The sequence below is a fragment of the Argopecten irradians genome, chromosome 8, assembly GCF_041381155.1.
Source record: "Argopecten irradians isolate NY chromosome 8, Ai_NY, whole genome shotgun sequence".
Lineage (NCBI taxonomy): Eukaryota > Metazoa > Mollusca > Bivalvia > Pectinida > Pectinidae > Argopecten > Argopecten irradians.
In genome coordinates, this window is record NC_091141.1 from 18,405,939 (window position 1) to 18,673,953 (window position 268,015).

The following is a 268,015-nucleotide window of genomic DNA, read 5'->3' on the forward strand; positions in this document are numbered from 1 at the left end:
AACTTTTTTATATTATTATTTATTTACATTCATTAACTCTCAAAATTTAGGTGCAGAACAAAAATTAGGATTCTATATCAATTAGTTTTCATGGGAAAACAAGATGGCCGGCGGCTTTTAACAATTACATGTACTTATGATTATATTTGCATTAAGAAACCCTGAAAGTATAGGCATATAACAAAAATCAGGATTATACATGATTTAATTTTCAATATATTAGAGAGACTTTTGATATTTTTCTTGGGGCCATATGGCTTAAAATGGCGCACTTAATTATCGAAGTTTCAATAACCGATTCCATTATCGATTCGGCCAAAATTGGGGCTTAGTGAATGAAACCATAATGTACAAAACACTAATGGTACATTGCATTTATTTTGAAAAGTTCCAGATTAAAAGCCTAACGTTTTGCAGCAACTCTATGTGGTACGTTAAATCAGTGCTGTTGTGTTCCTGTAGGTACTTCAGTACTTTGATTCTTTTTAGGTATCAAATCGCGACGGAAACAAAACTACTTTGATTGGTTGCAGATATCCTGCGTAGACTAATCAAATCCTTCGTTGCAAAAGAACTGGATGAAGGGTGAGATTACTTCCGGTCTTGTATTGTAAAGAGTAAAAAGTTGACTCGCAGTCCAGGTAAACAAAATAACGATGTCTGGCGACGAGAAGGGAGGCTTACAGTGGGCCATTCAAAATGGTGATATAGCACGCGTGAATGAACTTTTGAAACAGGTATGCATAACCCGCTTGTTATTTTTTCGATGAGTGGGCCGATTCAGACCACGGGCACGGTGAATCATCAGTGTATGGCAGACTTGAGTTTGTTATTCAGTAACATTGAACATGTCCAAATATAGACTTAGCAGGAGTTTAAATGTAATACGATGCATAGTTAAAGTGTTAATGTCCAATGCTCGGTTTTAACTGGAACAAGGACGTTAAGTCCCATCAACCAATCGAAGTTAACTTGTCAGTTCTAAATATAGGATCCGCCAATATTGACGATTACAGAAAAAATGTGTACAGATCAATCATGATCACTTAGTCAGGGTTTTTACAGCATAATATATAAAAGGAATAACCCTGTAATAAAACTGGTTGATCATGTTTTCCACTTAAGACTTTTTATAACTATAACATCTGAAACACATTTCTCGATACTGTGTTATTTAGTACTTGTGACTCGATAGACATACACATGTAGTATGAGTTGTTATCATTGATGTGTTTGTCATCAAAGAGACAGGTCTCCACCACAGGGGGCCAACTCAATGGAAATGGATGTTGTCATACATTTTTTGTAAAAGGAATAACCCTGTAATAAAACTAAAATACATTTTTTGTATTTGGAGGATGGACTGATGAGTATATATGACAGACCTTTGGATATTTTCCAAAAAATATGAGATTTGAAAAATTATTTAAAAATCGGGATATTTACTATAAAACAGAGAAAGGGACGACAGTCGCCATATTGGATTTTTTACCCCCACCTCGATTAAAGTTAATTTTTTCACAATAGTATACCTTTTTTCCTAGAGTCATAGTCACGCATCAGTCCTCCGATAATCCATAATCACACACATACCATGCAAAAGCATATAAACGATGTCTATATAGTCAAACGCAATATTTTAATCCAAAATTACCGGCGCTTTCTGACTTGTGACATCGAAAGCAACGCTCTAGTGAAGAGCGATTAGAGTGACTTCCCCTGCAATGTAATTCAATGGGTTTAGTCAGAGGTATTCCGATACGTATTAATATTCAAATTTTCCGCGAAAACAAACGTATCGGAATATCTCTGATTAAACCCATTGAATTAGACTGCAGGGGAAGTCACTCTAGTCGCTCTTTACTAGGACGTTGCTTTCGATGTCACAAGTCAGAAAGCGCCGGTAATTTTGGATTAAAATATTGCGTTTGACTATATAGACATCGTTTATATGCTTTTGCATGGTATGTGTGTGATTATGGATTATCGGAGGACTGATGCGTGACTATGACTCTAGGAAAAAAGGTATACTATTGTGAAAAAATTAACTTTAATCGAGGTGGGGGTAAAAAATCCAATATGGCGACTGTCGTCCCTTTCTCTGTTTTATAGTAAATATCCCGATTTAAAAAAAAAATCAAATCTCGTATTTTTTAAAAAAAATCACATGACTGTCATATATACTCATCAGTCCATCCACCAAATACAAAAATGAATGACAACATCCATTTTCATTGAGTTGGCCCCCTGTGGTCTCCACCCCATTATAAGCGCCCCTCCACCTTTATGAATAAGGAGTTGAAGTTTTATAAACATCCCCATCTCATGGATTTAACAATATTATACAAAATGCAATGCTTAGAACATCAGCATTATATCCCATATTACACAAACTTGTAAGTCTTTTACATGTGAAATTGTGAATCATAATAATGTAATAATATGTGTGGGAATAAAGATCACTCGCCTCATATGGTGTTTATTATTTTAGTGTATGTACCATAATGGCTTTTGTCCCTTTCACTGTTTCAATCTGATTGATGTGACACCGGTAGGGTAGGATATAAACATTCCACTCGTGTTTCCGGTTGAGTATTATTATAGCGGCTATCGTTTGTATCCTGGGCAATCAAGGTTAAAAACTTGGTGCTTACACTTGAGACTACTGGATATTGGTGAGTTGCCGGAAGAGGTTCCGCACTCACTGCGCATATGCAATACGGTTGGACCAATTAGAATGTATGTGCGACGCCGCATATCGTACCATGGGGAAAGGATCATAAAAGGGGCTGCTCAGCTAAATTGGACGACTTGCATGGCCGGATAACCGGCCAACACCCAGGGGGAGATACCTTGGCTTCCCTACCAGGTGCTGACAACAGTTGCCACAGCACACATACGTTAGGACACTTACAATGTTAACATAGTTTAGGGAGTGGAGCTGTTGTGGAGTTCGTTAGGAGGAGGGAGACTGGAGGGATTAGGAAGGGGTGTTGGTCATTAGCTAGGCTCTCGGCAGGAACTTGTGGGGGCTAGTGTTATCGTTAGGTACTCTCTGTAAATACTTCTATTCTCTACTCTTACTTTGTTATTGTTTACCTGTATATTATCTATTACGTAGTATAATAAATCTCCATTTAACTTTTTACAATGTGTTTGTTGACATGTAATTAAATTGCTCCACCACATTCTTATGAACTTGGGGTTGAGCTGTATGTAACCAGCTTACTGCAGCTGTGTGTGCGTGTGTCTACTCACAGGATTCGTTTGCTGACTGGTGTCGGGGGATTGTAAATAAAAACTAAATGATCACAACGTTTGGGAACTGACGTCCCCTCGATGCTTGTCTCGGGAGTGGGGACCCGCTATTACGTTAGTATTTTTAGGGTGAGACTAGCGATTGTTAAATTGTAAAAGTGACTTTTTGTTGAAAAGACTTAAAATGAATTGCAGCAAATAGGTAAAAAGTACAAATACAGTTTACATATATTTTATATGCAGGATCTCTCAAGTTTATGTTTTTCCATTCCAACTGTTACACACATATGCTTTCCCTTGCCCATGCTATATCCACAGGAGTTTGACGTTCTGTCAATAATATATACAAAAAATATATTAAAAAATAGTATGTAGGGGTATTTTTTTATATATATATTTTTACTATATATTATTGACAGAACGTCATTCCCGGCGTTGATACTGGACTGAAGAAAAAAAAATTACATTTCAAAGGTTTATACATTTCAATCATCCAAACAAACAATTGATAATAATCATTTTTTCCTAGGGTGCTGATGTGAATGAAGTAACAAATTCTAGAACTCCTCTACATTTTGCTGCAGACTATGGGCAGTGTGAGGTCATAAAAATACTACTAGAAAAAGGTGCAGATATTAACGTAAGTTGTTTTTATGTTTTATATAAGATGCTATTAAAGACAGTGGTATCAACAATCAAATTTACTACTATAATAGCAGCTGATCATGGAAAGACACCTAGACAATAGGGAAGACATATAGACAATAGGGTAGATATATAGACAATAGGGTAGACATATAGACAAAAGGGTAGACATATAGACAAAAGGGTAGACATATAGACAATAGGGTAGACATATAGACAATAGGGTAGACAGAGACAATAGGGTAGACATATAGACAATAGGGTAGACATATAGACAATAGGGTAGACATATAGATAAAAGGGTAGACATATAGACAATAGGGAAGACATATAGACAATAGGGTAGACATATAGACAATAGGGTAGACATATAGACAATAGGATAGACATAAAGACAATAGGGTAGACATAGACAATAGGGTAGACTTATAGACAGTAGAGTATACATATTATAGACAATATGGAAGACAAATGGACAATAGGGAACACATATAGACTATAGGGTAGACAGAGACAATAGGGTAGACATATAGACAATAGGGTAGACATATAGACAATAGGGTAGACATATAGACAATAGGGTAGACATATAGACAATAGGGTAGACATATAGACAAAAGGGTAGACATATAGACAATAGGGAAGACATATAAGATAATAGGGTAGATATATAGACAATAGGGTAGACATATAGACAATAGGGTAGACATATAGACAATAGGGTAGACATATAGACAATAGGGTAGACATATAGACAATAGGGTAGACATATAGATAAAAGGGTAGACATATAGACAAAGGGAAGACATATAGACAATAGGGTAGTAGTAGACATATAGACAATAGGGTAGACATATAGACAATAGGGTAGACATATAGACAATAGGGTAGACATATAGACAATAGGGTAGACATATAGACAATAGGGGTAGAATAGTAACATATAGACAATAGGGTAGACATATAGACAATAGGGTAGACATATAGACAATAGGGTAGACATATAGACAATAGGGTAGACATATAGACAATAGGGTAGACATATAGACAATAGGGTAGACATATAGACAATAGGGTAGACATATAGACAATAGGGTAGACATATAGACAATAGGGTAGACATATAGACAATAGGGTAGACATATAGACAATAGGGTAGACATATAGACAATAGGGTAGACATGTAGACATATAGACAATAGGGTAGACATATAGACAATAGGGTAGACATATAGACAATAGGGTAGACATATAGACAATAGGGTAGACATATAGACAATAGGGTAGACATATAGACAAAGGGGTAGACATATAGACAATAGGGTAGACATATAGACAATAGGGTAGACATAGACAATAGGGTAGACATATAGACAATAGGGTAGACATATAGACAATAGGGTAGACATATAGACAATAGGGTAGACATATAGACAATAGGGTAGACATATAGACAAAAGGGTAGACATATAGACAATAGGGTAGACATATAAGATAATAGGGTAGATATATAGACAATAGGGTAGACATATAGACAATAGGGTAGACATATAGACAATAGGGTAGACAGAGACAATAGGGTAGACATAGAGACAATAGGGTAGACATATAGACAATAGGGTAGACATATAGACAATAGGGTAGATATATAGACAATAGGGTAGACATATAGACAATAGGGTAGACATATAGACAATAGGGTAGACATATAGACAATAGGGTAGACATATAGACAATAGGGTAGACATATAGACAATAGGGTAGACATATAGACAATAGGGTAGACATATAGACAATAGGGTAGACATATAGACAATAGGGTAGACATATAGACAATAGGGTAGACATATAGACAATAGGGTAGACATATAGACAATAGGGTAGACATATAGACAATAGGGTAGACATATAGACAATAGGGTAGACATATAGACAATAGGGTAGACATATAGACAATAGGGTAGACATATAGACAATAGGGTAGACATATAGACAATAGGTAGAAATAGACAATAGGGTAGACATATAGACAATAGGGTAGACATATAGACAATAGGGTAGACATATAGACAATAGGGTAGACATATAGACAATAGGGTAGACATATAGACAATAGGGTAGACATATAGACAATAGGGTAGACATATAGACAATAGGGTAGACATATAGACAATAGGGTAGACATATAGACAATAGGGTAACATATAGACAATAGGGTAGACATATAGACAATAGGGTAGACATATAGACAATAGGGTAGACATATAGACAATAGGGTAGACATATAGACAATAGGGTAGACATATAGACAATAGGGTAGACATATAGACAATAGGGTAGACATATAGACAATAGGGTAGACATATAAGATAATAGGGTAGACATATAGACAATAGGGTAGACATATAGACAATAGGGTAGACATATAGACAATAGGGTAGACATGTAGACATATAGACAATAGGGTAGACATATAGACAATAGGGTAGACATATAGACAATAGGGTAGACATATAGACAATAGGGTAGACATATAGACAATAGGGTAGACATATAGACAATAGGGTAGACATATAGACAATAGGGTAGACATATAAGACAATAGGGTAGACATATAGACAATAGGGTAGACATATAGACAATAGGGTAGACATATAGACAATAGGGTAGACATATAGACAATAGGGTAGAAAATAGACAATAGGGTAGACATATAGACAATAGGGTAGACATATAGACAATAGGGTAGACATATAGACAATAGGGTAGACATATAGACAATAGGGTAGACATATAGACAATAGGGTAGACATATAGACAATAGGACATGTAGACATATAGACAAAAGGGTAGACATATAGACAATAGGGTAGAACATATAGACAATAGGGTAGACATATAGACAATAGGGTAGACATATAGACAATAGGGTAGACATATAGACAATAGGGTAGACATATAGACAATAGGGTAGACATATAGACAATAGGGTAGACATATAGACAATAGGGTAGACATATAGACAATAGGGTAGACATATAGACAATAGGGTAGACATATAGACAATAGGGTAGACATATAGACAATAGGGTAGACATATAGACAATAGGGTAGACATATAGACAATAGGGTAGACATATAGACAATAGGGTAGACATATAGACAATAGGGTAGACATATAGACAATAGGGTAGACATATAGACAATAGGGTAGACAATATAGACAATAGGGTAGACATATAGACAATAGGGTAGACATATAGACAATAGGGTAGACATATAGACAATAGGGTAGACATATAGACAATAGGGTAGACATATAGACAATAGGGTAGACATATAGACAATAGGGTAGACATATAGACAAAAGGGTAGACATATAGACAATAGGGTAGACATATAGACAATAGGGTAGACATATAGACAATAGGGTAGACATATAGACAATAGGGTAGACATATAGACAATAGGGTAGACATATAGACAATAGGGTAGACATAAATAGGGTAGACATATAGACAATAGGGTAGACATATAGACAATAGGGTAGACATATAGACAATAGGGTAGACATATAGACAATAGGGTAGACATATAGACAAAAGGGTAGAGACATATAGACAATAGGGTAACAAGACAATAGGGTAGACATATAGACAATAGGGTAGACATATAGACAATAGGGTAGACATATAGACAATAGGGTAGACAATAGGTAGACAATAGACAATAGGGTAGACATATAGACAATAGGGTAGACATATAGACAATAGGGTAGACATATAGACAATAGGGTAGACATATAGACAATAGGGGTAGACATATAGACAATAGGGTAGACATATAGACAATAGGGTAGACATATAGACAATAGGGTAGACTATAGACAATAGGGTAGACATATAGACAATAGGGTAGACATATAGACAATAGGTAGACATATAGACAATAGGGTAGACATATAGACAATAGGGTAGACATATAGACAATAGGGTAGACATATAGATATAGGGTAGACAAAGACAATAGGGTAGTAGACATATAGGACAATAGGGTAGACATATAGACAATAGGGTAGACATATAGACAATAGGGTAGACATATAGACAATAGGGTAGACATATAGACAATAGGGTAGTAGACATATAGACAATAGGGTAGACATATAGACAATAGGGTAGACATATAGACAATAGGGTAGACATATAGACAATAGGGATAGACATATAGACAATAGGGTAGACATAATAGACAATAGGGTAGACATAGACAATAGGGTAGACATATAGACAATAGGGTAGACATATAGACAATAGGGTAGACATATAGACAATAGGGTAGACATATAGACAATAGGGTAGACATATAGACAATAGGGTAGACATATAGACAATAGGGTAGACATATAGACAATAGGGTAGACATATAGACAATAGGGTAGACTATAGACAATAGGGTAGACATATAGACAATAGGGTAGACATATAGACAATAGGGTAGACATATAGACAATAGGGTAGACATATAGACAATAGGGTAGACATATAGACAATAGGGTAGACATATAGACAATAGGGTAGACATATAGACAAAGGTAGACATATAGACAATAGGGTAGACATATAGACAATAGGGTAGACATATAGACAATAGGGGTAGACATATAGACAATAGGGTAGACATATAGACAATAGGGTAGACATATAGACAATAGGGTAGACATATAGACAATAGGGTAGACATATAGACAATAGGGTAGACAGAGACAATAGGGTAGACATATAGACAATAGGGTAGACATATAGACAATAGGGTAGACATATAGACAATAGGGTAGACATATAGACAATAGGGTAGACATATAGACAATAGGGTAGACATATAGACAATAGGTAGACATATAGACAATAGGGTAGACATATAGACAATAGGGTAGACAATAGACAAAGGGTAGACATATAGACAATAGGGTAGACATATAGACAATAGGGTAGACATATAGACAATAGGGTAGACATATATAGACAATAGGGTAGACATATAGACAATAGGGTAGACATATAGACAATAGGGTAGACATATAGACAATAGGGTAGACATATAGACAATAGGGTAGACATATAGACAATAGGGTAGACATATAGACAATAGGGTAGACATATAGACAATAGGGTAGACATATAGACAATAGGGTAGACAATAGACAATAGGGTAGACATATAGACAATAGGGTAGACATATAGACAATAGGGTAGACATATAGACAATAGGGTAGACATATAGACAATAGGGTAGACATATAGACAATAGGGTAGACATATAGACAATAGGGTAGACATATAGACAATAGGGTAGACATATAGACAATAGGGTAGACATGTAGACAATAGGGTAGACATATAGACAATAGGGTAGACATATAGACAATAGGGTAGACATATAGACAATAGGGTAGACATATAGACAATAGGGTAGACATATAGACAATAGGGTAGACATATAGACAATAGGGTAGACATATAGACAATAGGGTAGACATATAGACAATAGGGTAGACATATAGACAATAGGGTAGACATAGACAATAGGGTAGACATATAGACAATAGGGTAGACATATAGACAATAGGGTAGATATATAGACAAAAGGGTAGACATATAGACAATAGGGTAGACATATAGACAATAGGGTAGACATATAGACAATAGGGTAGACATATAGACAATAGGGTAGACATATAGACAATAGGGTAGACATATAGACAATAGGGTAGACATATAGACAATAGGGTAGACATATAGACAATAGGGTAGACATATAAGATAATAGGGTAGACATATAGACAATAGGGTAGACATATAGACAATAGGGTAGACATATAGACAATAGGGTAGACATATAGACAATAGGGTAGACATGTAGACATATAGACAATAGGGTAGACATATAGACAATAGGGTAGACATATAGACAATAGGGTAGACATATAGACAATAGGGTAGACATATAGACAATAGGGTAGACATATAGACAATAGGGTAGACATATAGACAATAGGGTAGACATTAGACAATAGGGTAGACATATAGACAATAGGGTAGACATATAGACAATAGGGTAGACATATAGACAATAGGGTAGACATATAGACAATAGGGTAGACATATAGACAATAGGGTAGACATATAGACAATAGGGTAGACATATAGACAATAGGGTAGACATATAGACAATAGGGTAGACATATAGACAATAGGGTAGACATATAGACAATAGGGTAGACATATAGACAATAGGGTAGACATATAGACAATAGGGTAGACATATAGACAATAGGGTAGACATGTAGACAATAGGGTAGACATATAGACAATAGGGTAGACATATAGACAATAGGGTAGACATATAGACAATAGTAGACATATAGGGAGACCAATAGGGTAGACATATAGACAATAGGGTAGACATATAGACAATAGGGTAGACATATAGACAATAGGGTAGACATATAGACAATAGGGTAGACATATAGACAATAGGGTAGACATATAAGACAATAGGGTAGACATATAGACAATAGGGTAGACTATAGACAATGGGTAGACATATAGACAATAGGGTAGACATAAAGACAATAGGGTAGACATATAGACAATAGGGTAGACATGTAGACATATAGACAATAGGGTAGACATATAGACAATAGGGTAGACATAAAGACAATAGGGTAGACATATAGACAAAAGGGTAGACATATAGACAATAGGGAAGACATATAGACAATAGGGTAGACATATAGACAATAGGGTAGACATATAGACAATAGGGTAGACATATAGACAATAGGGTAGACATATAGACAATAGGGTAGACATATAGACAATAGGGTAGACATATAGACAATAGGGTAGACAATAGACAATAGGGTAGACATATAGACAATAGGGTAGACATATAGACAATAGGGTAGACATATAGACAATAGGGTAGACATATAGACAATAGGGTAGACATATAGACAATAGGGTAGACATATAGACAATAGGGTAGACATATAGACAATAGGGTAGACATATAGACAATAGGGTAGACATATAGACAATAGGGTAGACATATAGACAATAGGGTAGACATATAGACAATAGGGTAGACATATAGACAATAGGGTAGACATATAGACAATAGGGTAGACAAATAGACAATAGGGTAGACATATAGACAATAGGGTAGACATATAGACAATAGGGTAGACATATAGACAATAGGGTAGACATATAGACAATAGGGTAGACATATAAGACAATAGGGTAGACATATAGACAATAGGGTAGACATATAGACAATAGGGTAGACATATAGACAATAGGGTAGACATATAGACAATAGGGTAGACATATAGACAATAGGGTAGACATATAGACAATAGGGTAGACATATAGACAATAGGGTAGACATATAGACAATAGGGTAGACATATAGACAATAGGGTAGACATATAGACAATAGGGTAGACATATAGACAATAGGGTAGACAATAGACAATAGGGTAGACATATAGACAATAGGGTAGACATATAGACAATAGGGTAGACATATAGACAATAGGGTAGACATATAGACAATAGGGTAGACATATAGACAATAGGGTAGACATATAGACAATAGGGTAGACATATAGACAATAGGGTAGACATATAGACAATAGGGTAGACATATAGACAATAGGGTAGACATATAGACAATAGGGTAGACATATAGACAATAGGGTAGACATAGACAATAGGGTAGACATATAGACAATAGGGTAGACATATAGACAATAGGGTAGAATAGACAATATAGACAGTAGGGTAGACATATAGACAATAGGGTAGACATATAGACAATAGGGTAGACATATAGACAATAGGGTAGACATATAGACAATAGGGTAGACATATAGACAATAGGGTAGACATATAGACAATAGGGTAGACAAGACAATAGGGTAGACAATAGACAATAGGGTAGACATATAGACAATAGGGTAGACTAGACAATAGGGTAGACATATAGGGTAGACAAGACAATAGGGTAGACATATAGACAATAGGGTAGACAATAGGGTAGACATAGACAATAGGGTAGACATATAGACAATAGGGTAGACTATATAGACAATAGCATAGGTAGACATATAGACAATAGGGTAGGACATATAGACAATAGGGTAGACATATAGACAATATAGACACATAGACAATAGGGTAGACATATATAGACAATAGGGTAGACATATAGACAATAGGGTAGACATAAGACAATAGGGTAGACATAGACAATAGGGTAGACATATAGACAGTAGAGTATACATATTATAGACAATATGGAAGACAAATGGACAATAGGGTAACACATATAGACTATAGGGTAGACAGAGACAATAGGGTAGACATATAGACAATAGGGTAGACATATAGACAATAGGATAGACATAGAGACAATAGGGTAGTTATATAGACAAAGGAGTAGACAATATAGACAATAGGTAGACATATAGACAATAGGGTAGACATATAGACAATAGGGTAGACATATAGACAATAGGGTAGACATATAGACAATAGGGTAGACATATAGACAATAGGGTAGACATATAGACAATAGGGTAGACATATAGACAATAGGGTAGACATATAGACAATAGGGTAGACATATAGACAATAGGGTAGACATATAGACAATAGGGTAGACATATAGACAATAGGGTAGACATATAGACAATAGGGTAGACATATAGACAATAGGGTAGACAGAGACAATAGGGTAGACATATAGACAATAGGGTAGACATAGACAATAGGGTAGACATATAGACAATAGGGTAGACATAGACAATAGGGTAGACTTATAGACAATAGGGTAGACATATAGACAATAGGGTAGACATATAGACAATAGGGTAGACATATAGACAATAGGGTAGACATATAGACAATAGGGTAGACATATAGACAATAGGGTAGACATATAGACAATAGGGTAGACATATAGACAATAGGGTAGACATATAGACAATAGGATAGACATAAAGACAATAGGGTAGACATAGACAATAGGGTAGACTTATAGACAGTAGAGTATACATATTATAGACAATATGGAAGACAAATGGACAATAGGGAACACATATAGACTATAGGGTAGACAGAGACAATAGGGTAGACATATAGACAATAGGGTAGACATATAGACAATAGGATAGACATAGAGACAATAGGGTAGATATATAGACAAAAGAGTAGACATATAGACAATAGGGTAGACATATAGACAATAGGGTAGACATATAGACAATAGGGTAGACATATAGACAATAGGGTAGACATATAGACAATAGGGTAGACAGAGACAATAGGGTAGACATATAGACAATAGGGTAGACATATAGACAATAGGATAGACATAGAGACAATAGGGTAGATATATAGACAAAAGAGTAGACATATAGACAATATGGTAGACATATAGACAATATGGTAGACATATAGACAATAGGGTAGACAGAGACAATAGGGTAGACATATAGATAAAAGGGTAGACATATAGACAATAGGGTAGACATAAAGACAAAAGGATAGAAATATAGACAATAGGATAGACATAGAGACAATAGGGTAGACAGAGACAATAGGGTAGACAGAGACAATAGGGTAGACTTATAGACAGTAGAGTATACATATTATAGACAATATGGAAGAGAAATGGACAATAGGGAACACATATAGACAATAGGGTAGACAATAGGGCAGAAATATAGACAATATGGTAGACATATAGACAATAGGGTAAACATAGACAATATGGGTAGACACATAGACACTTGATTTGGTAGACATATAGACAATTGGTTGGGGAAACTTATAGGCAATTTGATGGGGAGACACATAGCCATTTGGTTGAGGAGACACATAGATAATTAGTTTTGGAGACCCATAGACAGTTGGTTGGTTAGACACATAGACAATTGGTTGGTTAGACACATAGACAGTTGGTTGGTTAGACATATAGACAGTGGGTTGGGGAGACACAGATCTAGAGACAGTTGGTTGGTTAGACATATAGACAGTGGGTTGGTTAGACATATAGACAGTGGGTTGGGGAGACACAGATCTAGAGACAGTTGGTTGGGGAGACACATAGAACATTTATTAGATAGATACATAGAACATTCATTTCCTCTTGTGGTTTCCTTCATGCAGATATTCTCTGCCATTTATAACAATGACTTTAACTTGAAATACTGTTTAGAATATTTGTTCACGTCCGATTATATACACATTTTATTTTCTTATATTTTCAAAAATTTGACATACTATATAGTTTCATATTTTTAGTCCACCATCATCAGACTTTAGGCTACTCAAATTACGTTTGTCCGTGGTCTGTGGTCCGTCTGTCCTTCCGTCCATTAACAATTCTTGTTATCACAATTCCTCAAAAACTGCTTAAGGGATCTTTCTCAAATTTCATATGTATGTTCCCCTAGAGCCTTAGTTATGCATATTGCATTTTAGGAAAAATCTGTCAAAAAGATGGCCTCCAGGCAGCCATATTGGCTTTTGATAGTTAAAGTTTGATATCACTATTTCTCAAAAAGTAATGAAGGGATCATTCTCACATTTCATTTGTAGGTTCCCCTTGGACCCTAGTTGTGCATACTGACTTTTGGGACTGACCAGTCAACAAGATGGCTGACTGGTCGCCATCTTGAATAATGATAGTTGAAGTTTGTTACCACTATTTCTCAGAATGTACTGCAATGATCTGCCTCAAATTCCATATGTAGGATCCCCTTGGGCCCTAGTTGTACATAGTACATTTTTGACTGATCGATCAACAAGATGGCCTGCAAGCCGCCATCTTGGATTTTGATAGTTGATAGTTTAAAAAGTAGAGAAAAGATCCATCTGACAATTGTCAGACATAGATCAATCTTTGGTGGGTGCCAAGATCCCTATGGGATATCTCTGGTACATTTATACATCCCATCAGGTTTTCATCATACATACACTTTTTTGATGAGAATTCCAGCAGTATTACACACAATAGGTCACTTGTTATTGTATAGTATTGCTGTTTTAGGCACCAGATAAATATGACATAACTCCCTTGTTGGCAGCGATATTTGAAGAACACACAGAATGTGTGGAACTGTTAATAAAAGAGGTAAGTATAGTGTTATCAAGAAATGTGTTGAATTGTTAGTAAAAGGTGAGAGTATATTGTTATCTACCAGTAATTGTCACTCACCTGCGACTATTTTATTGTGAAATATGTAAAGGTCACTCTAAAACGATATTTGACATTGACACAACACTTGTGTCCTTTGTTGGGAGACCATTACAGGCTGTAAGGCCCCTAGTTTTTCAATCCTTTGTCGGGAGACCATTAAGACCCTTGTTTTTATGTCCTATGTCAGGAGACCATTCAGGCTCCTTGTTTTTGTATTCTATGTTAGGAGACCATTCAGGCCCCTTGTTTTTGTGTTCTATGTTGGGAGACAATTAAGGCCCCTTGTTTTTTGTGTCCTATGTCAGGAGACCATTCAGGCCCCTTGTTTTTTGTGTTCTATGTCGGGAGACCATTAAGGCCCCTTGTTTTTGTGTCCTATGTTAGGAGGACATTAAGGCCCCTTGTTTTTTGTGTCCTATGTTAGGAGACCATTAAGGCCCCTTGTTTTTGTGTTCTATGTCAGGAGACCATTAAGGCCCCTTGTTTTTGTGTTCTATGTTAGGAGACCATTCAGGCCCCTTGTTTTTGTGTTCTATGTTAGGAGACCATTAAGGCCCCTTGTTTTTGTGTTCTATGTCAGGAGACCATTTAGACCCCTTGTTTTTGTGTCCTATGTCAGGAGACCATTCAGGCCCCTTGTTTTTGTGTCCTATGTCAGGAGACCATTCAGGCCCCTTGTTTTTGTGTCCTATGTCAGGAGACCATTTAGACCCCTTGTTTTTGTGTCCTATGTCAGGAGACCATTCAGGCCCCTTGTTAGGTCATCTGACCCGCAGGATCAGGATGACCTATAGTCATCATGTTTCGTCCGTCATCGTCCGCCGTGCGCCGTGCGCCGTGCGCCGTACGTTAACTTTTCACATTTTGAGCTTCTTCTCAAGTTCTACCAGTGCCATTTAGCTGAAACTTACATGAAATGATCCTGACATGGTCCCGACAAAGTGTTGTTATTTTTTAGGTTGATCCGAAATCCAAGATGGCCGCCACAGCCGCCATCTTGAAAACACATTTTGAACTTCTTCTCAAGTTCTACCGGTGCGATTTGGCTGAAACTTGCATGAAATGATCCTGACATGGTCCCGATCAAGTGTTGTTATTATTCGGGTTGATCCGAAATCCAAGATGGCCGCCACAGCAGCCATCTTGAAAACACATTTTGAACTTCTTCTCAAGTTCTACCAGTGCAATTTGGCTGAAACTTGCATGAAATGATCCTGACATGGACCCGACAAAGTGTTGTTATTTTTTGGGTAGATTCGAAATCCAAGATGGCCGCCACAGCAGCCATCTTGAAAACACATTTTGAACTTCTTCTCAAGTTCTACCGGTGCGATTTGGCTGAAACTTGCATGAAATGATCCTGACATGGTCCTGACAAAGTGTTGTTATTTTTTGGGTCGATCCGAAATTCAAGATGGCCGCCACAGCCGCCATCTTGAAAACACATTTTGAACTTCTTCTCAAGTTCTACCGGTGCGATTTGGTTGAAACTTGCATGAAATGATCCTGACATGGTCCCGACAATGTGTTGTTATTTTTCGGGTCGATCCTAAATACAAGATGGCCGCCACAGACGCCATCTTGAAAACACATTTTGAACTTCTCAAGTTCTAACGGTGCGATTTGGCTGAAACTTGCATGAAATGATCCTGACATGGTCTCAACAAAGTATTGTTACATTTCTGGTTGATCCCAAATCGAAGATGGCTACAATGACACTATATCTAATTAATTTCCTATATGTTAAGGCCTTGGGCCTCTTGTTTAATTTTGTTGAAAAAAAATTGAAAATGATCCTGACATAGTCCTGACAAAGTGACACCTTATATAATTAATTTTACTAATGCCAAGGTAGTCAGATGACTGTTAAGGCCCTTTGGGCCTCTTGTTTTTGTGTCCTATGTCAGGAGACCATTCAGGTCTCTTGTTTTTGTGTTCTATGTTAGGAGACCATTCAGGCCCCTTGTTTTTGTGTTCTATGTTAAGAGGACATTAAGACCCTTGTTTTTGTGTCCTATGTCAGGAGACCATTAAGGCCCCTTGTTTTTGTGTTCTATGTCAGGAGACCATTAAGGCCCCTTGTTTTTGTGTTCTATGTTAGGAGACCATTAAGGCCCCTTGTTTTTGTGTTCTATGTCAGGAGACCATTTAGACCCCTTGTTTTTGTGTCCTATGTCAGGAGACCATTCAGGCCCCTTGTTTTTGTGTCCTATGTCAGGAGACCATTAAGGCCCCTTGTGATTGTGTCCTATGTCGGGAGACCATTAAGAACCCTTGTTTTTGTGTTCTATGTTAGGAGACCATTCAGACCCCTTGTTTTGGTGTCCTATGACAGGAGACCATTCAGGCCCGTTGTGTTTGTGTCCTATGTCGGGAGACCATTAAGGACCCTTGTTTTTGTGTTCTATGTTAGGAGACCATTCAGGCCCGTTGTTTTTGTGTCCTATGTCAGGAGACCATTCAGGCCCCTTGTGTTTGTGTCCTATGTCGGGAGACCATTAAGAACCCTTGTTTTTGTGTTCTATGTTAGGAGACCATTCAGACCCCTTGTTTTGGTGTCCTATGACAGGAGACCATTCAGGCCCGTTGTGTTTGTGTCCTATGTCGGGAGACCATTAAGGACCCTTGTTTTTGTGTTCTATGTTAGGAGACCATTCAGGCCCGTTTGTTTTTGTGTCCTATGTCAGGAGACCATTCAGGCCCCTTGTGTTTGTGTCCTATGTCGGGAGACCATTAAGAACCCTTGTTTTTGTGTGTTCTATGTTAGGAGACCATTCAGGCCCCTTGTTTTTGTGTCCTATGTCAGGAGACCATTCAGGCCCCTTGTGTTTGTGTCCTATGTCGGGAGACCATTAAGGCCCATTGTTTTTGTGTTCTATGTTGGGAGACCATTAAGGCCTCTTCTTTTTGGTTCCTATGTCAGGAGACCATTCAGGCCCCTTGTTTTTGTATTCTATGTTGGGAGACCATTAAGGCCCCTTGTTTTTGTGTCCTATGTCAGGAGACCATTCAGGCCCTTTGTTTTTGTGTCCTATGTCAGGAGACCATTCAGGCCCCTTGTTTTTGTGTTCTATGTTGGGAGACCATTTAGGCCCCTTATTTTTGTGTTCTATGTTGGAAGACCATTCAGGCCCCTTGTTTTTTGTGTCCTATGTCAGGAGACCATTCAAGCCCCTTGTTTTTTTGTCCTTTGTCAGGAGACCATTAAGGCCCCTTGTTTTTGTGTTCTATGTTGGGGACCATTAAGGATCACTGTTTGTGCGTCCTATGTTAGGAGACCATTTAGGTATAAATGACCGATTATCATTTTAGTTTCTTCAACAACACAGTGACAGTAATTATAACAATTTTTCACTTTCCAGGGAGCATCAACGAATGGCAAGACACCTGATGGACAATCCTACTACGAAGCTGCAACAACTGATTCTATCAAAGCGATATTAAAAGGGGCGAGCTAATTTGTGTGTGAATGTCAGGTTTTGTCTGGTTGGAAAGTAGAACGTCTGGTTAGGATTGTCGGTCAAGCTTCAGTTTACAATCATTTTATACAAGTATTTTCTTTCCATTTTGTTATAATAATATATACAAATTATAATCTTTGATTGTTTTTTTTTTTTTACTCAAGTTCTATGACTTGTGTAGCCATTCTTCGATACGTCAAACAATTTTGTCGTAATTATGAATATTGAAATTAATATCTCATGTGTTTTGATAATGAAATAATAAATTCCTTTTCTGTAAACACTTTTGATATAATTTGAATTTATATGTTATACTTTGTCTTTTACAAAACATTTTTCCCAAGAATTGATTGCTGTAAAAAACAATGAAAAAATAATAATAATGTTGAGGTCAAGAATAGCAGGAGTATGATCAATTCACTTCCTGATGAGTCATTTTTATGTATTTTAGTCAGTTGTCTATAGTTTTCACTGACTTTAAAACTTTGTTTAATTAACTTATTATAGTCATCAAAATATAATAGTAAGAAATCTGTGCTTCTATTTTCATAACCATAGCAATAGTTTGTAAAATTTTATTAGTGCGATTAACTTATAAATGTTAAGATAATATCATTGCTAAGTAAGTGCTGCCTAGATTAAACTAGTCACAAAATTTGGATACTCCAACTGTTCTGGTTTCCCTTTTGAAATATACAAAAAGAAATTTCATGGCTTTATAATTTATTTTTTTGCATTGTACACTTCATATTATTTTATATAAACCAGCTTTTCTGTTCGGTCTACATTGTATCTGCCTCTGGTTCAAATCAAAGTCCTTATCACATGCATCATAAGATTCTTAAGGTTTTTTTATTTGAAATAATTGAAATGTTTTCCTGAAAACTTTATATCTGAACATTTATAACAAGAAACAGTCTGTTATGCCAAATAAAACTAGTGAGAGTGGATACGTTGAATGAAAAGCCAACTGTAATTGATCAAACCTTATAATTTTAAATGTCAGCTAGATATCTGATAATTCAAACCTGACTAAAATATTTTATTCTTTCGTATTTGATGTAACTTCTTGGTATTCAGTATGAAAACAAAGAATTGATAGGTATCCTAATCCCACATACTTGTGTAACTATATCAGGGTGTAAGATGAGGGACCAAGTTGGTTATGCAACATGGAGCGCAAGTAAAAGAATTCTGGGAACAAGTAGCTACCCCTATGTATATATATATAGACATCATACATCATGAGATCATGTTATTGTGGACAATTATTGTATAATTCCTGATAAAGTCGAGATTAATACAAAAAATCTTGATGTTATTGGTATTTAGATGAGATTGGTCATAGTATATATATACATCTGTATATATAATAAAAGTATGATATTAAAACAATGACTAACCGTAGTTTACCTCAGTGTTAGCAGGATGTACTAAAAGTTAGTGATAATAACAAGCTAAGATGTACAGGATGTGTTGAGATGTATTTACACGATATAGCTAATGCAACAGGACTAGTAGAAGATTTGCATGGATAGGTATTTGTATTGAATGTACATGTCAATGTAGTATACAAACCTTTTGGTGCTACTATGTATGTACAGTGTAAGTTAGATCGTAATACTCTGGATAACAAATAATTATAAAAACCTTAAAGTTCCAGGCATTGCAGTGCCTCCATATCCGTTTTATTATTAGCACAACATGTATGGAATCAATCAAACTTACACCTGCATTACAACAAGTGATATTAATCATAAAGATGTGTACCGTATTTGACCCAATAAGCTCGCAGGGCATGTAGAAATTGAAGCAAATAAGAGGTCACTTTATAGAAACAAATTTGAACTAGCCTTTCATAAAAGTATTCTACAAAGTAAACCATAAATCATTTTGCAAAAGAAATCTGTAAGGAAACCAACACAGTTTTCGTATTTTCAGTAGTTTTCGTATTTTCACTGTGCATTTAATTTGAAGTACGTGAAATTGATGTCTAAAAAGGAAGAGGGACGCTTATTGGATCGAATACAGTACTGTAGTTAATTTGTCTCTTAATTAATTATGGTGGATTTTATCCATTTCTTTTCACATAAACCTGTAGAAATTTGAATATTACAGTCTAAAGTCTAGAGTTGCATATCATTGCCTCAACTATTTAAAATACCTAAATCATTTCTTTACTTAATTTAGCCTCTTCCTTTAATATGGAAGTTCTTTTTAGCAGCAAGCTGAAGTGCTTAGTGAGTGGTAATAATGTAATGGATTTGGGAGGTGTCAAGACACTGTTTTGATATAAATTTGACCTTGGTAATTTGCTGGCAGATTTACTGGGGAACAGAAAACCAGGTTATTAATTTGTAAAACTATAAAGATATAAAAAGAAGCTTAAAAGGTGTTTATTGTTTGTAAAAATTTCTAATAAGATAAAATTTAAAGTGCTTGCTCAATTCTAGTTATAGAATTTATTTCCTGTCAGTATTTATGTCATTTGACTGTAATATGTTTTCAAACTGATTTATTTATACAGACAAGTGGAAATGAAAGAAAGCTTTGTAATATGCGAGATATTTTTCTGTAGGGTAGTTGGTAGAGAAATGGGAATGTGAAGATGTTGGTGCATGGTTAGTTTTGTGCTTAGTAAAATGAAGTGTTTATTGGGTTAATCAACATTGAGCAGATGTACAACGCTTGGAACAGTGTAAACATTTATAATAAATGTTATTTATAAGATTTGTAAATTTTTTGTTGTGTTTTATACCTTTATTAGGATATCTGACACAAAGGATAAGAATGACTTATAACGTGAACACTTGTGTAATGTGCACATTTTTTCTGTGCAAAAATAAAATTTGAAGTTGGGGGGCAGGTTACATCGATAGAGGAGGTTTGAAAATTTTACGGGGGAAAAATCTGTCCATTCTGAAGGGCTGACGATCTGTGAATGTTGAGGTACCTTTCTGTTTATGGTAGAACTTTCATTGTGTTTCGTCTATCCTTGTTGGCAGTCCATCTGTATACATTTCATTCAAATGACAACTTCTCGATGACATGATGGCTCAAAGTACTCATATACGGCCTGTAGCATACAGGGATGAATTAAGGACTACACCTAGTATGTTCAAAAGAATTACTTATAAATAACCTTCATTCAAGATTACAGGAAAAGGCTAAAAATCTTTACAGTACGTCGTAAACAACTTCTTGTCTATAACTAAGAGGCATAGAAACCTTAATTGTCTTGAGCCTGTAGCATGCTGGGATGAAGACCTATTGAGGCAGTTCAAATGAATGACTTTGACCGTCATTCATGGGCTGGGGGTCAAATTCTTTGAACGACTTTTTGTCAATTACTAAACGATTTCCCAATAAGTGAATGAAAGTCAGATATTGGGACTGTAACATGTTGGAAAAAGCATAATTTTGTTTATTCGAATAACCTTGACCTACTTTCAAGATTACAGTGGCCAAATATATAAGAAATTAACAACTTTTAAGAGTTCCTAATGCATCTTGTTAGCGGAAAAAAAGATTTTGAAACACATTAAAGTCTTCGACATTGTTTGCCACTACTGTATATTTTGATAATGTTGTATTGTGTCAAGTCATGTTTTCCAATCGACAGCAAGGATTCTTAATGTAGACAATGATACAACTTTTTAAACATTATTCAGATTAAAGCACAAGCTTTATAGATACATGTATGTATACGACTATACGTACACCTCTCTAGTACTGACAGCATAGAGGTGTGCTTATATCTATTGAGCCAAAACACTATGGTTCAAGGTACATTGTATTTGCTTTCTAGATAAAGGCTTAAGCGGCGTTTCTATGGGTATTTAAAAAGGTGATTTGTAAAATAGTTTTTCAATTAAAATAATAATCATATGATAAGGCAATAAAAAGAGATAACGTCACATACATAATGCTAACAGTTCAAAGCTTATCCTTAAAGTCCATTTCATCTACCAAGGATGGTGCATATACTCGACATAAAGACTTTTCTTGATTTAGAAAAAATATTCCCTTGAAAACTCTATGGAATCATATATACAAGAAAACATCCTCAATGTTTTCTGATACTCAAGGCTTCAGGCTGCTCGTCTTTGTTTGGGGAAAAGATCGGTTAGCAAATAATTTTGTTTTCCAAACTCATGTGAAATTAAGAAAGTGACATCAATGCTAAATTGCTAGGTAATTTCCTAGAGGTCTTATACAGTATATCACCTTGCTAATTTAGAAATAGTAATTCTTACTCAGTGTCTCCCGAATATTCCTCACTACCTAGATAATTTTGTGTACATATAAACTATACAGTATACTGTAAACAAACCTATTTTCGTGTGTGATTAAATTTGGTGGATTTGAAAATGTTCCAAATACATGACAGGAAGTTACCATGAAAATAATTATATAAGTTTGTTTACATTATAAGACACAAATGAAGTTGAAACAGGTAGACAGTACTCATTCAAATTAGTTTGATCAAAAAAGACAAAAACATGATAATGGTCGCTACATTTATTAGCCGATTCTTTATAAACAATTTTAACGGTAAGACTTCTGGTAACGTGCACGTGGACCAGGTCCTCCAAACTTTTTGGGCTCACAACGTCTGGGATCGGCGACCAGTAGTGTACGGTCATAGCTTATGAGGATATCTTTAATCTCCTTCTTCGATGCTTCGTCAACATCTGTAAAATAGTTCAACAACATATTAGCATGGCAACAGATTTAAACACAATCACCAGAAGTAACAATTTCTCTTAAACTTTAGACCAGACATGGTCTTTATAACAATAAACTGAATAAAGGTCATCAAATATTGATCTATCAATAATTTCGGATTCAGATTCTATTTTCCACTGCCAATTATCAAAGACCTATCTGCATAGACCAAATGCAAGCAGAAAGTATTCATTTATCCATAAGCAAAACAAAATACATAAAAGTCCAGATTCCCCCAAAATGTCTCTCGTACATCAAAACGTTTATAGACTGGCCAAGGTTTATACCAACAAAATACTTTCAATAGACTATATTATTGCTGTAAGCCATACATCAGGAAAATACATTGAAGCAGTCATTCTGTAGTCAGAATTACGTCCCATAGTGATTCATCATATGTATGGCCTCAAACAATAACTAGCCTATTAACTTGTACACATTTCAAAAAACTTTGGGTTACCAATGAAAAGTATTAATGCCATTAATAGTTCTTGTGAAAATTCATATCTGGAAAGCTTTTAGAATGAATTGTTAAAGAGCCATTTCAAGTAGGCACCATTACATCTGGTTCAAATTTTGCAAATAAGATGAAATTTTTTTCTTAACTACCAACCCACATTCTGCAAAGGTGGCCAGTAAATTCCCAACGAAGAATATTTTAAGGATGGCCCGATATAAAACTGGCAAAGAAACACATTTAACTTCCGTTTTAGCCATACATCAGGAAAATACATTGAAGCAGTCATTCTGTAAGTCAGAATTACGTCCCATAGTGATTCATCATATGCATGGCAAAGGAGACCCATATGACAACTACAATAGTAAGTGGGTAGAAAAGCAAGTTTTCTTATTTTTCAATCATAAATTCTTGATAAACAGAACAAAGACATGGTCGCCACACATTAAAATTGACCCACTGGTATAGAAGGAGTTATATCCTGACAGTATTTCTACAAATAATTTCCTATAGAGACCTGGTTACCATGACAACCAAATTTCGAAGAAAAAAAACAAACCTACATCAACATCTACACTTAATCCACAATATTGCTGCTTAGTTATATTTATGGAGTAATTTAAGATGAAAAGTTCTTTTCTAAAACCTGTATATTTTATTGTTACTTAGAAAAGTGATAATTACCAGCTCAAAGAAAAGACTTCTAGTACAGCAGAAATGAAAAAAAAAATGAGCAAAGGAACACATTAAACTTATCTTAATAAGCCATACATCAGGAAAATACATTGAAGCAGTCATTCTGTAAGTCAGAATTACGTCCCATAGTGATTCATCATATGTATGGCCTCAAACAATAACCAGCCTATTAACTTCTACACATATTTAATTCATGTTGGATTCCTGATATTAGAGAATAACCTAGTTTCATTCATGATGCACCTTTGGCGTCTATTCTAGTTTGAAAAGAGTCATAAATAGAGAATTTTGGAGTCTGATGCTGTCAGGGTTCTCAGTAAATTTTTTAATAGACGGTTGAAAATTAGTAATAGGCCCTTATGATAGCCAATACTTACTTTTGACAAAAAATAGCCAGTTGTTAGCAAGGAAATAGAGGGCTGTTTTTGCCGGCAACCAGCTTTTAACGAGAACCCTTGCTGTAGTTCCATTATTTCTCAAAGGTAAGTAATTTGTATATGAATGTAATTGTTTTGTCATATCTGGTCTGCTGGCCAGTATTCTGTATTTGCATATTACAGAGTTATCTGCCTTTGTAGGTAGGTATTGATTGTGACATGTATCTGTGAGTGTAACATGATAACATCATACTTTTCGGAGAAAACAATGTGAATTTCACTCATAAACTGACAACACAGTGGTTTCCTACCTGCAAGGGAGCTTACTCTAATGTACAAAGATGAAACAAAGATAAAGGGATTGTAACGAAAGCAAAAATAAAGATAAAGTTAAAAGTCTAAAACACAGAAGCTTATGCAGCACCAGATCTATTTAATTATCATAATTTATTATTCAACTTACATTTTTGATAGTAGGCTACCAGAGCTTTGGAGATGGACTGTCGGATCGCTAAAAAAAACCCACAAAATGTGCAAGATTACTAAAAAAGATTAATTATGGATTACATAAAACTGTGACAATAGAAATATTTCACCAATAAGTATTTACATATGACCATCAGAGCGCTGTGATGTCCATTTCATTACTATCATATTTGATAAGCAGAACATTTTCACAAGTCATCATACAGTCATTTTACAAAGCATTGTTTCCAACAATCAAACTGATGAATATGATAAACAAACATTAAATTTTCATCAATATGCCATTTTGTAAAGTTTAATGGCAGAAATTAGAAATTAATTGTTCTAAAAGTGTACATGTCTTTTTCATGCTTTTCTTTTTATATGGATAAATCTTAAAAGAATATGGTACTCTTCTCTACAGACAGTGAGACTCTACTTACCATAGATTTGAGCTACATGACCACCTCCTCGGACACGGACTCGGATATCAACCCCAGCAAACTTTTCCTTTCCCAGGAGTAATAAAGGTTCCTGGAGCTGTAACCAGAAAAAAAATCCAATATCAAAGAATACAAAATGATCTAAATATATTCCATGTCAAGGAATATGGCCTGAATATGGTCAAAAGCATACATAAAACCCATTGAATAATGACCACTCAATGCGTCCAAAAAGTCATGAATGATTATGACCTCAGAGCGCTGTGATATTAATTTCATGACTATCATATTTGATAAGCAGAACATTTTCACAAGTCATCATACAGTCACGTGCACTATCATTGCATCACAGGTTTTGGAACCCCTGAAAACTGAGCGTCTTATCTTTGAAAGCCATGCATGCACAATTCCAAATGTATGTACAAAGATACCAGAAATTGTTGTTTTTTGCTAATCTGAATTTGTTAACTTGTCTGGTTTTGTTACAGATTATGGCTATTTAACACATAATCTGTCTGATAACCCAATGACTTTGCCTGAGTAATATTTTGCATGTCACTAGAGTAATACAACCTGTAGCGATACATATTCATTAGCTGGAAATTCATTGTGACATATGATCATGCGACGTTCAGATTTGACGACGTTGTGCTAAAATGTCGGTGGTCTCTGCTGGATTTTTCCAACACATTTTATTTATAACTACTGTAGACATCCTTCAAAATGTTGGTGTAGTTATGCGTTAACCCTACAAAGTTCTATAGTGGGGCACATATGATAAAAAGAATCTGAAATTTGTGTCCATCTCCTGTTATATTTTATGAAACTCATTTTTGGTAAGTTTTAATTTGTCATTTGGAAGAATTCAACACTTCTAGATAAATTTTCAAAAAATGTCTGAAAATTCCTACTTCAGACACAACATTTTTGGATTTACTGCCGTTCTATCATAAGATTGCACGATTGTGTTACAGTACTAGTGTATCGACTCACTGTAGTAGATTACATCGCTACATGGTACAGGTGAAGTGTCTATGTAACACGCATTGTGATTGGCTGAAGTGTGTATATAAATAAACGTTACACAATGCAACCTATTTGTGCAATCGGGACGTTGTAAGTACGTCGAAACAATTACAAATGTTCATAGATAAACATCTGAAAAATTAATATTTGTAAAATAGAAGTATTACGCTGTAAAAATAAATAACGCTGATATATAGAATTCGCGCTGTAATATACATGACTGTTGGGTGGTTTTTTCCGTAGTACACCTAGCACATGTGACGAACTTGACTGACAGAGTTTCCTGAAATAGCTGTTGTAAATATATAAATAAGATGATTGAAAAAAAAATCAAACATGGAAAGAGATAACACACAATCAGGTTATACTAGCTGTAGAAGAATACATAATATTGATTTAAACATGATAATACTGGTACCGTTAATGAATAAATATGAAGGTCAAGAAGAAAGTATCTGCTAAAACAACTGTTCAGTTTCATAATTATGGTAAGGTATATTTGAAATGTCAATTTAACTCTGAATTTGAACTTTATACTGAACAAAAAAGTGTGGAAGTACTAAAAATCGTCGATCGCCAAGCTGCCAACGCGTGCATATTATAAGTTACCGGTAAGATGCATGTGAGTTTGCACATGTGTAACGTTACGTTACTATTTTAATCTCTCGCTAAAATTGCGCCAAAATTAGAAGCGGTTCAACCGATCACAGCCAAAATTAGAAGCAGTCCTCAACCGATCATATGTCGACATGTCAACGCCACGAACCGATCTAAAAGTACGCGAAAGGGTAGTGAAAATGTACAATGATGGCATGGGGTGTCCTATGGAAATAAATCTAAAGCGGCCTACGTTTGTAAATCCACCTGTCGGAAACATCGCAAAGCTGTGCGAGGAACAACATGGTTCTCTGCTTCCACGTGTTCGGTCTATCATGACACCAACAAAGGTCAGTGAAGAAGTTGTTAAATTCGTCGAATATCGGAAGAAAATGAGACCAAGCATGGCAGGCTAAAAAAACCAGCTTTACTGTGCACACACGTTTTTCTCTTCTATTTTTAGATCAACTCAGCCAATCACAATGCGTGTTACATAGGCACTTCACCTGTAACATGTAGCGATGTAATCTACTACAGTGAGTCGATACACTAGTACTGTAACACAATCGTGCAATCTTATGATAGAACGGCAGTAAAGGCCCACTACCTTTCCGAATCAGGTTTTTATTTTCAAAATTAAGAGATTGATAATTTTGTAGAGTCGCAAAAGTTATTAGCTTACAGTTAGTAATAAACTTATCATCACCTTCTAAACAATTAAATCAAAATTGATTGAGCGTCAGTTTTCATAAAGCGTCTTGTGTTTCTTGCCATCTTCCCAATTACCACGCATTAGTCGACTATCACTTCGCCGAACGATAATGAATGCTGAAAGTTCGGCAAAATTTATCTTCACCGTTAACATGGATTACGCAGAGTTTTTCGCATTTGTTTGATGTTGTAACTTCATCTTAATTCATGGATATAAATCTTATTATGTTACAATTGTTTTAAAAAAACTTTAAATTTTTGTTTCAGAAAGGTTGTGAGTCTTTAAGATTACACAGAAAAATGTTTTTGTGACCTCAGAGCGCTGTGATATTAATTTCATTACTATCATATTTGATAAGCAGAACATTTTCACAAGTCATCATACGGTCACATGCAAAATTATTTTATTACGGTCACATGCAAAATTATTTTATCAAAGCTTTTTGCAAACTCTTGAAAATTAAGCATCTTATCTTTTAAAAGTCAATATCAATTGTAAGTACAAACATTTTTGTAAATTCCGTAATTATACGGTTTTGACAACAGATAATGGCATATAAAGATTTATAAGTAATAATTAGTATATATTGAAGGAGAGACAACATAGGATTTATCTGTAATTGCAAAAGGATAAAGTGTCTATAAAATTCCTACTTTATTTGGTCTCAATATCTTTTGGGTTAATAAGTCATAGACAAAAAAAAGGACATTCGAATTCTTCATAGACGCAAAGCGAAAATTTTCATTGTGCATCACCTTCATCAGATCAGGCAGCATAAGTAAACAAGTGTGAAGGTGTTAAAGTTCACGTCGAGATGTCTTGAAATGAAAGTACAAGATTGATTTTAGTACTGCTGTGTATACAACACTAAATGCTATACCATTGTAATGGACCAAAATAACTTTTTTCCTACCAGTTATACCTGTATAGTCGGTGTGCCAATTACATAAGACATTGAAAAATGTTTTTGTGACCTCAGAGCGCTGTGATATTAATTTCATTACAATCATATTTGATAAGCAGAACATTTTCACAAGTCATCATATAGCCACAAAAACTTTATAACATCAAATTAAATTTATAGCTAGTGCAATACTTTGTAAGGAGCTTTGTTATTGGTCTATGTAAATATGTAGTACATACAAAACTTTTCTAAGCTTAAATGTCTTTCAACCATTCATTGTTTTAATAATTTGACTGCAAAGTGATTTATGAACATTTTTATAAGCAATTTAAAAGGGCTCATAAATATAGTACTCTGAATTTAACAGAAAAAGTTTACGATCAGTATCAATATTATTGTACACATTTCCAAAGATACTTTTAATCTAAAATGTGAATCTAAACGAAAATTTTGCAGTCGCAAAAGTTATTAACTTTTATTAAAATAAATTAAATGTTAATTATTATATTGCCGGTCATCTCAATGTTTTAATTACCGCACGTTAACTATCACTGTGCTAGACAACAAAATAACGAAATAAATTTTTAATTGCTGACGTAGATTACGCAGGAATATTGTCTTTGGCCAAAGGAATATTTCCAGTTTTCAATTTAATACAGGTATGCAAATAGGATCAAATTCAAGTTTACTGTACCTGTATCATATGTCATCTATTTCTGGCATCAAGTACACTAATATTTTCTGTGATTCTTCAGAGCGCTGTGATATTTATTTCATTACTATCATATTTGATAAGCAGAACAATTTCACAAGTCATCATTCAATCACAGTCAATAATTTTTACAATACCACTGGGAAAGTAAATTTTACGACTTATTCATAAATATACCTTTGCCCGGAGAATTTGGGGTTCAATATTCTCAAGAGGGCGTCCGTTGACTTTGATCAGGCCATTTCCTCTCTTGCAATGCGCAACAGCAGTGGCTGTTTTCTGAAAACAATGATTAATCATCATATGCATATTTAACGCATCAATCAGAACATACAAATGTTATAACTACACAAATGTTATCTGACAGTGGAAAGTTAAACCTTACAAATTATGAAAACAAAAAATTGAAAAACAGTTGAAATCTTTAAATATGACGGAAAAATATGACAGGCTTAAACCAGCTCACAAGCAGTTTCCTTGCATCCATTTTAATTTCTCAATATTTCACATGATCCTCTATCTATTCCGTTTTCTAAATATACATACAACTTATGCCACCACAATATTCTGAACGTCAGTATCACGCGCAGGTTAAAAGATGAACAACTTGTTCCAAAACGGAATTTAGATGTAGATCATGGTAGCAGGACCGAGTTGGTCTATTATGCTCTAGAGGGGGCGAGTTTGACATATCGAATGTTTATGCGCAACGTTATTGACAATTATTCCTGTTAAAAGGGTGGTCGAAAATACAATATTTCTTATGATAACGCAGAGATAGCCTAACAGGGAACATTTTCGTTTCTAAGACAACATTGGCCAGAAAAACATTTGTCGGCTTTACCTTGCGACCGTATACTTGCACAGATTGCAAAGGCCCTCCTTTCACAGGTGCCCTTTGAAAATAAACAGAAGACATGTAAAACATACAAATAATAGGTTAATTTAATATATTAAACGTTTGAATGTATTTCAGTTCTCAAAAAAGGACGATATCTTATAAACACTGGTAGACTGTTCACGCAATGCCTTACTTCTCCATGGCTGTTTCTAAAAAGGAAGTAGAAAGGGTTCCCACGTGTTCTCGCAGAGAGGAACATGACTCTCTAACCAAATATTTTTTTCATATCTGTATGATCATTAAACGATGTTGGTAAGCACAATGAAAGACAATAAGTAATTTAATCATTTTGAAACAGGATTTTAATACTAATACATACAATCATTCTTCAATAGTGTTTTGCTAAAGTAATGGATTGGAGAGTAAATGTGCTGTCTAATAAATAAAATGGCTCACAGCCGTGGTATCAACAATCCGGTTGATGCGTACAGTTCTTACCCAGTAGTCGCGGCCTTCCCTAACCCGTATTCATTAAAATTACTTCAATCAGTAAATGAACATGTATTAGAGATTTCAACTGGCTTTGTTTAAAATGTCAGTTTGTTTTATTGTTTTTGTATTTTACAGTCTAATTAGAAGCTGTTTTGTTTACTGAGCTACCATACATTTTTTAAAACATTGACAATAAAAAAGTTTATTTAAAAATTGACTTGAATAGATTTTTTTAAAAACTATTTTAACTAAACAAATGTCGACGTAAGCTTATAAATCTCTGGCCACATAGAGAGAGTCAGATCAGTGCAATTTCTTAGTTGGCCGGCACAACAGAATTATATACGTTTTTGTTAAGTACATTATCTACCGCGAAAAGGACAATATTAATCAGACACATATAGGCCTATTTCTGCTATAACATAGAAATACAATTAGATTATGCCATGGAAGAAAATAAATCTCGTTATTCATTACAACTTTTTAATATTCATGACAACTTTAACTTTAAATTCGTATTAATGGATCAAAAATAATGATTTTTTTTAAATGTATACGTAACTTACAGAGATTTATTGTGTACTTTTCAAGGACGTAGATCATTTATAAATTCATGGTAGATTCAAAGTCTCTTTTGTATAGTAACATTGACTGGTTGGTAATGATATTCAATAATTAATTCCGAACGTGTATTATACAGTAGCGACTATGTTTTTTTAAAATTAAAATAAAACGAATAAAAAATATATGAAATAAGGATAAGAAGAAAAGTGGGGGAGGGGGAGGGGTTGAACTATTTTTTTTATCTTTATATTTCATGCTATTTAATTTAGTTTTATTTATCTATTCATTGTACATACCGGTATTCTTTTCTTAGCAGTTCCGAATGAATGTTATGGTTCCATTTCCGTCTTCGGTTTGTTTATCAGTCTCTCCCTAATTTGCGCGGGAACGAAGGAAATATTATTGTAAACAAAAGCACAGGTAAGTAATTAATGTTTTATAAGTGACAAGTGTCCTATGAAAAAAATGATGTGTATCGATAAGATGTGGTGTATGCCATCGAAAACAGCCGGCTATTTTTGTCAGAAATAAATATTGAATGTATGAATGTATTACATGTTTGTCCTTGTTTTCGTCGTATTGTTGTGAGGGCCATATCTAACATTAGATAACTAAGATTAGTACTGTACTAAATATGTAACCCTCGTGAAATAAAGTTATTATTATTATTATTACTATTGGCCACCACAGGGGCCTGCGGGCCAAATATAATGTCTTATACAGATTACTCCCTTCGAAAAATAATGGAATTTCAGTGATAATGATCAAATTGACATACCAATAGACGAACCTCGATCCTCACACCCTAACAAAAAACACAGTCCCAAAAAACTTTTCTCGTACATAAAAACAACTAAGAAAGAGAACTCTGACATCACAGCCCTACGGAAAGACGGACACAACTGACAAAGCCAACATCTTAAACCAACAATTCCAGTCTGCTTTCACACAAGAACAGAATACAACCATACCTGACAAAGGACCTTCACCACACCCAATTATGCCAGACATCCACATAACACAACAGGGCATACACAAACTACTGAACAATATAAACCCGCATAAAGCAACTGGCCACGACAACATTCATTGCAGAATATTGAAAGAACTCAAAGACATCACAGCTCCAATCCTTACAAAAATATTTACATGCTCACTCACCACAGGAACACTTCCCCACGACTGGAAACACGCAAATGTCAATCCCATTTACAAAAAAGGCGACAAATACAATCCCGCAAACTACAGACCAATATCACTCACATGCATCACATGCAAATTAATGGAACATATAATCACCAGCGCCACCATGTCACATCTGGAAAACAACAACATACTTTACGACAAACAACACAGCTTTAGACCTTCCAGATCGTGCGAAACCCAACTGGCCACGTTCATACACGACCTCACACAAAACCACAACAACAACACGCAGACAGACATCATAATCATGGACTTTGCAAAAGCCTTTCGCCAGTAAATATATAGCGCTTTAATTGTATTCCGGATATAGTTTACCGGTGCCGTATCCGTTTGTAACGTTTTACGTCACCCTCTCTCTTTCCACCTGTTTTTCTCTAGTAAACAACGTGTGTGTAACTGTGGCTTCCTTTTGTTACTTACTGGCGTGGTGGCAGCGGATTTCGGACTACATGCCTAACAGAAGAGTTATAGGTATCAATGGTATAATTATTGACAATTAGGCCACATCGTAGTGACATTTCTACGAGTAATTACACATCGTTTGCTGTTATTTTTTCACCGTGAATAGAGCACTGCAACAAAAATGAACACTCACCGTGCACCGAAACAGTGGTGCCTCAGTAAAACTGAGACGGTCAACTCGTTTGAGAACTGGCGGCAGAACATTTTATATACTTTGTCATTGGATGCAAACTTTGCTCCATTCCTGAGTGATGGTGTGAGACGGGAAAAAAAGTCTAGGGCAGCTCCTCATAGGGGGTTCATCACCAATGATGCCCACCCGATACCAGAAAATCAACGTCGAACGCGCGAGCAAAAGGTTGCTCATCTGGAGCTTATGCTCGCCAAATAGCAAATTATTGCCCAGTGATATCGCGAAACACACTCATTAAAAACTCCACGTCTATGGACTTTATTTGGCAGCAAATAAGATTACATTTTGGCTTTCAATCAACCGGGGCCCATCTCATAGACTTTTGTGATATCAAGTTGGAACCAAACGAGCGACCGGAAGATCTGTATCAACGCCTCATGGCATTCTCTGAGGACAATCTCCTTCGTAGAGATCTTGGCATTTTACATCACGGCAAGCAGTTACAGGAGGACGAGGAAATGACTCCGTCGTTAGAAAACTTTATCGTTCTCACATGGTTGCGCCTCATACACCCTGATCTGCCAAAATTGGTAAAGCAGCGTTACGGCAGCGTTACGGCACGGAATTACGTACACGTACATTAGCATCCATAAAACCTGAGATATCCCAAGCGTTGGATTCCCTCCGTGAGGAGCTACAGTCAACTGAGGAAGCCCGTGCCATGAGGGCATACGTGCTAAAACCGAAACGCGATCAACACCCCCCGTCGAAGGCAAAACGAGTGTGCCCACTGTGTAAGGAAGCTGGAAGACCAGACAATCATTTCCTTAGTAAGTGTTCTTACCTTCCGTTCGATGATAGGCGGTTCATTGCCAAGGCTCGTCAAGTTGCAGATTGCGAGGAAACCGAAGACCCTGGCAACGCCCCGTGTAATTCCACCCCGCTGATCAGTGATAGTAGTAAGGTCAATCGCGTGGCAATTCGGCAATCCCCGTACCTCGACGTTTTCTATGGACATCATACTGCCCGGCTTACCATCGATAGCGGTGCTACAGGGAACATGATGCGACTTTCGTGTGCTCAGCGGCTAGGTGCGAAAATTGCCTGTAGTTCCCACTCTGTCAGTCAAGCGGATGCATGGGTCGTCGCAGTTAAAAGTGGTCGGCGAGACACGCTTATCATTCTCACACGAAGGACATGATCTTTACTACGAAGGCATCGTAGTGGAAAACCTTGACTCTGACGTCTTAGCGGGTATACCGTTTATGGAAAAAAATGACGTTTCCGTCCGACCGGCCAAACAACAAATCCTCATTGGCAACTCGTTAGTGTGTTCGTATGGCTCGACCGGTACACCAGCTGATGGATTTGCCATAAGACGTGTGCATGTTCTCCGATCGTCAGCAAAGTCCGTAATTTGGCCTGGTGAATTTGTTGAACTTGATCTCCCTGACGATCTGGTTAATTATGAAGGAGAAGTCTCAGTCAAACCTCATGTCGCGTCAGAGTCGTGGCCGTTCCCGTCTCTTGTGTCTAGTGTCGCAGGTAAAATTCGAGTCCCGAACCTCACCAGTGAACCACAATCTATTGGAAGGAACGAACATGTTTGCAAGGTGCGATCTACATTCATATCCGCAAAACCGGACAGTCAGCCTGCTAAAATTCCGAAACTCGTAAAGTCGCATGCTAAAACTAGACACTCGGAGCACGTTAAACTCGACCCCGATGGTATCATGACCGCAGATATGAAAAGAAAATTTCGTGACGTGTTGACGGAATTTGACGAGGTGTTTAACCCCAGCTTCCATGGATATAATGGTGCAGTCGGTCCTCTACAAGGTAAAGTCAATATGGGTCCGGTACAGCCCCCACAGCGAAAAGGGCGCGTGCCGCAGTACTCCAAAAATCAGTTGGACGACCTTCAGTCTAAATTCGACGATTTGGAGGAAATAGGTGTCTTTCGTCGACCGGAGGATGTTGGTGTGTCCGTTGAGTACGTGAACCCGTCATTCCTAGTTAAAAAACCAAGCGGTGGTTTTCGCCTTGTAACCGCGTTCGCCGATGTTGGACGCTACAGCAAGCCCCAACCATCTCTGATGCCGGATGTTGATTCCACTCTACGACATATTGCTCAATGGTCTTACATCATCGCGAGAGACCTGACGAAGGCTTTTTACCAAATTCCACTTGCAAAAGAGTCAATGAAATACTGTGGGGTCGTTACCCCGTTCAAGGGTGTAAGAGTTTACGCGCGAACTGCTATGGGCATGCCCGGTTACGAGACCGCTCTCGAGGAGTTAACATGTCGCGTACTAGGTCACCTGGTACAGAAAGGCGTCGTCGCCAAAGTCGCTGACGACCTGTACTGTGGAGGAAACTCAGTCGATGAGTTACTCTCAAACTGGAAGGCCGTGTTACAGGCCCTACACAACTCCGGATTGCGTTTATCCGCAACAAAAACTATCATAGCTCCACAACAGACAGTGATTCTAGGCTGGGTGTGGCGCTTGGGAACCCTTCAGGCTAGCCCACACCGCATTGCTACACTTTCAACATGTCCTATACCATCGACTGTCAACGGTCTCCGGTCATTCATTGGAGCATTCAAAGTACTAGCACGTGTCATTCAGAACTGTTCGACGATCTTGTCTCCTCTTGACGACATGGTTGCCGGTCGCGAATCAAAGGAAACTATGCATTGGTCTGATGAACAATTGACGTCTTTCGAGAAAGCTCAAAAGCTCAACAACGCACGCTCCATCACGTTGCCCCGCGCTACTTATCAACTGTGGATAGTAACCGATGGTGCTGTTCGTAGTCCTGGAATCGGCGCCACGCTGTATGTTACTCGCAACAACAAGGCTTGTCTGGCTGGATACTTCAGCGCTAAGCTCCACAAAAATCAGATAAATTGGCTTCCGTGCGAGATTGAAGCTCTTTCTATCGCGACAGCGCTGAAGCATTTCAGCCCGTATCTGATTCAGTCATCGTTACAACCGTGCGTACTCACTGACAGTAAGCCCTGCGTGCAGGCATTCGAGAAGCTTTGCAGAGGTGAGTTCTCTGCTAGCCCACGAGTGACATCATTCCTGTCTACGGCAAGTCGCTTTCAGGTGCATGTGTCTGTTCGTCATGTTGCTGGCTGTGCGATTCTCCCATCTGACTTTGCGAGTCGTAACGCTCCACCGTGTGCTGAACCCACCTGTCAGATTTGTACGTTTGTCAGCCAAGAAATGGACTCTGTTGTTCGATCGATCAGCACAAATGACATTCTCGAAGGTAACGCCAGGTTGCCTTTCACAAGTCGGTCTGCGCGGTTAGGATTACAGTCCGATTGCTCTGATCTTCGTTGCACGTGCGCTCATCTTCGACAAGGTACGTGACCGTCAAAGAAAATCACCAACGCCCGTGATGTGAAGCGCTACCTAAACGTCTCGTCACTATCAGCCGATGGTCTCGTAGTCGTTAAACGAACGATCCCGTTGTCACATTCGTCCGAGCTTATAGTAGTCCCTAGACAGGTCTTGGACGGTCTTCTGACTTCTCTCCATGTTAAACTCGACCATCCTACATGTCACCAGTTGAAGACGATCGTACACAGATATTTCTATGCTCTTGACATGGATGCTGCAATCCAACGTGTCAGTGACAATTGTCATCGTTGTGCATCTCTGAAACATGCTCCAACCTTCGTGCAGACTCAAACTTCCAGCGTTCCTCCGGTAACTGTAGGTAGCCAGTTTGCAGCTGACGTTATAAAACGCGAAAGACAGCTCATTCTTGTAGTGCGCGAATGCGTAACGTCGTATACAGAAGCCATGCTACTTGAAGACGAACGTCGCGATACCCTCCGGGATGGACTTATTCGCTCGAGCATTAACCTTCGTCCAATGGACGGCCCGTATGCCATCGTGCGTACTGACTGTGCTCCAGGGTTTCGTGCTCTTTTCAACAATGAATTTTTGTCCCGTCATCGGATTTCGGTAGATCTAGGAAACGCCAAGAACTGCAACAAAAATCCTGTCGCAGAACGTGCTGTTCAGGAATTGGAAGAAGAGATACTCCGACAGGACTCGTCATCACGATCGGTATCTCCCCTGTCGCTATCCTTAGCAATCAACCGTTTGAATTCGCGTATACGAAAGAGCGGTTTATCATCCAGAAAAATGCTAACACAACGGGACCAATTCTATAATAACCAAATACCCATTAACGATGAATCTCTGATAGCGCAACAGCATCAACGGCGACAACTCAACCACTCGTATAGTGAAAAGTCCAAAGCACCTTCAGGGCGACATCCCGTCAGTCCGGATATACATGTCGGCGACCTTGTATATTTATACAGTGATAGAAACAAGTCGTCTGGCCGTGACCGATACCTCGTAACGCACGTGGATACAATGTGGTGTAACATTAAAAAATTTGTGGGAAATCAACTTCGCGCTGCATCTTATCGCGTCAAACGTTCTGACTTATATCGTGTGTCTACCACTGCTGATGAACGCATTAGGTCTCCCATGGATTCGCTCGCACTCGTTGATATCGATGATAATTCTGATACCGACGCATTGCCGGCTAACTCGCCACCACAACCTCCAGACATACCTAACGTTATATCTGTTCCTCCAGCTCGCGATACGACTCCAATACTTTCTCCTGCTGTTGATGATGTTCCTACCTCAGATAGTAATCAGCTAGCATCAGACACGTTTGAATCGGACTCTCTAACCAATGATTCCTTTGACTTTGGTAATGATGATGATGATCTGACTCCTTCGATGGAACCTCCAAGGCGTTCTTCTAGACCATCTGTGACCCCTCGGTACCTCAGTGACTATGTTCGGTATTAGTTAATGAGTTTCTCTGTTAACATTTCATGTGTTATTATAGTTATTAGTTTCTAGTCAAGTTCAGAGAGAACGTTATGTTTACAGTAATTGAGCACTTCTAATAGCTTTATAATGTATACCTAGTGATGTTACATTGTATGTACTGATATTTGAGAGACTGTTAAATCTGATCAGTCAAGTGAATTTAAAGTTTTCTAAGAACTGGAACTTTGTTTTCAAAAAGAAAAAAGGGTAGCGCCAGTAAATATATAGCGCTTTAATTGTATTCCGGATATAGTTTACCGGTGCCGTATCCGTTTGTAACGTTTTACGTCACCCTCTCTCTTTCCGCCTGTTTTTCTCTAGTAAACAACGTGTGTGTAACTGTGGCTTCCTTTTGTTACTTACTGGCGTTTGACAAAGTACCACACAAACGCCTTCAGTACAAACTCAAATACTACGGCATCAAGGGTAACACACATGCATGGATAACAGATTTTCTTTCACATCGCACCCAGACAGTAATACTTGAGGGCAAACACTCACACAAAATACCAGTAACATCCGGAGTCCCTCAAGGAACCTGTCTGGGCCCCATACTTTTCTTAATATATATCAACGACCTACATGAATACATGAAACACAGCACCCTTAGACTTTTCGCAGACGATAGTTAAGTATCATTTACAAGACCATACACAAACAAGAAGACACACAGAAACTACAACACGACCTTGACAATGCAGGACAATGGGAACATGACTGGCTAATGCAATTTCACCCCGACAAGTGCAACGTCATCTCCACTACCCACCAAACGCAACAAAATCCACCACAACTACACTCTCCATAACCACTCACTTGAACACGTCAAACACAGTAAATACTTAGGCCTCACACTGCAAAACAACCTCCAATGGGACAAACACATTAACAACATCACTGCAAATGCAAACAGAACACTAGGTTTCCTAAAACGAAACCTCACAATCAATTCACCACACATTGAAGAACACGCATGTAAAGCACTTGTCAGACCCAAACTAGAGTACTGCTCCTCTATCTGGGACCCACACAATACTGGCCAAATACAACAAATAGAAAAAACTCAACGCAGAGCAGCAAGATATGTACAAAACAGATATCATAACACTTCTTCAGTCTCAGACATGTTATACACACACTCCAATGGCCAACACTACAAAGACGCCGTCTACAATCACGACTCATCCTCCTATATAAAATCACACACCATCTCGTTGCCATCAACCCAGAACAATACCTAACACCTGTAGACACCCGCACTAGACACACACATCCCTATGCATACAGACACATCGCAGCCACAAAGGATGCATTTAAGTACTCCTTTTTCCCACACACTCTCTGATGCCGGATGTTGATTCCACTCTACGACATATTGCTCAATGGTCTTACATCATCGCGAGAGACCTGACGAAGGCTTTTTACCAAATTCCACTTGCAAAAGAGTCAATGAAATACTGTGGGGTCGTTACCCCGTTCAAGGGTGTAAGAGTTTACGCGCGAACTGCTATGGGCATGCCCGGTTACGAGACCGCTCTCGAGGAGTTAACATGTCGCGTACTAGGTCACCTGGTACAGAAAGGCGTCGTCGCCAAAGTCGCTGACGACCTGTACTGTGGAGGAAACTCAGTCGATGAGTTACTCTCAAACTGGAAGGCCGTGTTACAGGCCCTACACAACTCCGGATTGCGTTTATCCGCAACAAAAACTATCATAGCTCCACAACAGACAGTGATTCTAGGCTGGGTGTGGCGCTTGGGAACCCTTCAGGCTAGCCCACACCGCATTGCTACACTTTCAACATGTCCTATACCATCGACTGTCAACGGTCTCCGGTCATTCATTGGAGCATTCAAAGTACTAGCACGTGTCATTCAGAACTGTTCGACGATCTTGTCTCCTCTTGACGACATGGTTGCCGGTCGCGAATCAAAGGAAACTATGCATTGGTCTGATGAACAATTGACGTCTTTCGAGAAAGCTCAAAAGCTCAACAACGCAACGCACGCTCCATCACGTTGCCCCGCGCTACTTATCAACTGTGGATAGTAACCGATGGTGCTGTTCGTAGTCCTGGAATCGGCGCCACGCTGTATGTTACTCGCAACAACAAGGCTTGTCTGGCTGGATACTTCAGCGCTAAGCTCCACAAAAATCAGATAAATTGGCTTCCGTGCGAGATTGAAGCTCTTTCTATCGCGACAGCGCTGAAGCATTTCAGCCCGTATCTGATTCAGTCATCGTTACAACCGTGCGTACTCACTGACAGTAAGCCCTGCGTGCAGGCATTCGAGAAGCTTTGCAGAGGTGAGTTCTCTGCTAGCCCACGAGTGACATCATTCCTGTCTACGGCAAGTCGCTTTCAGGTGCACGTGTCTGTTCGTCATGTTGCTGGCTGTGCGATTCTCCCATCTGACTTTGCGAGTCGTAACGCTCCACCGTGTGCTGAACCCACCTGTCAGATTTGTACGTTTGTCAGCCAAGAAATGGACTCTGTTGTTCGATCGATCAGCACAAATGACATTCTCGAAGGTAACGCCAGGTTGCCTTTCACAAGTCGGTCTGCGCGGTTAGGATTACAGTCCGATTGCTCTGATCTTCGTTGCACGTGCGCTCATCTTCGACAAGGTACGTGACCGTCAAAGAAAATCACCAACGCCCGTGATGTGAAGCGCTACCTAAACGTCTCGTCACTATCAGCCGATGGTCTCGTAGTCGTTAAACGAACGATCCCGTTGTCACATTCGTCCGAGCTTATAGTAGTCCCTAGACAGGTCTTGGACGGTCTTCTGACTTCTCTCCATGTTAAACTCGACCATCCTACATGTCACCAGTTGAAGACGATCGTACACAGATATTTCTATGCTCTTGACATGGATGCTGCAATCCAACGTGTCAGTGACAATTGTCATCGTTGTGCATCTCTGAAACATGTTCCAACCTTCGTGCAGACTCAAACTTCCAGCGTTCCTCCGGTAACTGTAGGTAGCCAGTTTGCAGCTGACGTTATAAAATGCGAAAGACAGCTCATTCTTGTAGTGCGCGAATGCGTAATGTCGTATACAGAAGCCATGCTACTTGAAGACGAATGTCGCGATACCCTCCGGGATGGACTTATTCGCTCGAGCATTAACCTTCGTCCAATGGACGGCCCGTATGCCATCGTGCGTACTGACTGTGCTCCAGGGTTTCGTGCTCTTTTCAACAATGAATTTTTGTCCCGTCATCGGATTTCGGTAGATCTAGGAAACGCCAAGAACTGCAACAAAAATCCTGTCGCAGAACGTGCTGTTCAGGAATTGGAAGAAGAGATACTCCGACAGGACTCGTCATCACGATCGGTATCTCCCCTGTCGCTATCCTTAGCAATCAACCGTTTGAATTCGCGTATACGAAAGAGCGGTTTATCATCCAGAGAAATGCTAACACAACGGGACCAATTCTATAATAACCAAATACCCATTAACGATGAATCTCTGATAGCGCAACAGCATCAACGGCGACAACTCAACCACTCGTATAGTGAAAAGCCCAAAGCACCTTCAGGGCGACATCCCGTCAGTCCGGATATACATGTCGGCGACCTTGTATATTTATACAGTGATAGAAACAAGTCGTCTGGCTGTGACCGATACCTCGTAACGCACGTGGATACAATGTGGTGTAACATTAAAAAATTTGTGGGAAATCAACTTCGCGCTGCATCTTATCGCGTCAAACGTTCTGACTTATATCGTGTGTCTACCACTGCTGATGAACGCATTAGGTCTCCCATGGATTCGCTCGCACTCGTTGATATCGATGATAATTCTGATACCGACGCATTGCCGGCTAACTCGCCACCACAACCTCCAGACATACCTAACGTTATATCTGTTCCTCCAGCTCGCGATACGACTCCAATACTTTCTCCTGCTGTTGATGATGTTCCTACCTCAGATAGTAAATCAGCTAGCATCAGACACGTTTGAATCGGACTCTCTAACCAATGATTCCTTTGACTTTGGTAATGATGATGATGATCTGACTCCTTCGATGGAACCTCCAAGGCGTTCTTCTAGACCATCTGTGACCCCTCGGTATCTCAGTGACTATGTTCGGTATTAGTTAATGAGTTTCTCTGTTAACATTTCATGTGTTATTATAGTTATTAGTTTCTGGTCAAGTTCAGAGAGAACGTTATGTTTACAGTAATTGAGCACTTCTAATAGCTTTATAATGTATACCTAGTGATGTTACATTGTATGTACTGATATTTGAGAGACTGTTTAATCTGATCAGTCAAGTGAATTTAAAGTTTTCTAAGAACTGGAACTTTGTTTTCAAAAAGAAAAAAGGGTAGCGCCAGTAAATATATAGCGCTTTAATTGTATTCCGGATATAGTTTACCGGTGCCGTATCCGTTTGTAACGTTTTACGTCACCCTCTCTCTTTCCGCCTGTTTTTCTCTAGTAAACAACGAGTGTGTAACTGTGGCTTCCTTTTGTTACTTACTGGCGTTTGACAAAGTACCACACAAACGCCTTCATACAAACTCAAATACTACGGCATCAAGGGTAACACACATGCATGGATAACAGATTTTCTTTCACATCGCACCCAGACAGTAATACTTGAGGGCAAACACTCACACAAAATACCAGTAACATCCGGAGTCCCTCAAGGAACCTGTCTGGGCCCCATACTTTTCTTAATATATATCAACGACCTACATGAATACATGAAACACAGCACCCTTAGACTTTTCGCAGACGATAGTTAAGTATCATTTACAAGACCATACACAAACAAGAAGACACACAGAAACTACAACACGACCTTGACAATGCAGGACAATGGGAACATGACTGGCTAATGCAATTTCACCCCGACAAGTGCAACGTCATCTCCACTACCACCAAACGCAACAAAATCCACCACAACTACACTCTCCATAACCACTCACTTGAACACGTCAAACACAGTAAATACTTAGGCCTCACACTGCAAAACAACCTCCAATGGGACAAACACATTAACAACATCACTGCAAATGCAAACAGAACACTAGGTTTCCTAAAACGAAACCTCACAATCAATTCACCACACATTGAAGAACACGCATGTAAAGCACTTGTCAGACCCAAACTAGAGTACTGCTCCTCTATCTGGGACCCACACAATACTGGCCAAATACAACAAATAGAAAAAACTCAACGCAGAGCAGCAAGATATGTACAAAACAGATATCATAACACTTCTTCAGTCTCAGACATGTTATACACACTCCAATGGCCAACACTACAAAGACGCCGTCTACAATCACGACTCATCCTCCTATATAAAATCACACACCATCTCGTTGCCATCAACCCAGAACAATACCTAACACCTGTAGACACCCGCACTAGACACACACATCCCTATGCATACAGACACATCGCAGCCACAAAGGATGCATTTAAGTACTCCTTTTTCCCACACACCATCACAAACTGGAATCTCCTCCCTGTGGCAACAGTACAAAACACTACACTGGAGGGCTTCAAGGCAAACATAAACAACGTAGCCCTTGAAGCCCCCACTCAAAAATAAACACCTCATTTTTATCATGTTTTTAACCTATCTACTTTTATCTATTCCAGCACCAGAAGAAAAAAAAAAAAAAAAAAATGCACTGTATATAACCCCTTCCCCCACGCCACTGAGCCGATCACTCACCTAAAATCGTCACTATTGACGGATGGTGATAAACCAAAGAAGAAGAAGAAATGTTTATAGACCCGTAGTTTTTCTATAATTTACAACATCAAACTCCCACATCATGTTTTTCAAACAAGAGATATATAGGCCCTGCTACCATTTGATGAGACACATTTATAAATAGGGCTTACCCCTGTATACTCCCATATCATGATTCAGGTATTTGTATTATCATTTTATTATTTCTCCATTAATACAACATGTATTCCATTAGAAGCCCCGGCCCGGGGGCGTGAAATTTTTCAAAGAGGGGGGCTTCTTATAGAACACAAAATTTCAGACTTAAAGATGCTCCACCGCTGACAAATGGTATTTTTTTCGCTATCAAAAACAGCAGCAAACGATTTAGTATTTTTCTTCAGTTGCAAAAGTTACTTACTTTACACCATTACCACCATTGAAAAGTTTGAGCTTCTAATTTTACTTTAAGTTAAAAATATGAAAAATAATTAATTTTGCATCCCGAAAAAAATCTGCCACTATATCCTATATGAAATGAAGTACTAATTGTGCATGCACCAATGGCGAAATGAATTATTTTATATTATATTTTGTTTTAATTAGACATATATATACACGATTAAACACCAATTATTGTTCAAATAATGAATATCATTTATGCTCTCTGGGCTCACGCTACCTATTTGCATTTTCGTAAATAACGAATCGATCTGGCTAATATTGCTAAAATAAATTCATCCTACATTTGTAATTCGCAAAAAATGCTTAAGTTTTTCTTCACCCACCAGATTGAGATATCCAGTCATGCAGACACAAGCTTCAATCATAGTTTTTTCAGTCACATTACTTTCATAGCAAGTCTAAAACAGTTGATAAATTAATCAGTTACTGTACCATATATATTTTAATGTTGAAGGGATGTAAAGAAACGATACCCACGACGGAGTATGGTTTAATGAATGATCAGGATCTTTTGTATGTGTGTACTGTCCACTTGATGCATAAAAAACATTACATTATGTATTTGATGCTCCTTAGTAATTTAATGTTTTTCGCAATTTGCTAAATGAAATTCTTATTTGCTAAAAAGAAAAAAAATAACTTTCGCAACTTTTGCTAAGCTATGGGTAACACATAGCCGCGCTATGATATCGATGTGATAGTTTAAATTCGAGATTTGCGCAGTGCATCATGGGAGATATGGGTGAAGAGAGTGTTACAGCACATTCATATTGCAGATGTAAAAATACTTCATACATATTGAATTGTTACAATGCAATTTATACTTGCATATATATATTTGAAACTTTATCAAGATAGTTCACCATATTGATAACAATGCCAGAAGAATTCTCAAGCACATTTTGGCCCAATGAACACATGGCTTCGTCACCCAATGCCCTAAAAATATAATTACAGTAGGCCTGCAGTTCGGCCCTTTCAAAGTTAAAAGCTCATATATCGCTGAAGACAAATGTACATGTAACAGTGCTGTTATGATTTTGAAACTGATAATTCTCTATTGATTTATTACCTTTACAGTGTGAACTCTTGACGTTTTGATGGGAAGTTTGGTGACTTACATTTTGAAAATTTGACATTTTGATGGGAAGTTTGGTGATCATGACTTAGGTTAGAAAAGTATATGTAAGCAAATAGGGTCTGGGGGCTTTATTAGAAACAGGACTTCTAATGAAATAAATTTGTATTTATATTAACATCAACGTTTATTTTGCTAGGTGGCATCATTTCAAACAATCAATGGCGGCGACAATGAATGGAACAGAGAGCCATACCAATGGCGGTGGTGAAGACATATCTAATGGCTCTAATGGAGTCTCACGAAAGAAAAGGTGGTTTGTCCTTGTCAACACTTCATCACACATTTATAATTATATTATTACTTTATAACAAGTAATTGGTATTTTTTTTTTTTTTTTTTTACAAACAACTTTTTAATAATCATTCAGGGTCAATGATAGTGAGATGTTTCATTAAAGTGTCTGATCCTGATCATGTATGTCCAGATCATTTCATGATTTGTTACAGGTGCGATAAAGATATAAATGTGATTTATTACAGGCATGATGAAGATCAACAGGGGTGTAAAAATCCACTAGCCCGACGCCCGGGGCTACCAAATTTTCAGCTTGGGCTAGTGGAAATTTTACCCATACTAGCCCGGGGCTAGTGACTTTTTTCAAAGATATTTCAAAACGAAAAACATCAATATTAAGTCATAATAACACTTTAAAACATTGCAATTCTATGTAATATTCGTATCTTACTTTAAATCTTAATATAAAGTCATGTTGTATAATTTATTTACGATTGTAGACAGGTACAGTAGGCCTCCCGATCACCACAGTGAATAGTGATGCATAGCATTTCATATGAAAGTTACGTAATTTGCAACACAAGTTCTAGAAAAACAATATACAAACCATCAAATAAGTCATCTCAGCTATCAGATCAGTAAATTTTAATAGTTACAAAAACGAAGTTAAAGAACTGGAATCTATTCCTCAAAAAGTCGGCAGCAAAGCCATGCCTGCAGCAGGCAGCCATATTTGTTATGGTTATTCTAATATCCGGGTCAAAGGTCGGGAATCCAGAATCCGGTTTCAGGATTAAAAAAAAAATCTAAAAATTGTGTTCTAGAAATATCACAGATTAAAGATTTTCTTAATGTTTATTTAAATTTAAATAAAAAAGTAGATGCAAATAATAAAAAAAACCTCACTCAATTAAAAATATTTGAATTTATACAGTATAAAAAATACTGGTATTATAAATTTTCCTTTTTTTTTTGGCTGGGCTAGTAGATATTTAGGCCGGGCTAGTGAGATTTTGGTGTCTACTAGCCCTGGGCTAGTGCTTTGAAATAAATTTTTACACCCCTGGATCAATATCTAAATGAGATCTATTACAGATCAATATCTAAATGAGATCTATTACAGGCATGATGAAGGTCTCAATGTGATCTATTTAAGGCACGATGAAGATCTCAATGTGATCTATTATAGGCACGATGAAGATCAATGTGATCTATCACAGGCACGATGAAGATTAATATCTCAATGTGATATATTACAGGCATTATGAAGATCTTGATGTGATCTATTACAGGCATGATGAAGATCAATATCTCAATGTGATCTATTACAGGCAGATGAAGATCAATATCTCAATGTCATCTATTACAGGCAGATGAAGATCAATATCTCAATGTCATCTATTACAGGCAGATGAAGATCAATATCTAAATGTGATCTATTACAGGCATGATGAAGATCAATATCTCAATGTGATCTATTACAGGCATGACGAAGATCTCAATGTGATCTATTACAGGCATGATGAAGATCTCAATGTGATCTATTACAGGCATGATGAAGAGCTCAATGTGATCTATTACAGGCAGATGAAGATTAATATCTCGATGTCATCAATTACAGGCATGATGAAGATAAATATCTTGATGCCATACAACAGATACTTGATCATGGAACTCGTAAAACCAACCGAACAGGTGTCGACACCCTGTCCATATTTGGTATGCAGATGAGGTATAATCTTCGAGAAGGTAAGTTAATATTATTTTCTTTTTAGCTCGCCTCTCGAAGAGAGTTGGGCTTATGGAATCATGTCTGCATCGGCGTTGGAAATCCCAGGTTAAGGTTTTGGTTGAAGTTTTGAAAAACTGATATCTGTCAGAACTGACATTGATCTTGAAAAACTATATATCTGTCAGAACTGACATTGATTTCTTTAATGATTTAGAATTATAATTGTTGTGGTGGTTATTGACAATCATTTAACGGGAAAATGCTGAATTTTGTGATTTTCAAGAGGCCCAATGGGCTCAAAAGTTATTTAACAACATTACTATATTTTGTAATACTGGTAAATTTCAAGAAACCTGAAATAAATTGACAAAATTCCAGAGGTGAGCTTCAGCTTTAATTTTCTGTTCTCAAACAGCTCTTGTTAAGTAACCTGGTCAAATGCTAAAATTCCTAATCAGCTAGGTAAATGCCTATCGTACCCTGCTACCTACTATACTCTTCGGCCGGATACGAAATGGTGCCTATAAGCTAGTGCTGGAATGGTTAGTAAAAATGCCAACCGGTTAACCGGATCGGATTAACCGGGTAACTGTAGCTGTTTACATTTTTAGCTCACCTGGCCCAAAGGTCCGGTGAGCTTATGTCATGGCGCGGCGTCCGTCGTCCGTCCGTCCGTCAACATTTCCTTTAAATCGCTACTTGTCATAGAGTTCTGCATGGATTGTAACCAAATTTGGCCAGAAACATCCTTGGGGGGAAGGGGAATGGAACTTGTATAAATTTTGGCTCTGAACCCCCGGGGGCAGGAGGGGCGGGGCCCAATAGGGGTAATAGAGGTAAAACATATAAATCGCTACTTGTCTTAGAGTTCTGCGTGGCTTGTAACCAAATTTGGCCAGAAACATCCTTGGCGGAAGGGGAACAGAACTTGTATAAATTTTGGCTCTGACCCCCCCCCCCCCCCCCCCCCCCCTGGATTCCATAACAATCGCTCACATCTTTCAGGAAACAATCATTTGACACATGGAATTATTGCTTTGAAATATCTTTATTTTGTTTGTTTTTTATAAAACCATGATGGTAATTGGAAATCAATGTAAACACTTACAATGTCAAAGTTGGCCTACTTCCTGCACATGGTTTCTTTTGCACACGGCACTTGCGCTCATCGCACTCACTGGAACGTTTGCATAGAAGCCAAGTGATACCTAAGCGTTGTAGTGACGACTCAGTTTCCGATAATAACACTATTGTCGTAACACTTTTAATTTCATTTGAAAATTCCGCTTATGAAAGCATATTACAGGAATTTCATTACTTTCAGGAGTATTTATGCTGTATGAAATATATATGGTGGTTATCGGATAGCTAAAATGCTAACCGGATACAAGCTCAAACCGAACCGTGAACCGGTTATCCGGTTACCCGTTCTAGCACTACTATAAGCTATGTGTCCTTAGCTAGTGGAGCACTGCCTCAGAAAATCACTCGGGCACAATTTTCTATACTTCAAATAATTTTATGCATATACATTGTATACACATGCATTTATATAATACTTTTGTCCAAAACAAACATATAACGAACATTCTTAATATCTACCGTACTGCTCACAGGATGTCAAGTTCACAATTTGTTGACTTGCCGCATAATTTTTCCTTTGAAAAGACTTTCAAATTTATATGTAAAAAAAAAAAATTCTTGTAAATTTTATATTTTTAACTTAGCGCTATTTCTTAGAAAGGGGTCTTTCTCAAATTTCATATGTAGGTTCCCCTAGGGCCCTAGTTGTGCATATTTAATTTTGGGACCAATCTGACAACAAGAGGTCTAGGGCCGCCAGGCAGCAATCATGGATTTTAATAATTAAAGTTTATTACCGCTATTTCTCAGAAAGTACAGAGGGATCTTTCTCCAATTTCACATGTAAGTTCCCGTAGGGCCCTAGTTGTGCGTTTTGCATTTTGGGACAAATCGGTCAGCAAGATGGCAGCCATCTTGGATTTTGATAGTTAGAGTTTGTTACTCCTATTTCTTAGAAAGTAATGAAGGGATCTCTCTGAAATTTCACATGTAGGTTTCCCTAGGACCCTAGCTAGTTGTGCATATTGCATTTTGGGACCGATCGGTCAACAAGATGGTTGCCAGGCAAAATGTATTTTTTTACAGATTTTGAATTTATGTGTATGGTAATTACAGATTTCCCCTTACTGACAACCAAGCGTGTATTTTGGCGCGGCGTTGCTGAAGAGCTCATTTGGTTTATACAAGGTTGTACCAATGGAAACAAACTGAAGGAGAAAAACATCCACATCTGGGACGCTAACGGTTCTAAGGAGTTCCTCAGCGGAATTGGTCTAGGTCACCGTGAAGAAGGTAGGGCTACATCAGGCCTAGCTCATTCTGTAAATTATAGAATAGTGTTGATTATCAGTTATCTCCTCTTGGAATGACAATAGACATCGTAACATATGGTATAAATACTGTATCTTTTTACTTTAACCAGTTCTGTTCGGGCTCTCATTTTCTAATTGTTGATCAGAAGATATATATTTGTATTGTATTATGTAAATTTGCATTCTATATGCATCTCCTAAACCCTTTAAACAATGCATTACAGTAAGTTAGTCTTATAATTAGGTCAGTCACTTTGGCCTTATCAATCAATTAAAATGTGTATGCTAGCATTTGCATTTTTTGCAAGACATATAAAGTCCTGAAAACAAATTTTTGATATTCTTCAATAATTGTCAGGCTCAGCTATCAAACCTGATGTAAGCAATTTTTCAACTCTTTAAAATATTGAAATACTTGTGTGTTTTCTGTTTGTCCTGAAGTTTTCTGTAATTCTGTAGGCGATCTCGGCCCTGTGTATGGGTTCCAGTGGCGACACTTTGGTGCTGAGTACAAGGATATGCACACAGACTACTCTGGTGCTGGTGTAGACCAATTGAAGGAGGTGATACATAAAATAAAGAACAATCCCGACGACCGACGAATCATCATGTCAGCATGGAACCCACCAGGTAATCTATTTATATGTCAAATCATAATGTGGGCATGGAACCCACCAGATAATCTATATGTCACATCCTCATGTCGGCATAGATCTAGAACCTACCATGTAATCTATTTATACATGTCGCATCTTATGTCGGCACAGAACCCACCAGATAATCTATTTATATGTCACATCATCATGTCGAACCCACCAGATAATCTTTATACATGTCACATCATTGTGTTGGCATGGAACCCACCAGGTAATCTTTATATATGTCACATCATCATGTAGGCATGGAACCCACCAGGTAATCTATATATACATGTCACATCATTATGTTAGCATGGAATCCACCAATCATCTCTATATATACAAATATGTCACATCATCATGTTTGCATGGAAGCCACCAGGTAATCTATATATACATGTTACATCATGTCGGCATGGAATCCACCAGTGATCTTTATACATGTTACATCATTATGTTGGCATCAAACTCACCAGGTAGTCTATATAACTGTTACCTCATGTCGGCATGGAACCCACCAGGTAATCTATATACATGTCTTATCATCATGTCAGCATGGAACCCACAAGGTAATCTATATATATATATCGCATCATCATGTTGGCATCGAACCCACCAGGTAGTCTATATAACTGTTACCTCATGTCGGCATGGAACCCACCAGGTAATCTTTATATATGTCACATCATCATGTAGGCATGGAACCCACCAGGTAATCTATATATACATGTCACATCATTATGTTAGCATGGAATCCACCAATCATCTCTATATATACAAATATGTCACATCATCATGTTTGCATGGAAGCCACCAGGTAATCTATATATACATGTTACATCATGTCGGCATGGAATCCACCAGTGATCTTTATACATGTTACATCATTATGTTGGCATCAAACTCACCAGGTAGTCTATATAACTGTTACCTCATGTCGGCATGCAACCCACCAGGTAATCTATATACATGTCTTATCATTATGTCAGCATGGAACCCACCAGGTAATCTATATATATATATCGCATCATCATGTTGGCATCGAACCCACCAGGTAGTCTATATACATGTTATAAATTACATCATGTCGGCATAGAACCCACCAGGTAATCTATTTATATATACATGTCACATCAACATGTCAGCATGGAACCCACAGGTAATCTATATATGTCACATCATCATGCCGGCATGGAACCCACCAGGTAATCTTTATATATATATGTCACATCATCATGTCGGCATGGAACCCACCAGATAATCTATATACCATATTTTCCCTAATGAGGGCATCAAGCGCAGGTAAATGGCTTAGGGGGCGCCGTTATTTGAGACAATTTTTAGATGTTTTTAGCACACCTGGCCCAAAGGGCCGGTGAGCTTATGTCATGGCGCGGCGTCCGTCGTCGTCCGTCTGGTCGTCAACATTTCCTTTAAATCGCTACTAGTCATAGAGTTCTGCATGGATTGTAACCAAATTTGGCCACAAACATCCTTGGGGGAGGGGGAACAGAACTTGTATAAATTTTGGCTCTGACCCCCCTCGGGGGCAGGATGGGCGGGGCCCAATAGGGAAATAAGAGGTAAATATTCAGAAAAAGTGTTTAAAAAGCATTATGCATTGGAATTATAATAAAGATAAACATTATTACGTACCAGGTGCATGTTCAATCGTAAAATGGTTTAATTCACGGAATATTGGCCGACGGAAACGGGATTGTTTACAATCGGCAACACAATGGCAGCTTGATTTAGCTGCCGATATTCTGCGGGATTGTTATAAAAAAAAAATATAATAAAAAAAAAATCATCAATCATAAAATATCAAACAATAAGTGAAATATATAATTTAGATATTATGTATGTGCAAAAAAATGTCCGCAGACAGCAAAAAACGATCTTCTGAATGACTGAACTTGCACACGTGTTACACATATATGTCGGTCAACAGGTGTATTTCTCGGGATTCTGACAAACAATTTCGCCGTATTTTCAATGAAATAATCTGCAATACAGTTTATACACGTAAATTACAGATATTATAGGACAACCATTTTTTAGCCCACCATCATCAGATGGTGGGCTATTCAAATCGCCTTTCGTCCGTGGTCCGTCGTCCGTCCGTCCGTCCGTCCGTCCGTCCTTCCGTCCGTCCGTCCGTCCGTCCGTCCGTCCGTCCGTCCGTTAACAATTCTTGTTACCGCTATTTCTCTAAAAGTACTGAAGGGATCTTTCTCAAATTTCATATGTAGGTTCCCCTAGGACCCTAGTTGTGCATATTGCATTTTGGGACTGATCGGTCAACAAGATGGCCGCCAGGCAGCCATCTTGGATTTTGATAGTTAAAGTTTGTTACCGCTATTTCTCAGAAAGTACTGAAGGGATCTTTCTCAAATTTCATATGTAGGTTCCCCTAGGACCCTAGTTGTGCATATTGCATTTTGGGACTGATCGGTCAACAAGATGGCCGACCAGCCGCCATCTTGGATTTTGATAGTTAAAGTTTGTTACCGCTAATTCTCAGAAAGTACTGAAGGGATCTTTCTCAAATTTCATATGTAGGTTCCCCTAGGACCCTAGTAGTGCATATTGCATTTTGGGACTGATCGGTCAACAAGATGGCCGCCAGGTAGCCATCTTGGATTTTGATAGTTAAAGTTTGTTACCGCTATTTCTCAGAAAGCACTGAAGGGATTGTTCTCAAATTTCATTTGTAGGTTCACCTAGGACCCTATGTGTGCATATTGCATTTTGGGACTGATCGGTCAACAAGATGGCCGGCCAGCCGCCATCTTGGATTTTGATAGTTAAAGTTTGTTACGGCTAATTCTCAGAAAGTACTGAAGGGATCTTTCTCAAATTTCATATGTAGGTTCCCCTAGGACCCAGTAGTGCATATTGCATTTTGGGACTGATCGGTCAACAAGATGGCCGCCAGGTAGCCATCTTGGATTTTGATAGTTAAAGTTTGTTACCGCTATTTCTCAGAAAGCACTGAAGGGATCTTTCTCAAATTTCATATGTAGGTTCCCCTAGGACCCTAGTTGTGCATATTGTATTTTGGGACTGATCGGTCAACAAGATGGCCGCCAGGCAGCCATCTTGGATTTTGATAGTTAAAGTTTGTTACCGCTATTTCTCATAAAGTATTGAAGGGATCTTTCTCAAATTTCATATGTAGGTTCCCGTAGGACCCTAGTTGTGCATATTGCATTTTGGGACTGATCGGTCAACAAGATGGCCGAACAAGCCGCCATCTTGGATTTTGATAGTTAAAGTTTGTTACCGCTAATTCTCAGAAAGTACTGAAGGGATCTTTCTCAAATTTCATATGTAGGTTCCCCTAGGACCCTAGTTGTGCATATTGCATTTTAGGACTGATCGGTCAACAAGATGGCCGACCGGTGGCCATCTTGGATTTTGATAGTTAAAGTTTGTTACGGCTATATCTCAGAAAGTATTGAAGGGATTGTTCTCAAATTTCATATGTAGGTTCCCCTAGGACCCTAGTAGTGCATATTGCATTTTGGGACTGATCGGTCAACAAGATGGCCGCCAGGTAGCCATCTTGGATTTTGATAGTTAAAGTTTGTTACCGCTATTTCTCAAAAAGCACTAAAGGGATCTTTCTCAAATTTCATATGTAGGTTCCCCTAGGACCCCAGTTGTGCATATTGCATTTTGGGACTGATCGGTCAACAAGATGGCTGCCAGGTAGCCATCTTGGATTTTGATAGTTAAAGTTTGTTACCGCTATTTCTCAGAAAGCACTGAAGGGATCTTTCTCAAATTTCATATGTAGGTTCCCCTAGGACCCCAGTTGTGCATATTGCATTTTGGGACTGATCGGTCAACAAGATGGCCGACCGGTGGCCATCTTGGATTTTGATAGTTAAAGTTTGTTACCGCTATTTCTCAGAAAGTATTGAAGGGATTGTTCTCAAATATCATATGTAGGTTCCTCTAGGACCCTAGTTCTGCCTATTGCATTTTGCGACCACCATCTTGGATTTTGATAGTTTAAAGTTTGAAAAGCAGAAAAAAGAATTGTAAGTTTGAAAAGCAGAGAAAAGATCCCTCTTTCATTTGTCAGACATAGATCAATCTTTGGTGGGCGCCAAGATCCCTCTGGGATCTCTTGTTTTAATGAACCGAACCGAAACTAAGAATTATCATACCGAACCGAACCGTACGGTTGAATTTTTCGGTTAACCGTATTTTCGGTTAACTGTGACACTCCTAGCTCTTAATAAGGGAAATACCGTATTTTTCTATTAAAGGGACATGAACCTTAAATAGTTTGTTCTGTATGCTTAGATGTGGTTTTCAGATGTTTATTGAATATTTTATTACAATTATTGGTTATCTAAAACGACAGGAAAACGTGGGGATTACCTACCTCAAAAATTTTAGAAATAGACCGTCATATTCTATTTTTGGAACACAAAACGAAAGCTGGCTGGAAGCGAGGTTATAATGAACAACAAACCTGCTGACATGACATTAATATTAGTTTTCAACATTTTAAGATTATTATCGCTTCACCCTGGAATCATCTACGTTTTTGACCCACCATTTTGTCTACATTCATTTAATTTGTGCAGTGCATTGTGGGAGGTCACTAAAGTTCAACATTACTATACTATCGTTACAAAATTCGACCAGGCCGGTTCAAAATACAGAAAGATGGAATTTCCATTATAATTATTTTATTTGACACATTTGCACAATAACTGATATAGGAAGTATGTCTTTATGTCCAAGTTGTTTGTTGTTCCATGTCCATGGTAATACTAGTATAGTGGACCCGCGATAATCCGGACGCCGATAGTCCAGAAAGCTCACAATCGGAACGGATTTTATTTATTTTTATTTATTTATACTCACTAGTCAGGAAATTCCAAATCCGAAACAAAATATAATTTTCATTTATAAATTCCCGCAATGATCTGGACAATATTCTGTTGCCACAAAAAAATGGTCTTTTTAGGGTTATATTGGCAAAAAAATAAAGGCTGGGATGTTTCCTCTTTTTTTTATGTGTCTTTCACTCTAAAATATTGGCTGGAACCGGAGTCTGAGACTTTTGATTTCTTTCATAGCAAAGTGGAGAAAAATGTTAGAGTTGAGGGGAAAAAATTAGGGTCGGTCGGTGAAAGTTGTGCCATACCCATGGTAATGCTAGTATGTCTTTATGTCAAAGTTGTTTGTTGTTCCATACCCATGGTAATACTAGTATGTCTTTATGTCAAAGTTGTTTGTTGTTCCATATCCATGGTAATACTAGTATGTCTTTATGTCAAAGTTGTTTGTTGTTCCATACCCATGGTAATACTAGTATGTCTTTATGTCAAGGTTGTTTTTTGTTCCATATCCATGGTAATACTAGTATGTCTTTATGTCAAAGTTGTTTGTTGTTCCATATCCATGCTAATACTAGTAGGTCTTTATGTCAAAGTTGTTTGTTGTTCCATATCCATGCTAATACTAGTAGGTCTTTATGTCAAAGTTGTTTGTTGTTCCATATCCATGGTAATACTAGTATGTCTGTATGTCAAGGTTGTTTGTTGTTCCATATCCATGCTAATACTAGTAGGTCTTTATGTCAAAGTTGTTTGTTGTTCCATATCCATGCTAATACTAGTAGGTCTTTATGTCAAAGTTGTTTGTTGTATCCATGCTAATACTAGTATGTCTTTATGTCAAAGTTGATTGTTGTTCCATATCCATGCTAATACTAGTAGGTCTTTATGTCAAACTTGTTTGTTGTATCCATGGTAATACTAGTAGGTCTTTATGTCAAGGTTGTTTGTTGTTCCATATCCATGGTAATACTAGTATGTCTGTGTGTCAAAGTTGATTGTTGTTCCATATCCATGGTAATACTAGTATGTCTTTATGTCAAAGTTGTTTGTTGTATCCATGGTAAAACTAGTAGGTCTTTATGTCAAAGTTGTTTGTTGTTCCATATCCACGGTAATACTAGTAGGTCTTTATGTCAAAGTTGTTTGTTGTATCCATGGTAATACTAGTAGGTCTTTATGTCAAAGTTGTTTGTTGTTCCATATCCATGCTAATACTAGTATGTCTTTATGTCAAAGTTGTTTGTTGTTCCATATCCATGGTAATACAAGTGGGTCTTTATGTCAAAGTTGTTTGTTGTTCCATATCCATGGTAATACTAGTATGTCTTTATGTCAAAGTTGTTTGTTGTTCCATATCCATGGTAATACTAGTATGTCTTTATGTCCAAGTTGTTTGTTGTTCCATATCCATAGTAAAACAAGTATGTCTTTATGTCAAAGTTGTTTGTTGTATCCATGGTAATACTAGTAGGTCTTTATGTCAAAGTTGTTTGTTGTTCCATATCCATGGTAATACTAGTATGTCTTTATGTCAAAGTTGTTTGTTGTTCCATATCCATGGTAATACTAGTATGTCTTTATGTCAAAGTTGTTTGTTGTTCCATATCCATGGTAATACTAGTATGTCTTTATGTCCAAGTTGTTTGTTGTTCCATATCCATAGTAAAACAAGTATGTCTTTATGTCAAAGTTGTTTGTTGTATCCATGCTAATACAAGTATGTCTTTATGTCAAAGTTGTTTGTTGTATCCATGGTAATACTAGTAGGTCTTTATGTCAAAGTTGTTTGTTGTTCCATATCCATGGTAATACTAGTATGTCTTTATGTCAAAGTTGTTTGTTGTTCCATATCCATGCTAATACTAGTATGTCTTTATGTCAAAGTTGTTTGTTGTTCCATATCCATGCTAATACTAGTATGTCTTTATGTCAAAGTTGTTTGTTGTTCCATATCCATGGTAATACAAGTATGTCTTTATGTCAAAGTTGTTTGTTGTTCCATATCCATGCTAATAAAAGTATGTCTTTATGTCAAAGTTGTTTGTTGTTCCATGTCCATGCTAATACAAGTATGTCTTTATGTCAAAGTTGTTTGTTGTATCCATGGTAATACTAGTAGGTCTTTATGTCAAAGTTGTTTGTTGTTCCATATCCATGGTAATACTAGTATGTCTTTATGTCAAAGTTGTTTGTTGTTCCATATCCATGGTAATACTAGTATGTCTTTATGTCAAAGTTGTTTGTTGTTCCATATCCATGCTAATACTAGTATGTCTTTATGTCAAAGTTGTTTGTTGTTCCATATCCATGCTAATACTAGTATGTCTTTATGTCAAAGTTGTTTGTTGTTCCATATCCATGGTAATACAAGTATGTCTTTATGTCAAAGTTGTTTGTTGTTCCATGTCCATGGTAATACTAGTATGTCTTTATGTCAAAGTTGTTTGTTGTTCCATGTCCATGGTAATACTAGTATGTCTTTATGTCAAAGTTGTTTGTTGTATCCATGGTAATACTAGTAGGTCTTTATGTCAAAGTTGTTTGTTGTATCCATGGTAATACTAGTAGGTCTTTATGTCAAAGTTGTTTGTTGTTCCATATCCATGCTAATACTAGTATGTCTTTATGTCAAAGTTGTTTGTTGTTCCATATCCATGCTAATACTAGTATGTCTTTATGTCAAAGTTGTTTGTTGTTCCATATCCATGCTAATACAAGTATGTCTTTATGTCAAAGTTGTTTGTTGTTCCATATCCATGCTAATACAAGTATGTCTTTATGTCAAAGTTGTTTGTTGTTCCATGTCCATGGTAATACTAGTATGTCTTTATGTCAAAGTTGTTTGTTGTATCCATGGTAATACTAGTAGGTCTTTATGTCAAAGTTGTTTGTTGTTCCATATCCATGGTAATACTAGTATGTCTTTATGTCAAAGTTGTTTGTTGTTCCATATCCATGCTAATACTAGTATGTCTTTATGTCAAAGTTGTTTGTTGTTCCATATCCATGGTAATACTAGTATGTCTTTATGTCTTTTTCCAGATTTACCCAAAATGGCTCTCCCTCCATGCCATGCATTTGTCCAGTTCTATGTTGCTAACGGTGAACTTTCTTGTCAGCTCTACCAGCGGTCAGCAGATATGGTAAGGACAAACAAGTTTTATACTACAAGGAAAATAGAACTTTATTACGTTACTACACACTAGATGTAGTAATTACTAAGGACATATATGTTTTTATGTAGCCTGTACGGGACTTTAAAATTGTCAAAACATATAAATTCATGGTTTCCGCTCGATAACTTTAGTATCTTGTCTAATTTCAACCAAATTGTTTTGTATAAATGAGATCTCAGATGAGTTTGATAATGTTCAATATCTGATAATATTTGTAAGATTTACTGGATTTTAAAATCGTCATAACAGATAAATCCATGGTTTTTGCTCAAAAACTTTAGTATTTATTATCCCATTTCAATCAAATTTGGTCTATTGCTTTATATTAATGAGATCTTGGTATGAGTGGTTTGATACTGGTCAAAGAGTTACGGGACTTGATAACTTCACCTAATTATTAACAATATTTTCAACTGTAAATTACTATTTTTTGTGATGTTTTAAACTGCTGTGCAGGTGACACATCCACTTCCATGGAAATCTTGTTATATTTATAACAATCTGCCTATAAGCTTATCATGACCCCTCCCCTTTTTCTAACCAAAAGTTCACTTATGTTGAATTCCAATCTTTTTTAATACAAGCGAAGGATACAAATGCCAATAGATTATTTATTTCATTCTATTAACACTAAATAGGGTAGAGTGACATTCTATTAACACTAAATAGGGTAGAGTGATATTAAGTCGGACACGATCTAGAGTCGGACATTTTTAACACGTCTTACCGTCCTAATTCCGGTTACCACGTTACAAAAAAATGCTGTCAACATACTAAATGAAGTATTGACTTTCTAGAGTTATCTTCCTTTGATAACTCTCTCGTTTACATATTTTGCCAAGTCCGATCGAGAATAGTAACAAAAGCGGTACATTTCACGATGAGAGCGAGTAAAGTTTTATGACTTCAAACTGATATGAGAAGTCATTTCTTTTTATTATTACGCCATAAAACTTAAAGCTGAAGTTCAACTGTAAGATTTGTGTAAAACAAATGCAGAATTATCTTCATTTTGACATTAGAAACAGCATGTTATCTGATAATTTGGTTCAAAGTCGCAAACGTGATTTGATCTTGAGTCGGACACCAAAAATGTTCAAAAACGATCATAAGTCAGACAGTGTATTTTATAATTATACAAGTGAATGTATGTGATATATAGGCATAAAAGGATGCTGTTATTACCGTTTTTCATAATATAAGTTTGAATCTTTCATCTTTTATTTTTTCAATATGTATTTTTTTAAATATTTAATGTCTATTTTTATGTTCTAATCAGTCTTTTAAGTTTCGTTTCAAGTCACCATTGGCGTTTTTCTTAAATTTTTAATCAAAATGTATGGCAATGCACATTAATTTAGTGGAAAAACGTGTGTAGCCCAATGAATAAATTTTCTATTTAAAAATATGAATACACCAAAATTTCTCATATTTCATTGGTGGCATTCTGTTGATTGTGCAGTTACATATTTGTACTTTGTAAAGCAAAGAAGTGATATTGTACACAATACACGATTATTTTTACTCTTCCATCAAAAAGACAATTTTCTCTGACATATCAATGGTATATATATCAAAACTCATCCTCTGAATCATTTATCTAAAATATCGGCAACACAAGCTAGACACAGAAACTTTAATTTGGGATGGCCATGACTCACGATAAGCGCGGGAAAATGATGTCCATCCAGTCATCCTGGAATTTGGACACAGCACTTTTGGTTGTATAGTTTTCAATTATTTTTAAAGTAATTGGAGCAGGTTCTGCATGTGTTTATTAGGAACATCGGAGTTGCTATTGGCCATCGTTGATTCCTGAAAATGTTTGTGCTTTGCAAAGGACAAAGTCTCCTAGCATCAAAAAATGTACAGTGTATTACAGAATGGGTTTAGAGCGACAGGCATTTCTCCTTATTCAACTTATGCAACCACGATAAAACACAAACTCAGATTAGGCAAATAGTTGTTTAATGATAAGGCCAATGTGCTCACCACGTCTGACCACGTAACATCGATACATAGCGCGTTTGAACTGCAGATCCCTTTCGTGGTTTAGTACGTTATGTTCTAAACTTTTACTAACATTGATAATTTTTTCCATGGAATCTTAGAAATAACTGAATATACTTTCAAGGAACATGTTATGTTTAAACATATAACAAACAAATTTCAAGCATTGTATGAAACAAAATCAATATACATTCCCTTATTATAATTGACTGCAGTTTCTTTCGTTTTTCAGTCCATGAAATATCTGCAACTATTTCGTCAGGCTCATTTGTTATACAAGCTATATTTATTGATTTCCTAGAGATAAACGGTATGTAAAGTGGAAACATTTTAAAGTAAAGTATAGACACATCTCGTGCCCGCAAACGCATGTGTATCTATTCAATGTAGGAGCAAATGTAATGTTGTAGCATACACAATACAAAATGCAAAGTCATGTGCAGTTTGCTTGACAGCTTGCGATACGTCAATTACCGAAAGTAATATGAACAATAAATTCCTTCTTTAATGATCAATGACTAATATTTTTGATTCAGAATTTTATAAAATGTTAACTTAATCCAATTGTCCGACTAATCCAATTGTCCGACTTAAAGTCAAATGCGTCCAACTCTCCATCGAATTGCAGGTTAGGTACTTTATTTGCTCTGTATTGTATCGTAAGGTAAAAAACGAGAGTATCGAAATGGAAATATGATGCAGAAAGACTAAGTGTGCTCTCTGGGACGGTACCTATATCTCGACGTACTGCTGTTCTGAACACAAAGGGTGTCCGACTTACGATCACTTTACCCTAAGGATACAAATGCCAATAGATTATTTATTTCATTCTATTAACACTAACTAAGGATACAAATGCCATTAGATTATTTATTTCATTCTATTAACTCAAACTAAGGATACAAATACCATTAGATTATTTATTTCATTCTATTAACTCAAGCTAAGGATACAAATGCCATTAGATTATTTATTTCATTCTATTTACACAAACTAAGGATATAAATGCCATTAGATTATTTATTTCATTCTTGTTTGCAAATTGAATATGGCACACACACTACATGTAAGTATTTAGTGAAAATTCTGAATTTAAGCCCATTAAACATTTTTCAGTTTTTAACTGACCTTTGGAGTATGGACTTAAAAGGTCTACTGCAGTGATTTGATATTAGAACTGTTAATTTGTCCTTTTCAGGGCCTTGGAGTACCTTTTAACATTGCCAGCTATGCTTTGTTGACCTACATGATTGCACATGTGACTGACCTCAAGGTTTGTAGACAAACAGATGACTTATGGGGAGGATATGATATTACTAAAAACATCTTATTTTGATTTACAAATTAAAATAGTACTAGAGATACAAGTATCAAAGTCTTTTAAAGACTAAAATAATACACAGATTACCGAGTTAGGCTTGTTACAGCCAGGAGAATTTGTACATATATAGTTATTACTTAGTTTGACTTGTATAGAGCAAGCAAACTTTGTACATATATAGTAATTACTGAGTTTCACTTGTTACAGAGAGGCGACTTTGTACATATATAGTAATTACTGAGTTTGACTTGTTACAGAGAGGCGACTTTGTACATATATAGTAATTACTGAGTTTGACTTGTTTCAGCCAGGCGACTTTGTACATGTATAGTTATTACTGAGTTTGACTTGTTACAGCCAGAAGACTTTCTACATATATAAAGTTATTACCGAGTTTGACTTGTTGCCATTACAGCAAGGAGAATTCATACATATATAGTTATTACTGAGTTTGACTTGTTACGGTTACAGCCAGGAGACTTTGTACATATATAGTTATTACCGAGTTTGACTTGTTACGGTTACAGCCAGGAGACTTTATACATATATAGTTATTACTGAGTTTGACTTGTTACAGCCAGGAGACTTTGTACATATATAGTTATTACTTAGTTTGCCTTGTTACAGCCAGGAGACTTAGTACATATATAGTTATTACTGAGTTTGACTTGTTACAGCCAGGAGACTTAGTACATATACAGTTATTACTGAGTTTGACTTGTTACAACCAGGAGACTTAGTACATATACAGTTATTACCGAGTTTGACTTGTTAGGGCCCCGCATCGAGATGCGGGTGCCCTATAGTAATCAGGTTGTCCGTCCGTCCGTCTGTCCGTTTTTTTTCTTTTGCACATTAATGATGGAAGGGAGTGGAGTATTTTCCCCATATTTTACATGATGATTCCCCATCCATCCTAGATCTGCTTGGTAATTTTTCAGGCTGAAATTAAATTAAAAAATCGGCCATCTTGGATTTTAACATTTAAAAAAATCACAATGTTGTTGCTCTTAACTGATAAACATTTTGTTATAACATTATGATGCAAAGTTGTTCAGAATTAAACAAGGAGTTGACTGTCCAAAGGTAAGGTCATGGGCCAAGGTTACTAAGTCAAAGGTCAAGGTCAAATTTATTTGAGTTAATTGTATGCTCTTAATGTAATGTTAGCTTGGAATCAGGATTCAAGTTAAATACTTGGAAGACTTTTTCCAAAGAATTATAATAATGTACCATCATCGGTTTCCCAATTAATGTTGACATTAATTATTCATTAGCAACATATAGCTAACACGGAAGAATTCGTTGTCAAAATACTACTTTTCCACTTAAGCACGTCAGACACATAGCGGGGCCCTTTCTGACGTGTCAGTGTTCTAGTTACAGCCAGGAGACTTTGTACATATATAGTTATTACTTAGTTTGCCTTGTTACAGCCAGGAGACTTAGTACATATACAGTTATTACTGAGTTTGACTTGTTACAGCCAGGAGACTTTGTACATATACAGTTATTACTGAGTTTGACTTGTTACAGCCAGGAGACTTTGTACATATATAGTTATTACTGAGTTTGACTTGTTACAGCCAGGAGACTTAGTACATATACAGTTATTACTGAGTTTGACTTGACTTGTTACAGCCAGGAGACTTAGTACATATATAGTTATTACTGAGTTTGACTTGTTACAGCCAGGAGACTTAGTACATATACAGTTATTACTGAGTTTGACTTTTTACAGCCAGGAGACTTTGTACATATACAGTTATTACTGAGTTTGACTTGTTACAGCCAGGAGACTTTGTACATATACAGTTATTACTGAGTTTGACTTGTTACAGAGAGGCGACTTTGTACATATATAGTTATTACTGAGTTTGACTTGTTACAGCCAGGAGACTTTGTACATATATAGTTATTACTTAGTTTGACTTGTTACAGCCAGGAGACTTTATATATATACAGTGGAACCTCCCAAAACCGAACCTTCTCAAAACCGATCACCTCTAGAAACCGAACATGGATGTCATGTACGGAATGATTCCTCTTTATTAATAGTATATAAAACTTCCCAAAACCGATCCCTCCCAATTCCGAATACTGGACCGATTTTGAGAGCAGAATAGTCAAATGTAACTAAAATACACTTCTGAAAACCGGCCTTACCTGAGGACATCGATAGATTGCATTGAGGTCTGATCAACCGACCGTGAAATACACACATACCTGTACAATAGTTAATGCATGCCATGTCCTTGGGCATGTATACCGATGGGAAGGCTATAGGCCGAGATGGTGGTGTAATTATTTAATCATGCCTATTGTTATCCCCCGCGAAACGCGTTTGCGGGGGATGTTGATTTGGGCTCTGTCCGTCCGTCCGTCCGTCCGTCCGTCCGTCCGTCCGAGTATCGTTTCCGGGCTATAACTCCTAAACCGTTCAACTTGGCTACACGAAACTTTCTGTACATGTTAGGCTAGTGCTCTAGTTGTGCCTTTTGCTAATGGGAACCTTTCATTTTCGATACTTTTTCTGTTACCATGGAAACTTATTCAAAAATACCATATTATTAAAGTTTCCTTTCTATTCCGGGCTATAACTCGAAAACCGTTCAACTTGGCTACACGAAACTTTCTGTACATGTTAGGCTAGTGCTCTAGTTGTGCCTTTTTCTAATGGGAACCTTCCATTTTCAATACTTTTTCTGTTACCATGGAAACTTATTCAAAAATACCATATTATTAAAGTTTCCTTTCTATTCCGGGCTATAACTCGAAAACCGTTCAATTTGGCTACACGAAACTTTCTGTACATGTTAGGCTAGTGCTCTAGTTGTGCCTTTTTCTAATGGGAACCTTCCATTTTCAATACTTTTTCTGTTACCATGGAAATTTATTAAAAAATACCATATTATTAAAGTTTCCTTTCTATTCCGGGCTATAATCGAAAACCATTCAACTTGGCTACACGAAACTTTCTGTACATGTTAGGCTAGTGCTCTAGTTGTGCCTTTTGCTAATGGGAATCTTTCATTTTAAACTCTTAGTTACAATGAGCTTCATTTATTTTATGTTTGAGCTTTCATACACAACTGGGCGCGGGGGATAATGCCAAGCTTTGCGGCTCCTTGTTTAGATATCTAACGAAGGTCTACCATGTGCACGCGGTTTGTTTACTGTAGGAAAACAAGCAGAGCTAGTAATAAAGAGAATGTTTCGTATTCAAATCACACTTTTTTTTAATTTACATATGTAGTTGTCGGATAACGTAAATTATCTGTACGAAGAAGCCGAAGCCATGTATTGTTTTATTGCAGATGAGAACATCCCCAAGAACATTCACGCAACTAACTAACTAAACTACGTTTATAAGCGGTAACAAAGTCAAGTTTGCTGTAATCCATTCCTTTTAAACGTATGATTCTCTCTTTTGTGATAACATTCACATTAACAATCAATATTGGTCGATTTTAACGAACACTAGGCATACATGCGGTGCACTAATGTAAAAAACGACTTCCGATCGATTAAATCCGGATCATGATGATCGGTATTCGGTTCACTTCTCCAAACCGAACCCTCTCTAAACCGGCCGAAATTATATGCACCAACCATGATCGGTTTCGGGAGGTTCCACTGTATATATGGTTATTACCGAGTTTGACTTGTTACTGTTACAGCCAGGAGACTTTGTACATATATAGTTATTACTGAGTTTGACTTGTTACCGTTACAGCCAGGAGACTTTGTACACACACTGGGAGATGCCCATGTCTATGTGAACCACATTGAACCCTTGAAAGAACAGGTAAATTTACACTTATAGTAAATCTTTATCACTAACCCTCAAAAGAACAGATAATTTATATCTACAGCTAACTTTCACTACCAAAGTCTACTTCTAAAATCAACTTCTATTAATATATATAAAATGCCAAAGTAGTAACAGGCAATAAATATTAGATATCACTTTAAATCCTGTTTGATCAGAATCCACTATCACTGGGTACAAATTTCATCACCACATTGTCTAACATCTCTCTCAGACATTCAACAGTGACCTAAAGCATAATTTTCATCATTTCAGCTGGTAAGAGAACCCCGACCATTCCCAAAACTTGTGATTAAAAGGAAAGTTGAAGACATTGATGATTTTAAGTTTGAGGACTTTGAGATTGTGGACTATAAACCTCATCCCAAAATTACAATGGAGATGGCTGTGTGACCAGAACTGTGTGTGAGAAAATGTGCAATGTAAAGGCTGCTGTTTCAAAAGGTTGACTTTGGGAGAGCATGTATCATGTGAAATAAAATACATAAGTAAACTACAGCAAATTAATGGTGTGCTACATACATACAAAAATTATCTCATCAGGTTATTATGCATAGTAATTTATCATTATCATTTAAAAGAGTGTAACTCTCGCATACTGTGATTTCAGTCAAATGCTGACTGGCAGAAAATATACATATGTAGATAAATAATGGACATGATTAAAATTCTTTCACAGATCTAGCAAAGAAATGTTTCAGTTTATCATGAGACGAGGATAATTTACACCATTGGCCTAGATCTGACTTATTAATCCAGAACTAGAGTGTTTTTTTGTTTTTTTTTTTGTTTTTTTTTTTTACCACTCATCACTTACATTTCTGAAAACTGATTTGCCTACAGCTTTATTTGACGTCATCTTGTAGCTTGTTTTTGAGTTAGGGACCAGTCTACATATGTACACTGGGATATTTTCTGTTCAATTCTTTGCCAAGTTCAGCCTTGTGATTTTTATTTTATACTCTATTCTTATTATTGTACTTATATTAAAATATTTACCTACAGATGAGTATCAGATTTGTTTTTTCAAGGCAATGCCTAACATATTCCATATTAACAATAAGTATCTCCCAGGGACAAATTTGATCGATCCTTTGAGTCTGTCCTTTATATTGGAAGAAGGTATAAGGTATCGCTATACATGTATCAGTGTTGACGGTGTTGATCATTACTGATGTGTACTCAACTCTATACAGTCATGCAAGAATTCACCTGATCTGATAGAAAACAGTCCCAGATCAACAAATCGGCTGTAACAAATCATGTCTCACAGAAAAATCCTTACCCAAATGGTCAGGATGACCAATCGCCATCATGTTGCGTCCTTCGTTGTGTGCCGTCCGCCGTGTGTAAACTTTTCATTCAAACCACTTCTTCTCAATAGCTGAAAGGTCCACTGATATTTGGCCAGTAGTATGCTTGGATGAAGGGCTACCAACTTTGTTCAAATGAATGACCTTGATCTTCATTCAAGGTCAAAAGGGTCATATAGGCTAAAATCTTTAAAAACAACTTCTTGTGAGTAACTAAGAGGCCTAGAAACCTGATGTTTAGCCTGTGGCATGCTGGGATAAAGGGCTACCAAGTTTGTTCAAATGGAGGACCTTGACCTTCATTCAGGGTCACAGTGGTCAAATAGACTGAAATCTTTTTAATGACTTCTCCTCAAGAACCAAAAGACCCAGGGTACTCATATTGGGCCTGTGGCATGCTGGGATGAAGAGCTACCAAGTTTGTTCAAATGGAGAACCTTGACCTTCATTAAAGCTCACAGGGGTCAAATAGGCTAAAAAAATTAAAAAGTTCTTCTCAAAACCAAAAGGCCCAGGGTACTAATATTGGGCCTGCAGCATGCTGGGATGAAGGGCTACCAAGTTTGTTCAAATGGTGGACATTTACCTTCATTCAAGCTCACAGGGGTCAAATACTAAAATAGGCTAAAAAAAAATGAAAAACTTCTTGTGAATAACTAGGAAGCCTTGATTACTGATATTGGGCCTGTAGCATACTAGGATAAAGAGCTGCTTAGTTTGTTCAAGTCAAAGACCTTTGTGTACTTTTAAGGACAAAGTCATGAATATTTTGTAAACTTGCAGCATCAAGTAAGGGGTCTATTATATTGCCTTAATTGTTAGCCACTCTGTATACTGTGACTGTGTTGTTTTGTGCCAATAGTCAGATGACCGTTAAGACCCATGGGCCCCTTGTCAGTATAATATCCTATTACCGTATTCGACCCAATAAGCGCCTCTCCCCATTTTTGAGGCCTTGATTTTAATTGCCCATGCATAAATAAAGACAAGAAACTGTTTAGATTGCAATAATTTCGTCTTATTAGCACTTCTTCAATTTTTTAGGAAAAAAAGGGCGCTTATTGGGTCGAATACAATATATCAGTCAGTAATTTATGGATGTGCCGGGTTTGTTAGTGAAGGAAAGGCAAGTACCAGGAATCACTGACCAGTAGTCTGTGCCTGGCAACTACCCCACATGGGATTCGAAATCAGAGGTGAAGGACATGTGGTAATATATTGGGACATCTTGACCAGGTGTCCATTGAAGCAACAGATAAAGGTGGGCCATTATTAAATTGAAACTAGCAAAGTAACAAAATTGAATAAATATACATGTACACATCTATTAGTTATGCGTCTGATGAAGGTGACAGAGTACACATCGTTCTAGTCATCTGTCTGATGAAGGTGACAGTGAACACATCGTACTAGTCATCTGTCTGATGAAGGTGACAGTGTACACATCGTACTAGTCATTTGTCTGATGAAGGTGACAGTGTACACATTGTACTAGTCATCTATCTGATGAAGGTGACAGTGTACACATTGTACTAGTCATCTGTCTGATGAAGATGACGGCACACATTGTACTAGTCATTTGTCTGATGAAGGTGACAGTGTACACATTGTACTAGTCATTTGTCTGATGAAGATGACAGGGTACAAATTGTACTAGTCATTTGTCTGTTGAAGGTGACAGTGTTCACATTGTACTAGTCATTTGTCTGATGAAGGTGACAGTGTACACATTGTACTAGTCATCTGTCTGATGAAGGTGACAGGGTACACATTGTACTAGTCATTTGTCTGATGAAGGTGACAGTGTACACATTGTACTAGTCATCTGTCTGATGAAGGTGACAGTGTACACATTTTATATGTACTAGTCATCTGTCTGATGAAGGTGACAGGGTACACATTGTACTAGTCATTTGTCTGATGAAGGTGACAGGGTACACATTGTACTAGTCATCTGTCTGATGAAGGTGACAGTGTACACATTGTACTAGTCATCTGTCTGATGAAGGTGACAGGGTACACATTGTATTAGTCATCTGTCTGATGAAGGTGACAGCGTACACATTGTACTAGTCATCTGTCTGATGAAGAGGACAGCGTACTAGTCATCTGTTTCTCCCAACTTGACAGGGTTATCCCGCAGTTGCTAGGGAAAAGACAACTATGTCTTTTAATGGGGTAGCGAAAAGACAGCTCACACGCGCTATACAGTGACGTCATCAATACATATGGCACCATTTTTACGCACAGCGACGTTCTTCACCATTTCTCCTTAAAGTATGGGAGAAAAAGAATCAAACATGGGCTTGTCAGGTGTACAGGGATATCTCGACCCTCATGAAAGATTTTGACCATCAACCCTCAGCAAGACTCTGATTGACCAGCCAAGATCTTTCACTCGGGTTGACTTATCCCTGTCCACCTGACAGGCTCATGTAAGATTCTACTAGTCTGATGAAGGGGGGTGTACACATCATACTAGTCATCGAAACATCACAGTAAAAGTTCACTGATTGTGTTGTGTAACTATATCATTACATAGGTAAGCCTTACAAAGATATTGAGTTGACATCCAAAATTTACCAACAAAATCTTTAAGTGTAATTTGTTTGTTCATGTTTTTGCAGACTCTCCATAATATGAAATACAAGTAGAAAATTGATTTATAAGTCCATTCTTAATGTACAAGACCACTCTGTAATGTACAAGTCTATTCTGTGATGCCAAATCAAATTTGACATTGGATATTCTATGCTATACAGACAAAACCCATTGATTGGTTTTACATTTTTATTTTTCATTCTTTAATAACCATCCATTCAGCATGCCACATTACATCCTTTATAAATAAAGTCTTTGGCCAATTATATAACATCACCAGGCCAACAAACAAATTAGTCCTGATAGCTTTAACAAGGTCGATCTGTCATAAGTTAGGATTAAGTAACTGCGTTAATTACAATCAAAGCTTGGATATGATATTTTAGATAGATTGCTGCAGTAGATAAGCAATTCAAGCCACTCTATACTGGGCTATAACACAAAGTAAAGTGTCACTATGAAGGACTTGTATTAGTCCTGTTACATCCCCTTCTTCCAAATTAACTGTTTTGTGAAGATGTAGCAGCAGATAAAGAATTTACACACAAAGACACGATACAAAAACATGTAGCTATCTTAACTTTACAAAGAAGTGGCACAGATACATGTAGCTCTCCTTACTTTACGAAGAAATGACACAGATACATGTAGCTATCCTTACTTTACAAAGAAATGATGCAGATACATGAAGCTCTCCTAATTTACGAAGAAATGACGCAGATACATGTAGCCCTCCTAACTTTACAAAGAAATGACACAGGTACATGTAGCTCTCCTAACTTTACAAAGAAATGATACAGATACATGTAGCTCTCCTAACTTTACAAAGAAATGATACAGATACATGTAGCTCTCCTCACTTTACAAAGAGATGACAGATACATGTAGCTCTCCTAACTTTACAAAGAAATGATGTAGATACATGTAGCTCTCCTAACTTTACAAAGATTTATGATACAGATACATGTAGCTCTCCTAACTTCACAAAGATATGACACAGATACATGTAGCTCTTCTAACTTTACAAAGAAATTATACAGATACATGAAGCTCTCCTTACTTTACAAAGAAATGATGCAGATACATGTAGCTCTCCTAACTTCACAAAGATATGACACAGATACATGTAGCTCTCCTAACTTTACAAAGATTTATGATACAGATACATGAAGCTCTCCTTACTTTACAAAGAAATGATGCAGATACATGTAGCTCTCCTAACTTTACAAAGAAATGACACAGATACATGTAGCTCTCCTAACTTTACAAAGAAATGACACAGATACATGTAGCTCTCCTTACTTTACAAAGAAATGACACAGATACATGTAGCTCTCCTTACTTTACAAAGAAATGACACAGATACATGTAGCTCTCCTTACTTTACAAAGAAATGACACAGATACATGTAGCTCTCCTAACTTTACAAAGAAATGACACAGATACATGTAGCTCTCCTAACTTTACAAAGAAATGACACAGATACATGTAGCTCTCCTAACTTTACAAAGAAATGACACAGATACATGTAGCTCTCCTAACTTTACAAAGAAGTGACACAGATACATGAAGCTCTCCTTACTTTACAAAGAAGTGACACAGATACATGTAGCTCTCCTAACTTTACAAAGAAGTGACACAGATACATATAGCTCTCCTGACTTTACAAAGAGGTGACAAAGATACATGTAGCTCTCCTACTTTACAAAGAAATGACACAGATACATGTAGCTCTCCTTACTTGACAAAGAAATGATACAGATACATGTAGCTCTCCTAACTCAGATACATGTAGCTCTCCTAACTTTACAAAGAAGTGACACAGATACATGTAGCTCTCCTAACTTTACAAAGAAATGACACAGATACATGTAGCTCTCCTAACTTTACAAAGAAATGACACAGATACATGTAGCTCTCCTTAACTTTACAAAGAAATGACACAGATACATGTAGCTCTCCTAACTTTACAAAGAAATGACACAGATACATGTAGCTCTCCTAACTTTAAAAGAATGACACAGATACATGTAGCTCTCCTAACTTTACAAAGAAGTGACACAGATACATGTAGCTCTCCTAACTTTACAAAGAAATGACACAGATACATGTAGCTCTCCTAACTTTACAAAGAAATGACACAGATACATGTAGCTCTCCTAACTTTTAAAGAAATGACACAGATACATGTAGCTCTCCTAACTTTACAAAGAAATGACACAGATACATGTAGCTCTCCTAACTTTACAAAGAAATGACACAGATACATGTAGCTCTCCTAACTTTACAAAGAAATGACACAGATACATGTAGCTCTCCTAACTTTACAAAGAAGTGACACAGATACATGTAGCTCTCCTAACTTTACAAAGAAATGACACAGATACATGTAGCTCTCCTAACTTTACAAAGAAATGACATAGATACATGAAGCTCTCCTTACTTTACAAAGATACAAAAAAATGACACAGATACATGAAGCTCTCCTAACTTTATAAAGAAGTGAACACAGATACATGTAGCTCTCCTAACTTTACAAAGAAATGACACAGATACATGTAGCTCTCCTAACTTTACAAAGAAATGACACAGATACATGTAGCTCTCCTAACTTTACAAAGAAATGACACAGATACATGTAGCTCTCCTAACTTTACAAAGAAATGACACAGATACATGTAGCTCTCCTAACTTTACAAAGAAATGACACAGATACATGTAGCTCTCCTAACTTTACAAAGAATGACACAGATACATGTAGCTCTCCTAACTTTATAAAGAAATGACACAGATACATGTAGCTCTCCTAACTTTACAAAGAAGTGACACAGATACATGTAGCTCTCCTAACTTTACAAAGAAATGACACAGATACATGTAGCTCTCCTAACTTTACAAAGAAATGACACAGATACATGTAGCTCTCCTAACTTTACAAAGAAATGACACAGATACATGTAGCTCTCCTAACTTTACAAAGAAATGACACAGATACATGTAGCTCTCCTAACTTTACAAAGAGATGACACAGATACATGTAGCTCTCCTAACTTTACAAAGAAATGACACAGATACATGTAGCTCTCCTAACTTTACAAAGAAATGACACAGATACATGTAGCTCTCCTTACTTTACAAAGAAATGACACAGATACATGTAGCTCTCCTAACTTTACAAAGAAATGACACAGATACATGTAGCTCTCCTAATTATAACAAAGAAGTGACACAGATACATGTAGCTCTCCTAACTTTACAAAGATATGACACAGACACATGTAGCTCTCCTAACTTTACAAAGAAATGATACAGATACATGTAGCTCTCCTAACTTTACAAAGAAATGACACAGATACATGTAGCTCTCCTAACTTTACAAAGAAATGACACAGATACATGTAGCTCTCCTAACTTTACAAAGAGATGACACAGATACATGTAGCTCTCCTAACTTTACAAAGAAATGACACAGATACATGTAGCTCTCCTAACTTTACAAAGAAATGACACAGATACATGTAGCTCTCCTAACTTTACAAAGAAATGACACAGATACATGTAGCTCTCCTAACTTTACAAAGAAATGACACAGATACATGTAGCTCTCCTAACTTTACAAAGAAATGACACAGATACATGTAGCTCTCCTAACTTTACAAAGAAATGACACAGATACATGTAGCTCTCCTAACTTTACAAAGAATGACACAGATACATGTAGCTCTCCTAACTTTACAAAGAAATGACACAGATACATGTAGCTCTCCTAACTTTACAAAGAAATGACACAGATACATGTAGCTCTCCTAACTTTACAAAGAAATGACACAGATACATGTAGCTCTCCTAACTTTACAAAGAAATGACACAGATACATGTAGCTCTCCTAACTTTACAAAGAAATGACACAGATACATGTAGCTCTCCTAACTTTACAAAGAGATGACACAGATACATGTAGCTCTCCTAACTCAGATACATGTAGCTCTCCTAACTTTACAAAGAGATGACACAGATACATGGAGCTCTCCTAACTTTACAAAGAAATGACACAGATACATGTAGCTCTCCTAACTTTACAAAGAAATGACACAGATACATGTAGCTCTCCTAACTTTACAAAGAAATGACACAGATACATGTAGCTCTCCTAACTTTACAAAGAAATGACACAGATACATGTACTCTCCTAACTTTACAAAGAAATGATACAGATACATGTAGCTCTCCTAACTTTACAAAGAAATGACACAGATACATGTAGCTCTCCTAACTTTACAAAGAAATGACACAGATACATGTAGCTCTCCTAACTTTACAAAGAGATGACACAGATACATGTAGCTCTCCTAACTTTACAAAGAAATGACACAGATACATGTAGCTCTCCTAACTTTACAAAGAAATGACACAGATACATGTAGCTCTCCTAACTTTACAAAGAAATGACACAGATACATGTAGCTCTCCTAACTTTACAAAGAAATGACACAGATACATGTAGCTCTCCTAACTTTACAAAGAAATGACACAGATACATGTAGCTCTCCTAACTTTACAAAGAAATGACACAGATACATGTAGCTCTCCTAACTTTACAAAGAAATGACACAGATACATGTAGCTCTCCTAACTTTACAAAGAAATGACACAGATACATGTAGTAGCTCTCCTAACTTTACAAAGAAATGACACAGATACATGTAGCTCTCCTAACTTTACAAAGAAATGAACACAGAATACATGTAGCTCTCCTAACTTTACAAAGAATGACACAGATACATGTAGCTCTCCTAACTTTACAAAGAAATGACACAGATACATGTAGCTCTCCTAACTTTACAAAGAAAATGACACAGATACATGTAGCTCTCCTAACTTTACAAAGAAATGACACAGATACATGTAGCTCTCCTAACTTTACAAAGAAATGACACAGATACATGTAGCTCTCCTAACTTTACAAAGAAATGACACAGATACATGTAGCTCTCCTAACTTTACAAAGAAATGACACAGATACATGTAGCTCTCCTAACTTTACAAAGAAATGACACAGATACATGTAGCTCTCCTAACTTTACAAAGAAATGACACAGATACATGTAGCTCTCCTAACTTTATAAAGAAATCAGAAACATGTAGCTCTCCTAACTTTACAAAGAAATGACATAGATACATGTAGCTCTCCTAACTTTACAAAGAAGTGACACAGATACATGTAGCTCTCCTAACTTTACAAAGAAGTGACACAGATACATGTAGCTCTCCTAACTTTACAAAGAAATGACACAGATACATGTAGCTCTCCTAACTTTACAAAGAAATGACACAGATACATGTAGCTCTCCTAACTTTACAAAGAAATGACACAGATACATGTAGCTCTCCTAACTTTACAAAGAAATGATACAGATACATGTAGCTCTCCTAACTTTACAAAGAAATGACACAGATACATGTAGCTCTCCTTACTTTACAAAGAAATGACACAGATACATGTAGCTCTCCTAACTTTACAAAGAAATGACACAGATACATGTAGCTCTCCTAACTTTACAAAGAAATGACACAGATACATGTAGCTCTCCTTAACTTTACAAAGAAATGACACAGATACATGTAGCTCTCCTTACTTTACAAAGAAATGACACAGATACATGTAGCTCTCCTAACTTTACAAAGAAATGACACAGATACATGTAGCTCTCCTAACTTTACAAAGAAATGACACAGATACATGTAGCTCTCCTAACTTTACAAAGAAATGACACAGATACATGTAGCTCTCCTAACTTTACAAAGAAATGATACAGATACATGTAGCTCTCCTAACTTTACAAAGAAATGACACAGATACATGTAGCTCTCCTAACTTTACAAAGAAATGACACAGATACATGTAGCTCTCCTAACTTTACAAAGAAATGACACAGATACATGTAGCTCTCCTAACTTTACAAAGAAATGACACAGATACATGTAGCTCTCCTAACTTTACAAAGAAATGACACAGATACATGTAGCTCTCCTAACTTTACAAAGAAATGACACAGATACATGTAGCTCTCCTAACTTTACAAAGAAATGACACAGATACATGTAGCTCTCCTAACTTTACAAAGAAATGATACAGATACATGTAGCTCTCCTAACTTTACAAAGAAATGACACAGATACATGTAGCTCTCCTACTTTACAAAGAAATGACACAGATACATGTAGCTCTCCTACTTTACAAAGAAATGACACAGATACATGTAGCTCTCCTAACTTTACAAAGAAATGATACAGATACATGTAGCTCTCCTAACTTTACAAAGAGATGACACAGATACATGTAGCTCTCCTAACTTTACAAAGAAATGACACAGATACATGTAGCTCTCCTAACTTTACAAAGAAATGACACAGATACATGTAGCTCTCCTAACTTTACAAAGAAATGACACAGATACATGTAGCTCTCCTAACTTTACAAAGAAATGACACAGATACATGTAGCTCTCCTAACTTTACAAAGAAATGACACAGATACATGTAGCTCTCCTAACTTTACAAAGAAATGACACAGATACATGTAGCTCTCCTAACTTTACAAAGAAATGACACAGATACATGTAGCTCTCCTAACTTTACAAAGAAATGACACAGATACATGTAGCTCTCCTTACTTTACAAAGAAATGACACAGATACATGTAGCTCTCCTAACTTTACAAAGAAATGACACAGATACATGTAGCTCTCCTAACTTTACAAAGAAATGACACAGATACATGTAGCTCTCCTAACTTTACAAAGAAATGACACAGATACATGTAGCTCTCCTAACTTTACAAAGAAATGACACAGATACATGTAGCTCTCCTAACTTTACAAAGAAATGACACAGATACATGTAGCTCTCCTTACTTTACAAAGAAATGACACAGATACATGTAGCTCTCCTAACTTTACAAAGAAATGACACAGATACATGTAGCTCTCCTAACTTTACAAAGAAATGACACAGATACATGTAGCTCTCCTAACTTTACAAAGAAATGACACAGATACATGTAGCTCTCCTTACTTTACAAAGAAATGACACAGATACATGTAGCTCTCCTAACTTTACAAAGAAATGACACAGATACATGTAGCTCTCCTAACTTTACAAAGAAATGACACAGATACATGTAGCTCTCCTAACTTTACAAAGAAATGACACAGATACATGTAGCTCTCCTAACTTTACAAAGAAATGACACAGATACATGTAGCTCTCCTAACTTTACAAAGAAATGACACAGATACATGTAGCTCTCCTTACTTTACAAAGAAATGACACAGATACATGTAGCTCTCCTAACTTTACAAAGAAATGATACAGATACATGTAGCTCTCCTAACTTTACAAAGAGATGACACAGATACATGTAGCTCTCCTAACTTTACAAAGAAATGACACAGATACATGTAGCTCTCCTAACTTTACAAAGAAATGACACAGATACATGTAGCTCTCCTAACTTTACAAAGAAATGACACAGATACATGTAGCTCTCCTAACTTTACAAAGAAATGACACAGATACATGTAGCTCTCCTAACTTTACAAAGAAATGACACAGATACATGTAGCTCTCCTAACTTTACAAAGAAATGACACAGATACATGTAGCTCTCCTTACTTTACAAAGAAATGACACAGATACATGTAGCTCTCCTAACTTTACAAAGAAATGACACAGATACATGTAGCTCTCCTAACTTTACAAAGAAATGACACAGATACATGTAGCTCTCCTAACTTTACAAAGAAAATGACACAGATACATGTAGCACTTCTCCATGTACTTTACTTACAAAGAAATGACACAGATACATGTAGCTCTCCTAACTTTACAAAGAAATGACACAGATACATGTAGCTCTCCTAACTTTACAAAGAAATGACACAGATACATGTAGCTCTCCTTACTTTACAAAGAATGACACAGATACATGTAGCCTCTCCTGTACTCACTTTAAAAGAAATGAACAGATACATGTAGCTCTCCTAACTTTACAAAGAAATGACACAGATACATGTAGCTCTCCTAACTTTACAAAGAAATGACACAGATACATGTAGCTCTCCTACTTTACAAAGAAATGACAAGAAATGTACTACAGATACAGTGTAGCTCTCCTAACTTTACAAAGAAATGAACAGATACATGTAGCTCTCCTAACTTTACAAAGAAATGACACAGATACATGTAGCTCTCCTAACTTTACAAAGAAATGACACAGATACATGTAGCTCTCCTAACTTTATAAAGAGATGACACAGATACATGTAGCTCTCCTAACTTTACAAAGAAATGACACAGATACATGTAGCTCTCCTAACTTTACAAAGAAATGACACAGATACATGTAGCTCTCCTAACTTTACAAAGAAATGACACAGATACATGTAGCTCTCCTAACTTTACAAAGAAATGACACAGATACATGTAGCTCTCCTAACTTTATAAAGAAATGACACAGATACATGTAGCTCTCCTAACTTTACAAAGAAGTGACACAGATACATGTAGCTCTCCTAACTTTACAAAGAAATGACACAGATACATGTAGCTCTCCTAACTTTACAAAGAATGAATGACACAGATACATGTAGCTCTCCTAACTTTACAAAGAAATGACACAGATACATGTAGCTCTCCTAACTTTATAAAGAGATGACACAGATACATGTAGCTCTCCTAACTTTATAAAGAGATGACACAGATACATGTAGCTCTCCTAACTTTACAAAGAAATGACACCAGATACATGTAGCTCTCCTAACTTTATAAAGAGATGACACAGATACATGTAGCTCTCCTAACTTTAAAAGAAATGACACAGATACATGTAGCTCTCCTAACTTTATAAAGAGATGACACAGATACATGTAGCTCTCCTAACTTTATAAAGAGATGACACAGATACATGTAGCTCTCCTAACTTTATAAAGAGATGAACGATACAGATACATAAGTATGAACAGATACATGTCTCTCCTAACTTTATACAAAGAAATGACACAGATACATGAAGCTCTCCTTACTTTATAAAGAAATGACACAGATACATGTAGCTCTCCTAACTTTATAAAGAAATGACACAGATACATGTAGCTCTCCTAACTTTACAAAGAAATGACACAGATACATGTAGCTCTCCTAACTTTACAAAGAAATGACACAGATACATGTAGCTCTCCTAACTTTATAAAGAGATGACACAGATACATGTAGCTCTCCTAACTTTACAAAGAAATGACACAGATACATGTAGCTCTCCTAACTTTACAAAGAAATGACACAGATACATGTAGCTCTCCTAACTTTACAAAGAAATGACACAGATACATGTAGCTCTCCTAACTTTATAAAGAAATGACACAGATACATGTAGCTCTCCTAACTTTAAAAGAAATGACACAGATACATGTAGCTCTCCTAACTTTAAAAGAGATGACACAGATACATGTAGCTCTCCTAACTTTATAAAGAAATGATACAGATACATGTAGCTCTCCTTACTTTACAAAGAAATGACACAGATACATGTAGCTCTCCTAACTTTACAAAGAGATGACACAGATACATGTAGCTCTCCTAACTTTACAAAGAGATGACACAGATACATGTAGCTCTCCTAACTTTATAAAGAGATGACACAGATACATGTAGCTCTCCTAACTTTATAAAGAGATGACACAGATACATGTAGCTCTCCTAACTTTATAAAGAGATGACACAGATACATGTAGCTCTCCTAACTTTATAAAGAGATGACACAGATACATGTAGCTCTCCTAACTTTACAAAGAAATGACACATATACATGTAGCTCTCCTAACTTTATAAAGAGATGACACAGATACATGTAGCTCTCCTAACTTTATAAAGAGATGACACAGATACATGTAGCTCTCCTAACTTTATAATTGGTGTATAATATATTCTACATGACTAGAAACTTATTTTTAGGTCAATTTTTGAAATTCTAATTTTCTGACAACTCATTTGTACAATATGAAAATTTGTTGGGACCTTATAAATACCATATGCATATACCTGATAAAATTCAGAGTACACGTGGTGTTTAATTGAAAATTTTAATTATTAATCTTTTTTTAAACATAGAAATCAACCTTGACCTTTCTAACTTCTTGTACACATTTGATATAAAGTGTAAATAATCAGAATGAAAATAATTTCTAGTAAACATATCATTCTAGTCATTTTAACGCCTACACAGATACAAACTTAAATTGGTGTAACAAGAATCAGACATGATTTTTTTTAATTACATGTACTGTTAAATAGATACTGTAAATTTGGAATTGTGGGGTGATATTCAGCTTTCAGACTATTGATGATGTAATAATTTTTGCATTTAAACTCTGTCATTATTTTAATGTCCAGATGTTGATGTGTTCACAAGTGGATATTTAATGAAAGTGAAATTAGGAAAAATATTTCCATGCCAAAGTAATTCTTTTTAGTACAGTAGACATTTTAATTACTTTCTTTTATTATAGATAGACTTCAATATATTTCTACAAAACAAAAATCTGCAAAACATCAAAATGATTTGAAGTAAAATACCAAAATTAATTATCTGAAAATTTAATTTCTTCAACTAAAATTGGTTCTGGTTAGCATTCCAACCCATATATGGGATAGTGTCTCTATATCAACATAAAACTGTAAAACAGAGTATCAGAATGACCAGGATATTTACTGATCATGGGACAACACGTCAGGATTTTACACAGTATGGAATCGGACTTCTTAATTGAAGATAAACTTCCCTATATACTAAGATTTAAATATTTGAATGATTAAGGAGTTTGAAATTTCATAATGAACCCTGGGCTAACAAAACAAAGCTTAATTAGTACTAGTAATAGATTGATCTGATCAATACAGAGTTTTAAATGATTTTGTATCTCATATCATGTACAAGTTAATACATACCTTTATAAACAACTAATATACAAGTCATGTTATACAACGAGATCAAAATAGCAGTACTATTGGGTATAGATACACAAATTATATGTAACAAATCCAACAAATCATGGACACACTGAAATATTGAATTAAAAATTTACTTTTATAATGATCAATAAAAATATATTGATATGTGAATGGAAAACACTTATAAATTATCTAGACAGTCATTTGACAACCTGACAATTACTTGAAATGTGTTAATTAGGTTAATAATTGAATCAGATTCCATGAAAATAAATACACTTGTATGCTACAACAATGAACAATTAAAAAATCTCAAAAAGAAATTTATCCTTCTGAATGGAAAGAATCAAATACACGGTAAACCAACTCCAGCGTACAAGGTAACATACCGTATTCGACCCAATAAGCGCTCAGGGTGTTTAAAAAATTGAAAAGGTGCTAATAAGACATAATTATTGCAAATCTAGACAGTTTAGTGTAGTTTTGGTCTTTATTTATGCATGGACAATTGAAATTGAGGCCTCAAAAAGCAGGAAGGGGAGTTTATAGGTACATGGGCGCTAATTGGGTCGAATACGGTAGTACTATTACATAGTATTAACAAGGAAACTTTATTAAAGCCCCATACATTCTCTATTTCATTTCATGTCTTAATTAAACATACACATATTACAGATTTCTAGAAAATTTAGTATTAATTACTAAAAACTCTCGTCAGTTTGCTGACTGTAATACATATAGTATTGATTACTAACAAGAATTCCACGGAAATGGATGTGTCGCCTGCACAGCATCACAAAAAATAGTAATTTACAGTTGAAAGTATTTTTAATAATTTAGGTGAAGAAATCAAGTTCCATAACTCTTGCAAATATTGATGGATTTTGAAAAGTATCAAACCCATCTAAGATCTCATTGATATAAAGCAATTAACATACCAAATTTGGTTGGAATCGGACAATAAATACTAATGTTTTCAAGCGGAAGCCATGCTTTGACTATTTTAAGGTCCCGTAACTCTTGCAAATATTGACAGATTTTGACCAGTATCGAACCGATCTAAGATCTCATTAATATAAAGCAACATACCAAATTTGGTTGAAATTAGACAATAAATATTTAAGATATCGAGCGGAAACCATGGATTTTTCTGTTTTGATGATTTCAAAGTCCTGTAACTCTTGAAAACATTGACAGATTTTGACCATTATAGAACTCATCCAAGATCTCATTGATATAAAATAATTTATGAAATTTCGTTAAAATTGGACGATAAATATTTAAGTTATCGAGCGGAAACCATGGATTTTTCTGTTTTGACGATTTTAAAGTTCTGTAACTCTTGCAAATATTGACGGATATTGACCATTATCGAACTCATCCGAGACCTCATTGATATAAAACAATTTATAAAATTTGGTTGAAATTGGACGATAAATATTTAAGTTATCGAGCGGAAACCGTTTCCCGGACGCCGACACCGACGACGCCGACGCAGACGCTGACATAGTGATACCTAAGTGTCGCCCTTGCGTTGCAGGCGACACAAAAACTCCCATCAGTTTGCTGACTGTTTCCCATTTTTTAATGCCATATAACATTAATGTAACTCTAATTAGTTAATGTGAGATCACCACAATTACTGGTCCACGTATTGACCACCATTACTGGTCCACTTAAGTAGTCTCATACTATGTTTAAAAGCTATAAAAAGCCTGGTGTTATTTTTGTGTTCTTGTAAAACAAAATAGAACATTAGAACTAGTTGATCAATAGTTACTTTGCTTAGTTCAGGCAGCCAGTCATTTTTGTTAGTAATATTTAATTTCCTAATTTTCAATTCTGTCATTGCCCAGAAGACTCTTTTTAATAGACTAAGTGTCTTCTTTTTTAACACTATAGGTACACATGTCAATAAACATACACTTCCAAACATTATGTGATTTACTATAATAATACATACTATTTCTGTTTTATATTTATAGATTGAAATATGCATTCAGTTATCAAATAAATATACAAGTAAAATTATAATTATATGTGAAAAGTTTTCTTGAAATAGAGAAAAGAGGGTTTTGCAACCCTTATCCTATACTTGTCTGTAAAAGTAGAGAAATGTGTGCCTTGGACATATCAGTGTTGACCATTTAATACAGTAAAATATGTTTACAACAAACACACTTCCAAGGATGTACAACAAATTAATGGTTATAATGTGGAACTGTTCATTTCCCATTAAGGTTCCTTTCTTTGTAATATGTATATAATGAACTGTGTTTAACAAAGCTATCTGATTGGTCCTCGGAGGTTCGGTATAACCATGCTTTACTGTATATGGCATTATCAACTACTGCTAACATGTTTGACATAAGAAGGCATTAAGGAAACCAACTTACCACCTAACTGTGATAGAATTTCCTTGATTACCAATTTGTAACATTAATACATAGAGGCTCAATGCACATCATTACTTTTGAAAAGAACATCCTTGTACATCACAGGAGATTTTTAGATTAGATTCGGAGCGCGACAAGAATGGAGACAAACTTGAATCCTCACATCATATGAAGAGATTTCTAGTTTAGAATTGGACCCAGACAAGAATGGAGACAATCCTGGATCCTCACATCACACGACAAGATTTTTAGATTAGAATCGCACCCAGACAAGAATGGAGACTTCTTGTTATCATATTAAAATTTATCATCCTAACTTTTAATCAGGACCAAGCTGTTGAGATATCTGGTTTGGATATTCTTCTACAGCACTTAGAACTAAATTACCCAATTATGCATCAGGGAGGAGTTCCTTACCTTTCTCTATGTAGTCTATAGTTGGTCTTTGACTTACCAGCATGCTATACACCTATGCTTGACTTAACCCACTGACACCAATATCCTAGCAGGAAGTATACAACATTGACTTAACCAACAGACACCAATATCTAGTTGGAAGTATACAACCTTGACTTAACCAACAGACACCAATATCTAGTTGGAAGTATACGACCTTGACTTAACCAACAGACACCAATATCTAGTTGGAAGTATACGACCTTGACTTAACCAACAGACACCAATATCTAGTTGGAAGTATACGACCTTGAATTAACCAACAGACACCAATATCTAGTTGGAAGTATACGACCTTGACTTAACCAGCAGACACCAATATCTAGTTGGAAGTATACGACCTTGACTTAACCAGCAGACACCAATATCTAGTTGGAAGTATACGACCTTGACTTAACCAACAGACACCAATATCTAGTTGGAAGTATCCGACCTTGACTTCACCTTTAACCAACAGACACCAATATCTAGTTGGAAGTATACGACCTTGACTTAACCAACAGACACCAATATCTAGTTGGAAGTATACGACCTTGACTTAACCAACAGACACCAATATCTAGTTGGAAGTATACGACCTTGACTTAACCAACAGACACCAATATCTAGTTGGAAGTATACGACCTTGACTTAACCAACAGACACCAATATCTAGTTGGAAGTATCCGACCTTGACTTCACCTTTAAACAACAGACAACAATATCTAGTTGGAAGTATACGACCTTGACTTAACCAGCAGACACCAATATCTAGTTGGAAGTATACGACCTTGACTTAACCAACAGACACCAATATCTAGTTGGAAGTATCCGACCTTGACTTAACCTTTAACCAACAGACACCAATATCTAGTTGGAAGTATCCGACCTTGACTTAACCTTTAACCAACAGACACCAATATCTAGTTGGAAGTATACGACCTTGATTTAACCTTTAACCAACAGACACCAATATCCAAGGCACAATCTCTCCTTTACAGTATGTACGTAGATGATGATAATGTACACTATATACAGCTTCTTCCACACAGCCTCGCACCACTCGGTAACAACCACTCTCTCACCGTCCCAATGTTAGGACATGTCCTCTCCCATGTCTAACGAATCGCTGCCCTGCTCACTCTGGGTCTGAAACACACAGAATCAAATATTCAAACAGATTCTTAAAATCAGAACATAATTTCAAAGTTCAACAAAGAACATATACAATTATAATTGTTTTGTGAACACTTGTGACTATCAGTCGTGTTTATAGTACATGTATTTCAAAAGTGAGTCATTTCTACAATTTGAAGTCCGAACATCATAAAAATGCTACCAGTCCAATTTGGTTACCAGGTAAATTGCTACCAGTGGTTATGAAGAAGAAGTCAATATTGACGGACAGACAACAGACACTGGATGCCACAGTATGACATGACATATAAGTCAGGTGAGGTAAAATCTCTTGTTGAAACAGCTTCCCTCTGTACAGTCAGTGGGGGAAATAACTGGCAGGACTTAAATAGTCCCTTTTATAATTGTTGTAAAACTATCATACCCCGATAACAATAAGGACCAACTTTAACTGGTCACGTGTTTATAGTAAATAGTTAACTTACTGGGAAAAGTGATCGGGCCATAGGGTTAGGTTCGGGTCCTATAGTGGGCCCTGACCACGTCCTGCCTGGGACGGGACTAGGACTAAACTGAGCCATTGTGTCGGGACTTCCTTGCTGCGCTATGATCGAGGAGTTTGGTGAAGCCAGTGAGATGGGTGAGTTATCAAGTTTCTGAGGTGAAACAAATGGGTTTTGTGGGTATTCCTTTGTCGGACTCTGGGCTTGTGTAATTGAAATACATGTATTATAATGTCATCACGTGTCTCACATTTGATAGTACACCACCGAAAAGGTGACATTGTAAGTCATGTATTTCTGATCTTAAAAGCATATTGTTCATTATATATATAGAACTCATTTGCATATCTATTGTTCCACGTGGAATCGATACAATGCTCCCAAGGTCTGCTGCCAGATCATGGATTGTTTTGCTTATCTATGAAGAATCGAAACCGAAAGTAGAATTATTGTTGTAAGATGGGAAAGCTGGTATTTCCAGTATCGTGTTCAGACCGACCTTTACTAGGGTTATATAGACATGCTAATTTTTAAGCGTGATTTTGGTTCCTGACCAATCAGAAAACGACAAATGTTATGGCATTGTTAAATTTGTTACGTTACTAAATTTAGTGACAAAAACTACACAGAGCCCCATGCCAGATCACACACCTGTTGGTAGACCTTCACAGCAGACAGCTCGCTCACTTGGAGTTATCTCTGAATCACAGCAAAGGTAAGTGTATTGTGTAGCTGTTACTGTTTGATATCCTCGCCACATTAACTTGCTTCTTATACAGATATTCAGTCACGACCCACAATAAGGAATTTACTTATTCTAAATTCCGTAATTACAGTATTAGACTGGAATAATGTTTAAAGTTAAATCTTTAGTTGAAATATTTCTTAGAACCATTTTTATTTCTGAATAAGTCAACTTCCATTATTGTTTTACCTGTGTACGACTAATATATATATCCTAGGTATGATCAGGGATATTTTATTTCCATTTGCTTTTACATCTTCATTTTAAAAATGGAGGTGACAATAAAAAAAACCTAGAGCATAGATGTACGGGGTTTCCATAATTTAAATCACAATCCAATTAACGGATGTCCTAATCTGATTAACAGTAAGACAATAGCAAATACCCGATATAGTCCACCGAATAGCAATTTGCCCGCGGCCAGGTAATTACAGGTGAGTTCGTTGAATGGCGTTGTGTACAGGTAAACAACATCCTGGTCCAGGTATTACATAACCATCAAACCAAAGGCATGGCTAATTATATATCTATATCGGAGTATCTACTCGTATATCGATTAAAAATTGAAAGCGACCGCACGGTCTGAAAAAATAGTTTGTTTTGTTTAAAGGGCCACTACCTTTCCGAAACGGCTTTTAATTTTTAAAATAGGAATGTAAAACGAGATCAATAATTTTGTAGAGTCGCAGAAGTTATTAACTATACGTTTACTAGCACACTTATCATCACCTTCAGAACTGTTTAATTAGAATAAATAAAATGTTAATTTTCATAACGCGGGTCGTTTTATGTTTCCCGCCGTCGTCCTAAATGCCGCGCGGTAGTTGACTATCACTGCGCCAGACGGCAAAACAGCGAAATGAATCTTCACTGTTATCGTACATTAGACAGGAAATCTTGCATATGTTTGGTGTTGTAACCTCATCTTAAGCCATCGATATATATTTTCTTTTGTTATTAATGTTTTTAAGAAACCTTTAAATTTTGCTCCGGAAAGATAGTGGGCCTTTAAAAACCGATTGCCGTCGAAAACAGCCGGCTATTTTTGTCAGAAATAAATATTGGCCACCACAGGGGCCTGCGGGCCAAATATAATGTCTTATACAGATTACTCCCGTCGAAAAATAATGGAATTTCAGTGATAATGATCAAATGTTTATAGACCCGCAGTTTTTCTATAATTTACAACGTCAAACTCCCACATCATGTTTTTCAAACAAGAGATATTGAGGCCCTGCTACCATTTGATGAGACACATTAATAAATAGGGCCTACCCCTGTATACTTCCATATCATGATTCATGTATTTGTATTATCATTTTATTATTTCTCCATTAATACAACATGTATTCCATTAGAAGTCCCGGGGGCGTGAAATTTTTGAAAGAGGGGGGGGGGTGCCGGGGGCGTGAAATTTTTGAAAGAGGGGTCTTCTAATAGAACACAAAATTTCTGACTTAAAGATGCTCCACCGCTGACAAATGGTATTTTTTCGCTATCAAAAACAGCAGCAGACGATTTAGTATTTTTCTTCAGTTGCAAAAGTTACTTACTTTACACCATTACCACCATTGAAAAGTTTGAGCTTCTAATTTTACTTTAAGTTAAAAATATGAAAAATAATTAATTTTGCATCCCGAATTTGCAGGCTTCACATTTGCATAAAGAAATTCAACAAAATGGGTTCGAGATTAATGGTTTAGGGGGTATCCGAATGTGCGTCTAAGACGGAAAAACTCAATTCTGTAGCAGCAGAAATTGATAGCCGCGGTACGAGGTAAGATTGCTCAAAAGTTTAATAATATACCTATGTCGAAATAGGCTCAGTTCCGCTATCACGACAGTGATGCTTGGTTTAAAACTGTATTCAAGAAAAAAAATTCTAGTAGAGGGGATGTAATTTTGGGTTGAAAATGCCAATTTTTTGCAATTTTTCAAAGAAAAAAAATTGGTTACCATGATTTTTACAGGCTCACAAAACAACAAAATGCAGACCTCTCCAAAAATGAACTCTGCATGACAATTGCAAATGTTGTGTAGATTAAAAATATATGTATTTTTATATAGGTGTTATTTAAGGTTAAAAAGCTGTGTGTACATGATTAAAGCCTGCACATAATTTTGCTGAATTTTTCAAATCTACTGTACACTGCTACCTATAGACGTATCCACATGACTTTTTAGATGACCTATTGTCATCGTGTTTCGTCCGTCGTCGTGCGCCGTGCGCCGTGCACCGTGCACCGTCCGCCGGGCGTAAAACTATTTATACAAAAGCCTACTCCTCCTAAACCCTTGAGTGAATTACATCCATATTTGGCATGAAACATCCTTGGGGAAGGACAATCATATTTTATATAAATGAGATAGGTCCGACCCCTAGGGGCAGAGGGGCGGGGCCCCAAAAGGGCAAATTTTCTTAATTTAAGCTTTTAAATCCTACTCCTCCTTCATCCTTGAATGGATTTCATCCATGTTTGGTGTGAAACATCATTGGGGAAGGACAATCATATTTTATATAAATGAGCCTGGTCCGACGCCTAGGGGCTGAGGGGTGGGCCCCAAAAGGGCAAATTTACTTAATTTTAGCTTTAAAATCCAACTCCTCCTTCATCCTTTGATGGATTTCATCCATATTTGGTGTGAAACATCATTGGGGACGGACAATCATAACTTATATAAATGAGCCTGGTCCGATTCCTTGGGGTTGAGGGATGGGGCCCCAAAAGGGCAAATTTTCTTAATTTTAGCTTTAAAATCCTACTCCTCCTTCATCCTTGGATGGATCTCATCTATATTTGGTGTAAAACATCATTGGGAAAGGACAATCATATTTTATATAAATGAGCCTGTTCCGACCCCTAGGGGCTTAGGCCCCAAATGTGGAAATTTTCTTGATTTTAGCTTTAAAATCCTACTCCTTCTTCATCCTTGGATGAATTTCATCCATATTTGGTGTGAAACATCATTGGGGAAGGACAATAATATTTTATATAAATGAGTCTTGTCCGACCCCATAGGGGCTGAGTGGTGGAGTCCCAAAAGGGCAAATTTTCTTAATTTTAGCTGGCCCACTTCCTGTTTTCAGGTATTGGTCTCCGATCTCAATCGAAATTAGTCTATAGGGGTTTTGATTGATGCTGAACAACATGCAAACATTTTCGTAAAGATTTTAGTATTCCAAGATGGCCGCTGGCCCACTTCCTGTTTTAAGGTTTCAGTCTCCGATCTCAATGAAAATTGGTATGTAGGGGTTTTAATTGATGCTGAACAATATGCAAACATTTTCGTAAAGATTTTGGTATTCCAAGATGGCTGCTAGCCCACTTCCTGTTTTCAGGTTTCAGTCTCCGATCTCAATGAAAATTGATCTATAGGGGTTTTAATTGATTCAGAAGGGGGGACTTTAGGTGAGGACAATCATATTTTATAAAGGATCGAACTAAGACCCATTGAGATAGTACGGTGGAGGTCCAAAACGGGAGCTTTGCTGAAATTTGGCTTTAAAATCTGACTCCTCCTTATATTAATCCTTGAATGGGTTACAACCATATATGGATGAAGGGCTATACCAAGTTTGTTCAACTAATGACATTTACCTATTTCAGAAACTTACATATTCAGCTAAGGAGTTCCTTGTACTGTTTATATTAATCGTTAACCAATACTTTATACTGTGAATTTGTTGTTTTGTGCCATGAGTCAGATGACCGTTAAGGCCCATGGGCCTCTTGTTTTGAGTTATCGCCCTTTGTAAAGCGATAGTGGCGCCCGGAGTAATAAAGCAACATCTGGTTTACATGGACAGAGCATTGTATGGTAGTAAACGTCAGCCGATCTTTCGCGTAAAACACGTTAATTACGAAACGTTAGAGGTATATGTGAGTTACGTTTGGATATTGAACTTTTGCTTAAACCACATGAAAGAATATTGTTAACTGTCAAATTAAATTTAGTGCAAAAACTACCGACTCAAAGTCGCCGGTAACGTGATAATGGCGGTATGATGATATCGCCGTAATACAATTTACGCGTACATTTTGTAGATAGTACTTTACATATACACCCTGTATTACTGTTGACAGTAATTTGACAGGAAAAAATGTAACGTCTACATATCCTATTTGTTTGTAAACGTTTTTTTAAAGTTGCCGTTTTCAGTGAAATAGATCAATTTATTTTTAATATGTAAATCCTGTGTCTTCATAATACACATGTACATTTATGTACATGTATCTGCTTCGACCACGGGGCATGTACGTGTAGGAGATTGACGTCTCGTATACCAACACTATCTTCATAGAAATACATTTATTTACATTAAAACACTATGCGTATGCTAATTATAATTGACAGAACGTCAAACTTATGCCAGTTTATGTATTTTGACTGAATAAAGTAATACTATGTTAACAACATCTTGTTATTTATATATATATATATTAGGAAATATAATATTTATATATATTCATTTATTTGCATTTTTACATCCACAAATAAGGATCGATAGCAAATTACAAAGATAACATTACATGTATAACACAATAATAATAAAACAAGAACAACTTATGCATTCAGCAAGCCCACTTTCCTCAGTTCAAACGACTTTTTAATGAAGAGGCCCAAATCCTGCAGAAGTTGTGGTTCATTAGATGACAATAACTTTATTAGATTTTCATAGTCTGTGAACATAGAATTAATGTTGTATTTAGATAGGAAACTTTTTCTTTCAGTAGAATTTATTGTACACTTGAGGATGAAGTGAGCTTCATCCTCTACAATATTGCAAAATTTGCATAACCGGTGCTGGCGAGGTATCTTTTTTGTCCTACCAGCTTCAATTTCTAGGTTGTGATTGCTGATACGAAGTTTTGTCAACAATTTTCGATATTCAAAATTTTGCAAAGAAAGATAATATTCCTCTTTATAGTTTTGTTTAAGTTTACTATATAGAAATAGCTTATTACTACAATCTAAAAGCTGCATTTTGCTTGAGAAAATAATGTCAAATCTGTCATGTATGAATCTTTTTAACGACCGTTTTAATCTGGCCTGTGCCTTCCTACTGAAGTTTCCCCTTTTAATGTCAAATGTGATGTTATTTTCGTTGATAATACTTGATACGTATGAATACCACGAATATGATCCACTTTCATGAATATTTTGACTGACCTTCAAAGCTTCTTTTACAAGATTATTAATGTCATCTTGTGATATTCTAGCCAAATAACACAATGCTTGAGTATTAATGAAACAGTCTAGTGTATACTGTCCTAATTCAGGCCCGGAAGCAGCATTTACTGCATATTTTCCAACCCCAAGGTCCATTTTGCAAAATTTTAAATTTATTTGTTCAAATGGCGTTTTACCTATTATTGAAAATTTGTCAAATGTTGAATTATTCACACGCGCTCTTTTACTTGCATTTGCAATTTTACTGTAAAAGTCAGCATACCATATTTCAGAATTATATGTTAAGATTGGTCTGACTAAAGAATTATACAACTTTTTCCAGAGCCATATGGGCATATCAGCTATTTTATTTAAATATTGCTTAATTGAAAACAGAACTTTTCTGCTTTTTACACGAAGTTCCTTAGCAGCTAGCATGAATTTACCGTTGCTACATAAAGTTGTACCTAAATATTTATACTCAGAGACTTGTTCAATTTCCTGATTTTTAAACATAAACGGTTTCACATTATGTTTGATTTTTATATTTCTCTGCCTAGTTTGGAAAATCATCGTTTTTGTTTTTTTAGCATTTATTGAAAGCTGCCATTTTTAGCTCACCTGGTCCGAAGGACCGAGGTGAGCTTATGTGATACCGCAGCCACCGGCGTCCGTCGTCCGGCGTCCGGCGTCCGTCGTCCGTCGTCCGTCAACAATCGACTTCTTCTCCATAACCGCTGGTCGGATTTCAACAAAATTTGACTGGTAGCATCCTTATGGGCTACTAACTAAACATTGTACAAATGATGGGGCTGACCCCCAAGGGGGCTGAGGGGCGGGGCCAAAAGGGGTCAATTTGACTATTTCCATAGAAACGACTTCTTCTCTGAAACCAAGCATGGGATAGCACCCTTAATGCAATGATAGCATCCTTATAGGGTGGGGATTCAAAATTGTACAAATGATGGGGCTGACCCCCCAGGGGGCTGAGGGGCGGGGCCAAAAGGGGTCAATTTGACTATTTCCATAGAAACGACTTCTTCTCTGAAACCAAGCATGGGATAGCACCCATAATGCAATGGTAGCATCCTTATAGGGTGGGGATTCAAAATTGTACAAATGATGGGGCTGACCCCCCAGGGGGCTGAGGGGCGGAGCCAAAAGGGGTCAATTTGGCTATTTCCGTATAAACGACTTCTTCTCTGAAACCAAGCATGTGATAGCACCCATAATGCAATGGTAGCATCCTTATAGGGTTGGGATTCAAAATTGTACAAAAGATGGGGCTGACCCCCCGGGGGCCTGAGGGGCGGGGTCAAAAGGGGTCAATTTGGCTATTTCCATATAAACGACTTCTTCTCTGAAACCAAGCATTGGATAGCACCCATAATGCAATGGTAACATCCTTATAGGGTGGGGATTCAAAATTGTAAAAAAAAAAGGGGGCTGACCCCCCGGGGGCCTGAGGGGCGGGGTCAAAAGGGGTCAATTTGGCTATTTCCGTATAAACGACTTCTTCTCTGAAACCAAACATGGGATAGCACCCATAATGCAATGGTAGCATCCTTATAGGGTACAAATGATAGGGCTGACCCCCGGGGGGCCTGAAGGGCGGGGTCAAAAGGGGTCAATTTGGCTATTTCCATATAAACGACTTCTTCTCTGAAACCAAGCATCAGACAGCACTCATAATGCAATGGTAGAATCGTTATAGGGTGGGGATTCAAAATTGTACAAATGATAGGGCTGACCCCCCGGGGGCCTGAAGGGTGGGGTCAAAAGGGGTCGATTTGGCTATTTCCATATAAACAACTTCTTCTCTGAAACCAAACATGGGATAGCACTCATAATGCAATGGTAGTATCGTTATAGGGTGGGGATTAAAATTGTACAAATGATAGGGCTGACCCCCGGGGGGCCTGAGGGGCGGGGTCAATTTGGCTATTTCCATATAAACGACTTCTTCTCTGAAACCAAGCATGAGACAGCACTCATAATGCAATGGTAGAATAGTTATAGAGTGGGGATTCAAAATTGTACAAATGATGGGGCTGACCCCCCGGGGGCCTGAAGGGTGGGGTCAAAAGGGGTCAATTTGGCTATTTCCATATAAATGACTTCTTGTCTGCAACTAAGCATGGGATAGCACCCATAATGCAATGGTAGCATCCTTATAGGGTGGGTATTCCAAATTGTGCAAATGATAGGACTGACCCCCCGGGGGGCCTGAGGGGCGTGGTCAAAAGTGGTCAATTTCCATATAAATGACTTCTTCTCTGCAACTTAACATTACGCTCATAATGCAATGGTTACATCCTTAAAGGGTTTGGATTCAAAATTTTGCAAATGAAGGGGCTGACCCCCCGGGGGCCTGAAGGGTGGGGTCAAAAGGGGTCAATTTAGCTATTTCCATATAAACGACTTCTTCTTTGCACCTAAGCATGGAAGAGAACTCATAATGCAATGGTAGCATCCTTACAGGGTTGGAATATGAAATTGTACAAATGATAGGGCTGATCCCCGGGGCATTAGACGGCAATAGATGCGGGGTCAAAAGGTCAATTAGGCTACTATTTTCATATAAATTACTTTGTCTCTGAACCTATGTATTGGATAGCATATTTGTATGGTATCAATAGCATCATTTTATGGTTGTGATTCAAAATTAAACTTTGGGAGTCAATTTTGCTAATTTTTCTAATGATTGTCAGTCTTTGTGATAATTACTAAAAAAAACCAGGTGAGCGATACAGGCCCTCTGGGCCTCTTGTTCACAGTAGTTTTCCAATTCAATTAATGATTGCTGCAGTCCTTCGGGAGTTTCTGATAAAATCAATAAATCATCCGCAAATGACAAACTACCTACTGCTAAATCCCCTAATTGTAGTGGCTTATTATTTAGAATGACTGGTAAATCATTGATGTACATGTTGAAAAGGGTAGGACTTAAACTATCTCCTTGTTTTACCCCCCGAATAATGTTAAAATATTCTGTCGTGAATGTTTTAAATTTTATTGAGGATTGCGTTTTTCCATACATGTCACTAACAATTTTGAAAATATTTTTTCCGACACCATGTTGTGCAAGCTTAAATAATAATCCATTTCTCCATACACTATCAAAGGCTTTATTGAAGTCCACAAAACATGCATAGATTTTTCCCTTAGACTGTGAGTATTTAGTTAACAATGTTTTTAGTACGAACAAGGCATCAGTAGTTCTACTATTTTTTTGAAACCCAAATTGATTTATAATATTTTGCATAAACATGGTAAGCCTTTTGTTTAAAATGGAATTGAATAACTTTGCCAAACAACTTTGGAGAGAGATGCCTCTGTAATTCGTTGGTAGACCTGCATCACCAGATTTGAAAATAGGAATTAAGAAGAATTTGTTCCAAAACTCTGGATAACAGCCACTACTAAAAATAGCATTAAAATATTTTGCTAAAAGAGGCATCATGATATTTATGGAATATTTGATTATTTCGTTACTAATAGAATCAGGACCCACCGATTTATTATTCTTTAAAAGCTTAATTACTTCTTTTATTTCTTTTATTGTAATGGGCCTATCTGTGATATCATTATGTTACAACTGGGTTTTTAGTTGGTCAAGTTGCAATTGAATATCCCTCTTAAATTTAGTATCTGGGTACAAGTTTTGATTCCCCAAGTTTTTGAAATGTACAATAAACTCTTGCCAATTAGGGGGGTCTTCACAGTTATCATTGCTTTTTGGCTTAAGAATTTTAAGCACCTGCCACAATTGTTTAGAATCTTTATTTGATATACTATTTATTTTGCCCCGTATTGTTTGTTTGAAAGCTCTCTTTTTGGTTTTTTTCATCCTTTTAAGTTGTTTTGTATAATAGAGAAATTTTAATCTAAGCTGCAAGTCATATCTTGACTTTTTAAGTTTACTACCAAGTCTATTTACAGTTTTTCGAAGGCTGAAAAAATCCTTATCTGTCCAAAGCGCCCTTTTAATTCGCTTGCATTTACCGGTTTTTCTAATTTTAACAGACATACATCGTTTTTGTAGCTTTTCATACATGTTAGTAATTAAAGAAGTCGCGTTCTCAATTTCTTCCTAAGTATAAGGAAAATTCTTAGTTTGGAGTTCCACTATATCGTCTCTAATTGTTACATCTCCTAAAATTTCAATGAGCTTTCCATTTGAATAATTTCCCCAATGATACGATTTTATATCTGTGTTTTGTAAAGGTAAATTTGCAGGATTATTTGATATTTTACAATCCAAAAACGTAATTGTTTGAACATGATCCGACAAGTAGGTTGCTTCTTCTACGACAAAATAATTTACTGAGGAAAGCAGGCTTGCACTAGTTAAAACATAATCAACAACGCTACAACCATTGTGCTTTATGCAAGTATAATTACCCAATAAATCACCCAAAATGTACATGTATGAATGTACACATTTCTACTATCATAACCTGTACATAACTACATAATCTGAGGTAACATACAGTGTAGGTTCTTCCCCGTTTTAGATCAATTTTGGCAATAGCTTCTTTCCTGATGTCATGCGAATTTGGAACACAGTTGATCCTGATATAAGTTTAGCTAGGTATATTTAAAGCTAAAATGAATAATGAAAATTCTGCTTGACTACATATTTCTCCTATATTCTTGAATTGTAATTCTAGAAAATTAAAATAATATACTTTGTCAATAGAAACAATGAAGTGATCTTTTTTTTTAATATGGACTTGCCCACTTCTTGTGACATAGATTTACATGAAGATAGGAACGGATGTGATTTATCTTTTCCAAAGTCACACGGTATACATGTATTTCTGCAACTACCTGGTAAACGTTTAGGATGATATCTCTATTGTCTCTGTTGAACTACATGTATATCTAACCATTTGTACAATTTATGTCCTTTTGTTATCTAATGTTATAAAAAAATAATTCATGTATAGATATTTTTATACTACCGGAATGAAAAGAGAATGAATATGTGTGTGTGTGTGAGTAGTTAAATAAAACTAAAATAATATAATCAATATATATGTATTACACCACTACGGAAAAGATTTATGTAGACTTAGCCTGTTACCTAATCCATTTACAGTATGTGTTTTCATGCATAATAAAATTTGCGGAAATGAAAATCATAACCTGTAAACTTGCCCACTTAAAAGTCTATATATAGTATGTACCGTACCTGTAGCCTGAAGCTTTCATCTAATAAACCCTATCTGAAAACGTGCAATCTAGCTATCTTCCTCTAGAGTCTAAATTAATGTGGTAATTGTGTATATGTACAAATGTAGATGCAGACAACATTCAAAAGTGTATGTTTATGTTTTACAACAAAGTACTTGTAGTGACGATTAAAATGCATATTTGGCTATTGTACTTGCCTAAAGCCAGGTCACAGTGATTTGAGAGCTATAAAATCTTTAAACCAAGGACACAGACACTTAAAAATCCTTGCTTGAAACTAACCTCAATAATAACCAATTCTGGAAGCATTGGTAGGGAAACTGAGTAGAAAAGATCATATGAACCTGAATATTTTTATGTATTCCTGTCAGAAAGAGAACCTAAAAGAATCAATTTTCAGAATTTTCTTTTGTCCCACCATCCATATTCCATTTACAAAAATAAATAAAATGTCTTCAAACCTACCTACAATTACCATTATCTATGATGTGACTTAATTTATATAAGCTATATAGTGTAAAATTGTTTCACAGTTTCCCTATGGGTTAATGTCATGGCCATTTCCCATAAAGGGAAAATTCAATGAGGCTAGTGAAGACTATGTACAAGATATCTGTCATCTTGGAAATAGATGTAGTTGGAAATACCAAGATTTGAAGATATTGTTTTCTTTTGTTTTGGGCAGTATGCTAGCTTCTGTAACTTCACAAGAAATTTATAATTATTGTATTGATTTACATGTATATATATATTAAATATGTGGGACAAGGAAGTAACTCCAACCGTGTGGACAAAACAAAATTGTCAAATTTTCGAGGCGATCTGCCCCTTTATCAAGACATACAAAACGAACACGATTACATAATAGGATACGAACAGTAATGCGGGACAAAGTAGACAAATATTAAACTATATAGCACAATGGAGCGCAATATACCCTTCGGCAAGTGGAAGCCGAAGGCCGGATCTACAGAAATGTATCCATGCTGTTCGGCAGAACGCTAAAATATGAGCGATGACTGGAAAGCGTGCCACGTGTGACGTCAAATAAGTGGCGAAATTGATTTATAGTGCTCATTAGTATAAGATGCAAATTTAGTCGCCTATCTCCTTGGTGTGTTGGCAAAGAAGCAAAGTCCCAAATTTAGTCGCCTTTTGCTGGGCAGCATATGTAAAGGATCAAAAACGCGTAGAACAGAACGGGAAAATGCTGGAAGTAGGGATAATTAATTGAAAAGCAAGTGATCAATTGATGTCAATCGGTATATTTAACGTTCGTTAATGCCTTTGGGATAGCTGTCTGTAGATAGGTAATCCAGAATCGCTCTCTCGATCGACGCTTGGTTTGTGTCCAGTGGGAACAGTGCTCAATTGCAATCACCTGCATGTCTTTCCAACTATGGATGGGCAAGTTGAAATGTCTGGCAACCGGATAGTCAGGTTTGTTCTGTTTGATAGACCAGCGGTGATTGTTTATTCTGACGTTGAGTGGACCACCGGTTTCCCCAACGTATTGCATTGTGCATTTCCTACACGAGAGGAGGTAGATGACATTGCTGGATTTGCACGTCAGGTTCTGTCGGATGTTGTATGCTCTACTCTATATTAAATATGTACAATACATGTAGATAAGCCAGGTTTTCTTTCCAGTTTCGATATACATGTACATGTATATATATAGGATCCCTGATTCTATGTTCTGAAGTTTGAAGGTACCATACTGGCTAAAATGATATAAATGTATAGATGTATTTCTAAAATAGTTACTACATTCTAAAAAGACTTTATACATTTTTACATAAGTAACTGCAGTATCATACATAATCATAGTGCATTTGTATCACTACATGGTTTGATATCTGTACTTGCATTATTTGTACTATATAGTAATCATCAATCTATAGATAATGTGTTTGATTGTTGACAATCTACTTTTCACTTTAGAAAATATAAAAAATAGAGGAGGTAACAGGTTTAACTTCTTCATGAAGGCTGTGGAGTACAATTCACATAAATACACACACACAAAAAAACATGTACATTCATTCAGCTTCCTCTTCATTTAGACAGCAAGAAATACATGAACATGTACCTATTGTTGTCATCTGCTTACCAACTTTTATGATTAGATCATTTCATATTTGTTTAATTTTTAATTGAAACTATGTCCACTTTCAGGATACATATATGTATCTGATAAATCGCCAACATATTATGAAGTATGTGTAAAGAGTGTGCATTTCATTTTGAATAGAAATATTGAACTATATCTATCTACATAAAGGTAGGCCTACATATCATGATTGGCATTAAAAAATCTGATTAGAATGAATTGACTATCATCATTTACAAAGTCTTTCAGAAGAAAGCAAACCTTTCAAGGTACAAGTCAATCCATGTAAGATTTGGCTTCACATAAATAATTTATTCAAACTATTACAAGTAGGATAAGCATTAACAATACATTGAGTGATGGTGAGTTGAATGTAACAGTTTTATTTCCAGAGCCTAGGGTGCAGAAAGAACACATGGCAGATATTACAGCATATGCAAAAAATCTATGTATGCACAAATGTCATTATTGTATTTTAGACTTTTGGATGGAAGGGTGCTGTTTATATGAGGAAAAAAATCATTAATCTACATGTATATTCTTTCTGTGTCTAATCCAAAATACAGCAACCACAAACTAAGGCACAAAACTGTTCACATGTTTAAATACATACATTGTATTTCTATTTCAAATTACAGGAGTCCTACATTTTAATAGACACCACATATGAGAGGTATACACGGCGCGTTAACTACATGTAGTGGTTTCCATCACCAATTTGGATCATGTACAACGTACTTGTAAATTACTTTAAAAGGTAGGTCAAAAACAGTCTCACTCTGCAGACGGACATCTTGATTTTCTAGTTTGGAATTTAGGCGTGACATGCCAGTGAATGTACCCAGTTCTTTTAAAAACTTTGATCTTTACATGTAAGATGTATACAAACACCTATACAGTTTATGTTTCTGGTACATATATGATGGTTTTAGTGAGAAAATGTCGGAATAAACGCATACATTATCGTGATAAGTGGATATATTACCACATGCTATTTTCACCATGCTTTAATACATTCTCGGGGAAGATGGAAGACGTAAGATCGGACTTACAAAGTTGAATGAACCCTCCACTGAAACTTTTCAATATCGGCCACGCCCACTCAAAAAATGAACGAAAATGTTGGGAAACTATCCAATATTTACGATAAAAAAACACCTACATATATGGAAATATGTAATTCAAATAATATTAGCAGCAACACAGCAAAGAAACGTGTAACAAATCGGGAAAACTCGTTTCAAAGGTAATAAGCGGTTACTATATTACAGTGTACGTAACGAAAACCGGAAGCGTCTTTACTCCGATCAAGGGGAGGATAACTCTAAAATTTCAAGATGGCGGATTGATGTGGATAGGTCTATATGGAATGAAGTACTAATTGCGCATGCACCAATGGCGAAATAAATTATTTTATATTATTTTTTGTTTTAATTAGACATATATATACACGATTAAACACCAATTATTGTTCAAATAATGAATATCATTTATGCTCTCTGGGCTCGCGCTACCTATTTGCATTTTCGTTAGAGTGGGGGTACGTAATTTCGCACACTTTTGGCATTGATTTTAATGAATTTCAAATACTTTCATTCCGAACCAAAAAGGCTGAACTTACATCGGCAGATGTACAAGTGCTTCACAACACACGAGTATGTAACCGGATATGCGCAGACGTATCACTGCGCACGGGAGCTGTTATTAACTTGATGTTAACCTGTAGTTGAACGGGTTTGGGGGACGTAATTTCGCACACCCCTCAAACATTCTTGTTTTTGGTGAAAATAATTATTTTCAAACATTTCATGGACAAACAACATCATTAACAAAGATTAAGTACAGTTCCAATCTTGAAATGACATCAAAACACAATTATATTTCTAAATGAAAAAGTGACATTTCGCCGCCATTTTCGTTATGAAAAATGACCGTTCCCTATAGTAAACAATGTAAACGAGGTCAAGTCATAGGGTGTCCGCAGAAAATATCTGTTTTCCGCTTATATTTGATGGATTTTCATACGGGTTTCGATATATTCTAAAAAAAGGATAGTTTCTCTACATATTTGTACGTGAATCAGTTATTTATCACCCAGAATTATTTTATGTCAAGTGGTTTATTTTCTATAAATTTCTTTACTGAGATGGGCCGTATTGTTCCGATTTCGTTTTTTCAAAACAAACTTATCCTGAAAAGTTTAACTAAATATGACAAAATCACAGTGAGAGGCCTCCTTTAGTCACAACATAAACAACAGAGCAAATCTTTCTGACATTTAAAGGAAGATCGCGAAAAATCGTCAGGTGTGCGAAATTACGTACTGTGCGAAATTACGTACCCTCACTCTAATAACGAATCGATATGGATAATATTGCTAAAATAAATTCATCCTAATTCGCAAAAAAATGATAAGTTTTTCTTCACCCACCAGATTGAGATATACCAGTCACGCAGACACAAGCTTCAAACATAGTTTTTTCAGTCACATTACTTTCATAGCAAGTCTAAAACAGTTGATAAATTAATCAGTTACTGTACCATATATATTTTAATGTTGAAGGGATGTAAAGTAACAATACCCACGACGGAGTATGGTTTAATGAATGATCAGGATCTTTTGTATGTGTGTACTTTCCACTTGATGCATAAAAACATTATTTGATGCTCCTTAGTAATTTAATGTTTTTCACAATTTGCTAAATGAAATTCTTATTTGCTAAAAAGAAAAAAATAACTTTCGCAACTTTTGCTAAGCTATGGGTAACACATAGCCGCGCTATGATATCGATGTGATAGTTTAAATTCGAGATTTGCGCAGTGCATCATGGGAGATATGGGTGAAGAGAGTGTTACAGCACATTCATATTGCAGATGTAAAAATACTTCATACATATTGAATTGTTACAATGCAATTTATACTTGCATATATATATTTGAAACTTTATCAAGATAGTTCACCATATTGATAACAATGCCAGAAGAATTCTCAAGCACATTTTGGCCCAATGAACACATGGCTTCGTCACCCAATGCCCTAAAAATATAATTACAGTAGGCCTGCAGTTCGGCCCTTTCAAAGTTAAAAGCTCATATATCGCTGAAGACAAATGTAACAGTGCTGTTATGATTTTGAAACTGATAATTCTCTATTGATTTATTACCTTTACAGTGTGAACTCTTGACGTTTTGATGGGAAGTTTGGTGACTTACATTTTGAAAATTTGACATTTTGATGGGAAGTTTGGTGATCATGACTTAGGTTAGAAAAGTATATGTAAGCAAATAGGGTCTGGGGGCTTTATTAGAAACAGGACTTCTAATGAAATAAATATGTAGTTATATTAACATCAACGTTTATTTTGCTAGGTGGCATCATTTCAAACAATCTATGGCGGCGACAATGAATGGAACAGAGAGCCATACCAATGGCGGTGGTGAAGACATATCTAATGGCTGCAATGGAGTCTCACGAAAGAAAAGGTGGTTTGTCCTTGTCAACACTTCATCACACATTTATAATTATATTGTTACTTTATAACAAGTAATTGGGGTTTTTTTTGTTTTTTTTTTACAAACAACTTTTTAATAATCATTCAGTGTCAATGATAGTGAGATGTTTCATTAAAGTGTCTGGTCCTGATCATGAATGTCCAGACCATTTCATGATTTATTACAGGCGCGATGAAGATATAAATGTGATCTATTACAGGCATGATGAAGATCAATATCTAAATGAGATCTATTACAGGCATGATGAAGGTCTCAATGTGATCTATTTTAGGCACGATGAAGATCTCAATGTGATCTATTACAGGCATGATGAAGATCAATATCTCAATGTCATCTATTACAGGCATGATGAAGGTCTCAATGTGATCTATTTTAGGCACGATGAAGATCTCAATGTGATCTATTACAGGCACGATGAGATCAATGTGATCTGTTACAGGCACGATGGAGATTAATATCTAAATGTGATCTATTACAGGCATGATGAAGATCAATATCTCAATGTGATCTATTACAGGCATGATGAAGATTAATATCTCAATGTGATCTATTACAGGCACGAAGATCTCAATGTGATCTATTACAGGCATGATGAAGAGCTCAATGTGATCTATTACAGGCATGATGAAGATCTCAATGTGATCTATTACAGGCACAAAGATCTCAATGTGATCTATTACAGGCATGATGAAGATCTCAATGTGATCTATTACAGGCACAAAGATCTCAATGTGATCTATTACAGGCATGATGAAGATTAATATCTCAATGTGATCTATTACAGGCACGAAGATCTCAATGTGATCTATTACAGGCATGATGAAGAGCTCAATGTGATCTATTACAGGCATGATGAAGATCTCAATGTGATCTATTACATGCACGATGAAGATAAATATCTCGATGTGATATATATTACAGACACAATGAAGATCTCAATGTGATCTATTACAGGCATGATGAAGAGCTCAATGTGATCTATTACAGGCATGATGAAGATCTCAATGTGATCTATAACATGCATGATGAAGAGCTCAATGTCATCTATTACAGGCAGATGAAGATTAATATCTCGATGTCATCTATTACAGGCACGATGAAGATCAATATCTAAATGTGATCTATTACATGCATGATGAAGATCAATATCTAAATGTGATCTATTACAGACATGATGAAGATCAATATCTAAATGTGATCTATTACAGACATGATGAAGATCAATATCTAAATGTGATCTATTACAGGCATGATGAAGATTAATATCTAAATGTGATCTATTACAGGCATGATGAAGATTAATATCTCAATGTGATCTATTACAGGCATGATGAAGATCTCAATGTGATCTATTACAGGCATGATGAAGATCTCAATGTGATCTATTACAGGCATGATGAAGATCTCAATGTGATCTATTACAGGCATGATGAAGATCTCAATGTGATCTATTACAGGCAGATGAAGATTAATATCTCGATGTCATCTATTACAGGCATGATGAAGATTAATATCTCAATGTGATCTATTACAGGCATGATGAAGATTAATATCTCAATGTGATCTATTACAGGCATGATGAAGATTAATATCTCGATGTCATCTATTACAGGCATGATGAATATAAATATCTTGATGCCATACAACAGATACTTGATCATGGAATTCGTAAAACCAACCGAACAGGTGTCGACACCCTGTCCATATTTGGTATGCAGATGAGGTATAATCTTCGAGAAGGTAAGTTAATATTATTTTCTTTTTAGCTCGCCTCTCGAAGAGAGTTGGGCTTATGGAATCGTGTCTGCATCGGCGTTGGAAATCCCAGGTTAAGGTTTTGGTGGAAGTGTTGAAAAACTGATATCTGTCAGAACTGACATTGATCTTGAAAAACTATATCTGTCAGAACTGACATTGATTTCTATAATGATTTAGAATTATAATTGTTGTGATGGTTATTGATAATCATTTAAGGGGAAAATGCTGAATTTTGTGATTTTCAAGAGGCCCAATGGGCTCAAAAGTTATGTAACAACATTACTATATTTTGTAATAATGGTAAATTTCAAGAAACCTGAAATAAATTGACAAAATTCCAGAGGCGAGCTTCAGCTTTAATTTTCTGTTCTCAAACAGGTCTTGTTAAGCAGGCCTCAAAGTTGAGAGAAATTTACTCGCATATGCAAGTAAATATTCCCAAAGGCGAGTTAAATATAACGATATATCGCCAAACGGCGAGTAAAAAATTCCTTAATATTTCCGGATTTATTTTATGTGTTCGGTTCTTTTAGTAGTAACACAGATCTAATCTGTGTCAGAAAAGTGCTTAAAAGCATAATCACTGCCTGCTGTAAAGCGTCTTGATGACCCTACCTCGGGTATCAGTAGCAATATGGCGGCAAAAAGGCCGGGGCAAATCCCCTTGACTTGTTTTGGCTTTAAAAAGTCAAAACAAACAGAGAACAATGGCAGATTTGACTCGGGATTCATGTGAAAAAAGGGACTGAAGCCAATACATTGACAGGAAGCAAATGCTTCGATATGGCTGAACGAATGTTGTGGCTAAGACATGACGAAGGTACAATGTTTTGAAAGATGTGTGAACAGATTATTAATTAATCAATGGCCGGCAAAACAGACTTTATGTCCAACTACTGATTGTTACGAAAGAGACAGACGCTTGTGTGACACATGCATAGAAAGACAGTAAGACATTCATGATACTGTTATCCTTCAAGTTCAAACAAAAGTACAGTCGGACACAACTTTCAAACAACGCAAACAATGTGATTCAAAAACATTGCAAGATATGCACATGAAGTTCGTCAATGCATACATGTTTAGAATCGCCAAGCTGGAACTAAATTCCAAGCCGCAGGTAGACATATGCAACGAAAAGCGGACTCTTGGAAGCTTGTACATGACTGCCTGAGGTATTAGGCCCAATTTATTCAATTTAAAATCAAATATTATAACCCTAATCGGCGAGATATGAGTTAGTAATAATTACTATATATAAATTACTTATATTACCCTATATAGAAATGTAAACAGATTGAAAAATGGTTTAAAACAAAAAGGAAGCTGAAGTACAGAGGCAGTTTAGTGGGACATTGCAGTTGTTGAATAAAAAGAGTTTTGACCAACACAAAATTATGTTTTTCATGTTTTTAATACTTGTATATTTGTATCTGCTTGCTCAATAATGTAAGGTGTCTAATAAATAAAGCTCTTAACAAATCAAATCAATATATGAAACTTATAAATTTCGCTTGGCAACATTTGGCGAGTAAAATTTAGAGGTCACTCGCCACTTGGCTAGTCATTCCCAAGTGCTACTTTGAGGCCTGTTAAGTAACCTGGTCAAATGCTAAAATTCCTAATCAGCTAGGTAAATGCCTATCGTACCCTGCTACCTACTATTCCATCTTTGCATATTACAGAGTTAGCTCCCTTGCGGGTAGGTATCGATTGTTACGTCATTGTTTTGTGAGCGCAAATCACGTTGTTTTCTCCAAAACATATGACGTTACGCTCGTAAACACATGACGTCACAATCAATACCTACCCGCAAGTGCGGATAACTCTGTAATATGCAAATTCGGAATACTTTTCGGCCGGATACGAAATGGTGCCTATAAGCTATGTGTCCTTAGCTAGTGGAGCACTGCCTCAGAAAATCAATCGGGCACAATTATCTATACTTCAAATAATTTTATGCATATACAGTGTATACACATGCATTTATATATTACTTTTGTCCAAAACAAACATATAACGAACATTCTTAATATCTACCGTACTGCTCACAGGATGTCAAGTTCACAATTTGTTGACTTGCCGCATAATTTTTCCTTTGAAAAGACTTTCAAATTTATATGTAAAAAAAATAAATTCTTGTAAATTTTATCAGATGGTGGGCTATTCAAATTGCTTTCTGTCCTTGGGCCGTTTTCCGTACGTACGTTAACATTTCTTGTTACCGCTATTTCTTAGAAAGGGCTGAAGGGATCTTTCTCAAATTTCATATGTAGGTTCCCCTAGGGCCCTAGTTGTGCATATTGCATTTTGGGACCAATCGGACAACAAGAGGCCTAGGGCCGCCAGGCAGCAATCATGGATTTTAATAATAAAAGTTTATTACCGCTATTTCTCAGAAAGTACAGAGGGATCTTTCTCCAATTTCACATGTAAGTTCCCCTAGGGCCCTAGTTGTGCATTTTGCATTTTGGGACAAATCGGTCAGCAAGATGGCAGCCATCTTGGATTTTGATAGTTAGAGTTTGTTACTCCTATTTCTTAGAAAGTACTGAAGGGATCTGTCTGAAATTTCACATGTAGGTTTCCCTAGGACCCTAGCTAGTTGTGCATATTGCATTTTGGGACCGATCGGTCAACCAGATGGCTGCCAGGCAAAATGTATTTTTTTACAGATTTTGTATTTATGTGTAATTACAGATTTCCCCTTACTGACGACCAAGTGTGTATTTTGGCGCGGCGTTGCTGAAGAGCTCATTTGGATTATACAAGGTTGTACCAATGGAAACAAACTGAAGGAGAAAAACATCCACATCTGGGACGCTAACGGTTCTAAGGAGTTCCTCAGCGGAATTGGTCTAGGTCACCGTGAAGAAGGTAGGGCTACATTAGGCCTAGCTCATTCTGTAAATTATAGAATAGTGTTGATTATCAGTTATCTCCTCTTGGAATGACAATAGACATCGTAACATATGGTATGAATACTGTATCTTTCTACTTTAACCAGTTCTGTTCGGGCTCTCATTTTCTAATTGTTGATCAGAAGATATATGTTTGTATTGTATTATGTAAATTTGCATTCTATATGCATCTCCTAAACCCTTTAAACAATGCATTACAGTAAGTTAGTCTTATAATTAGGTCAGTCACTTTGGCCTTATCAATCAATTCAAATGTGTATGCTAGCATTTGCATTTTTTGCAAGACATATAAAGTCCTGAAAACAAATTTTTGATATTCTTCAATAATTGTCAGGCTCAGCTATCAAACCTGATGTAAGCAATTTTTCAACTCTTTAAAATATTGAAATACTTGTGTGTTTTCTGTTTGTCCTGAAGTTTTCTGTAATTCTGTAGGCGATCTCGGCCCTGTGTATGGGTTCCAGTGGCGACACTTTGGTGCTGAGTACAAGGATATGCACACAGACTACTCTGGTGCTGGTGTAGACCAATTGAAGGAGGTGATACGTAAAATAAAGAACAATCCCGACGACCGACGAATCATCATGTCAGCATGGAACCCACCAGGTAATCTATTTATATGTCAAATCATAATGTGGGCATGGAACCCACCAGATAATCTATATGTCACATCCTCATGTCGGCATAGATCTAGAACCTACCATGTAATCTATTTATACATGTCGCATCTTATGTCGGCACAGAACCCACCAGATAATCTATTTATATGTCACATCATCATGTCGAACCCACCAGATAATCTTTATACATGTCACATCATTGTGTTGGCATGGAACCCACCAGGTAATCTTTATATATGTCACATCATCATGTCGGCATGGAACCCACCAGGTAATCTATATATACATGTCACATCATTATGTTAGCATGGAATCCACCAATGATCTCTATATATACAAATATGTCACATCATCATGTTTGCATGGAAGCCACCAGGTAATCTATATATACATGTTACATCATGTCGGCATGGAATCCACCAGTGATCTTTATACATGTCTTATCATCATGTCGGCATGGAACCCACCAGGTAATCTTTATACATGTCTTATCATCATGTCAGCATGGAACCCACAAGGTAATCTATATACATGTTACATCATGTCGGCATAGAACCCACCAGGTAATCTATATATATATACATGTCACATCAACATGTCAGCATGGAACCCACAGGTAATCTATATATGTCACATCATCATGCCGGCATGGAACCCACCAGGTAATCTTTATATATATGTCACATCATCATGTCGGCATGGAACCCACCAGGTAATCTTTATATATATGTCACATCATCATGTCGGCATGGAACCCACCAGATAATCTATATACCATATTTTCCCTAATGGGGGCATCGAGCGCAGGTAAATGGCTTAGGGGGCGCGGTTATTTGAGACAATTTTTAGATGTTTTTAGCACACCTGGCCCAAAGGGCCGGTGAGCTTATGTCATGGCGCGGCGTCCGTCGTCGTCCGTCTGTCCGTCAACATTTCCTTTAAATCGCTACTAGTCATAGAGTTCTGCATGGATTGTAACCAAATTTGGCCACAAACATCCTTGGGGGAGGGGGAACAGAACTTGTATAAATTTTGGCTCTGACCCCCCGGGGGCAGGAGGGGCGGGGCCCAATAGGGGAAATAGAGGTCAATCCTTTAAATCGCTACTAGTCATAGAGTTCTACATGGATTGTAACCAAATTTGGCCACAAACATCCTTGGGGGAAGGTGATCAGAACTTGTATTAATTTTGGCTCTGGTCCCCCGGGGGCAGGAGGGGCGGGGCCCAATAGGGGAAATAGAGGTAAATCCTTTAAATCGCTACTAGTCATAGAGTTCTATATGGATTGTAACCAAATTTGGCCACAAACATCCTTGGGGGAAGGGGAACAGAACTTGTATAAATTTTGGCTTTGACCCCCCGGGGCAGGAGGGGTGGGGCCCAATAGGAGTGTCACGGTTAACCGAAAATACGGTTAACCGAAAAAAATTCAACCGTAAGGTTCGGTTCGTTAGGATAGTTCTTAGATTCGGTTCGGTTCATTAAAAAAAAAACTGTCCTATAATACCTGTAATTTACGTGTATAAACTGTATTGCAGATTATTAGCTTACCTGGCCCGAAGGGCCGGTGAGCTTATGTCATGGCGCGGCGTCCGTCGTCCGTCCGTCAACATTTCCTTTAAATCACTACTAGTCAGAGTTCTGCATGGATTGTAACCAAATTTGGCCACAAACATCCTTGGGGGAAGGGGAACAGAACTTGTATAAATTTTGGCTCTGACCCCCTGGGGGCAGGAGGGGCGGGGCCCAATAGGGAAAATAAAGGTAAATCCTATAAATCGCTACTTGTCCTAGAGTTCTGCATGGATTGTAAACCAAATTTGGCCACAAACATCCTTGGGGGAAGGGGAACAGAACTCGTATAAATTTTGGCTCTGACCCCCCCGGGGGCAGGAGGGGCGGGGCCCAATAGGGAAAATAAAGGTAAATCCTATAAATCGCTACTTGTCCTAGAGTTCTGCATGGATTGTAAACCAAATTTGGCCACAAACATCCTTGGGGGAAGGGGAACAAAACTTGTATAGATTTTGGCTCTGAACACCCGGGGGCAGGAGGGGTGGGGCCTAATAGGGGAAATAGAGGTAAATACTATAAATCGCTACTTGTCATAGAGTTCTGCATGGATTGTAACCAAATTTGGCCACAAACATCCTTGGGGGAAGGGGAATAGAACTTGTATAAATTTTGGCTCTGACCCCCCGGGGGCAGGAGGGGCGGGGCCCAATAGGGGAAATAGAGGTAAATCCTATACATCGCTACTTGTCCTAGAGTTCTGCATGAATTGTAACCAAATTTGGTAATACTAGTAGGTCTTTATGTCAAAGTTGTTTGTTGTTCCATATCCATGGTAATACTAGTATGTCTTTATGTCAAGGTTGTTTTTTGTTCCATATCCATGGTAATGCTAGTATGTCTTTATGTCAAGGTTGTTGTTTGTTGTTCCATATCCATGGTAATACTAGTATGTCTTTATGTCAAAGTTGTTTGTTGTATCCATGGTAATACTAGTAGGTCTTTATTATGTCAAAGTTGTTTGTTGTTCCATATCCATGGTAATACTAGTAGGTCTTTATTATGTCAAAGTTGTTTGTTGTTCCATATCCATGCTAATACTAGTATGTCTTTATGTCAAAGTTGTTTGTTGTTCCATATCCATGCTAATACAAGTGGGTCTTTATGTCAAAGTTGTTTGTTGTTCCATATCCATGGTAATACTAGTGGGTCTTTATGTCAAAGTTGTTTGTTGTTCCATACCCATGGTAATACTAGTATGTCTTTATGTCAAAGTTGTTTGTTGTTCCATATCCATGGTAATACAAGTGGGTCTTTATGTCAAAGTTGTTTGTTGTTCCATATCCATGGTAATACTAGTATGTCTTTATGTCAAAGTTGTTTGTTGTTCCATATCCATGGTAATACTAGTATGTCTTTATGTCAAAGTTGTTTGTTGTTCCATATCCATGGTAATACAAGTGGGTCTTTATGTCAAAGTTGTTTGTTGTTCCATATCCATGGTAATACTAGTATGTCTTTATGTCAAAGTTGTTTGTTGTTCCATATCCATGGTAATACTAGTATGTCTGTATGTCAAAGTTGTTTGTTGTTCCATATCCATGGTAATACTAGTATGTCTTTATGTCAAAGTTGTTTGTTGTTCCATATCCATGGTAATACTAGTATGTCTGTATGTCAAAGTTGTTTGTTGTTCCATATCCATGGTAATACTAGTATGTCTTTATGTCAAAGTTGTTTGTTGTTCCATATCCATGGTAATACTAGTATGTCTTTATGTCGAAGTTGTTTGTTGTTCCATATCCATGGTAATACTAGTATGTCTTTATGTCAAAGTTGTTTGTTGTTCCATATCCATGGTAATACTAGTATGTCTTTATGTCAAAGTTGTTTGTTGTATCCATGGTAATACTAGTATGTATTTATGTCAAAGTTGTTTGTTGTATCCATGGTAATACTAGTATGTATTTATGTCAAAGTTGTTTGTTGTTCCATATCCATGGTAATACTAGTATGTCTTTATGTCTTTTTCCAGATTTACCCAAAATGGCTCTCCCTCCATGCCATGCATTTGTCCAGTTCTATGTTAACGTTGCTAACGGTGAACTTTCTTGTCAGCTCTACCAGCGGTCAGCAGATATGGTAAGGACAAACAAGTTTTATGCTACAAGGAAAATAGAACTTTATTACGTTACTACACACTAGATGTAGTAATTACTAAGGACATATATGTTTTTATGTAGCCTGTACGGGACTTTAAAATTGTCAAAACATATAAATTCATGGTTTCCGCTCGATAACTTTAGTATCTTGTCTAATTTCAACCAAATTGTTTTGTATAAATGAGATCTCAGATGAGTTTGATAATGTTCAATATCTGTTAATATTTGTAAGATTTACTGGATTTTAAAATCGTCATAACAGATAAATCCATGGTTTTTGCTCAAAAACTTTAGTATTTATTATCCCATTTCAATCAAATTTGGTCTATTGCTTTATATTAATGAGATCTTGGTATGAGCGGTTTGATACTGGTCAAAGAGTTACGGGACTTGATAACTTCACCTAATTATTAACAATATTTTCAACTGTAAATTACTATTTTTTGTGATGTTTTAAACTGCTGTGCAGGTGACACATCCACTTCTATGGAAATCTTGTTATATTTATAACAATCTGCCTATAAGCTTATCATGACCCCTCCCCTTTTTCTAACCAAAAGTTCACTTATGTTGAATTCCAATCTTTTTTAATACAAGCGAAGGATACAAATGCCAATAGATTATTTATTTCATTCTATTAACACTAACTAGGGTAGAGTGATATTAAGTCGGACACGATCTAGAGTCGGACATTTTTAACACGTCTTACCGTCCTAATTCCGGTTACCACGTTACAAAAAAATGCTGTCAACATACTAAATGAAGTATTGACTTTCTAGAGTTATCTTCCTTTGATAACTCTCTCGTTTACATATTTTGCCAAGTCGATCGAGAATAGTAACAAAAGTGGTACATTTCACGATGAGAGCGAGTAAAGTTTTATGACTTCAAACTGATATGAGAAGTCATTTCTTTTTATTATTACGCCATAAAACTTAAAGCTGAAGTTTAACTGTAAGATTTGTGTAAAACAAATGCAGAATTATCTTCATTTTGACAATAGAAACAGCATGTTATCTGACAATTTGGTTCAAAGTCGCAAACGTGATTTGATCTTGAGTCGGACACCAAAAATGTTCAAAAACGATCATAAGTCAGACAGTGTATTTTATAATTATACAAGTGAATGTATGTGATATATAGGCATAATAGGATGCCGTTATTACCGTTTTTCATAATATAAGTTTGAATCTTTCATCTTTTATTTTTTTAATATGTATTTTTTAAAATATTTAATGTCTATTTTTATTTTCTAATCAGTCTTTTAAGTTTCGTTTCAAGTCACCATTGGCGTTTTTCTTAAATTTTTAATCAGAATGTATGGCAATGCACATTAATTTAGTGGAAAAACGTGTGTAGCCCAATGAATAAATTTTCTATTTAAAAATATGAATACACCAAAATTTCTCATATTTCATTGGTGGCATTATGTTGATTGTGCAGTTATATATTTGTACTTTGTAAAGCAAAGAAGTGATATTGTACACAATACACGATTATTTTTACTCTTCCATCAAAAAGACAATTTTCTCTGACATATCAATGGTATATATATCAAAACTCATTCTCTGAATCATTTATCTAAAATATCAGCAACACAAGCTAGACACAGAAACTTTAATTTGGGATGGCCATGACTCACGATCAGCGCGGGAAAATGATGTCCATCCAGTCATCTTGGAATTTGGACACAGCACTTTTGGTTGTATAGTTTTCAATTCTTTTTAAAGTAATTGGAGCAGGTTCTGCATGTGTTTATTAGGAACATCGGAGTTGCTATTGGCCATCGTCGATTCCTGAAAATGTTTGTGCTTTGCAAAGGACAAAGTCTCCTAGCATCAAAAAATGTACAGTGTATTTCAGAATGGGTTTAGAGCGACAGGCATTTCTCCTTATTCAACTTATGCAACCACGATAAAACACAAACTCAGATTAGGCAAATAGTTGTTTAATGATAAGGCCAATGTGCTCGCCACGTCTGACCACGTAACATCGATACATAGCGCGTTTGAACTGCAGATCCCTTTCGTGGTTTAGTACGTCATGTTCTAAACTTTTACTAACATTGATAATTTTTTCCATGGAATCTTAGAAATAACTGAATATACTTTCAAGGAACATGTTATGTTTAAACATATAACAACCAAATTTCAAGCATTGTATGAAACAAAATCAATATACATTCCCTTATTATAATTGACCGCAGTTTCTTTCGTTTTTCAGTCCATGAAATATCTGCAACTATTTCGTCAGGCTCATTTGTTATACAAGCTATATTTATTGATTTCCCAGAGATAAACGGTATGTAAAGTGGAAACATTTTAAAGTGAAGTATAGCCACATCTGGTGCCCGCAAACGCACGTGTATCTATTCAATGTAGGAGCAAATGTAATGTTGTAGCAAAGTCATGTGCAGTTTGCTTGACAGCTTGCGATACGTCAATTACCGAAAGTAATATGAACAATAAATTCCTTCTTTAAGGTAGGTCCATACTTTTGAAAACCGCGCCAATTCATATGACGCTATACCGGAAGTTGCGGAGTTTGTTTTGAATTCCAGAATGGTTTCCGATACGCCACGACATCCCACTTGGATATTTTTTCAATATGTGAAAATTGTCTACATATTATATTGAATGTTTAAAATCATTAAATAAATCAAATAAAAGCAGTGAAGTGAAAATTATATGCTATCTCTGAGGTTTTTGCGGTCCCTGTCGTAAATGGGAATGGATTTTTAAACACCGGAAGTGCCGTTCGTCGCTATAAATGATAAGAGGGGACCCGGCCGGACCCAAATTCCGGAATTCTAAAAAAATCGCACACGTATTTCCTTCAAACACAAAATTTGGAGAAAATCATAAAAATAAACAGACATAAACCAGATATACTATCACAAAAACATATGAACTGATGTGTAATGTTTTTTGTGGCATGATTTTCAAAAAATAGTCAAATATGACCCATCTTAGCACTGGATGAAATGGGGGTAGGGTTGCGAGTTACAAACTTCAAGCTTACAAAATTGTGAAATTTTGATCGAGGACCCCATGTTTTTATATGATATTTGAAAAATATATTATCTTGGGCATATCATATACAAATATTGTGAAATTGACATGGGTTTTCATTTCCTTTTTGGCCTATTCATTGATTTTTTACGGGCGAAAATATGGCAAAACATGATAATTACGTATAGAAACGGTCCTGGGAAATAACGAAAATTAGTTAGCATTTGTTAAAATACAAGAGTTTTGTATATTGTTCTATCGTTAGAAATTTAGGACAAAAAATCAACAGGATCGAGACTACATTCACCCTAATATTACAGAAAACATAATTTTATGAATGTTTCTATTTCCGGCCAGCAAATTTGCATGGATGGTATATTTCAAGCTCAAATATCTCAAAAAGTAGTTCGAGAACACCCATTTATCTTTACAGATTTGAAATATACTTGAAAAATGCAAGAAAATAAGACCTGTTAGAAAAAAATGACATGGGTTTTCCCAAAAGTATGGAGCTACCTTAATGATCAATGACTAATATTTTTGATTCAGAATTTTATAAAATGTTAACTTAATCCAATTGTCCGACTAATCCAATTGTCCGACTCAAAGTCAAATGCGTCCAACTCTCCATCGAATTGCAGGTTAGGTACTTTATTTGCTCTGTATTGTATCGTAAGGTAAAAAACGAGAGTATCGAAATGGAAATATGATGCAGAAAGACTAAGTGTGCTCTCTGGGACGGTACCTATATCTCGACGTACTGCTGTTCTGAACACAAAGGGTGTCCGACTTACGATCACTTTACCCTAAGGATACAAATGCCAATAGATTATTTATTTCATTCTATTAACACTAACTAAGGATACAAATGCCATTAGATTATTTATTTCATTCTATTAACTCAAACTAAGGATACAAATACCATTAGATTATTTATTTCATTCTATTAACTCAAGCTAAGGATACAAATGCCATTAGATTATTTATTTCATTCTATTTACACAAACTAAGGATACAAATGCCATTAGATTATTTATTTCATTCTTGTTTGCAAATTGAATATGGCACACACACTACATGTAAGTATTTAGTGAAAATTCTGAATTTAAACCCACTAAACATTTTTCAGTTTTTAACTGACCTTTGGAGTATGGACTTAAAAGGTCTATTGCAGTATTTTGATATTAGAACTGTTAATTTGTCCTTTTCAGGGCCTTGGAGTACCTTTTAACATTGCCAGCTATGCTTTGTTGACCTACATGATTGCACATGTGACTGACCTCAAGGTTTGTAGACAAACAGATGACTTATGGGGAGGATATGATATTACTAAAAACATCTTATTTTGATTTACAAATTAAAATAGTACTAGAGATACAAGTATCAAAGTCTTTTAAAGACTAAAATAATACACAGATTACCGAGTTAGGCTTGTTACAGCCAGGAGAATTTGTACATATATAGTTATTACTTAGTTTGACTTGTATAGAGCAAGCAAACTTTGTACATATATAGTAATTACTGAGTTTCACTTGTTACAGAGAGGCGACTTTGTACATATATAGTAATTACTGAGTTTCACTTGTTACAGAGAGGCGACTTTGTACATATACAGTTATTACTGAGTTTGACTTGTTACGGTTACAGCCAGGAGACTTTGTACATATACAGTTATTACTGAGTTTGACTTGTTACAGCCAGGAGACTTTCTACATATATAAAGTTATTACCGAGTTTGACTTGTTGCCATTACAGCAAGGAGAATTCATACATATATAGTTATTACTGAGTTTGACTTGTTACGGTTACAGCCAGGAGACTTTGTACATATATAGTTATTACTGAGTTTGACTTGTTACAGCCAGGAGACTTAGTACATATATAGTAATTACAGAGTTTGACTTGTTACAGCCAGGCGACTTTGTACATATATAGTAATTACTGAGTTTGACTTGTTACAGCCAGGAGACTTTCTACATATATAGTTATTACCGAGTTTGACTTGTTACAGCCAGGCGACTTTGTACATATATAGTTATTACTGAGTTTGACTTGTTTCAGCCAGGCGACTTTGTACATATATAGTTATTACTGAGTTTGACTTGTTACAGCCAGGAGACTTTCTACATATATAAAGTTATTACCGAGTTTGACTTGTTGCCATTACAGCAAGGAGAATTCATACATATATAGTTATTACTGAGTTTGACTTGTTACGGTTACAGCCAGGAGACTTTGTACATATATAGTTATTACTGAGTTTGACTTGTTACAGCCAGGAGACTTTCTACATATATAAAGTTATTACTGAGGTTGACTTGTTACAGCCAGGAGACTTTCTACATATATAAAGTTATTACCGAGTTTGACTTGTTGCCATTACAGCAAGGAGAATTCATACATATATAGTTATTACTGAGTTTGACTTGTATAGAGCAAGCAAACTTTGTACATATATAGTAATTACTGAGTTTGACTTGTTACAGAGAGGCGACTTTGTACATATATAGTAATTACTGAGTTTCACTTGTTACAGAGAGGCGACTTTGTACATATACAGTTATTACTGAGTTTGACTTGTTACAGCCAGGAGACTTTCTACATATATAAAGTTATTACCGAGTTTGACTTGTTGCCATTACAGCAAGGAGAATTCATACATATATAGTTATTACTGAGTTTGACTTGTTACAGAGAGGCGACTTTGTACATATATAGTAATTACTGAGTTTCACTTGTTACAGAGAGGCGACTTTGTACATATATAGTTATTACTGAGTTTGACTTGTTACAGCCAGGAGACTTAGTACATATATAGTTATTACTGAGTTTGACTTGTTACAGCCAGGCGACTTAGTACATATACAGTTATTACCGAGTTTGACTTGTTACAGCCAGGAGACTTAGTACATATATAGTTATTACCGAGTTTGACTTGTTACAGCCAGGAGACTTTGTACATATACAGTTATTACTGAGTTTGACTTGTTACAGCCAGGAGACTTAGTACATATATAGTTATTACTGAGTTTGACTTGTTACAGCCAGGAGACTTTGTACATATACAGTTATTACTGAGTTTGACTTGTTACAGCCAGGAGACTTTATATATATATATATAGTTATTACCGAGTTTGACTTGTTACTGTTACAGCCAGGAGACTTTGTACATATATAGTTATTACTGAGTTTGACTTGTTACAGCCAGGAGACTTTGTACATATATAGTTATTACTTAGTTTGACTTGTTACAGCCAGGAGACTTTATATATATACAGTGGCACCTTCTCAAAACCGATCACCTCTAGAAACCGAACATGGATGTCATGTACGGAATGAATTCCTCTTTATTAATAGTATATAAAACTTCCCAAAACCGATCCCTCCCAATTCCGAATACCGGACCGATTTTGAGATCAGAATAGTCAAATGTAACTAAAATACACTTCTGAAAACCGGCCTTACCTGAACGACACCGATAGATTGCATTGAGGTCTGATCAACCGACCGTGAAATACACACATACCTGTACAATAGTTAATGCATGCCATGTCCTTGGGCATGTATACCGATGGGAAGGCTATAGGCCGAGATGGTGGTGTAATTATTTAATCATGCCTATTGTTTAGATATCTAACGAAGGTCTACCATGTGCACGCGGTTTGTTTACTGTAGGAAAACAAGCAGAGCTAGTAATAAAGAGAAAGTTTCGTATTCAAATCACACTTTTTTTTATTTACATATGTAGTTGTCGGATAACGTAAATTATCTGTATGAAGAAGCCGAAGCCATGTATTGTTTTATTGCAGACGAGAACATCCCCAAGAACATTCACGCAACTAACTAACTAAACTACGTTTATAAGCGGTAACAAAGTCAAGTTTGCTGTAATCCATTCCTTTTAAACGTATGATTCTCTCTTTTGTGATAACATTCACATTAACAATCAATATTGGTCGATTTTAACGAACACTAGGCATACATGCGGTGCACTAATGTAAAAAACAACTTCCGATCGATTAAATCCGGATCGTGATGATCGGTATTCGGTTCACTTCTCCAAACCGAACCCTCTCTAAACCGGCCAAAATTATATGCACCAACCATGATCGGTTTCGGGAGGTTCCACTGTATATATGGTTATTACCGAGTTTGACTTGTTACTGTTACAGCCAGGAGACTTTGTACATATATAGTTATTACTGAGTTTGACTTGTTACCGTTACAGCCAGGAGACTTTGTACACACACTGGGAGATGCCCATGTCTATGTGAACCACATTGAACCCTTGAAAGAACAGGTAAATTTACACTTATAGTAAATCTTTATCACTAACCCTCAAAAGAACAGATAATTTATATCTACAGCTAACTTTCACTACCAAAGTCTACTTCTAAAATCAACTTCTATTAATATATATAAAATGCCAAAGTAGTAACAGGCAATAAATATTAGATATCAATTTAAATCCTGTTTGATCAGAATGCACTATCACTGGGTACAAATTTCATCACCACATTGTCCAACATCTCTCTCAGACATTCAACAGTGACCTAAAGCATAATTTTCATCATTTCAGCTGGTAAGAGAACCCCGACCATTCCCAAAACTTGTGATTAAAAGGAAAGTTGAAGACATTGATGATTTTAAGTTTGAGGACTTTGAGATTGTGGACTATAAACCTCATCCCAAAATTACAATGGAGATGGCTGTGTGACCAGAACTGTGTGTGAGAAAATGTGCAATGTAAAGGCTGCTGTTTCAAAAGGTTGACTTTGGGAGAGCATGTATCATGTGAAATAAAATACATAAGTAAACTACAGCAAATTAATGGTGTGCTACATACATACAAAAATTATCTCATCAGGTTATGATGCATAGTAATTTATCATTATCATTTAAAAGAGTGTAACTCTCGCATACTGTGATTTCAGTCAAATGCTGACTGGCAGAAAATATACATATGTAGATAAATAATGGACATGATTAAAATTCTTTCACAGATCTAGCAAAGAAATGTTTCAGTTTATCATGAGACGAGGATAATTTACACCATTGGCCTAGATCTGACTTATTAATCCAGAACTAGAGTTTTTTTGGGTTTTTTTTTTTTTTACCACTTATCACTTACATTTCTGAAAACTGATTTGCCTACAGCTTTATTTGACGTCATCTTGTAGCTTTGTTTTTGAGTTAGGGACCAGTCTACATATGTACACTGGGATATTTTCTGTTCAATTCTTTGCCAAGTTCAGCCTTGTGATTTTTATTTTATACTCTATTCTTATTATTGTACTTATATTAAAATATTTACCTACAGATGAGTTTCAGATTTGTTTTTTCAAGGCAATGCCTAACATATTCCATATTAAAAATAAGTATCTCCCAGGGACAAATGTGATCGATCCTTTGAGTCTGTCCTTTATATTGGAAGAAGGTATAAGGTGTCGCTATACATGTATCAGTGTTGATGGTGTTGATCATTACTGACGTGTACTCAACTCTATACAGTCATGCAAGAATTCACCTGATCTGATAGAAAACAGTCCCAGATCAACAAATCGGCTGTAACAAATCATGTCTCACAGAAAAATCCTTACCCAAAGGGTCAGGATGACCAATCGCCATCATGTTGCGTCCTTCGTTGTGTGCTGTCCGCCGTGTGTAAACTTTTCATTCAAACCACTTCTTCTCAATAGCTGAAAGGTCCACTGATATTTGGCCAGTAGTATGCTTGGATGAAGGGCTACCAACTTTGTTCAAATGAATGACCTTGATCTTCATTGAAGGTCAAAAGGGTCATATAGGCTAAAATCTTTAAAAACAACTTCTTGTGAGTAACTAAGAGGCCTAGAAACCTGATGTTTAGCCTGTGGCATGCTGGGATAAAGGGCTACCAAGTTTGTTCAAATGGAGGACCTTGACCTTCATTCAGGGTCACAGTGGTCAAATAGACTGAAATCTTTTTAATGACTTCTCCTCAAGAACCAAAAGACCCAGGGTACTCATATTGGGCCTGTGGCATGCTGGGATGAAGAGCTACCAAGTTTGTTCAAATGGAGAACCTTGACCTTCATTAAAGCTCACAGGGGTCAAATAGGCTATAAAAAATTAAAAAGTTCTTCTCAAAACCAAAAGGCCCAGGGTACTAATATTGGGCCTGCAGCATGCTGGGATGAAGTTTGTTCAAATGGTGGACCTTAACCTTCATTCAAGCTCACAGGGGTCAAATACTAAAATAGGCTAAAAAAATGAAAAACTTCTTGTGAATAACTAGGAAGCCTTGATTACTGATATTGGGCCTGTAGCATACTAGGATAAAGAGCTGCTTAGTTTGTTCAAGTCAAAGACCTTTGTGTACTTTTAAGGACAAAGTCACGAATATTTTGTAAAATTGCAGCATCAAATAAGGGGTCTGTTATATTGCCTTAATTGTTAGCCACTCTGTATACTGTGACTCTGTTGTTTTGTGCCAATAGTCAGATGACCGTTAAGACCCATGGGCCTCTTGTCAGTATAATATCCTATTACCGTATTCGACCCAATAAGCGCCTCTCCCCATTTTTGAGGCCTTGATTTTAATTGCCCATGCATAAATAAAGACCAGAAACTGTTTAGATTTGCAATAATTTCGTCTTATTAGAACTTCTTCAATTTTTTAGAAGAAAAAAAGGGCGCTTATTGGGTCGAATACGGTATATCAGTCAGTAATTTATGGATGTGCCGGGTTTGTTAGTGAAGGAAAGGCAAGTACCAGGAATCACTGACCAGTAGTCTGTTCCTGGCAACTACCCCACATGGGATATGAAATCAGAGGTGAAGGACATGTGGTAATATATTGGGACATCTTGACCAGGTGTCCATTGAAGCAACAGATAAAGGTGGGCCATTATTAAATTGAAACTAGCAAAGTAACAAAATTGAATAAATATACATGTACACATCTATTAGTTATGCGTCTGATGAAGGTGACAGAGTACACATCGTTCTAGTCATCTGTCTGATGAAGGTGACAGTGAACACATCGTACTAGTCATCTGTCTGATGAAGGTGACGGTGTTCACATCGTACTAGTCATTTGTCTGATGAAGGGTGACAGTGTACACATTGTACTAGTCATCTATCTGATGAAGGTGACAGTGTACACATTGTACTAGTCATCTGTCTGATGAAGATGACGGCACACATTGTACTAGTCATTTGTCTGATGAAGGTGACAGTGTACACATTGTACTAGTCATTTGTCTGATGAAGATGACAGGTTACACATTGTACTAGTCATTTGTCTGATGAAGGTGACAGTGTACACATTGTACTAGTCATTTGTCTGATGAAGGTGACAGTGTACACATTGTACTAGTCATCTGATGAAGGTAACAGGGTACACATTGTACTAGTCATTTGTCTGATGAAGGTGACAGTGTACACATTGTACTAGTGATCTGTCTGATGAATGTGACAGTGTACACATTTTATATGTACTAGTCATCTGTCTGATGAAGGTGACAGGGTACACATTGTACTAGTCATCTGTCTGATGAAGGTGAGAGTGTACACATTGTACTAGTCATCTGTCCGATGAAGGTGACAGGGTACACATTGTATTAGTCATCTGTCTGATGAAGGTGACAGCGTACACATTGTACTAGTCATCTGTCTGATGAAGAGGACAGCGTACTAGTCATCTGTTTCTCCCAACTTGACAGGGTTATCCCGCAGTTGCTAGGGAAAAGACAACTATGTCTTTTAATGGGGTAGCGAAAAGACAGCTCACACGCGCTATACAGTGACGTCATCAATACATATGGCACCATTTTTACGCACAGCGACGTTCTTCACCATTTCTCCTTAAAGTATGGGAGAAAAAGAATCAAACATGGGCTTGTCAGGTGTACAGGGATATCTCGACCCTCGTGAAAGATTTTGACCATCAACCCTCAGCAAGACTCTGATTGACCAGCCAAGATCTTTCACTCGGGTTGACTTATCCCTGTCCACCTGACAGGCTCATGTAAGATTCTACTAGTCTGATGAAGGGGGGTGTACACATCATACTAGTCATCGAAACATCACAGTAAAAGTTCACTGATTGTGTTGTGTAACTATATCATTACATAGGTAAGCCTTACAAAGATATTGAGTTGACATCCAAAATTTACCAACAAAATCTTTAAGTGTAATTTGTTGTTTGTTCATGTTTTTGCAGACTCTCCATAATATGAAATACAAGTAGAAAATTGATTTATAAGTCCATTCTTAATGTACAAGACCACTCTGTAATGTACAAGTCCATTCTGTGATGCCAAATCAAATTTGACATTGGATTCTATGCTATACAGACAAAACCCATTGATTGGTTTTACATTTTTATTTTTCATTCTTTAATAACCATCCATTCAGCATGCCACATTACATCCTTTATAAATAAAGTCTTTGGCCAATTATATAACATCACCAGGCCAACAAACAAATTAGTCCTGATAGCTTTAACAAGGTCGATCTGTCATAAGTTAGGATTAAGTAACTGCGTTAATTACAATCAAAGCTTGGATATGATATTTTAGATAGATTGCTGCAGTAGATAAGCAATTCAAGCCACTCTATACTGGGCTATAACACAAAGTAAAGTGTCACTATGAAGGACTTGTATTAGTCCTGTTACATCCCCTTCGTCAAAATTAACTGTCCTTGTGAAGATGTAGCAGCAGATAAAGAATTTACACACAAAACACGATACAAAAACATGTAGCTATCTTAACTTTACAAAGAAGTGGCACAGATACATGTAGCTCTCCTTACTTTACGAAGAAATGACACAGATACATGTAGCTATCCTTACTTTACAAAGAAATGATGCAGATACATGTAGCTCTCCTAATTTACAAAGAAATGACGCAGATACATGTAGCTCTCCTTACTTTACAAAGAAATGACACAAGTACATGTAGCTCTCCTAACTTTACAAAGAAATGACACAGATACAGGTAGCTCTCCTAACTTTACAAAGAAATGATGCAGATACATGTAGCTCTCCTAACTTTACAAAGAAATGATACAGATACATGTAGCTCTCCTAACTTTACAAAGAAATGATGCAGATACATGTAGCTCTCCTTACTTTACAAAGAAATATACAGATACATGTAGCTCTCCTAACTTTACAAAGAAATGATACAGATACATGTAGCTCTCCTAACTTTACAAAGAATGACAGATACATGTAGCTCTCTACTTTACAAAGAAATGATCAGATACATGTAGCTCTCCTAACTTTACAAAGAAATGATACAGATACATGTAGCTCTCCTAACTTTACAAAGATATGACACAGATACATGTAGCTCTCCTAACTTTACAAAGAAATGACACAGATACATGAGCTCTCCTTACTTTACAAAGAAGTGACACAGATACATATAGCTCTCCTAACTTTACAAAGAAATGACACAGATACATGTAGCTCTCCTAACTTTACAAAGAAATGATACAGATACATGTAGTAGCTCTCCTAACTTTACAAAGAAATGACACAGATACATGTAGCTCTCCTACTTTACAAAGAAGGCAGATACATAGCTCTCCTTACTTTACAAAGAAATGACACAGATACATGTAGCTCTCCTAACTTTACAAAGAATGAACAGATACATGAGCTCTCCTACTTTACAAAGAATGAACAGATACATGTAGCTCTCCTTACTTTACAAAGAAGTGACACAGATACATGTAGCTCTCCTAACTTTACAAAGAAAAAAATGACACAGATACATGTAGCTCTCCTTAACTTTACAAAGAAATGACACAGATACATGTAGCTCTCCTAACTTTACAAAGAAATGACACAGATACATGTAGCTCTCCTAACTTTACAAAGAAATGACACAGATACATGTAGCTCTCCTAACTTTAAAAGAATGACACAGATACATGTAGCTCTCCTAACTTTACAAAGAAATGACACAGATACATGTAGCTCTCCTAACTTTACAAAGAGATGACACAGATACATGTAGCTCTCCTAACTTTACAAAGAAGTGACACAGATACATGTAGCTCTCCTAACTTTACAAAGAATGACACAGATATACACAGATAATGAGCTCTCCTAACTTTACAAAGAAATGACACAGATACATGTAGCTCTCCTAACTTTACAAAGAATGACACAGATACATAAGCTCTCCTACTTTACAAAGAAGTGACACAGATACATGTAGCTCTCCTACTACATACAACTTTAAAGAATGACAGATAATGTGACACAGATACACAGATATGTAGCTCTCCTAACTTTACAAAAAATGACACAGATACATGTAGCTCTCCTTACTTTACAAAGAAGTGACACAGATACATGTACTCTCCTACTTTACAAAGAAATGAACAGATACATGTAGCTCTCCTAACTTTACAAAGAAAAAACACAGATACATGTAGCTCTCCTTACTTTACAAAGAAATGACACAGATACATGTAGCTCTCCTAACTTTACAAAGAAATGACACAGATACATGTAGCTCTCCTAACTTTACAAAGAAATGACACAGATACATGTAGCTCTCCATAACTTTACAAAGAATGACACAGATACATGTAGCTCTCCTAACTTTACAAAGAAATGACACAGATACATGTAGCTCTCCTAACTTTACAAAAAGTGACACAGATACAGATACATGTAGCTCCTCTCCTAACTTTATAAAGAAATGACACAGATACATGTAGCTCTCCTAACTTTACAAAGAAAATGACACAGATACATGTAGCTCTCCTAACTTTACAAAGAAATGACACAGATACATGTAGCTCTCCTAACCTTACAAAGAAATGACACAGATACATGTAGCTCTCCTAACTTTAAAAGAAAATAAAGAAAGTACAGATACATGTACCTCTCCTTACTTTACAAAGAAATGACACAGATACATGTAGCTCTCCTTACTTTACAAAGAAATGACACAGATACATGTAGCTCTCCTAACTTTACAAAGAGATGACACAGATACATGTAGCTCTCCTAACTTTACAAAGAAATGACACAGATACATGTAGCTCTCCTAACTTTACAAAGAAATGACACAGATACATGTAGCTCTCCTTAACTTTACAAAGAAATGACACAGATACATGTAGCTCTCCTTACTTTACAAAGAAATGACACAGATACATGTAGCTCTCCTAACTTTACAAAGAGATGACACAGATACATGTACTCTCCTACTTTACAAAGATGACACAGATACATGTAGCTCTCCTACTTTACAAAGAAATGACACAGATACATGTAGCTCTCCTTACTTTACAAAGAGATGACACAGATACATGTAGCTCTCCTTACTTTACAAAGAAATGACACAGATACATGTAGCTCTCCTAACTTTATAAAGAGATGACACAGATACATGTAGCTCTCCTAACTTTACAAAGAAATGACACAGATACATGTACCTCTCCTTATTTTACAAAGAAATGACACAGATACATGTAGCTCTCCTTACTTTACAAAGAAATGATACAGATACATGTAGCACTCCTTACTTTACAAAGAAATGACACAGATACATGTACCTCTCCTTACTTTACAAAGAAATGATACAGATACATGTAGCTCTCCTAACTTTACAAAGAAATGACACAGATACATGTAGCTCTCCTAACTTTATAAAGAGATGACACAGATACATGTAGCTCTCCTAACTTTACAAAGAGATGACACAGATACATGTAGCTCTCCTAACTTTACAAAGAAATGACACAGATACATGTAGCTCTCCTAACTTTACAAAGAAATGACACACAGATACATGTAGCTCTCCTAACTTTACAAAGAAATGACACAGATACATGTAGCTCTCCTTACTTTACAAAGAAATGACACAGATACATGTAGCTCTCCTAACTTTACAAAGATATGACACAGATACATGTAGCTCTCCTAACTTTACAAAGAAATGACACAGATACATGTAGCACTCCTTACTTTACAAAGAAATGATACAGATACATGTAGCTCTCCTAACTTTACAAAGAAATGACACAGATACATGTAGCTCTCCTAACTTTACAAAGATATGACACAGATACATGTAGCTCTCCTTACTTTACAAAGAAATGACACAGATACATGTAGCTCTCCTAACTTTACAAAGAAATGATACAGATACATGTAGCTCTCCTAACTTTACAAAGAAATGACACAGATACATGTAGCTCTCTCCTAACTTTACAAAGAAATGACACAGATACATGTAGCTCTCCTTACTTTACAAAGAAATGACACAGATACATGTAGCTCTCCTAACTTTACAAAGAAATGATACAGATACATGTAGCTCTCCTTACTTTACAAAGAAATGATACAGATACATGTAGCTCTCCTAACTTTACAAAGAAATGATACAGATACATGTAGCTCTCCTTACTTTACAAAGAAATGACACAGATACATGAAGCTACCTCTCCTTACTTTACAAAGAAATGACACAGATACATGTAGCTCTCCTTACTTTACAAAGAAATGACACAGATACATGTAGCTCTCCTAACTTTACAAAGATATGACACAGATACATGTAGCTCTCCTAACTTTACAAAGAAATGATACAGATACATGTAGCTCTCCTTACTTTACAAAGAAATGACACAGATACATGTACCTCTCCTTACTTTACAAAGAAATGATACAGATACATGTACCTCTCCTTACTTTACAAAGAAGTGACACAGATACATGTAGCTCTCCTAACTTTACAAAGAAATGACACAGATACATGTAGCTCTCCTTACTTTACAAAGAAATGACACAGATACATGTAGCTCTCCTAACTTTACAAAGAAATGACACAGATACATGTAGCTCTCCTTACTTTACAAAGAAATGACACAGATACATGTAGCTCTCCTTACTTTACAAAGAAATGACACAGATACATGTAGTCTCCTCTCCTTACTTTACAAAGAAATGACACAGATACATGTAGCTCTCCTTACTTTACAAAGAAATGACACAGATACATGTAGCTCTCCTTACTTTACAAAGAAAATGACACAGATACATGTAGCTCTCCTTACTTTACAAAGAATGATACAGATACATGTAGCTCTCCTAACTTTACAAAGAAATGACACAGATACATGTAGCCTCTCCTTATTACTTTTATAAAGAGATGACACAGATACATGTAGCTCTCCTTACTTTACAAAGAAGTGACACAGATACATGTAGCTCTCCTAACTTTACAAAGAGATGACACAGATACATGTAGCTCTCTCCTAACTTTATAAAGAGATGACACAGATACATGTAGCTCTCCTAACTTTATAAAGAGATGACACAGATACATGTAGCTCTCCCTTACTTTACAAAGAGATGACACAGAGATACATGTAGCTCTCCTAACTTTACAAAGAAATGACACAGATACATGTAGCTCTCCTAACTTTACAAAGAAATGACACAGATACATGTAGCTCTCCTAACTTTATAAAGAGATGACACAGATACATGTACCTCTCCTAACTTTATAAAGAAATGACACAGATACATGTAGCTCTCCTAACTTTATAAAGAGATGACACAGATACATGTAGCTCTCCTAACTTTTACAAAGAAATGACACAGATACATGTAGCTCTCCTAACTTTATAAAGAAATGACACAGATACATGTAGCTCTCCTAACTTTATAAAGAGATGACACAGATACATGTAGCTCTCCTAACTTTACAAAGAAATGACACAGATACATGTAGCTCTCCTAACTTTACAAAGAGATGACACAGATACATGTAGCTCTCCTAACTTTATAAAGAGATGACACAGATACATGTAGCTCTCCTAACTTTATAAAGAAATGAATGAACAGATACATGTAGCTCTCCTAACTTTATAAAGAGATGACACAGATACATGTAGCTCTCCTTACTTTATAAAGAGATGACACAGATACATGTAGCTCTCCTTACTTTATAAAGAGATGATACAGATACATGTAGCTCTCCTAACTTTATAAAAGATGACACAGATACATGTAGCTCTCCTAACTTTACAAAGAAATGACACAGATACATGTAGCTCTCCTAACTTTATAAAGAAATGACACAGATACATGTAGCTCTCCTAACTTTATAAAGAGATGACACAGATACATGTAGCTCTCCTAACTTTACAAAGAAAGTGACACAGATACATGTAGCTCTCCTAACTTTATAAAGAAATGACACAGATACATGTAGCTCTCCTAACTTTATAAAGATATGACACAGATACATGTAGCTCTCCTAACTTTATAAAGAGATGACACAGATACATGTAGCTCTCCTAACTTTACAAAGAGATGACACAGATACATGTAGCTCTCCTAACTTTACAAAGATGATGCTCCATCGCCGACAGAGCATAAATGATATCAAGGATTTATAAGTGAGAAGGATTCGTGACTAGGATTCGTGACTGTCTCTTTACATTACTAATTAAACACCACGCGAGACGCCTATGAACACAGGGAATAAAAACCGTTTTTCTCAACAAATACTTGTCTAATCGAGTCAAACGAAACACCATTGTAAAGTTTATTAAATTTCACGACGTATATTACTTGCTTTAAAGACGGAATATTTACAGGATATGTCTTAAATTTTCGTTAAAAAAAATCGACAGCTCATGAAATGACGGCCCCGCTTCAGAAAGTAAGACGTGAAACCATCGCACCCGCAAGCTACATCAAAGGCTGCGCCGGCGGATATCAAAGGAAAATCAGTCGTCGCCCAATGTCACGGTCAGTGCACAAGCACAAAAGCGCCTGCCTTGGACTTCCCCAAAACCCAGTGTGACTTATCCTTCTCATATACGTCCTTGATGATATTCATCATTTGAACAATAATTGGTGTGTAATCGTGTATTTACCTGTCTAATTAACACAAAAAATAATATATAAAATAATTTGTTTTGCCTTTGGTGCATGCGCAATCAGTACTTCTTTCCATATAGGATATAGTGCCACGGAATTTTTTCGGGATGCAATTAATTATTTTTCATATTTTTACCTTGAAGTAAAATTAGAAGCTCAAACTTTTCAATGGTGGTAATGGTGTAAAGTACGTAACTTTGGTGACTGAAGAAAAATACCAAATCGTCTGCTCCTGTTTTTGATAGTGCAAAAATACCATTTGTCAGCGGTGGAGCATCTTTAAATATTGATGATATTGTCTTTAGGCCTAGATGTTTTACATAAGGCTGTCAGCAGCTGAATCACCCAATGCTGATTTTCTCTCCCGATGCATTGTTTTTGTCAAAAGCATACTGACTGTATATCCCTAAATTATGCGAGGTGACTTTTTCTATTTCTTTCAATAACCATTTTGGTAAGGTGTTTTTTTTCTACATAAGAGGATCAGATTAAGATATGTTTTGAACGACGATTTGTAATCTGTACATGTATTTGTGAATTAAATTTATTCCTTAAAAAATTATTGGAATTTTTAATCTCTGGCATGCACCTGACCTCCTGACGCTTATTGCAGTGGTACCATGGAAGGCTCCACACTTTCTACATCATCCAGGGCCATCAGATCACCATTCCTAAGCTTCCATCAGCCTATAACCTCATTTCAGCCCCAGCCTTCCCCTATTGGCCCTCATCTTTCCCCTACAAGCCCTCATCTTTCCCCTACAAGCCCTCATCTTCCCCTACAAGCCCTCATCTTTCCCTCTCCCCAAAGTCTCCACCCCTCCCCAAAGCTCTCTTTCTTTCCCCTCCCAAAATTCCCTCTCTCTCCCCCTCCCCAAATTCCCTATCCCTTTCGAATTCCCTCCCCAAATCCATTACACTTCTTCCTTTCCCAAAGTCTCCACCCTCTCTCTAAATCCCCATGTCTTCCACCTTCTCCACAAAGCCCTCACTCTTTCCTCTCCCCAAATTCCAACTCTTCCCCCCTCCCCAAAGCCCTCACTCTCTTTCCTCCCCAAAGTCCTCACTCTTCCCCCCTCCCCAAAGCCCTCACTCTCCCCCCCCTCCCCAAAGTCCTCACTCTTCCCTCTCCCCAAAGCCCTCACTCTTGCTCCTCCCCTAAGCCCTCACTCTTTTCCCTCCCCAAAGCCCCCACTCTTTCTCCTCCCCAAAACCCTTACTCTTTTCCCTCCCCAAAACCCTCACTCTTTCCCTCTCCTCAAAGCTCTCACTCTTCCTTCTCCCCAAACCTACACTCTTTTCCCTCCCGAAAGCTCCCACTCTTCCCCCTCCCCAAAGCCCTCACTCTTCCCCCTCCCCAAAGCCCTCACTCTTCCCCCTCCCCAAAGCCCTCACTCTTCCCCCTCCCCAAACCTTCACTCTTTTCCCTCCCCAAAGCTCCCACTCTTCCCCCCTCCCCAAAGCCCTCACTCTTCCCCCATCCCAAACCTTCACTCTTTTCCCTCCCCAAAGCTCCCACTCTTTCCCCTCCCAAAAGCCCTCACTCTTCCCCCTCCCCAAAACCCTTACTCTTCCACCTCCAAAGTCCTCACTCTTTCTCCCTCCCGGAAGCCCTCACTCTTCCCCATTTTCAAAGTGTCTACTCATCTCACCAAAGCCCTCACTCTTCCTCCTCCCCAAAGCCCTCAGACTCCTTCCCCCCCATTCTTTGTACCTATAATGGCCGTAGTATTACATGAGAATTACTGATAACCTGAATATAACTAGATTTAGCTATAGTTACAAAAGAGTTTTTTTTATTTTTGGATTGTGGTGTCATCGCTAGATTTAATTACATCAAACTTATTGTCTTGTTTAAACTTTTCATTTGATAGCTTCATGAGCTCCCCATACCATGGAGATCAATGTTAGGAGTGTTTGATACACAGTAAGTGTGGAAATATGGTAAACATTTTGTTGGTGCCTGTGCACCAAAATTACTGGGAAGGAGATGGAAAATCATGGGTGTCATTTGTTTTAATCCTGCATCCAATAGCCCTACATTATGTTGTATACAGTTGTGATGTTAAATATTATGAAAATACGTACATGATGTATTGGAAATACTCTGTCAACCTACATATTGACCTGACATGATAACACAAACTGACCACCAGACTTTATCTCACACGGTCAAACTGACCACAACAATGCTCAGACCAAATCCTGGTATCTGTACCTTAGATCTAGATAAGGGTCCGTGTATAATATAGTGTTTTACATGTGTTATAACCAAAATTATTTTTCCCATACAATATTTTTTATAAAATCAAACTTTACAATCTGTGGTTTTTAGTTCTTACTTAGCTATGTTTTATCCTAATCATTTAAATACAATCATTACTAGTCTTCTGTCCTGCTACATGACATGTAGTTTGGCCCTAAATGACCTTAGTTGTCGATGGGCCGTGAAACACAAACAAACAAATAAACAGGGTTCACCGAAACAGATTAACAGTGCACGTATACTATATATAGTAATGTATTAGACACGCAGGTTTCACCTTCTCAGCTAGGTCTATATAAACAGTATCACAACACCAGCACGTGTTGGCCTGTAATTGTCTGTCGTAACTTTACAAGTTGTTGGTGTCTCAGTATCACAACATCGCCACGTGGCGACCGACTGTTAAAGGTCCGTAAACTTCTATCATTTGTTTATTGTATGATCATGAAGAGTTATGTCATAAACAGACGACCAATTGAGATAGGGTCTCTAATCCCTGTTATCAATGTTGGACCAGACTGGTCGGAGATCATTGTTTATACCTTAGTTTGTCATCAGACTGCACATCGAGCTACACGCGACATCGGACAGGAGAACCATACACAACTTACTATTCACTACTTGTTTATTCACTACTAGATAATCATAGAGATGTTTGACAACATTGAGAAGGTGGGCGCATTGTACTATATGAAAAAGTCAAACGAATTCTTAACATTAGATAAACTATTATTCATCATAATGATCATTACTGTATAATGAACAAATATTTTAAACAATGGATTTGAGTGACTGGTTTGGCTTGTAGTCCATTGCAAATATTTTATACTACCATTTTGACATCATTCCAGCAGCTAAACTGGAAAATAAATAAGGTTTTGTTGGTGTATTAACAATACTCGAGCGGCTTGGATGATTACAGTCTTAAGATTGAACGGTCAGTCAGTAACATATACAACCTGTTCCACAAGGCCACGCTACCCCTAAATTGTATAAAAAACTGAATTGTTTTCATGTTTTAGGTGCCGTAAGGGGGCAAAAATTTTGAAAGCTATTTTTTCTTAAGTAATATATTGAAAATCATAAGGTTTGATGAATTAAGCTGTGAAAATCAGTGAAATGGGCAGACAAACATGTATGCTGCCTAAAACCATTAGTTACATCACAGAATGTTTGCATTGTAAAATTCATGCTTTTTATGCCTTATGTAAGTTTAGAATCAAACATACCTGCAGAAATCAGTTTAAAATTACTAATAACACTGTAAAAATGTGACAAGAAATTGTATAGCACAAATTGGCTTCGAAATTTGACTGAACATTTTTGCATGTACTTATTTCACTGCACTGTAGATATAAATATAATCATTTTTTGCAGTGCTGCTAAAATTCATTTTCAGCGCTTATTTGTACTTGTAAAATGAAAACCTGTGTATTGTAAGTATTGAAATTCTCAAAATGTTGGTAACTTTTGGTGTTGAATAACATTAAAAGCTCTCCTCGATACCTGACTGTGAAAACTACGGCACATATATATGTAACTTTAAAATTCTTGTTAGATTTTTATTTCTAAATTCCAACTTGAATTGTGAAGTTTAAGAAAATGTTCTTTCAATTGGTTTTCAGGAACATCCCAGAAACCTTATCCCTGAGCTTTGTCGTCAGTTTTACGATCATGGCTGGGTCACGGGTACGGGAGGGGGCATCAGTATAAAGACTGGGTTAGTATACAAGTATATATACCATCTTAAATTAGTGTTCATTTTATGAAACCAGACTGTTTTCTTTTTTGAGAGCCTTGGCAAGTATACTAAAAACTTAGAGAGTAGTTTAATAAATCTCAAGTTTAATAAATCTCACATAAAACGGACAAAATTTTACAATACATTTTAACAACAGCAAACTTCATTTTGAAAAATTTCAACATCAAAATAAGAAAGTCTGGAAGAGATAACCATTTTTTCAAACCTGTCCTTGAATTATGACGTCATGTTATTTTTTCCTGACGTCACATATTTTTTTCGGTCATGATGTCACAATGGATTTCCTGTCCAGCACAGCTAATGAAAATCGTTCCAAATTATATTACACTGGTGACTTATGCAAACATATTATACTGGATAAATCACTAATTGGGTAATAATGTGATAATAATTAATTAAGACAAATAACATTTACAATGCAGCATATTACAATTGCTTATTGAGTTGCTTCATTTAAACTATATTTTAGCTTATGTTTCTCCATATTGTATAGTCTAATAGTCTATACCCATAAAAGCTGTGGTGATTAAAGACTTCAGGGCCATTGTCATTGTTATGATAAGACAAAAGGGATCAATGATCATGCCGCCAAATACATTTTATATTCGCCATTGATGTCTATGGTGATAGACAGTGTGAGAGCTGCAGATACAATGAAATTGATTTAAAAAGAAATTGCCAGAATATTTTACAAAATGTACCTATCTTGCAGACGTATGTAGGATATATCGCGATTGCATACCAGTTGTTGATACTGATATAATGCTGTTAACCGTTTTGAAAAAACACCTGTATATTCCCGTTTTAAAAAGTACCGACACTCTTATTAAGTCTTGTAGTTCTGTTTTATAATGAAAAATCCATTGTTTGCAAAATAACATGTGCTTGATTATAAAACTTCGATAAAAACCGCAACACATTCAAGCGTGCGTGATTAGAGTAGTTATTGTGTTTGTCTACATGTGTTTAATTATAATGTTAAAGCAAATATAATAGATATGTAGTATGATTGATAACCGTATCAAAAGTATCATTATCATCTGGTATCATGTATCATACCGTTTCATTTTTAATTGTATCCAACCCTACATCTGTGTAATAATTACGCACTTGTACATGTATACACTCGTAAATTCTTACACCTGTATTGCTGAAACTGATAACATTTGATGATAACTAAACCAATCACAGCAAATAACTTTTAACAGGTTGACCATCTATTGGCTTTAAGCAAATTGTAAAATACAAAAAAATGTAAGTTTTGTTAAAAAGTGGCGTGTCTTAATTTGACTTGCATGTAAAATTTGTTTCACAATTTAAGTCTGTTTTTTATATTGTAGAAAAGAGATTTATATAGCACCTTCGGGAGTCCAGAAAGAAAGAATTCAGGTAAGAAATGTTCAAAGTGATTAAAGTATATAATTCAAACATGCATTGAATACCAGATAAAAAGGAAAAAAATCTCCTTTTTTGGATCTTTTTAGTTCATATGACCCGAAAAGTTAGGATGGCCTATGTTCATTGTGCTGCGTCCATTGACAGAATGACCTATAGTCATTGTGCTGTGTCCATTGACAGGATGACCTATAGTCCTTGTGCTGTGTCCGTTGACAGGATGACCTATAGTCAATGTGCTGGTCCATTTTACAGAATGACCTATAGTCATTGTGCTGCATCCATTATTAGGATGACCTATAGTCATTGTGCTGCGTCCATTGACAGAATGACCTACAGTCATTGAGCTGCGTCCATTGACAGGATGACCTATAGTCATTGTGCTGCGTCCATTGACAGGATGACCTATAGTCAATGTGCTGGTCCATTTTACAGAATGACCTACAGTCATTGTGCTGCGTCCATTGACAGGATGACCTACAGTCATTGTGCTGCGTCCATTGACAGGATGACCTATAGTCATTGTGCTGCGTCCACTGACAGGATGACCTATAGTCATTGTGCTGGTCCATTGACAGGATGACCTATAGTCATTGTGCTGCGTCCATTGACAGGATGACCTATAGTCCTTGTGCTGTATCCGTTGACAGGATGACCTATAGTCATTGTGCTGCGTCCATTGACAGGATGACCTATAGTCATTGTGCTGGTCCATTGACAGAATGACCTATAGTCATTGTGCTGCGTCCATTGACAGGATGACCTATAGTCATTGTGCTGCATCCATTGACAGGATGACCTATAGTCATTGTGCTGCATCCATTGACAGGATGACCTACAGTCATTGTGCTGCGTCCATTGACAGGATGACCTATAGTCATTGTGCTGCGTCCATTGACAGGATGACCTATAGTCATTGTGCTGCGTCCATTGACAGGATGACCTATAGTCCTTGTGCTGCGTCCATTGACAGGATGACCTACAGTCAATGTGCTGCGTCCATTGACAGGATGACCTACAGTCATTGTGCTGCGTCCATTGACAGGATGACCTACAGTCATTGTGCTGCGTCCATTGACAGGATGACCTATAGTCAATGTGCTGGTCCATTGACAGGATGACCTACAGTCATTGAGCTGCGTCCATTGACAGGATGACCTACAGTCATTGTGCTGCGTCCATTGACAGGATGACCTATAGTCATTGTGCTGCGTCCATTGACAGGATGACCTATAGTCATTGTGCTGCGTCCATTGACAGGATGACCTATAGTCATTGTGCTGCGTCCATTGACAGGATGACCTATAGTCATTGTGCTGTATCCATTGACAGGATGACCTATAGTCATTGTGCTGTATCCATTGACAGGATGACCTATAGTCATTGTGCTGCATCCATTGACAGGATGACCTATAGTCATTGTGCTGCATCCATTGACAGGATGACCTATAGTCATTGTGCTGCGTCCACTGACAGGATGACCTATAGTCATTGTTCTGCGTCCATTGACAGGATGACCTATAGTCATTGTGCTGCGTCCATTGTCAGGATGACCTATAGTCAATGTGCTGTATCCATTGACAGGATGACTATAGTCATTGTGCTGCGTCCATTGACAGGATGACCTATAGTCATTGTGCTGCGTCCATTGACATGATGACCTATAGTCATTGTGCTGCATCCATTGACAGGATGACCTATGTTCATTGTGCTGCGTCCACTGACAGGATGACCTATAGTCATTGTGCTGTATCCACTGACAGGATGACCTACAGTCATTGTGCTGCGTCCATTGACAGGATGACCTATAGTCATTGTTCTGCGTCCATTGACAGGATGACCTATAGTCATTGTGCTGCGTCCATTGTCAGGATGACCTATAGTCAATGTGCTGAATCCATTGACAGGATGACCTATAGTCATTGTGCTGCGTCCATTGACAGGATGACCTATAGTCATTGTGCTGGGTTCATTGACATGATGACCTATAGTCATTGTGCTGCATCCATTGACAGGATGACCTATGTTCATTGTGCTGCGTCCACTGACAGGATGACCTATAGTCATTGTGCTGTATCAACTGACAGGATGAACTACAGTCATTGTGCTGCGTCCATTGACAGGATGACCTATAGTCATTGTGCTGCGTCCATTGACAGGATGACCTATAGTCATTGTTCTGCGTCCATTGACATGATGACCTATAGTCATTGTGCTGTGTCCATTGACAGGATGACCTATAGTCATTGTTCTGCGTCCATTGACAGAATGACCTATAGTCATTGTGCTGGTCCATTGACAGAATGACCTATAGTCAATGTGCTGGTCCATTGACAGAATGACCTATAGTCAATGTGTTGTATATATTAACAGGATGACCTATAGTCATTGTTCTGCGTCCATTGACAGAATGACCTACAGTCATTGTGCTGCATCCACTGACAGGATGACCTATAGTCATTGTGCTGCGTCCATTGACAGGATGACTATAGTCATTGTGCTGCGTCCATTGACAGGATGACCTACAGTCATTGTGCTGTATCCATTGACAGGATGACCTATAGTCATTTTGCTGCGTCCATTGACAGGATGACTATAGTCATTGTGCTGCGTCCATTGACAGGATGACCTATAGTCATTGTGCTGTATCCATTGACAGGATGACCTATAGTCATTGTGCTGCGTCCATTGACAGGATGACCTACAGTCATTGTGCTGTATCCATTGACAGGATGACCTATAGTCATTGTGCTGCGTCCATTGACAGGATGACTATAGTCATTGTGCTGCGTCCATTGACAGGATGACCTACAGTCATTGTGCTGCGTCCATTGACAGGATGACTATAGTCATTGTGCTGCGTCCATTGACAGGATGACCTACAGTCATTGTGCTGTATCCATTGACAGGATGACCTATAGTCATTGTGCTGCGTCCATTGACAGGATGACTATAGTCATTGTGCTGCGTCCATTGACAGGATGACCTATAGTCATTGTTCTGCGTCCATTGACAGGATGACTATAGTCATTGTGCTGCGTCCATTGACAGGATGACCTACAGTCATTGTGCTGCGTCCATTGACAGGATGACTATAGTCATTGTGCTGCGTCCATTGACAGGATGACCTACAGTCATTGTGCTGTATCCATTGACAGGATGACCTATAGTCATTGTGCTGCGTCCATTGACAGGATGACTATAGTCATTGTGCTGCGTCCATTGACAGGATGACCTATAGTCATTGTTCTGCGTCCATTGACAGGATGACTATAGTCATTGTGCTGCGTCCATTGACAGGATGACCTACAGTCATTGTGCTGCGTCCATTGACAGGATGACTATAGTCATTGTGCTGCGTCCATTGACAGGATGACCTACAGTCATTGTGCTGCGTCCATTGACAGGATGACTATAGTCATTGTGCTGCGTCCATTGACAGGATGACCTACAGTCATTGTGCTGTATCCACTGACAGGATGACCTGTAGTCATTGTGCTGCGTCCATTGACAGGATGACTATAGTCATTGTGCTGCGTCCATTGACAGGATGACCTATAGTCATTGTGCTGCGTCCATTGACAGGATGACCTATAGTCATTGTGCTGCGTCCATTGACGGGATGACCTATAGTCATTGTGCTGGGTTCATTGACAGGATGACCTATAGTCATTGTGCTGTATCCATTGACAGGATGACCTATAGTCATTGTGCTGCGTCCATTGACAGGATGACCTATAGTGATTTTGCAGCATCTGTTGACATGTGCCATATCAGTAAACTTTTCATATTTTAAACATTTCTCATATGTTCCAGCTGTGGGGTTGAGCCCAAGAAATGTTGCTATTTTCAGGAGATACAAATGTATTGGAAATCCATGATGGCTGCCATGGCCGTCGTTTTGGAAACACATTTAAGTTTTAGTCGTAATTCTTTAGTTCTACTGATGCGGAAAATTTGTATAAATGAAGGATGTGTTATTTTAAAATGTCTGTAAAGCCATTTGCCTGAACCAAAAAAAAAAAAAAATAACCACCATATTTAGTTCTTGTCAGATGACCGGCCTCTCGTTCGTTGAATTAAATTATATTATGTTTATCCGACAGCCGGAGGACCTGTTTGTACAGACAATAGATGATGAAGACATATCTGGACCACCACCGTCCAAAAAGTTAAAGAAAAGTCAGTGTACTCCGCTATTTATGAATGCCTACACGATGAGAGGTAAATTATCAATACTGTCAAAATATAGGTCTACTGTCAGGTAAATACTAAACTGTTCAGGTAAATATGAGCCTGATCAGGAAAATGCTAACCTAACCTATTCAGGTAAATACTTAACTGTTCAGGTGCTTACTAACCTGTTCAGGTAAATATCAACCTGATCAGATAAATACTAACCTAACATGTACAGGTAAATACTAACCTGTTCAGGTAAGTACTAACCTGCTCAGCTAAAAACTATCCTGTTCAGGTAAATACTAACCTGTTCAGGTAAATACAAACCTGTTCAGGTAATTACTAAATTGTTCAGGTAAATACTATCCTGTTCAGGTAAATACTATAAGACTCTTTTATATGTGGATATGTAGGATAGGGATATTCTACCCGAGGGTCACAAAATGTAGTAAAACCCAAGGCTTGCCGAGTCATGCACAATGACTATAGATCCTTCATATCCACTTATGAAATAGTATTTTTATTTCATACCTCGATGTTTTATTGCAATTTACAACTACAATATCCCACGTATTTGAAATAAATTCGTAGAAATCATGACTGGAAGTCAATTTTCTATACATGAAAAATTACGTGATATTTTCAACACAAATTCTGTTGTTCCGCATTTTTTATAGTGAAACCAGTAATATTTGTGAAAAAATTAAAATTTTACTGAGGAAATAGAGATTTTGTTGACGCCGTGACATCACAAGGCTTTATTGCATGGGTAGCCATGCAATACAGCCTCAGTCCGCATGGGTGTATTGCCCTGGACCAGCCAGTATAACACCCGTAGGTATGAAAGAATAAATTGTTCATATTAATACTAACCTGTTCAGGTAAGTACTAACTTGCTAAGGTAAATACTAACTAGTTAGGATTAACCTGTCTATTATAGATTTCATTACTTACTTGTGTCTATTATAGATTCCATGACTTTCCTGTCTATTGTAGATTCTATGACTTACCTGTGTCTATTATAGATTCCATGACTTACTTATGTTTATTATAGATTCTATGACTTACCTGTGTCTATTATAGATTCCATGACTTACCTGTCTATTATAGATTCCATGACTTACCAGTGTCTATTATAGATTCCATGACTTACCTGTGTCTATTATAGATTCTATGACTTATCTGTCTATTATAGATGCCATAACTTACCTATGTCTATTATAGATTCCATGACTTACCTGTGTCTTTTATAGATTCCATGACTTACCTGTCTATTATAGATTCCATGACTTACCTGTCAATATAGATTCCATGACTTACCTGTGTCTATTATAGATTCCATGACTTACCTGTCTATTCTAGATTCCATGACTTACCTGTCTATTAAAGATTCTATGACTTACCTGTGTCTATTAAAGATTCTATAACTTACCTGTGTCTACTATAGATTCCATGATTTACCTGTCTATTATAGATTACATGACTTACCTGTGTCTATTATGGATTCCATGACTTACCTGTTTCTATTATGGATTTTATGACTAACCTATGTCTATTATGGATTTTATGACTTACCTGTGTCTATTATAGATGCCATGACTTACCTGTGTCTATTATAGGTGCCATAATTTACCTATGTCTATTATAGATTCCATGACTTAACTGTGTCTATTATAGATTCCATGACTTATAAATTCCATGACTTACCTGTGTCTATTATGGATTCTATGACTTACCTGTGTTTATTATAAATTCCATGACTTACCTGTGTCTATTATAGATTCTATGACTTACCTTACCTGTGTCTATTATAGATTCCATGACTTACCTGTGTCTATTATGGATTCTATGACTTACCTGTGTTTATTATAAATTCCATGACTTACCTGTGTCTATTATAGATTCTATGACTTACCTGTGTTTATTATAGATTCCATGACTTACCTGTGTCTATTGTAGATGCCATGACTTACCTGTGTCTATTATAGATGCCATAACTTACCTATGTCTATCATAGATTCCATGACTTACCTGTGTCTATCATAGATTCTATGACTTACCTGTGTTTATTATAGATGCCATGACTTACCTGTCTATTATAGATGCCATGACTTACCTATGTCTATTATAGATGCCATAACTTACCTATGTCTATCATAAATTCCATGACTTACCTGTCTATTATAGATTCTATGACTTACCTGTGTCTATTATAGATTAATATGACTTATAGATTCCATGACTTACCTATGTCTATTATAGATGCCATAACTTACCTATGTCTATCATAAATTCCATGACTTACCTGTCTATTATAGATTCTATGACTTACCTGTGTCTATTATAGATTAATATGACTTATAGATTCCATGACTTACCAGTGTCTATCATAGATTCCATGACTTACCTGTGTCTATTACAGATTCTATGACTTACCTTTGTCTATTATAGATTCTATGACTTACCTGTGTCAATTATAGATTCTATGACTTACCTGTGTTTATTATAGACTCCATGACTTACCTGTGTCTATTATAGATGCCATGACTAACCTGTGTCTATTATAGATGCCATGACTTACCTGTGTCTATTATAGATGCCATAACTTACCTATGTCTATCATAGATTCCATGACTTACCTGTGTCTATTACAGATTCTATGACTTACCTTTGTCTATTATAGATTCTATGACTTACCTGTGTCTATTATAGATTCTATGACTTACCTGTGTTTATTATAGATTCCATGACTTACCTGTGTCTATTGTAGATGCCATGACTTACCTGTGTCTATTATAGATGCCATAACTTACCTATGTCTATCATAGATTCCATGACTTACCTGTGTCTATCATAGATTCTATGACTTACCTGTGTTTATTATAGATGCCATGACTTACCTGTCTATTATAGATGCCATGACATATCTATGTCTATTATAGATGCCATAACTTACCTATGTCTACCATAAATTCCATGACTTACCTGTCTATTATAGATTCTATGACTTACCTGTGTCTATTATAGATTAATATGACTTATAGATTCCATGACTTACCTATGTCTATTATAGATGCCATAACTTACCTATGTCTATCATAAATTCCATGACTTACCTGTCTATTATAGATTCTATGACTTACCTGTGTCTATTATAGATTAATATGACTTATAGATTCCATGACTTACCAGTGTCTATCATAGATTCCATGACTTACCTGTGTCTATTACAAATTCTATGACTTACCTTTGTCTATTATAGATTATATGACTTACCTGTGTCAATTATAGATTCTATGACTTACCTGTGTTTATTATAGACTCCATGACTTACCTGTGTCTATTATAGATGCCATGACTAACCTGTGTCTATTATAGATGCCATGACTTACCTGTGTCTATTATAGATGCCATAACTTACCTATGTCTATCATAGATTCCATGACTTACCTGTGTCTATTATAGATTCTATGACTTACCTTTGTCTATTATAGATGCCATGACTTACCTGTGTCTATTATAGATTCTATGACTTACCTGTGTTTATTATAGATTCCATGACTTACCTGTGTCTATTGTAGATGCCATGACTTACCTGTGTCTATTATAGATGCCATAACTTACCTATGTCTATCATAGATTCCATGACTTACCTGTGTCTATTATAGATTCCATGACTTACCTGTCTATTATAGATTCTATGACTTACCTGTGTTTATTATAGATGCCATGACTTACCTGTCTATTATAGATTCTATGACTTACCTGTGTTTACTATAGATGCCATGACTTACCTGTCTATTATAGATTCCATGACTTACCTGTGTCTATTATAGATTCCATGACTTACCTGTCTATTCTAGATGCCATGACTTACCTGTCTATTAAAGATTCTATGACTTACCTGTGTCTATTATAGATTCTATAACTTACCTGTGTCTACTATAGATTCCATGATTTACCTGTCTATTATAGATTACATGACTTACCTGTGTCTATTATGGATTCCATGACTTACCTGTTTCTATTATGGATTTTATGACTAACCTATGTCTATCATAGATTCCATGACTTACCTGTGTCTATTATAGATTCCATGACTTACCTGTCTATTATAGATTCTATGACTTACCTGTGTCTATTATAAATTCCATGACTTACCTGTCTATCATAGATTCTATGACTTACCTGTGTTTATTATAGATGCCATGACTTACCTGTCTATTATAGATGCCATGACTTACCTATGTCTATTATAGATGCCATAACTTACCTATGTCTATCATAAATTCCATGACTTACCTGTCTATTATAGATTCTATGACTTACCTGTGTCTATTATAGATTAATATGACTTATAGATTCCATGACTTACCAGTGTCTATCATAGATTCCATGACTTACCTGTGTCTATTACAGATTCTATGACTTACCTTTGTCTATTATAGATTCTATGACTTACCTGTGTCAATTATTGATTCTATGACTTACCTGTGTTTATTATAGACTCCATGACTTACCTGTGTCTATTACAGATTCTATGACTTACCTTTGTCTATTATAGATTCTATGACTTACCTGTGTCAATTATTGATTCTATGACTTACCTGTGTTTATTATAGACTCCATGACTTACCTGTGTCTATTATAGAGCCATGATACTTGTCTATTATAGATGCCATGACTTACCTGTGTCTATTATAGATGCCATGACTTACCTGTGTCTATTATAGATGCCATAACTTACCTATGTCTATCATAGATTCCATGACTTACCTGTGTCTATTACAGATTATATGACTTACCTTTGTCTATTATAGATTCTATGACTTACCTGTGTCTATTATAGATTCTATGACTTACCTGTGTTTATTATAGACTCCATGACTTACCTGTGTCTATTATAGATGCCATGACTACCTGTGTCTATTATAGATGCCATGACTTACCTGTGTCTATTATAGATTCCATGACTTACCTGTGTCTATTATAGATGCCATAACTTACCTGTGTCTATTATGGATTCTATGACTTACCTGTGTCTATTATAGATTCCATGACTTACCTGTGTCTATTATAGATGCCATAACTTACCTGTGTCTATTATGGATTCTATGACTTACCTGTGTCTATTATAGATGCCATAACTTACCTGTCTATTATGGGTTCTATGACTTACCTGTCTATTATGGGTTCTATGACTTACCTGTCTATTATGGGTTCTATGACTTACCTGTGTTTGTTTTAGATGCTGGTGCTGTTATCCACACACATTCAAAAGCCGCTGTCATGGCAACACTATTGTTTAAGGGGACAGAGTTCCGCATCACACATCAGGAAATGATCAAAGGCATTAAAAAGTGTAAATCTGGTAAGTCATGTTTTTTTAGCCCACCATCATCAGATGGTGGGCTATTCAAATCGCCTTTCGTCCGTGGTCCGTCGTCCGTCCGTCCTTCCGTCCGTCCGTCCGTCCTTCCGTCCGTCCGTCCGTCCGTCCTTCCGTCCGTCCGTCCGTCCGTCCGTTAACAATTCTTGTTACCGCTATTTCTCTAAAAGTACTGAAGGGATCTTTCTCAAATTTCATATGTAGGTTCCCCTAGGACCCTAGTTGTGCATATTGTATTTTGGGACTGATCGGTCAACAAGATGGCCGCCAGGCAGCCATCTTGGATTTTGATAGTTAAAGTTTGTTACCGCTATTTCTCAGAAAGTACTGAAGGGATCTTTCTCAAATTTCATATGTAGGTTCCCCTAGGACCCTAGTTGTGCATATTGCATTTTGGGACTGATCGGTCAACAAGATGGCCGACCAGCCGCCATCTTGGATTTTGATAGTTAAAGTTTGTTACGGCTAATTCTCAGAAAGCACTGAAGGGATCTTTCTCAAATTTCATATGTAGGTTCCCCTAGGACCCTAGTAGTGCATATTGCATTTTGGGACTGATTGGTCAACAAGATGGCCGCCAGGTAGCCATCTTGGATTTTGATAGTTAAAGTTTGTTACCGCTATTTCTCAGAAAGCACTGAAGGGATCTTTCTCAAATTTCATATGTAGGTTCCCCTAGGACCCTAGTTGTGCATATTGCATTTTGGGACTGATCGGTCAACAAGATGGCCGACCAGCCGCCATCTTGGATTTTGATAGTTAAAGTTTGTTACAGCTAATTCTCAGAAAGTACTGAAGGGATCTTTCTCAAATTTCATATGTAGGTTCCCCTAGGACCCTAGTAGTGCATATTGCATTTTGGGACTGATCGGTCAACAAGATGGCCGCCAGGTAGCCATCTTGGATTTTGATAGTTAAAGTTTGTTACCGCTATTTCTCAGAAAGCACTGAAGGGATCTTTCTCAAATTTCATATGTAGGTTCCCCTAGGACCCTAGTTGTGCATATTATATTTTGGGACTGATCGGTCAACAAGATGGCCACCAGGCAGCCATCTTGGATTTTGATAGTTAAAGTTTGTTACCGCTATTTCTCATAAAGTATTGAAGGGATCTTTCTCAAATTTCATATGTAGGTTCCCGTAGGACCCTAGTTGTGCATATTGCATTTTGGGACTGATCGGTCAACAAGATGGCCGACCAGCCGCCATCTTGGATTTTGATAGTTAAAGTTTGTTACCGCTAATTCTCAGAAAGTACTGAAGGGATCTTTCTCAAATTTCATATGTAGGTTCCCCTAGGACCCCAGTTGTGCATATTGCATTTTGGGACTGATCGGTCAACAAGATGGCCGACCGGTGGCCATCTTGGATTTTGATAGTTAAAGTTTGTTACCGCTATTTCTCAGAAAGTATTGAAGGGATTGTTCTCAAATTTCATATGTAGGTTCCTCTTGGACCCTAGTTCTGCATATTACATTTTGGGACTGATCGGTCAACAAGATGGCCGACAAGCAGCCATCTTGGATTTTGATAGTTAAAGTTTGTTACGGCTATTTCTCAGAAAGTACTGAAGGGATTGTTCTCAAATTTCATATGTAGGTTCCCCTTGGACCCTAGTAGTGCATATTGCATTTTGGGACTGATCAGTCAACAAGATGGCCGCCACGTAGCCATCTTGGATTTTGATAGTTAAAGTTTGTTACCGCTATTTCTCAAAAAGCACTAAAGGGATCTTTCTCAAATTTCATATGTAGGTTCCCCTAGGACCCCAGTTGTGCATATTGCATTTTGGGACTGATCGGTCAACAAGATGGCCGCCAGGTAGCCATCTTGGATTTTGATAGTTAAAGTTTGTTACCGCTATTTCTCAGAAAGTACTGAAGGGATCTTTCTCAAATTTCATATGTAGGTTCCCCTAGGACCCTAGTTGTGCATATTGCATTTTGGGACTGATCGGTCAACAAGATGGCCGACCAGCCGCCATCTTGGATTTTGATAGTTAAAGTTTGTTACGGCTAATTCTCAGAAAGTACTGAAGGGATTGTTCTCAAATATCATATGTAGGTTCCTCTAGGACCCTAGTTCTGCCTATTGCATTTTGCGACCACCATCTTGGATTTTGATAGTTTAAAGTTTGAAAAGCAGAAAAAAGAATTGTAAGTTTGAAAAGCAGAGAAAAGATCCCTCTTTCATTTGTCAGACATAGATCAATCTTTGGTGGGCGCCAAGATCCCTCTGGGATCTCTTGTTTCAATTCTGATAGAATTTGATGCACATCACACAGGGTAAAGTAATCTAGTCTGATGTCATTGGTTTAACAGGAGATATGTAAATGATATAGGTGCATATGAACAGTGAATAATCATTTTTTTCCATAACCCCTGGTGGTTGAAAACAGCTGACCATGATAATATGCATGTATCTGGGCATTTATCACATAATCTGCCTGATATCCAGTGATTCCGCCGGTGTAATATTTTTGCATATCACTAGTGTAATATGACCTGGAGCGATTTTCATTGGCTGGAAATTCATTGTGACGTCAGACAGAAACAATAAAATGACGTCGGGAAAAATGACTTGATGTCAGAAATCCTTTTTGACGTGACATTCTTTGTTGTGTAGGTATTTGTAGATATGTGATAAAAAGTATCTTAAATTTGTGTTCATTTCATATGAGATTTTATGAAACTCGTCTCAAAGTTTTAATTTTTGCTCGCCAAGGCTCGTAAAAATAAAAACTTCTTAGACTCGTTTCATAAAATCTCATATGGAATGAACACTCATGTAAGATCCTATATGTATTTAACAGAAGAGAAGAAAATGTAGCGGTCAGACAGGAGCTTTAATTCGGGACCTGTGAACACTAGCTCTGATCTACCGATTGAGCAACCTGTCACTGATGATTGACCCATTTAAGTCTTTCTACATGTATTTCAATAAACTCTTGTGGATACCTATAACTAAGGTATAAAAAACGTTTATATATATACTTATGTTTCTACAGGTGTTAATTATACTTATGATGAGGAACTCATTGTACCCATTGTAGAAAACACTCCCCAGGAGAAAGACTTAAAGGTAAGTAAATGTAGTCTATACTGTAAATGTATAACAGTCTATCCTTTTACTGCAGTTGTTGGGGCCATGGTGGCCGAGTGGTTAATTAAGATGTCTCGACATATTACCACAAGCCCTCCACCACTGGTCACGAGTTCGAATCCTATGTGTGGCACTTGCCAGGTACTGGCCGCTGGTCGGTGGTATTTCTCCAGGTACTCCGACAAACCCACAAACCTGGCCCGTCCTTACATGACCCTGGCTGTTAATAGGGCGTTAAACTAATAAAACCAAACCAAAGTACAGTTGTTCACAAATTGATATTTTAGCTGTGATAATTAAAATTGTAACTTCCCCGTCCCTCTGGGAACCTATTTTAATGCTTTATCTTTGATTTTGATGTAGAATTTATTCTTCATAAAGGTAGGATATGTGACTGTAGAACTTTTACAATGTAAGCAATCAATTTTGAAAAACACGTATTTAATTGTTCACTGGTGCTGTGTGAAGGAGGCCATGTGTCGAGCGATGGAGGACTACCCAGATACGAGTGCTGTGTTGGTACGGAGGCATGGTGTCTATGTCTGGGGAGAATCCTGGCAGAAAGCCAAGACTATGTAAGTCTCACTTTTTAAGTCACCTGACCATAGGTCATGTTGACTTATTGCGATTGTCTTTTTCCTTGGTCGTCCGTCGTGCGACGTCAGGTAACATTTACTTGTGAACACGATAGCTTGAGTAAATATTCATCGAGCTTAATGAAACTTTATATGTAGACTAACATTGGAAAGATCTTGGATGAGTTTGAAAATCGACATGATTCAACGATAATTTACAGAGTTATTTACTTTTGCACTTATAATTATTATTAGACCTTGTGAATAGAATAACTTGAATAATATGCACTCAGCCTCATGAAATTTTGGATTTAGACTAACATTGGAAAGATCTCCAACGAGTTTGAAAATCAGCTTGATTCAATTGTAATTTATGGAGTTATTGCCCTATGCAATTATAATTATTGAATCTTGTGAACATGATAACTTGAGTAAATATTACTGAGCTTAATGAAACTTTGCATATAGACTAACATTGCAAATATCTCAAACAAGTTTGAAAATAAGCTTGATTCGACTCTAACTTAATTACGGAGTTATTAACCTTTACAATAATAATTATTGAACCTTGTGAACACGGTAATGTGAAATAAAATATGCACCAAGCTTAATGAAACTTTGTATGTAGACCTATTACATGTAGATCTTTGTTCCTATTTCATGAACAAAAGACATCAGTTTGCAAGTAAATTACTTAACTAATTTGTATCAAATATCAGGTGACCGTTATGGCCCATGGGCCTCTTGTATAGACATTACTTTCCTGTCCCTCCTTTACCTGTGTGAATGATACCAGTACCTGTCTGATGTTGTTTACCTGTGATGATCGTTGATTACAGGTGTGAATGCTACGACTATCAGTTTGAAGTTGTTTACCTGTAATGATCGTTGATTACAGGTGTGAATGCTGCGACTATCAGTTTGATGTTGTTTACCTGTAATGATCGTTGATTACAGGTGTGAATGCTACGACTATCAGTTTGATGTTGTTTAACTGTACTGATTGTTGATTACAAGTGTGAATGCTACGACTATCAGTTTGAAGTTGTTTACCTGTAATGATTGTTGATTACAGGTGTGAATGCTACGACTATCAGTTTGATGTTGTTTACCTGTAATGATTGTTGATTACAGGTGTGAATGCTATGACTACCTGTTTGACGTTGTTTACCTGTAATGATCGTTGATTACAGGTGTGAATGCTATGACTACCTGTTTGACGTTGTTTACCTGTAATGATCGTTGATTACAGGTGTGAATGCTACGACTATCAGTTTGATGTTGTTTAACTGTACTGATTGTTGATTACAAGTGTGAATGCGACGACTATCAGTTTGAAGTTGTTTACCTGTAATGATTGTTGATTACAGGTGTGAATGCTATGACTATCAGTTTGATGTTGTTTACCTGTAATGATCGTTGATTACAGGTGTGAATGCTACGACTACCTGTTTGATGTTGTTTACCTGTAATTATCGTTGGTTACAGGTGTGAATGCTACGACTACCTGTTTGATATTGCGGTACAGATGAAGCTCCACGGACTGGATCCTACAGAATCTCCTACACCACCCAAGGGAGCTTACATTACAGAGCTATAGACAGATGGCTAGGATATATATTGAATCTGACTTTACAGACAGGGATATCAATGCCACTTACATATAAACAGGCTAGGATACATCAAACTGTCTAAACCGGACGTCACCAACATATATGGCTGATAAAGACAGGTTTCCAGATTACACAGGCTTTAATTACTGATTTATTTAAAAGAAATTACCATACAGTTAAGTCAGAATAGAGATCTGGAGAAGACGAGTCTGGTATAGACAGGAAATATACTGTATATAGTTTTACTGGTCCATAGTTTGTCATTGAACAAACGGACCGTAACGTTAAACTGTTGTCAAGGTAAAATATGTGTCATCATGATCTTACTCTCAAATCGATTATTTTAATGTTACTTGTATATTTTATATTGTACTTGATCTTTTTAAGTGAAAGGAAGAAGTAATATTTTCAAGTTTATACCATATCTGACTGTCTTAAACTAAGCGACATTTGTTGCCTGATAGCTGTCTCTTTACATATCCAATCTTATACAGACTAACTATGTGCTGATAGCTGTCACTTTACACATCCAATCTTCTACAGACTAACGATGTGTTGATAGCTGTCACTTTAGATATCCAATCTTATACAGACTAACTATGTGGTTTAAGATTATGTATCACTGGTTCCAAGTTTGTATCAGGTATTTGGAGAACATTATATCAGGATTTATATGTATCACAATGACAAGGTTTCAGCTGTGTAGGATAAGGGATCTTTATCACACACGGCAGCTTATATCATTATTTATCACATAACTGGCCTGTCCAGCCATGTCATCAATATCGTAAGACACATGTGTAATAACACTATTATGATGTCAAATGTAGCTTTGACGTCATAATCTATATATTACGTGGCATTAATGTCTCAGTAGATGGAAACATCACATCCTATCCGATTTTATACTGTTTTATATAGAGAGGAAATTTATGTTTTTCTTATATTTCTATTAATAAAAGTTATGTGATAAATAGAATCTCATACTTGTGACTATGTGATACGAAATTGATCAAACTGTGATCTTGCCTAAGGCTCGTCGCATATACAATTATTGAACTTGTTTGATAAATTTCATATCACATAGTCACGAGTGTAAGATCCTCTATATAAAGAAGGGAATCCATTCACCTAATATGTTTTTTATTAGTTTAACGTCCTATTAACAGCCAGGGTCATGTAAGGACCTGTCAGGTTTGTTGGTGGAGGAAAGCTGGAGTACCCGAAGAAAAACTACTGACCAGCAGTCAGTATTTGGCAACTCTTCCACATGGGATTCAAACTCGCATCCCAGAGGTGGAGGGCTTGTGGTAATATATCGGGACATCTTAACCACTCGGCCACCGTGGCCCGTACTCACCTAATACAGCTAGTTCAATAACAGCATTCATTTTTCATGGCTCAAACTCCAACTACCAAAGTCATGCTCATTACTCATTTTCATTATTTTCAAAAAAATTACGCTAACTACACACTGTATAGTGAGGACAATCGTCTGCATTTCACAATTTTACCATAGCATCACATTTTAATGCTTATATTACAGGTTTTTGGTGTGATTTTTACAATATACCAGTATTAGACTACAGTGATCTCCCTTTTTATCAGGTTGTAGGATGTTAACATTGAATGTTATATCCTTTAATTCAGATTGATCTCTTTTACATAATGTACATATAGTCACACTTTATAATCTCTAAGTACCATGTGACTGTAAAACACTTTATTTTGGTGTATACAATACTTCAGATATTCGCCAATTCCATCATATTCGAATATACATACAAATTTGTGATCACAGGGTCTTACTAGCGATCATACATTCATTTAAAACATCTATACCATTAGTCGCAAAACATTTAGAGTTCAAATAAAAATATGTATCTCGCAAAAATGGTTGAAAGTCAACACAGACAAGTCAATTTGTGCTGTTTTAGAAGCAGAAATATTCATACAAGAAGAGTTATGCTTGTAAGTGAGGTCAAATGTTGAGTTTAAACCTACCGGTATATTCCGAGGACAAACTACATTCTTGTTCCAATTAAGTATTTAGTTTACGAGGATATAGTACTTCAATATATCTCATTTACTCATGTATTATCATGTTTTTATACATATATATAATTTTACCAATCAAAAATCTTGCCTAGAGGAATGTTGACAATGGAGAGCTGTATTTAGTCTAATGTTGTGCATAAGGTCTTTCCAGCATTAATCATTTAGGTTTTACACACTAGATACTGACTTTTGCTATTTTCTTTTAAGAGTGCAATATTATTGTTTATAAATTTCATTACAATTTTACATAGACTTTCATCTGAACTTATAGAATAGGATAAGTCATGATAAATCATAAACAGAAACTACTTGTACAATGGGTTGTAATGTCTCAGATACATATTTGAAACATGTATCAATTATTATCTGGTATAAAAATGATGTCTGTGAATCAGAGAATTAATATATAATGATATTTGTATCCCCCATTTTCACCGAAAAGGGGGATATTAAATTGGGTCTGTCCATCTGTCGGTCCGTCTGTCGGTCCGTCTGACCATCTGTCTGTCTGTAACACTTGGTTTCCGTGAAATAACTGCCACAAATCTTGAACAATTTTTTTTACTTGGTCACATGTTTAGATGTGCCAAGGGCTCAAATGTATTTGCTTGGCATTTACATGATTAATTTTTGTAATCAAGATTTATGCACGTACTTTAATATCATGGATGATATTATCCTCATATATGATACGATCATACAAGTACAATAAAATGTGTTCAAACTAGTCATGTGTCCTTTAATTTATAGTAACCATGCTGATGATGAACTGTAAAAGTGGAATTATATGTGGCATGGAATTTTTTTTGCTGATTTTACTTTCATGAATTTCCAAGAATGTATACCGGGTACATGCATTAACATATCAACAAAATGCAAATTTTGACATGTGACAAGTTAGATTATAGTTACATTTGTCGTATTTAGCACATATAAAAATCTCAAGGTTAGTAGACATGGAAACGTGATCACAGGCCACTATTTAACAGAATTTCAAAATTTAAGATGGTTGCCAGCCAACCATGTATTCCAATCAATCACATATAACAATAAAGAATTTTAATGAAGGAGGGGATCAAGAGACCAATCTGGATCAAAGTTGAATTGAATATCCAACTATCTGACTACTTAAACATGAAAAGAGAACAAAACACTTGTATTTTGTTTTCTGATTTATTTCAAGATAATAAACACATTTAAAATTGAACACAGTATATCATAAGTTATGATTTGTCAGGTACACAAAACTTACTTCACATTCAATTTTCAACCTTTTCCGTCTTATATACTCACCTTATAAATATATACCTTTAGGACGATAAATGGCTTAACAAATCACATCAATTATTGCCTGTGTATCAAACCTGTGTTCTAGTTTCCTGGATTTTAACAGGGTGATAAAAATGGAGACAAATGTCATAAATAGAACAAGAGATTCCAACATAATGAAATGTGATACAACAAAAATAGTTAATGTGTGTAATCATTTGATGCAAATGTTTTAAAGCAACATGACTGATATAAAAGGCAAACATCTGATAACATTGAAGTTAATGATTCCTTCTTCCATAGTATCAACAATTTTAACATGATTATAAACAAAATGTACAAAATAGCATCAGTATTTCACTGATAGTTTTCTGTGAACTTACTTCAAAATAATGGTTTTCTGCAGTAAAGTTCAACCCAGCACCACCAACACTCAAAAAAGATGAGAAACAAAATATTTTCAAGATGATTGATATGGTAACACTATTGACCTTTGTGGTCAGACAAGGTCAGACAACATTATAACATGGATTTACACAGACATTGGTAACAGGGACAACAAGTGATTGTCAACAGTTTGGAGAAAAGACAAAAACTTAAATCTGAATTTAATCAATTTTTTTTTTCTAATTCAAGAATTAATAAAACTGAAATATTATTTATGATTATTTTTTTATCATCATTATAGTTATTTCAATTTAGTATCAAAGTGTGAGCATTAACATACAAATCACATCACAAAGAGAAGATTTAGAATTTTGAGTACCAAAGTGATTTTGATGGTTCCCAGAGTTTCGTTATAACCATGTTTTACTATGCTAAGAGAGAATTGTAGATTGTTGAGTAAATCAAGGAGGGAGTATAGGTATTCTAATATTGCACACGTTTTATCTTATAGGCCATTACCCCAAACAAAATCTTAGAAATAAGGCAAAATTTAGATAACTTACATCAGAGATGATTATAATGTATGTTGGTTAAAGGCCCATTACCTTTCCGGAGCAAAATATAAAGGTTTCTTAAAAAACATTAATAACATCAGAAAATGCATACGGATGACCTTAAATAAGGTTACGACACCAAACTTATGCAAGATTTCATGCGTAATATATGAAAACAGTGGAGAGTTAATTCGCTGTTTTGCCGTCTGGCGCAGTGATAGTCCACTACCGCGCGGTATCTAGGACGACGGCGGGAAACATAATACGACCCGCGTTATGAAAATAAACATTTTGTTTATTTTAATCAAATCGTTAATAAGGTGATGATAAAGTAGTATTAACGGTAAGTTAATAGTTTTTAAGACTCTACAAAATTATCGATCTTGTTTTACATTCCCATTTTAAAAAATAAAAGCCGTTTCGGAAAGGTAGTGGGCCTTTAATAGATCTTAGGTTACATATGCCTGCGCTAATTAGATTAACATTCAGATGAATAATATTATACATGGAATACAACAACAACAGCTTTGGCACATTATAAGACACTGGATAAATCACACAACAAGAGAATACCAACAGATGTAACGAGTCACTACGTGTGATTTTGTAGTCAAATATGAAGAGTTCTCTCCCATGACTGGTTACAATTAGAACAGCTCCTACAGTGCCCTTATTTTAATTACACAAGATATTCACTTTTATCTATATATGTATATATTTCATATTTCTCCTTCCCTTTAATAATTTCAATAGACTACAGCTAATGTAAGTTTAGGAGTTTGAAATATATTCCTATCTCAAAATTCTATATTAAGTCTATTCGAATTCATTCAGATTTAATCTGAACTACAGATATCTTGATAATACAAATTACACAATTTTGTATCGATCTCTATTGGACGGAAGTTTGTTGGAAAACTGCTGCATTTAAAGCACTATATTATATTTCCATAAATTAATATAAGGTGTTTAACTAATAGATAATCAAACTTTGGGGCATGCAAGATGTTACTGGGGCAAGCATAAGACTTGCACAATGAAAGACATGAATGTTGTTTAGGATAATATCCTTCTCTCCAACAAATGTTCAGACTTTTTCCTATCTAAACTTTAAAGCACTATGAAAATACAGCATTTACAAATGTTAGCGACCTAGTTATAGTGGAATTCAACCCTTGTTTAACAATAGTTTTGGACAGAAGAATATAACATTTACAGTTTGCACTGACATGGACTCAATAACCAGTTTTCTAGTATTATCATTATCAGCGTATAATGTAAGCACAACAACACGGCGATTCAATTATTACGGGAATAGTCAATGGCGTAGCAACGTGGGGTCATGACCCCACTTTTGAGGGAACATATGAATGACTAGATTCCAATCAGCTGTTTAATCGAATTCGATGACGATGACGGAAGAGAAAAAAATATGGGTAATTTAATAAAAAATATGCAACTGCCGCAGGAATAAATAATATTCATTTACTTGAAAAACTGTATATATAAGGAATAGATGTTTATTTTGTTGAGGTTATGAGGGTATAATGATAATGGAGCCCGTGTAAATTTTATGTAACCCGGCTTCGCCAGGGTTACATAATTTACATGTGTTCCATTATCATTACATATTATTGTACCCTCATAACCTCAACAAAATAAACATCTGTTCCTTTAAATAAATCTCACTGAATGTTTTCTGTAGTAATAAGGATCATTCTCTTAATCAATTAATAAATTTATATTTAATTCTAAAACTTCCAAAATAATTCTTATTCCAACAGAAAAATACTTTACTTTAAATAATTGAACATAACAAGAGAATTATTGCATTTCCTTACAATATGGAACAAACCAGGTTACATGCTAAGCAACTGAGATATACATGTAATAATGAAATATTTAACAAGGGAATATAAAAGGCTATGGTGTGTAATTATAATACATCAGTTGTGGTGACTCTCTGTTTTTATATTGTCACAATTAAGTACTGACCTCACACAAATCACAAATTCATGTAAATTAGATAGTCAAGAAGAGAAGATGTCTGTTACAATAAAAAAAAAATATGATATTAGACTAGGTTACTTCAAGGTACATGAACTTTCAAATACATAATTTTTTATTATATATAATAATTCAGCACTCATGCATGACTCTATAAAAGCTCTTTACATTGTGCAAGCATTGGAGAGCTATATGGGAAGTATATATTGCACAGATATGCTATAAAATCTATCATTTAATTACCACAGTTATACACAACTCGGGTTATAATTATATCGAAATGCCGTCTACTAAATAAAGGTAAAGGACTAGGTATACACTGCAACACTATACACTACTGACCGTATCAACATTAACCTTTTTGCAGTAAAAAAACTGTCAAAACAACAATGCATATTGCAGTTTAATTTCTACACAATATACGTTTCTTATTACACATGTAGTATGTTTTCAATAGTTACCTGGTTTATGATTAAAGTGTGAAATTAATCTCCTCATTTAATGTACACATGTGAAAATGAACAAGTATCCTGTGGGTATATACAAAACACAATACACAGGTACATCAGGAACAATCAACAACAAATACAGGTACATCAGGAATAATCAACAACAAACACAGATACATCAGGATCAATCAACAACCATGCCTCCAAGATTTGGTTGAGAAATTTTGCCAAATTTTGATACTACATCAAAATGATCTAGCTAGCTCAAAATTTAAGCAAACACCAAAATGACTAGGAGACAGATTACTGTACAAACTAATTATTATATTTCCAATAAATATTAAATTCACAGTACTAGTTCATACAATTTGTCTCAAGATCTATCTTATAGTTTATACACCAATAAACCTATATATATGGTGGCGTACACAGAACATGGCTAATCAATCCAATCCTCATCATATTTATATAGCTATCAACATTTAACACAATAATATGTGGTGTTGGTAAAAACACAAAAAGCACCAGATACATATGTTGATAAAGCACATGCTCCCCTACAGCCTCTTAACAATTAATACAATAATTAACAATGGTAGACTAAATCTAATTAAAATTAGACTTGTAATTCCGCTCCCACTACAATACTCTATGTTATGCTCCAATATATCTCTTTTATTTGATGGTTGCAGCTAGAACACTATATGATTCTGTGGCAGGTTTGTAATATGCAATCTTCTTTTATGTCAATGTAACTGTTTTGGTAAATTATCTTGGGTTTCTTGATAATACAGTATAGAATTATTTAAAGCAATTGATTGGTAAATCATCTTAAGTATCATGATAACACAGTAGAGAATGATTCAAATGAAATATGAAAGTAATTATAATGTATAAAGTACATATCAATTAATTAATATTTAATCATCTAGAGTAAGGCCAAATAAAGTGATTGCTTTGTTTCAGCAACAAATCTCTTATTACTGATCATGGAGAACAGAAAACCTTTCCTTTTTCCTCTCCTCTAACTACATATCCACTATATATAAGCCTGAAAAAAGTCTTACGGTTAAAATTCTGTTGAGAGAAATGTTTAACATTCTCATATGTGTAAATATCATATATGAACAAAAAGTTGATCTATAAGGATGAACTTTGATTACATCAATTGTATGACTTAACTATTTATTAGAGAGTAGATATTTCTCTATAATGAGATTTGCAGACCATGATGACGTTCATTATTTACTGGATAACCTGGCCCTTTATGGTGACAGAATGTGTGAAGATGTCAGTAATGATCTTACTATTAACTGGCCCTGATGCACTCAATGTCTGAACTTCTGGTCCCAGTGAATATTGATATGTTGTTCCATTATAAAAAGACACACTCGTATTATATATTTAGACCTGCTTTTCTTAAATGTACATGTGTAAAATAATTCAAGCCCAACTACCTTTCCAGCTGTAACTATCTTCTCAATTGTAGTGAATTATGTATGCTCACAATATATGTATGTATATATAGGTAGGTATAAATTAGATTTTTTGTATATATGTGTGTTTGAAATCTTTCTGTTGATAATTTCATGAAAATTTAGATATTCTAAACTGAAGCTGATTTAATGAAAAATCAAAAACAAATTCTTAAATGAAGTCAATTTTATGAAAAATCAAATATTCTAATCTGAAGTTAAACAAAAACTGGATAGTTTATATAACACCCTTGTTCTTCTTTACAAAACAAGCATTGTTTACGGTCCTGTTATAAAAATCAGAAAAGTTGAATGATTAAAAAAAATTGTTTTTTTAAAGCTATAATGATGTTGGAAATGAAGGAACATCTAGTTATACATGGCATTTGTGTACTCCCTGAAATGTCATGATTTTAAGTGATGATTATTTGGTTGTTCTACACAATGTAACAAATGAAGGGAGGCTATCCTGTCAAATACAACAACCTTTTACATTTATAATAGAAACTTACTCAAAAATCAACTTATTGTACATTGTACTTGTAGATATATACAGTCAAACCTGCTCTAACGACCGCCTATATATAACGACTGCCTGTCTATAACGACCGGTTTTATTTACTGGCTCACTGATTGGCAAGAAAGTCCCGACCTGTCTATAAAGGCAACCTGTCTATAGTGACTGTTTTTCTGTCACCCCTTAGTGGTCGTTATAGACAGGTTTGACTGTATAGACATTACTTAAGACAGCTAACTATCTAAGTTCTAACAAAAAAAATATATTGCAGCGATGCTACAGGCAAGAACCATATTATGTGTTGCTAGAAATGTCTGCTTTCAAGTTGACAAACACTTTGGCACAGATTATCATTACAAAAGTAATATTACTTCTTCAGTTTCAAGGAAATGTTTGGCTCCAGAAAAATTCCAAACAGTGACAAATTACACATAGTATTTTAAAACTGTACATTTGAAACACTTTTATAACACAGTGTCATGTTTTCCCGTCATATGAAACATCATATAGACACAATTTAATTAATGTCAAAAACTTTTAAAAATCTTTTTAAGTATGCATGCATACTGTATCAGGATGTTTTCCTTATCTGGACACTTCTCCGTCCTTCCTTGTTATAGAACCAATAACAAAAGCTGATTTACACCATGGCATGATGATGTACACCAGGACATGATAGATGCTGTAAATTCAGTATGTAAAAAGTTTGCTTAGAAGTGGTCATTCCTTTTTATCCTTTTTCTTAAATGTTGCCATGTTTGGAACTTTAACATAGCTGGCTGCTGATGACCCCACATCGTAACCTTTGTTAGCGACCCATTTAGCTCCCCCGATGCCCATACCTACAGCTCCTGTAGCTGTGCTGTAGATTCCGGACGACATCCGCCAGATCAGGTTCCCTTGAGCCTTGGGGTCTGAAAAATTAAATAACTGGACTGTGTCAGTGATTAGATTCAAACACATATGTCACCTAAATCAAAGGTATTATTGAGATTCTTACAATGATGACATGATTATTGTTCTATGACATGATTATATTTTTCCCATAACTTAGTAGGTAAAAATGTCACTACCAGCATTACCGGTACTTACTAGGTTGAATTGGTATTGATTTAAAGAGTCAAAATCAAGATCTTTTTGGACTGCTAAAGTTGATGTATGTTGAATCTAAATATAAATCTTGTACATGTTCACAGCAGGCTCAAATTTCTTCAAACAAATTGTGCTTACATAAATTACTTTATTATAAAATTGAAAGTCCAGCTTCTGACTTAGTTTGATTTGAGAGATCAAGGCCAATCAATATTTAGAACAAAATCATCTGATTACATATTATCTTGAACATCTGAAGCTTATACAGGAGCTAAGTATCTGCTCTCGATAACAAATAATCCTAAAAACACATAACAAGGTCAATGATCTCACCCGTCATTTCATCTGTCTTTTTATCAACATCATAGTTTGGTGCCTCGTTTTCCTTGACATCATTGTGCACTACTTCCTCTCTAGACTGATCAGGGTCCTCCTTCATTTCATTGACATTAGTCACCACCTCGACTTGCTCGGAAACTGGTTTCTGTGGAAACAAAAACAAATTATGCTCAGAATAGCGAGGAAGCCACTTAATCCTTCAGTCGGTTAGATGAAAATATAATTCATATATCCTTTACTAGTAAGCTTATTCTAACTTTGTTCCATAGAGGCTTGATCTCAAAAACCAATTTTAAATGGCTTTTTCAACAAAATATTTCTGGTTTTTTTTTTAAATACCAAATCACATAATATAACTGTAAAGCAAGTACATATATTCTTCTATGATTAAATTTAAATGGGGAAGGGCCTGTAAAAAAAAACATCCTCGATGCTCCAGGGGCTACTGCCACTGTCGATATATCCAGCCCTGGAATATGTTATAGCAAATTTAAAATTGAAGGTAAAAAAATTAAGAGACAGGTAATTTGGTCCTTTGAATGATCAGGTAAATCAAAAGAAATGAATAACGGTACACTGAAAAATGGTATTTTCACATCTGCAGGCTGGCTTTGACAAGTATATAATTATCTGTAAACATAAATGTATGTAGATTAAGAGTAAGGAAATACACATTCCTGTTGAGTGCCTGACCAGGAATCAAAACTTGATCGGGTCATTCTGGTGTAAAATCTAAGCATGAATGACAGACTGCATTAACACTGCAGGTATGAACCAAGGATTTATTTTCATTGTCTCCTTACACTACTAATTATAAATAAACACCATGTGAGATGCCTATGAAACGGATACATGTTTTAAAACATTTTTCTCAACAAATACAATCGTTCTTGTCTTATTGAGTCAAAAGAAACACAAACATAAAGGTTAATAAATTTCACAATGTCTAGTTCTAAGTTTAAGAATGGATGATTTAGAAGAAATGTCTTAAATTCTCATTAAAAAAATTGACAGCTCATGAAATGATGGTCCGCTTAAGAAATTAAGACAGTAAGTCTGGCACCCACAAGCTACATCACAGGTTGTACCAGCAGATCTAGATATCAAAAGAAAATTAGTCGTCACCCAATGACCGTCATGGTCAGTGCACAAACACAGATGTGCTAGCGATGTATTCGCTCAAAACACTGAGTGACAAATCCTTCTCACTTATAAATCCTTATAAACAAACCACAACGACTCACTCCTTTTACATTAACACCCCCCATCCCCGATTTTGGGCGGGTTTTTGAAGCACTTTTGAATTTTACACTTCAATTGACTGTGGGTTTTTAAAGCATTTTTCAAGTTTACACTTCAATTGACTATATAATGAAGATGCAACACCTTTTTCTTAGGGGTTACGTCATCCGTCAATGATGATGATTACTGGCATGTTGGAAGCGCATCAGCGTGGGGAGGGGGTTTATATACAGTACATTTTTTTTTTGTTACAGATGCTGAAATAGATAAAAGTAGATACAGTACTTAAACAGTTGCACAAGAGATGTTTTCGGAGTTAGTTGGTGACAGTACCTAAACAGATACATAAATCCCCACTCGCTTTGTCCATTTTTTTGGCCTAACTGTGGATATCTAAATGCATCTAAAAAAACAAAGGGTAAATTCTCTGAAATGGGGACGTGTTAGCTATCAAGTACACCCTCGCAAGTCCAAAGGGGTTTCAAACCTTTTGCTACGAGAGAATTTGTCACCCCAATTTCCATTGATAATGAAGATAAAGAATAAAATCAATAAATTGGGAAGCCAATTTAAATGAACACTATATGTTTTCCCATACACAATTTGAACACACAGTTAATTTTGAACATAACAAACCTTCCAAACACAGCTTTTCACGGTCTGTAAAATGCTCGCCATTTTGACTTGGAACTTTCGATATTCGCTCTGTACTCAACTTTCCAAGTTAGACGCCTGTGACTAAGCGAAAGAAAAAAAGCACTAAGATGCAATGAAATACCAGTTCGTCTTTTTTGCACAAAAGAATCAGTCACACTGTCAGATTGTCACCAAACTACGTCGTCTGCAGTGTGCCACGTTGTTTATTTTGGACACAATTGCATTTAATTTAAATGACATGTTAAGTTACTTTTGATTGGATTAAGCCTCTTCTTGTCCTTTCTTTCAACCAATCAGCACAATCGAAACAAAAGTTAAAATGACCTTCACCCCTATGCAAAACAAAGTGTGCTTTCCAAAAATAGTAGTACGAAACCTCGCTGTGATTGGCTGAAAAATCTAACAGCGCGTATGCTGATTGGCTCTTTAAAATAGAAAATGAAAGTAGATATCGGTAACATAAGTTGTTGATTTACCGTTGAGATACATCAGCTAATTAAAGTAATTGGTACACCCTTTGAAGATTATTGTTTAAATTTTCTAAAGTTTGCTTGAATCCAGATTTTTCTCTTAACATTCAACAAGTAGAAGTCTTTAGTTTTATTTCACTGATGTCCCTATTTTCTAACTTCATTGGGGCAAGGACGTATATGAGAAGGATAACGTCATGTAACCCAGATTGGCACACATTTTTCTTATTTTTAAGCATCTATTTTTCAGATTGCAATATAATTCCAATTTTTGTATCAATCTTACAAATAGAGCCTATCATCTGTCTGTTGGTTTATGTTTGGAATTCTTTCTGCACGTGTTTCCATAAATAGCATCCTTGGATACAGGTCTAGAACGCACCTGCTATCAACCAGGTGCGGGTACCCAGATTGGCACACCCAGGTAAAAACAGTGAGCATAGGAAATATCGGAATATTTCAAATATGATTTGACTTATATTGAAACTACAATACAAAAATCAACAATTAATGCCATTGAACACTTTTCTCCATATGTATTATTTGGATGATTTACGTGAAAATCAATGCAGTCATTACGCAGGTAAAATTTCATCTTTATGGTTATCACTTACCTTTCTTACATAATTTTTACGATAATATTTAAGCATATTTTGCCCTTTTAAGCTTTGTGTGTGTTTTACTGTTAAATAAACATATAAATGGCATAAGGGAAGTAACTCTTGGATGTATAAGTGCTATTCGAGCGCACCTTTGTTTCATTTCGCATGCGCACATTATCGCAGATGAAAAATCTTCATACTAGAAAATCGACATTTACTGAGGCTAAAACAGCTCTGAACTATGAAACTACCAAGTAACTGACAACTAAATTGATTAAATTTGTGTTCTAGACATAGTTTATACCATTTCCACACTTTTTAGAGCAGACTAATGAGCAAAAAGTGGAAAACTAGAGTCATCGCACGGGGCAATATTTACCGTAACACTTGATTTTAGGTATTTTCTTAAGTTTATAGCTGAACAAAATCCCTCCTAGCTATGGTCATGTGGAAATATCACCATTAAAGTATTTCATGATGATCAGGGAATAATTATAGCAACAGCTGAAAGAAAATTTCCAAAGTGAATTTAAAACGGAACAATATTATCAAAAAGTGTGCCATTTTGGGTAGCGTGCCAATTTGGGTAACATGACGTTAAGTCACACTGGGTTTTGGGGAAGTACAAGGCAGGAGCTTACAAGTGTTTGTGCACTGACCGTGACGTTGGGCGATGATTGATTTTCCTTTGATATCCGCCGGCGCAGCCTTTGATGTAGCTTGCGGATACGAGGGTTACCGTCTTACTTTCTGAAGCGGGCCGTCATTTCATGGGCTGTCGGTTTTTCAACGCAAATTTAAGACATATCCTCTAAATCTTCCGTCCTTAAATCAAGTTATAAACGTTGTGAAATTTAATAAACTCTATACAGGTGTTTCGTTTGACTCGATAAGACAAGTATTTGTTGAGAAAAACGGTTTTATTCCCGGTTCATATGCGTCTCGCGTGGTGTTTAATTAGTAATGTAAAGAGACAGTCACGAATCCTTCTCACTTATAAATCCTTGATTGGGGTATGAAAGAAATTTTGTTTGCAAACTGTGTAAATTAATTTGTCAACACAACAGCACGTGTACACTGTTCTATAGATAGTTTTGAAGCATCCGCGGTCCAGTTGTGTTTCAGCAGGTTCGAGTAAGACAGAAAAAAAAATATAAAGAAAAATATAAAAGAAATAACAAGAGGCCTAAAGGGCCTTAACGGTCATCTGACTACCTTGGCAATAGTAAAATTAAGTATAAATGGTGTCACTTTGTCAGGACCATGTCAGGATCATTTTCAGTTTCTTTCAACAAATTTTATTTCAAACAATTAAGAGTCCCAAGGGCCTTAACATATAGGAAATTAATTAGATATAGTGTCATGGTAGCCATCTTCGATTGGGGATCAACCAGAGATGTAACAATACTTTGTCGGGACCATGTCAGGATAATTTCATGCAGTTTCAACCAAATCGCACCGGTAGAACTTGAGAAGAAGTTCAAAATGTGTTTTCAAGATGGCGTCTGTGGCGGCTATCTTGGATTTCGGATCGATCCGAAAACGGATCGACCCGAAAAATAACAACACTTTGTCGGGACCATGTCAGGATCATTTAATGCAAGAATCTGCCAAATCGCATTGGTAGAACTTGAGAAGAAATTCAAAATATGTTTTCAAGATGGTGGCTGTGGCGGCCATCTTGGATTTCGCATCGACCCGAAAAATAACAACACTTTGTCGGGACCATGTCAGGATCATTTCATGCAAATTTCAGCCAAATCGCACCGGTAGAACTTGAGAAGATGTTCAAAATGTGTTTTCAAGATGGCGGCTGTGACAGCCATCTTGGATTTCGGATCGACCCGAAAAATAACAACACTTTGTCGGGACCATGTCAGGACCATTTCATGCAAGTTTCAGCTTAATCGCATCGGTCAAACTTGAGAAGAATATTGAAATGTGAAAAGTTAACGCACGGCGCACGGCGGACGGCGGACGACGGCGGACGAAACATGACGACCGAAGGGTCAGAATGACCTAAAAAGCCGAATAATATACATTGTAGGCAGGTTTAGCGGACTATTTCACACATCATGTCTGACACACGTGCTTTACACATCATACCTGCATCATACCTAGCACACGTGCTTCACACATCATACCTAGCACACGTGCTTTACAAATCATATCTTATATGTGCTTTACACATCATGTCTTGTGTCTTGTAATGATTTTTATATTGAAGCAGATATACATTTATATCTCATTACCTTAGCACGTACATGACTTACTTATTTTAACCGTGCAAGTTTTTTATGTACGTTTGATGAACTGAAAGCTATATTTATTGCATTTTTCGTGTTGAAATACGTCCAGACATGATTTAGATCTAATCCAACTACATGTATATAAAAGGTCCTCACCCTAAATAACACTATACTGATTATTGATTGCTGATTGTCACTTCGCACTGGGAATGAACTAATAAACAACGCACAAATATTTACTTATATACAAAAGATCAGGATGAATCATCTTTTTATTTGCTATATTGTACGTGCAATTTCTCACTGAAATCAAAGATTTAGATATTGTTAAATCTCTGCTGAAATATGACCACACGGACTCAGATTACCATGTCGGTTTTATAAAAGAAATGCTTAAAACATTTGCTAGAAAAACACATTGGATTAAAGGATTAATTAAATAAGTCGTGTCTGGCGATACACGTAGATATAACCAAAAAGGTGCTATGTACATATGTACGTACATATACAGTCGCATTAAGTATAGAACATGGCTAATAAATGTACGTGTTTAATTGTGGACCAACGGGAAACTCAATGTAACTGATATGAAACCAATTAAGTATATCAATTATATGACCATACTCTTTCAGAAAAAGTGTATAATTTTGTCAGCTCGTAAGTCAAAATGTTGACGTGGGATCCATGTATAATCGTATTTATATAGTAAGATTTTGTTAGATTAGCTCTGATTGGATTATGATAGCAACATCACACTTACATGTAATAACTGTAGATTTATTAAACTGATAAAATTTTAATAAACGTTATTCATTCTTATAATATAGACAATCAGACATGCATGTCATTGAATTGTTTCTCTTTATTAACTAAAAAATAAAATGTTACGCAAATTATATGAAAAACCCAAGCATCACGAAACTGAATTGATTTGTTTTGTTCATCAATGAGGAGGCTATCTTCACAGCTCAATTTACCAAAACTGATGGTTTTCAAAAGATTACTGATGAAAAAAATAAAATTTTAAACTTGGTCCAGTTATGGCATATAGAAATAACTTTAACATGTAGGTCTAAACTGAGTGAGTTTTAATTTCCGAAGAACTCCAATATATAGCTAGTTACTTTGTAACAGTTTTACTTATTTGTTTGTTTCTACACCTGTTTGCCACATGCCATTTATCGATCCAAGTTCATAACTTTAGAGTGCGTAGAGAAGCAAGAGAAGTTTGGAAAGACTGCTTATTATCAATAATGACGTCGTTTATGTACAGTAGAATAAGAGAGGGTTGTAGAACAGACCCTTGTGGCCCCTAGATTTAGCATTCTCTATATATAGGTGTTGTAGTTTATTGGGTGAACAGGATCATTTAACAAAGATTTAAAATAGTTTTCCTCGACATACTATAGTTAGTTAATTTGGCCTCCATTCTCCCTGCCATACATGTACTATGCATATACTGGTATGTCGAACGCTTTTGAAACATCACAAAATGATTATTAAAACAGGTAGATAGCCCCAGAAAAATGAACAAATAAAAGAATATCACAAGCTGATGAAAATAAGATGATCAGGTTGGCAACCAGACTGGTATATCGCAGGAGTATGACATTCTGTCAATAATATATAGTATAAATTTATATAAAAAAAAACCTTTCTACTATATAAAAACAATAGTATATAGGGGCATTTTTTTAAATATTTATACTTAATAATACTGACAAAATGTCAAACTCCTGTTGGTTTATATACATGTACATCAATAAAATCTTTAACAGACAATCAATCTCCTAAACTGTGCAGAGTAATGAAATAGGTTCATAGTTTCAAGGACCCATAAAAATGAGATAGGTACGTATATTTACAGTAGACATACAGTATGTTTTAGCAAATAAAAAAATCATGTGACACCACATGCATTATTTTCGGATACGTTGTATAGTAACGATAGCTGAATGGGGAAAATAATGCATGAATTATATATGTACATGTACATACATCATGTTTATAAACCTGTTTACAAATAATAATAATAATTTTAAATAAATAAATAAATAAATTAATTAATAAAACCTCATGCGCATTATTTCTCGTTCTAATATTCAGACCTTAAGTTTTAAGCGCGCTCAATTTGATTAACGCCGTTCCAGACATCGATAACGAGAGGAAAATCGAATGGAATAAGGATAGGCAAAGTACCGATCCTTGTGGAACACTTGCAATAATTAAGTAAAATGCTTCTTTTCCAAGAGCTAATCGAGTTTGTCCTTTACAAAGGTGTGGGAAAACATGTCTATAGCTTCTTCTAAAAAAAATCTCTGAAGATTTTTTTTTAAAATCTAGTTTCTAAAGACACTGTGAAAATAATTTTGCCTGACTATATTGAAACTGACTATAACGCTGAGCTAAAGGCTATATATAGGCTAACTAGGTCATTTTCTAGTTTCGTTATCGTCAGTAGACAGGTCGGTAGGAATGGAGGTCTTAGTTGTATACACGATCTGCGTTATTTTAACAGAAACTGTGATTAGTGTCCCTGTAAGTGTACTCGCTAGTTCATATTTACAACAAAGACAACAGATTCTGAATGCTGAAGCAAACCTACGGATCGGAGGGAGTGTTAGCCTGAATGGCCGCGAGCAACAAGTCAACGACATACTAATGGATGCTAAACACAAAGAAATCAACATCTCCAGAGCAACCAATGGACCAGCCTTTCTACCATCTGTCCACTTTTTCCAAGGCAAACCTCTGATTGAAAAAAGCGCTGTCTTCCAGATGATTAAGGCGATGCCCAAAGGTATATAATTTATAATAAACCCAATATAGTAATACTGTAATGCACAATTTTAACATTTTTACTGTAACTTGAAGAAGAGAGCGTTGATATCTGATCGATATGGACCAGCTCAATACCCGACTACCAGCTGACAATGACCGCAGAAACCAATCAATAATTTATAGGTAATGTCATCGATAATGAATGTGAGCCTTAAAGTACTAATGCAGGAGGGGAGATAACCCTAACTCAAAATACAAAGGTTTAGAACATCACATGACAATTACTAGGAACAGCCATGGTCTATTTTGCGACAGTTCTCTGTCCCTCTTGACTAAGGGAGACTATACCTGACTAAGGGAACTACACTAAAGTATAGTCCCCCGGGAATGAGCATGCGACCAAATATATGACATCATAAATTTAATGAATGTCATGTGACATACTAAATCTTTTATGACCCTTTCCCTCAGGAACAGTTCTCCTATATATAGTGTTGTCTGGCGAGGTATAGTCCCCTCGTCTTTGATTTGGGAACTATACCTCGCCAGACAACAGTATAGGAGAACTGTTTCCTCTGTAAAGGGCCATAATAGAATAATTGTGTAATTATAATATATATGGTAATTATGATTTCCTCTCATTTTCATACTCAAGTAGATATTGGTTATTCTGATAGAGACGCTGAAAAAATTAAAGGCATTTAATGTGAAGAAACATATATTTTAATATGTCCATCCATAATTTTAAATTTTTTTTTAAATTTTATCATTAAATTTTATGAAGAAATGTACATACATGTATATACTTCAATAAGATATGTACAAAAATCTCATGTATAGGTAGATTGTTCCTTCAGTCTGACCTATTATAGTGATGTTATGATAAGAAGTGGTGGTGTCCTGCCACCTGTCTATCTGTCAAGGCGCACATATTATCTTACTGCATACTTCCAACCTCTCACAAAGGAAAAGTGTGGCCAATAAATGTCTTGTTACCACAGTTGAGTCCATGATAACCCCTTTCATGGCCAATCAGGATTACTTGACTATGAAAGTGGCTAAATCCCCCATTCATGGCCTATCAGGATTATTACATGACCATGAAAGGGGCTGGACATGAGTTCAGTCAACCATGGTAACAAATGCTGGAAGAGAAGGGAGATAATCATATTTCACCTTGTTCTAATGATTAAATTAATCAATAGACCAACTAACCAATGCTGACAAAAATTTAAAAAATACAATGCAATAAGAAAATCACATTTATTCAAATGCACATCAAAAAGCTTCATAAATTATTATTCCAATTAATTATTATATGATAGCAACTTCGTATATAAGGAAAAGTATAATTTCACTCCTCATGAACCTTTTTATCAACATGATGCCTTAGTATTGATATATATGCATTTTAATTATCAATTGAAAGCACAGATATGGAATTAATTTCAAATGCAATTTACTTACATTAAGTTTCCGACAACCGACAATAACCTTTACATACCATATATATATACAAACATAATATCAAAGTCAGCACATGTAGTAGAATTTCACAATGATTTATTTTGCTCTGGGTTCAGCTCTCCTGAAAAGTGATCACTTCACTTCAAGCACAGTTTAGTCAGAGGCACAAGAGGATCAGAAAAAATGTATAGTTAGACGGGAATCTATGCTCCAGGAGTTCCGATCCGATAATGAACCCCTGGTGTATCGAAAATAGACTGGCATTTGAACCTCAAAGACCTCTAGTCACTATACTCTGATGATCACAGGAAATAGACCTTACAACGGTAACACAAGAACACAAAGTTTGTAGTTCATATCAGATTTCTAAAAACAAACAAAATAATAAAGCATAAAAAAACCAGTGGCCCTCAATGCTGCTTTAATGATTGACACATTGTCTATTGTAGGTGGCACCCTCTATCTTTGAAGCTGTTCCATGATTGACATGTTGTCTATTGTAGGTGGCACCCTCTATCTCCATGACTGTTCCATGATTGACATGTTGTCTATTGTAGGTGGCGCCCTCTATCTTCATGACTGTTCCATGATTGACAAGTTGTCTATTGTAGGTGGCGCCCTCTATCTCCACGACTATTCCATGATTGACATGTTGTCTATTGTAGGTGGTGCCCTCTATCTCTGTGACTGTTCCACGATTGACATGTTTTCTATTATAGAGGGCGCCCTCAATCTCTGTGACTGTTCCATAATTGACACATTGTCTATTGTAGGTGGCGCCCTCTATCTCCATGACTTTTCCATGATTGACACGTTTTCTATTATAGGGGGCGCCCTCTATCTCTGTGACTGTTCCATAATTGACACATTGTCTATTGTAGGTGGCGCCCTCTATCTCTGCGACTGTTCCACAATTGACACATTGTCAATTATAGGTAACGCCCTATATCTCTGTAACTGTTCCATGATTGACATGTTGTCTATTGTAGATGGCGCCCTCTGTCTCCATGACTTTTCCATGATTGACACGTTTTCTATTAAAGGGGGCGCCCTCTACCTCTGTAACTGTTCCATGATTGACATGTTGTCTATTGTAGGTGGCACCCTCTATCTCCACCATTGTTCCACAATTGACAAATTGTCTATAATAGGTAATGCCCTCTATCTCTGTAACTGTTCCATGATTGACATGTTGTCTATTGTAGGTGGCGCCCTCTATCTCCATGACTTTTTCATGATAAACACGTTTCTATTGTAGGTGGTGCCCTCTATCTCCATGACTGTTCCATGATTGACATGTTGTCTACTGTAGGTTGCACCCTCTATCTCTGTACTTGTTCCATGATTGACATGTTGTTTTTTGTAGGTAGCGCCCTTTATCTCCACGACTGTTCCATGATTGACATGTTGTCTATTGTAGGTGGCGCCCTCTATCTCTGTGACTGTTCCATCATTGACATGTTGTCTATTGTAGGTGGCGCCCTTTATTTGTGACTGTTCTATGATTTATATGTTGTCTAATGTAGGTGGCGCCCTCTATCTCCATGACTTTTCCATGATTGACATTTTGTCTATTGTAGGTGGCGCCCTTTATTTCTGTGACTGTTCCATGATTGATATGTTGTCTATTGTTGGTGGCAGCCTCTATCTCTGAGATTTTGCATGATTGACACATTGTCTATTGTAGGTGACGCCCTCTATCTCTGTTTCTGTTCCACGATTAACAAATTGTCTATTGTGGGTGGCGCCCTCCATTTCCATGACTGTTCCACGATTGACATATTGTCTATTGTAGATGACGCCCTCTAACTCTGTGACTGTTCCACAATTGATGCATTGTCTATTGTATGTGGCGCCCTCTATCTCTGTGACCGTTCCACGATTGACACATTGTCTATTGTAGGTGGGGCCCTCTTTCTCTGTGACTGTTCCACGATTGACAAATTGTCTATTGTAGGTGGCACCCTTTATCTTTGAAGCTGTTCCATGATTGACATGTTGTCTATTGTAGGTGGCGCCCTCTATCTCCATGACTGTTCCATGATTGACATGTTGTCTATTGTAGGTGGCGCCCTCTATCTCCATGACTGTTCCATGATTGACATGTTGTCTATTGTAGGTGGCGCCCTCTATCTCAATGACTATTCCATGATTGACATGTTGTCTATTGTAGGTGGCGCCCTCTATCTCCACAACTACTCCATGACTGACATGTTGTCTATTGTAGGTGGTGCCCTCTATCTCTGTGACTGTTCCACGATTGACACATTGTTTATTGTAGGTGGTGCTCTCTATCTCCACGACTTTTCCATGATTGAAATGTTGTCTGTTTTAGGTGGCGCCCTCTATCTCTGTGACTGTTTCATGATTGACACATTGTCTATTGTAATTGGCACCCTCTATCTCTGTACTTGTTCCTTGATTGACATGTTGTCTACTGTAGGTGGCGCCCTCTATCTCCATGACTGTTCTATGATTGACATCTTGTCTATTGTAGGTGGCGCCCTCTATCTCTGTGACTGTTTCATGATTGACACATTGTCTATTGTAATTGGCACCCTCTATCTCTGTACTTGTTCCTTGATTGACATGTTGTCTACTGTAGGTGGCGCCCTCTATCTCCATGACTGTTCTATGATTGACATGTTGTCTATTGTAGGTGGCGCCCTTTATCTTTGTGACAGTTCCATGATTGACATGTTGTCTATTATAGGTGGTGCTCTCTATCTCCATGACTGTTCCATGGCGCCTTTTAGCTTTGTTACTCTTCCATGATAGACATGTTGTCTATTGTAGGTAGCGCCCTCTATCTCCATGACTATTCCATGATTGACATGTTGTCTATTGTAGGTGGCGCCCTATATCTCTGTAACTGTTTCATGATTAACATGTTGTCTATTGTAGATGGCGCCCTCTATCTCCATAACTGTTCCATGATTGATAGTAGACTGGTTCCCGCCTCAGTTACCTCCCTTGCGTACGCTTCATTGAGGACCGGTAGCGAGTAGCCATCTTGAGTGAGAATTCCAACTCCAGAGTAGTGCGCATCATTTCTGCGCATGATATGTCATCATGGAGACGGCTACTTCCGTTAAGAGAAAATAACGTCATTAACGTCGTTCCTATGAACACACTAAACTCTGTTAGCACGAAATGATTTCAAAACTTAAGATCTTATTTAATTTTGTTTATATATCGTTCAAATAAATTATTTATTCTTTACGTTAAGATCCGTCGCTTCGTGCGTAAAGGGGTTTCCCACGTCTAAAAAAAGTGATACCAGCGAACCGGATATGTAGATTGACCAATCAAAAAAATCATCATGGTTACCCGCTACCGGTCCCTAGTGAGCGGAGCGCAGCCTGGCGGAGAGTAGAGAACTAAGGGAAGGGAACCAGTCTAGATTGACATGTTGTCTATTGTAGGTAGCGCCCTCTATCTCTGTGACTGTTCCATGATTGACATGTTGTCTATTGTAGGTGGCGCACTCTATCTCCATGACTGTTCCATGATAGACTTGTTGTCTATTGTAGGTGGCGCCCTATATCTTTGTGACTGTTTCATTATTGATACGTTTTCTATTGTAGGTGGAGCCCTCCATCTCCATGACTGTTCCATGGCAGATATCATGTGGCTTGTGAAGAATGTTACCTATATGGATTACTGCTATATGTGTACAGATAAGGACAATCATATACAGTACCATTTCTTCCAAACTCCTCCCTCAAACCCAGGTAGGTAGAAAAAGAAGATTGAGAGATGTAAGTTTAGAACTTTATTTTAATTTATAAAAAGGATAAAAAAGGGATCTTTCTCAAATTTCATACGTACATAGGTTCCATTAGGGCTTTTGTTGTGCATTTTGGGACTGATTGGTCAACAAGATGGCCTCCAGGCAGCCATCTTGGATTTTGAGAGTTAAAGTTTGTTATCGCTATTTCTGAAAAAGTATTGAAGGGATCCGTCTCAAATTTCAGGTTCATTCCCTTAAGGTCGTAGTTGTGCATATTGCGTTTAGGGATGGATCGGTCAACTACAATAGATGGCCTTCCAGCTGCTATCTTGGATTTTGGTACTGAAAAGATTGTTACCACTATTTTGTCAGAAAGAATATACACTGAAGGGATCTGTCTCTAATGTAGGTTCCCCTTAGGGCCCTAGTTGTGCATATTGCATTTTGAGACCAATCGGTCAACAAGATGGCTGATTGGCCGCCATCTTGGATTTTATATGTTGGTGTCCTTAGGACCGCTTTTGTGCAAACATTGTATTGCATTTTCAACACGACCGGCTGCCAACTTGGATTTTGATAGTTGAAGGTTGTTACTGCTATTTCTGAGAAAGAACTGAAGGGCTCATACTCAAATTTCATATGTATCGACTCCAAATACCCTCCAAATAGATTTGCTTAATGCATTTTGGGACTGATCGTTCAACAAGACGGCCCACAGGCCACCATCTTGGAGTTTGATACTCAAAGTTTGAAAATTAGAGAAATGATCCTTCTTTCAATTGTCAGTTTGTTTGTTTGTTTGTTTGTTTGATTAACGTCCTATTAACAGCTATGGTCATGTAAGGACGGCCTCCCATGCATGCGGTGCGCTGCGTGTATGTTGTGCGAGGTGCGTGTTTCGGGAGACTGCGGTATATTCATGTTGTGTCTTCTTGTATACTGGAACTTTTGCCCTTTTTATAGTGCTTTATCACTGAAGCATGCCGCCGAAGACACCAAGCAACACACCCCACCCGGTCACATTATACTGACAATGGTCGAACCAGTCGTCCCACTCCCTTTTGCTGAGCACTAAGCAGGAGCAGAAACTGCCACTTTTACAGACTTTGGTGTGTCTCGGCCAGGGGACAGAACCCAGAGCCTTCCTCACAGGGGTGAACGCTCAACTCAAGGCCAAAAGTGAGGCGGTGCCAAGGGAGGCATTAGGAAGGATAAAGTCAGTTAGGAAGAAGAGAAAAGATAATATCCTAAATTTAGTCGCCTTTTACGATCATGCAATAGGGGCAGCAGGTACAATTTTAACGCCCTACCTGCAGGGCACTCAATTGTCAGACATAGATCATTTTTTGGTGGGGGCACTTCTAGGATCTTCTGTTTTGTATAGAGGATATTCCGTGTGTCTTGATGAATAAAAGTTATATTTCATTGAGTGGGGTACAGCTTAATATAATCGCATGAATGAAAAATATAAAAACTTCCACCTCACAAAATTAGTTATAAGTGTTTTTAAAGGTAATTTCGCCCAATGAAATATAATGACTATGAAATTTATCCTGTACATAGATATAATCTTCAGATCATTTTCAATGCATACATTGAACAATATGGGTTGTCAGTTGCCTAGCTTGACCAGGAAATTCTCCTCTAAAAATAGAGCGAAGTCAAGCTTTACATAGAACATGACGTATATTTTTCCAAAATGAGACTGCATTAACAAACGGAAGCATGTCAAAAAGTCAGATAGCAGTGACAGTTTGCCACGGCATGTTTAGTTAAAAAACAACAACAACAAATCGAAGTTTGATGCACTGTTTATATATATCATATAATCTAAAACACTTCATATTACTTACATACGCTCGCTAGCTTAGTACACCAAACATATATGTAGTTAGTCTGCAGCTGTATGTGCGCTGGCATATGTGTTTAAATTGAACTCACCACGTGCAACAAGAGTCCCAATTGTTCCGGGGAATTTCCGCTTGAGATGTGGCTTCTGTTTCTTCTATTGCTACATGCCATCTCTGAATATCATTCCCTAGAGATATCCTAGGGTGCTACCGATTCCATTCTAATTTACTCCTCTTTGTTTTGCCGATTCAGATATATTTTTAGCGGAAGGCCAGTGAGCTTATGTCATGGCGCATAGTCCGTCGTCCGTCCGTCAACATTTCCTTTAAATTGCTACTAGTCTGCATGGAATGTAACCAAATTTGGCCAGAAACATCCATGGGGGAAAGGGAACAGAGTTTGTATAAATTTTGGCTCTGACCCCCCCGGGGGCAGGAGAGGAGGGGCCAAATAGGGGAAATAGAAGTAAATCCTTTAAATTGCTACTAGTCATAGAGTTCTGCATGGAATGTAACCAAATTTGGCCAGAAACATCCATGGGGGAAAGGGAACAGAGTTTGTATAAATTTGGCTCTGACCCCCTCACGGGGGCAGGAGAGGAGGGGCCAAATAGGTGAAATAGAAGTAAATCCTTTATATCGCTACTAGTCATAAAGTTCTGCATGGAATGTAACCAAATTTGACCAAAAACATGTACAAATTTTGGCTCTGACCTCCTGGGGGTAGGAGGGGTGGGGCCCAATAGGGGAAATAGAGGTAAAACCTTTAAAACACTACTAGTTATAGAGTTCTGCATGGAATGTAACCAAATTTGGCCAGAAACATACTTTGGGGAAGGGGAACAGAGTTTGTATAAATTTTTGGCTCTGACCTCCCGGGGGCAGGAGAGGCGGGGCCCAATAGGGGAAATAGAAGTAAATCCTTTAAATCGCTACTAGTCATAGAGTTCTGCATGGAATGTAACCAAATTTGGCCAGAAACATACTTTGGGGAAGCTGCGACCCCGGGGGGTCAGAGCCAAAAATTTATACAAACTCTGTTCCCCCGGGGGCAGGAGGAGCGGGGCCCAAAAGGGGAGTAGAAGTTAATCCTTTAAAACGCTACTTGTCATAGAGTTCTCTATGGAGTGAACCAAATTTAGCCACAAGCATCCCTGGGGGAAGGCGAACAGAGTTTGTATAATTGTATAAATTTTGGCTTTGCAACCCCCCCCCCCCCTTCAGAAAAGAAACAATGATTCTATAAGAAGAACATTACTTGGCATTACAAAAACCAGGTGAGTGAAACAGGCCCTCTGGGCCTCTTGTTTTTTCTCACACGCTTTGTTCAGCCATTTTGAATACTTTTAGTGCCTAACAATGCGCATGCGTGAAACTTCGACAACACAATCCATCGCAGTTTCAAGGATTTCCTTCAATTTTGTATTCAAGACACATTTGTTCAATCTCATACACATCAAGAAATTAAATTGAGGCATTTCTAATATGTTTTTAGCCCACCATCATCAGATGGTGGGCTATTCAAATCGCCCTTCGTCCATGGTCCGTCGTCCGTGGTCCGTCGTCCGTCATCCGTCCGTAAACAATGCTTAAAAACCACTGCAGGGATTTTGTTCAAACTTCACATGGAGGGTCCCCTTGGTCCATATTTGTGCCACACAGATTTTTTGGCTGATCGGAAAAACAAGATGGCCGCCATCTTTGATTTTGGCAGTTGAAGTTTGTTATCGATATTTCTTGAGAACTACTGAAGGGATTTTGTTCAAACTTCACATGGAGTTTACCCTGGGTCCCTAGTTGTGCCATACAGATTTTGAGGCTGAAAGGAAAAACAAGATGGCCGCCAGGCGGCTACTTGGATTTTGATAGTTAATGTTTGATATCCCTATTTCTCAAAAAGTGCTGAAGGGATCTTTCTCAAAGGACTAGATATGGTAAGGGTCATCTATGGCCCCCAAATCCACTATTTTTCAAAGTCTGTTATTTTAAGATGTTATTCTTGCATTTCAAATATTAACTACATACCGGACATATTTGATAGTGCTATAAGGTAATATAGCAGTTCTAGTTGCCATGGCAACCATTTTATTATGCATAAATTATGCAAAATGTGAAAATTTCATCAAAATTAGCATTTTTTATGCAGTTTTTTTATCTAGTTAACATAGAGCGCATTCTAGAACAAACTTTATATTTCTCAAAATGATGTATTTTTGGAGTCTGCTAATTCTCTTAAAATATAAAGTTTGTTCTAGAATGCGCTCTATTGCTTTTAAAAGAAAAACTATCAAAATATATGCCAAAATTGACAAAATTTTCAAATTTGCATAATTTATGCAAAGTTACCATGGTTATATAGCAAAAACATACTTTCTGTCAACAAAAACATCATTAAGTTTTTATCAGGGGTGTATTCAATATTTCAAACGCGGCAACTTAATTTCTAAATACTTAATTTAAAATTTGGTAGATTTAGGGGCCAAAAAGAGCCATTATCATATCTAGTCCTTTGGTATGTAGGTTCCCCTTGGGCCCTAGTTGTGCATATTGCATTTTTGGACCAATTGATAGACAAGATGGCCGCCATCTTGGATTTTGATAGTTAAAGTTTGTTATCACTATTTCTCAAATAGTACTGAAGGGATCTGTCTCAAATTTCATATGTAGGTTCCCCTAGGGACCTAGTTGTGCATATTGCATTTTTAGACCAATTGGTCAACAAGATGGCCGCCAGACAGCCATCTTGGATTTTGTTATTCAAAGTTTGTTATCGCTATTTCTCAGAAAGTACTGAAGGGATCTGTCTCGTGAAGTAAAAGTACAATCATGTCATTATTTGAGTTTCATGACGTCATAATCACAGGAAGGTGGAACTAATCGATGGTAATTTGTACTTTACCCAGGTCGTTAAGGATCACGAAACCTCCGTATAGTCATTTTGCCTCAATACAATTTTTTTTCTTCAAATATTCAAACAGTGATTTTATAGAAGTGGTAACGTGAGTACAGACATTTCTCTGAAAAATTTTGAAGAGACAATTTATAATTATTCTCTCTTGTTTCTAATTTAGCTTGCCCCTGGAAATTGATTGCTACTGAGCGTAAAAATGCTGCCAATCAGGAACAGTTTGATAACATGTAAGTACACACCCCATATCCGATTACACTACATCATACATTTTGTAAGTACACACCCCATATCTGATTACACTACATCATACATTTTGTAAGTACACACCCCATATCTGATTACACTACATCATACATTTTGTAAGTACACACCTACCTACCTCATATCCATATTACACTACATCATACATTTTGTAAGTACACACCTCATAGATTACACTACATCATACATTTTGTAAGTACACACCCCCGATTACACTACATCATACATTTGTAAGTACACACCCCATATCGATTACACTACATCATACATTTTGTAAGTACACACCCCATATCTGATTACACTACATCATACATTTTGTAAGTACACACCCCATATCGATTACACTACATCATACATTTTGTAAGTACACACCCATACGATACACTACATCATACATTTTGTAAGTACACACCCCATATCTGATTACACTACATCATACATTTTGTAAGTACACACCCCATATCTGATTACACTACATCATACATTTTGTAAGTACACACCCCATATCTGATTACACTACATCATACATTTTGTAAGTACACACCCCATATCTGATTACACTACATCATACATTTTGTAAGTACACACCCCATATCCGATTACACTACATCATACATTTTGTAAGTACACACCCCATATCTGATTACACTACATCATACATTTTGTAAGTACACACCCCATATCTGATTACACTACATCATACATTTTGTAAGTACACACCCCATATCCGATTACACTACATCATACATTTTGTAAGTACACACCCCATATCTGATTACACTACATCATACATTTTGTAAGTACACACCCCATATCTGATTACACTACATCATACATTTTGTAAGTACACACCCCATATCTGATTACACTACATCATACATTTTGTAAGTACACACCCCATATCTGATTACACTACATCATACATTTTGTAAGTACACACCCCATATCTGATTACACTACATCATACATTTTGTAAGTACACACCCCATATCTGATTACACTACATCATACATTTTGTAAGTACACACCCCATATCTGATTACACTACATCATACATTTTGTAAGTACACACCCCATATCTGATTACACTACATCATACATTTTGTAAGTACACACCCCATATCTGATTACACTACATCATACATTTTGTAAGTACACACCCCATATCTGATTACACTACATCATACATTTTGTAAGTACACACCCCATATCTGATTACACTACATCATACATTTTGTAAGTACACACCCCATATCTGATTACATTTTGTACACTACATCTTACATTTTGTAAGTACACACCCAATATCTGCTTACATTTTGTACACTACATCTTACATTTTGTAAGTACATACCCCCTATCTGATTACACTACATCATACATTTTGTAAGTACACACCCCTATATATGATTACACTACATCTTACATTTTGTAAGTACACACCCCATATCTGATTACACTACATCATCACATTTTGTAAGTACACACCCCATATCTGATTACACTACATCATACATTTTGTAAGTACACACCCCATATCTGATACATTTTGTACACTACATCTTACATTTTGTAAGTACACACCCCATATCTGCTTACATTTTGTACACTACATCTTACATTTTGTAAGTACACACCCCATATATGATTACATTTTGTACACTACATCATACATTTTGTAAGTACACACCCCATATCTGCTTACATTTTGTACACTACATCTTACATTTTGTAAGTACACACCCCATATCTGCTTACATTTTGTACACTACATCTTACATTTTGTAAGTACACACCCCATATATGATTACATTTTGTACACTACATCTTACATTTTGTAAGTACACACCCCATATCTGATTACATTTTGTACACTTCATCTTACATTTTGTAAGTACACACCCCATATCTGATTACATTTTGTACACTACATCTTACATTTTGTAAGTACACACCCCATATATGATTACATTTTTGTACACTACATCTTACATTTTGTAAGTACACACCCCATATCTGATTACATTTTGTACACTACATCTTACATTTTGTAAGTACACACACCCCATATCTGATTACATTTTGTACACTACATCTTACATTTTGTAAGTACACACCCCATATCTGATTACATTTTGTACACTACATCTTACATTTTGTAAGTACACACCCCATATCTGATTACATTTTGTACACTTCATCTTACATTTTGTAAGTACACACCCCATATATGATTACATTTTGTACACTACATCTTACATTTTGTAAGTACACTTCCCATATCTGATTACATTTTTGTACACTACATCTTACATTTTGTAAGTACACACCCCATATCTGATTACATTTTGTACACTTCATCTTACATTTTGTAAGTACACACACCCCATATCTGATTACATTTTGTACACTCATCTTACATTTTGTAAGTACACACCCCATATCTGATTACATTTTGTACACTACATCTTACATTTTGTAAGTACACACCCCATATCTGATTACATTTTGTACACTACATCTTACATTTTGTAAGTACACACCCCATATCTGATTACATTTTGTACACTACATCTTACATTTTGTAAGTACACACCCCATATCTGATTATCATACATTTTGTAAGTACATATTGATTACATTTGTACACTACATCTTACATTTTGTAAGTACACACCCCATATCTGATTACATTTTGTACACTACATCTTACATTTTGTAAGTACACACCCCATATCTGATTACATTTTGTACACTTCATCTTACATTTTGTAAGTACACACCCCATATCTGATTACATTTTGTACACTACATCTTACATTTTGTAAGTACACACCCCATATCTGATTACATTTTGTACACTACATCTTACATTTTGTAAGTACACACTTCCCATATATGATTACATTTTGTACACTACATCTTACATTTTGTAAGTACACACCCCATATCTGATTACATTTTGTACACTACATCTTACATTTTGTAAGTACACACCCCATATCTGATTACATTTTGTACACTACATCTTACATTTTGTAAGTACACACCCCATATATGATTACATTTTGTACACTACATCTTACATTTTGTAAGTACACACCCCATATATGATTACATTTTGTATACTACATTTTGTACACTACATCTTACATTTTGTAAGTACACACCCCATATCTGATTACATTTTGTACACTTCATCTTACATTTTGTAAGTACACACCCCATATCTGATTACATTTTGTACACTACATCTTACATTTTGTAAGTACACACACCCATATCTGATTACATTTTGTACACTACATCTTACATTTTGTAAGTACACACCCCATATTGATTACATTTTGTACACTACATCTTACATTTTGTAAGTACACACACCCATATATCTGATTACATTTTGTACACTACATCTTACATTTTGTAAGTACACACCCATAACACATCTTACATTTTGTACACTATACATCATCATACATTTTGTAAGTACACACCCATATATGATTACATTTTGTACACTACATCTTACATTTTGTAAGTACACACCATATATATGATTACATTTTGTACACTACAACATTTGTCCCCAGTTACATTTGTACACTACATCTTACATTTTGTAAGTACACTTCCCATATATGATTACATTTTGTACACTACATCTTACATTTTGTAAGTACACACCCCATATCTGATTACATTTTGTACACTACATCTTACATTTTGTAAGTACACACCCCATATCTGATTACATTTTGTACACTACATCTTACATTTTGTAAGTACACACCCGATATATGATTACATTTTGTACACTACATCTTACATTTTGTAAGTACACACCCCATATCTGATTACATTTTGTACACTACATCATACATTTTGTAAGTACACACCCCATATCTGATTACACTACATCATACATTTTGTAAGTACACACCCCATATCTGATTACACTACATCATACATTTTGTAAGTACACACCCCATATCTGATTACATTTTGTACACTACATCATACATTTTGTAAGTACACTTCCCATATATGATTACATTTTGTACACTACATCTTACATTTTGTAAGTACACACCCCATATCTGATTACACACTACATCATACATTTTGTAAGTACACACCCATATCATTTACACTACATCATACATTTTGTAAGTACACACCCCATATCTGATTACATTTTTGTACACTACATCTTACATTTTGTAAGTACACACCCCATATATGATTACATTTTGTACACTACATCTTACATTTTGTAAGTACACACCCCATATCTGATTACATTTTGTACACTACATCTTACATTTTGTAAGTACACACCCCATATCTGATTACATTTTGTACACTACATCTTACATTTTGTAAGTACACACCCCATATATGATTACATTTTGTACACTACATCTTACATTTTGTAAGTACACACCCATATATGATTACATTTTTGTACACTACATCTTACATTTTGTAAGTACACACCCCATATCTGATTACATTTTGTACACTACATCTTACATTTTGTAAGTACACACCCGATATATGATTACATTTTGTACACTACATCTTACATTTTGTAAGTACACACACCCCATATATGATTACATTTTGTACACTACATCATACATTTTGTAAGTACACACCCCATATTGATTACATATTACACTACATCATACATTTTGTAAGTACACACCCCATATCTGATTACATTTTGTACACTACATCATACATTTTGTAAGTACACACCCCATATCTGATTACATTTTGTACACTACATCTTACATTTTGTAAGTACACACCCCATATCTGATTACATTTTGTACACTACATCTTACATTTTGTAAGTACACACCCCATATCTGATTACATTTTGTACACTACATCATACATTTTGTAAGTACACTTCCCATATATGATTACATTTTGTACACTACATCTTACATTTTGTAAGTACACACCCCATATCTGATTACATTTTGTACACTTCATCTTACATTTTGTAAGTACACACCCCATATCTGATTACATTTTGTACACTACATCATACATTTTGTAAGTACACACACCCCATATCTGATTACACTACATCATACATTTTGTAAGTACACACCCCATATCTGATTACATTTTGTACACTACATCTTACATTTTGTAAGTACACACCCCATATATGATTACATTTTGTACACTACATCTTACATTTTGTAAGTACACACCCCATATCTGATTACATTTTGTACACTTCATCTTACATTTTGTAAGTACACACCCCATATCTGATTACATTTTGTACACTACATCTTACATTTTGTAAGTACACACCCCATATCTGATTACATTTTGTACACTACATCTTACATTTTGTAAGTACACACCCGATATATGATTACATTTTGTACACTACATCATACATTTTGTAAGTACACACCCTATATATGATTACATTTTGTACACTACATCTTACATTTTGTAAGTACACACCCCATATCTGATTACATTTTGTACACTACATCTTACATTTTGTAAGTACACACCCCATATCTGATTACATTTTGTACACTCATCTTACATTTTGTAAGTACACACCCCATATCTGATTACATTTTGTACACTACATCATTACATTTTGTAAGTACACACCCGATATATGATTACATTTTGTACACTACATCATACATTTTGTAAGTACACACCCTATATATGATTACATTTTGTACACTACATCTTACATTTTGTAAGTACACACCCCATATCTGATTACATTTTGTACACTACATCTTACATTTTGTAAGTACACACCCCATATCTGCTTACATTTTGTACACTACATCTTACATTTTGTAAGTACACACCCCATATATGATTACATTTTGTACACTACATCTTACATTTTGTAAGTACACACCCGATATATGATTACATTTTGTACACTACATCTTACATTTTGTAAGTACACACCCCATATATGATTACATTTTGTACACTACATCATACATTTTGTAAGTACACACCCATATATGATTACATTTTGTACACTACATCATACATTTTGTAAGTACACACCCCATATATGATTACATTTTGTACACTACATCATACATTTTTAAGTACACACCCCATATATGATTACACTACATCATACATTTTGTAAGTACACACCCCATATCTGATTACACTACATCATACATTTTGTAAGTACACACCCCATATCTGATTACACTACATCATACATTTTGTAAGTACACACCCCATATCTGATTACATTTTGTACATGATTACATTTTGTACACTACATCATACATTTTGTAAGTACACACCCCATATATGATTACATTTTGTACACTACATCTTACATTTTGTAAGTACACACCCCATATCTGATTACATTTTGTACACTACATCATACATTTTGTAAGTACACACCCCATATATGATTACATTTTGTACACTACATCTTACATTTTGTAAGTACACACCCCATATCTGATTACATTTTGTACACTACATCATACATTTTGTAAGTACACACCCCATATCTGATTACACTACATCATACATTTTGTAAGTACACACCCCATATCTGATTACACTACATCATACATTTTGTAAGTACACACCCCATATCTGATTACACTACATCATACATTTTGTAAGTACACACCCCATATCTGATTACACTACATCATACATTTTGTAAGCACACATCCCATATCTGATTACACTACATCATACATTTTGTAAGTACACACTCCATATCTGATTACACTACATCATACATTTTGTAAGTACACACCCCATATCTGATTACACTACATCATACATTTTGTAAGTACACACCCCATATCTGATTACACTACATCATACATTTTGTAAGTACACACCCCATATCTGATTACACTACATCATACATTTTGTAAGTACACACCCCATATCTGATTACACTACATCATACATTTTTCAAATCATCTGACCGGAAGAGTCAGGAGGACCTACACTGTATAGTCATCATGGTCTATCTGTTATCGTTCGCTGTCCGCAATCTGATGTGAATAAACTTTTCCTTCTATCAAATTTTCCACAACAGCTGAAATGCCAAGGAACTGATATTTAAACTGTGGCATGCTGGGATGAAGGGCAACCAAATTTGTGCAAATGAATTACCTTGACTTCCATTCAAGGTCACAGACGTCAAATAGGCTAAAAATTTTAAAAATGCTCCACTGCCGACAGAGCATAAATAATACTCATCATTTGAACAATAAATGACGTTTAATCGTGTATATATATGTCTTATTGGCACAAAAAAAAACAAAAAAAGTATTAATAATGTAAAATGATTTATTTTGCTTTTGGTGCATGCACATTCAGTATTTAATTCAATATTGGATATAGTGCCATTGATTTTTTCAGGACACAATAAATTATTTTTAATATATTTTATCATTAAGTAACATTAGAATCTCAACCTTGTAGAGCAAATTAATTCTATAACTAAAGAGCGATACTAATTTGTCTTCTCCTGTTTTTAATAGACACAACATACGATTTGTCATTGGAGTAGCATCTTCTTGGCAATAATATAAATAAGTGGCCTTTAGACCTGATATTAAGTTTGTAGCATGGTAAGAGGAAAGGTTACAAAGTTTATCTAGATTAATGACATGATTCAACTGTCTGCCATTTTAAGCACTAGTCCGATGTCCACAACTACCTAGTAATTTTACGGCCGCACTATAGCCATTTGTAATGAACTAGGCTAGTCCAGTTGGACTAGTGGCTCCCCAATCAATTAAAATCAGTAAATACTTTATTAACAAGAGCGGTTGTCAATCATAACATATTTTGAGTGCATTCTGTATGCGATTATTTCAGTCTGGAGGCATCATAATTTTGTGAGAATTTGCATTCACAAAAGCATACAGACTGTAATCTGAGGAAAAATACTAAACTGATCCTGACTGAAGTGCTGAAGCAAAACGCCTAAACCACTGTATATTTTAGTTAGGACTTGTGATTAAAATGTCGGACTAAAAGAATCATAGGGTTTACTAGTCTAAATGACTAGCAGTGAAAACAATAAATGTCACAGACTGATTCAAGGTCACAGGAGTCAAATAGGCTAAACAACTTGATAGTTATCTCCCATTGCCTGTTTTTTATTTATAGATTATATATATTTATTTTATATATATTTTATATTTTAATTATTTATATGATATAGATATATTTTGTATTTATAGTTTGTATATATTTTACATTTGTAGGTTGTATAAGAGTATGTCATTGGTCGTCCCAGATCCTGTTAAGTCATATCCAACTATTGATGTGGTATGGAAGGAATTTCTCCGAGTGTTAGATGTCGCTAATGGACTCATCAACTATGCTCCGGTGTTTGGAAAATACTTTTATGAGTCTCTGAAAGAGTTTCATGATGATAATGTACAGTACTTGGAAACAAGAGCACTGTTACCTGTGGTGAGTCTGTATGTAAACAAGGGCACTTTTACCTGTGGTAAGTCTGTCTATAAACAAGGGCACTGTTACTTGTGGTGAGTCTGTCTATAAACAAGGGTACTGTTACCTGTGGTAAGTCTGTCTATAAACAAGGGTACTGTTACCTGTGGTAAGTCTGTCTATAAACAAGGGTACTGTTACCTGTGGTAAGTCTGTCTATAAACAAGGGTACTGTTACCTGTGGTAAGTCTGTCTATAAACAAGGGTACTGTTACCTGTGGTAAGTCTGTCTATAAACAAGGGTACTGTTACCTGTGGTAAATCTGTCTATAATCTGTCTATAAACAAGGGTACTGTTACCTGTGGTAAGTCTGTCTATAAACAAGGGTACTGTTACCTGTGGTAAGTCTGTCTATAAACAAGGGCACTGTTACCTGTGGTGAGTCTGTCTATAAACAAGGGTACTGTTACCTGTGGTAAGTCTGTCTATAAACAAGGGCACTGTTACCTGTGGTGAGTCTGTCTATAAACAAGGGTACTGTTACCTGTGGTAAGTCTGTCTATAAACAAGGGTACTGTTACCTGTGGTAAGTCTGTCTATAAACAAGGGTACTGTTACCTGTGGTAAGTCTGTCTATAAACAAGGGTACTGTTACCTGTGGTGAGTCTGTCTATAAACAAGGGTACTGTTACCTATGGTAAATCTGTCTATAAACAAGGGTACTGTTACCTGTGGTAAGTCTGTCTATAAACAAGGGCACTGTTACCTGTGGTGAGTCTGTCTATAAACAAGGGTACTGTTACCTGTGGTAAGTCTGTCTATAAACAAGGGCACTGTTACCTGTGGTGAGTCTGTCTATAAACAAGGGCACTGTTACCTGTGGTGAGTCTATCTATAAACAAGGGCACTGTTACCTGTGGTGAGTCTGTCTATAAACAAGGGCACTGTTACCTGTGGTGAGTCTGTCTATAAACAAGGGTACTGTTACCTGTGGTAAGTCTGTCTATAAACAAGGGCACTGTTACCTGTGGTGAGTCTGTCTATAAACAAGGGCACTGTTACCTGTGGTGAGTCTGTCTATAAACAAGGGTACTGTTACCTGTGGTAAGTCTGTCAATAAACAAGGGCACCCTTACGTCTGGTAAGATGTTACTGAAAATATGGAGAAAATGAAATGTGAAATAAAGTAGTGAATGATACATAATATAACGGCTTTCTAAGATGAGCAGTATATTTACAAAACATATCACACTGTATCTTTTGAAAAGTCAGGTGTGTGATTCTTACTCAAAGGGTTTCCTCCAATTGAACAATATTTATGACAACAAAATGTGTTGGATGTGATTACCGAATGACCCTTTTAGTCACAAGCGGAATGGCTTCCTCTTATTTGTCTAGATATTTCTCCTTTTGCTGATCTTGCTGTATGTATGGTCCTCTTGGATGGTCTTTATGGACAGATTTGACTGTGTACACCCTGCTTGAGTGATCTTAGACAGGATTGACTGTCTACGTTTGCTTGGGAGGTCTTTATAGACGGGTTTGACTGTCTACCTTCCTGTATGGGTGGTCTTTATTAACAGGTTTGACTGTCTACATCCTGCTTGGGAGTTCTTTATAGACAGGTTTGACTGTCTACATCCTGCTTGGGAGTTCTGCATAGACAGGTTTGACTGTCTACATCCTGCTTGGGAGTTCTTTATAGACAGGTTTGACTGTCTACATCCTGCTTGGGAGTTCTTTATAGACGGGTTTGACTGTCTACATCCTGCTTGGGAGTTCTTTATAGACAGGTTTGACTGTCTACATCCTGCTTGGGAGTTCTTTATAGACAGGTTTGACTGTCTACATCCTGCTTGGGAGGTCTTTATAGACGGGTTTGACTGTCTACATCCTGCTTGGGAGTTCTTTATAGACAGGTTTGACTGTCTACATCCTGCTTGGGAGGTCTTTATAGACAGGTTTGACTGTCTACATCCTGCTTGGGAGGTCTTTATAGACGGGTTTGACTGTCTACACCCTGCTTGGGAGTTCTTTATAGACAGGTTTGACTGTCTACACTCACTTGGGAGGTCTTTATAGACAGGTTTGACTGGCTACATCCTGCTTGGGAGTTCTTCATAGACAGGTTTGACTGTCTACATCCTGCTTGGGAGTTCTTTATAGACAGGTTTGACTGTCTACACTCACTTGGGAGGTCTTTATAGACAGGTTTGACTGGCTACATCCTGGATGTGTGGTCTTTACAGAGAGGTTTGACTGTCTACATTCTGCTTGGGTGGTCTTTATAGACATGTTTGACTGTCTACATCCTGCTTGGGAGGTCTTTATAGACAGGTTTGACTGTCTACACCCTGCTTGGGAGTTCTTTATAGACAGGTTTGACTGTCTACACTCACTTGGGAGGTCTTTATAGACAGGTTTGACTGGCTACATCCTGCTTGGGAGTTCTTCATAGACAGGTTTGACTGTCTACATCCTGCTTGGGAGTTCTTTATAGACAGGTTTGACTGTCTACACTCACTTGGGAGGTCTTTATAGACAGGTTTGACTGGCTACATCCTGGATGTGTGGTCTTTACAGAGAGGTTTGACTGTCTACATTCTGCTTGGGTGGTCTTTATAGACATGTTTGACTGTCTACATCCTGCTTGGGAGTTCTTTATAGACAGGTTTGACTTTCTACACCCTGCTTGGGAGTTCTTTATAGACAGGTTTGACTGTCTATACTCACTTGGGAGTTCTTTATAGACAGGTTTGACTGTATAGTCTTTATAGACATATTCGACTGTATTTGGTTCTCATGGGTGGTCTTTATAGACAGGTTTGATTTATACACCCAACTGGGTGGTCTTAATAGACAGGTTTGACTGCTCCTTGGGTTGCGCTTATATACAAATCTGACTATATACACGTATAAATGTGTTTTGCAGTTGTATAATTTGGATGGTAGTACCATTACCAACCAGACGAGGGTGTTGGAGATATACCAAGAAAATCTCCAACAGTTCTCCAGGGACTTCCCAGCCTTTACTGGAGCTCGTATCATCAGATCTGGACTGAGGTAATATTTCTTATCTTGAAAAGGACAAGATTAGGCGAGATATTTTCAAAAACAAGTTGGGTTATGCACCAGTCAATGTTTAGTACATGTGATGATACATGTATGATTTGTATAAATACACTGTAGAGTAGAACACTTGCTGTTACTTTCACCAGTCATTGTTTAGTAATGATACATGTAAGATTTGTATAAATACCCTGTAGGGTAGAACACTTGCTGTAACTTTCACCAGTCATTGTTTAGCATATGTAATGATACATGTAAGATTTGTATAAATACCCTGTAGGGTAGAACACTTGCTGTAACTTTCACCAGTCATTGTTTAGTAATGATACATGTAAGATTTGTATAAATACACTGTAGGATAGAACACTTGCTGTAACTTTCACCAGTCATTGTTTAGTAATGATACATGTAAGATTTGTATAAATACACTGTAGAGTAGAACACTTGCTGTAACTTTCACTGGTCATTGTTTAGTAATGATACATGTAAGATTTGTATAAATACCCTGTAGGGTAGAACACTTGCTGTAACTTTCACCAGTCATTGTTTAGTAATGATACATGTAAGATTTGTATAAATACATTGTAGAGTAGAACACTTGCTGTAACTTTCACCAGTCATTGTTTAGTAATGATACATGTAAGATTTGTATAAATACACTGTAGGGTAGAACACTTGCTGTAACTTTCACCAGTCATTGTTTAGCATATGTAATGATACATGTAAGATTTGTATAAATACCCTGTAGGGTAGAACACTTGCTGTAACTTTCACCAGTCATTGTTTAGTATATGTAATGATACATGTAAGATTTGTATAAATACACTGTAGGATAGAACACTTGCTGTAACTTTCACCAGCCATTGTTTAGTAATGATACATGTAAGATTTGTATAAATACCATGTAGGGTAGAGCACTTGCTGTAACTTTCACCAGCCATTGTTAAGTACATGGGATGATACATGTAAGATTTGTATAAATACACTGTAGAGTAGAACACTTGCTGTAACTTTCACCGGTCATTGTTTAGTAATGATACATGTAAGATTTGTATAAATACACTGTAGAGTAGAACATTTGCTGTAACTTTTACCAGTCATTGTTTAGTAATGATACATGTAAGATTTGTATAAATACACTGTAGGGTAGAACACTTGCTGTAACTTTCACCAGTCATTGTTTAGCATATGTAATGATACATGTAAGATTTGTATAAATACCCTGTAGGGTAGAACACTTACTGTAACTTTCACCAGTCATTGTTTAGTAATGATACATGTAAGATTTGTATAAATACACTGTAGGATAGAACACTTGCTGTAACTTTCACCAGCCATTGTTTAGTAATGATACATGTAAGATTTGTATAAATACCATGTAGGGTAGAGCACTTGCTGTAACTTTCACCAGCCATTGTTAAGTACATGGGATGATACATGTAAGATTTGTATAAATACACTGTAGAGTAGAACACTTGCTGTAACTTTCACCGGTCATTGTTTAGTAATGATACATGTAAGATTTGTATAAATACACTGTAGAGTAGAACACTTGCTGTAACTTTTACCAGTCATTGTTTAGTAATGATACATGTAAGATTTGTATAAATACACTGTAGGGTAGAACACTTGCTGTAACTTTCACCAGTCATTGTTTAGCATATGTAATGATACATGTAAGATTTGTATAAATACCCTGTAGGGTAGAACACTTACTGTAACTTTCACCAGTCATTGTTTAGTAATGATACATGTAAGATTTGTATAAATACCCTGTAGGGTAGAACAATTGCTGTAACTTTCATCAGTCATTGTTTAGTAATGATACATGTAAGATTTGTATAAATACCATGTAGGGTAGAGCACTTGCTGTAACTTTCACCAGTCATTGTTTAGTAATGATACATGTAAGATTTGTATAAATACCCTGTAGGGTAGAACACTTGATATAACTTTCACCAGTCATTGTTTAGCATATGAAATGATACATGTAAGATTTGTATAATACACTGTAGAGTAGAACACTTGCTGTAACTTTTACCAGTCATTGTTTAGTAATGATACATGTAAGATTTGTATAAATACACTGTAGGGTAGAACACTTGCTGTAACTTTCACCAGTCATTGTTTAGCATATGTAATGATACATGTAAGATTTGTATAAATACCCTGTAGGGTAGAACACTTACTGTAACTTTCACCAGTCATTGTTTAGTAATGATACATGTAAGATTTGTATAAATACCCTGTAGGGTAGAACACTTGCTGTAACTTTCATCAGTCATTGTTTAGTAATGATACATGTAAGATTTGTATAAATACCATGTAGGGTAGAGCACTTGCTGTAACTTTCACCAGTCATTGTTTAGTAATGATACATGTAAGATTTGTATAAATACCCTGTAGGGTAGAACACTTGCTGTAACTTTCACCAGTCATTGTTTAGTAATGATACATGTAAGATTTGTATAAATACCCTGTAGGGTAGAACACTTGCTGTAACTTTCATCAGTCATTGTTTAGTAATGATACATGTAAGATTTGTATAAATACCCTGTAGGGTAGAACACTTCCTGTAAATTTCATCAGTCATTGTTTAGTAATGATACATGTAAGATTTGTATAAATACCATGTAGGGTAGAGCACTTGCTGTAACTTTCACCAGCCATTGTTAAGTACATGGGATGATACATGTAAGATTTGTATAAATACCCTGTAGGGTAGAACACTTGCTGTAACTTTCACCAGTCATTGTTTAGTAATGATACATGTAAGATTTGTATAAATACACTGTAGAGTAGAACATTTGCTGTTTCTATCACAGATTCGTCCCTGAAGGTGACATACTACACCAGGTTAAGCAGTCTATAACGATGCTACAGCAGTTTCCCGATCTCTTCGCTGGTTACGATTTGGTCGGACAGGAAGATCCCGGTATACCGCTCATTGATTACATCAACGCCCTTCTCTATCCTTCACAACAAAAAATCAATCTACCGTACTTCTTCCATGCAGGAGAAACAGGTAACCAGACATCAGTGGTTTGTGTGTGTAAATGTTTTGCTCTGATACTACCAGAAGTTAGATTTCTCATCTCTGTCATTATTTCTATTACTCATAGGATGTAAGTTCTCAAAGTGATCATTGCCATATTTGTATTTATACTGTATGTTCTTATCAAACCTTTTAGATTATTTCTTTAGGGTAGTCCTTAAATACATAGCTCTTGAATAAATATGATCAAAATGGGATCTATTACTTAAACATGTACAAAAACTGAAAAAATTGTATAAAAGTCCTTTGCGACTTATCAGCTGGAAAATATGGTAAGTTGTTTGTAGCCTGACCTTAACCTTGTATTTTTACAGACTGGGAAGGAACACAAACAGACAAAAACCTTATAGATGCCATTCTCCTAAACACAAGTCGTATTGGCCATGGCTACGCTCTAACTAAACATCCTCTAGCCATGAATATGGTGAAGAGTAGAGGGATAGCGGTCGAGGTTAATCCTATATCTAACCAGGTTAGTAGTCCATAGGTTAACAGTCAGTAATTTGTTCACGAGGATAGCTGTTGAGGTTAATCCCATCTAACCAGGTTAGTAGTGATCAATAGGTTAACAGTCAGTAATCAGTTAATGAGGATAGCGGTCGAGGTTAATCCTATATCTAACCAGGCTAGTAGTCCATAGGTTAACAGTCAGTAATTTGTTCATGAGGATAGCTGTTGAGGTTAATCCCATATCTAACCAGGTTAGTAGTCCATAGGTTAGCAGTCAGTAATTTGTTTATGAGGATAGCTGTTGAGGTTAATCCCATCTAACCAGGTTAGTAGTGATCAATATGTTAGCAGTCAGTAATCAGTTAATGAGGATAGCGGTCGAGGTTAATCCCTTATCTAACCAGGTTAGTAGTACCAAGGTAAGCAGTCAGTAATCAGTTAATGAGAATAGCTGTCAAAGTTAATCACATATCTAACCAGGTTAGTAGTCCCAAGGTAAGCAGTCAGTAATCAGTTAATGAGGATAGCGTTCGAGGGTTAATCCCATAACTCACCAGGTTGGTAGTCCAAAGGTAAGCAGTCAGTAATCAGTTAACCAGGTTAGTTATAGTGGTTGTATCTAGTAACCAGTCAGTAATCGGTTAACCAGGTTAGTTATATTGACTGTATCTAGGTTGTCAGTCAGTAATTTGTAAACCAGGTAAGTTACATTAATTGTATCTAGGTTGACAGTCAGGAATCAGTTAACCAGGTTTATTATATTGAGTGTACCTATGTTAGCTGTCAGTTAGCTCGCTCTTTTACATAACAGTCAGTAATCAGTTAACCAGATTAGTTATATTGATTGTATCTAGGTAAGCAGTTAGGGGTCCGTTAACCAGGTTAGTTACATTGATTATAACCAGGTATATCATTCAGTAAACAGTTTAGTTATATTGATTGTATCTAGGTTAGCAGTCAGTAATCTTTTAACCAGATTAGTTATATAGAGTTTATCTAAGTTAGCAGTCAGTAATCAGTTAACCAGGTTTATTATATTGAGTTTACCTAGGTTAGCTGTCAGTTATCTGTTAATCAGGTTAGTTGTATAGATTTTATCTAGGTTAGCAGTCAGTAATCAGTTAACCAGGTTAATTATATTGATTTTATCTAGGTTAGCTGTCATTAATCTGTTTACCAGGTTTGTTATATTGATTATACCTAGGTTAGCAGTCAGTAATCAGTTAACCAGGTTTGTTATATTGATTATACCTAGGTTAGCAGTCAGTTATCAGTTAACCAGGATATTATATTGATTGTATCTAGGTTAACAGTCAGTAATCTGTTAACCAGTGTAGTTATATTGATTTTGTCTGGATTAGTTAGAGTTTATCTAATCTGTTATCTTTTACAGGTGTTACAGTTAGTAGATGACCTGAGAAATCACCCTGCTGCCAGCCTTATCGCCGACGGTTTCCCAATCGTTGTAAGTGCTGATGACCCTTCGGTGTGGGGCTCCCGAGGGTTATCCTACGACTTTTACATGACCTTTATGGGCCTAGCTGGTGCTGACGCTGACCTGGCTATGCTGAAGAAACTCGCCATTAATTCACTTGAGTAAGTCTGGTTCGGTGTTCTTTTGTCCTTTGTGATGTAGAAAATGTCTGGAGATATTGTTGATGTATGACAACCTGTTATGTATATAGATAATTTTTTGATGTAGAAAATGTCTGGAGATATTGTTGATGTATGACAACCTGTTCTGTATATAGATAATTTTTTGATGTAGAAAATGTCTGGAGATATTGTTGATGTATGACAACATGTATATAGATAATTTTTTGATGTAGAAAATGTCTGGAGATATTGTTGATGTATGACAACCTGTTATGTATATAGATAATTTTTTGATGTAGAAAATGTCTGGAGATATTGTTGATGTATGACAACCTGTTCTGTATATAGATAATTTTTTGATGTAGAAAATGTCTGGAGATATTGTTGATGTATGACAACCTGTTCTGTATATAGATAATTTTTTGATGTAGAAAATGTCTGGAGATATTGTTGATGTATGACAACCTGTTATGTATATAGATAATTTTTTGATGTAGAAAATGTCTGGAGATATTGTTGATGTATGACAACCTGTTCTGTATATAGATAATTTTTTGATGTAGAAAATGTCTGGAGATATTGTTGATGTATGACAACCTGTTCTGTATATAGATAATTTTTTGATGTAGAAAATGTCTGGAGATATTGTTGATGTATGACAACCTGTTCTGTATATAGATAATTTTTTGATGTAGAAAATGTGTGGTGATATTGTCCGACGTATGGTACCCTGTTATGCACCAAGGTCGTAAACTTGTAAATTTGTTTGGTGATCATTTTATGATATTTGATTTCTTTTGTCTTTTCAGGTACAGTTCTTTGTCAGCAAGCATGAAGAGTAAAGCTATTTACCAGTGGCAGTATAAATGGGATCAGTTTATAGATAAAGTCCTGGCTAAACCAAGCAGTTCTATCATTGGCAGAAACTAGGGTAAAAGCAAGCAGTTCTATCATAGGCAGAAACTAGGAAGCATGTAGCTTATTTATAAAACTTAAATCTATGAGGGATAATTGTGATAGAATTTTATTTACTACATGTATTTCAAAGATCACTGTGTGTTAGTCATGTTCTGGTGTCAAGCTGCGTCAATATTTCATGGTTTTATAAGAGATATATTCACAGAATGATTAATATATAACATATATATAATTTGTGATGATATAATTGAATTTCTGAATAATTCACTGGTGATTTTTGAGAAAATACAAATCACATAGCAAAAATGAACCGCTAGTAAAATTTAATCTCTGCTATTTACCACCACAAATGTATATTTTGTGATTTTGGCTTGGTTTTTGAGGTACCCATTAGAGGTGAGACGGCATTTCGAGCGGACAGGGAAATGTCTACCTAGCATATTTTTCGTATAATTTCCAGATTCATCAGGTCATAACTTCATCAATACTTGGCCAATATGGTTCATCAAGCACTCATTGGATAGATGAATTATTTCTCTTTAAGGTATGATATGCGTCAATGGTGTATAGAGTTAGTTTATAAAAAATCATGTTTTTGAAAAATAGGTCCGTTTTTCTCGATTGCTGAGTTCATACCCTTGATTCCATGATATATATATGATATATGTATACTGTTGGTTTAAAAAATCGTTCCAGGTCCCTGTGATTTTACATACATGTATGGTATTTTGTACGAAATTTTTACATTTGGTTTGTATGAAATATACTGTTTGTTTTGTAAAGTTCTTTAATTTTTATGGAAATAATAGGTAATTTATAAACTGGTGTATTTTATAATGTTGTATGTTTTGTTGTCATAGGTGATATTGTGGTGATATGTGATAAATATATTGAAAAATATCCACAGATGATTTTATAGACAATCAATAGGAAGGTGCCACGTAAAAGAAAGCATTGGTATTCAGGGAAATTCAATGTTTTATTATATATAGGATACTAACTAACTAATTTGCATTGTGCCAAAAGTCTATACTGCAATTTTCATTCAAAACTTTATAATTAATTTTCATTTGTTTTCATACTAAATTAGATTTTCTGATTAGCAGACTCTTTTTCTTCTACTATAAAGAAAAAATCTGAAAATGGCGCAAAAACACGACGTTATGACATCACAATAGAGACGTTGACATTGCATATTGATTAAGAAAAAATAATCCATTAGAAAATCAGTAGAATCCTATGTTTAAAGGGACAATTCAGTCTAAGAGAGTACATTAAAATTTATACATATTTCGGAAATAAAACATTTCAAAAAAAAAATCAGATTAGTTGGTTTTACTGTGATATGCCAGAAAAGTCCACAGTAGTGAAATGTATGTGAAATGTTCAAACTGGCTTACTGTCCACCATTGCACATTGTGGTCGGACGACTTGTATGCTGAACCCTTTTCCTTGCCAGTGTAGTAAAGAAATTTTTGTCTCAAACTACTCATATCGCTCTTACAGTAGTATGTTTACTTTATTAGATGCATGTTCTTGTCTAAAAATAATTTCATAAACTCCTCAGTTGTTGTTTACTACATTTGTTTGCATGACTTTGGCTTGGGTATGGGTACAGCGTATATAATGTACCTGCTTAATCGTATTGATCAACGATTTGGAATTTCAACAGTATCAATCAAAATACTTAACAATGTCGTGAAATTTGTCAATATTTCTAGTTATATGTTTCATAAGGAATGTTAAATAATACACTTATGTCATATTTTGCTTCGTGGTTATGTAACAGAATTGGCCTCACTGCATTGTCCCTTTAAATGTCTTTTATGTTATCAAGTAGTCTGAAAAATTAATTGTCAGCATTTTGTGAGAATTCGCTACACGTATTCACACAGTTTGCAAACAAAATTTCTTTCATAACCCAATGAAGTTAAAAAAATAATGACATAAATGCTTGTAAAGAATATTTTCTCCCCTTAGATAATTTTTGTGCTGCATTATGTTGTTAGGGTGATTATGAATACATTAGAAAGTATCCAGTAACGATAACCAGTTATTTACCGCGAGATGCAGGTATCAAACATGGCGGAGTGATTTTAAACTTTTTCCTGATGTAAATATCGTTAATTTAAGAAGCTCAAACTTCAAAATGATTTTAACCTTAACTTGTAATTTTATGTGTGAAAGTGCTGTCATGTACAGTTGTTCATTGTGTTTTTGATATATGATTATGTATACATAATTTGTTTTTATGATTCAGTCCATTTAAACCATTTTTATGTAAAACATTGACATTCTGAATTGTATGTTTACAGACATAGCAACTATTGTCATAGACCTAAACAGCTGTTTCTTGCACTGGTTTTCAAAGCTTTTACAGTATGTGAGGAAGAATGACAGATTTTGAAGTAACTTTATTTCATTGCAAATCTGTTATTTGATATTTTGCTTCAAAGTACGAGGTGAATGGTGTGTTTAAAGAGTTTTTATATACATGTACTGAAATTTGGCACGTGGTTGTTTAAATGTATAGTACAACTGACGTCATATTAAATATATATCTGTTTACAATTATAGATCCATGAACTGTATAGAGATACGTTAGTTACAGTTAAAGATCCATGAACTGTAAAGAGATATGTTAGTTACAGTTATAGATCCATGAACTGTATAGAGATACGTTAGTTACAGTTATAGATCCATGAACTGTATAGAGATACGTTAGTTACAGTTATAGATCCATGAACTGTATAGAGATATGTTAGTTACAGTGATAGATCCATGAACTGTATAGAGATACGTTAGTTACAGTGATAGATCCATGAACTGTATAGAGATACGTTAGTTACAGTTATAGATCCATGAACTGTATAGAGATACGTTAGTTACAGTGATAGATCCATGAACTGTATAGAGATACGTTAGTTACAGTTATAGATCCATGAACTGTATAGAGATACGTTAGTTACAGTGATAGATCCATGAACTGTATAGAGATACATTAGTTACAGTTATAGATCCATGAACTGTAAAGAGATATGTTAGTTACAGTTATAGATCCATGAACTGTATAGAGATACGTTAGTTACAGTGATAGATCCATGAACTGTATAGAGATACGTTAGTTACAGTTATAGATCCATGAACTGTATAGAGATACGTTAGTTACAGTGATAGATCCATAAACTGTATAGAGATATGTTAGTTACAGTTATAGATCCATGAACTGTATAGAGATACGTTAGTTACAGTTATAGATCCATGAACTGTATAGAGATATGTTAGTTACAGTGATAGATCCATGAACTGTATAGAGATACGTTAGTTACAGTTATAGATCCATGTGCTGTATAGAGATATGTTAGTTACAGTTATAGATCCATGAACTGTATAGAGATACGTTAGTTACAGTGATAGATCCATGAACTGTATAGAGATACGTTAGTTACAGTGATAGATCCATGAACTGTAAAGAGATATGTTAGTTACAGTTATAGATCCATGAACTGTAAAGAGATATGTTAGTTACAGTGATAGATCCATGAACTGTAAAGAGATACGTTAGTTACAGTGATAGATCCATGAACTGTATAGAGATACGTTAGTTACAGTTATAGATCCATGAACTGTATAGAGATACGTTAGTTACAGTTATAGATCCATGAACTGTATAGAGATACGTTAGTTACAGTTATAGATCCATGAACTGTATAGAGATACGTTAGTTACAGTGATAGATCCATGAACTGTATAGAGATACGTTAGTTACAGTTATAGATCCATGAACTGTATAGAGATACGTTAGTTACAGTGATAGATCCATGAACTGTAAAGAGATATGTTAGTTACAGTTATAGATCCATGAACTGTATAGAGATACGTTAGTTACAGTGATAGATCCATGAACTGTATAGAGATACGTTAGTTACAGTGATAGATCCATGAACTGTATAGAGATACGTTAGTTACAGTTATAGATCCATGAACTGTATAGAGATATGTTAGTTACAGTTATAGATCCATGAACTGTATAGAGATACGTTAGTTACAGTGATAGATCCATGAACTGTATAGAGATACGTTAGTTACAGTGATAGATCCATGAACTGTATAGAGATACGTTAGTTACAGTGATAGATCCATGAACTGTATAGAGATATGTTAGTTACAGTTATAGATCCATGAACTGTAAAGAGATATGTTAGTTACAGTGATAGTAACTAACATATCTCTTAGTTAGTTACAGTTATAGATCCATGAACTGTAAAGAGATATGTTAGTTACAGTGATAGATCCATGAACTGTATAGAGATACATTTGTTACATATTTTATAATCAAATTTTGAATTATTGCCTTTTCAAAGTAATGTTTTTTGTCTGCAATGCAATCCAGTTAAATTTGAGGAACCTTTATACATTACCTGGAGTATTGTAAAGTAAACTTGAGGAACCTTTATACATTACCTGGAGTATTGTAAAGTTTGTTGTAGTGAGCTGATCACAGGTACTTGATGTTATATACCTGGTAGATAAAAATTCTGTTACAACATTATAGTTGTATCATGACAACTATACCTAGTCAGTGATTGATGTTGTGTCTGAACATAGTCTGTTTTCATGTTTGACATATCATTATAACAATGAAATATTTTACCATTGTTATCTTTAACATACTATCAAAAACACAATTTCTTGTATTCAAAGAAAAAATTGACAAACAAAGAGGATATTTCATGTTGTATACAACATAAAATGAAATGTCCTTTGTGCCTACTGTTGTAATCGCATTTCCACACGCCAATTAATCGGAAAATACTTTAAAACTCCACATCATAACTTGTATCCAGTATTAACTACAGGAAATGAAACCCTGTTTTGTAGTGATTTCTATCAATGCAATATACAGGTCTGTTTTATGAGCGAAAGTCATCATCATTTAATTTTTAGCCAACCTGGCCCTGCCTTAGTGCAGCATCTGTCATCATTTAATTTAAAGCGAACCTGGCCCTTCCATATTGCAGCATCCATCATCATTTAATTTTTAGCCAACCTGGCCCTGCGATAGTGCAGCATCTGTCATCCGTCATAAATCTGTCGTCCGTCGTCCTTGGGTTAAGGAGAACAGAGTTTGACTCTGACCCTATGGGGTTAGAGGGATGGGCCCATTGGGGGAAGTAAATTCTTTATATCGCCGTAAATCATACATGGATTTTAACTAAACTTTGAAAGAAACATGCCTGGCAGAAATTGAACTGTTTTTTTTAAATAAAGTTTATCTCTACTCCCCCTGGCACAGTAGAGACAGGGTCCAATAGGGAAACTAGAGACAAAATAATTTAAATTGCTACTATATATAGCTAGTCATTGAGTTCTGCAAGGATTGTAATCAGATTTGGCCAGAAACATCCTTTGGGTAAGGGAACAGAGTTTGCATAAATCTTGGCTCTGACCCACTAGGGTAGGAGTGGCAGGGCCAAATATGGAAATTACAGGTAAATCTTTAAAACCCAACAATCCTGTATTCAGAAAATAACTTGGCATTACAAACCAGGTGAGTGATACGGCATTACAAACCAGGTGAGCAATACAGGCCTTCTAGGCCTCTTGGTAATATTGATTTATTGTTGTATCCTTGGTGATTGGATGATTTCTGTTTTGGATGGTAATTTTGTTATTGTTTGAGATGTTGATAAATGAGGTATATTATCTAGATGTGTATTTTTTATGATCAGAGATTTTACATTTCACACTGCCATTCCCTAAATTTAACATGACATACACAATTATATTACTTATGGTTAATCATCGGTATATGTATACATATTTGTGGTGCTCTGGGAGAATGATAAAACTTGTGCCTTAACACAAACTGAAAAATAATGTTAATGCAGTTGATCACCAATTATTTGTTGAATATTTCCTAGTTAAGTAATGTTCCTGTCTCATTTTAATTATATTATCTTATACACCAGTGGTGAAACTTTAAAAAGAAAACAGTACTTTTACAATTTCCATAACTGTTGAAATAACATGAACTCATGTTTTTTCATGAATTCTATATGGGTACATTGTATGTTAATTTGTCAAAACATATGATGGTTGAGAAAATGCCATTGTTGTTTATAGATACAATCTGATAATTAATGTTACCTTCTGAAAATAAAATTTTGATTCGTGCTACTGTTTGTATGTTTTGTAATTTAAATGTTGAATTGTAAACTCAATACTACCTAACAAACAGAAAGCAAAGACATCTCAACTCACATATAAAGTTATATCATGCGCTGAGACATCAAGCTATCTTCAATCAGACGCCTGTACTTCAATTGAGTCAGAGCACCAGTCAGAAGTTATATTTTGAGTCCAGCCAGAAGGTATATATGTTGAGTCCAGCCAGAAGGTATATGTTGAGTCCAGTCAGAAGGTATATCTTGAGTCCAGTCAGAAGGTTTATCTTGAGTCCAGTCAGAAGGTATATCTTGAGCCTAGTCAGAAGGCATATCTTGATCCCAGTCAGAAGGTATATCTTGAGTCCAGTCAGAAGGTATATCTTGAGCCTAGTCAGAAGGCATATCTTGATCCCAGTCAGAAGGTATATCTTGAGTCCAGTCAGAAGGTATATATGTTGAGTCCAGCCAGAAGGTATATGTTGAGTCCAGTCAGAAGGCATATCTTGATCCCAGTCAGAAGGTATATCTTGAGTCCAGTCAGAAGGTATATCTTAATCCCAGTCAGAAGGTATATCTTGAACCCTGTCAGAAGGCATATCTTGATCCCAGTCAGAAGGCATATCTTGATCCCAGTCAGAAGGTATATCTTGAGTCCAGTCAGAAGGTATATCTTGATCCCAGTCAGAAGGTATATCTTGAACCCTGTCAGAAGGTATATTTTGAGTCCAGTCAGAAGGTATATCTTGAACCCCGTCAGAAGGGTGTGTTCTCCATTTGCCCACTTTTTAGAGAACAAAGAAAAGTGTTGGTATAGGAGAACAATGGAAAACCAATTATAGTCAGTTTCATAATAATTTTACCTGTGCTTACCTGTATTCGTTTACCTGAGCTACCTATAGTTTGTCAAAAGAAAGGTAAATAGAGGGATATCAATATATACAGTACAGTGTACGTACAATGTACTATATATATTTGATCATTTTGACAGACAATTATGCATAATAGTTTATATGTTACATCTTTATAAATTTCAACATTGAGATAAGAATAAAGAACAAAATTGCATCCAAGTTTTAGGAGCAGTGTCACAGGAAGAGCAAATTGTTTTTTACCAACTGTTTCAATTTCAAGAATTAGATAAAATCATAAAAACTTCTACATCTGTCGTTATTAGGAGAACCCAATCAAGACAATAATGCTTGTAATGTTGGCATGTGTACTTATGTAGCTATATAGAGAATATATCACAAGAAACTGTTCAATCTATAGGATGATACATGTAACAATACACATGTAAATATGCATGTATTTAATAAATTATATCATATGTAGTTGTGTTCCATAAACATTGTATATCAAACTTTACTGATGTCCCGACATTCCAATACCGTATATATTTAGTTTAAACTTTCTTTATTGAATTTAGTTCCAGTGGCTTATTGTGGATGGGAAAAATGATTGTTTATAAGAGGTAGATTTACATAGAATTGGTGTAATAAATGTATGATCAGAGTTCCGAGTTTCATATCTATGCACATCTGAGACGCAGGAAGGAATTCGATTGAATAGGTACATAGGTGTATGGTGGTGAAACATTTTGTGGAAGTGGATGATTTTTCTGTTTTTTCTTCGATCATATAAACTTGTCCATCCTACTTCACAAAATAATTCATCATTACTAGTTAATTTGGTAGCCCCAGATACTATGCGAGCGGCTTCAATGTTAATATTTTCTAGTTTTGTCTCTAATTCTTTAGGTATGTTTCCCCATACAATATCGCCATACTCAAGAATTGGTCGAATGAAGGAGACATATATAGTTTAAAGAGTTTGTTTATCCAAATGAAATTTTAAGGCTCTAATGATGTTAAGTTTAGAAGAAGTTTTCGTTATAATATGGTTTACATGATCCATCATGAAATGGTGAATGTACAAGAGGAAAGTCGTTGACTTTTATTATATATATATATATATATATATATATATATGCACATCACTTTTATCACACTATAAAAATCTAAGCATTTCTACAGAAGATAGACTTCTGCAAACTGCAAATTGTTTGAGAGAATGAGAATGTTATACTATAACTGAAGAACAGTGAGAAATTGTTCGAAGTTTTTTCTGATTTTGAAATTTCGTTAACTTATATACAGTAAACCTCCGAGTCCGAACACGCAATTTTCCGAGAAAAACGGTAATTTTGTAGCTAGTAATGACTTTTTATAATATATACTACTTCGGATAGTTTGCACCTGTCCAAATATGAAAGTAAAAGTGATACTTTTGTCATCAAATCGGCAGAATGGGGCCCTAAAAATGACGATAAATTGCATTTTATTACAGTAAAATTGTCAAAAATGTTATTTCTAATGAAAAGAGGCTATATATATATATATTATAAAATGTATGATACATATAACCATAAACTATTTGTCTAGTTAGCATTTATGTGTATATGTAGATGAAGTTTAATGTAGCTGTATTTATGTATGTATAATATGTTTGTCAAAAAGATAGAAAGAACTTTTGAAGTTAGTACCAAATATTAATTTTATGTATTTAATAGATGTTTCCATGTAATAAGATTTCCATGCATGTACATGTTATGCATAAATGATACCCTTATGGAATAAGTACAGTAGCACAGGTGAAATTCACAGGTAAAACACAGGTAAATCCAGGTTTACTTCTCTGAAATAGACTATAATCCGTGTCATAACATTCTGCTAATTATCAGATTATAAAAAGTGGGCAAATGGAGATACTTGCTGAGTCTAGATAATAATTGTTAAATTAGGTGACCTCACCGTAGAAATCATTCATTAAATTTCCAGAGAACACTGATTTAATTGTAAAATCCCAAATGATATACAATGTATATTTCCATTTGCTGGGTATTGACACAATATAACCTTACCAAACAAAAAGAGAATTTATGATATTTTTTCTATAACTCCCGTTGGTGTAGTGATATGACGAATATGTTTCGTGACGTTGATCTGGCCGACGTCACGACATTATATAACGCACCATTTGTTTAGCGTACTTGCGTGCTACAGAATAAAAAAAAAAAAACCCAATTATACTAATAAATAAGAACAAAAAGGGTTGTAGAGACACCTATAATATTTTTATTTCAAGAAATAATTACGCAACTAGATTATATCGAAAAATGGTCAAACATACTCAATGTAAATGAAATTGAAATAAAAAAAACTTGCAAAATGTTACTCTAAGTACAACATTTTAGGATGTTACTCTAAGGTGGTTCCAGTACAGAATAACTCATAGAATATTGGCAACTAACGTTCATTTTTAACAAGAATTAATATTTTAGAAAACCCATTATGTACTTTCTTTAACCAGAGGGAGGGAACCATATTTCATTTATTCTATGAATGTGAGCGTGTCTATAGATTATGGATCAGAATTGAAAACAGAATATTCTTGAAAATGTCTGTTCATATCAACTTTTAAAAACGTGAAATTTTATTCGGCAAATGCGGTAAACAATACCAAGCACAAAACACTGTAATGCTGATATATTATTATAAATCTGACAGGTTCTCATCCCTGTGCAATGACAAACTAAATGAATGAAGCCTATTAAAGATCGATGCTCCACCGCCGACAGAGCATAAATGATACCCATCATTTTAACAATAATTGGTGTTAAATTGTGTGTATATATATATATATAATTAACACAAATAAAAAAAGAATATAAAATAATTTATTTTGCTTTCGGTACATGCGCAATCCAAACTGCATTCCATATAGCACATAGTTCCACAGATTTTTTTTCGGGATGCAATTAATTATTTTAGATATGTTTATCTTGAAGTAAAATTGGAAGCTCAACTTGTCAATAGTGGTAAAGGTGTACAGTAAGTAACTTTTGTAACTAAAGGAAAAAAACTAAATCGTCTGCTCCTGCTTTTGATAGTGAAAATTACCATTTGTCAGCGGTGGAGCATCTTTAAACTGAATACTATAAGTGAGTAAGTGAGAGTGTAAGAGATGTTTCTTTTGTATTTGTCTTTGTATACTGTGAAAAAGCTAATAAAAATGTGTTTCGAGTGATAAAAAAACCAATTGTTCCATGTTATTCGCAACAATATTTGTTGAACTTGTGATTTTAAAATGTTGAATGAATATTGGAAGTTCACCTGTGGTTTTGTTCATTTGATATATAACTGTACAATACAGGTGAAAACAGAAATATAAGTTTAAACAAGAGGGCCTGTATCGCTCACCTGGTTATTGTAATTCCAAGTAATGTTCTGAAAACAAGATCATTGTTTCTTTTCTTAATTTTGTTTTAATTAAATTGTTCAGAAGGTGATGATAAGTGTATTACTATCTAAAGCTAATAATTTTTGCGACTCTACAAAATTATCAATTTTGTTTTTCTTATTCCAAAGCCGTTTCGGAAAGGCTCACTACCTTTCCGAAACAAAAAAATAAGTTTCTTAAAAACAATTATAACATAATAACAAATCTAATGATGGCCTGAGAGGTTACAACACCAAACAAATGCATGTTATTTGCGTAATCGATGTAACAGTGAAGATTCAGTTCGCTGTTTTGTCGTATGACACAGTGATAGTCAACTAACGCGTGGTAATAAGGACGATGGCGGGAAGCATAAGACGACCCCTGTTATGAAAATCAACATTTAATTTATTTTAATTAAATTGTTCAGAAGGTGATGATAAGTGTATTACTAACTGTAAGCTAATAACTTATGCGACTCTACAAAATTATCAATCTCGTTTTACATTCCTATTTTGAAAATAAAAAGCCGTTCGGATAGGTAGTGGGCCTTTAAAAAATTAAAATCAAATGCCGTTTCTGAAAGGTCAGCGGGCCTGACTATAAAATATGGACGTAAGCTTATAACCTTAATTTATGTCCATATCATAAGACAACAGGATTTCAAAGTATTTTGACAAGTGGTTTGAATACTGTTTCCAGATACCCATGGCCACTACTCTAAAAGTAAACGAGTTTTTCACGAAGTTCTGAACTACAAAGTTATTTGTATGCAGCTTGGTATTCAATATAAGGCCAAAAAATGTCTGTTTAGGATTACATTGGCAAAAAAATAGGGTCGGTTGGTCGGGGTATTTTTTAGTGTCTTTCACTCTAAAATAATGGCCGGAACTGGAGTATGAGATCGAAATATCGAGACTTTTATTTTATTTTTTCGTAGAAAAGTGGGAAAAAATAAGGTCGGGGTTAAAAAATTAGGGTCGGTCGGGTAACCCTAAACAAACATTTTTTTGGTCTAATTAAAATTAGACTTGTAATTTCACTTCGTAATATGTAACGTAACGTATACGTAGAGCATCGTATAGTGGAGCGGAATTAAAAGACTAATTTTAATTAGATTGCTTAAATTATGTCCTGTTGTTCATTCATGGATACACATATAGAAACATATTTTAGAGCTGTGTTATACGTATGAACGTTTCTGGTACTGACAGGTTGGGGGTATTTGCCACACTTTTTTACTTTCTTCAAACGTTTATAAACACCCCCCCCCCCTAGTCTTTTATAAAAAAAACAATAATAACACACAGGGACCTGATGAGAATTAGTTAGAGTTTATATCGATATGGACCCATCAGAGTCCTATAGACGATTTTTCGACGTATTAGGAGTCTATATGTGTACATTACTATGTAGTGTTTTTTTAAAGATTTTAAAAAGGTTTTTGTTGGAAACCCCTAGCTAGCTAATACGTCTAAAAATGGTCTATGCATGGGCACTCTGGTGGGTTCAAATTAAATAAATTGTAACTCAGATCTCTGTGTAATACGTATCTTTGTCTGCATGCAAATTATTTATTATCATTATATTATTAATAATTAGGCAAGATTAGGACGAATCCCTCTTCAGCTGGTGTTAGTTTAGAAAGTGAATTAATATCGCATCCTGAAAAAAAGTTTGACTTAAGAAGTCCGTTACTATGTCAGTAAAAAATACTATTATTATTTTCTTGTAAGAAAATAAAGGTACGAATATTTAAAATCAATTTCGATTAAGGTAAAGAATTAATACTGATCAATATAAAAGTTGCTAAACATTAACTGGATGCAAAATTCCGGATTCTCCTATTCGTTTTTTATAATCCAACTTTGACGTTTCAATGGGGTAGAAAACGTTTGCATATAAAGGGCTTTATCATTATAGTAAAAGTTAATGTTAAGCTCAACATTGACGCTGATCAACACGCCAGAGTCTGGAAATTTTCTGTGTTGTAATGATGAAATAAGAATTACTGCGTCTTGCTTTCAAGACAAGAAAAGAAGAATTTGTTTGTGTGAAATAGAAATGGATGTAGACAATGACATTGATGGTAAACTGCTTCAGCAGTTTAGTTCTATGGGAACAACAGACAGAGAAGTGTTGATTTCAGATTTTCAGAAATTGCTGGGTCCGAATCAGCTTACGCCAGCAGGATGTGCATTTTTCTTAGATATGAACAATTGGTATGTGGTGGTCGAAAATTAACGACAGTTAATGATATTTTTATTTGAAATCTACCTATAATGGGTGATTTTATCGGCGAAATTGTGGATATTTGTATAAAACAGATTAAATTTAAGATCAAGCTGTGCTTTCAAACTCCTCAACGTTTAACTCCAGCCTTCAAATCAGCAATCTGCTTTGCCTATTTAATTTTTTCACACTCATTCCTCATTGACATAAACTTCAGCTAGATGAAGGTGGTCAGTATAATATAGATGTAGAATGTGCAGCAGGTTTTAAATAGTTTACCCTCACAACATGAGAGTCAAATGTTTTTTAACCAGACATTATTTTGCTGACTGCTGACACGACGTAATATTTCAAAAGTGTCTCGTTGTGCTATACTTCTAACATTGTTGGAGTGATTTTAGTTATAGTATACATAGAATGAGATATATACAGTCGCCTTCTATCTTCAATTAAGCATTGATGTCATTATTTTTTAACTTCATCAGGGTACGAAAGAAATTTTGTTTGCAAATTGTGTGAATCCGCACAGCAGATTCTCATAAAAGTTTGCAAACAAAATTTATTTCATAACCCGATGAAGTTATCAAATAGTTACATCAATGCAATATAATTAATTTTTCAGACTACCTGATAACATAAAATATGTATGTTTAAACATACAATTTTCTTGATTTTCTAATGGATTATTTTTTCTAAATCTATAAGCAACGTGACGTCTCTATTGTGATGTCATGATTATGTTAGGTTTTCCCGCCATTCTCAGATTTTTTTTCTTCGTAGAATACGAAAAAAAATCTGCCAAACAGAATATCAGATTAAGTAGGAAAACAAATGAAAATTAATTATTTTTTACTTGGGGAATTTCCCATTAGCTCATGAGTGACCGTAGAGTGGAGAAGCAGAAAATCTAGTGTCACGGGTTCAGCCTGGCAGGTGGCACACTACTCTCACCCTGTTACAGATGTAACCATATACAGCTAGCTATATATAGCATGTGTTGTATATATCTACTAGCAGCATGTTTTAAAAACTTAAGTAACATGAACTTAATTCTTCTACAAGCTAAGGAGTTTATTTCATGTAGAATAAAATGGTCTTCTCCTAATTGACAGAACACTGGTCATGACCTGATTTGTCGATGGGACAACCTATTAATTGGCAGGGCTACTATGTACACGTAGGCAATAAACCAATCTAATTTTAAAATTTGTCTAATAATTCTGCTTCACTACGATACACTTTAATACACAAGATCTAGAAATTCTCAGCTGTGTCATCTCGGCACGATTCTGATTTTAATTAGATTGGTGATAAGCAAGTTACTAACATTATACTCAAGTATATGGTTATTAAGGAAAGTGAAAAGAAAACTTTTTACTGGGGTAGCTAATATAACTAGCTACATGTATATAAGGAAAAGATGTGACTCGATCACACCCACTAGAAAATTCCTTGTATCATGAAAATGCAGCTTAACCATATGCCTATGTCTCATAGAATATATATATAGTATAGATAATTAGTAAATTGATGAATGTAGACATATCACATTGCCTCTATATATATCCATATACGTACATAGTTTAGCTTGATTTACGAAAGTGAAAACTTTTGCTTGTAAAGTTTAATATATATACAATGTAATAAAGCTTTTTCACTTGCTATTTGTAAGTACATGTTCCAGAATAGCAAGTGGAAAAAAATGCACTTGTACATGTATCACATCATCATGCAAAATAAATAATATTCATTAATTCATAACAAAACTGTTTTATCCAAGGCCTGTTTTATGTAAAACATCACTGGCATCAATTTTGAAAATGATGTGTATTTGATGGTACCAGTGTGTGATGTTGTGAATATATATCATTGATAGTTTTTTTTTAATTTTCTTTTGAGTATGAGGGAACATGAAATTAAACAGGTCTGTAGATATGTAGTTAAGGACTTCAAGGAGATATATAGGATTTTACATGAGTGTTCATTTCATATGAGTTTCATAAAATCTCATATGAAATGAACACAAATTTAAGATACTTTTTATTACATAAATCCAAATACTTACATAACAAAGAATTTCAGGTCAAAATGTGTTCCGAAAATACTGCAAAGGCCTCCATCCTGATGTCAGTACTCACATCATTTTCCTGACGTCATTTTATTGTTTCTGTCTGACGTCACAATGGATTTCCAGCAAATTGAAAATCGCTCCAGATCATATTACACTGGTGACATTTGCAAAAATATTACACGGGCAAACTCACTCGATGTTAGGCGGATTATGTGATAAAAGGATATCTCGACTTTTGTGAAAGATATTTTGGGGACGCTATATACTGTAGCTAGCATTTGTCAAAGATCACGCTGGCAAGCCAAAATTTTCTTCACTAGGGTTGAGACATCCAGCTATCTCATAGACAGAGCTATACAGGAAACACTTTATTGGTCTTAAACCTAATGATATAATAACATTTATATTGTATTTAGTTTGAATTTTGAACAGGAACCTCCAAGGTGCCATTGGTTCCTACTTTGAATATGATCAGCCCAATGTGAAGCTTCCGTCGATGACGTTCATCATGGATGTAACCGTAGGTGAGGGAGAGGCTGTACCACCAGACACAACCTTCATTAAAACCTGGCGCATACAAAACACAGGTAAACATATACTACGCAAACCTTTCTTCTCAATGTATAATGATCTAACAAAACTCTAATGTGTAATATATATGCTGTCATTGTCATTTCATTTTTAGGTAGGGGGGGCCGCGGTGGCCGAGTGGTTAAGATGTCCCGACATATTACCACAAGCCCTCCACCTCTGGGATGCGGGTTCGAATCCCATGTGGGGCAGTTGCCAGGTACTGACCGCTGGCCGGTGGTTTTTCTCCGGGTACTCCGGCTTTCCTCCACCAACAAACCTGGCACATCCTTACATGACCCTGGCTGTTAATAGGACGTAAAACTAAACAAACCAATCATTTTTAGGTCACCTGAGACGAAGTCTCAAGTAACCTATTCTAATCGCCTTTTGTCCTTCGTCGTCCGTCGTGCGTCGTATGTCCGTAAACAATTTTTATTTTCGACTTCTTCTCCAAAACTGCTGAAGCAATTTCAATGAAATTTTACACAAACCTTCTAAGGCATAAGGCCAATCAAAATTGGGAATTATATGGTCCCCACCCCCCAGGGGGCTGTTGGAGGGGCCAAAAGGGGTAAAATTGAGTAAAATTTCAAAAATCTTCTTCTCTACTCACAGATGTGGTAGAATCAAATACTCTTCATAGATAGAAAGGTCTTAAGGTCCTTTACAAAAATTGTGAATTATATGATCCTTGGGTCTCTAGCAGGGTTGGGGTAATTAAAAATGTAATTGTAATTAATTGCAATTAATTACATTTTTTCAAGTAATTGAAAGTAATTTGTAATTAAGAAATATTTTAATTACATGTAATTGTAATTGTAATTAATTACATTATAAAAATGTGTAATTAACAATTACATTTCAATTACTTTTCAATTACATTTATATATTTACTAATGTCTAAATAATTACCAAGATTAATGAATGCATGACATTTATTTGGCCATGTAGAAATTTAAACAGGTAACATATGTGAGACAGTAACCATAGTATACAGTATAGTATAGGTACCTGTAGTTTACCCCTCAAGCAATATACAAGTTTGAAGTTGTGAACACAAAGCCTGTGATTACAACTCACAAAGGTCTTGCTTATATAACACCTGTTGATCACCTAATTAGCAAATCTAATGAAGGCAAAAATATAGATGATAGTTCAGATTTGTCTTCACTGCCCCTGCCAAGAAAATTATAATTAACAGAAGACTTGTTTTTCAGTTTTCTTCCCACTATATAAATAACACTGTTACGAAAGAGACACAACTGAGGTCTTAAATCCAATGAATTGTAGGCATCTACATTAGTGAAGTTTGCACAGAGAAATATTGTGACCCAATAAAGTTCTGGAAAGATTATTCTTGCAGATTTCTAACTTCGTCTTTTTTAGCTAGCAAGTACTTAGCTATACCAGCCACTTCAGCTCCAGTAGAGAGATTGTTTAGTGTTAATTTCTGGCAAAGTATTCCGACCAGACAGATACAGACTGTCTGATGATGATTTTGAGATGCTAATGATGATAAAATACAATAAAAAATATGAATATCTTGTACATAAAGCTGACGCATTTGACAATATTACTGCTAGGTCCAATAAAAATGTACATGTAAAACAAATAACCCTACCAATACTCAATTGTACCTTGCGGTTTATGTGAAGTGAACATGTGTTCTATCAGAATTTACTAATATCGACTATTATATCTGTATAACTGCTACAGTGTATGCTTATACAAATGTGTATATGCAATGACGTATATCTCACATATAAATCCTTGGTATAATCATATAAAAAAACATAGTAAGAAAATGTAATGTGTAATTGTAATTAATTACTTTTTGAATGTAATTGTAATTGTAATTAATTACATTTACAAAACTGAGTAATTGTAATTGTAATTGTAATTGAGTTTTGACCAAGTAATTGTAATTGTAATTAATTACATTGCAATGTAATTGACCCCAACCCTGGTCTCTAGTTTCCCCCTGGGGAAGAGGTTAAGTTTACTATAGTTTATATTGGGAAAACACATTTTTGAGCATTATTTGGTCATTTGTAATAGGAAATGAGTCAAATGTTGTCAGAATTATCAGTATGAGATGGCCATTTAATCCTATTAACAAATTTTCTATGACTGAGAACCAGGGGCCTTAGGGCGGGGTCAAAAGGGGTCAAATAGGCTAAAACTTCAAAAATCTTCGTCTGAAATTCTGGATATGGTAGAATCAAATATTTTTTCATAAATAGGAAGGTCTTAAGGTCCTTTACAAAAATTGTGAATTATATGACCCTGGGGTCTTACGTTTCCCCCTGGGGACAAAGAAGTAGTTCACTGATGACCAAATAGATTTATTTTATTTTGACATTTTTAATTACTAGCATTTAGCTCCTGATTTTTCACACCCTACAATAGTTAATTAGTTATAATAGAATTAAGAAACATACTTGGTAAGTCGCTAAAAGTAACTACATCTTGTAGTTTAAAATTGCAGTTTGTAGAATCAGTAAATGTAGTTTCTTGGAATTAGTTACCACCTCTGCATTGTAACAAACCTAATTGGCTGTACCCTTTTGTTTTGAAGGTGATGAGCAGTGGCCGCCTGGCTGTAACCTAATGCACTGTTCTGGAGAGAACCTGAGTCGATCGGATCGTGTGATGGTGGACGCCTTACAGGCCGGACAGGTGGCAGATGTCAGTATACACATGCATAGTCCGTCAGAGACCGGTACATACCCGAGTCAGTGGAGGATGTCTACCCCTACAGGAATGTACTTTGGAGGTGAGCTTTTTAATAATACACTGTAGGTACTAGTAATTACTCTGATATTGAATATTGATTACCAGTCATCTAACATTGATCGATAATTGATAATCAGCTCAAATACAGGATGTAGAAGACTATTTAACTACATGTATCTTATAAAAACTATTATTGTGTCAAATAAAAAGTACAATAAACGTCGCCCTATTTTAAATGATTTTGGTTGTGTTTCAGATATGATTTGGGTGATAATAACTGTAGAAAAAGGAGGAGTTCTAGCAGTCACCCAACAGCTGTCCAATTTTGGCAGTGGAGCATTTGCTCAAAGTCCGACAAAGGAATACCCACAAAACCCATTTGCTTCACCTCAGAAACTTGATAACTCACCCATCCCACTGGCTTCACCAAACTCCTCGATCATAGCGCAGCAAGGAAGTCCCGACACAATGGCTCAGTTCAGTCCTAGTCCAGTCCCAGGCAGGACGTGGTCGGGGCCCACTATGGGACCCGAACCTAACCCTATGGCCCGATCACTTTTCCCAGTAAGTCAACTATTTACTATATACTACAAAACAATTATAATTGTGTATGTTCTTTGTTGAACTTTGAAATTCTGTTCTGATTTTAAGAATCTGTTTTGATATTTGATTCTGTGTTTGTTTCAGACCCAGGGTGAGCAGGGCAGCGATTCGTTAGACATGGGAGAGGACATGTCCTAACATTGGGACGGTGAGAGAGTGGTTGTTACCGAGTGGTGCGAGGCTGTGTGGAAGACGCTGTATATAGTGTACATTATCATCATCTACGTACATACTGTAAAGGAGAGATTGTGCCTTGGATATTGGTGTCTGTTGGTTAAAGGTTAAGTCAAGGTCATATACTTCCTGCTAGATGTTGGTGTCTGTTGGTTAAAGGTTAAATCAAGGTCGTATACTTTCAACTAGATGTTGGTGTCTGTTGGTTAAGTCAAGGTCGTATACTTCCAACTAGATATTGGTGTCTGTTGGTTAAGTCAAGGTCGTATACTTCCAACTAGATATTGGTGTCTGTTGGTTAAGTCAAGGTCGTATACTTCCAACTAGATATTGGTGTCTGTTGGTTAAGTCAAGGTCGTATACTTCCAACTAGATATTGGTGTCTGTTGGTTAAAGGTTAAGTCAAGGTCGGATACTTCCAACTAGATATTGGTGTCTGTTGGTTAAGTCAAGGTCGTATACTTCCAACTAGATATTGGTGTCTGTTGGTTAAGTCAAGGTCGTATACTTCCAACTAGATATTGGTGTCTGTTGGTTAAGTCAAGGTCGTATACTTCCAACTAGATATTGGTGTCTGTTGGTTAAAGGTTAAGTCAAGGTCGGATACTTCCAACTAGATATTGGTGTCTGTTGGTTAAGTCAAGGTCGTATACTTCCAACTAGATATTGGTATCTGCTGGTTAAAGGTTAAGTCAAGGTCGTATACTTCCAACTAGATATTGGTGTCTGTTGGTTAAGTCAAGGTCGTATACTTCCTGCTAGGATATTGGTGTCTGTTGGTTAAAGGTCAAGTTAAGGTCATATACTTCCAACTAGATATTGGTGTCTGTTGGTTAAGTCAAGGTCGTATACTTCCAACTAGATATTGGTGTCTGTTGGTTAAGTCAAGGTCGGATACTTCCAACTAGATATTGGTGTCTGTTGGTTAAGTCAAGGTTGTATACTTCCAACTAGATATTGGTGTCTGTTGGTTAAGTCAATGTTGTATACTTCCTGCTAGGATATTGGTGTCAGTGGGTTAAGTCAAGCATAGGTGTATAGCATGCTGGTAAGTCAAAGACCAACTATAGACTACATAGAGAAAGGTAAGGAACTCCTCCCTGATGCATAATTGGGTAATTTAGTTCTAAGTGCTGTAGAAGAATATCCAAACCAGATATCTAAACAGCTTGGTCCTGATTAAAAGTTAGGATGATAAATTTTAATATGATAACAAGAAGTCTCCATTCTTGTCTGGGTGCGATTCTAATCTAAAAATCTCGTCGTGTGATGTGATGATACAGGATTGTCTCCATTCTTGTCTGGGTCCAATTCTAAACTAGAAAACTCTTCATGTGATGTGAGGATTCAAGTTTGTCTCCATTCTTGTCGCGCTCCGAATCTAATCTAAAAATCTTCTGTGATGTACAAGGATGTTCTTTTCAAAAGTAATGATGTGCATTGAGCCTCTATGTATTAATGTTACAAATTGGTAATCAAGGAACTTCTATCACAGTTAGGTGGTAAGTTGGTTTCCTTAATGCCTTCTTATGTCAAACATGTTAGCAGTAGTTGATAATGCCATATACAGTAAAGCATGGTTATACCGAACCTCCGAGGACCAATCAGATAGCTTTGTTAAACACAGTTCATTATATACATATTACAAAGAAAGGAACCTTAATGGGAAATGAACAGTTCCACATTATAACCATTAATTTGTTGTACATCCTTGGAAGTGTGTTTGTTGTAAACATATTTTACTGTATTAAATGGTCAACACTGATATGTCCAAGGCACACATTTCTCTACTTTTACAGACAAGTATAGGATAAGGGTTGCAAAACCCTCTTTTCTCTATTTCAAGAAAACTTTTCACATATAATTATAATTTTACTTGTATATTTATTTGATAACTGAATGCATATTTCAATATATAAATATAAAACAGAAATAGTATGTATTATTATAGTAAATCACATAATGTTTGGAAGTGTATGTTTATTGACATGTGTACCTATAGTGTTAAAAAAGAAGACACTTAGTCTATTAAAAAGAGTCTTCTGGGCAATGACAGAATTGAAAATTAGGAAATTAAATATTACTAACAAAAATGACTGGCTGCCTGAACTAAGCAAAGTAACTATTGATCAACTAGTTCTAATGTTCTATTTTGTTTTACAAGAACACAAAAATAACACCAGGCTTTTTATAGCTTTTAAACATAGTATGAGACTACTTAAGTGGACCAGTAATGGTGGTCAATACGTGGACCAGTAATTGTGGTGATCTCACATTAACTAATTAGAGTTACATTAATGTTATATGGCATTAAAAAATGGGAAACAGTCAGCAAACTGATGGGAGTTTTTGTGTTGCCTGCAACGCAAGGGCGACACTTAGGTATCACTATGTCAGCGTCGGCGTCGGCGGTGTCGGCGTCCGGGAAACGGTTTCCGCTCGATAACTTAAATATTTATCGTCCAATTTCAACCAAATTTTATAAATTGTTTTATATCAATGAGGTCTCGGATGAGTTCGATAATGGTCAATATCCGTCAATATTTGCAAGAGTTACAGAACTTTAAAATCGTCAAAACAGAAAAATCCATGGTTTCCGCTCGATAACTTAAATATTTATCGTCCAATTTTAACGAAATTTCATAAATTATTTTATATCAATGAGATCTTGGATGAGTTCTATAATGGTCAAAATCTGTCAATGTTTTCAAGAGTTACAGGACTTTGAAATCATCAAAACAGAAAAATCCATGGTTTCCGCTCGATATCTTAAATATTTATTGTCTAATTTCAACCAAATTTGGTATGTTGCTTTATATTAATGAGATCTTAGATCGGTTCGATACTGGTCAAAATCTGTCAATATTTGCAAGAGTTACGGGACCTTAAAATAGTCAAAGCATGGCTTCCGCTTGAAAACATTAGTATTTATTGTCCGATTCCAACCAAATTTGGTATGTTAATTGCTTTATATCAATGAGATCTTAGATGGGTTTGATACTTTTCAAAATCCATCAATATTTGCAAGAGTTATGGAACTTGATTTCTTCACCTAAATTATTAAAAATACTTTCAACTGTAAATTACTATTTTTTGTGATGCTGTGCAGGCGACACATCCATTTCCGTGGAATTCTTGTTAGTAATCAATACTATATGTATTACAGTCAGCAAACTGACGAGAGTTTTTAGTAATTAATACTAAATTTTCTAGAAATCTGTAATATGTGTATGTTTAATTAAGACATGAAATGAAATAGAGAATGTATGGGGCTTTAATAAAGTTTCCTTGTTAATACTATGTAATAGTACTACCGTATTCGACCCAATTAGCGCCCATGTACCTATAAACTCCCCTTCCTGCTTTTTGAGGCCTCAATTTCAATTGTCCATGCATAAATAAAGACCAAAACTACACTAAACTGTCTAGATTTGCAATAATTATGTCTTATTAGCACCTTTTCAATTTTTTAAACACCCTGAGCGCTTATTGGGTCGAATACGGTATGTTACCTTGTACGCTGGAGTTGGTTTACCGTGTATTTGATTCTTTCCATTCAGAAGGATAAATTTCTTTTTGAGATTTTTTAATTGTTCATTGTTGTAGCATACAAGTGTATTTATTTTCATGGAATCTGATCCCCAAGTATTTAACCTAAGTTAACTCAATTTCATAGTTAATTGTCAGTGTTGTTCTATAATGACTGTCTAGATAATTTCGTTAAGTGTTTTCCATTCACATATCTAAAACTATTTTTATTGAATCATTATATAAGTAAATTTTTAATTACAATTTCTTCAGTGGTGTCTCCATGATTTGTTGGATTTTTGTTATATTAATTTGGTGTATCTTTAACACAATAGTACTGCCTATTTTTGATCTCGTTTGTTATACATGTATTGTATACTTAGTTGTTTATTAAAGGTATGTATTTACTTGTACATGATATGAGATACAAAAATCATTTTTAAAAACCTCTGTATTCGATCCAGATCAAATCTATTACTAGTCCCAATTAAGCTTTGTTATTGTTAGCCCAGGGTTTCATTATGAAATTTCAAACCTCCTTAATCATTTCAAATATTTAAAATCTTAGTATATAGGGAAGTTTATCTATCAATTAAGGAGTCCGATTCCATACTGTGTAAAATCCTGACGTGTTGTCCCATGATCAGTAAATATCCTGGTCATTCTGATACTCTGTTTTACAGTTTTATGTTGATATAGAGACACTATCCCATATATGGGTTGGAATGTTAACCAGAACCTATTTTAGTTGAAGAAATTAAATTATCAGATAATTAATTTTGGTATTTTACTTCAAATCATTTTGATGTTTGCAGATTTTTGTTTTGTAGAAATATATTGAAGTCTATCTATAATAAAAGAAAGTAATTAAAATGTCTACTGTACTAAAAAGAATTACTTTGGCATGGAAATATTTTTCCTAATTTCACTTTCATTAAATATCCACTTGTGAACACATCAACATCTGGACATTAAAATAATGACAGAGTTTAAATGCAAAAATTATTACATCATCAATAGTCTGAAAGCTGAATATCACCCCACAATTCCAAATTCACAGTATCTATTTAACAGTACATGTAATTAAAAAAGTTCATGTCTGATTCTTGTTACACCAATTTAAGTTTGTATCTGTGTAGGCGTTAAAATGACTAGAATGATATGTTTACTAGAAATTATTTTCATTCTGATTATTTACACTTTATATCAAATGTGTACAAGAAGTTAGAAAGGTCAAGGTTGATTTCTATGTTTAAAAAAGATTAATAATTATAAATTTTCAATTAAACACCATGTGTACACTGAATTTCATCAAGTATATGCATATTGTATTTATAAGGTCCCAACAAATTTTCATATTGTACAAATGAGTTGTCAGAAAATTAGAATTTCAAAAATTGACCTAAAAATATGTTTCTAGTCATGTAGAATATATTATACACCGATTATAAAGTTAGGAGAGCTACATGTATCTGTGTCATTTCTTTGTAAAGTTAGGAGAGCTACATGTATCTGTGTCATCTCTTTGTAAAGTTAGGAGAGCTACATGTATCTGTGTCATCTCTTTATAAAGTTAGGAGAGCTACATGTATCTGTGTCATCTCTTTATAAAGTTAGGAGAGCTACATGTATCTGTGTCATTTCTTTATAAAGTTAGGAGAGCTACATGTATCTGTGTCATCTCTTTATAAAGTTAGGAGAGCTACATGTATCTGTGTCATTTCTTTATAAAGTTAGGAGAGCTACATGTATCTGTGTCATCTCTTTATAAAGTTAGGAGAGCTACATGTATCTGTGTCATTTCTTTATAAAGTTAGGAGAGCTACATGTATCTGTGTCACTTCTTTATAAAGTTAGGAGAGCTACATGTATCTGTGTCATTTCTTTATAAAGTTAGGAGAGCTACATGTATCTGTGTCATCTCTTTATAAAGTTAGGAGAGCTACATGTATCTGTGTTATCTCTTTATAAAGTTAGGAGAGCTACATGTATCTGTGTCATCTCTTTATAAAGTTAGGAGAGCTACATGTATCTGTGTCATCTCTTTATAAAGTTAGGAGAGCTACATGTATCTGTGTCATTTCTTTATAAAGTTAGGAGAGCTACATGTATCTGTGTCACTTCTTTGTAAAGTTAGGAGAGCTACATGTATCTGTGTCATTTCTTTATAAAGTTAGGAGAGCTACATGTATCTGTGTCATCTCTTTATAAAGTTAGGAGAGCTACATGTATCTGTGTCATCTCTTTATAAAGTTAGGAGAGCTACATGTATCTGTGTCATCTCTTTATAAAGTTAGGAGAGCTACATGTATCTGTGTCACTTCTTTGTAAAGTTAGGAGAGTTACATGTATCTGTGTCACTTCTTTGTAAAGTTAGGAGAGTTACATATATCTATGTCATCTCTTTATAAAGTTAGGAGAGCTACATGTATCTGTGTCATCTCTTTATAAAGTTAGGAAAGCTACATGTATCTGTGTCATCTCTTTATAAAGTTAGGAGAGCTACATGTATCTGTGTCATCTCTTTATAAAGTTAGGAGAGCTACATGTATCTGTGTCATCTCTTTATAAAGTTAGGAGAGCTACATGTATCTATGTCATTCTTTTAAAGTTAGGAGAGCTACATGTATCTGTGTCATCTCTTTTAAAGTTAGGAGAGCTACATGTATCTGTGTCATCTCTTTATAAAGTTAGGAGAGCTACATGTATCTGTGTCATCTCTTTATAAAGTTAGGAGAGCTACATGTATCTGTGTCATTTCTTTGTAAAGTTAGGAGAGCTACATGTATCTGTGATCATTTTTTAAGTGGAGAGCTACATGTATCTGTTCATTTCTTTTAAGTAAGGAGAGCTACATGTATCTGTGTCATTTCTTTGTAAAGTTAGGAGAGCTACATGTATCTGTGTCATTTCTTTGTAAAAGGAGAGCTACATGTATCTGTATCATTTCTTTGTAAGGAGAGCTACATGTATCTGTGTCATTTCTTTGTAAAGTAAGGAGAGCTACATGTATCTGTGTGACTACATTTCTTTGTAAAGTTAGGAGAGCTACATGTATCTGTGTCATTTCTTTGTAAAGTAGGAGAGCTACTGTATCTGTGTCATTTTTTGTAAAGTTAGGAGAGCTACATGTATCTGTGTCTTTCTTGTAAAGTAAGGAGAGCTACATGTATCTGTGTCATTTCTTTGTAAAGTAAGGAGAGGTACATGTATCTGTGTCATTTCTTTGTAAAGTTAGGAGAGCTACATGTATCTGCATCATTTCTTTGTAAAGTTAGGAGAGCTACATGTATCTGTGTCATTTCTTTGTAAAGTTAGGAGAGCTACATGTATCTGTGTCATTTCTTTGTAAAGTAGGGAGAGTACATGTATCTGTGTCATTTCTTTGTAAAGTTAGGAGAGCTACATGTATCTGTGTCATTCTTTGTAAAGTTAGGAGAGGTACATGTATCTGTGTCATTTCTTTGTAAAGTTAGGAGAGCTACATGTATCTGTGTCATTTCTTTGTAAAGTTAGGAGAGCTACATGTATCTGTGTCATTTCTTTGTAAAGTTAGGAGAGCTACATGTATCTGTGTCATTTCTTTGTAAAGTTAGGAGAGCTACATGTATCTGTGTCATTTCTTTGTAAAGTTAGGAGAGCTACATGTATCTGTGTCATTTCTTTGTAAAGTAAGGAGAGGTACATGTATCTGTGTCATTTCTTTGTAAAGTAAGGAGAGGTACATGTATCTGTGTCATTTCTTTGTAAAGTAAGGAGAGGTACATGTATCTGTGTCATTTCTTTGTAAAGTAAGGAGAGCTACATGTATCTGTGTCATTTCTTTGTAAAGTTAGGAGAGCTACATGTATCTGTATCATTTCTTTGTAAAGTAAGGAGAGCTACATGTATCTGTGTCATTTCTTTGTAAAGTAAGGAGAGCTACATGTATCTGTGTCATTTCTTTGTAAAGTAAGGAGAGCTACATGTATCTGTATCATTTCTTTGTAAAGTTAGGAGAGCTACATGTATATATACCTGTATCATTTCTTTGTAAAGTAAGGAGAGTGCTACATGTATCTGTATCATTTCTTTGTAAAGTTAGGAGAGCTACATGTATCTGTGTCATTTCTTTGTAAAGTAAGGAGAGCTACATGTATCTGTGTCATTTCTTTGTAAAGTAAGGAGAGCTACATGTATAAATATCACGAGTTTATTGACGGCGACCTGTATATATAGAGACCGCGTGAGCGGGCGGTCAAAAATTAAAAATATGGGTTTTTATGCAAAAAAATGTTAAAATTTGAGCTTACCGTGTCCTTTTTTGGTTAAAAACTGAAGTTTTCAACAAAGTTTTTAACTAAGGATCATGCGGAAAACATTGTAGACTGTACGAGAAAAAAATTCGGGATTTCGTTTTGGTTGTCAGCCGAGCAACGCGCTGAACATGCGCAATGAGTGATTTTACGGACTTTGATTTTATTTGTAAACACAAGTACACGTGTAGTTTACGATGGTGACGATTCGAATGAAGGATATATGACAGAAATAATGAAAACGTGGCAATATCCATCCACTGGCTTATTGAAATTGGATCATTTTTCAGTTTGTCAGGTAAATATTGCTCAACAGAGGAAAATTTGGCATGGAAAAGACAGCGAATCGGTGTTCACATGTGCTGGCCATGGTCCAAACATTATCGAAGATCACATTGAGGCCAAAGTTCCTTTCAAACGTCCTAGAATTGTCTTTTAAATATTTAAAATGCTACAAAAACAGTTAAGATGAGTTCAAGATGTAAAATTGAGTTTTTTTTTTTTTCTTTTCTCGGGGGTTTCACCCCCGAACCCCCGTCGGCTCTTCGAAGCGGTGATTCAAAATGGCGACATATTTACATGATCCGTAGCAACCTCTGACATGCGCACTGATTATTATGTTTCTAAACTTCCGGGGTCCGCTATACTAGAAACTTCCCCATTTCTGAATGTTACAAAGTACCTAAAATGTACCTATTTTTGACTTAGGATTTTTCATGCCAGGTCCAAGTATCTGAAATATGTTAGGATGGAGTAATATGTGACTATGATAAATTGATTCATGTACATATTAAGACTTTAATATATTCTACATTCTCAAATGTACTTCTTTCCTGTGTTTTCTGTGAATTTAAATTACATGTAGTCTTGCAATTGGATGTGTCAAATTTCCTCAGAAATTTTCGTTTAATTATCTTCAAATATATAATCATTATTTAAACACAATAATACTATATAAATTCATTATGGCCAATTTTAAAATTGTTTCACATCTTACAGGATGTAATAAACCATGTTTAGAACATTATGAAATAATTTTGATGACTTTCAGAACAGATTTACGTCAAAATACCTGTAATATTGGTGTGTTGAAATCCAGATTGAGATCGATGTACATGCAAAATAAATCCTTTAAATTTACATACAACTAAACAACTATCCATACATTCCATTAAAAGGGGTCGGGGGCCCATTATCCAGCTTGGATTAAACAAACACTCTACTTTATAGGTATGGAAATTATCGTTCAAATTAGTGATAAACACACACGTGTACTGAACATGTTCTCCAAGCTGCATGCCGTAAACCGATATGTATACAGTAAACAATTTTGTCGTAAATAGTTAGTCAGACTGATACTTGTGAGTAAATATTTCTTTCCATTACAATAATACCAGGAATACATTATTTATTTACTTTCATCAATTATCAACATCAAAATTGGTCGAAATATTTGTGCTGAAAGCTTCACTGACTGACTGGGGCACAACAGTAAACACCGTTGTAGTAAATACGCTGTCGCTGATTAAATTATCTTTCTACTAGAATAACACCAGAAACACTTCAGTTATACAATTAAATCAATTAACAACTTCACCAGTTGAAATATTTGCCGAAAGTCTCACGGAGACAAGGATTTGTTTATGATGTACAGGGGAATCCCGGTCGGGGAATCCCCTTTGTTAATCACGTGACTTTTCGCGGGAAAAATAGAGGAAGGTGTTTACGGAAGTATTTGAAAATGTAAACAACCCAGGCTCTGCTTTGCCGTGCCTACAGACGATGTTTTTGTCCTGTATACCACAGAAAATCAACTTGATGGGGGTTTATTTCATGCTTGTTAGCTGATTCATCAATCACGGCAAGTTTAATATGTCAGAATTCAGGTACGTTTTCAATTTTCACCGTAGCTCAAATTACCGGTTACAAGCAGCAGGTTGTAAATTTTAAAAATATCAAAGAACCAAAATTTCTTGTTTTGGTAAATAAATAAGTCGTATAACTACTGAAAGCATGGCTTAGATTATTAGTATACCAAGTAATTTCATGAATTTTGGACATAATTTAGATGAGTTTGAACGATTTTGATTGTTTATTATTATTATTTTTGAATTCACGGTTTGAGAAGAAAATATGTAGGCCTACTGTCTATTTGTTATTTAGCTCAAAAAGTGTCTTTTATGGGTTTTGGTATGCAAGTTGTGATGTTTTGCACACCATATACTATTATTGAATTAAAAAATGTAACTTGTAATATTAATATATATCTGGACGTTGTCTTCATGCTGGCAACAGAAAAGTAGGTCTCATCAATAATCGTCACCGACATTGAAAAGAAAGAGAATGTCCGGGTAATTTTCCTTAATATTCTGTTAAACAAAGCTGCAAAACTTTGATGATTGAAAGCTGTTACAAATATGCATGGAATATTTTGAAATACAAAGCATTTTATGGGTCCATATTTGCATGTAATTGGCTGGATTTTGATTAATTAAAATTTTAATTCAAATATAAATTTGTGAAATTTATTTTTAAATTGGATACATAGTCTTATATGAATAAAGAAATCAAGCTATAGAAAGTAGAAGATATATATTTATCTTCAATTTGTACATAAATATGAAATTAAAATTTATTTGTTTATATTTTGGAATTTTTATATACAGTATATTTCATATTTATGGTTCTAATGATTTAGTATTTATCTTGGTGAAATTTACTTCTTGATGTATATATGATGCTTCCAATTAACTTGTAATGATTCATATAATTTTTTCCAGGAATATCAGAATGGGCCATGGTGAGGAAAGAAGAAAACAATCACAAGTTAGACCAATTATTGGAGATTTGCACCAATCAGACACTTTCATTGGTAAAAATACTCATAAATATGGAAATGAATTGTGAATTATCAATGTTTGTGTGCAAAAGCAACTAATCAATTCATTCACAAATCTAGATGAATTAAAATATTAATTGAAATGATGATAATTCTAATTGAGAAACCACTAACATATTACATCATTTTTTATAATTATTATAATTGGTCGCTATCCTTCATTCATTTTTTTTTACTTTCATCAGGTAATACTGCTGTGTGCATTGGAGTTAAAAAGTGGAGAAGACACTTCCCCCGGCATATACACTACAAAAGATGATTATATTAGGCGTGGTAATGTATGTAATGATTTTATTAAAATAGATTAATTTCATGTACATGTAGGGTAAACTTCATGTTTAGTTTATTTTCAGTGTTGTATGCAAAGCAAATGTGACTTAAAGGTATTTAATAGTTAAATGAGGGGAAACAATTTTTAAAAAAAAACTAAAATATCCTTTTTGGTGATAAAAATCAATTCTTTATTAGGTAATGTTCTTTTTCGAAAACTTTTCCAGGTCCTAAATGTAAAATCAAGACCTTGATTTCAAAGGGTTATATGATCACTTATAACCTTGATTTCGCTGGAACATATCATAGCAAAACTGAAGGCAGTTCAAGAGAAAAAACTGACCAATCACAGGCCTGCAGCAGATCTAGAGATTTAGTGATGCTCAACTTCAAAGCCATGCAATGTACAGTTAATTGAGTCTTTTGATGTATATCAAAGGACCAAACTATTTTCTCATCTGATGTCATACACAGAGCCTTCAGTTTCGCTATGACATATTCCCAGGGTGTAAAAGATTATAAGTGATCGTAACCCCTGGAAATCTAGGATGGGCCAAGTATTACTAGGCTCTTATACCTATACTTCAATTCACTGGAACTTCTTGGTTTATATCTGGTGGGTTATCATGACCTACATTGTGACCTTTGACATACATATACAACTAAGAATAGTCTAACATATTTACAGTAGGACTTTAGTTAATGGTGGAGATGTGGAATGGTAGTCTCATTGAAAGAAATTCTTGTTGACTGTTAAATCAAAATGTGTAAGCATTTGTTTCCCTAAGTTGAGTAAAACAATTTTTAATGAGCTTATTATAATAAAGCGTTTGATTTGTTAATATTAGCAGAAACTTCAATATGTCTGCATCCAATGATGTAAAGTGGCCTTGCTTCATATTTTGTTAACTCTTGTTAACTCCTTCTGAATGTTTGCATATCTAGAATGCCGTTGTTTAGATGGTGTAAACCATTCATCAAATCTTTCAAAAACTGTTTCAGTGTTGAATTGCATTAGTGATTACATATTTCGATAACTACTGGTGTTTAGATCTTTTGGATTCCTGCATGCTTTAATATTACCATTATTCTTTCAGTAAACTCCAACAAGAATCACCAGAACAACATTATCCTGTGCAAATCCGTCCACATTGTGAAGAGATATATTCATCAGTTGCAATCGACATGGAAACACTGTACCCTTTCCTAAGATTACATCGCCACATCCAGTGTCTTATGATGGATTAATTGATGTGAAAATGCTAAAAGGACATGGATAGTAAAGCTTTTGAAAATTACTGCATCGAACAGTGACTATGTATCTTGAATGATGTATTCAACTATCAATAATATTATGTTGATTATTTTTGTGACTTGCAATTGATCAGATTTGTTTTGTTTAAAAAGCAATTTTTAAAATTACAATAAACTTTTTAAATGTTTTCTATTTTCATATTTCTATATCATGTTTTTTAATGAGTTGTGAGTTCATGTTAAAAAACATGGGACATGTTTTAGATAGCTTTCGGGTACGTTTTAGGTAGCTGTCGGGTATGTTTTAGGTAGCTTTCGGGTATGTTTTAGGTAGCTTTCGGGTATGTTTTAGGTAGCTCTCGGGTACCTTTTAGGTAGCTTTCAGGTATGTTTTAGGTAGCTTTCGGGTACCTTTTAGGTAGCTTTCGGGTACCTTTTAGGTAGCTTTCGGGTATGTTTTAGGTAGCTCTCGGGTACCTTTTAGGTAGCTTTCGGGTATGTTTTAGGTAGCTCTCGGGTACCTTTTAGGTAGCTTTCGGGTATGTTTTAGGTAGCTTTCGGGTATGTTTTAGGTAGCTCTTGGGTACCTTTTAGGTAGCTTTCGGGTATGTTTTAGGTACTTTGTATGTTTCAGGTATCTTTTAGGTATATTTCTCTGGGTATGTTTTAGGTAGCTTTCGGGTATGTTTTAGGTAGCTTTCGGGTACATTTTAGGTAGCTTTCGGGTATGTTTTAGGTAGCTCTCGGGTACCTTTTAGGTAGCTTTCGGGTATGTTTTAGGTAGCTTTCGGGTATGTTTTAGGTAGCTCTCGGGTACATTTTAGGTAGCTTTCGGGTATGTTTTAGGTACTTTGTATGTTTCGGGTATCTTTTAGGTATATTTCTCTGGGTATGTTTTAGGTAGCTTTCGGGTATGTTTTAGGCACATCATGCAACTAGGCACATATTAGGTATACCTAAACTGTGCCTAAAACATACCTAAAATGTACCTATATTGACTATATAAAACCCCTCATCATTCTCCCTCTTTTTCTTTCTTACCATAAAAGTACCTAAGGTATACCTTAGGTATACCTAAGGTATACCTTAGGTACACCTAAAAAAGTACCTAAAAGGTACCTATTTTTTCCCCTGGGTAAAGACAATATCATCAATATTTAAGTAAATTCATCTTAAAATAATACTTTCTTATTTTTTAATTTTCTACTGCAACAGTAAACTCCATCTAAAACATCTTAAGACAATGTCATCAATATTTAAGTAAATCCATCTTAAAATTATATTTTCTTATTTTTTTAATTTTCTACTGCAACAGTAAACTCCATCTTAAAACAATTTCTTATCTTTAAGATGGAGTTATCTAAACTATGGTTAAATAACAACAAAGTTAGTATTTGAAAATTATGAGTAGTAGGCCTACCGTTTCATTTGAGCTTTCGTCATCTATAATCATTCGGCGGTGCATTTTTGATAATATTTTTTGCCACGCGCCTTTCTGCTGTCCGTATCCAATTTTATAATCGACGTAATCATGATCACTTGCATGTTTAATTGTAACGATACTCCATAATGCATGTCAAGCATGAGATTAACTTTACTGAAACCTTGGAAAATGGCGTCTGCCATCAGTCACCTTGGCCGGGTTCTGTCTCGACTAAAAACTGCAGAGATAGCAAAGGTTTCGAAATGTTTGGGACAAGGACGACTTTTCCACATAAAAAGCACCAACAGAGGTAATTACGAATAGTCCGAATGATGACCAGTCAATATGATACTGCGATAGTTTAATAAAAATAATAAATGAAGAAGTTGACATCGATATCAGATACATGTATTCTACTTCAGCAGTTGTTCACGTTAACTATCGTTAGATCTGCAGCTAGATCTGTACTGATCATGAGTGATAGTGCAAGTGCGTAAACAAAAATGTAATTTGCCCAATAAAACATAGATTTTTCAGCTGTTTTCATAGCCAGTTTTGTAACTACATTGTACAGTTAGGCCGTTTTCGATTATAAATGCGGTTTGACTGGTTGGACATACAGTCATGGGACATAACTGTTCGTCACTGTTGTTTATTTCCCTATGTATTCTATTTATTTTTACCTTTTTTCTTTGAATTTTCCTGATCTCATCTATTGATGGAATTCAACCAAATTAGGCTTACTTATAGAAAATTGCCTACATTTTCAGCTCATTATATTTGCATAATTATCCGTTACCTACTTTTTGAGAAAACAGCCTTTTATTAGAAAGCAAAACTTTTTCGTTGCCATTTTGGTAAGAAAAAAGAAGGAAAATATTATGAGCTGAAAGTGGAGACAATACTCTATAAGTATGCCAAATTTGGTGAAAATCTATCAATAAAATTAAATGAGATGAGGAAAATTCAAAGAAAAAAAGTAAAAATACATAGAATATGTAGCAAAATTAACAATGACGAATACTTATGTCTCACGACTGTAGTTGTTCGTTTATAAATTAAAGACGGACCTGGTGATTTTATATTGTTTTCAGGCGAGCTGAAAAAGCCCTTACAGGCCCGTATCATACATGTACACTGCAGGTCCGTCAGGATTTATACTTGAAATAATGACTTTTACAAACGATTGAACCAGTTGTTCTGAGTAAACGAAAAAAGGCCTTGCATGTTTAGCCAGTTCCGAAAAGGTTTCTAGTATCGGTTTTGCTTTAAATTGTTCCAAAGACCAAACTAGACTAAATGTGAATGGATTTAGTAAAAATATGCCATAACTCTTTAATAACAACAAAAATATTTTCCAGAGTGGGAATTACACCATATATCCAGCCGGATACAACAAGGCTATTTTGCTATTTTCTAACATATTTACCAAATAAGAGGAATAACTTTCAATGTGTATTTGTTTATGCCATATGACTGAAGAAGTTGAAAGGACATTGAATATTACAAAAAGACAAAGCGGACACAACATTTGTTTAACAAAACCGCTGTTGTTATAAAGTATTTCATTGACCATGACTATGGCGTCCAAATCGCTGCTAGAAAAAATGTCTTCTCTCTCGTAGCGTAAAATATTCATAGAAAGAAAAAGATTTCTTGAACTTTAAGAAAATTAGTCAACGTACATAATAGGTTCCAGGTATGAATATAAAATCATACAGTTTTAATTTATTGCAAGTTTGATTTATCAAATATTCGGAACTGGCTAAAATTCGGAACTGGCAAAACAACTGTAATATGATTTAACAGGTAGGGAAAAACCTCCAACTTGCGTATTAAGGGCTATTTGACTTGACTATGTCAGTTGTAAGAGCGTAGCTCTCTGGGTGGCCGAAGCTAGGCCACGTAGAGCGAAGCTCTATACTAACCATAACACGTGTGTGAGCAATTATAGATTCCAATACAATCCAGTACACCTTGGACTTTGAAATCGTATCCTGTGGGAAAAGTCTCACGCCTCCATGGAGGCAGCCATGTTTGATTTCTCCTTGTCAGCACGACGAGATTTGGAAATTTCTGTACTAGACGAAATGTGTCATCTAGATATGCTTAAAAATTACTCTCAGTAGTTTTAACTTACACTTATACAAGGACAACACCATAAATGTACTGGTCCAATATATACTGTGTGTGTTCTCAAGCACACAGCACAGTCAGCAGTGACGTCACAAAAAGTAAAAGATGACGACACTAATTCGCTCTTATTTTTGATAACATGGCAATTATTCCATTTCAATTATTTCAAATTCTTTCTTACTATTGATTCTTTGTGCAAATGTAAGGAATAAGAATAGCACATACCGATCAGGCAACCCTGTATAATTGTTTACTACATGTATGAGTCCGGGTTTCCTGTTTATTGTCTCGGTATATTACATGCTTGACTAGTCAAGTTTACCCTAGCGAGTAAAGTGTTTGTAAGACCCGGACTGACAAAATCCAAGGGTATAAATGTACATGGTTTACATAGATCTATGTTAGTATCAAGGATCTAACCCTACATAATAAGTTTCATGCAGTCTTGTCTACTAAACTAATATACATAGTAGTAAAAGTTTGATTAACCGTAACATACAATTGATCAAGTTACAAGTATGTTCAAGGAATCAAAACCAGAGAAGTGATTTATAGGTGTACAAATAGCATGGACTATGACAGTCTAGATTTGCTAATAGTAGTGCTGCCAGCCTGTCAGTAGTGTACTCCTGGATATACCAAATTGTCGAGTTTTATTCTGTTTAATTTTTCCACAGCTGTAATGAAGCTAGATATGCCTTCCCTGTCACCCACCATGTCTGAAGGAAGTATCATCAAATGGCACAAAAAAGAAGGTAAGTACACAGGTCATAAAATACATTACAAAGTATGAGGTAAGTACACAGGTCATATAATACATTACAAAGTATGAGGTAAGTACACAGGTCATATAATACATTACAAAGTATGAGGTAAGTACACAGGTCATATAATACATTACAAAGTATGAGGTAAGTAGTCTAAGTAAACGGGTCATATAATACATTACAAAGTATGAGGACAAAAAGTCAGTTATTTATGTCGCAATATTACAATATATTGGCACCTTATTTGTTTGACTGGATCCACAGTATAGCCAAGAAGTTAATGTTTCCAACATATACCACAAGCTGTCCACCTTCGGGTTTTCAATTCAAATCCCACAGAGCAGTTTTCATGTGCTGACTGTAGGTCAGTGTTTTCTCTGGCTAAGTCTAACTACAAACCTGGCCCATTCTTTAATTACACTGAATGTTATAGGACATCAAACAAAGAAAACCTTGGGTGAGCGTAGCATCAATAAGAAGATAAGCATGTCCTACCTGTAATATTTACCTGTCATTACTGAATGTACCATTATCAAGCAACAAAACATGAAGGTCAATATATCTGTGATGTAACATCACTTCATTACACATAAACAGGGATCGTGTTTGATTTTTGTACAGGGAGCTGTCATATACAGAGATCTTGTTTGATTTTGGTAAAGGAAGCTATCATATACAGAGATCTTGTTTGATTTTGGTACAGGGAGCTATCATATACAGAGATCTTGTTTGATTTTGGTACAGGGAGCTATCATATACAGAGATCTTGTTTGATTTTGGTACAGGAAGCTATCATAAAAAGGGATCGTGTTTGATTTTGGTACAGGGAGCTATCATATACAGGGGTCTTGTTTGATTTTGGTACAGGAAGCTATCATATTTTTATATCACAGGGATCTTGTTTGATTTTGGTATAGGAAGCCAACATATACAGAGATCTTGTTTGATTTTGGTACAGGAAGCTATCATATACAGAGATCTTGTTTGATTTTGGTACAGGAAGCTATCATATTTTTATATCACAGGGATCTTGTTTGATTTTGGTATAGGAAGCCAACATATACAGAGATCTTGTTTGATTTTGGTACAGGAAGCTATCATATACAGAGATCTTGTTTGATTTTGGTACAGGAAGCTATCATATTTTTATATCACAGGGATCTTGTTTGATTTTGGTACAGGAAGCTATCATATTTTTATATAACAGGGATCTTGTTTGATTTTGGTACAGGAAGCTATCATATACAGAGATCTTGTTTGATTTTGGTACAGGGAGCTATCATATACAGGGATCTTGCTTGATTTTGGTATAGGAAGCCAACATATACAGAGATCTTGTTTGATTTTGGTACAGGGAGCTATCATATACAGAGATCTTGTTTGATTTTGGTACAGGAAGCTATCATATACAGAGATCTTGTTTGATTTTGGTACAGGAAGCTATCATATACAGAGATCTTGTTTGATTTTGGTACAGGAAGCTATCATATACAGGGATCATGTTTGATTTTGGTACAGGAAGCTATCATATACAGAGATCTTGTTTGATTTTGGTACAGGAAGCTATCATATACAGAGATCATGTTTGATTTTGGTACAGGAAGCTATCATATACAGAGATCTTGTTTGATTTTGGTACAGGAAGCTATCATATACAGAGATCTTGTTTGATTTTGGTACAGGGAGCTATCATATACAGAGATCTTGTTTGATTTTGGTACAGGAAGCTATCATATACAGGGATCTTGCTTGATTTTGGTACAGGGAGCTATCATATATAGGCATCTTGTTTGATTTTGTTACAGGAGATGCAATTGCCCCTGGTGATGACCTTTGTGATATCCAGACTGATAAGGCTGTGGTTACCATGGATACAGATGAGGAAGGAATTCTAGCAAAAATACTGGTAAGTCTAATATCTCTGATTGTACATATTTGTTTTAATTGTGTTATATATAACCCTTGATCTTCCTGTTTTATGTTTAAATGTTTCCTACTTGACCTGCTACAGATACAGGAGAATGCAAAGGACATCAAGGTTGGAACTCTGATCGCCCTGATAGTGGATGAAGGTGATGATTGGCAGAATGTCCAGGTTCCTGCAGACGCTGGCACACCCGCTACTGGTGGTAGTACAGAAAAGTCTGCTGGGGAAATCCCGGAAACTCCAAAAGCTCCGTCCTCAAACGTGGGGCAAGTATAATAAATGTGATTTGTGTGGTATGACTGAAGCAGACCTATTACATGTAAATACTATAACTGTTATATGAACATGACTACAGATAAACTGTGATGTTTCAGATGATAAAGAACTAGTCATCTTATTTTACTATTGTGATTATTTAATTTAAAAGTTGACATTATTTGGAGCTCAATGCTTATTATGTGTATATTACAAATGCTTAATTTAATCATATACCAAATAGAAACCTGAAGTGCTCTGATCTGGTAGTATCCTCTGTTACATTATGTTTTATTGATATTTAAATAGTATTAACCAGTCCTATTGACAATGTGTTTATGATTGTTGCCAGGCCTTCTGTTCGTAAACTGATGGAGGAGTACAATCTATTTGGAGTATCAGTGCCCGGGACTGGTCCACACGGGAGACTAACAAAGGGGTATGTGTAGCAGTACATGCTGAATTATTTTACCTTTAGATCAATCTGAACATCACACATCAGAGTTACTTCCCCTTGTTTTACTCTGTCAGTATGTATGTATCAATGCCTGGGACTAATGAAGGGGTATGTATAGCCTTGCATTCTCAAATATTTTACCTTTAGCTAATTCTGAACGTCACACATCAGAGTTACTTCCCCTTGTTTTACTCAGTCAGTATGTAGGTATACACATTCAGACAATAAACTATGTAAGGACTGAGTTTGTTTCGCACTGAATTATTAATAATCAACAGGTTCCACTGTTCCTTAAAGTAATTGTTTCCAGTGTAAATCCTACTTACCTTCAGATTTTGATACAGGCCTGTGAGGGTTTTGTCTAGGCTGGTCTGAAAACAATATGTATTCGCCTTTAAATAAATAAACAACTAGGTCCAACTAGTCAAATTGCAATGCATTAGACTTTTAGCAAGTCTTTATAAGGCTACCCTACATTACACGGCAGTATAAGATCATTTGTTACTTCAAGTTGCTTGTACATATATAGATTTATATTATCATTATATTTTTTAAGTTTATGTTGATACATTTTGTTATTAAATTTTGTTATTTTCCCTTTCAATATAACGCAGTTGTCGATAAACAAAAGACACAACTCTCAGTGACAGAACAAGGGAGGAAACTCATACTCAAAACTTTTACTGCACAATACCTATCATCAGATATAACAACACAAAAAACTTTATAAGCATTATAAGAACTTTCTTTTGCTCCTAACATTTGATTACAATAATCGATCATTAGCATGAATTATGTAAAATTTAAATAAACATACACAATCAAAAATCCACCGAAAGTCTGCTGCGGAGGAAGACAGCGAAGAAGGCGTTGTTCGTGATTTTCGGGAGACCACTGATCTCAGAGTGATACAAATATCATAGAGTCCCAGAAGACTTAAAACACTCCATCCATGGTGTATATATATGTACAAATTCAATGTCTGTGGTTTTGAATATTGGAGTTATATTTTTTCATACCATCAAGTAATACGTGAAATGAACAAAACAACTTTTAATTGTCTTCCACAGTGGTTTCATTGTTTTGATGTGCAGAGACTCGCCGAGCGTACCTAAGAATACTGTTTCACAGCATGAAAAGGTGAAGAGCATTGTAAAAGTTTACATTGATGCCAAAATGACCCTAAAGATTGCACTTTGTTTCCAGGGATATACTCAATTACATCAAAACCAACAGTATCAGTAAACAAGAATTGGGAGTGGAGTCTGCACCGTCTACCAGTTCAGTCCCAGTGGCACCACCTAGTGGACCACCACCACCACCCATCTTAGATATAGAGGGTGCTGAATTTGTCGACCTAGAGCTCACATCAATGAGAAAAACCATAGCAAAAAGACTCACACAATCTAAGGTAAAACTGTCAGAGCTACGATGTACTAAGGATGAAGTCATGGTGGATTTTTGTTAACAATTTTAGAGGTTAGGATAAAGGAGCCTGTTGAGGCATTCATATTGCACCAAGATTTACTTTTTGTTCATTCTTATTTCTGTCGGTGACACCCTATATTAATGTAGTACATATTACTTACAATCATACACATTTGTGTACTGATGTATGTAATATGGACATTATATGGTTTTCTTTTCTTTCAGACAACAATACCACATGCCTACATGTCTGTTGAGTGTGATTTGGGTGCCGTTTCAAAAATGAGAAATCAGCTAAAAAGTATGTATAATAAAAATAACTTAGGTTCTAGTAGATATTAAACATACACAGTAAACCTGCTACACCGACAATTCTGTATCAATAAGAAATCTTCAATTTAAATTGAATTTGGTCCAAAAAGTGCCCCAACCTCTTTTTGTGTCTTTTTTGATGAATTAATTAAAATAATAATACACAAAGATGTCATGTTCAACCTTTTTTTTTCTTTTCATTTCAGGTGAAAATGTGAAAGTGTCTGTGAATGATTTTATAATCAAAGCCTCTGCCATAGCACTACAGGTATACACACATCTGTTATAACTACAGTAACGTTACTGTGTCAACCACTGAAAACACCAAAATGCAATGTAACAGAGGGAGAATTCTTTGCTCTTTCTTTATGAAATTTTCGCCTGTTCATTATATTTGCCTATTCTTTATGATATTCTTATGTGTTATTGTCACTTTAACTATTACAGAGAGTGCCTTCTGTTAATTCCGTGTGGCAAGGAGACACCGCACAGTCATCTACTGCTGTTGATGTGTCAGTAGCCGTTGCAACCGATCAGGGGCTGATTACTCCAATTGTCAAAAACGCTGCTCATTTACCAGTAGATGAAATATCTAGTACAGTCAAAGTGAGTAAACATTTAAAAGTAGTGATGTACACTTTCTATCTCTGGTTGGTTTGAGTTTCGAGAGGACCGCATACTTCTTATGATGAATTTTACTTTGTGATTGTTATATTTAATAATTAGATGAGCTGACACTTGTAAACCATTATGTTTACTCGAGTTTTTACATAATTTCGCAACAGAACTAAAACACAATTACAAATGTTTTGCAAGTAATTCAGACATAATTACAAAATGTAAATATACTTAATGTAAATACACGTAACAGCTCTTGATCATCAACTAATGGGTAATCAGTTTGATTAGTGTGCTGCAGTAGGGCTCGAGCCCACAACCCCGGACTTACTGGTCCCCCGCTATACTGACAGAGCTAAAAGAAATCCCCCATAGCGTGAAGCTAGATGGCGACCATGTCACTATATGTACACTATATACCACTAAACCTGCTACAAATGTATTCGTGAATACATGTATGTCAATATGCAAAAATAAAGTGGTTTTTAGTAAGAAATCAATGGATACCAGCTGGGACCAACACTATATGAATATTCCATCTTTACTTATCTGCCCTTGAGGATGTAGGTGCTGTTTGTTATGAGCTTGTGTGACCTTGTACGTCATTATAAAACATTATGTTACGTACATTTGATGTAATATGCAATTTCAGGATACGGTTAAATTACTTGGCCATTGGTCACCCGTTTGTTCTTTTTATCTATGCATAAATTACCTACGTTACAACGTGTTGTTAATTTTATCACTTTTTTTCATTTATATTATATACATTACTAACACTTCCTGGTTCTGGTTATTCCAAGAAGTTTTATATCAATAAACCTTGACACCTACAGTCACACATGTACGATTATGATCAACAACACATGTAGTTTTTCTTTGTTCTTTGTTTATAACTGCATGTTTCCTGATATATAGATATTGTTTCACAGGATTTGGCAGTGAAAGCCAGAGAAGGAAAGTTACAGTTACACGAATTCCAAGGTGGATCGTTTACGTAAGTCTTGTTTATTTCCAGAAACTTGTTTATCAGTGGATTTATTTCAAGAAGTTTGTTAATCAGTGGATTTATTTCAAGAAGTTTGTTAATTAGTTGATTTATTTCCAGATTTTCATTAAATAGTAATGGTAATTTACTTAAGTGATGGTGTTAACATTGTGTCATGTATTTCTATTTGTTTCTTTTGTCAGAACTTGAATGTATCAAAATACAACTTGGTGAATGTGTAGAAATACTAAAGTAGAAAATAACCAAGATCCTTAACTGATTCAGTGATATACTGGTCATGTCTGTAGTGTAATATTCAATATCCATACATGACAATCAAAACTTAGACTTACTGTTTTAAATGATAAGTAAATGTTTTTGTATTAAGATGGGTATCCTCCCTACCTGATAATCTCTGTTTTACAGAATCTCCAACCTTGGAATGTTTGGTATCAGCGAGTTCACCGCCGTTATAAATCCTCCTCAGACAGCTATAATGGCCGTCGGGTCGTCACGACTTGTCCTCAGTAGCGAGGGCACTCCTCAGACGAATCTCACAGTGAGTCTGTCGTACGACAGTCGAGTTATAGATGAGACTGATGCGTCACGCTTCCTCGAAGTTTGGCGTGATGTGATGGAAAACCCCAGTTTTATGGTGTCTGGATCACCGAAGTCTCAACTCAGAGCAGATTTTGCCTAATATCATATAGAACTTTATATAGTGAAGGGAGATTTTACTGAAGGGTGATTGTTATGAGTACGACTTGTACATTGTACCTGTAAAATATTACTTAAGGGTGATTGTTATGAGTACGACTTGTACATTGTACCTGTAAAATATTACTTAAGGGTGATTGTTATGAGTACGACTTGTACATTGTACCTGTAAAATATTACTTAAGGGTGATTGTTATGAGTACGACTTGTACATTGTACCTGTAAAATTTTACTTAAGGGTGATTGTTATGAGTACGACTTGTACATTGTACCTGTAAAATATTACTTAAGGGTGATTGTTATGAGTACGACTTGTACATTGTACCTGTAAAATATTACTTAAGGGTGATTGTTATGAGTACGACTTGTACATTGTACCTGTAAAAATTTACTTAAGGGTGATTGTTATGAGTACGACTTGTACATTGTACCTGTAAAAATTTACTTAAGGGTGGTTGTTATGAGTACGACTTGTACATTGTACCTGTAAGATGGTTACCTAGAGACAAGGGATGGCTCTAATCAAGTTTATAGTGACAGCAAGAACACAGAGCTGTTCCAAGACATACGCTTATTAGCATTATGCAGCATTACATATACTACACAGAAACATATATACAGTGTATCTGTATCAAGTCAAGCTGTTAAGATTAACCTTAAAAGTGTAAACAGACGTTTATAAGGATCCCTGGAGAATCCCTAGCCATACAGCTAACCAAACCCCGAGATTAGTAAAGCTTACCAGATACTGTCCAGTATTCCCCGATCATATGGAAATCTAGTCCCCTAATAATATAGGCAGTTTCAGCGGACTAATGGAAATCTTATATTTGAATACCCTGGTAGTACACCTAATGTTTTATTGTTAATCAGCTATACTTGATGTGCAATTTAAAAAGAATTGTTATAAAAGGTGAACTATTTTATTGATTTAAGGCTGCTTTATCTATTATAGACTTTATTTTGAGGTTCTTAGTCATTTTACCGAATGTAAGACTAATTTCAGTATATACATGTATTGTATAAATGTAATTGTATGTACACAATTAAATCACAATGTCATTTTCTCCCCTCTAGATACTGTGTACAAAGTACCATGGTTATATTTTGGTATATACGTAACGTATAATTGAATCTTATGTATGTGAATGCTTGCATCCGTGGATAATGGAATGTAATATGCAAATTAATCATATTCTTCACTCTATACAGATAGAGGCTTCTAGAATAAGTAAGGTACCGGTACATGAAGGTTTTCAATACATTTTGTACATGCACTTTTGAAGGGAGTTAATCCTAACAAAACGGTGAGAATATTGTATTAAAGAAGCTTCCTAATAAGTGAAATAAGAGATTCTTTTAGCTGTATTTTATCAAAGACTTGGGAGAAATCTAAAACTGCTGATACGTTATACCCACATATCAGGAACAGTATCAACTTGTAAAGATATATGAAATGATAAAATATTTAGTATTCCTGTTCGTTAATTTATTAAAGACGTACATAAGTATACAAGAGTTGTGTTTTCCCTACCAGACAAACAGCCATGATGTATAGAACTTCTGATTAGGTCTCAAGGTAAAATATATGTCAGATAAAGGTCTATATACAAGGTTCAGAAAAATGTATATAAACATGTACGTATAATATTGAGTGGTAGGTTTCCATTCCAAATCCAGTAGGCATCTTGTTTTAGTGATGTATGCACCAGAAATTTTCTGCTATAATAGTATGATTATTATACCCTCACAAGAAAGTTTAAGGGGGGAAGGGGGGGGGGGAGGTATACAGTTATCGGGTTGCCCATCTGTCTATCTGTAGACACAACTTTGTCTGGCGAACCCCTCCTAAACTACCAGAAAGATTTTGATAAAATTTGGTACACAGAACCTTATGACATAAAGGGCAGATAGGGTTCTACAATGTCCCCCAGCTATTAATGGAGTTATTAGTAAAATTGTGCAGTTAGGGGTATTTATATATAGTCATCCACTCTGGCTACAGTTCCAGTTTTATTTACATTTTTTATGCCATTTAAAGTATTGCCCATACATGTTCAAAATTCAGTTCAGCTTTGAAGTTGGGCGTCTTTCTCTCTGTAGTCTTCAAAGGAAATCTATGCAGGCCTGTGATTGGGTCAGATTATTTCTCCTGAGCTGCCTTCAGTTTTACTATGAGAAAGTCCAGGGGTTGATATGACATCGGTTAAAGTAACCCCTGGAGTATCGAGGATGTGGAGACCCATAATTGATTGCACTGCGAGTCCCCAGTGATGTAAACCTTGAATATGGGCCAAACATCTTATTATATTGCACACCGTTTATAAATTTTCACCAGCGTATGTTTTTAATCTGGAACTTTCAGTTACTGGAATGGTTTTATTACATGAACAGGTTGACGCTGAACAAAGAAAAGATAACACAACTCACAATCACTGTAAATAGATGTCATTTAATCAGTAACAGTTTCTACATACTCTGTTAGACGATCATAACTACTTGCATTAGGACAATGTATATATAGAAAACTTTATTATAAATATATGTAGAACTAAAACAGCCAAAACCTTCAAAAGCAAAAGTACATCTACATTAATATACATGTAACAATATTTGTGATCAAGTTCTAAAAATTTCCTTGACAAACATTTGAATTCACCAAATGAAAACTCTGAATCCCTGCCAAATTCTACAGAACACATATTTTCTCGTTGAATGCACACTTGTACAATATTTACATATTTTATAACCAAGACCACTGATCTGTAACCAAGGCAACAATGAAGACACATGTCCATGTGGTGTTGGTTGGCTCACAATGATAGTCCCACCAGGGAAGTGATAGTTAGTGAAATGAAAGCTGGAATATTATATATACAATCATTATAATTATGGCAGTTTGTCATAAAAATAATAAAGGTGTACATATGGAAATCATGGAATTTTCTATAGTAATCAAATCTCTAAACTAGAAGTAAACTTTCCAGTGAAATAAATTTTAAGATGTATATAATATAAGCTTAATTACCAGTCATATAACAAAGGCCCAATAGACCTGTATATCTCTCCTGTTACCTGGTCTGAATGAAGGTCACAGTAAATTCATTGGATAAAACTTGGTAAGCCTTCAATCACTCAGATAAGCTTTACTTAAATTATAAGGTGTCGAGGAAACTTGGGTTAACAGATTGTCATCTATTTGACTCCTGTGACCTTTATGAAGGTCAAAGTTATTTAGTCAAAGGTACATGACTAGACTAAATATCTACAGATCTCCCAGTCCAATCTCTTAAATCATAGGTAATTGAAATAATTCAAAAACTTTTAGTATAACTAGAATTTGATTGAAAGTGAAGGTCATTCAATGGAACTATGTGTTGATCCACCACTGTAGCATACTACAAGACCAATAAAAAGTGTCTTGAGAAGAACTCTTGAAATGCAAAGTTAAGCCCCATGTCATACAAAATTTTGATTCCCTCCCCCTCCCCACCAAAAAAAATAAAATAAAATTAGATATTGACCCCGTCCATATTTATGCAAAAGTTATTCATATGATAAGTATTTTATGGGGATCAAAATTTTATAGGACACTGGACACTCAGATCTGATGTCCCATCATGCCATTCTCTCTCATCCTTTAGACAAGGGAGCTAATCATAATTAAAACGGTGTTAAGTAGATACGTAGTACATAATAATAAAATCTCCAACATGTACACAAAATGTTATTTTCAACAGCAAATACATGTACTGCTAATGATATCACAGAACATCAAATCTAGAAATATCAATAGATGTAGCTGAATCGTTGTATTACTTAAAGGGACAATTCAGTCTAAGAATACATTAAAATTTGCACATATTTCGGAAACAAACCAGTTCTAATAGAAATTAGATTGGTTGGTTTTACTGTGATATGCCAGAAAAGCCCACTGTAGTGAAATGTATGTGAAATGTTCAAACCCCTTAATGTCTTCCATTATACATAATGGTCGGAATGCCGAACCCTGACCCTTGCCAGTGTAGTAAAGAAATTTTTGTCTTAAACTACTCATATCGGTCTTACAGTAGTGTGTTTACCTTGTTAGATGCATGTTCTTGTCTAAAAATAATTTCATCAACTCCTCAGTGGTTATGTATTGCAACTCCTCAGTGGTTATGTATTGCAATTGTTTAACGTGCGTGACTTTAGCTCGAGTATGGGTACAGCATACAATAGCCATACATGTTGTACCTGCTTAAGCGTATTGATCAACGATTTAGAATTTCAACAGTATCAATCAAATTACTAAAAACGTTGTGAAATTTGTCAATATTTCTTGTTATATGTTTCATAAGGAATGTAGAACAATACATTTATGTCATATTTTGCGTTGTGGTTATGTCAGAAAATTAGCCTCACTAAATTGTCCCTTTAACAGTACTGTAACAATCAATTATTTCTGAGGTATACGTCACATTCAATAAATGTGTTTATCAGAGTTAGATCTGCACCATTGCATTCTAACTGTAAGTATGTACTGTACATACTATTGCATATATAGCCATATTATACTGTGGGTAAAATATTTCTTGATCTCCTCACATTAAAACGCAAAATACATCTTTCCAAAATGAAGTTTTACATCTGGGTATAAAATCTCCAATGAAATTGTGAATAGACTGTGCCATAAACGTTAATGGTATTTGCTTTAACATAAATTAGGAACACATATAGAGATTGGAAAGACAGGAAGGTATGCTAGTAAGTGAGCTTTGTTCATCTGCAATTGTCAGTAAATGTTTTGTTAATTCATATAAAATATCAATAAGATATACGGGAATGTGTCTACAAATCCTGTCTACACCAAAACCATTCTGATATATCAACAGTTACTTCCCTTAGTTTGATCATGATGCCCCAGTCCAGTACACAGGGACCTGGCACGATCTTTTTTTAAACTAACAGTATACATATATATATGTATACTATTGGTTAAAAATTTTCGTGCCAGGTCCCTGTGGTCCAGTATACATTGAAAATGTCCTCCCTTTTCAAGGCCTCATTGAATCTCACAAGAAAACTTTTCTCTCATCAACTTACTGTAAACTTATGTCTGTGTGTGATTCATTTTCACATGGTTTACAAGCAATTCAATGACACAAGTACAGTTAATTTTTACCTGTTAGCAATTGTGATGTTAAATCGCTTTGAAAATGTCGTTGGGCATGAAAACAAGTCATCATGGAATTTTATGCATAGCTATTATCATTTAACAATATATTCATCTTAATTGCACTTTTTAACATTTTCACAAAAAGCCAAATTTCTATTGAGTGATTTATAAATATTAATTTATGGAATAAAATAACATATGAACAGTTCAATGATGTACATGTATATATAATGGGACAATTTAGTGAGTTTATTCTGCAACAGAACCAACAAACAAAATACATGTGTTACATAAATCTATCGTTTTACACTCGTTATGAAAAATGAAGCAAAAAATATTGACAAATTCCACAGTATTATGAAGGATCTTTATTAAGATCGCTGAAATTTACCTGGTAATCTATCTTTTCAAACAAGGTTGTGAATCTAAATACATAAATACACTAAACTATTAGAGTGAGATCAGCAGCTCTAAACAGAATTATATACGGTGCTTTACTGACAACCAGTATCTACATGTAGACAGACGTGTCACGGTGATACCAACTACTCACAACTATAATTTACTCCGCCAGTACAAGTATAAACAGACATGTCACGGTGATACCAACTACTCCCAACTATAATTTACTCAGCCAGTACGAGTATAGACAGACGTGTCACGGTGATACCAACTACTCCCAACTATAAGTATCTTCGCCAGTACAAGTAAAGACAGACATGTCATGGTGATACCAACTACTCCCAACTATAAGTATCTTCGCCAGTACAAGTATAGACAGACATGTCACGGTGATACCAACCTCTCACAACTATAATTTACTCAGCCAGTACGAGTATAGACAGACATGTCACGGTGATACCAACTACTCCCATCTATAATTTACTCAGCCAGTACGAGTATAGACAGACATGTCACGGTGATACCAACTACTCCCAACTATAATTTACTCAGCCAGTACGAGTATAGACAGACATGTCACGGTGATACCAACTACTCCCAACTATAATTTACTCAGCCAGTACGAGTATAGACAGACATGTCACGGTGATACCAACTACTCCCAACTATAATTTACTCAGCCAGTACGAGTATAGACAGACGTGTCACAGTGATACCAACTACTCCCAACTATAATTAGTACCAATTCCATCTTGCTAAAGATATTTATTGTGAGTTTTATTTGTTATGTATTTACAGTACAAGTTTACAGACAGTTTTCGTGGTTCTAGTCGATTGATAAGCATTACCGTACTTCATTAGAGATCGATCGTATACACTGATGGTTACGTGGGTACATGGTTAAGGCTTATATAACCGTGCATCTTATACATGTACAAAACCTGAAAAAATTATAAATAAGGCCTCTGCGGTTTATTGTCCAGAAAATAGGGTACAGCTTTATTACCGATATAAAAACAAATTCCGGTGCACTCTCATACTAAATTGTCCCTTTAAGAGGAAAAATTGATAATGTATGAAAACCTGTCAATTGTTTTTTGTGAAAATACTTAATTTTTGCCATTATTTGTTTTTGTGAAAATAACAAACTTTTGCAATCAAATAAAAAACATATCTATAGACATTTCTAAAACCCAACCTGTATAAACCTAAACATTTCCTAAGTCACTCATTCCACGTCACTGCTTTTTTTCTACAACTACCGAATGTAGTGAAGTCACTCATTCCACGTCACTGCTTTTTTTCTACAACTACCGAATGTAGTGACTCCATACCGAGGACCAGCTCGGTATGGGTCTCGGTAATTCACACAGAAATAATATGTAAATTTGGGTTTTGATAATTATCTTTGAGGAAAATTCAAAACACTAACCAGTATATTATACAACTTAAAAATAGAATAAAAATAGCTAATCAATAAGTACTTAACTACACAACAAAACATGTATATATCACAAGGCACCAGATATCTGTGACTGCATTCAAATGCACGTAATGTATAATAGGAAAACAATACAAGTAATACAAAATGCATGAACATTTCTATTTAAAGGCACTTGTTGTAAAAATTGTAATATCAACCAATGAAACCGTATATGAATTAACAAAGACTGATTGTATATATACATTCACCATATTAATATAAACAAGTATGATACCAAAAACAAAACATGTATTAGTAAATAGCAAGTGTATCACTACATACCATGTGTATCAATAGATACGATTAGTGTATCAGTAGATACCAAATGTAGCAATAGATATCAAGTTTATCAGTAGATACCAAGTGTATCAGTACATACCATGTGTATCAACAGATACCATTAGTATATCAGTAGATATCAAGTGTATCAGTAGATACCAAGTGTATCAACAGATACCATGTGTATCAGTAGATATCAAGTGTATCAGTAGATACCAAGTGTATCAGTAGATATCAAGTGTATCAGTAGATACCAAGTGTATCAGTAGATACCATGTGTATCAGTAGATACCAAGTGTATCAGTAGATACCAAGTGTATCAGTAGATACCAAGTGTATCAGTAAATACCAAGTGTATCAGTAGATACCAAGTGTATCAGTAGATATCAAGATTATCAGTAGATATCAAGTGTATCAGTAGATACCTAGTGTATCAGTAGATACCAAGTGTATCAGTAAATACCAAGTGTATCAGTAGATACCAAGTGTATCAATAGATACCAAGTGTATCAGTAAATACCAAGTGTATCAGTAAATACCAAGTGTATCAATAGATACCAAGTGTATCAGTAAATACCAAGTGTATCAATAGATACCCAGTGTATCAATAGATACCAAGTAGCTCCTGACAATAAAAACTGCTAGAATTGATGAGTGATGACCTCTACAATAGGTCACAGATCACAGTTACTAGCGTCAACACATCCCAGGGCTTTCTCTCACTTCGTTAGAAATGGGGCCTGAATTTGAATTTGGGAAAATGTGCGACAAAACTAAGATTTGGAAATAACACTAATGCAATAAAGCATAAAAAATAGGATTACTTATTTCAAGTGTAGTTTATGTACTTTTCTGAAGCAAAACAAGAGGCCCAGAGGGCCTGTATCGCTCACCTGGTTTGTAATGCCAAATATGTTCTGAATACAGGTTCATTGTTTCTTTTCTGAAGGAATTTTAATATCAACTTTTAAGTCCCCTATTGGGCCCCACCCCTCCTGCCCCCAGGGGGTCAGAGCCAAAGTTCTGTTCTCCTTCCCCAAGGATGTTTATGGCCAAATTTGGTCACAATCCAAGTAAAACTCTAGGACAAGTAGCGATTTATAGGATTTACCTCTATTTCCCCTAATGGGCCCCACCCGTCCTGCCCCCAGGGGCCAAAGCCAAAATTTATAAAAGTTCTGTTCCCCTTCCCCCAAGGATGTTTGTGGCCAAATTTGGTTACATTCCATTCAGAACTCTATGACTAGTAGCGATTTAAAGGATTTACCTCTATTTCCCCTATTGGGCGATTTAAAGGATTTACCTCTATTTCCTCTATTGGGCCCCACCTCTCCTGCCCCCAGGGTTTCAGAGCAAAAATTTATACAAGTTCTGTTCCCCTTCCACCCAGGGTGTTTGTGGCCAAATTTGATTACAATCCATGCAGAACTCTAGGACAAGTAGCGATTTATAGGATTTACCTCTATTTCCCCTGTTGGGCCCCGCCCCTCCTTCCCCTGGGGGGTCAGAGCCAAACTTTATACAAGTTCTGTTCCCCCTCCCCCAAGGATGTTTGTGGCCAAATTTGGTTACAATCCATGCAGAACTCTAGGACAAGTAGCGATTTAAAGAATTTACCTCTATTTCCTCTATTGGGGCCCTGCCCCTCCTGCCCCCGGGGGGTCTTAGCCAAAATTTATACAAGTTCTGTTCCCCCTCCCCCAAGGATGCTTGTGTCCAAATTTGGTTACAATCCATGCAGAACTCTATGACTAGTATCGATTTAAAGGAAATGTTGATGGACGGACGGACGGACGGACGACAGACGGACGGACGACGGACGCCGCGCCATGACATAAGCTCACCGGCCCTTCGGGCCAGGTGAGCTAAAAAAACCCAAACAAATATTTTAAACTTCAACCAACAAAGTTCATAAACATTTTTTTGAAAAGTTTTCAAATAACTTGAATTTTGGAAAACTTAAGGCTTTTGGAAAAAAATTAGAGGCTTTGCTATCGGGAATAAGGCCAAACTTTGGCCCCAAATGCTGAAAAAAAGTCCTGCATCCCATGGTGATAATTATGAATGCTATTCTTACATCTACAAAGTTATAACACTTTAAGCCAATTCACCATAACAGGCAGTATTTTGTTTCCTCATATTCTCTGTATGTTCTTATCATTAGAAATTTTTATTAGAAATATGCTATTCTGTTTACATTGCTACAAAATGTAGGTAATTTTAACAGGAAAAACAAACAACTCCTTACTCTGATAAGAATATCTTTTATGATCTTGTAACTTTAATTCATAGAGCACATAACCAGAGTTTAACGGTTAATATCTAAATGTTTTATATATACATTTATATTACCCTCCACAGCCCCCACAGCCCCCACATCCCCCTCCTCCACAACTAGCTCCTCCCCCATCCCCACCACCGTCACCCCCCCATCCCCCACCAGCACCCCCGCCCCAATCTCCACCACCACCCCAACCCACATCACCCCCCCTCCACCACCATCACCACCATCACCACCATCACCACCACCGCCCCCATCTCCGCCCACCCCCCTCCACTGTCCCCTCCCCAGCCTGACCCGCCATAATCTCCCCCCCCCCCCACAGCCCCCACATCCCCCACATCCCCCAGTATCATCATCACCCCCCTCCAAGTCAACATCAAAGTCCCAATCATCTTGTTCATCTTGTCCATCTTGCATGTCTTCTTCTTTCTCCTCCTTTTCGTCACTTTCCTCTATGTCTAACTGAAGGTCAAGGTTTCCTCTGACATCCCCGTCGTCCTCTTCCTGGTCGTCACTATCACTGATGGCCTGTGTACCATGCATGAAGAGGTATTTAGACTTGTGAGGACCAAACTTGTGCCTGATGTAGTGGTTACAGGGTGTCAGTAACAATAGCCCCATCCCCACCAGCATCACATGTTCCTCCGATGGTAGCTGTTGGATGAGAACTTTACCTCGCTTTGATGCCTTTGTCCGTAACGACTTTCCAGGCTCCCAGTTCTTTGGTCTGGGCTGACAGAGAACATGGAGGAGAGAGACACTAAAAATCAGCCCTAACTTCTCCGCCATCTCTGTGAAGTTTTTCTTGTAGGTGATAGTTCCATCAATGAGTTCCATGGTCACACCGTCAGCCCTGACTGTGTATTGTTCTGAGTGGGGATTCAGGTCTACTTCAGCCGTGGTCTTCGTGTTTCTGCCGGTCAGGAAGACTTTGACCCCTAAATGACCTTGACTGCCGGGTGTCCCACGTTTACCTGCATCAAAATATATATACATAGTTAAGTATGATGTCAATCTAAGATTGTAGGCATATGTATTTCTGTGGATTCAAATTTCCATCGATAGCTCCTTTATCTGTCCTTGGTACCTGCCAGTATTTATTAATTAACTACATGTACCCTTCATCAACTAACAGTGCATTAAAATAAATTCTAACAAGATGAAATTATTTTTCATTTTTCACACATTTAAAGGTTAAGGAAAGGGGAAAGGTTTATGGTAATAAAAGCAATCTATGACCAGATTTTTAATATAAAACAGGACACTTTTCACAAAATTAATAGAAGCGAATGGTTCATTGTCAGTGACATATTTGTTGTATTGTTCTAAAGATGGTTAAAGAAAACATACCAACAGCTCAGTTAAAGACATTAACCCAGAAAAGGTATTTATGTACATTTTGTTCCAGACATGTCCCGTTTCAGGTCTGTTCTATTTACCTTTTGTTCCAGACACGCCCCACTTCAGACCTGTCCTATTTACCTTTTGTTCCAGACATGCCCCACTTCAGACCTGTCATATTTACCTTTTGTTCCAGACATGCCCGTTTCAGACCTGTCCTTTTTACCTTTTGTTCAAGACATGCCTCACTTCAGACCTGTCCTATTTATCTTTTGTTCCAGACATGCCCCACTTCAAACCTGTCCTATTTATCTTTTGTTCCAGACATGCCCCACTTCAGACCTGTCCTATTTATCTTTTTTTCCAGACATGCCCCACTTCAGACCTGTCCTATTTACCTTTTGTTCCAGACATGCCCCACTTCAGACCTGTCCTATTTACCTCTTTTGTTCCAGACATGCCCCACTTCAGACCTGTCCTATTTATCTTTTGTTCCAGACATGCCCCACTTCAGACCTGTCCTATTTACCTTTTGTTCCAGACATGCCCCACTTCAGACCTGTCCTATTTACCTTTTATTCTAGACTCGCCCCACTTCAGATCTGTTCTATTTACCTTTTGTTCCAGACATGCCCCACTTCAGACCTGTCCTATTTACCTTTTGTTCCAGACATGCCCCACTTCAGACCTGTCCTATTTACCTTTTGTTCCAGACATGCCCCACTTCAGACCTGTCCTATTTACCTTTTGTTCCAGACATGTCCCACTTCAGACCTGTCCTATTTACCTTTTGTTCCAGACATGCCCCACTTCAGACCTGTCCTATTTACCTTTTGTTCCAGACATGCCCCACTTCAGATCTGTTCTATTTTACCTTTTGTTCCAGACATGCCCACTTCAGACCTGTCCTATTTAGCTTTTGTTCCAGACACACCCCGTTTTAGACCTATCCTATTTACCTTTTGTTCCAGACACACCCCGTTTCAGACCTATCCTATTTACCTTTTGTTCCAGACACACCCCGTTTCAGACCTGTCCTATTTACCTTTTGTTCCACACACACCCCGTTTCAGACCTATCCTATTTACCTTTTGTTCCACACACACCCTGTTTCAGACCTATCCTATTTACCTTTTGTTCCAGACACACCCCGTTTCAGACCTGTCCAGCTTGCCACCACCACTCCCCAGTCTCCTTTGTTGTTCTTTATCAGTACGGCCCGCTCACCTTTAGAGGGATCAAGGACAGGAAATACTTCCTGATCCACCTGTCAAATAGGATGAAATTAGAGTCAAGGACAGGAATTACATCCTTATCCACCTGTCAAATAGGACGAAATTAGAGTCAAGGACAAGAAAATACTTCCTTATCCAACATGTCAAATAGGACGAAATTAGAGTCAAGGACAGGAAATACTTCCTTATCCACCTGTCAAATAGGACGAAATTAGAGTCAAGGACAGGAAATACGTCCTTATCCACCTGTCAAATAGGACGAAATTAAAGTCAAGGACAGGAAATACGTCCTTATCCACCTGTCAAATAGGACGAAATTAGAGTCAAGGACAAGAAATACTTCCTTATCCACCTGTCAAATAGGACGAAAGTAAAGTCAAGGACAGGAATTACGTCCTTATCCACCTGTCAAATAGGACGAAATTAGAGTCAAGGACAAGAAATACTTCCTTATCCACCTGTCAAATAGGACGAAATTAAAGTCAAGGACAGGAATTACGTCCTTATCCACCTGTCAAATAGGACTAAATTAAAGTCAAGGACATGAAATTTGTCCTTATCCACCTGTCAAATAGGACTAAATTAAAGTCAAGGACAAGAAATACTTCCTTATCCACCTGTCAAATAGGACGAAATTAAAGTCAAGGACATGAAATACGTCCTTATCCACCTGTCAAATAGGACTAAATTAAAGTCAAGGACAGGAAATACTTCCTTATCCACCTGTCAAATAGGACGAAATTAGAGTCAAGGACAGGAAATACTTCCTTATCCACCTGTCAAATAGGACGAAATTAGAGTCAAGGACAGGAAATACTTCTTTATCCACCTGTCAAATAGGACGAAATTAGAGTCAAGGACAGGAAATACTTCCTGATCCACCTGTCAAATACGACGAAATTAGTCAAGGACAGGAAATACTTCTTTATCCACCTGTCAAAAACAAATTAGAGTAGGACAGGAAAAATTAGAGTCAAAAGGACAGGAAATACTTCCTTATCCACCTGTCAAATAGGACGAAATTAGAGTCAAGGACAAGAAATACTTCCTTATCCACCTGTCAAATAGGACGAAATTAGAGTCAAGGACAAGAAGAAATACTTCCTTATCCACCTGTCAAATAGGACGAAATTAAAGTCAAGGACAGGAAATACTTCCTTATCCACCTGTCAAATAGGACGAAATTAGAGTCAAGGACAGGAAATACTTCCTTATCCACCTGTCAAATAGGACTAAATTAAAGTCAAGGACAGGAATTACATCCTTATCCATCTGTCAAATAGGACTAAATTAAAGTCAAGGACAGAAAAATACGTCCTTATCCACCTGTCAAATAGGACTAAATTAAAGTAAAGGACAGGAAATACGTCCTTATCCACCTGTCAAATAGGACGAAAATAAAGTCAAGGACAGGAATTACATCCTTATCCACCTGTCAAATAGGACTAAATTAAAGTCAATGACATGAAATACTTCCTTATCCACCTGTCCAATAGGACGAAATTAGAGTCAAGGACAAGAAATACTTCCTTATCCACCTGTCAAATAGGACTAAATTAGAGTAAAGGACAAGAAATACTTCCTGATCCACCTGTCAAATAGGACGAAATTAGAGTCAAGGACAGGAAATTACTTCTTTATCCACCTGTCAAATAGGACGAAATTAGAGTCAATGACAAGAAATACTTCCTTATCCACCTGTCAAATACGAAGAATTAGAGTCAAGGACAGGAAATACTTCTTTATCCACCTGTCAAATAGGACGAAATTAGAGTCAAGGACAAGAAATACTTCCTTATCCACCTGTCAAATAGGACGAAATTAGAGTCAAGGACAAGAAATACTTCCTTATCCACCTGTCAAATAGGACTAAATTAAAGTCAAGGACAGGAATTACATCCTTATCCACCTGTCAAATAGGACTAAATTAAAGTCAAGGACAGGAAATACGTCCTTATCCACCTGTCAAATAGGACTAAATTAAAGTAAAGGACAGGAAATACGTCCTTATCCACCTGTCAAATAGGACGAAATTAAAGTCAAGGACAGGAATTACATCCTTATCCACCTGTCAAATAGGACTAAATTAAAGTCAAGGACATGAAATACTTCCTTATCCACCTGTCCAATAGGACGAAATTAGAGTCAATGACAAGAAATACTTCCCTTATCCACCTGTCAAATAGGACTAAATTAGAGTCAAGGACAAGAAATACTTCCTGATCCACCTGTCAAATAGGACGAAATTAGAGTCAAGGACAGGAAATACTTCTTTATCCACCTGTCAAATAGGACGAAATTAGAGTCAATGACAAGAAATACTTCCTTTTCCACCTGTCAAATAGGAAGAAATTAGAGTCAAGGACAGGAAATACTTCTTTATCCACCTGTCAAATAGGACGAAATTAGAGTCAAGGACAAGAAATACTTCCTTATCCATCTGTCAAATAGGATGAAATTAGAGTCAAGGACAAGAAATACTTCCTTATCCACCTGTCAAATAGGACTAAATTAAAGTCAAGGACAGGAAATACATCCTTATCCACCTGTCAAATAGGACTAAATTAAAGTCAAGGACAGGAAATATGTCTTTATCCACCTATCAAATAGGACGAAAATTAGAGTCAAGGACAGGAATTACGTCCTTATCCACCTGTCAAATAGGACGAAATTAGAGTCAAGGACAGGAAATACTTCCTTATCCACCTGTCAAATAGGACTAAATTAAAGTCAAGGACAGGAAATATGTCTTTATCCACCTGTCAAATAGGACGAAATTAGAGTCAAGGACAGGAAATACTTCTTTATCCACCTATCAAATAGGACTAAATTAAAGTTATGAAACAGTTACATACCAAATACTGAAGTATTCCTGTAGAATACAATCGCAAGTAAATAACTAATATGCTTAAAATCAGTTGAAAATTCATGTTCAAGGTTAAAACTAACGCACAGGAGTCACTGTTTGCCAACATTAACATCTCTAACCACAGAATACTTAAAACAATTCTCGTCGTGCCAATCTTGTAACAATGTGGGAGTCTAGGATGAGCAGAACGGTATGGGACATTACCTGGGAGGGCTGAGGAATCTGGTCCGTGCCAATGAGATGACAGACGACAGCCAGTTTGTCCTTGTAGTAAATCTGTACGGCAGATGTGAGGAGGGCTACACTGTGTATGACTCGACAGGTAAACATCACATGTCCCCGAATGTTCCTTATCCTGTTCAGATAATTATACATTATTTACAGGTAAACATCACATGTCCCCGACTTTTCCTTATCCTGTTCAGATAATTATACATTATTTACAGGTAAACATCACTTGTCCCTGAATGTTCCTTTATAGATATTTATACATTATTTACAGGTAAACATCACATGTCCCCGACTGTTCCTGTACAGATAATAATATGTTATTTACAGGTAAACAATCACATGTCCCTGGCTGTTCCTGTACAGATAATTATACATTATTTACAGGTAAACATCACATGTCCCTGACTGTTCCTTTATAGATATATATACATCATTTACAGGTAAACATCACATGTCCCCGACTGTTCCTTTATAGATATTTATACATTATTTACAGGTAAACATCACATGTCCCCGACTGTTCCTTTATAGATATATATACATCATTTACAGGTAAACATCACATGTCCCCGACTGTTCCTTTATAGATATTTATACATTATTTACAGGTAAACATCACATGTCCCCGAATGTTCCTTTATAGATATATATACATCATTTACAGGTAAACATCACATGTCCCCGACTGTTCCTTTATAGATAATTACACATCATTTACAGGTAAACATCGCATGTCCTAGACTGTTCCCTTATAGGTAATTATACATTATGTACAGGTAAACATCACATGTCCCTGACTGTTCCTTATCCTGTTCGGATAATTATACATTATATACGTACAGGTAAACATCACATGTCACCGAATGTTCCTTTATAGATAATTATACATTATTTATAGGTAAACATCACATGTCCCCGACTGTTCCTTTATAGATATTTATACATTATTTACAGGTAAACATCACATGTCCCCGAATGTTCCTTTATAGATATTTATACATTATTTACAGGTAAACATCACATGTCCCCGACTGTTCCTTTATAGATATTTATACATTATTTACAGGTAAACATCACATGTCCCCGAATGTTCCTTTATAGATATTTATACATTATTTACAGGTAAACATCACATGTCCCCGAATGTTCCTTTATAGATATTTATACATTATTTACAGGTAAACATTACATGTCCCCGACTGTTCCTTTATAGATAATTATACATTATATACAGGTAAACATTACATGTCCCTGAATGTTCCTTTATAGATATTTATACATTATTTACAGGTAAACATCACATGTCCCCGAATGTTCCTTTATAGATATTTACACATCATTTACAGGTAAACATCACATGTCCCTGACTGTTCCTTATCCTGTTCGGATAATTATACATTATTTACAGGTAAACATCACATGTCCCTGACTGTTCCTTATCCTGTTCAGATAATTATACATTATTTACAGGTAAACATCACATGTCCCCGACTTTTCCTTATCCTGTTCGGATAATTATACATTATTTACAGGTAAACATCACATGTCCCTGACTGTTCCTTATCCTGTTCGGATAATTATACATTATTTACAGGTAAACATCACATGTCCCTGACTGTTCCTTATCCTGTTCAGATAATTATACATTATATACAGGTAAACATCACTTGTCCCTGAATGTTCCTTTATAGATATTTATACATTATTTACAGGTAAACATCACATGTCCCAGACTGTTCCTTTATAGATAATTATACATTATTTACAGGTAAATATCACATGTCCCCGACTGTTCCTTTATAGATGCCTTTATAGATAATTATACATTATTTACAGGTAAATATCACATGTCCCCGACTGTTCCTTTATAGATATTTATACATTATTTACAGGTAAACATCACATGTCCCCGACTGTTCCTTTATATTTATTTATACATTATTTACAGGTAAACATTACATGTCCCCGATGGTTCGAATTCCTTATCCTGTACAGAAAGGACAAGGTCCGGTATGGGCTAATTTTGGACCAACTTCAAATATGTTTATAATGAGGTGATCTAAATAGATGGTCATCTATAAGGTATAAAACAAAAACTTTCAATGAATTTGGACATCTTGTTGCCTAGCAACAGCCATAGATACCAACACTGATCATGTTTTATGAATATATTATAAACCACTAATATCATATTTAATGAAAACTAAAGTATCATTGCAAATAGTTTACTGCTAACAGTAAGAAATGCCATAACAACAAGTAACGGCCGTAGCAACCAAATCAATCTCATAGCAACATCATATTTATGGGATGTTTCTACACAATATAGATGACAGAGTTAGTTGAAACAAGGTAAATAATGACTTATTTCAGGTTGTCAATTTTCAAAAACAATTTAAATGTATCCCAAATATAGGATATATGTTTCATATAATTAATCATAGTTGGAAATATATCTGGAGTGATAGATAAAACAAAATATTGAGCAGACAAATACCTATACTGCGGATTCTGCAATCCCTGCAACTCTTTTGAAAACACTTACTGCTGTTTATTTCTTTTTATGGGTGACAGTAAATAATAACCAAATGTAAAATGCATCTAATCTAAATTAACACAATATCAATAACTTCAAATCATTAAATCAACAATGGTTAGATGGTTACCTTAGTCGACAAATCTTTTTAAGTGAGAGTCAAATATTCAAAATACACGGTGTCAATAATCTAGATAAAGTTTACAACGTGATCATGATGAAAAGTATCATATTTATCATGCAATTTGCGTGTGATAAAAAGAACAGTTAACACATTAACAAGGGCAAATTATACATAATTTAGTTTTATTTACCCTGTATCAATAAGATAACAATTACACAATTTAGCTTAAAAAGCAACAAAATATATTGGCACAAGTTATTAAAGGGACATGAAGCTAAAATAAGTTGTTCTGTATGCTTAGATATGGTTTTCAGATGTTTATTGAATATTTTATTACAATGATTGGTTATCTAAAATGACAGGAAAACGTGGGGAATACCTACCCAAAAAAATGATAAGAATAGACCGTCATATTCTATTTTTGGAACACAAAACTAAAGCTGGTCGAAAGTGAGGTTATAATGAACAACAAACTTGCTGACAAGACAAGGAATATTAGTTTTCCACATTTTAAGATGATTTTCTAATTTACAATCATTGACATATGAATACAAAGTCTTATTTATTACTATTAGTAATAAAACAATTTGTATTTAGCGTACTTGAATATAATGATAAGTCAGAAGTCAAACGAGACTTTTCATTTGACGAGGAGGTTCTTGACTTATTGCACATATGTACATGACGCAAGTATAAAGTGGAAAGTTGCTTCCGTCTCTTGCATTGCAGTGATCCATTTATATTTACCTATACATTCCCAATCGCGCACGTTACTGATTCTTGTCCTCATCCATTTTCTATAGAAATTTGTTTGTGTTCGCTTCACCCATGTTTTCGATCCACCATTTTGTTAACATTCTTTAAATTTATGAATTGCATTGTGGGAGGTCACTAAAGTTCAACATTACTATTTTTAGCAAGGTATCTGACACGTCTTAAGTTGTTTAGGTTCATGTCCCTTTAATCCGTTTGTCTCAGATTTAAATTTCGAACACGAAAATCTATCATCAAATCATATGGGACTCCAACTTTCTACATTATCTATTTGTTTTTCTGACTACTGTTAATAAAAAAAACCCACAAAACCGTAGGCGGAGAATAACCCTAACCAGATTTACTCCTTTATACATTATTATCTACAACAAGAGATCCTCTGGGATCTTGGTGCCCACCAAAGATTGATCTATGTCCGACAATTGACAGATCGATCTTTTCTCTCCTTTCAAACTTCAACTACCAAATCAAAGATGGCGGCCATTTTGTAGACCGTTCAGTCCCAAAATGCATTATGCACAACTAGAGCCCTAGGGAAACCTTCATATGAAATTTGTAAAGGATCAGTTCAGTACTTTCTGAGAAAAAGCGATAACAAACTTTAACTATCAAAATCCGAGATGGCTGCCTGGCGGCCATCTTGATGATCGATCTGTCCCAAAATGCAATATGCACAAACTAGGCCCCAGTGGAACCTTCATATGAAATTTGAGAATGATCCTTAACTATCAAAAACATAGATGGCTGCCTGATCTGATGATGGTGGGCTAAAAATGTCATTTTAAAATTTCCTGAATTGACTTACTTGTGTGAAGCCACAGAACATGTGTTCGGTTGTCCGTGTGGAAGACGAGGTAAAGGAATAGGACCCCACAGTTGTTCAGACACTTCTGGCATGACAGCTTCCTCAAATGCACCGATCTGAACACCAAGACGACACTGTGATATCTTACTAATCTCCACATTCTGTTGTAACTTTATAATAGAACCGTCTGACATTTCACACACAGTGCCAACACTTGTTAACTTGTTATCGTTTGCCAAACACTTTTTCAGAATAGAATCTACCTCAAATGTGCCTGATGCTTGTGGAGGTTTTCCAGTTAACTTCTTTAAAAATCCTGTTTTCCTGCTAAGCCTGAGATGAACTATTTTACTAAAGTTTGTGTCAATTTCATAATTATTATTGCTTGTAGATAAATTTGTTTCATTCCAAAGTCTTTGTCCGTTGTCATATGGCTTTTTTAACTTCAGTAGTTCTAAGTCTATTCCACCTTCAAGGATACTCATAAACTTAAGGCTGGCAATTTTCTTTGGATGCATGGATTCATTGTCTATTTCAATGCTTTGAATATTGAAAGTGGCAATTTTGGTACACTCAGCATAAATCTGTTGGACTGGCACTTCACTGAGTCTACCAGCAGGAGAATCGCCCCTGTACATGGCTCCAAAGTAGGAAAAATCTTCTCCAAATGTCTGCTGCCAACACTGTCTGGTCTCCTTACTGGCAGTACATAGTTTTGATCCTAAACTTCTGTCATTGACCGAATCGTCATGGTTAAAATGTTTTCCTAGGATCCTCACTGTGTCCTCTTTATACATAAGTGGATGTAGCTGATGGGTATGCCAGATCAGGTCTATGTCGTAACAGGGTACAATGAATAGATCAGGGTTCATTTTCTTTAGCGACAGAAACTTTTCGTAGCGTTTCAGACCTGTTGACACAAATGTTTTGTCGAGATAATGAGGAAGAGAGACCTGGTAATAGAACGCCTGTTGTCTGGTCACAGCCTGTTCTATGTCATAGGAGAATGACGATGTAAAATCTGTATTAGAACAACTCTCCTCGTCCAAGCAGACAGCAAATGGCTCGCCAGGGTACATGTCCTCCCAGTAGGACCGAGCCAGATCCATATTGTACTGGTTATCTCTGTTGTTTAGGAAGATCTTGTGGTCAATGACACAGCCCACGGCCTTCTCACAGTCCCTCATATAGGCCACCGGAGCCAGCATGTGGCAGTGCCACACCCATGCAATGTCCAGAGGTGCCACCAAGGTGTTCTTATTGTGCTTTGCCACAAGTGGGAGCCACAAAGACTCATACCTGTAGATTGGAAACCAAAGCGTGGGATTATACTCCAATCACTTAACCCAGAAATATTTTAAACCTCCACTGTATCTCCAAAATGTGATGTTACAATTATACTTCCTGGGCAATTTACATCAAAATGATATATCTATTACATAATAATAATAAAAATAGACTTTATGTAGAGTCGGTAACATTTTGAGTCATAGACTCGTCTTCCATGTAGTCAATATAAAAATATACAATATTTCCAACAAAAATAACAATTTTTCATCCAAACACATAACTTTCAATACTAACAAAATTGGAAAATTTGATAAGTTCATGATAACCCAATGCCTTTTCCAAGATGCTATTTCATGATAACCCAATGCCTTTTCCAAGATGCTATTTTACGTTATGGAGATAAGCTGAAAACTGTACAACATGTGGAAGAGAGAACATATACTGTAGGTTGACATTCTCTACAAACTTTATCTCCCTAACGACAGACTTACCTGTAAATAGCCCTCCTCACTATAGGCCCACTGTAAAGTGATGGCTGCTGGTTGACTTTCTCTACAATTTTACCTCCCTAACGACAGACTTACCTGTAAATAGTCTTTCTCACTATAGGCCCATTGTAGAGTTACAGCTGCTGGTTGACTTTCTCTACAATTTTTACCTCCCTAATGACAGACTTACCTGTTAATAGCCCTCCTCACTATAGGCCCATTGTAGAGTGACGGCTGCTGGTTGACTTTCTCTACAAACTTTATCTCCCTAACGACAGACTTGCCTGTAAATAGCCCTCCTCAATACAGGTCAACTGTAGAGTTACAGCTGCTGGTTGACTTTCTCTACAATTTTACCTCCGTAACGACAGCCTTACCTGTAAATAGCCCTCCTCACTATAGGCCCATTGTAGAGTGACGGCTGCTGGTTGACTTTCTCCAGGAACTTTACCTCCCTAATGGCTGCCTCCACCAAGTCTACACCATTAGCCAGGTGCAAACCATTGTCCTGTGCCATCTTTTACCAAATTTACTGTCTATATATCAGAGCCATCATTTCGGTAGAATTCATTTTCTGAATAAAAAAGATTATCAACAATTTCAGCATATAATTATCAAAACAACAACATCAATTATCATCTTGTTATTTGATTTAAGTGGTACACAGATAATATACCTTTAAGGTCATGCTGTTAGTTATGTATACAAGGTTACTACTGTATTTCTAAGAGCATTAGCACTCGATCACTGGAAAGGGTAATAAAATTATATCTGACAAATCAAGGTTTATTCATTTGATAAACTATAATTCCCAGAATTACTACCATGAACTTTGCATCAATTTGCTTAGATGGATCGCCAAATTTACCAAGTATGAAACAACACTCGGTCATGAACATGTCAGGATCATTTCAGGCAGGTTTCAGCTAATTGCAGGCACTGGTAGAACTTTAAGAAGAAGTGCAAAATGTGTTTTCAAGATGTTTGCCGTGGAGGCCATCTTGCAATGCGGATTGATCAGGACCATGTCAAGATCATTTCAGGCAAGTTTCAACTTAATCACTGATAGAGCTTGAGAAGAAGTTAAAATCTATTTTCAAGAGAGTATAACCATATACATCTTTGACCCAAAAAATAATGTTCAAAGAGTGGGTCAGCTTGTACATAGTGTTAAATAAGTCTCTGTCACTCAGCTGATGAAGCATGCTTCTTCAGTAGGGCTGTACATTTTCATGCCCATGTTTGATTCTAGGTTGGGGCACTCAACAAGAATGTGCGTTTCCCCCTTTTTTAGATTGGAGCCCAAATAACAAGTTAACCCACAGAAAGTGTTTAATGAGTCTCAGGCTGAGATTTAGGAAATCTATAATAAAAAAGTGGAGTAGGATAGACTGTGGAAACGGGTCAGTGTGGTTTGTACATAGTGTTAAATTAGGTCTCTAGTTTCAGTCTGTATAGAGACATGGTTTATCATACTGAAGCTCGAGACCAGAGTTTGTTATATATATAAACTTTATTTATTTTACATTGATTGTGAAACAAGTTATATACAACTTATACAAATCACTTTCGATGGCCCTGATAAAAGCTCATGAAGGCCGGGTCTTAAAGTTCGAGGAAACCGAAGTGCCCAGAGAAAACCCACATGATCGGGTAGGCGACCCTGACTTTTTTTAGAAAGTTTATAAGAAATATCCCTTCTTCAATACTTTTGGAGAAATAGCAGTAAACAATAATATTTAACGGACACAAGGAAGAAAGAAAGGACAGACAGACAGCCGAAACATAGACGAAAGGAAATTGGATTAACTGTGAACTGTAAAAAGTTTATGGAGAGCACTGACAACGATAGATGAAGTTGTATAGACCTAAAATACAGTACAGTATGTTTTCCTGACACTTCTGGTCGGATAACCTAGAATTATATTTTATATTGTGAATTAACTCAGATTATGTACACGCGTATTTTATATTGTGAATTAACTCAGATTATGTACACGCGTAAAACTGTTAACATGTACGTGTAATATAACAATAGATTATATATATAAGACTTCCTCATTTAAAAGGTAGGGTTATATTAGCTGGTTACATTTCTCCCAAAACACCGGTTATCAATCTTAAAGTTATGTAAACTACGCTGAAAGTTATCAAACTTTACGGTCGTTTTCCTAAATCACACATAAACAATATCTGAATTTGGTTAATGATGTGGACTCAAATGAATACACTATAACATGCTTGATCTATGAGATTTACTGAACGTGCTATACCTTTGCCTAACGTAAACGTTAAGTTACACCAGAAACATAAGCTTAACGTAAATAGATCTATATATGTTTCTGGTTACACAGTTGTTTCAGCGACGGCGTTGCAAATGTCAAAATAAAGCATTAGTTTTCATCGATGAGAGTCTTTGATTTATTGTGTTATTTCAGACATATGACATAATGAATCACTTACAATACTCCACCATTGATACTAGCCAAACTTGAGCTTCTTCCTGTTTTGTATGGGTAAGATGATGACACCGGAACTAGGTTCCCCTGAAGCGTGAGTGAGAAACAGAGCTAAGATTGTCGCTTTTACCTGCATTTTGGGATGTTTTTGGATACCGAAGTTTAGTAGACGTGTTTCCGAATATATCAGCCACACAATGATATATAAATGTTTTTGAGAAAAGGTAGCAAAAAAAAAATCATATAATAGCCTAGGTAGCTATGGGACGGGTGCGTTCGATCAGAAGCATATATGTGTAACATCGATCTCGTGTATACATGTAGGCCTAGTCCGCGAAACCTGCAGGCCTATATATTAGGCTTTTTTATTTATCTTTTTATTGCTGAATGCATATTAGGCAATCAAAATTAATAATACAAGAGGCCTTGACGGTCATCTGTAAAAAGTATTTACGAATTAGAATAAACTTTCGTAATAGCAGTATGGACCAATATGGATATGGTGTTAAAATGCTATTTCAGGCTAATATTTTAATTCTAACCCAGTTTGACTCATGTTCATCAATGTGTTTTTCATATGTGAACTATAGGCCTAGTGATTTGACTCATTTCCTATTAAAAATATACGGTGGCTGATTTATGCCATTTCGTCTTTTCGTCTTTTCGCCGCTAAAAGACGAAAATTAAATATCTTAATTCTCGTCTTTTCGCATACTTATAAGCTTACTATTAACACTACACTTATCATCACCTTCTGCACAATTTGATTATGATGAACTAAATGTTAATTTTCATTAATTTACTTCATAACGGTCATCTGTAACGGGGTGTGACGTCTCAATTTACATCATAACGGTCATCTGTAACGGGGTATGACGGCTCAATTTACAACATAACGATCATCTGTAACGCCGTTACGAGGTATGACGTCACAATTTACAACATAACGATCATCTGTAACGCCGTTAGGGATATGACGTCATAATTTACAACATAACGGTCATCTGTAACGCCGTTACCAGGTATGATGTCACAATTTACAACATATCGGTCATCTGTAACGCCATTAGGGGTATGACGTCACAATTAACAACATAACGATCATCTGTAACGCCGTTGCGGGGGTATGACGAAAAGTTTACAAAATAAAGGTTTGTTAATTTTCGTCTTTTCGGGATATAGACGAAAAGACGAAAATTAAGGTTTGTTAATTTTCGTCTTTTCGGGGCGAAAAGACGAAAAGATGAAAAGACGAGATTTTTGAAGGCGAAAAGACGAAAATTAAAGGCGCTATTTAGCGTGCTTCACTTTCGTCTTTTCGTTTTTGACTTTTCGTCTTTTCGCCGCGAAAAGACAAAATTTAAATTTGTTAATTTTCGTCTTTTCGGGGCGAAAAGACGAAAAGACGAAATGGCATAAATCAGCCACCGTAAATATATGACAAAGGTAATAATAGCTTGAAAATGTATGTTAATGGGACACCCTGTACATGTAAAATGATAATGGAGAATGGGATCGATATACAGTTCCTCACAGTTTTTATAGACGTGTTTATTTCATTTCAGAGTAAAGATTAACATACTCCATTGTAAGTTGTGTTCCATAACCACGAAGCAAAGTATTGTTCAACATTTTTAATGAAAAATAAAACAAAGTATATTGACAAATCCTTATCTTATATTATTAACTCTTTAAGTAAAAATTGCAATAAATATCCACCGAAGAGTTTATAACATTAACTTTTAGACAAATCATTCTTCAAATAAGGTAAATACGTTACTGTAAGAGCGATTTGAGAAGTTCTAGACAAATGTTACTTTACTCCACTGGCGCGGGCCAGGATCTTACTTTCATTAAAGCTGGTCTCTTTGCGACATACGTGCAAATTTCAATGCACTCTTTCAATGAGTCAGGCATTTTTATTCATCTCAACTAATAGCCGGAGATATTCTTGCCATGACAACAGACATCAACATTATGACAGACTGATATCTGGTGTAGGTACTCAACTTACTGAACAGTTCGATATAACTTATAATTGCTTCTGAACTTTTTAAATGTGTACAAAAAACTGATGAGAGTTCAAATTGCAAAAACAGGTTCTCGTAAATAAATCATAAACGTCGACTAAAAATTATGCATTGTAGAAACAAGCTCTTTATAAATAAATTATTAGCGATACATTTCCACTAAAAATTGTACATTGTAGAAACAAGCTCTTCGTAAATAAATTATTAGCGATACATCTCCACTAAAAATTGCACATTGTAGAAACAGGTTTTCTGTTAATAAATTATATTAAGCGATGCATCTCATTACGCATCAATATTACCCTCGTTCAACTGAAAACTGTGAAAGCAACACGAAAATGTTTTTGAAAAAAAACTCAACAACGAAGAACATTAATATTTTAGATGTCTGTTACTGTAGGGGAACTAGCTGCAATATTGTAGCTCAAAAGACTTTTAGACAGATTATGGTGTCGTCTTTAGAGCTACAATTGGTGCCCATTGCTGTATTAATAAAACGTTTGTATGAATAATATCCTACTTGTTTTGAATCACTTATCTACTAGGCAATAAAATTGAACTGCATGAAATATCAAATTCACAGCAGGACATTATATTTTCACATATAAATATGATGGTCTTTTGCGAAGGAAAATTATGCATCAAGTCTAGAAATTATGAATTTGAATACATATGAGTGGTAAAGTCTGGTCGTTATGTTTCTTTTGAACAAAAATAATATATAAATGAATTTATACGCTTAAAATAATTGGAAACCTACAACAAAGTATTGAAAATTTTGCCCGAGTGATTTTCTGATGCAGTGCTGCACTACGACACATAAAGGTATCGAAGGCCGGATATGTATATTCGTGGAATCCTCCACACACCGTCATAACAGTGTACAAGATAACTAATTAAACCGGTGTATTTTAGAAAACAGAACAGCTTGTCCAAACGATAGCTGTGTGTCTATATATAGCTAGTACCAACATGTTAACCAGTTACTTGGGGTTAGAACAACTGGGGATGTTACTTTTAATAGGTAAGTTTTCACCTAGTGCATACTTTGTAAGTTCTCACCTAGTGCATACTTTGTAAGTTCTCACCTAGTGCATACTTTGTAAGTTCTCACCTAGTGCATACTTTGTAAGTTCTCACCTAGTGCATACTTTGTAAGTTCTCACCTAGTGCATACTTTGTAAGTTCTCACCTAGTGCATACTTTGTAAGTTCTCACCTAGTGCATACTTTGTAAGTTATGTTCTCACCTAGTGCATACTTTGTAAGTTCTGTTCTCACCTAGTGCATACTTTGTAAGTTCTCACCTAGTGCATACTTTGTAAGTTATGTTCTCACCTAGTGCATACTTTGTAAGTTCTGTTCTCACCTAGTGCATACTTTGTAAGTTCTCACCTAGTGCATACTTTGTATTTCTGTAAGTTCTCACCTAGTGCATACTTTGTAATGTTCTCACCTAGTGCATACTTTGTAAGTTCTCACCTAGTGCATACTTTGTAAGTTCTCACCTAGTGCATACTTTGTAAGTTCTCACCTAGTGCATACTTTGTAAGTTCTCACCTAGTGCATACTTTGTAAGTTCTCACCTAGTGCATACTTTGTAAGTTTTCACCTAGTGCATACTTTGTAAGTTCTGTTCTCACCTAGTGCATACTTTGTAAGTTCTGTTCTCACCTAGTGCATACTTTGTAAGTTTTGTGTAAGTTCTCACCTAGTGCATACTTTGTAAGTTCTCACCTAGTGCATACTTTGTAAGTTCTCACCTAGTGCATACTTTGTAAGTTCTCACCTAGTGCATACTTTGTAAGTTCTGTTCTCACCTAGTGCATACTTTGTAAGTTCTCACCTAGTGCATACTTTGTAAGTTCTCACCTAGTGCATACTTTGTAAGTTCTCACCTAGTGCATACTTTGTAAGTTCTCACCTAGTGCATACTTTGTAAGTTCTCACCTAGTGCATACTTTGTAAGTTATGTTCTCACCTAGTGCATACTTTGTAAGTTCTCACCTAGTGCATACTTTGTAAGTTCTCACCTAGTGCATACTTTGTAAGTTATGTTCTCACCTAGTGCATACTTTGTAAGTTCTCACCTAGTGCATACTTTGTAAGTTCTCACCTAGTGCATACTTTGTAAGTTCTCACCTAGTGCATACTTTGTAAGTTCTCACCTAGTGCATACTTTGTAAGTTCTCACCTAGTGCATACTTTGTAAGTTCTCACCTAGTGCATACTTTGTAAGTTCTCACCTAGTGCATACTTTGTAAGTTCTCACCTAGTGCATACTTTTAAGTTACTCACCTTGCATACTTTGTAAGTTCTCACCTAGTGCATACTTTGTAAGTTCTCACCTAGTGCATACTTTGTAAGTTAGTTCTCACCTAGTGCATACTTTGTAAGTTCTCACCTAGTGCATACTTTGTAAGTTCTCACCTAGTGCATACTTTGTAAGTTCTCACCTAGTGCATACTTTGTAAGTTCTCACCTAGTGCATACTTTGTAAGTTCTCACCTAGTGCATACTTTGTAAGTTCTCACCTAGTGCATACTTTGTAAGTTCTCACCTAGTGCATACTTTGTAAGTTCTCACCTAGTGCATACTTTGTAAGTTCTCACCTAGTGCATACTTTGTAAGTTATGTTCTCACCTAGTGCATACTTTGTAAGTTCTCACCTAGTGCATACTTTGTAAGTTATGTTCTCACCTAGTGCATACTTTGTAAGTTCTGTTCTCACCTAGTGCATACTTTGTAAGTTCTCACCTAGTGCATACTTTGTAAGTTATGTTCTCACCTAGTGCATACTTTGTAAGTTATGTTCTCACCTAGTGCATACTTTGTATAGTTCCACCTATGCATACTTTGTAAGTTCTCACCTAGTGCATACTTTGTAAGTTTCTCACCTAGTGCATACTTTGTAAGTTATGTTCTCACCTAGTGCATACTTTGTAAGTTCTGTTCTCACCTAGTGCATACTTTGTAAGTTCTCACCTAGTGCATACTTTGTAAGTTATGTTCTCACCTAGTGCATACTTTGTAAGTTCTCACCTAGTGCATACTTTGTAAGTTCTCACCTAGTGCATACTTTGTAAGTTCTCACCTAGTGCATACTTTGTAAGTTCTCACCTAGTGCATACTTTGTAAGTTCTCACCTAGTGCATACTTTGTAAGTTCTCACCTAGTGCATACTTTGTAAGTTCTGTTCTCACCTAGTGCATACTTTGTAAGTTCTGTTCTCACCTAGTGCATACTTTGTAAGTTCTCACCTAGTGCATACTTTGTAAGTTCTCACCTAGTGCATACTTTGTAAGTTCTGTTCTCACCTAGTGCATTCTTTGTAAGTTCTCACCTAGTGCATACTTTGTAAGTTCTCACCTAGTGCATACTTTGTAAGTTCTCACCTAGTGCATACTTTGTAAGTTATGTTCTCACCTAGTGCATACTTTGTAAGTTCTCATCAGTGCATACTTTGTAAGTTCTCACCTAAAACAAAATCTTAACTGTCCACTTTGACGAACTGATGAACATAAAACAACGAAGCTGGTTAAGAGAAGATATTAACTGTCACTTTGACGAACTGATGAACAAAATCTTAACTGTCCACTTTGACGAACTGATGAACACAAAACAACGAAGCTTGTTAAGAGAAGATCTTAACTGTCCACTTTGACGAACTGATGGACAAAAACAACGAAGCTTGTAAAGAGAAGATCTTAAATGTTCACTTTGACGAACTGATGGACAAAACAACGAAGCATGTAAAGAGATCTTCACTGTCCACTTCGACGAACTGATGGACAAAATCATAACTGCCCACTTTGACGAATGATGGACAAAAACAATCAAAACGTTAAGCACTTTAAACAGTTTTATTCTAAAAGAACTGAAACAGTACTTTCAACCATTTTATTCTGAATGAATTTAAACTCGTGATTTTTGTTTTGTCCTTAAACCAGTTCTAACTTCCAAGATCAAAACATAAGTAAAACACATTTAAATCATGGTTGTACGTGAACTCGATTGAGTTGTAAGAAAATATACAACAATTATATGAGGATAATGATATATTGTATGAAACTATATTGTAACATGATGTTAAACCATTTAAACATTCAACCTGGTAAAACACACTGTGATGGATGTCTTATTACCATAACGTGATCAAAAAATTACATCAATACACTTACAAGTCACCAGAAATTGTCACATTTCCTCTTATACTTATATACAAAAACAATATAGCTTTTAAAGCAATAAACAATATGATTTTGTGTTTGTTATTTACTGAACTGAATTAACATATGGTGTTAGGGAACCTGTCTAAATTCTTGACGAGGTCGTTGTGTATTACCATGGGACTAAATTCTTGACGAGGTCGTTCTGTATTATCATGGGACTAAATTCTTGACGAGGTCGTTCTGAATTACCATGGGACTAAATTCATGACGAGGTCGTTCTGAATTACCATGGGACTAAATTCATGACGAGGTCGTTCTGTATTACCATGGGACTAAATTCTTGACGAGGTCGTTCTGTATTACCATGGGACTAAATTCTTGACGAGGTCGTTCTGAATTACCATGGGACTAAATTCTTGACGAGGTCGTTCTGAATTACCATGGGACTAAATTCTTGACGAGGTCGTTCTGAATTACCATGGGACTAAATTCTTGACGAGGTCGTTCTGAATTACCATGGGACTAAATTCTTGACGAGGTCGTTCTGAATTACCATGGGACTAAATTCTTGACGAGGTCGTTCTGAATTACCATGGGACTAAATTCTTGACGAGGTCGTTCTGAATTACCATGGGACTAAATTCTTGACGAGGTCGTTCTGAATTACCATGGGACTAAATTCTTGACGAGGTCGTTCTGAATTACCATGGGACTAAATTCTTGACGAGGTCGTTCTGAATTACCATGGGACTAAATTCTTGACGAGGTCGTTCTGAATTACCATGGGACTAAATTCTTGACGAGGTCGTTCTGTATTACCATGGGACTAAATTCTTGACGAGGTCGTTCTGAATTACCATGGGACT

At 36.0% G+C, this 268,015-nt stretch overlaps 10 protein-coding genes and 2 long non-coding RNA genes across 18 annotated transcripts; 8 read left to right on the plus strand and 4 right to left on the minus strand.

Annotated features, from left to right (window-relative positions):
• The first annotated feature begins 571 nt into the window (after positions 1–571).
• LOC138329571 (myotrophin-like) lies at positions 572–21,370 on the plus strand. Its single transcript, XM_069276652.1, has 4 exons — positions 572–737; positions 3,788–3,898; positions 15,028–15,111; positions 18,540–21,370. Exons 1-4 carry the CDS (start codon positions 657–659, stop codon positions 18,633–18,635), a joined length of 372 nt encoding a protein of 123 aa, XP_069132753.1. The 5' UTR covers positions 572–656; the 3' UTR covers positions 18,636–21,370.
• A 1,776-nt stretch (positions 21,371–23,146) lies between these two features.
• On the minus strand, positions 23,147–30,871 carry LOC138329572 (small ribosomal subunit protein uS9). The gene is made up of 6 exons (XM_069276653.1): positions 30,790–30,871; positions 30,600–30,651; positions 29,933–30,034; positions 25,805–25,901; positions 25,360–25,407; positions 23,147–23,332 (listed from the first exon to the last, which is right to left on the minus strand). The coding sequence occupies exons 1-6, from the start codon at positions 30,795–30,797 to the stop codon at positions 23,187–23,189; spliced, it is 453 nt and encodes a 150-aa protein (XP_069132754.1). The 5' UTR covers positions 30,798–30,871; the 3' UTR covers positions 23,147–23,186.
• A 1,090-nt stretch (positions 30,872–31,961) lies between these two features.
• On the plus strand, positions 31,962–66,844 carry LOC138329574 (thymidylate synthase-like). Its single transcript, XM_069276654.1, has 9 exons — positions 31,962–32,072; positions 45,773–45,886; positions 47,492–47,619; positions 49,802–49,978; positions 50,458–50,628; positions 58,544–58,644; positions 61,886–61,960; positions 65,745–65,816; positions 66,096–66,844. Exons 2-9 carry the CDS (start codon positions 45,795–45,797, stop codon positions 66,231–66,233), a joined length of 954 nt encoding a protein of 317 aa, XP_069132755.1. The 5' UTR covers positions 31,962–32,072; positions 45,773–45,794; the 3' UTR covers positions 66,234–66,844.
• A 3,085-nt stretch (positions 66,845–69,929) lies between these two features.
• LOC138329575 (uncharacterized) lies at positions 69,930–72,254 on the minus strand. Its single transcript, XR_011209468.1, has 2 exons — positions 72,038–72,254; positions 69,930–71,534 (listed from the first exon to the last, which is right to left on the minus strand). It is a non-coding gene; the product is annotated as an uncharacterized lncRNA (long non-coding RNA).
• Positions 72,255–84,999: 12,745 nt separating this feature from the next.
• Positions 85,000–119,278, plus strand: LOC138329576 (thymidylate synthase-like). 5 transcript variants are annotated; one of them, XM_069276660.1, is made up of 11 exons: positions 85,835–85,947; positions 87,626–87,754; positions 99,100–99,218; positions 101,831–101,944; positions 103,587–103,714; positions 106,433–106,609; positions 107,089–107,259; positions 110,822–110,928; positions 115,171–115,245; positions 118,188–118,259; positions 118,539–119,278. In XM_069276660.1, exons 3-11 carry the CDS (start codon positions 99,187–99,189, stop codon positions 118,674–118,676), a joined length of 1,014 nt encoding a protein of 337 aa, XP_069132761.1. In that variant the 5' UTR covers positions 85,835–85,947; positions 87,626–87,754; positions 99,100–99,186; the 3' UTR covers positions 118,677–119,278. The 5 variants fall into 5 exon arrangements, with proteins under 5 accessions (XP_069132757.1, XP_069132759.1, XP_069132756.1 ...); XM_069276656.1 differs by lacking the exons at positions 87,626–87,754; positions 99,100–99,218 and adding an exon at positions 85,000–85,045 and having other exon boundaries at positions 85,845–85,947; XM_069276655.1 differs by lacking the exons at positions 87,626–87,754; positions 99,100–99,218 and adding an exon at positions 85,217–85,369 and having other exon boundaries at positions 85,845–85,947.
• Positions 119,279–131,505: 12,227 nt separating this feature from the next.
• On the plus strand, positions 131,506–151,933 carry LOC138329577 (methylthioribulose-1-phosphate dehydratase-like). The gene is made up of 8 exons (XM_069276661.1): positions 131,506–131,805; positions 132,759–132,853; positions 134,236–134,284; positions 138,397–138,514; positions 143,718–143,840; positions 146,866–146,939; positions 147,429–147,535; positions 149,024–151,933. Exons 1-8 carry the CDS (start codon positions 131,785–131,787, stop codon positions 149,133–149,135), a joined length of 699 nt encoding a protein of 232 aa, XP_069132762.1. The 5' UTR covers positions 131,506–131,784; the 3' UTR covers positions 149,136–151,933.
• Positions 151,934–152,342: 409 nt separating this feature from the next.
• On the minus strand, positions 152,343–161,417 carry LOC138329578 (transmembrane protein 263-like). The gene is made up of 3 exons (XM_069276662.1): positions 161,174–161,417; positions 159,290–159,440; positions 152,343–158,778 (listed from the first exon to the last, which is right to left on the minus strand). Exons 1-3 carry the CDS (start codon positions 161,213–161,215, stop codon positions 158,585–158,587), a joined length of 387 nt encoding a protein of 128 aa, XP_069132763.1. The 5' UTR covers positions 161,216–161,417; the 3' UTR covers positions 152,343–158,584.
• A 5,551-nt stretch (positions 161,418–166,968) lies between these two features.
• On the plus strand, positions 166,969–201,256 carry LOC138329579 (adenosine deaminase AGSA-like). Its single transcript, XM_069276663.1, has 9 exons — positions 166,969–167,315; positions 172,351–172,497; positions 177,418–177,484; positions 185,801–186,011; positions 188,924–189,054; positions 191,886–192,085; positions 192,430–192,587; positions 193,959–194,161; positions 194,971–201,256. The coding sequence occupies exons 1-9, from the start codon at positions 166,991–166,993 to the stop codon at positions 195,089–195,091; spliced, it is 1,563 nt and encodes a 520-aa protein (XP_069132764.1). The 5' UTR covers positions 166,969–166,990; the 3' UTR covers positions 195,092–201,256.
• A 6,228-nt stretch (positions 201,257–207,484) lies between these two features.
• On the plus strand, positions 207,485–217,549 carry LOC138329580 (protein ILRUN-like). 3 transcript variants are annotated; one of them, XR_011209470.1, is made up of 6 exons: positions 207,485–207,749; positions 210,263–210,417; positions 212,982–213,179; positions 213,396–213,703; positions 213,827–214,549; positions 214,603–217,549. XR_011209470.1 is itself a non-coding variant. In XM_069276664.1 (5 exons), exons 1-5 carry the CDS (start codon positions 207,592–207,594, stop codon positions 213,878–213,880), a joined length of 873 nt encoding a protein of 290 aa, XP_069132765.1. In that variant the 5' UTR covers positions 207,485–207,591; the 3' UTR covers positions 213,881–217,549. The 3 variants fall into 3 exon arrangements, 1 of the variants encoding a protein (XP_069132765.1); XR_011209469.1 differs by having other exon boundaries at positions 213,827–214,033; positions 214,133–217,549; XM_069276664.1 differs by having other exon boundaries at positions 213,827–217,549.
• A 5,694-nt stretch (positions 217,550–223,243) lies between these two features.
• On the plus strand, positions 223,244–227,280 carry LOC138329582 (uncharacterized). The gene is made up of 5 exons (XR_011209471.1): positions 223,244–223,625; positions 224,520–224,611; positions 224,824–224,916; positions 226,006–226,876; positions 226,987–227,280. It is a non-coding gene; the product is annotated as an uncharacterized lncRNA (long non-coding RNA).
• Positions 227,281–227,737: 457 nt separating this feature from the next.
• Positions 227,738–238,706, plus strand: LOC138329583 (pyruvate dehydrogenase protein X component, mitochondrial-like). Its single transcript, XM_069276665.1, has 11 exons — positions 227,738–227,895; positions 230,399–230,476; positions 232,294–232,394; positions 232,500–232,681; positions 233,023–233,109; positions 234,334–234,538; positions 234,781–234,856; positions 235,074–235,135; positions 235,315–235,473; positions 236,418–236,482; positions 236,900–238,706. The coding sequence occupies exons 1-11, from the start codon at positions 227,745–227,747 to the stop codon at positions 237,171–237,173; spliced, it is 1,440 nt and encodes a 479-aa protein (XP_069132766.1). The 5' UTR covers positions 227,738–227,744; the 3' UTR covers positions 237,174–238,706.
• Positions 238,707–246,705: 7,999 nt separating this feature from the next.
• LOC138329763 (uncharacterized) lies at positions 246,706–261,172 on the minus strand. Its single transcript, XM_069277053.1, has 7 exons — positions 260,953–261,172; positions 258,867–259,063; positions 256,712–258,010; positions 252,446–252,596; positions 249,269–249,404; positions 247,117–247,770; positions 246,706–246,713 (listed from the first exon to the last, which is right to left on the minus strand). The coding sequence occupies exons 2-7, from the start codon at positions 259,004–259,006 to the stop codon at positions 246,706–246,708; spliced, it is 2,388 nt and encodes a 795-aa protein (XP_069133154.1). The 5' UTR covers positions 259,007–259,063; positions 260,953–261,172.
• Between the last annotated feature and the right edge of the window lie 6,843 nt (positions 261,173–268,015).

Coding starts and splice junctions, on each gene's coding strand:
- LOC138329571 (XM_069276652.1), top strand. CDS start 657: ATGTCTGGCGACGAGAAGGGAGGCTTACAGTGGGCCATTCAAAATGGT. Junction 738..3,787: donor TGAATGAACTTTTGAAACAG/GTATGCATAACC, acceptor ATTTTTTCCTAG/GGTGCTGATGTGAATGAAGT. Junction 15,112..18,539: donor TGGAACTGTTAATAAAAGAG/GTAAGTATAGTG, acceptor TTCACTTTCCAG/GGAGCATCAACGAATGGCAA.
- LOC138329572 (XM_069276653.1), bottom strand. Junction 30,035..30,599: donor TGCAAGTATACGGTCGCAAG/GTAAAGCCGACA, acceptor CATTGTTTTCAG/AAAACAGCCACTGCTGTTGC. Junction 25,408..25,804: donor TCATGTAGCTCAAATCTATG/GTAAGTAGAGTC, acceptor GGTTTTTTTTAG/CGATCCGACAGTCCATCTCC.
- LOC138329574 (XM_069276654.1), top strand. CDS start 45,795: ATGGCGGCGACAATGAATGGAACAGAGAGCCATACCAATGGCGGTGGT. Junction 49,979..50,457: donor TCTAGGTCACCGTGAAGAAG/GTAGGGCTACAT, acceptor GTAATTCTGTAG/GCGATCTCGGCCCTGTGTAT. Junction 58,645..61,885: donor ACCAGCGGTCAGCAGATATG/GTAAGGACAAAC, acceptor TGTCCTTTTCAG/GGCCTTGGAGTACCTTTTAA.
- LOC138329576 (XM_069276655.1), top strand. CDS start 85,336: ATGATCGAGGAGTTTGGTGAAGCCAGTGAGATGG. Junction 103,715..106,432: donor GAGGTATAATCTTCGAGAAG/GTAAGTTAATAT, acceptor GTGTAATTACAG/ATTTCCCCTTACTGACGACC. Junction 118,260..118,538: donor TTGAACCCTTGAAAGAACAG/GTAAATTTACAC, acceptor TCATCATTTCAG/CTGGTAAGAGAACCCCGACC.
- LOC138329577 (XM_069276661.1), top strand. CDS start 131,785: ATGTTTGACAACATTGAGAAG. Junction 146,940..147,428: donor CCCAGGAGAAAGACTTAAAG/GTAAGTAAATGT, acceptor TGCTGTGTGAAG/GAGGCCATGTGTCGAGCGAT. Junction 147,536..149,023: donor TGGCAGAAAGCCAAGACTAT/GTAAGTCTCACT, acceptor CGTTGGTTACAG/GTGTGAATGCTACGACTACC.
- LOC138329578 (XM_069276662.1), bottom strand. CDS start 161,215: ATGGCGAGCATTTTACAGACCGTGAAAAGCTGTGTTTGGAAG. Junction 159,441..161,173: donor TGAAAAGCTGTGTTTGGAAG/GTTTGTTATGTT, acceptor TTGTTTCCACAG/AAACCAGTTTCCGAGCAAGT. Junction 158,779..159,289: donor AAAGACAGATGAAATGACGG/GTGAGATCATTG, acceptor TTAATTTTTCAG/ACCCCAAGGCTCAAGGGAAC.
- LOC138329579 (XM_069276663.1), top strand. CDS start 166,991: ATGGAGGTCTTAGTTGTATACACGATCTGCGTTATTTTAACAGAAACT. Junction 192,588..193,958: donor TTAATCCTATATCTAACCAG/GTTAGTAGTCCA, acceptor TATCTTTTACAG/GTGTTACAGTTAGTAGATGA. Junction 194,162..194,970: donor CTCGCCATTAATTCACTTGA/GTAAGTCTGGTT, acceptor TTGTCTTTTCAG/GTACAGTTCTTTGTCAGCAA.
- LOC138329580 (XM_069276664.1), top strand. CDS start 207,592: ATGGATGTAGACAATGACATTGATGGTAAACTGCTTCAGCAGTTTAGT. Junction 210,418..212,981: donor CTGGCGCATACAAAACACAG/GTAAACATATAC, acceptor TTTGTTTTGAAG/GTGATGAGCAGTGGCCGCCT. Junction 213,180..213,395: donor TACAGGAATGTACTTTGGAG/GTGAGCTTTTTA, acceptor GTTGTGTTTCAG/ATATGATTTGGGTGATAATA.
- LOC138329583 (XM_069276665.1), top strand. CDS start 227,745: ATGAGATTAACTTTACTGAAACCTTGGAAAATGGCGTCTGCCATCAGT. Junction 230,477..232,293: donor CAAATGGCACAAAAAAGAAG/GTAAGTACACAG, acceptor ATTTTGTTACAG/GAGATGCAATTGCCCCTGGT. Junction 232,682..233,022: donor GCTCCGTCCTCAAACGTGGG/GCAAGTATAATA, acceptor GATTGTTGCCAG/GCCTTCTGTTCGTAAACTGA.
- LOC138329763 (XM_069277053.1), bottom strand. CDS start 259,006: ATGGCACAGGACAATGGTTTGCACCTGGCTAATGGTGTAGACTTGGTG. Junction 252,597..256,711: donor TGTTCTGTGGCTTCACACAA/GTAAGTCAATTC, acceptor TTATCTGAACAG/GATAAGGAACATTCGGGGAC. Junction 249,405..252,445: donor AGATTCCTCAGCCCTCCCAG/GTAATGTCCCAT, acceptor CCTATTTGACAG/GTGGATCAGGAAGTATTTCC.